Source organism: Anoplophora glabripennis, unplaced genomic scaffold (assembly GCF_000390285.2).
Source record: "Anoplophora glabripennis isolate ALB-LARVAE unplaced genomic scaffold, Agla_2.0 scaffold363, whole genome shotgun sequence".
NCBI lineage: Eukaryota > Metazoa > Arthropoda > Insecta > Coleoptera > Cerambycidae > Anoplophora > Anoplophora glabripennis.
The window spans coordinates 1-219,441 of record NW_019416470.1 but is presented as its reverse complement, the minus strand read 5'-3'; the positions used below and the strand labels follow the sequence as shown (position 1 = coordinate 219,441).

Here is a 219,441-nt window from a genome sequence, read left to right as displayed (position 1 = left end):
GTCTGTCTGTCTGTCTGTTCGCGATAAACTCAAAAACTACTGCACCGATTTTCATGCTGTTTTCACCAATGGATAGAGTGGTTCTCGAGGAAGGTTTTAGTATATAATTTGTTAAGTTTTTGTATACATTAACGATATTTGTTGGAGGTGTCGGGAAAAAATAAGCCGTTTGGGAGCTTTCAACGAAAACGCTGCCTAAACCCTTTGAGATATAACAAAATAATGTATGGTGGAATTGTGTATCTTATATAGGTCTACAGAAAAGTCCGCGATGCCATATGTCTCTCTTAAGGATAACGTACTATATCCATGTTAATACTTTAAAAAATGGGCAATTATAAAGCGGTAATTGGAAAGCTATTTTTTACACAAATACTAATCCTTATCATTTTAAATACGTTAGTTGGCTTGAGCATTTCATGAAGATTATTTTTTACCGTTCCATCATGCAAATTAAACGAATACCTTAGGAGATATAGCAAAATCAAAATAATGCGCAACGAAATTAATTTCGTGTCGCCGTGATTCGACCGGGCCGCGCGGGCGCCCCTTGACCCCGCGCCTCGCGTCCGAGCCGGGGGGGTCCGAAAGTTTATGTAGTGTATCAATGTATGGCGGAATTGTGTATCTTATACATTTATCGCTCTGAAACCGATCGAGATGTGCAAATGAAATTTGGTGGGTTTTAGTATGTCTACAGAAAAGTCCGCGATGGCATTTGTATATATGTTAAAGATAACATACTACCTATATCCATTTTAATACTTTAAAAAATTGGCAATTATAAAGCGGTAATGTGAAAGCTATTTACACAAATACGGTATTAATCCTTATCATTTTAAATAAGTTAGAGGCTTTAAGCATTTCATGCACATTATTTTACTCTTTTACACCATATAATTTAAATGAATATCTTAGGATATCTTAGCGAATGGAGGTGACGACTGACGACTGTGTTTTCTTTCTGGGTGTTGTTGGAAAGTTATAATTGCGTTCGATATTTCAAGGTCACATTTTTGTTTTGTATTTGTTGCCTTTAGGTAGTCGGAACATACATAGATACTTGCAAACATACTTTTATTTCATTAAGTTTTAATAATTTGTTTGTTTTTTTCTTATTGTGAATCATTTAAAACTTCATAGTCGCATTTTTGTTTCGTGTTTGTTTTCTTTAGGTAGTTAGATACCTAACTACTTACTTTTTAATTAAAATTGATAGTCCTGAACATAGGTACTTTAATTTAATTCGTTTTGTTTTCATATTGTTTTAAATTTAAAGGTTTTGCATTTTTAGTTTTGACTTCGTTTGTTGCCTTTAGGTATATAGATATATCGTGAATTATTTTAAAATTAATATTAGGGTCGCATTAGATGAAAGATGATTGATTTTTTGTTTGTTACGATTTAACTCAAAAACTACTCAACCAATTTTACCGAAAGCTACATCTCCTCGGAGTAACATAGGCTATTTTATATTTGCCCGTGCGAAGCCGGGGCGGGTTGCTAGTTATAATATAAGAATAATTAAGAATTTCGCGAATAAATCAATCAACCCTTAAACTTCATAATAAAGGTTAAAGATATCGAAAAAAATGCATTTTATAGTAATTTTTAAACCTTTAAAAGACGCCCTCGAATACATTTTTACACCTGGAATGTAGTGGGGGAAAGACAGAAACGTTCAAAAGTGGAAATCGAGACTTCAAATCTTAACTCTCCGGTAATTATATGGACCAATTTTAACTTTTTTTTAATCTGGGATAGCGCATGAAAATAATAACAACTGCACAGTCCATTTTGCAATAATTAATTATTAAGTAATTTGTTATAAACTATTAATTTTGTAAAAAAAAAAATTCGCATTTTTTCAAGAAATAATTATTGACAATGGTTCCAATAAACAATTTTCTTAAAAAAACAATATTTTTATGTAAAAAAATTCAGGAAATTACATTTTTTATGTATAAAGTTTATTTTAATGAGAATCGAGTGTTTTAATTTACTTACCTGTTCTAAAATGTAATATGTAATTTAATGTTAAAAAATAATACTAATATGCATATTACATCCAAAAACTCGATTCTCACTAAAATAAACTTCTGTTGGAGAGTGCTTTTTAATACAGCTAAAAAACTCAATTTTTGGTAATTTTTACATTATAATCATTGTTTAAACAATGATCTTGTTGTTTTAAACCGATACTTTTTGGGAAATATTATTTCTTTTTGCCTAAACTAACGATTCAACCAAGTTTCAATCTGATACGAATTACCTTTTGATTTACATGTATTACAAATTTCATTTACTTATAGAGTTATAGGACGGTTCAAATTAGTTGAGCATTTCATTCATAAGAACATCTAAGCCAAGACATACTAACAATACAGTCGGGTAACTATTTTAACAAGCCTCAGATAGAAGGTAAATATGATTTTGTTTTTAATTAGCTATTACTGCCTCAGTGCTTACATTAGTATTAGGTAGTATAATACTTACATTAAAATTTAGACAGATTAATTTATAATGGCTAATGAAACATTGATTTAGTACATTTTTTAAAGGAACAGAATTTTTTTTTTAATATTGCGAAATACTAATGGAATTGTTTAATTATTAATTAACTCAATTTTCCGTCTCTGTGTACCTACCTATCCCTTCACGTACCACTCCAAGACGTCCTCAGGTTGAGTACTACTGATCTAGAAAAAGAGAAAATGTTTCAAAAATGTATTCTGGAAGATAAATAGTCTAGGAACATCTTTCCAGAACATTTTTTTATACAAAAACGTCAATGAGTTTCTAAAATGAAAATGAAAAAAAATTCAAAATATGGAAATGCCAAAAATGTTACTAAATACATACAAACTAATGGATCTGAAACCGTTGAAAACGAAGTTGAAAATAGTTTTTATCTAAGTTCTATAAACATCGCAAAAAAGTTAAAAAATATATACCCACACAAGAATTTATGAACTACTACAGCAGTGGCAGCTTTTGACTCCCATACCAGGTAATGTGGGAAAATTTTGATACAAAATATTGAAAAAGAAATCAAATATAATTGTACCTACACTAAATTTAAAATTAATTTTTTTTACTATGAAAAATTTTAAGGGGTCGGCGCCCAGAACCCCGCCCCCCCTTCCCCCCTCTCCTCCGCCTCTGGTCTACAACATAATTGCATCAAGAGATTAGTAAAAAAAATTATTTAAAATTTAGTTTTGCAAAACTCTGAATACGTCCTCATGGCTCCCCTCTACATCTGTAAAGTGTTTACAGTGGTGGTCATGGTAACTGGTAACTGTCGCGCAGCAGTGAAAGACATAGTGGGAGTAATGCATATTTACTATGCATTTTGGGTTCGATTTAGTCCGACCATAACCAAACAATAGCTGTTCACTGCTATTTTTTCTTAATAAACGTAATTTGTTCAGGTGTGGCGTAAAATTTTGTTACTTACATATTATTTCTTGTTTTTTAAAAAATTATTAAAGTTTAAATTGCACTTGCAAAAATCAATTGTGCGAGAAATACCAAACTTTACCTAATGAAAAGTAATTGAAAAGTTTTTTTCAGGCAAAAACAGAAGAATAGACTTTCACTATAAAAAATAATATCGAGTACATTTTTCCTACATTTCAATAGTAGTTGAAATAAAACTACTACCTATTTAATTTTTTGTTTTTTTGTTTCAATTCTTTCTACCTAAATTTTTCCGCTTTCCCTCATATCGAAGTCAAGAGCCGCCACTCCCTAAGAATTATTGTAAATTATAAATGAGCACAGAGTTGAAAACAGTTAAATTATATTTTTAACAAATGTATATGTCTGTTACTTTACGGAAATGTATACATAAAATGTGTTACAGAAAAAAATTAAGAAACACTTTAAAACCTGCATATTTAATTTCCGTCAGGACAAGTGAATCAAAGATTTTTATTTGACATACCCCAATTATTTTCATCAGTAGAAAACATACTTCTTAGATTTTTATTAACTAAGAAAAGCCAATTAGATAATTTTCCATCCTCGCTGTTCAATTTGTTTGAATCTCTGAATTAAATCATAAATGCACGGGCGCCAATTTTAAGACAGCCTGTATTGCTGGAAAGTTTACTACATCCATTTCATTTAAAGGCGAAACAATTTTAACACGTATGTGTCTTCTTTATTAAACAAAGAACATATCGAACTAATGTTATTATAAATGCGAACTGCGAAACTTAATTAATCTAACCATGAAGCGACCGCGATGTCCGCGCACACAGCTCACTCAGATAAAATCGCAACATGTGGCGCGAGTTCAACTTCCGAAGCTTCAGTTTCAGTTTTCAGACGCGATCAGTCCGACGAAGTCTCCTCAGTCACTGAAAGTTCGGGAGCCTTGCGCTCAGCGATACTACGACGTCTCCAAACTCGAAACTACGTAAATGTAAACGGAGAGCGTAACTTCCTGGTGCAATGGGACTTTTCCGGTAGTTTCTTCTTCGACAGTTCAAAGTTTGGACAGGTGAGCGTAACTGTGTTGAAGTTTTGTTGTGTTTTATTTATAAATAAAATCGCAACTTGGCTGTAAAATTATTCTATACATGTTGGTTTCACTTTAAATTATGAAATTGAAGGAAATAATTTTTTATTGAAAATAGATTGATTGACTGATAAATAGATTATTCCATAGTTTTGTCCCAGGAGGCTTAGTGTTCGAGGTACAGGGTGTTCAAGTTTTCAATAAGTCAGTCCGTCTATTTTCTTGATTTTTTTGCCTTAATTTAAATAATCTAATGAATTTAAGTCGTTAACTTATTGGTCCTGCATAAAGATTCTCTTTTCATTGTTGGTGGTAACCAACTAATCCAATTTTCTTCCAACTGCCAATGAATTTTTGTTGATCAAAATATAAAGAATTTCTATCTCCATCTCAGCAAAGAAAACGAGACAACTCTTAAACAGTTCAGTAGCATTTTTTTAATAGAAAAGTATCATCCGGATGTATACTACTTATAAATAATGAAATTAGAATTATATTAATGAAAATACCTGTCATGATTTATAAGTTGTAATTTGTATCTGTTTATAAATACCTGAGACACAACAGATATCTATTAACTTTTATCAAAACTTTAATGTACTATATTACGAAAACTAAGCCTCAAAACACAACAAAGCAAAGAACAAAGTACACTACATAAATAAAGAGTGTCACTAAAATGCTTATCCAAACTTTAAAATATCTTGGAAGACAAAAAAATACGAGCGAAAATTACCAAGTTCGTCGCCAAAACTAAGCTCCTGTATATAAAGCTGTGGCATCTGTAGATAATAATCGGAAACTTAAGCTATATACCAAATTTGAATGAAATAATTTCAGCGGTTTTCTTGTAATTTAAAAAAGTACTGATTTATTTGCGATTTTTTGTTGTGCCGTTAGAATTGAAATATTTTTATAAAAAAACTTCCAGTTCCATATACAACTTTATAATATGAGCAAACAGTATTTTGGGGTATTTTATTAATTTTGACATAATTCGTATTGACTTTATGGTTTAACAGATAAATTATCACGTCTTATACAGAGTGTATTTATCCTGAAAAAACTTCACTGGTGGATTCTACGACACAAATGAATAAAACAGTTCTTACAAAAAACGACTTCCTTTCGAATAAAGGTTGTTCAAAATAACTGAAAAAATATGCAAAATTTGTGAAAAGTAGTTGCGGAAATCTACAAAAAATAATATTTTATATCATTGATAGATAACGTGACACTTAAATTATTATTATCCTTTCAGTGTGGGTGAGATGTAATCTATAAATCATATTTAAATGTTATTTCTACAATATACCTAACGAATTGTTTTTTACCTACTATTGTTTAAAAAATAAGTAAATCTTATAAATATTTTAACATTACGTACTTCTATATACGGTTTGAGTATGACATTGGTTTATCTCAGAGGCATGCAGCAAGGATACATTACTTGTATTCTTTAAGTCTTTAGTATTCTATTGTGCTAACATCTTGGAAAAAAGAACAAATAACGACCGAAAAATGCTAAGTCTTCCTTGGAAAGTGGAAATTATTTTAAAAAAATCTGTGTGTAAAAAAAACTGTACCAGGTTCTACATTTATAAACATTTAAAACCTAAAACTGAATGAAATCATTCCAGACATGTTTTTATTTTTAGTAATTTAAGTAAAATCTAATTATTCTCAACTCTTTCCATCAATTCAAATGTAAAAACAATAATAATTCCCATTATTTTCGAATAAATAGACTTTTTATCCACAACTTTTTAGAAAAAAGAAAATGTACAGTCAATTAACACATTTTTTACCGTGAATTATAAATATATTAATATAGAATTTTCGATTTCATCTTCATATAACCTGTTTGTAATTATAATCTTAATGTAACCTTGACATTTTTTATAACCATGACTGGACTGTTAATAAACAAGAAACTAATAAACATTTATAAGTAGGGTGAGCGGACAAATTTTTTTGTAAATAATGTTTTAATTTCATTTTGGAGGACAGTAGGTACATAGAAAATCCATATTAACATCTCATAAACTCATCTTATTTTATACTAGTTTTTATCATTGACTTATATTATGATTATAAGTAACAATTTTTTTGTTTGGTCTGGTTTATATGTATATTGTGATTTTTAAATACTAATATAAAGAGCCTAAAAAGTCATAGGTGAAAGAATTTTTAATTTTCTGCAGACAAAAATTAAAAATTGCTACACCAACGACTTTTCTGATTTCCGATAGTTACATTTTATAATTTATTTTCTATTTATTCAACTATGCGGCAGGCTTATTTTAAAATCTAATAACTTATTCCTTTTTCGAATAAAATAAAAGAACTTTATTGGAAATATCAACCGAAATTAAATATAAGTATCTCTCTAACAGCCCTATTCAATGGCGTGCCAAGCGGATCAATCGATATGCGTGAGCTGCTGCTTCAGAATGCTTTTCACGTTCACATCACGTTAGTATACTGTTGCTTTGTTATCGTGCGGATGTTGCGTAATTAAATCCTATCCGTTGATGTTTATGGTGGCGTATAGTAGACAATTTAATTTGATGCTTTTTAATAAATAATGCGTACGCCTATGTCCCGCGGCTAAGTTCTGACAGCCCTTAATAAAAAAAGAATAAATGCATAATAAAGAATTTCGCATTATAATATACCTGATAACCTATAACTACTTATTTGTATCTTTTAAGTTTATTGTCTATTTTGTAGTAGATAAGTTACGAATAACGAAAAATATATTTTCTTTTTACCAAAAATATATAGATTTTGTTAAATCATAAGAGAAATAAAAATCTTAATATTTTGCCTACTCGTCATTATCTCATTTTCAATATTCTATATAATCTATTTTAAACGAATAAATATTAGTTTTGTCCAAGAATAAACAAACATCTTTGATAAAATAAAAAAAAATCTCTTAAACTTACAGTAAAAATACGCGTTTATACTCGTTTGTCAAAAAGTTACAAATTGTTAACAGATTTAACTATATTTAAGTTTATTTTAAAGATTTATGTTTGCTTTTTTATATTTAGGAATTTTAAATAACTTATTACAGTTTCTAAAATCACATTGCATCAATATCTACCTATTTATTTCATATTTGGAGTCTATATTACTGTTATATTTGCAACATTTAAACAGTAAATTATTGCATATTTTATACGACCACAATGTTATATCCACGTGGAAATAATGAAAATGTAGTTGAAAACCCATTGCTCCCGAATTTTTAAGGAGTATTTAATTAAAACCTAATTAATTTCTAATTTATACAGATTCCCGTTAAGAGGATATGATGGTATCGATACAGAAATGAACAGGAGATAATTACGCTTCAAATCTACGTCCTCTCCTGTTAATATTAAAATGGCGGAATTAAATTTGTCGCACCGTCGGGTCTTCAGTTTCAAGGGGAGATATTTTTATGATGTTCAGTAGCATATCCGAAATGCCCTTCTGGGGATAATCTCTTAATTGTGAACTGTCGGCTGCTTTAAAAGGCGGTGATTGAACTTTGCTTTCAGCACTCTTATTTTCTTCAAATGTATATTTCTGTCACGAAGAATTTATTCTTTTAGGGTAAATTCGGGATTATTATTTCGAAAATGAGTAAAAATAATTACTTTTGAAACTTGTATAAAAATAAATATTAATCTATACTTAACAAAATATTTTAAACAGAAAAAAAAACGAATAACTAAAACTCGTTTTGGAATAATACCAATTTGCATAGATTTGCAATGATGACGTCTATGCAACATTTGTATGATGCAACATTTACTTAAACTTTTAATTTTTTTAATACGAGTGGAAATAATATCCTACACTTAATTCGTTTCAATATATTAAACTTAATGAAAAGGTCGCCACATCAATAAAAATTGATATATTTGCTCTACCAGCAGCTGAAGATATCAGGCAACTAATTGTTCATATTACTTAATTTTCAACCATTAACATTGCAAATTATGCACATGTCATCAGTTCATGTCTAAGTAATAAAGCTTAGCGTGTTCAATACTATCAAAAATACTGTCAACATAATTTATAACACCCGTTCAGTTTTTTAGTATCATTAATACTAATGAAATAGTTAATATACTTTGAGCTAGTAAAGATTGTGAAAATTCTTTACAATAGGGAGAGTGTGTAGTTGAGACTGTGCGCAAATTACATGGAATTTTCGGTAGAAGGAACGTCCCGAATTAAACAACTGTGAAAAACATGTGAAAACTTTGCCAACTTTTTAATTAGTCAAATCTCTTTTCCTCATCTGAAATCCCGCGTTTCTTTTGGGATACTCGACACTTTAGTTTCGACTTTAAAGAAATCTACTATATATACAAAACAGAGTGTAACAAAAATCAGGAATATTGAATGTGAAACAAAAACCATTAGATCGGATGTATAGTTCGTAGAATAGTTGTCTCCTACAATATCATTAGTTGAAACTTTATTTTGCCTAGTCTCACAGTCTTTACTTACTTACTTACTTTCAAAGCACCTACATATTAGTAAGTCGTTCTCTGCCAGTAGATATTAAGTAATGCTTTGTGCCAGTAGACACAATTAATTAAAATACAGGGTGGCCAAATGAAAACGATACAGAGTCATTTTCAGGAACTGCGTTAATATTATAGAAAAACGTTCAGATCCGTCGATTTTAGATTAACGGGGGATATTCCTTGCTGGTATTTTTGACTCCGTTACTTTCACCCCCCATAAGCAAGGGTAAGCATCACCCTAAAATATTTAAATGGCATTGGGGGTTGAATAATATTTCTTTTGAAAGCTCTTACAATTCTCTTTACAACAGACTTTAAATTTTATAATTCCGCCTAATACTTATTAAGAATTTTGATTTTAAAGTTGAAACTTATGTACAAACAATTAGTAACGGTAAAAATGTCAGTCATTCGAGTTAAGTACGCCAATGGTATAAATTTAGTATTTCTTGCGTTACATTGGTTTTTGGCGATTTGTTATCACTTTCGTAAAAAAAAACAATTGTAAAAAACAGAAATGAATGCTATACACACACAATGAACGTAAAATTAGTGGATTCCAAATTATTTTCTAGTATTATTTGGAAGCGTTGGTTGGTAGTTTATTTAATTGTGTTTTTGAAAATTAAACACTATGGTTTATTCCATTGCGGAAAGGGTAGATATCATTTCGCTTTACTTTATGAACAATAAATGTGCGAATAGAACAGCTCAGCTATTTAATGAACAACATCAAGATCGACATGTCAGGAGGAAGTATGTTCTAGAGTTAGTAAAAAAATTTCAAGAGACAGGGAACGTAGCCAATAAAAAACGAGAAATTGAAAAACCTATAGTTAATGAAGCTAGTGAAGTTGCAGTTTTGGGACAAGTTCATCTTGATCCTACATTAAGTACGAGGCAGCTGGCATCTGTGTCTGGGATCAATCGAACTAGCATACAAACCATTTTGAAGAAGAATAAATTCCATCCATACAAAATACATTTAGTCCAGGAACTTCATGAGGATGATTATGACCGCCGTTTGCAATTTTGCGAAATAATGAGTGAGCGAGCAGGGAACGATCCACAGTTCCTTTTTAACATCTGTTTTTCTGATGAATGCAGTTTTTTCTTGAACGGGACGGTAAATCGTCACAATTGCCGCTATTGGTCCGATTCAAACCCAAGAGTTTTTCACGAGGTGCATACACAGCAACCGGAAAAATTAAATGTATGGGCTGGAATTTTCGGTGACCGGCTGGTGGGTCCTTTTTTTCTACCTGGTAATTTGACTGGCCAAATGTATTTGCAATTACTGGAAGACGCTATTGACCCTGCCTTGACTGATATTATTGAAAATGTTCCAGAGTATGATGAAGATCATTTGATTTTTCAACAGGACGGTGCTCCTCCGCATTATGCGTTAATTGTCCGTCAGTATTTGGACCAACGTTTTCTACGGAATTGGATTGGGAGAAGAGGCAGCATTGAGTGGCCTCCACGATCACCGGATTTATCGCCCCTTGATTTCTTTTTGTGGGGATACCTAAAAAGTAAAATCTATAAAACACAGCCAGCGTCGCTGGAAGATTTGCGTCAAAGAATCGTCGACGAATGCCGTCGAATCACTCCGGAAATGCTTCGGAATGTGCGCGAACGTTTCGAACAAAATCTTTATTCTTGTATGGAAGCGGGCGGTCATCAGTTTGAACATTTAATCAACTAAGTAGTAAGTAAGCAACTAAACATAATTTAAATTTTAAAATGTAAATTTTTTTCAAAGTATTGGGCGGAATTATAAAATTTAAAGTCTGTTGTAAAGAGAATTGTAAGAGCTTTCAAAAGAAATATTACTCAACCCCCAATGCCATTTAAATATTTTGGGGTGATGCTTACCCTTGCTTGGGGGTGAAAGTGGCGGAGTCAAAAATACCAGCAAAGAATGTCCCCCTTTAATCTAAAATCGACGGGTCTGAGCGTTTTTCTACAATCTTGACGCTGTTTCTGAAAATGGCTCTGTTTCGTTTTCATTTGGCCACCCTGTATAATACATTCTGCAGGTTATATCTCCCACACTCAAAATGTGTCTGTAAGTATATTGATGTAAGTGGTTGTAAGTCTATGTCTGATGATTCTACTGACAAATAATCTTGCCAGATATTGAAGGTGTAGTTCAATGCTCTGGACGGGGGCTAGGGGCAACTGCTCTGGGGGTTAAACCCTAGAGTACTTGTTTACCGCAATACTATTAATTACAAACCATAAATTGACTTAACTATTATCACACACTGTATATCGTCCATAGTTATATTATTTATTATAAATTTAGGTACTATATGACTACAAAAAAATAAGGAATGGGTTGGAATAAAATATGTATGTCTCACTTATCTCTACAAAAAAGCAACTTTACGCATACTTTTACAAAACGTGGCGTTCCGCTATGAAAGACCTAACAGTACAAAAACTTACTTTATGTAACAAACATCCCAGGAAATACGAAGCTGCGACGGTTTATAATTTGGTGAATGCGCCGGTTTTGTAATATATTTGAAGTAACTGTTGTAGGAAGAAATAAAAATGTAACGAAGCAAATAATGAAAAATACACGTAATATGGGGTATATCACAATTCAAATCCTGCTAAGAGACTTTTTAGATTTTATACTCCATTGACTGAAATGCAGAAAGAAACATTGTTTGATATGTGACAGTCTTTCTTAAATCTAAAGTGATTTATTATCTTATTTCCAACGAAATATCGTATGTATATTCTTTGCGCGCGTTGAACAGCTATTTCTGTACTTTCATATAGAGACTATAATAACATATATGATTTGATACGTTTTCGAATAACTTTACATACTTCATACGTGGAATGTGGTCAAATTGGCATAGATCTTACAAATGATATACCTAATTGAATTCCTGAATAAAATTGAATTATGCCTCAGCGATCTTAAAAATCATTAAAATAACGTTATTTTGAATTACACGAATTTTCAACTGAAAACTGGTGGCGAACAGATACATAGGCCACTGCATAACAACCCGAATCCATCTTACGTTATGGTACCGTTCTTACTTCTCTTTTTTTTAAGAAAGGAGATAGTATGTATGACTGACTCATCATAGTGATGACCACGGTAGCTTAAATAAAATTTTTAACTCTGAGAGTAAAGGAGTTGAAATAGGAATTCCTCAAGGCTCTGTTTTGGGCCCTATACTGTTTATTTTATACACCAATGAATTGAATATTTTAATACCCGAAATGTTTCTTTCTGTGTATGCTGATGATGAATCTGTTATTATTTCAGTCTAGTCTGATAATGAGGTAGAATATAAATGCAATAAGGTACTAGATATTTTAAATAACTGATACGCTTTTAATAAACAACACTGTGATGTAGAGAAAACTCAGCTTATAAGAGTTCACAATCGTCAGAAAATTTGTAAATTATTGGATATAAAAATTGGAGAGAATAATTTGGTTAGCAATGACGCTATTAAATTTTTGGGCATGTTGTCGACGAAGGTCCAAACTGGAAATTACATTGTGAACAATTGGACACTAAATTAACTTCCGTGACATATTTAATCAGTAATATAAAATATGTTTTAACTAAAGAACAACTCCTTAATACAGGGTGTAAGAAGTTTGACTGCCATTACTTCAGCATGAGATAGACTAATCATAAATGAACAAAAAAGTTGTACATTACAGGGGCGTAAGATTAATAGCGAGTATTATATTAATATTGGGGAGTTTCATCACAACGTGACAACAGCGCTTAGCCTGCTGATACACACCACATGTACACGCGGCAGACTTGTCCTACGGAAAAAATGTAAACAGCTATTATTGTGAAACATTTAGTAAATTTCAAGACAAGTTTTTAAATAAATAAAATAAAATATATCGCTTTTGTAGTACGAAGATAGTGTTGTGCTTAAATTTTAGCTCGAATTTTAGTAATTATGAATCTCTTAAAACAGGTACTTAACTTTTAATCAAATTACGTATATGAAAAATATATAATTAAAGTACCCAAAGATTCACGTCGTCCAAATAATCATACATATTAAAATTAATTTAGGTACTTACCAAAAAGCAAAATTCAATAATTTTTAAACTCGTAAGTACAAACCCAACTACAACATATGCTCAAAATGTCCACCACCATTTTCGATGCACGCACGACACTTTCGAATCCAATTTTCGCGCACTCGTCTAGAAAAGGAAATAGTGGTACGCAAAAAACACCCTGAAACGGTCGAAAAATATCAACTGAATTGCGTATTGGTGGTTGCTGGACACCTTAGTACCTCGTGTTAATAAACTGCCGCGCCGTTGTCACATTTCTCGATATGAATTTTATCGGATTTTAAATTTAATACAACGCTAATTATTTTTTAGAACTAAGCATAAAGAAGTTCAAAAAAGTGATAAACATTTTTTGGTATCCTATGCACGCAGTTATGTCAATATTTCTTAATTAATCGAACTTTTGTACATCAAGTTGGAGATTTTGATAATTTTTTCTTGGAAATGGTTGAGTTTAGGTCCCATGTCATATAAGGTTTTTTTTGTTTATTTTAATGTATTCTATCATCTGTTAAAATTAAGGCAGTCAAACTTCTAACACTTTGTATGTATGGTATGCTTATGGGGTGGTTCTACCTTATTTTCACATATTTTTACTGTTCAAAGAAAATATTAAGGTGCATGGCAGGTGTTATAAATACTGTGTCGTGTAGGAATATACAGGGTGATTAATTAATAATGGGACATAGCTTAATGGCAGGTTGCCGACATCAAAATAAAGCGAGTAAGACAAACATGCCTTATGCATTATCCTTTTGTAGATACAGGGTGTTAAAGTTGAAAAAAATATTTTAATTTTTTTGTAATATCTTAAGCATCTTTTAACTGATTGTCTTAAAAGTTTGTATGCCTATCTTTTCTGAAGTGGTAATTACGAAAATTATAACTATTTTGCAATCAGTTCCAGGGGGCGCTACTTGTACTGTTCTGTCGGAGTAAAAATATATTAAACTTTTTTTCTCCTTCAAAAATCAGAACATCCAATAAGAAATTATTAAACTACGTTTACTTCTAAATAAAAAAGTATACCTGTTAACAATCGAAAAACTTAACCGTTTTCGAAATAAAGACGATTCTCCCAACCTGTCATACAATATCTTGAAAAGCTTGTGGTTAGGTTGTATGTTATTTGGATCTAACTCCAATACCTCGGTACACCACATTAATTTTCTTTCAACAAACGAAAAATCATTATGGTGCGGCATTTTGATAGCCAAAATCACAAACGAAGAAGAACCAAACCGTCTAGTCTTTATAAGTTGCTTACAATTGACATAAACAATACATGACATTTCATTGACAGGGGCCTATTATTTAAGGCTTCCTATTTAAAGGCGTATGTTGAAACAAATAATTTTGTAAAAAAATTGTAAAACGTCTTTATTTCAAAAACGGTTAAGTTTTTGATTAGTAACAGGTATACTTTTGAAGTGAAGATTTTTGAGGGACAAATAAGTTTGATATATTTTGACTATGACAGAACACTACAAGTAGCGTCCCCTAGAACTGATTAGAAAATGTTATCATTTTCGTCATTGCCACCTCTGAAAATATAGGCATGCAAAATTTCAAAACAATTGATTCAAAGATGCTCAAGATTTATCAAAAAATTGGAAAAAAATCAATTTTAACACCCTGTAGATAGAAAAAAAGCATCGGATGAGACATATTTGGCTTAATCGTTCTGTTTTGAAGTCAGCAACCTGCCATTAAGCTCTATCCCATTATTAATTAATCACCCTGTATTTAAGGAATTTAGAATTTTAACGTCTGTGGATTTATGAACTATCTGTATATGTGTATACGAATAAATATCAATTTTTGAAGAAAATAAATATTCATTGCATTAATACAAGGCAAAATGGTCTTAAGATTTTTTACCATTTAAGTGATATTAGGCATGCTATAAATTTAAAAGTTTTTAAAAATGTTTTGAAAGTTTGTAAGGCAACCACTTTGACAATTTCTTTCCCTAGAGGAAATAAATGTTGTTGTTGTTGTTATTGTTGTTGTTGTTGTTGTTTTTGTTGTTGTTGTTGTTGTTGTTGTTCTTCTTTTTATTATTATTATTCATAAAATGAACAATACGGCAAATATTTCACTAAATTACTATTAAACTAAAGAAATGAGTAAAAGTACCATAAATATTAATTACAGTTTGATTACAGGATACGAAATATTTGTAAATTAATGATATATCTTTTCTAACGGACAGTATCGATAAAATGAAATTAACAATAATTCAGAGGAAATTTCATTACATCTTTCGCACATCTGTTAGTCACATATAGATGTGAAAAAAAAGTTCGGTAGTAGGCTAACTTTAGATGAGTTTACTTGAGCCCAGTGTCAATGAATGGGACCAAATCCGATTTCAGATCCTGAGATCCTTACACAGATTCTTTGATCAGCTTACTTACACTCCTATAATGAGTTTTTTTTATCAAAAAGGCCTAATTTTTATATTCACCAGTGGCATCATGTGCCTCATTCACAAATTTCAATTCAGGCTTTTCAATTACTTAATTATTATTTTATATCAAAGTTACAAAAAAATAATTAATGAGAGACATGTAAATATTACTTCATAAATTATCGGAAAAGTCCAGTTTGCATCTTCCATTTTTTTTACTGTTGTTTTCTCAAGAAACGTAGCATGCCTAAATATAGTTTATTATAGTTTATTTTTAAACAACACAGTCCGCCTACCTGATATCCTTTATTTTAGAAGCCCGGTGGGTTCAATTACAAACCCAAACCGCACCTTCATGCTTCAAAGGCTTAATGATCAAATTATCGTCGATGAACAACATATTGCATACCCTGATATCGAATGAATTACTTCAAATTAGAGGTTATTAATTTTTGAATATTTTCATATTACAAAGTAAAAAATGAAGATTGTATCTACTTTAGTGGTTTATATTAAGTCTATATTTCATTCTCCTTCCTGTGATGAAGCCCTTCTGGAAATATAGAGACGAATGTTACCATAATCTGTAATCTATCTATCCATGACAATGACACGTTTGAAAAACATTTGCTTTAAACCATCCAGCAGTTACTGCGATGTAAGTACGCATATGTATAAAATTATACTCAATTATAGTGGCATTTAAGGCTTTAAGGTTATTAATTAAATATTTTTTAAAAGTTTTTATGTTGTTGATAGTGGCATGACCTCTTGAGAAGACTTGCATATAGATATCATACGACATAGCTCGGTCAGCAAAGTAGCAATGAAATAAAGTTCCAAGAAAGTGGTGTACCAATTTCCCTAGAGGCGTGAAATAAATTTAATTTATACCCTACATCGTACGTGATAGTTGCCGAGAAGCTGATACAAAGTTGTACGTTTCCTTTAAGAACATGCGATTTTTATAGAACTGTTGTTTACTGTTGTTTATGGGGCGAATCTGAACATCTACAATCAATTAATGTTTGGTTTAAGATCGATTTTGGTTTCTCTTGAGATTATTATTATCATTTTAATATAATATATACGTCGCCCACGACAGGTATCCTAGATGCATAAGTTTCATAACCACTGCCTTTCACAAATCCTTAGAGACTAAATCTGATGCCAGCAAGGACTACTAATGAAACGGCGAGCCGATTGTTGTCCTCAAAAGTGGGATAATTTGCTTAGGGAGAATCCTTCGTATCTTCGTTATGTTAATGTGGATTTGTGAGGGATATTTCCATTTGTGAAGAGGGTTTCGGCCCAGTCCATTCATTGTTCCCAACATGGATCATGAAAATTGCTCCCAAGATACCTATGCATATGCATAGTATTTTTTACAACTGTCTATAGTATATGGTTTTAGTAATAAATGTAACATATTTTTGTAGTAAAATACAGGCAATTGTAAGATCTCATTTAAATCAGTATAGAAATACAGGACCGGCGTTAGGATATTTGTCGTATGTCTAAAAAATATTTACTTGCTGCCCTAAGGGAAAACATTACTACGGTTTAAACTAATACAAAAATAGAATAATTAAAATAAGAAATCAAAAAATAACTTTGCAAAATAAATGAACAAAAGTCATTTTATAAAAAGTAATAGATATTCCAATAAAACCTCATCTTTTCATTGAAACAACAAAAATCTCAGGAAAATAAAACTTTCACTAAATATTAAAAAACTATAAAATTTTGAGATTTGCCATTCTAAATCTAAAATATATAAGGCGTTACATTAATCTTGTATTCTTTGGGCGAAACTAATGTGATTTTTCTTATGCTATATTTCAATTAAACGCCTTTTACCCAAGATACGGGTTGCCAAAGTTCCAATTAAATAGATTTTTATTAATAACTCCGTTGTTTTTTAAGATACTTAATTGGAATTTTGTACAGAATTTTAGTTAAAAAATCGAGATAAAGTACCTATTTACTCCTCATTTTTTTCTATTATACGTTTAAGATAACGATGATGTTTTCATTCTAATAAAATTTTGATTTAGGGCTTGATTTTGGAGATAATGAAATTTTTTAATATGCGTTCGGAAACATAGACTTTGGCAAGAAAGTTCTCTTAACTTTCTTAATGTAATTTAAAAAATTATATTATAATGTGAATTAATGTGCCATCTCTACTACTTTCTGTGAAAGACACATGTCGCCAAATCTCGCTTAGAGGTATAACCAATGGTAATATGAATATTAGTAAACTATAGATTTCACGTTTGGAGAATTATCTGTAAGTTCTAAGTTCTATCATAGAGCAACAAAATTTGTAAAAAAGTTGCAATTATTTGAACTTTTTCCGGAATTTCATTTTGCTTGAATCAGCCTTTAACCATCTGCGCAATTATCAAACTGAAACAACACATTTTGCATAAAGGCAAGTAAAAAAAATATTTGCAAAGCTAATTTGGCTGTTAAGTGAAACATCGGAATTGATACCACCCAAGAATATTTTTGTAAAGCTTAGTTCATTGCTTAAGAAAATGAGTCAATCGGGTCAATTCTGTTCGTTTATTGCCCAAGATCTTGTTTTATAAACCATGTTGTTAAAAATGTAAATTATAACAAAATGACTTATTAAAACCATATTCTGTTTACACCTTTATAACAAGTATTGCTAAAAGTTACAATGATAACAATATTGTTTAGAATAAGTCATTTTTCAATTTGGCAATATCGCATTAATCGGTGAATTCTTAGAGAAGAAAATTATAACTTAAAATTTACAATTTGTTTGTGTAATGTTGTTTGTATGTTGATGTATTGCGTAAAATTTTCAGTTTTTTGGATAAAAACTTATACATATGTGTATTAGGAAATGACAAATGCCGTCTGTCAGCTCGCAGCAGCAATTTCAAAAGTAGTTGGTGCAATTTCAGAAAAACAAGATGCAACATGCTCTGGTATATGTAGCACTGTGAAACATTATATGTATATCTAATAATACTATTTTCATACGTATACCTATTAAACATCATTATATGTATTTAGGTAAAGAAAAGTATTGACACTAGTTTCACATTTTTATTTTTATATAAACAAATATTTATTGAACATCTGAAGAAAATTATAATAGGGTACTGTAGTTTAAAGACATAATAAATTTACTGCTTGAACATTTATTCTATAAAATCCTTTTTTATTCAAATTTGCCACTAGGTGATCTATTTTTGGGGAAACTATAGCTATATGTGTACAATCTATTGTACCAATTATGTTTGGAAATAGAAATCCTTTATTTAAGAATTTAAATAATTACTATTTTTTTTTCTTGAATTAATTCTAAAGTTCTATTTTATTTAAACGAAATAATTTCATAAATTTTTCATTGGGTAGTTCACAGAGTCAAAATACTCCCATATTTTGACAAAAAAGATACCAATTAGTATTTTAAATATAAAATAGTATTTTGTATTTTAAATACTTTAATAAAGTATTTTGTATTTTAAATTCTACATAATTAAAATACTATTTTAAATACTGAGTAATTTATATTTAAAATACTTTCGTACTAGTATTTTGTAATTTTTATTTTAAATACATTTTGAGAGTATTTTTCCCAACTCTGGTAGTTGTGTCTCTATTAGATCTATGTATATTGCAGTCTTAAATGATATCTAAAGTTTTACTCTATTTTGTATGTTCCATTATGGAATAAGATACTTACTGGTTAAGGACATTTTTAATCTCAAAAAAAATAATTTGAAAATAAATAAATTCAGGATAGCTATAGCAATATAGCCATTTTAATTATAATTACTGCCCTTTCATTTTGATAACAATCACTAAAATGAGTAAAATGAGTTTGCTGAAATAACAATATTTTACTTGCAAGGGCCTTTACAAGAACTTGCTACAATGACATATCATATTGTTAAAATTCGTCAAACAGAATAGAAAATCTACGAACCTTGTTACCAGATACCCAGATCTCTTTAAAATAACAATAAGCAATATTGCTATGTTCAAACAGAATCGACATGAATATCATATGTTCAAGAAAATTGGAATATCTCGTAAATCGAGCCCTATATTAAAACTTTATAAGAGTGAAAAATGTGAAACGCTTGGTCAAAATAACAATATATTTGAATCATAGGCGTACCCAAAAAAATTATAGAGGATAATGAGTAGGTACTACAACCTTCCGTGCTCCGTTCATGCTTAGATTTTTTTCAAAATTGCACAAAAATTGCACTGGTATACATTAAAAGTCCCCACAAGTTTTCAATGTCATATATTAAAAAATAACATAGTACAGAGGATAGAAACCTTTTTTAATTATAATTTTGACACCTTTTATCTTGAAAAAGAAATGCCTAAATGAAACATGGCATAAGAAAAGTTCCAATATTTGTGAGGGCTATAGAAAATTATTCCACAACTTAAACTATTTGTCGGAATCATTTCCAAACTGTCGTTTTTTACTATTAATACCAATTTTTTGCATAAATAATCTTATTAATAAGCGTTTAAGTAATAATTTTCATTAACGTATAAACCATTGTGATAACTACTGTTGAATCGGAAATTATTAAATTGTTGGGAAACATTATTAAACAATATCAACACATTTTAAGTAACGCCGGTTTAGTAAATGTAGCAAAATCCACGAAATTAAAAGGAAATCCTTAGATTGCAAGTGATTGTGTACGAAACTTAATAAAATGACTTTATTTTGCTTTCTAATGTTTTTAGTTACTGCACAACTTTACGTCTTGTCTCTGCGAAATTTCGTAAATGGACACAACACTTAAATACAATTTGCTAAGCTGAACGCAAAACTCCAAAGACCCACTAGATGTCGACGATGCGGACAAAAGGACCCAATTTATATGTATTACACTGAAGTTGCAAAGTTTTAACATTCCACAGAAATTCCATTAGTTTGGATATCGCTACAAGTATTTTAAAGGGTAGCAGTATACAGGGTGTTCTACAAGCTTAATGACAAACTTTGACACATGGTAGCTGGATTAATTTCAAACATTTTTTCTTGTATGACATAGGACCGATTCGTTTTTGTTTAGAAGTTACCAGTATTTTATATAATTATATAATATCATATTTCAATCAATTTTTATAGTATTAAGATTTGTTAATTTGCTTAATAACGGTTAACTAATGTTTAAACTTTAAACCCAAATAATAATTATTGTTATAGCAACCATAATTTTTATTTATCAGACTACTTTGATTGAAATATGAAATTATATTTTTTAAAATCTTTTTAACTTCTAAACAAAAACGAATCAGGTCCATATATAAGGAAAAATGTTTGAAATTAATCTAGCTACCATCTGACAAAGATTGTCATAGAGTTTGTAGCCACCGTTTATGAGATACAGGGCGTTGAAATTAACAAAAATAAAACAATTATTTTTTTAAATATCTGGAAAACAGCTTTATCAAATGTATCCTTTGGTACATTTTTTTTCAAATATTTTCCCTAGTTTTGTAAGCACATACCCCAAATTCAAATACCAGTGGCGGAGAAACAAGGATGCCGTTTTGTTATTTAAAGTAAAACTTCTACGCCACTGAATTAACTGGTAATATGAATACATTTTATAATGGTCTGAAACATTCCGGATGAAAAAACATTCTTTTATTTTTATCGAAAAGTGAATGGTTTACGAGTTATGAGACAAATTATTCAAGTAAACAAAGCGTTGAAATCGGGAAAAATAAAACAAATTTGGGTGGTCCAGATTTTAATAGACAAACTTCGGAAAAGTTTTAAATAACAAAAATTAACATCACTTTGCTCTATGAACATAGGCGCAGAAAGCTACCATTTATGAGATACAGGGCGTTGAAGTTAACAAAAGTAAAATAATTATTTTAAATACCTGGAAAACCGTCACATAACTTGTAAACCATTCACTTTTCGACAAAAATAAGAGTGTGTTTTTTCATCCGGAATATTTGAGACCGTTGTAAAATGTATTCATATTGCCAATTAATTCAGTGGCATAAAAGTTTTACTTTAAATAAGGAAACATAATCATTGTTTCTCCGCCAGTGGTTTTTGAATTTGGACTATGTGCATACTGAACTAGGAGAAATATTTGAAAAAAAAGTTTGTACTAAATTTGGATAAATTTAATGAAGCGATTTTCCAGATATTTAAAAAAATTGTTTTATTTTTGATCATTTCAACGCCCTGTATCTCATAAACGGTGGCTTTCTGCGCCTATGTTCATAGAGCAAAGTGATGTTAATTTTTGTTGTTTAGTACTTTCCCGAAGTTTGTCTATTAAAATCTGGACCACCCTGTATTTACGCAGAAATAGTGTTATATCAAAATACCATAATTAATATTTCTTAAAATATTCTTAAAGTGGGTACCCATTTCACTGTACAAATTACTTTTATTTTTACAGAAAAAAAAGTCTGAGTTAATTATAAATATATTCACGTACCTAGCCTAAGTATTTCCTAATTAATTAAAAATCAATATAATTTTAATAACGTTCGTCGCGTGACAAGTTTCAGCAGTATAGGTAATATATTGCCTTTCATTACCTCTTCATAACACATTAATTATAAAATAGCAATATTACTTGAGTTTTATCCTTTTTAATACATATAATCACCGAGAACTTTTGTTCTTTTCCCAACAGCACGATTCTATCGTTACTCAATACTGAAAAGTGCCTCACCCCTGTGCCCAAACAATTCATTCACGTGGAAGGTGTTCCTGTGTCACGCGATTACCAGCAGAACACGATTATATACTCGACTCGAATAACGTTGAAAATTTTCAGATTCAGGGATTGCAAAATATATATTAATATTGTTTTGGAATTAGCAGCATTATCGCCTAACATCTAACGCCACTAATAATGACGATGATAAACTAAGGCGCTAAGTCGTGGTTACACCTATGTTTAATGCAAGATAGTGATAATTAACGGCATTAGACGTAAGTACAGTCCCAGCATTAGTCTAAGTTTACAATTTATAAATGTGGCTTAAAACTCACTTTTTAACGTCTGTCTCTTGTCCTGTGTGTTTATTCTTATCTGTATCTGGATGACGTTGTCCTTGTGATATCTTCTTTTCTCAAGAGGGCCTTTCGATTTGACAAAAATAGTAGCTATTAGTAGTTAATAGCAACTTAGAGTTACTCTGAACAAATATTTGTTGCTAATAGGTACTATTTTTGTCAATACGAAAGCCCCCCAGACCTTGGTATATGGTTCCACTTCAACTTCATCAACTATCATCAAACTTGTCTATCTTGTGAGTTGCAGTCCTTGGGGGCTTCTTTATTGACAAACTTCAGGCTTGATTTGACAACTGACAGCCTCGTCTGTTGCATTCACTCTTGAATTTCAATTTGAAGACATTTTTTTTTGCTTTTGGGTTTTTTATGGCCTTATTCCAGCTTTATAGGATCTTTCTTAGGTAATCAGGTAACCTCCTTGTTACGATCGACACTTCACTTTATTTTATTTGTAGCACTGTTTGGTTCTTTAGTTTACTTCGATGTGTTTTAATTTTTAACTTTTTGTTTCAGCAACTGGATTTTAACTGGTTTTGTTACTAACTTTTTACTCAGCTTTTTATTGAATTTTATTTGGGACTAGAACTGAGTGGAACTGAACTAGAACTGAGCTCTCAACTGTTCTGTCACTAGGTTTTATATAAGTTCCGATTTTGATATTCTCATTTTATCAAATTTTCATCTATCCTGCATATTCTAGTACAATACAGGGTGTCCTGAAATTAATGCAACAAAATTTGGTCATATACCTATAGATTCTTAAGACAAATTTTGGGGACCCGTATTTTTTTTGTCAGGTGGCCCCTTCTTTCGGAGTTATTGCCCCCTGAAATCTGCCCCTGTCTTTTTTTAGTTATCTCAGAACCTTGTTGTACGAGAATCACTAAATTTGGTGCACAGGAGTTTTATGACATGTGGAACTTGAAATTTGAATTTCTTAAAAATTATTAGTTAGCTAGAAAGCCATTGAATTTAGAAACTTTTTTGTCTCTTGATATTTTTTTCGTAAAACGCAATGTTTTGCATTCGATCACATTTTGACATTTTTCTCGAAAACATTGCGTTTTACGAAAAAAGTATCAAGGGACAAAAAAGTTTCTAAATTTAATGGCTTTCTAGCGACCAAATTTTTTTGGCTCCAAAGACAAGGGGGCCCACGAAGAATTATCTTACGGCGGTGCCCCGCCAAAAAGCGTAGCACCATCAGATTCCACATCTCATAAAACCTCTGTATACCAAATTTAATGATTCTCGTACAACAGGGTTCTGACATATAAAAAAAAAGATTATTCTTAGGGGCGGATTTCAGGGGGCTGTAACTCCGAAAGAAGAGACCACTTGGCAAAAATAAAAAATACGGATCCCCTAAATTTGTCTTAAGAAGCTGTGATCAAATTTTGTTGCATTAATTTCGGGACACCCTGTATATACATAGAATTATGATTTAAACATATCGAAATCGTCGATATGAAGAACGAACAATTTTTTTATCATATTTATTGAATCAGTGAAATATACTTCTAATTATCGCTCTCTGCCGCGCCGGTGAGAATTTATAGAAAAATCGTGAAAGGTCCCATTCCTAATTAAATATACTGTATTCAGTACCTGCACTTGAAATTACTATACGAAGATTTAAAAGTAATATTCATTTATTATTTAATATAAAATTTCTGACAGCCATAGAAAGTCTACCATAAAATTTTAATGTATCTCTAAAAATTTTATTGGTGATCGTATTAACGAGATATCTTTATATAAATAATGTTCAAAACATAAGCGTGGTCTTTCACCGGGTTTAATACGCATCTTACACTTCATTTCCAATGCCCTAAGCAAAGACAGCTTTTGTAAAAAAATCTCAAGGTAAATATTGACAGATCCTCTAAAGTGATGGATGGTCCCAAAGCAGTTTTTCATCATCTACTTCTGTATGCATATATTTGACCTTTTTATCAGGATGTAACATCGACCTTTCGACATTTTAAGCTAATATCAGCACTACCAACAAAGACGACGAACTGTATAACGAGATGTTTACATAATCCTTTAAGATGTGAGGTCAACTTGCTATGACTTGATTTTTTAGGATTTTCAGACATATTCTGATCGATTTACTTTTTAAGCTCCGCTCCTATCTTTATGACATATCTCTCATTCCCCAATTGGACATCGGACTATTTCTCTAAATACGACGTAATATAAATGCAATTTCCTTTAATACAAAAGAGCTTTCATAAATTTCAGAGGATTATCAGTTTATGTAAATCTCATACTACTTCTGGCGACATAAAATCATGGAATGATAGAATTCAACCATTCAAAAAATGAAAAAGAAATAAGATATGTGGCGTTTCTAAAATATTGAAACAGGAGACAGAATTGGGCGATAAAAGGGCACTGCCAAAAACATATTTTAAATATCTTCAAAACGGTTGGTCAGATTTAAATGAACAAGGTACGATCTGTAGATTATCAACTACTACAATAATAGCGTTTTCCTCTTTCATACTAACGGAATGCAGAGTAATTGAGGTTTTTTTTTTATCTTAAAAAAATATTCGCAACATTTGCTGAAGTATGTATTTTTATAATTTGTTTTCGTATCAAGTTTACAGTTGAATAAATAAAATATAAAGGTTATTATTTTAACTGTGTCACATTTTTGAATAGTTTATTTTAAATTAAAAAAGGGCTTCATAATGGTAACAGCATTTTCGGTAAAATAATTTATTTATTTCACAGAGTATTTCAAAAGAAAATTGTCAATAAATATATTTACTTATAATATAATAAGAAAAAAACTAATAAGAATATTTCGTCAAAACTTATTCTTTGTAGTAAAAAAAAAAAAATTAATACTACTGTTAAAAATAAAATGCTATATACTATAGAGTAAAATGCATTCTTCTTAAGATAATAGAAGAATAGAAAGAATAGATATTATTAAGAAACATTAATACATAATTATTTGAACGGTTATAAATTGTTTACTTAGAAACATTAATATTAATATTACAACCCGAACAGTTATTTACCTGAGAAGTAATTGCGGAGGTATTTAGTTTAACTGTAATACTATCTTCAACGTCACTTGAAGACGCTGATGTCAAAGTAGAAGGGTTCTCTAAAGCAATTGCAGCATTAGAAGAGGTACTGGTACTGGAAAGAATTGTCTCAACAATTTTATTTTTCTTTGTAATAGAATCCTCGATGTAGTCCATCGAGAATCAGCAACGGCTGAAGATCCACCATGTCACTTTATTGTAAATAAATTAGCTCTCGAATCTGCTAACAAAAATGCGGAATATCGGAAACAATGGCAGGAAAATGCTTCGGAAATGGCAATTTCAAAAATTCGGCAATTTCCCCAAAAATATTTATCCAAAAAGATTGAATAGTACATTTATTATTAACGTAATTTAGAAAAAAGCGACTATGGGTAACGGATGCATATTTATGGTAATAATTCATGTAGCTTCCAACGATACAAAAACTACGACGAAATTTGGTTTTAGTCTCCAAAATCTGAATCAATAAGGAGTTTTCTAATTTTTCAATATCATCCAATGTTAATTTACAAAAAATTTATTAATTTGTTCACTAGTAAATATTTTCGATTTTTTTTGGTCGATATCCTACACTTTTTCGTTTTAAAAACGCTATTATATTGTAATACTTGCTTATATCCACGTTGCTCTTGATTTGCAAACTAGCTTTTATCGTAGAGAAATTAGACCACAGTGTTGACGCTTTCCATAACTTACATTTTTCTTCGAAGTAAGCCAAAAGTATATCTTCAGTGAAATTGTACTGCTACTTCCTTCATTTTACACCATTCTATAATACTTTTATATGCTATATCATATTGTTACCGCGATTTCTGGGGCAACAGATTTAAAGTTGCCTATTTGCGGTTTATTCAACATCTAATGGAATGATAAAATTACTTTCATTTCCCGTATTTTTTCAAAATCCATTTTTTTAGTCACAAAATTTACACTATTTAAGGACAGCTTCAATTACAGTTACTAACAAACACTAAAAATTTACAACTGTTTTACTTCGTTACCCTTTATCCAATACCTGACCTGATATATACACATCAAAAAATAAAATGTGAAATTTAACACTTGTATCATAAATAACTATTTTCTCAGAAAGAGTATGTAATGCTTTTTCCGATAGAGTATGTAAGTTTCAATATGCCTTAAATAGAACATTAACGGCCACTAATTTTTTCCAACATTTTCCTTATTTTGTCTTTAGTACACTGTATTAGTAAATTTTGAAAGTAATATATAGCATTTTTTAGTTTCGAAATCTGTATCAATAAAGTGCATAAAAACGTTTATTGTTAATTTTCTCGAAAACGGTGTAAATTATCGAAATAAGATAACTTTTCTATGCTACTTAAAATGCAATTTCATAAAATTTAGATACAAAATGCTAAATTAACCCCTTCAACTTAGTACATTAAAGTATACACTGTAACTCAGTACAATACAGTAGAGCATACACAGTACAATAGTGTATACACTGAAACTTAGTACGGTAGACTATACACTATAACTCAGTACAGCAACAGTACAGTGAAGTGTACACTGTACAACAGTAGAAGTAGTATAGTAGTATACACTACTACAATAGTGGAGTAATGTATACACTACAACAACACAACAGAACAACGCACAACACAACAGTGGAGTATACACTGCAACAGTAGAGTATCCTTTTACAACAGTACAGTATACATTGTACAACAGTACAGACTGTACTATTGTACTACTGTACTGTACTGTAGAGTATACAGTGCAACTCAGTACAGTAGATAGTACACTGTAACTCAGTACAGTAAAATATACACTTAGTATATAGTTTCACAATGATCCCTTTTTGTTTAAAGAAAAATATAAACAGTACTATCAAACCATCTCCTTTATACTTGTACTTCACTGTGTTAATTCGGCGTATTTTTAATTAATTACATTAATAATAAAATATATTTTTATTTATTATCTCACTGGGGTCATAGAGACAAGGGAATCAATCCATCGTTGTTGCTCGAATTAATATGCGACAACATTATAGAAGTTGTTTTGTATCATGTACTTCTAGCACAGCTTATTTCTAGATACTATTTTTTCGTTTTACGTTTTAAACTGCATGTCGTGGTCGTGCGTTTCAGAAACATTCACGTAATGACAATCGAGATAATTCAGCAGATTACGAAAACATCACGTGAAATGTGTAAGAGTTATTAGTCCTGTTATTATTAATAATTATTTTTGTTTGCTCAAATGTATAGTTTATTAATATGCCGGCAAAACGTGAAATGAGAACGTTGCACGGCAGATAATCCTTATCAAAGTCAGAGCATTTTATACTGATACTTTGGATGCAACAAATAATATGTTTTGTATAACGGCATTCAAGAATTATTCAGGTTTGAAGATAAACCGTCTTGTATCAAGTTTGATTTCAGAACATCGTGTTATTATATAGTGTATCTTTGATAAAAATTAGATTTTGTATTAAGCAAGTTAGCTTAATACGAGTATACTCAAAGTGAAGTGAAGTAAAAGTACGAAAGGTAATAATAAAGGATGTACAATTAAAAGAAAACTTTAAGGTTGCAGGTAGAGAAGACATTTTTTTGTAGATTTAACAGGTGTGCAAAATTCAGGAAACCTAAGACAGACGTGCGAGGTAAAATACACTTTTTTCCCCTTATTTTGAATGTATTATCAGTTGTCTAATACCCTAAAGAAAGCATATAAATTGTACAATGAAGAAATATTGTTTCTAGCTCGCTTAAACTTTCATGCTGGATAAAAGAAAGCCAATGGAAATTAGATTATACAGGGTGTCCCGTTCATGTTTCAAAAAAAACTTGTGTGCAAGTTCCTCATGGGGAAATAATAGGGGTAGTTCATGAAAAGTTTTTTTCTTAGACGCCCTGTTGCCTGACGCCTGACGCCAGTGTGTTGAAGTTATTACTTTCCAAATGGTTTTCCTTAATGAGCTTCAAATCGGCTAAAGATAAAAATGTCAAAATTTTTACACGAGTAAACATCAACCACAGATAAAATAGCTATCACCACAGACCGCTACTGGATAGGCCAGCAGTTTTAAATTTCCGAATTGCCGGTAGAGTACACCACCAGCAGAATTTTAGGAAGAATCAAATGCAGTGGCCCGCGTACCTACGCGTATCCTAGCAACATATAAACAAGACTTTGGTAATGTTGCCAGGCGTACTTACGGATTTCTTTTGTACACATTTTTATCAATTCATTTTTCTCGAAAATGGTACATGCTACCGAATTTCGACAAGTATACCTTTTTTTTGTAGTATGCTTTAGAGTTTACAGAACCGTTTAGAAATGTAATAAATTTTGACTTTTAACCCTCCAATTACCTGCATCGGCGACACTGCTTTTCAGAAAGAAACCGTTTGCACATTATTCTTAACGCACAGTTGATGTTTACTCGTGTACAAATTTTGACATTTAAAGATAATTAAGGAAAACCATTTGGAAAGTAACAACTTCAACACACTGTATCTTGAAAACAGGGCGTCTAAGAAAAAAGCTTTACATGAACTACCCCTATTATTTTTCCATGAGAAACTGGCACAGCAGTTTTTTTTAAACACGGGACACCCTGTATATGGAATATCTAGATATTTGGTATCAATTGTTTAATAACGATTCAGAAGACTTAAAAATTACTTTGAATTTATCTGTTTAGCGAAAAGAATATCCTACAAAGTTAAATAAATGAGGTTTTTCACTGTATTTAAAATTTTAAACGCTGTTCGACTTCACTTTTCATTTGATTCGGATTTCGTCCAACTTTAAAAATATAAAGAATACATGAACCATGAATTTCTTAAAATTAGGAGCAACGAGGAAACGAATAAAAAAAATTATATCTGAGTTGTAATAAAACATTTCTGCCATTAAAATTTCCGGACGAGTTCGCCAGATACCATTTTTGTTTGTCGCAGAACTGGACTTTGACTTCATAATTACCATAAATTGCCTTAACTGCGACTTGTCGAGTTTATGAGTTTCAATCTTTTTTACTTAATGGATAATATATTTAATTTATATAGTATAATTTTAAATTTTAAATAAATTAAAATAAAATAAAATATCAATTTCCCAAATTTCGCTAGACAAACGGTGTCTCACAATTCCTTAGTTGAATAATAATTCTTCCTTTTGTTTACATACGAGGCCTGTTCAGAAAATAACCGTAGTTTTTGAATTACGCGCTAATGGAGATATTTAGTGCTATGGTTGGCAGCATTGCGTTGTGCTTAACCTCCTCTGTAAATACAAGTTCTCGGATTGTTGATATCTTATTTAGTTTTCGTGATATTGTTATTTAAGTGCAACGTGTTCAAGTAACGATTTTTGAAATGTGCGATTTTCTCGAACGACGATGCAACGTAAAATGTTGCGTGAAGCTGACAATTGAAAAATATGTGGTTACAGAGGTGCTTTTGCGCAACACAATGCTGTCAACCTAACGAATTCTAACCACTAGAAGGAGATTTGTGTATTCTTATACATGTGTTTTAACTGTAGCAAACATCTAAACAGAGAACTACCTAATAAATAAAGATAGATAGTGCCAAATGTAAACAATGAGACACAACGGCAAACGTACTGTCAAACATGGCAAAATATTAAAATTTACAAAATACCAATACACATTTGAAAGGATTACTCATTTTATAAATAATTTTTAGATATTGGTGATAGTTATATAATGAGACGGTAAAAATTGAAATAAAATTGATAAACTGTTTTTACCATACTCAAATTGTTTTGACATCAGTACTGATTAATTAAATGCTTTTATCCAACACTTATATGTAATGATATTATAATTTCTTTGGTTTTAAAGGAATAATGTGGCCTATAAGTCACTAGTGAGTTATAAGTCATAAGTCATAAGTCACTAGTAAGTTATGACTAATAACCCACTAGTGACTTATAGAAATCATAAAAAGACAAATGTTTGGTTTATTTTTATTAGAAAACCACTTTGAAACAGTAATAAGTCAACAAATAACCTAAAATGGTACAAACTCAAAATCTACCTACTTATTAATATTAACATTAACATTTATGATAAAGCCGTAATTTGATATTTGAAGGAGCACCATCAAAAGTAACAGAAACTATTTTGATATCTGATTCACTTAAAAATTCTAAACATTTTTTAACAAAATAGCTTTTTCTCCACCAGTTAAACCGTTTGTCAAGAAGTACCCAACAGGTATTTTCCAATGACTATTTATAGCCACAACCATAAAAACAAAGACTTCCGTAGCTTCTGTGATATTATCCCCATATACTTCAGTGCCGACATCGACATATCCAGTGAATCGTTTCCCATTCTACTCAACACGTTGCATTATAGACATTTCGTCAAATACCAAATTGCCCAAAATTTCACTGTTTAAGGCCTTTTCCTAAAAATGATGAATTATTATCTATTCCAGATGTATTTTACATAAACACTTACGGTAGTGTTTATTGTTTATATAAACTAAAATGGTTACCTATATATAAATATGTAACAAGGAAGGATTTTCTTGGTATTTTTTAAAATGTACTGAATAAAAAATGTTAGATAGGTAAGCAGATAGCAAAATTATAGCGTATTAGTTGTAGATACCATACAAAGGATATATAATTTGTTAATTATATTTTTATAACTTACTTCACGTTTATAATTTTATTACGATTGGGTGAATCCATTCCTATTTCCGATGCAGTTAAAGTTGATGAATGTTTTGATGATGTGTCACCAAATTTCAAATATATTTTACAAAGATCTGTAGTCTTATTTGTAGTAGATAACAAGCCTGATTGGGCACTCTGTGTCGATGACGATGAATATATGGATATATTTTCTGGTTTTTGTTGCGGCAAGTGCAATGACTGTTTCGTAGGAACATCATTTAGAGAAATATTTTCCTTATTAGAACTGTCTGATCTATAAAAATTAAATAAAAAAGTAAAGAGGTACTAGGTAACTGTAATGGCTTTTTATTTGTATATTCTAAACAATAATTATAAAAGTTATTTTACCTGCTATAAGTAGAAGCTATTACTGGAATAGCTGTCTCTCGCAAGTACTTTATACCTGATGGCTTTATTAGAAATCCATTAATCGCAAAATGACCAGAACAAACAAAAATGTTGTAGGTAATATTGACATCACCTAGGGAGAGCTTCCACAAGTTCTAAAAAAATACAGGTATTACTCATAATATACTTATAATATTACTAAAATAGAAAAAAAAATGTTGAACAATTAAAAAATATATCTTTTTAATAATTTAGATAATGATTTAGTCAGTATTTTATCACTGCTAATTAAGTACTAAATGTAAAACACCCTTATGTAATTCCTCAAACGCCGCCCATGGTGCTTGTTTACTTACCTGTGCAAAGACCGCTGCTCGCCCTTTTTAACTAAAACTTTACAAATAACACACTTTCTAATCATGTCTTAGCACTAAATAAATGTCCATACATAAAAACTACACAACAGTAAGACGAAAGTGACACACTAAAGACAAATAAACACAAATACGTTAATAGCGGCTGCGGCTACACACTTTTCCTTTGACAGATGTCATCGACAATCATCGAAATGCCGAATAAAACGCGGGAATATAAATTCGACCAATAGAAATTTGTGTCTCCTGAAAATATGATTCATTTATGTACATTCGGAAACAAAGCTCCTTCTAGTGGTTACAATTAGTTGTATCAACCACACATCACAAATATCTCCATCAGCGCGTACTTCAAAATGTTCGCTTATTTTATGAACAGACCTCGTATTGATTATTCGATTTTTCTCGGTAGTTCCTGTTTTAAAAGAAAAATATAATACACACATCATTTATTTTTTCGAGTTTACAAATTCTGTAATTCCAAACGTGAATTTTTATTTCCTGACATCATCAGGGTTTTTTCAGTAACGTAGATGTTATACTACTAATTAATTCTAGAATTTCTTAGTAATTATTTGAAACGAAAGATCAACAACTTTTTGTCATTTACATTTCAATTTGAATCAAATTTGTGGATTGTGTAGTGTAGAGACATGTAGATATATTTTTTTAATATAACTTTATGGGTGTATATTAAAATCGATAAAGTTGTGATAGTATAATTGCTACCTCTAACGTGATGATTTGATACATATATTATGCCACAACGTAAGAAATACTATAAGTCATTGTTTAACTAATTTTTTTAAATACAAGTTAAAAATCGCAATTTTATGTCTCACAGTGTCTTTCTTATATTGTCAGTCAGATATTTGTTGTTTTGTAAAAAAATTGCCACTGAAAATATTTTAATAATTCAATTTTAATTGATGTTAACTTAAATTGTTCACAACTTGTTCGAAATAGTTACAAATTTGAACATTATCTCAATTTTATTTTAGTAATTTGAATTGCAGAATACACTGCTTGCATTCAGCATTAGTCAATTACATTTTAGAAAATGAATCCTAGAATAAAAGTTTGAATTGTTGTAGGTATTTGAAAAAACAATTAAAACCGTATTCCAGGCAATTATTAATTATAATTAGTGTCTGGCACTGACTATATTATATAAAAGTATTTTGTCTGCAATGTTTTTATATAATTATGTATTTCTGTCAACCCGCAAAGAAAAGTTATAAATAAATATCACTTTGTTCTGAAAGGATCAGTTAGAGTTGAGCTTTTAAAAATTTTGCCTAAACAGAAACATTTCACACTAATTGTAAGTAATTAGATAATCCTTCTCGATTAAGCGTTATAACACATGACAAAGTTAACATTTCAAATATCACATTGTCCTCTTTCCGAAACTAAAATTGACTTTAATCAAATGTGACAGTTTTTTATTCTGTTTATCTACCTTCCACAGAGATATGACATAATATTAACATTTATTCTGTTGTTGCAAGTAAGTTAGCAAATTTTCTTAAAGACCTCGAAGCTTCGCCTATAAATAATGTTTACTACATTCATAAGGTGTACTGTAAATGTAGTTTTGAAAATTTTGTACTTTTATGTAATTAGTAGAAGTAGAGAAGAAAACTAATAAAATGGTTCAAAAAAGAATAGAAAAAGGAAATTAGTTAATTGAAATCGAAAGAACTATTTAGTTATTTAATGATGTTACTTTATTTTCCTTTTTTTTTGTTGAATATTTTACAAAAAATGTACAAATATTAGGGACAGGTAGATTCCTAGACTGCTTAAAAATCGCTATATGTTTCCTTATTTTATTTTCTATATCCACTCTAATACAAAGCCTATCTTTATAAACTTTCTTCTTGAATTTAAAGTCGTGAATACAGAAGAACACTATTAGTTCAACCAAATTACACTTGGAGAAATTAAAAGGGCATATTATAAACCTAAAAAAAATAAATGAGTGAGCAGAGGTGGCGGATTGATTTGGGGGTTGATAAGTTGTGAAAAATTGTATAATTGGGATTTCTGGCTAAAGTTGACGGCAAACAAAACAGTATCCAATACAAAAGTTGTAGATCATGCAAAAATCTACAACTTTTGTAGTGGCCATTTTTAAGATAACCTTAAAATTTCCGAAAATAATGCGAAAGACAGGTTCTTTTTCTTATTTTTCGTTTTTTATTATTCATTTCCGCAAAAATAATTTAATTTTGGCGAAACTTGATGAAAGTATACCTTTCTGTGTCTTAAATATCCACATATTCTTTTAGATAAAAAAATCAAGAAGTTTCCGAGATATTCTTTTTTTCCGGTCTGAAACACTTTTTTTCAAAGAAAAATAAAGTTTTGGGTCAAACAATGACAGTTTTTTATATTTTTCCGTATAATTTGAACAAATTATCAACAATTACTGAAAAATTTATTGTTGCGTAATTTTTTTTTGCATTTATGAGCATGTTTTTGAACTGTGATCACAAATTTTTTTATTTCACCAAAAGTATGCCAAAACGAAAAAAAAATGATTACCGGTAGAACTCTGTACGATGATTTTTCTTTTCTTTGAAAAAAAGCGTTTTAGACCGAAAAAATGAATATCTCGGAAACTTCTTGATTTTTTTTTATCCAAAAAAATTTGTGATTATTTAAGATACAGAAAGATATGCTTTCACCTAATTTCGTCAAAATAAATTATTTTTGCGGAAATGAGAAATAAAAAACGAAAAATAAGAAAAAAAACCTGTCTCGCATTTTTCCCGGAAATTTTGAGGTTATCTTAAAAAGTGACTTCTACAAAAGTTGTAGATTTTTGCATGATCTACAACTTTTGTATTGTATACTTTTTTGTTTGACGTCAACTTACGCCAGAAATCCCAATGATACAATTTTTCACAACTTTTCAACTCCCCAAATCAACCCTCCGCCGCCCCTGCTCACGCACTTATTTTTTTTCGTTTATTATAAGCCCCTTTACCATTTCCACTTATAAAAGTCCAGGTAACAATTTTCTTTTTTTCCCCTCTAAATGAGGGGAAATTCGATCCGTTTAATGATAAATGGCCAAAATTTGAAGAAAATCGGTACCCTTGTATTGTTTAGAAAAATTTGTTAATAAAAATTCTTTAACGCCCTGTAACTTCACTAATTTTGAGTTTCCGAAAAATTGTTATAAATCTTTGTGGCATTAATTTTTCATATAGATTGATCTCCAGGAATATAGACGCATCACTTACGGACACAATGTATTTGATAAAATTATATAATATAAATTGTTTAATTTTTTTTCAGTGTGGCAAAAATGCCTAATAATAATAATAAAACACAATATATTCAGAAATAACACTAACACAGCCCCACAAAAAAAAGGCTCTGTATTTTTGATGCTGAATCCGAATCCACGGCGCAAAAACGCTAAAATATCCCCTAAAATAGGGTGAAATAGTGAGGATAAGGTAAAGCCTTATAATGAACAGCAACAATTTGTAAATACGTTGCAAAGACATATATGCGGAAGTTTTTGGGGTCGCTGATTACGAATCTGAAGTCCCAATCCGAAAATTCCTGAATAAGAGATGGCAGGTCCAATATGGCGGATGTAAAAATCGGAAAAGCATCCAAAATTTGAAAGTTATGGCTGAAACTGCTTTTATGGGTGGTTTTCAATGTCGCTAGTCACGAACATAAGGTTTTAATTAGGAAATTCTTAAATCCAATGTGGCGGATTGAAAAGTACCATAGAACTTGATATTTACCACCCAAAGAAATGCGTTAAGAATGTTTAAAAAATTTAGTCATTTGAGTAAAAATATGCAAACAGAAACAAGAAATATAAATTTGGTTTGCAGTCTGTTGTCTTAGAGAATTTTTCGTGAAACGTAACTGAATAGGAAAGATTTCAGAACTTATTCGTTTTAAAATTACTCTTTCCTTGATCCAGACAAATTCTTTCAATCCCCTACTTGCACGCCTTAAACTTACGATATTACCAAACTTGTAAAACTCTTGTGGCTCTTACAGATCCAACAATAATTCCGCATCGAGAACTGCAAGCGAGGCATGCACTGGATCAACTCGAAACCGATGGCCCTGTAATGTGCGAGGGTTCGATGGACGCTAATGATGGAGGCGGCGTTCCACCCCCCGCAGGAAGCGCCGCATCAAGCGTGCAGTCGCACGAGGCTGATGCTCCTTCGAGAAACGGGTAAGTAGGTGATGTGTGTGGCTTGGTGTCTCGGTTTTACTGTTGTTGTGCGGTTTCCATTCCCGCGTTGGAACTTCATTACCGTGCTTCTGCAGCTAAGTAGTCACTGGGTTAATGTTGAGCGATAAAGGATTAGGACTGGATTTCTCATTTAGAAACGAAGTTTTGTTATAAAGTAGCATCTTTTACCATGTCAATTTTAAACCATGGGAAAATTGGCCTCTTATCCTCCAATGTAGGAAATAAATGAACCCAAAACTTCTCAATAGCAATGTTTTAATAAAATCACTTTTATATGCCCACAAAAAAAATAAATACAGTGATATTTTTTTAAACCTGACATACGCCAACTTTTACTTCCAAATGCAAGGTTGTAGGAAATAACTTGACTGAGAAAAATTTACAAATATGCTTTCAGGTGTTGCCAGATTTCTTTAGTAGCTACTAAACAAATATTCTTTTAATGGCAACACCGTATTTTTTTAACATAATTTGACAAATCTTCAAATTCTAAATAAAAAATGTTATGTCACATTTCTTTATTGGAGTAGCCATTTTAGAACAATCAATTATCACAGGTCAACAAGGGTCAAGAAGCAGACACACTAATATGCATTCCCGAAGGATTTTGGTGCGCTGAATTCGAATCTGGTCGCAGAATTGTTCATCACGTCAGGTTTTTGAGACATCCTAACCTAAAAGTGCAAAAACACTGTTTTTCGTTATATTTGAGGTTATGTAGTAATGTCATATATTCTTTTAAAAAAATACATATAATTTAAAAGTACGGGGCTTCCTCTTTTGAATTGCAATCGACTGCTTGATGTCTAAGGGATCCTTAGTAGATTTTCGCATATTAAGAAACTGAGGAACTTAAAAATTTCGACGTGATATTTCAACGAAAAAAAAAATATTTGAGCAAACTCAACGGCATTCGATGGAGGGAGCCTTATACTTTTAGATTCAATGTATTAGTTTTTTGAAAAAGAATAGATGGTATTACTACGTAACCTCAAATATGACGAAAAACAGTGTTTTTTGCACTTTTAGGTTAGGATATCTCAAAAACCTGACGTGATAGAGCAATTCTGCTGCCAGATTCGAATTCAGCGCACCTAAATCCTTCGGAATTATATATTCAAGTTTCTGCTTCCAAAAAAAAGTTAAATTTTGTTATTATTCAACAAGTTTTTGCTAAAAGAAAAAATAATTTAAAATAACAATAAAAAAAACTCTTAAATTAATAAATAATAATTTTAAAAAAATGCTGAAACTGGTTCCCTTCTTGTAATCTACAATAATGAACTCTTTTAATAATATTGTGACTAACATTTTCCAACATATTGTACGTAAAGTTATGAATTTGTCGCCGAATCGATTTTCTCAGTTCATCACCAGAATTAGGAGCGGTCAGGTATATTTTGGTTTTTAAGACATCCCACAGGAAAAAGTCTAAAGGTGTCAGGTCAGGCGACCTAGCAAGCCACTCAACTGATCCCCTTCTTCCTATCTATCTTTCTGACAGCAGTACGTGAATATAATCCCACACATTTCGCGTAAAATGTGGTGGTGCCCCATCCTGTTGGAAGTAGAACAGCCCTCTTTCTGCTAACGGTAGTTCATCAAAAAACAACTCAAGTTCGTTTCTCAATAACTCTAAATAACGTTCAATGTCTAAATTTTGTTCTATGAAGATAGGTCCGATCACTTTTTTATTGTAGATTCCACACCATACCATGCCATACTCTTGGATTATTTTGTCTTCTTTTTTCTTCAGACCAACAAGGATTACTGTCAGACCAATATCTGCAATTTTCTATTGACCATGCGCATGCGGCTTAACTAAAAATTGGGTTGCCGTCACTTGTTGTCCAAAAACCAGTTACAAAATTCCAATCTTCTATCACAATCATCATAATGCAATTCTTGTACTGTATACTTCTCATTTTGTATGAATGACAATTGTTCTCTTGTAAAGAGGCCTACACCTTTGACTGAGAACAATTCTCAATTCCTCTTCTCTTGGAAAGAGGCTTTAGTGATACCTTTATATTGATAATGTCATACTGACCTTTTGAGCAATCAGGTTTTTGTCCCAGATTCAGCTATACGACAGCCCTCTCGAACATTACAGATAATATAATTAGGGCCACATAATATAGAGTGTTATTGGCTTTGTTGGAATGAATGGGATTAAATGACGAAAGCTTAAAATTATTTGAAAGCTATCCCACTGGACGCAGTTAGGTGGTTAAATTGGGCAATACTCAGTCCTAAAAGAGATTTTTATGTAAAGTGATTCCCCAAGGTTCCATCTTGGGGCCATGACGATTTAGTTTGTACCTTTTTAAAGCACTAAATTCATAGGTACGCAGATGATACCAAAATTTACTATTATTTTCCTAGAAATGATTACGATTAGCTAAACATATACAAAGTGTTCAAAGCAACATAGTTTGATGCTGAATCCTTTGAAATCGGTTAATATTTGGCAATAGAAATCTTAGAAATATGCTTAGAAAAACCTAAATTTTTATAAGCAGACAAATCAATATTCTCTATATGATTACTGAAAGTTAATTTTGAATCAAACTTTACACCAGAGATCAACAATATAATTTATTCTCTTTTTTCCTAGAATAAGACAATTATTGCATTTAGAAACATTCAACGGCAATTTACTTAGATCACACCAAGCATTGACAGCATCTAAACTATTTTGTATTGTTACGCATATCATTATTGACATATTGACATAGCAATTTCTTGTCGTCAGCATAGAGTAGACAGTTCATATTAACGTAGGCAACAATGTCATTAATAAATAAATAAAAAGCAAGGGATCCAAAATGGAACCCTGAGCAACACCAGATATTAACAGACTTAAAATCATGGTACTCTACCTACAGGGGGTCCGCAAATTTCACCGACAACGTGTAACTGCATATTGAGGACGATAAATAAAAACGATCTACGAAAAAAAGTTAAATAAATAATTTTTGGTTTTTGAGTTACAAGCCTTCAAAGTTGTCAAAAATAAAACTAACTTAATTAATAACTTTATAACCCTTTTGCCGATCGCATTAAAATTTGGCACATTTATTTGGACTATTACGTTGTATTATTTCGTAAAGCTTTAGTCAAATCGATATACTGGGTGATAGTTTTCTCCGGTTACCTCTCTTTTTTAGAGGACAAAACTTTTACAGTGGTCGTATTTTTTTTAAAAAGGGCAGCAATATTGAAAAGATCGTTTTATTAAGAAAAAAATTGTCTCTTGAGAAAATCGCCCACGGAAAGACATTCTTGAGAAAAATGGCATTATTTGCAGGTCTGTATGTTTCGGTTTGCATAGCAGTGTCACGGATTTAAAACTTTGAGTTCAGTAGGCGATGAAAAAAACAAGATGTTGATTGCTGTGGCTATCAGGTAATGTCATTATTGTCGTGTTTCTTTAGGATTCTCATCACTCCACACATGCAAATGATGAAGTGTCCGCAGTGTATCAAGACAATTAAATGTATGTAAAACTAATGTTCATAAAACTTTAAAAAAGCAACTTCTTCGGCCATTTCATTTAACTCCTGCTCAAGACTTGAAAATTTAGATCCCAACGCACGTTTACAATTTTGACGATGGTTGGTGAATGGCTTTGCAGAAGATAATAATTTGTTTCAAAAATTGTTTTGTACCGACGAATCTTGTTTTACCAGGAACGGAGTTGTAAATTTTCATAATTTGCATGTGTGGAATGATGAGAATCCTAAACAAACACGACTATAATGACATTACCTGATAACCATAGCAATCAACATCTTGTTTTTTTTTACAGACCTGTAAATAATGCCATTTTTCTCCTGTAGATTTTCTCAAGAGGCATTTTTTGTTTAAATAAAACGACCATTTCAACTTTTTTTTTTTCGTAGACGTATCGTCGTGAATATATGCAGTCAAACGTTGTCGGTGAAATTTGCGGACACCCTATATAAAAACCTATAGTTAAGATATGAAGCTAACATATTATTTATAATGGCAGAAAAACCATATTAATGAAGTTTATTTAATAGAATACGGTAGTCAAACCTGTTAAAGGCTATAAAAAAATTGTATAAATTACATCAACTTGTCTGTCCACCTCAGAGATAAGCTGTGTATCATTGAAGTTTGTGATTGTTGACTTTCCTTTAACAAAACCACGTTGAGCATCGTTAATACAATTTCTGACTCATATCATCATCATAAATTGAATTATACAAAGATTTTTCAAAAACCTTAGCCAGATTCTAACTGATAGTTATGGAAGGAGAGTTTTTAAAAGTTGGAGAGGCGCGAGATACTTCCGAAATGTCAGAAAATATGCCAGTTTCTATGTAAGTAAAAATGTGTTCATAGTTTACATAATTTACATATTTAATGAACATAGGCTTCGAATCTCTTGATGCCGTAAAATATCGCTTTTAGCAAAAGAGGAGACGTGTACACAGGGTGATTCACAACTTTTCCAAACAAATTTGGGAATAGATGCAGCATGAGAAATGGAATCAATATTTTGTAAAATCCTTATAGTTTCCGAGAAAAAAAATATTGAAGTTATAGTACATTCAACCACTACATAGCTGGACAACTGTAGTCTCTAGCGTCATTCGCCACGTGGCCTCAGCGACTCCGCATACTGAATTCGGATTTTGCAATCGTCGTTGCGATATTTACTTGCTATCTCTGGTGGATACAACAGGTTTTTAGTAGTTAGTGTCAAAAATGGGTACCTACTTTGTGTCAAAAACGGTTTGCGTGTACTCGGAGTTGATGGATATCGTTTTAATTTATGGTGAAGCATTTGTGTTATGGTGAAACAAGACAACATTTGTGTTAGTTCGTAGAAACTGAGTACAACGGACCCAAAGGATAAAATTTTGAACAATTGTTGTAACATCGGGTATGTCAAATGATTTTATTATTTAAAAACACAAATTAATTTTATTAATTAATAAAGGCAAAAGCAGTTGAATTTGCCGATATAAAATAGATGCGATAAAACTCTATTTACATATTTCTTTCCTTGCGAAAGTTTTTGTCCGTTTTTATCACACCGCCATGCCGGTCGTATTGTGCGAGGTCAGGTTTTACAGTGGACCAGTTTCCACTGCCGTGCAGAAGTGTATTTTTAAATCATTTTCGAACTGCCCTTTTTGATTTTTTCTTTACAAAATTGTATTTGTAAGGGTCCCTTGTACATCCAGATTTTTTTTTTTGGATAAGTTCTGAATCACCCTGTATAATCGGAACCAAAATGAGCTACATTATGTGAGTCTTATGATCTAGGGGGTACATAAGCACCTTTAAAAAACAAAGCAAAAGCATTGACAATATCTTGCAGATAATTTTCTTTTGCATCAAAGTATGTCACAGACTGAGGTTTCAAAGAGCTTTGTTTACAATAATTAGAGACCAAAATATTTTTGTATTGGAATTTAACCATTTTGAAGTGCCAATAAGTATTTTTTGTGTAATGTATTAATTTCTCATTTTAATAAATAGCTTGAATATATTTTCATAAACAGAATTTACTTTTTTTCACTTAAACAAAAGCTTTTTGAAGCATAGAACGTTAGAAATCAAGTAGTACACACTCACATGAAAAATAAAAACAAATGTTCTTACTTTCTGATAACAAATAGCTGACAGAACCGTTAACGACCGGGGGAAGGGGTTGACGAACTAATTTTATACACGTTCATCCATTGCGTGAAGCTTTTCTCAGAACTGCTGAAATTCAAAATGTGCTTGCAGTATGATAAGATCACCACGTCGAGATAATATTGTACCATTAATTAAATTAGACATGTTGATGTGGGTAGCGATACATCCAAGAGGGCTTAATTGTCATACGTACACATAGGTTTTATTAATTTTCGTTAGTTTCTGGAACAATGCTGCAAAAGTTGCCCTAGAGAAGAAGTAGGTTATGCTAAATGATTTGATATGACACTCATTCAATATACTGTTTGACAGCGTAACTTATGCAGGATATTCCAAAATAACATGTAAATATTTCAAGAGGCGATTGCTAGCGTGGTTTTATGAAAAAAACTTCCATGACGAAAATCGTATTTAAGATAACGGAAAATTAGAGTAATGTGAAGAGGTTTTAGCAATTTCAAAGCGTATCCATTTTAGGTACTGTTCAAGGAAATGAATTTTCCTGACGAATAGGTACAACTTTTTTAATAGGAACCTTTAGATTTTAATGTTTAATAAACATGGTCATTGTACAGCTGTGGAATATAAAACGTTTCCAACCGAAACTGCGTACGGACGTTTAAAAATACAGATTTTATTAATTCGTGCTTTAAACGTTTTAGGTTTGATACTTTTTTGTCCACAATTGTACCTAGAAGAGCATCGATCTGAAACAAATGAAATATTAAAAGATTAACGATGTTTACTTGTTACAGCAACCTATTTCGATTTTGCATAAATAACATTAAAAATATAAAAATATGTTTTTATTTAACGAAATCGTTTTACTTGTCGTTTGTTATTAAAACTTTACGCTTATTGTTCAATTATCCTAATAAAATAAGGCAAAAATAGGTGACTATTTAACCTTTCTCGTAATTAATTTTAACTTTAAATTGTCGTTAATGCAAATTCACTAAACTGCGTCATTAAGACACTGTGTTTACATACCAATTAATGCCAGTATTTAAGCTTTCTGTTTATTATAAATCCCGACTGGAAATTGCAAATAAAATGGTAATTTCAATGTAAATATTCCGGAAACTATTAAACGTACATGTGTTGTTATTATGATCGTAACATTAGTATATTGCGCCTATAATGTTGTGCCTATAATTTGGAAAATGATATTCGTGACTCCAACTGAAAATTTCATTCCATCATTTATGTAACGATCGAAATTATAGAGAAATATACAGGATGAATCGTAAATGTATACTGTATATTTTAACTGCAGAGATATTATTTTTTTAATTCGTCCCTGAACAGTTTGAGAACTGCTGGCCTCTTGAAAGGTGCGTAGCAAAGAATGGCGAACTTTATAGAATAGGACCTAAATCTTTTCACTGTGATGGATTCTAATTATAAAAAAATAAATTAATTTGTTTGAATTTAACTTATTATCATGCATGTCTTTTGCTAAACAAATTCATATTTAATTTTCACTGTAGATCATCTGTGGTGATACTGTTTATCGTCAAATAATAAATATTGTGAACACTATTAATTTTCAACTTTCCCGCTTGCTATAAATAAATGTTAAATTAATGTGAGAGGTATTCTAAAGATAACAATTTGTAATAAATATGCTGCTCTAAATCTGCCATATATTACATTACCCAACCTGTAACATTTGCTTTGCAATTGCTGGGACATGGGAAATAAAAAACAATATCCATAAAGGAACATAAATAATACTTAATTTAATTCAGGGTACGGCTATCTAACAAGAGATATAGAAAGAAAATACATAATAACAAAAGCATTTTTTTTATTTCGTATCAACTCCAGTATTTTTCAACATATAAGTACGTTTTTTTCTAGAATAAGTAGATTTATATATACATATACCCTTTGTAAAATATTTTTTTTGTTTAAGTGTGCATTTTTATTAATTTCTTATAAAAATTATAAACAGGGTCGAAAAGTCCCCATGGTTCATCGGCCGTTACGTGAGAGCGATAAAGAAAGTCATAGAAATCCGTGCGATAGAAAAAGATGGCTATAATGAAAACGTCTAATAGTCACCGCCCATTTCGCCCTTCCACAAATAAGATCCACTTCTTATTTGTGGAAGGGCGAAATGGGCGGTAACTATTAGACGTCTTCATTATAGCCATCTTTCTCTATCGCACGGATTTCTATGACTTACTTTATCGCTCTCACGTAACGGCTGATGAACCATGAGGACTTTCCGACCCTGAATAATACAAACTGGGACATCAGACACGGTATGTACATTATCTACAAAATAGGGATATCCTTAGGATAAATGTCTATTCAATAACCATTGGTGGATATTCCAGAAATGTTTAGAAAAAAGGACGTTTATTGAACTTCTAACATCCCTAAACGGATGTTCATTGTACGTCCTAATATCAGTTAGTGGACGTCTTAAAAACGTCTTTGTGCTACATGGACAACCCTAATTTGTAATATAGAATATTCTAAACGATTGGAAGCAAATTAAATGACTTTTCATGAATGAATTTCCATGTACTTGTATGAACGTGACGTTACAATGTACACCTTCAGAGTATTGGCTGCTTAGGTTTATATTGCTTCCAAAATAATCGAAATTGTTACATCAAAATATTTCACATACTTAACATAAAAATTAGGTCACATAATAAAAATACCCAGTACGGCAGTTGTAACAGCTTGTTTTATACAGGGTGTATCTTAAGTGATGACTTTAATTTCAAGGGGTGATTCCTTGTCATATTTTAAGCAAAAAAGTGCATATGAACATCGGTCCGCAAGTGCTTCGTTACCGAGATACAGGGTGTCAAAGTTGGGAAAATAAATCGCATTTTCTTAAATATCTTTCGACTGATTCGAAATAATTTAATGAAATTTCATACACGGGGGTTTTTTGGAATGACAAATTCAAAGCTGTGGTCAATTTAGGTGTATTTTTTTGAGGGCGCCAATAATGAAGTAGCTAGGAGCAACCGTTTCCATGAAAAACGCATTTAAACTTACTTGAGCTGGAAATATCATAAAAATTGAATTAAATCAAATGCTCAAAATGAGAACCGCCACTGTCAATACAAGCATGTAATCTTCTGCTCATCGACTGTCGCACACGTTCCAAAATTCCTGGAGTGTTGCGTATGACATTACAAGAATTTACAATTCTGTTTCTTAAATCATTTTCATCTACAACTGGCGTTGCATAAACAAGCGACTTCAGATGTCCCCAAAAGAAATAGTCCAGAGGATTTAGGTCTGGAGATCGTGCTGGCCACGGCTGAGGTCCTCCCCGACCTATCCATCGCTGAGCAAAAGTGTCATTAAGATGTTGGCGAGCAGCAAGACTGAAATGAGCAGGTGCCCCGTCGTGCATAAACCACATGTCATTTCTGGTTGCTAGTAGTACATCTTCTAACAGACCAGGCAATGTTTCAGCTAGAAACTGTCTGTAAGTCTCACCATTCAGTCGAGGAGGAAGAAAATGCGGTCCGATGACATGATCACCAATAACTCCGGCCCACACATTCACCGAAAACTGCTGCTGAAATCCACGTTCTCCAATAACATGGGGATTTTCATAGTTCCAAAAATGATTATTGTGGAAGTTTATGATGGCATCCCGTGAAAAAGTTGCCTCATCTGTGAACAGAATTTTAGACGTAAAGTTGGGATTCTGCGCAGTTTTTTGGAGAAACCATCGACAATAATCTAACCGTGCAGGAAAATCTCTTGGCAACAGTGGTTGCACGCGTTGAATGTGGTACGGATAAAGTAAATTTGTGTGCAAAACCCTCCAAACACTTTGATGACTTATGTTAAACTGTTCAGATAATCTTCGCGTACTACTTGACGGATTAGCTTCCACTTCTTGTAGGATTGCTTCTTCTAGTTGTGGTGTCATTATTGTTCTCGGTCTACCAATACGTTCAGCGTGAGCATTTAAAGATCCAGTTTCGCACAGTCTAGCATGGAGCCTTATGAAAGTTCTTTCTGATGGAAGTGGTCTATTGGGAAATCGTTCCTGGTAAATTCGACGGGCTTGTGCAGCATTTCCATCTGCTAGCCCATAAATGAAATGTATTTGAGCTTGTTCAACGTTATTCATAGTTAACTGCACACTAAAAGATAGTCAACTGACAGTATCTTGTCACTTTTAATGCCAAATATCATCGGAATTTTGTTATCACAGGAATTTTTGTATTCAACAAAAAAACATTTCTTTAAAATCTTTTTTAAGCAGATAAGGTAGGAGAATCGATTATTCTAGTCCAAAATGGCATACAGGGTAGCAGAAAAAAGTTGCGATGGATTAAAGAGGCCGAAATCGTTGCCGGTGGCGCCCTCAAAAAAATACACCTAAATTGACCACAGCTTTGAATTTATCATTCCAAAAAACCCCCGTGTATGAAATTTCATCAAATTATTTCGAATCAGTCGAAAGATATTTAAGAAAATGCGATTTATTTTCCCAACTCTGACACCCTGTATCTCGGTAACGAAGCACTTGCGGACCGATGTTCATATGCACTTTTTTGCTTAAAATATGACAAGGAATCACCCCTTGAAATTAAAGTCATCACTTAAGATACACCCTGTATATTTGAATTAAAATATGTCTTTTTACATTGATAGGAATCTCAGCGCAATAAAATGGTTTCACAAATACGATATTTAATGACTGCTCCATAACAGCATCAGAAAAATCAGAAAAGTTTATTCATTTCATATTTGAAACATCTTTCTCATATTAACCAGGATGCTTATACACCGAAGTCTTAAGTTCTAGTCATATACAAAATCCATGAATTCTGATTGTGTATTTTGTTATTGCTTGGAAGTGTTCATACTTCAGTGCAAATTGTATCAATATTCTATTTCTTTAGAAGAAGATAATATGTAATATCAAAAGCACATATTCTATAATTTCTAACCACTCTAATAACCACAATTTACGTTTGAGATGACATTTTTTAGTTTGTTCATTGTTTATTTTTAGAAATTGTTGCCTAACTAAAAAAAACACTAGTTAATATTTTAATCTGATATTTATAATTTATTTAGTCTGAGCGAACATTAAAATATATTTATGTTCGGGCGATCCCGAAATCCATACAACGTTTAATGCAAATTTCATCGATTTTGCGTTAGTATAAATTGGTTTACCCTCTTTAATCTTACTTTTTTTAAATTTCAACGGCAACCCACGTTTTTAATGAAACAGAAATTGAATATTCCTGACGAGTACAGCGGTTTTATTGATTTACCACTGTTTTCAGAACATTATTTAATCGCATGTATCCGTATTGTATAACTGGGATGAAAATTTATGAGGGGATTTCGACAAGCTTCGGAAAAAAATACCTGATCAAATTCTGAAACGGTTTTTAAATTCTAGTTCCGCTTTCTTCCAATGCAATTTTGGCGGTGGCGGTGGCGGTGGAGGTTTAAGAAGGGTGTGATGTTTCTATTGTCAGCAGACAAGAAATGTGAACTGTTCTACAAGGCATGAATTTTAAAATTTAGGATGAAAAATGCAATTCACAAAATGTAGAAATAGGTATCTTGGATAAATTTCGTTGATCTTTGTCTAAAATGGCCAGTGACAGCCTAAAATATGTACCGGGTGTCCCAAAATTCACGCAAGATTTGAATTTAGCGCTATTTGTGCGGTAAAGTGTTGCCAACGAAAAAAAAAACAGACAGTGTGAAGCATTACACGACAGAACAACGCGTTTTCATTGTTGAGCAATATGTCGCACAAAATATGGTCTTAAAACTTCTACAACTGTGAAGAGATTGAAAAATTCAGGGAGACTGGATCAATAATTAGTGATCTTAAACACTCTGGCCGTCCTTCATCATGTCATTCAACATAGAACATCGTAGCAGTTCGTGGAAGTGTTGCTGAGAGTCTAGAAACGTAAATTCGGCACCATGATCAAGAACTGGATATTTCAAGAAGCTCTTTACTCAGAGCAAAGAGAAAAATTAACCAGAAAACCTGGCAAGTAAGTGGTGCCAAAAAAACGCAACATAAAAAATATATCTTTTTTGCGTTAGCAGTGATAGGTAGAGTTTCAAATTCTTTATTTTATTCTGTGCAAATTCATGGAGGATAACACTGAATTAACACTAAATTAAATTTTATTTCACTTGTTAAGTAGGTGTTTTATACAACCCTAAAAACCTTACTATTGAAAAAATAAAACTTGTTTATTTGGTATGGCTGGATTCGGTTTTCTATAAGCTTTTCAACGAGCCCCCTCATGCCTTATGTTTCCATTTGAAAAAAAAAGTTAGGGGTAGCTGGGGGTTAGGGGGTTGAAGAAAAATTAATTATTATATAACCGAAAGATGTGAAAAAATCAAAATCAGTTAACGTGTTTCAGCGTTTTAAAAAAAAAATAACTCATTCGAAAGATATGAATTTTATTTTCTACTGCCGAGCTTTGCAATAAAGCTAGCACACCACCCGGTATAGGAAAATTATATTCTTTCTGTAGAATTTAACAACTAAGATGTTTGTTGGCAATTTAAAACTGCAGAACACGTATTATTCCCCCGAATAAATTTAACGACATAATTTTATTTGATATAAGAAGCTATAAGGGTGCTCTTGCACGCAAGCCATATCTAATTTTAGGATTGCTTCGAAGGACATTTTTATCGCAATCCGGATTGCTTATTTCCCTGAAGATTTTTTTACGTCGAGGGGTTCAATAGCTGGTCGAGGCGCCTACTTCAGGTTTTAATGAGCTGCGCGAAGTTTTTCACGAATGGATCATTCAATTTTCATATCTATTTAAATAAATTCATAATTCGAATTTTATTTACGAGTAATGGCGTCAGATTATATGAAAATCCAGAGTAGGTTTTAATGTGTTTCGTTTAAATGGCTGGGTCGATTGAATTAAACATATAAATTGGGTAGCCAAGAGGAGTGATTACGATTGGATAAGTGTTTTCGTAGTTGCTGTAATTAAAATATATTGATTTACTCAAGAAAAGAATTCAATCAAATAGAGGATAAATCCTCTATAATAATGTTATTTGGAAAAATTCAACAAATAGAAACTGTGGATATACATTTATAAGATTAATTTAATCGAAATTGAAAAAGATTTTTTGAAGAAAGTTGAAGAAACAATTTGAATTATAATAATGTCAACATCTTCTTCACTATCAGTTTTGTATTTCGTTGTAATTTTACACTCAGTTATAAAAACAATTACACTTTTACAAAACAATTACACTTTTTTTCTGTAATTGTTCGTAAACTTGTCACAATTTTTACTATGCCTTAAATTTGAAATTACATCAATGTTTAATGTAATTCTACAAAATAACTCCACACATTTTACATTACAATTGAATTTCCACAATGTATACAGGATGATTCAGAACCTATCCGAAAAAAAATTCTGGATGTACAAGGGATTCTCACAAATACAATTTTGTAAAGAAAAAATCAAAAAGGGCAGTTAAAAAATAATTTAAAAATACACTTCTACACGGCACTGCTTGGAAACTTGTCCACTGTTAATCCTGACCGAGCACAATGCGACCGTCACGGCGGTAGTGATAAAAATGGACAAAAACTTGAAAGAATTTCGCAAGGAAAGGAATAAATAGAATTTTATAGCACCTATTTTATATATATTCAACTGATTTTGCCACTATTGCTATTATTAATTAATAAAATTAATTTGTGGTTTTAAATAATAAGATAATTTAACATGCAACTGTTCAAAATTTTGTCCATCGTCGTGTAAACACATTTGGGTCTGCCTTACTCAGTTTCTACGAACTAACACAAATGCTTCACCATAATACAAATGTTTTCTTGCTTCACCATAAATTAAATCGATATCCATCAACTCCGAGTTGCTATACAGGCAAACCATTTTTGACACTATTAAAAAACTATTGTAAACACTATGGCAACGACGACTGTAAAATCGGATTTCAGTATTCGCTGAGGCCACGTGGCTCTTCACGCGTATTACAAATGATGCTAGAGACTACAGTTGTCCAGCTATGTAATGGTTGAAAGTACTACAACTTCAATAATTTTTTTCTTGGAATCTACAAGGATTTTACAAATTTTTTTTTACGATATTGACTCCATTTCTCATGCTGCATCTATTCCCATTTTTTTTTTTTGGATAAGTTGTGAATCGCCCTGTATTATTGATAATTACTAATTTAACAGCTATAACTTTGCAACATTTACTGAAATTTTACAGTATTTCCTTTTATAAAAAACGACACAGTAAAATTACAATAACTTTGTTGAAGTGGAAGCTGTAAAGTTACAACATTTAAAACACGTTATGCCTGTTTGCCAATTTTATTGTCTCTACAGAAAAACTTATAACGGTACCAAAAAGGATACTGTAAAATTACAACAAACTGTAAACGACAACTAAAACAAGAATGCTGATTTATTTTATTGTTTCTGCTGAAATACTGGATTTCAGAAATATATAAAATTTCAAACACAAAAAGTTACTGTAAATTTACAACAATTAAAACAAAAAGAGATCCGTTTTGAATTGTCTCTACTGAAACACCTAATAAGAATTCTAAAAAAAGAGTAGTATAACATTACAATAATTTGTAAGAATGTCGCTGGAAAATTACAAAGGAGAACACTGTAAAATTACAGTTTGTGGAATACGACGCTGTAAAATGACAATAATTACAACACCTGTTTTTTGATTTTTATTGTCTGTGCTGAAATATGGATGTGAATTCTAAAAATTTCGAAAAGGAATACTTGAATTTGAAATTACATCAATGTTAAATGTAATTCTACAAAATAACTCGATATTGAATTATTTCTACAATGTATATTATTGATAATTACTAATCTATTTTAACAGCTATAACTTTGAAATATTTACTGAAATTTTACAGTACCTTTTATAATAAACAACACAATAAAATTACAGCAACTTTGTAAAAATGGCAACTGTAAAGTTACAACATTTAAAACAAGAGATGTCTGTTGCCCTATTTTATCGTTTTCACTGAAAAACTTCTAAAGTTCCAAAAAAAAAACAATACTGTAAAATTACAACAAACTATAAAACGACAACTAAAACAAGAATGTTGTCTTATTTTATTGCTTCTGCTGAAATACTGGATTTCAGAAATATATAAAATTCCAACAATTTGTAAAAAAAGATTGTAAAATTACAACAATTATAACAGAAAGAGATCGATTTTGAATTGTCTCTACTGAAACGCCGAATATGAATTCTAAAAAAAGAATAATGTAACATTACAATAATTTGAAGACGGTTGCTGTAAAATTACAAAGGAGAACACTGTAAAATTACAATTTGTGAAATGCAATGCTGTAAAATGATAATAATTAAAACACTTATTTTTCGATTTTAATTGTTTGAGCTGTATCCAGTATATGTGAATTCTAAAAATTTCGAAAAAGGAATATGTACTTGAATTTGAAATTACATCAATGTCGAATGTAATTCTACAAAATTACTTCATACATTTTACATTGCAATAGAATTTCCACAATGTATATTATTGATAATTTTAACCTAGTTTAACAGCTATAACTTTGCAACATTTACTAAAATTTTACAGTATTTCCTTTAATAAAAAACGACACAGTAAAATTACAATACCTTTGTAGAAATGGAAACTGTAAAGTTACAACATTTAAAACGTGAGATACCTGTTGCCCTATTTTATTGTCTCCACTGAAAAACTTCTAAAGATTCCAAAAAAGAATACTGTAAAATTACAACAAATTGTAAAACGACAACTAAAACAACTTGACTTGTTTTATTGTTTCTGCTGAAATGATGGATTTTCGAAATATATAAAATTCCGAGTAAATTTCCAACAATATGTAAAAAAAGATATTGTAAAATTACAGCAATTAAAACAGAAAGAGATCGATTTTGAATTGTCTCTACCGAAATACCGAATATGAATTCTAAAAAAAAGATTACTGCAACATTACAATAATTTGTAAGAAGGTTGGTGTAAAATTACAAAGGAGAACACTGTAAAATTACAATTTGTGAATAGCAACGCTGTAAAATGACAATAATTAAGACACCTGTTTTTCGATTTTAATTGTCTGCACATGTAAATTCTAAAAATTTCTGGTTTAAATTCTTAAGAAACGGATATTATAAAATTAATTAATTTATAAATAGAATAAAGTGTCAATAATTAAAACAGTTACAGACGTCGACCTATTTTATTGTTTCCGCTGAATTACTGACTGTAAATTCTGTATCAATAAATTGTAAGTTGGAATATTTACAGTAATTTCATTTGTAGGACTCTAGACCGATCGGAATCGCATAATTGACTTCCCCCAGAGGGCGTCGTTCTAATTATTAGTCTCGTCGGTGTGTTTTTCTCCGGAAAACTCGTTGACGTCTGGGACGTGACGGTTTGCCAGCGAATACAAATAAGAAACACCCGTCACAGTTCGCGAACTTCGGCTCTCATACAACGGGTTACTTCCGGATTGAAATGTAGCATTATCCTGCAGAAGTTCGCCGCTTGGAAGTGGAAGGTTGTTTTACACAGTTAAATCTGAGTTCAAAGAAATAATGGGGCTTTGTTTTGAAAGAAAATAAATGAGCCGAATGCTCATTCATCGGCGTTTTGTTAACTAGCGCAGGAAAATCATCTGCGAAGTTTCTGGGATGTAGTTTTATTTATAGTCATTGATTTTTTATTATTCTAGATAGGGAAGTAGATCGGGGCACTAAATTTCTCGCCGCTCAAAACGACAAAGGAAAATTTAGAGGCCCGATATAAAAACCAATGTCGTAAATTACTGCATTTAAAACTGTTTGGTACATATTTAACAAGAGGTGTGGTACAGTTTCAATTTTATGCCGTTTTCAAAACATATTGTTTGGTGGTAGTGAAGTGTTAAATACAAAAGTTTAGATTAAGACTAAAGTTATTATTGATTTCAGCACATATTGTACAGGAACTAAAGTAAATTTATGAACCATAAAAAAGTTATACAGGGTGTTTTTAAATGAAGTAGCAAAAATGGTACCAGTGAATGTAGAGCCAAAAATAAGAGGATTGAAGTAAAAAATACCTTATATGAAAGTTGCACCCCTGAGGCGATATACCCTCTGAGAGGAGGGGATTGAAATTCACATTTAAATTTTTTTCTTTAACATAAGGAATGCTAGAGATACGGTAGTATGAGCATCCTACTAATAAAGAGACAACTTTTCAATATTTGTTCGATCATTGGCGTATTTTATAAAGGAGTAAACTCCATTGCAATATTTTATTAGACATTTTTTATATGAAGCAAATTATTTATTTAAAAATATTTATTGGAAAGACTGATTTATTTTTCTATAAAACCGATAATTTTCTAGTAAAAAAATTAGATGCGTCATTGTTCACTAAAGGAGTAATTGCGAAAATTTGCAAAAATAAAGTAGGTGGACGTCATAACAAATAAATTTTATTTATCATATTAATAAATTAACACTTTCTGTCGACCAATAATTAGTACCAATTGATTAATTTATTATGCTCCAAGTGTTTTTCGAAGCCAAAAAAAAAAATAGTAACGCTGCAGTAAGATTATACCACCAAAGATATCCAAACCGACCGATTCTCTTAGACAAACATTGGCCTCGGTGGAAAGAAGGCTTCGCGAAACTGGCAATATTCAGCCCAATCGTGAGGGTGCCGGAAGAAGGCGTAATGTCCGAACTGTTGAAACTGAGGAAGCTATACTGGAACATCTAGAACAAGACTGTGGTACAAGCACAAGGTGTCCAGGCAACTGCAAGTTTCTCACAGTCTTGTGTGGATGTAGCTCATGAAAATCTTTTATACCCTTTTCACCATCAACCAGTGCAAGGATTGAATGACCCTGATTTACCTAACCGCGTGGATTTTAGTCAATGGTACATTAATATTTCCAGGCATGACTTAAATTTCCTAATGAATATACTTTTCGCCGATGAAGCAAATTTTCCTAGAGTAGGTGCACTAAACCTTCATAATGTTCATTAATGGTCGGAAGAAAATACTCATGAAATATTTGTTTCAAGATGTCAACATAATTTCAGTTTAAACGTTTGGATGGGAATTGCGGGATATACTCTAATATGTCCTTTTATTCTACCACACAGGCTTGGAGTGGCCAAGTATCTTAGATTTTTGGACAAAAATCTTCCAACGTTACTTGAGGATGTATCCTTCGCTACACGTCAGGTGATGTGGTATATGCACGATGGGGCGCCTGCAAATAGTACACTTACCCTTAAAGAATGGTTAAATATAAATTACCCGAATTTCTGGATTGGTCGTGGTCGTGATGCCCCTGTTTGTTGGCCTTCACGTTCACCTGACCTAACGCCTATGGATTTCTTTTTGTGGGGACACATAAAAAGTATTGTTTATACCTTTCCTGTTGCCTCCTTAGAAGAACTACGCTTAAGAATATTTCAGACAGCAGATGACCTTCGCAATAACTAAGAACTGTTTGTGCGAGTACGTTATAACTTCAACAAACGTATTAGGTTATGCTTGCAGCAAAACGGAAATTATTTCGAGAATACTTTTTAAACTTAATTTTGCATTTCTTGTTTTTCGTTTGTATTACATTTTATTTCAGATAAACAACTTTACCTAATACATCATACTCATAAATTATTAAACATTTTTCTTTAATTAATAGCAAATTATTCTTAATGTTATTAAATTAAATTACCAGCTTGTTGACAGAAGTGAACGATGACGGATCTAATTTTTTTACTAGAAAACTATCGGTTTTATCGAAAAATTACAAGAGGTAAAAAAGTTGCGCAATAAATCAGTCTTCCCAACAAATATTTTTAAATAAATAATTTGCTTGATATAAACAACTTATAATACAATATTGCAATGTTTAACTTCTTTATAAAATACGTCAAAATTGAACAATATTGAAAAGTTGTCTCTTTATTAGTAGGATGCTTTCGTGTCTAGCATTCCTCATGTTAAAGAAAAAAATTAAAATGTGAATTTCAATCTCCTCCTTCGCCTCAGGGGTGCAACTTTCATATAAGGTATTTTTACTTCAATCCTCTTATTTTTGGCTCTACATTCACTGGTACCATTTTTGATACTTCATTTAAAAACACCCTGTATAACCTACAACTTCCCTAATTATTTTTTAACTCTAAAATGAAAAAGTTGTGGGAGGTCACATTTATAAATCAGTACTCTCTCCCTATTATTCGATAAAACTAGTTTCCAACTTTTCATTGTTCAGATCCGCTATTTATTAATACAAAGGATAAAAATGAAGTGTGAGGTATAAAAGAGGTTCCTTCTGTTTCGTAATATACAGGGTGATTCACTTTTTATGATTCAATCATCGATAGATCTCGTCAAAAATAATGTAATTTTGAAGTATACACTTTTTCTTCCAAAGGTTTCCTTATAGAGATATAAGCTCTTGAAAAAACTTTTTTTGGTTTTTATTTATTTTTTCTTAAACTATGAAAGCCGTTTGTTTTATATTTATTATGAAGTGTACGAATAAAAAGCATTATCAGTTTTATAAATTATTGTGCAAATAGATCGATCATAGACGTCCGTAAAGGGCTCTGATAACCCCTATTTTTAAGATAATTTCTACGCCACTGGAAATTTCTCAAAATGCATATATTTTTTTACATTCTGGTTTATTCTGCAGCAAAAATGTCTCTTACTATTTTTAAATGAAATGCTTGGTATTTGAGAAAAATGGCTCCTTATGGATCCATTACATGTGAAATGGTTAAGTTTTTCAAACAAAGAAGATTTAAATAGTTTACTTGACGACTTAGCATTACTTGTAAGGAGAAATATGTGGATTCAGTTGGATGGCGCTCCGGCTCATTATGGTCTTGAAATTAGGCAGTGGCTCGGGGAGCATCGTTGGATCGGTCGTATTTTGGAAATGAATCATGCAGAACCTGGTACCGGTCCCATCGTTCGGCCGCCACGATCGCCTGATCTAAATCCCCTGGATTATTTCGTTTGGGGATTTATTAAAGAAAGGGTGTATAGTTCACCAGTCATCTTGAAAGGTTAAGAAGAATTGAAAATATTTGTGAAACTCTTAAATGCAACCCCAATATGATTAGGAGAGCAGTTCAAAGCTTAGATAACATTTCGAACATTTGTTGTGATACTTTTTCTTTTGTTCTCTATTGTTAATGTTATTTCTGTTTGTTTTTCAATCTTAAATGTTTGAAAAACAACCATTTCATTTAAAAATACTTACAAACCTTTTTTGCTGTAGAATAAACCGCAATGTAAAAAAATATATTCATTTTTAAAAATTTCCTGTGCCGAAGGAATTGTCTTAAAAGTAGGGGTAATCAGAGCCCCTTACGGACGCGTATGATCGATCTATTTTCACAATAGCATGACATTCAAAGAATTTTCTTCATTTGTAACGCTTGCTGGTTCCACTTTTTCATTGGTCTGTGACACCTCCAGTTTCTTGAAAACGCTGCAATGTTTTTTAAACGGTTAATTTAGAATTACGTTCCCGAACGGGATGCAGTTCATGAAAAATTCGACTACTTCGTCACAATTTCTGTCAAATGTTCTCATCATTTTTGAGAGAAAATTATTCACACTAAATGTAATTTTGATATGTGTTGTCAGATAATCACTATTGGACAAAAGAACGACGCGGCGTTTTTATGGAGCTAGAAACTTTCAAAAGTAACTTGATGGACTAAACTTAATGGACTAAAATTTTGTTTTATAATTTATAAGAAAATTATTTTCAAAGTTCGATATCTCGAAAACGGTTAAGTTTAGGTACATGATGTGCTGTATGAATTTTATTTAGAATTTCGAGAAAAATTGAAATATTGAATAATATTCCATTAAAGAAAGAGCAACTTTGTTTCGACAGATCATGTATACTTAATTGTTCTTTACTGTAATAGATATTAAAAAACCCTAAAACTTAAGATTTTTCTATAGCTATCTTACTTTAGGAGATAATTGACCGTTTCCATACATATCAGGGATCCTGTGTAAAACATTTAACATTTAGCAATAACCACAAAAGTTTATAACTCTTTCAAAAAGTCAAAATACAAAAACGAAGTAATATTTCTAATATCTTTTTTTTAATGTGAAAGTTAATGTTACAGTTTTTTCTCATTCCGACTAGTTTTGAAAATTGATAAACAGTTAAATTTTGAGATTCGCTATACGCTTTATCAAAACATATTATATAATTATTGTATGTCATCCTTCTCTTGATTTTCAATTTTAATGGAAAATATAATTAAGTAAAACTCCCCTTCGTGGTTCAATCAACATAAAATTTTTGTTCCAAATTGGGCACTTATAGTTTTAATATATAATGAAGACTGATAACGGCGTACCACACTAATCAGTGGATTGTGTGTCAAATCGGATTCCGGCCCTAATTTTAGTGACGTAACACGAATAACGCGATATAATCTTGCAAAATTGACAAGTACGTGGTATAGCGTATAAATATCCTTCAGCAAGTATCTGATTTTATATGTTTAGTAAAAAAAAGATTGGCATGTGTCGGTACAACCAACGTTTTATGTGAAATCTCTCTGGCATGTTTGTACGCACTAATCGATTGTAAACGAAAATTATCGCGTAAAATTGTAGATAGATACGATGACATTAAACATCTGGAACACTTTTAGACTGAACATTAATGAAACTTCAGGCGAATAAAATTTGAAATTCAGTATATAAGTAGCTTCCTATTTTGACTTTCAAAATATTATCAGGATTCAACGTTTTTGAGAAAAAATGGGAAAGTATCCGAGCACCTATCTAATTATTTATGACCGAAAATGTCAAAATAGTAAATTTATTAAATAATAATTCATGATAATTATAAATGAAATGAAATATTATTTTGCTGCCATTAATTCTTGATTTCTTAGTGAGGTCGTCTTTCAGTTTCTCCTCCATCCACTGGTTGACATAATTGTATAGAAATTAATTTAAATACTCTCTGTAGTAATGTGAGGTTCGATAGCTGTACCTCTAATAATAAAGGCGATATAATAATATATGAAAATATACAGGGTGGTATATTAAAAAAAGACAATATTTATTTCAACGTTGAATTGATCAACAAAATACATATTTTTATATTTAACATTTTTTTCTATTTACAAAAATAACTGTTGCACATATGAAAAGAGAACATTCTCTATAATTTTACATATTTGGTTAGGATCTTTTGGGTCTATCTTATCTTGAAGGAAATATGGGCGAAAAACCGAATGTCTGTTTATTTTGACACCTTTGCGATATTCATTTGTTTGATCTGATCGAAGGAGGAAAATACGTTGGCTAAAAAAGTGTATACCTACATCCCTTTCTTAAAATAAATCTCGCAATTCTTTCTTAAATTGTTGCTAGTCCTAAGTAAATCCTACAACATCCTTCTAAATCTTAGTATTACCTTAAACATTTTTATTTACAGGTACCAAAATATTCTGAGATTTATACAGACTGTCCCATTATAATTACACTCACATACCATATTCCAATAGGCCACAAAAACTCATAATCAAGGACAGCTTCCTTAGAAACTATTTTTAGATCAGTATTTATTAGAACTTTCTTCTTATTTTTGAATGTAAAATCTGAGTCAGTTAGACTGAGTCTTAATTTCATTTACTTGTTTCAAAGTAGTATCTTCAAGGGAATGTAATTACCTTGAAAACCATTTTCGGCTTATATTTTATTACTTATTCTTGTCTGTAGAGCATTATGAGACTCCATGCGAATAAATGATAAACTTATAGCTATTTAGTATTTTTATTTATATACACAAATATGTATAAAATTCGAATAAATCAAAGTCGATGAAAATAAAAAAAGTGAAGCAAAATTATACTTAACAGAGATCAATATTCTACATACAGTGTGTCTCAGCTTTATTCTATGAGACTGCGGAAGCAGATAAAAATAATGATACTTTGTCATATAAACTTATTTCGAAATCTTAACCGTTTTCGAGATATCAGGTGTTAATAATTAAAAAAAAATCATTTACTGTGAATATCTTCTGAAGTAATAGAAGTAGTTGAACTAAATTTGATATACGTTATATTGGGTCAGGTTTCCATGAAATTATGTAATACTGAGACTTTTGCGCAACAAGTGACGGAGATATGGGAAACTCATTCGACTATTTAAAAAAAAATAGTACGGGCCTGTTCAAAGTAATAGTTGATAATATTTTTTGAAAAAGCATGCCAATGGGAACAGAAAATGGCTCTTACATTTATATATCTGTCTGTTTTACGGCAAATTGAATTTCTCTTTTTCCTTTCAAATTAGCACAGATACTGCGTTAATGGATTTTTAAATTCCTGTTAGAAATATTTCGGCCAGTTTCAACCAATTTAAATAGAAAATAAAATCTTTCGAATTAATAATATCATTATTTGATTATTACAAGAACTTCAAGAGAAGAGAATTTCTGTTTTTTAGATTTCTCCAGTATCCATTTACTGCCAGTAAATGTTTTAATTTAAAAAATCCATTAGCGCACAGTATCTGGATAATTTGAAAGGAAAAATAGGAATTTAATTTGCCGTAAAAGAGAGACAGATATCGGCAAAATGTAAGGCATTTTTTGTTCCCATTGGCATGTTTTTTCGGAAAATATAATCAATTATTATTTTGCACAGGACAGTACTATTTTTTCATAAAATAATCTAAAGAGTTTCGCATATGTCTACCACTACATACTAAATACTACCAGACACCACCACATCAAATTTAATTCAAATACTTGTATTATTTTAGAAGATATTTACAGTAAATGATTTTTATAAGTATTAACACCCTGTATCTAGAAAACGGTTGAAATTTCAAAATAAATTTATATAACAAAGTATTATTATTTTTCGTTGTACTATCTACTCCCGAGGTCTCATAGATTAAAGCTGAGACACCCTGTATAAATCCTAAATTTGATCAGGAACGTCTTAAAGTAAAGGCGCAGTGGCTGAATTTTAATTTCAACTTTTTTTATACATATACATTGTTTGCATTCCACTATTTGAAAATAAATTTAAATTTTACATAATTTTGCAGTAAAAAATATTACTTTCATTGTTGTTCGTTTATATAGTTACTTACATTTCGTAGGTATGGACAAGCTTGAATTAGCTTGGTTCAGCAGTTTGTGGACACCAGACACAGATTAAAATTTAATATTAAACAATCTTGAAATGTGTTGGATTTACTTTACGTTTATTTAGCTAATTTAATTTTTTCAAACTTATACTAATTTAAATGTAAAATTATAAAAAGTTATGTATTATTCTCTACATAGATAATAAACAATTAAGTAATTTAAATTCAAACGAACTGAACCTACAGGTTACTGTGATATTAGATAACAATTTTCTCATTGTACATCCCCAAAAATTCGACAGAAATTCCTACGAAAATTTCGTTCGGCTTTTATATTTAATATTATTTTTTGTCTCCAAATGTCTGGGCTTTAAATGGGGTTTAAAATTTATCCAGACAAATTCGATGTACATATTCTATCTTATTTTTCTTTTTCTTGCTTTGAAATCATAACAAAATTTTGTAAAACACTGACAATGAGACGAGTAGAGTATTACATGAATATTCCTATACACTTTATACAGGGTAGCCAAATGAAAACGAAACAGAGCCATTTTCAGGAACTGCGTCAAGATTGTAGAAAAACGCTCAGACCCGTCGATTTTGGTTTAGGGTTGGCCTTTTTTTGTTGTTCTTTCACCCCCAAGCAAGGGTAAGCATCACCCCAAAATATTTAAATGACATTGGGGGTTGAGTAATAATTCCTTTGAAAGCTCTTATAATTCTCTTTACAACAGACTTTAAATTTTATAATTCCGCACAATATTTTGAAAAAAAATTACATTTTAAAATTTAAATTATGTTTAGTTGCTTACTTACTGCTCGCTTCCATACAAAAATAAAAATTTTGTTCGAAACGTTCGCGCACATTCCGAAGCATTTCCAGAGTGATTCGACGGCATTCGTCGACGATTCTTTGACGCAAATCTTCCAGCGACGCTGGCTGTGTTTTATAGATTTTACTTTTTAGGTATCTCCACAAAAAGAAATCAAGGGGCGATAAATCCGGGGATCGTGGAGGCCACTCAATGCTGCCTCTTCTCCCAATCCAATTCCGTAGAATACGTTGGTCCAAATACTGACGGACAATTAACACATAATGCGGAGGAGCACCGTTCTATTGAAAAATCAAATGATCTTCATCATACTCTGGAACATTTTCAATAATATCAGTCAAGGCAGGGTCAATAGCGTCTTCCAGTAATTGCAAATAAATTTGGCCAGTCAAATTACCAGGTAGAAAAAAAGGACCCACCAGCCGGTCACCGAAAATTCCAGCCCATACATTTAATTTTTCCGGTTGCTGTGTATGCACCTCGTGAAAAACTCTTGGGTTTGAATCGGACCAATAGCGGCAATTGTGACGATTTACCGTCCCGTTCAAGAAAAAACTGCATTCATCAGAAAAACAGATGTTAAAAAGGAACTGTGGATCGTTCCCTGCTCGCTCACTCATTATTTCGCAAAATTGCAAACGGCGGTCATAATCATCCTCATGAAGTTCCTGGACTAAATGTATTTTGTATGGATGGAATTTATTCTTCTTCAAAATGGTTTGTATGCTAGTTCGATTGATCCCAGACACAGATGCCAGCTGCCTCGTACTTAATGTAGGATCAAGATGAACTTGTCCCAAAACTGCAACTTCACTAGCTTCATTAACTATAGGTTTTTCAATTTCTCGTTTTTTATTGGCTACGTTCCCTGTCTCTTGAAATTTTTTTACTAACTCTAGAACATACTTCCTCCTGACATGTCGATCTTGATGTTGTTCATTAAATAGCTGAGCTGTTCTATTCGCACATTTATTGTTCATAAAGTAAAGCGAAATGATATCTACCCTTTCCGCAATGGAATAAACCATAGTGTTTAATTTTCAAAAACACAATTAAATAAACTACCAACCAACGCTTCCAAATAATACTAGAAAATAATTTGGAATCCACTAATTTTACGTTCATTGTGTGTGTATAGCATTCATTTCTGTTTTTTACAATTGTGTTTTTTTTTACGAAAGTGATAACAAATCGCCAAAAACCAATGTAACGCAAGAAATACTAAATTTATACCATTGGCGTACTTAACTCGAATGATTGACATTTTTACCGTTACTAATTGTTTGAACATAAGTTTCAAATTTAAAATCAAAATTCTTAATAAGTATTGGGCGGAATTATAAAATTTAGTCTGCTGTAAAGAGAATGGTAAGAGCTTTCAAAAGAAATATTACTCAACCCCCAATGCCATTTAAATATTTTGGGGTGATGCTTACCCTTGCTTGGAGGTGAAAGTGGCGGAGTCAAAAATACCAGCAAATAATGTCCCTCTCTAATCTAAAATCCACGGGTCTGAGCGTTTTTCTACAATCTTGACGCAGTTCCTGAAAATGGCTCTGTTTCGTTTGCATTTGGCCACCCGGTATGTAGACAAGCTGTATTTTCAAAATCTCTGCTTTGCCAACGCTTAGGAGAGTTCATATTCTAAATTAGATTATTTTAAAAGAGACGAGGTTGCGAATATCTCAGTCTCTAATTCGTAGAGATAAAGATATACATATATCCGGCAAATGCCGCACCAAATTGTGTCAGCGACCTTTACGTTTGGTAACGAGCGAATTTTCTAACATGAACAAACGTATTTAGTTCAGCCTCAGTGAGTATAAGGTTCTGTGGGATATTGACTAACAAACGAGCTTAATTAACATTGGCTATCTAAAGTTATACAGTCTAGTACGTGAAGAATAAAATTGTTTTCAAAGAAGTCTTAATGAATTTGAATAAAACGCAACTAGGATACCAATTTTATATTAACCCGATTAAAATAAACAAATACAGCTGTTCTACCACAGGATATGTATTGATAACTATAATAACATCTAAGTTATATGAATATATGTTTAAATAAAAAACATTACGGAATACTTGTTTATATTTGACAAAAAATAAAACAAGTGGAACAATTAGCTGCAAATAAATTATTTGTTTATTTATATAAATTAGTAAGATAAGTAAAAGTAATATTTTTAGCACAACCTTTTGGAAATACCAGAGTTTTAGTAAATTAGCTAAATAAAAATTTTGTTTTCGCGTATGAATGAAGTTAGACGTCGAGACAATGGATAGGGAGAAACAAATGCAGTCCTTAATAAGAGAAATATGCACGTCCGGAACATTAAACTTAAGCAAATAGATACGAATAAGTTTCTCCGAGCACATCCTCGATGCATCGATCTAAGCCCGATATAGCCGCAGGGAGTATATTAGTGCATTATCAATATTGACAATACCAACATGTAAAAGACCAACAAGACAAGAGCAGATGAGTGTGCGGTTAGGGCCCTTAATAACCCTGCTTTGTGTCCGACAACTCGTATTAATGTCTCTTGTCAGTTCCTATAACGCATTTTCTTCCTGTATACAGTGTCTAAAATGTAATCCAGCCAAGTTCTCTTGTTCAGTCTATTTTAGAGGTATTATATTAGGATATACGAAGCATTTAGGAATATACAGGGTGACCAAATGAAAACGAAACAGAGCCATTTTCAGGAACTGCGTCAAGATTGTAGAAAAATGCTCAGACCCGTCGATTTTAGATTAAAGGGGGACATTCTTTGCTGGTACATTTGACTCCGCCACTTTCACCCCCAAGCAAGGGTAAGCATCACTCCAAAATATTTAAATGGCATTGGGGGTTGGGTAACATTTCTTTTGAAAGCTCTTACAATTCTCTTTGCAACAGACTTTAAATTTTATAATTCCGCCCAATACTTATTAAGAATTTTGATTTTAAAGTTACTTATATACAAACAATTAGTAACGGTAAAAATGTCAGTAATTCGAGTTAAGTACGCCAATGGTATAAATTTAGTATTTCTTGCGTTACATTGGTTTTTGGCGATTTGTTATCACTATAAAAAACAGAAATGAATGCTATACACACACAATTAACGAAAAATTAGTGGATTCCAAATTATTTTCAAGTAGTATTTGGAAGCGTTGGTTGGTAGTTTATTTAATTGTGTTTTTGAAAATTAAACACTATGGTTTATTATTATGGAAAGGGTAGATATCATTTCGCTTTACTTTCTGAACAATAAATGTGCGAATAGAACAGCTCAGCTATTTAATGAACAACTTCAAGATCGACGTGTCAGGAGGAAGTATGTTCTAGAGTTAGTTAAAAAAATTTAAGAGACAGGGAACGCAGCCAATAAAAAACGAGGAATTAAAAAACCTATAGTTAATAAAGCTAGTAAAGTTGCAGTGTTGGGACAAGTTCATCTTGATCCTACATTAAGTACGAGGCAACTGGCATCTGTGTCTGGGATCAGTCGAACTAGCATACAAACCATTTTGAAGAAGAATCAATTCCATCCATACAAAATACGTTTAGTCCAGGAACTTCATGAGGATGATTATGACCGCCGTTTGCAATTTTGCGAAATAATGAGTGAGCAGGAAACGATCCACAGTTCCTTTTTAACATCTGTTTTTCTGATGAATGCAGTTTTTTCTTGAACGGGACGGTAAATCGTCACAATTGCCGCTATTGATCCGATTCAAACACAAGAGTGTTTCACGAGGTGCATACACAGCAACCGGAAAAATTAAATGTATGGGCTGGACTTATCGGTGACTGGCTGGTGAGTCCTTTTTTTCTACCTGGTAATTTGACTGGCCAAATGTATTTACAATTACTGGAAGACGCTATTGACCCTACCTTGACTGATATTATTGAAAATGTTCCAGAGTATGATAAAGATCATTTGATTTTTCAACAGGACGGTGCTCCTCCGCATTATGCGTTAATTGTCCGTCAGTATTGAGTGGCCTCCACGATCACCGGATTTATCGCCCCTTGATTTCTTTTTGTGGGGATACCTAAAAAGTAAAATCTATAAAACACAGCCAGCGTCGCTGGAAGGTTTGTGTCAAAGAATCGTCGACGAATGCCGTCGAATCACTCCGGAAATGCTTCGGAATGTGCACGAACGTTTCGAACAAAATCTTTATTCTTGTATGGAAGCGGGCGGTGATCAGTTTGAACATTTAATCAACTAAGTTGTAAGTCAGCAACTAAACATAATTTAAATTTTAAAATGTAAATTTTTTTCAAAGTATTGGGCGGAATTATAAAATTTAAAGTCTATTGTAAAGAGAATTGTAAGAGCTTTCAAAAGAAATATTACTCAACCCCCAATGCCATTTAAATATTTTGGGGTGATGCTTACCCTTGCTTAGGGGTGAAAGTGGCGGAGTCAAAAATACCTTTTAATCTAAAATCGACTGGTCTGAGCGTTTTTCTACAATCTTGACACCGTTTCTGAAAATGGCTCCGTTTCGTTTTCATTTGGCCACCCTGTATCGTGCGTTCATGATGAAAGGAACAAATTCGTTTAAAATTCATGTTGTAATTTTGCAAAAAAAAACGCTCGGATACGTCGATTAGTATTTTTAGTTGAGGATTTTTTGACATAAGAAAATTGTATACATGGTGTCTCAAGGAAAACATGCAGTTATCATTGATTTTTTAATGGAACACCCTGTATATTAGCCATTTTTTATTTGTACGGTAAATTCTGAACACTTTTTGTATGACATATATCTTTAAAATCAGCGGTTTTCGTAATTTCGTAATAATTTATTATTGTGTAACATTTTGAATTAAATTTTGATATTCTTACCATTTCCGAAATTTTCATGGCAGGCAAGTTGTATAATTTAGGAATGTACAGACAAAGCAAACGTCATGGCATTTTTTAACATTCTGACAAAAATTGTAGACGGATATACATCAGGTAAGGCTTTAAATGTTAAAAACACCAACACCTTAATGTAAATCGGTATTCCATGTTGAGAAACGACCCACTTCAGGTTAGGGGTGATCTTTGACGTATCAAAAGGTTGGATTTAAAGAAAAAGATACAAGAATGTTATATTTTTACATAAAACCGCTTTCTTTTCTCATCGACTTATAAGAAGAGTATTTTCCTCACTTTAAAACATTGAAGTGATATTTCGACTGATGTCAATATTATGAATTCCACGTTATGTAAATGTTTCAGTGAGACATATCTCGCAGCTAATGACATGACTGATGGAATTACCTTAGCATTTCGACAAATCTGGTAGTAAATTAGAACCGAATACGACATTAATGAATTTAATATTCATCGAGACCATCAAAACCCTTTTTAATTAGGAGAAAGATTTTTTTGCTGCGGAATTGATTATATTTTCATTTAGATTCTGTTAAAGCCGAAACGCCCAACACATTTAATTAAAAATGAGCATTTGCGAAATTCGTAATACAATTTGTATATCGTTTTTGCAGCGAAAAAGTGATTAATAAGTAATTACTCAGGTGTGTCAAAAAATTGTTTGCGTTCATGTCTAACAAGTGTTTTAAGTAGATATTAAATAGAAATTATGGCTCAGCCAACAATTGTTCAGTAAAAATAGAGTACCTAGGATAATTCCTAGGGTGCTGGTCATAGTTTCTTTGTGCCTTTGAGCTGAAACCATTTGAACATCTTCCTTTTTAATTCCTTTTTCTACTATCTATCAATGACGACTCGTGACATTGAGAATAGGTGCAGCATACTTATTGATTGACTAAAAAGAGAAAAAAGCGCCGCAGGCGAAAATTTGAAAATTTTCAAGGTCAAATGGCTTTAAATTAATCTGGAAACTTTTAGTTGCATTTACAATATTACCGAAAAACTGACGTTCGCCAGAAGGCTTTTCATTTAGATTCTATAAAAACTAGAAATATTAGTTCGGCTTGTGGACTTCCGCGAGCATTAACGCACACCGTATATGTATGTTCCAAAGAAGCTTCGTGGTTACGACAGCCTCACGTGACGTTCTCAAAATTGTTAAATCCCTCCTTATTCCACACGCCCGACTTTACACCCACAATTAAACACGGCATACATAAAAGTTTTTTTAAAATAAACACTTCCACACAACCAATTATACTCCGAATACCATTCATTCCGAAACTTCCGAACGTACAGTCTTTTGACTTCCCTTTTTTTCCATTTCGAGAGAATAAGGTACAGGTCTCTCGCAATTTAAAAAATCCTTTTCTTCCTCAATTTTCCATCTGGAAAATGGTGTTTCCAATAAAATACATACTGGATCATACATAGGAAACACTTCTACAATTATATACAAAACAAATATTAAACTCGTTCCCCCACACCGTAGTTTACTCCCGTGTTGGTCGCCTCGTTGCCATGACAACCGCCGTAAACAACGCTACAAAGAGAAGCGGAGTACAGACGGATGTCGATCTGCATCACTTGCTTATACTATACGTTATATGGTACGAGGTTGATGTTCGCACTCAACGAAGGCAATGTTTTTTTTAGAAGGCACCGCGCAACCATACTGTTTATTTCTGCGTACTAAACAAACAAACACAATATATTTCCAATATAGAATTATACCTAAATTAAAAAATTTATATAAAATAATTTTAAATTGCAGAACCAAACGGAAATTTTAGGTGATGCGGTGCGTCACTTGCGTCACCTGGCGAGCCGCCACTGCTATCTATATCGTCGTACGACCTTCTCCTCTAATTTAAATGACATAAATAATACCCAACAAAACCCAAATGTTCATTTAACCTATTACATTTAGGAATATCCTAGTAACTCTAATGCTTCGTCCGTTTCGCAAACAATAATTACCTTTTCGTCTGCGAGTGCCTGTTATGATAAAGTAAACAATTTGTTCAGCTCAATGCCAAAACTTCTGCATTGAAACGCTTCTCGTCTAAATTTTATGTTGTAAACAACGCTGAATCCAAATTACGCTTGTCGTAAAACGTTGTCGAGTAATAAATTGAAACTTTTAAAAATATAAATTATAATTAGAGCTTTCATTTAAACAGATTTATCCGTTTCTCTGTTTGTTGATGGTCGGCTGGTGTAAAGCATTTTGGTTTGGAGAGTTTCCTTCAAATTAAAACGATTTCATTTCAATTTATAATTAAATATCTTGTTAGGATAACGAGGAGGTGGAGTGGTAGACAGTTTTTCTACATTTGTTTGTAGCTGTTCCCTAGAATTTTATATTAATTTTACCAGTTAATTCGCGATTTTCAGAAGAACTTTTAAAATTAATTAAGCTAATTAGTTGCAAATTACTTTACACCTTTGCTTTCAGAGTGGTCTTTATACTTCTGCTCGAGCTTCCATTATTCGAAATCAGAGTGAATTTTGCACATATAGAATAGTTTTCACAGAAATACGTATTAGTAAAATTATTATTATTAAAAAAAGTAGATTTTTAAGTTAACAGATTCGTGAACATAAAAAATGTATATCTATATGAAATTCTAAATTATAAAAACATGTTAAAATGGATTTTTAAATAAGTATATCATACAATAGTGTTACCAAATTTAGCTTTTAATTCAGTTCTTGTTTTTAATATTAATCAAAAAATGCCTTGACATTTTGCACAATATTTTGATTTATTTATTGACTCTCCACAATTGATAGAGTCAAGATCTCGACGGGACAAGTGCATATTTATGCTTTTCAACTATTAAATTCATTAAACAAATATTTAAATATTTTATTAAAGAAAAAGTACTACTATATAAAAAGTCTCTCATTAGGGCTGTCAGAACTGAGCCGCGGGTCATAGACCTACGTATTATTTATTAAAAAGCAACAAATAAGTTGTCTACAATCTACAATACACCAACGGAAACACCGACGGATATAGGAATTAATTACGCAGCATCCGCACGATAACAAAGACAACAATATACTAACTTGGCGTGAACGTAAAAAGCATTCTGAGGCAGCGGCTCACGCGTCTCAGTTGACCCGCTTGGTACGCCATTGAATTGCGGATTTCTCTGACAGCCTTACTTATTATTATAAAACTCATTGTATTCTACATAAAGGACATTTTTTAAATATTTTTTTATGATAGAATACTTTTATGATACGCAAGAAATTCTAATTTAATGTCCTAGTAGTACTTTCTATTGGAAATTCTGAAAGGCACAGTAAACAAAGAACGATCTAATAATTTTCATGACTTTAAGGCTACAATATTGAACGAAAGTAATATTATCAATGAGCAGGATAACAGGGCATTATAAAAAAAATTGCTTGGAATATATGTCCGTTCTCTAGAACAGGTTTGGCAAATATGACAATGGAAAACATACCCACGCACTGGTTCTATGTCAACTTTGACTAGTAGGTGCAAGATCAAAAAATAAAAAAAATGTGCGATCTAATTGTAAGCAAATTATACGATAAAAATTACGCTTTTGAAAATATTTTCAAGACAATTCTGCCATTACTAATACCTATACATATTTTAATTACATTCAGTATAAAGGACTTTTTAGAGTAACATTTTAGAAATATGCATACAAGTGTACTAATTTTAAGATAAATAACATGATGCTCCAATAAACATCTACTTTTTCTTAAAAACTTCCACCAACAAGAAAAATATCGAAAAACAAAAGACAGAAGTAAGGAGTTTTTAGTTTCTTAGCGATATCTATGTTAAATGCATTTTTTTAAGGCCCATATATTTTTAATGAGGCAAGATAGTATTAAGGTAACTCAATTGGTTTATTTTGATCCAAAGTACCTCTGTTAGTCATATCATATTCTTTACTGGACACTCTTTATACAGGGTGTCCCAGAATATGTGAGCGATATATGGGATTTATACAGGGGACGTTAAAATAACATGACAAGTTCCTATAAAAATTTTCCCTTGAGGGCCCCCCTACGGAAATACTGGCCCCTAAAAGACGCCCCTGAAAACCGATTTTTTTAATAACGTTTAAAATACTTTGTGTAATTTGAATTATTTTTAGGAAAAAACAAATGTAAATAAAAGTGTAATTTTTTTATATAGGTACAGAAAGAATGCAAATTTCATCGGATTATTTCTCTTTACGGATGAAATAAAAATCATATTATAAAAAAATAGTTTTCCTCGCAAACAGTTCATTCAAGGTATCTAAAATATTAAATTACAGCTAGTCCGTCCCTGGCAAACCAAATAAACCAAATTGTTTTCATGAGTCAATTTTTAAGGAGTTTTATGTGTTGTTCATTGTATTAAAAAATAAATAAATTACAAAAAGTACAGATTTTAAATCATTGTAATCAGAAAAATGAGAGGAACCTAAAAAACGACAAATATACAGGGTGTCCCGAAATTCATGCAATAAAATTTGGTCACAGATTCTTAGGACAAATTTAAGGGGCCCGTATTTTTTATTTTTGCCCAGTGGCCCCCTCTTTCGGAGTTACAGCCCCCTGAAGTCCGCCCCTAAGAATAATCTTTTTTTTATATCTTAGAACCCTGTTGTACGCGAATCACTAAATTTGGTACACATAGGTTTTATGACATGTGGAATCTGATGGTGCAACGTTTTTTCGCCCCCTTGTCTTTGAAGCCAAAAAAATTTGATCGCATATTTAAATTTCTTAAAAATTATCATTCCACTAGAAAGTCATTAAATTTAGAAACTTTTTGCCTCTTTATACTTTTTTCGTAAAAGGCAATGTTTTCGAGAAAAATGTTAAAATGTGATCGAATGCATATCGTGATTCGCCATTTTCCTCAAAAAAGACAAAAAAGTTTCTAAATTCAATGGCTTTCTAGCTAACTAATAATTTAAAAAAAAATCATATTTACGACCAAATTTTTCTGGTTTCAAAGACAAGGGGGGCCACGAAAAAGTGTCTTAAGGGGGTTTCTCGCCAAAAAGCGTAGCACTGTGAGATTCCACATGTCATAAAACCCCTGTGTACCAAATTTAGTGATTCTCGTACAACATGGTTTTGAGATATAAAAAAAACTTCTTAGGGGCAGATTTCAGGGGGCTGTCACTCCGAAAGAGGGGGCCAGTTGGCAAAAAGAAAAAATACGGGTCTCCTAAATTTGTCCTAAGGATCTATGACCAAATTTTGTTGCATGAATTTCGGGACACCCTGTATATGGTGTTTTCACAATTTTGATATGGATATTTACATTAGTAAATTATAATACATATAAATATAAATATAAATTTATAAGTGCACTCTTATTTAATATAATTTTATTTTGATATACAGGGTGTTTGGAAAAGTTTGTACAAAATTTAAGAAGTTGAAAGTAGAGCCAAAAATAGTAAAAAAAAGCTCCTATAAACATTGATCCTCCGGAGCACCGTTACTGAGATATGGACCTCCAAAGGGGTCTTACCATTTGTATTTTTTAAAATAACTTTCTTCCTGATTAAGATAATGGAATGAAAATTGTAGGTAATAATCATAACATAACACTGTTATAAGTTTCATCAAAATCGGTTATAAATAAGGATAGTTTTCTAACTACCCTTAACAGAAATTTTTAGGATTGTTTGTATTCCTTTGAATTATCAAGCAAATAGTATTATTTTTTAATGAATTAGACTTTTTCGAAGAAAAAATGTCTGTACTTTTTTTTCAAATGCTGCGTAATTTAGTCAGAAATAATTATTTTTTAAATAATGTATGGCTCAGAACAGTAACTTTTTTTTATCATTTTCACATAGTAGGCATCTTTCATGGTGACAGTTTCATTGTAATGATACTACTAGTGATTGTTACTTTCGCGTGCTAGAATTTAAAAAATTCTTACGTTTCTTTATTTTCTTAGTTGTGATCTTTATGCTTGACTGCATTTTATTCGATTGTTGTATCCCTTTGGAAAGCCATATCTCTTTGACGGTGCTCCCGAGGACCAATGTTTATAGGAACTTTTTTACTATTTTTGGTTCTACTTTCACCTCCTAAAATGTTGTACCAATTTTTCCAAACACCCTAAGAATATAAATATTTTCAATAATTTATTTAACTCTGTAGTGAATATATTTTAAACTAAAAAAATTATTCATTTTTCTAATAAAGAGAATGCTTTGTTTGAAGATGACTAGAAATCACATTGACTAATTGAACTCCCAAAAGATTCAGTTCTTCTTAGTTCAGTACCTCCTAGTATGTATCTCCATTACCAGTACGTAAAATTGTAAATAAATTACATGAAAGCTTGCCTTTATTGAGTCAAGTCGCTGTCCAAACCAACATTTCGATGTATTTGCGTAGATGTGTCATTTTTGAAAAATATTAGCACCTTGTAGATGTCTCAAAACTAAGCAGTTTCAGAGATAAGTTCATAAAAACTTTTTTCCTTAATATAAGGAATTATCCCCTTTATTATTGGAATGTAGTTAAGGACCATTGGTTTTATAAACTACCCTATTGAATAAGTGAAATGGCTGAAACTTGGCCACAAATTGTGACATTTAGAATCCAGAGAACGATCTAACGAATTTACATATTTGCTTTTATAATTTTATTACATTTATTTTATTACTTTATTATAATATAGTTGAAGTAACAAATCATTTCTTTTTGTGGCATGTTTTAGACCTGACGACGTTTGCAATGCTGCCCTCTGCCAACGTACGATCTAAGCCCCCTTAAAATAATAATTAATTTCAATAATAATTAGACGGAGTCTCTTAAAGACTACCCTAATACAGCATCATTAAATATTAATGATGCTGAAAAAAAATTTACATCTTCGTATTTTACACCTATCACTGAACTAATCTAATAATGCAAAGTGGAGACCTAAAAAAGTATCTAGTGACGGCAAAAATTGGTTTTTTACAAAAGAATGAAACTGAATGAAACATTAAATTGAGATTTAATTTTTTGGACCGGCCCCGAAAATTTACATAATAATAAAAAATGTTCTAATTTGTATTTCTCGTGACAGTCAATATTAAGTTCATGTTTAATTCAAAATGTTACGTTTCGTCGCTTATATCTAGACTATTAAATTAGATAACCTCAGAAAAAATAATTCGCAATTTACTCTCACTACCCTGGAAAATTTTATATAAGGAGCGGTACATTATTACGATTAGTACTTTATTAAGTTTACCTTGGTTTAAAAGAACCTCGCAAGAAGTCAATTTATCTCGGCCCGTGCCTCTTAGTTGGCCCATTTCGGGCAATTTATGTTTGTTTACGCCTGACGAGTTCCAAGAGAGACTTAACGGAATATAAATCGGGCAGGAACGCATAAATTCGGGCTCAAAGTAAGACGAAATCCAGGCCGACATTAAAATGACGTTAAGGTACATTTTATTTTGCCTTGATGTATTTGCATGAATTAATTTGCGAAATATCCTGTCCTTACCTCGGGCAATGTATGCCGTGTTAAAAAAATATTACGGCCGAGAAATCTCTGAGGCACTTGATATTTAAGGTTATTCATACAAATTTTATACGCAATTCAAACGAAAATATGATTTTAAGATATTTGAAAAAAACCGAAATTTTGAAAGCCTTCATGATCCCCAATACTGTACTGCCTCAGCCCGAACCAGATTCAGACGTTTTGACTCGAAAAATTCATCTTCAATGTATTCGTTCCTTTATCTGAATGTTTTATTTGCCTAGATTTCTGTGTTGATTGAATTATCGTACACTTTAAGTGTCGTTAGACCCTGTGAAATCCACTTAGTTATTTAAAGTATTACCATCACTTGGTCATACATAACTTTTAAGTTGTGTCAAAATTAAAACATTATTATAATTTTAATTTCAATATGACAAGTTAATTCTTAAAAATGCATATGAACAACCAAAACTCTAAATGAATATTAAAAAATTACAGTAAATGTAAATTTGTTTGAATTTTGAGCACTCGAGAAATCTAGAAATAACTATTCGCTCGGGATTAAAACTTTAATAATAATCTAATGTTTGTAACGTGTAATAGTAATAGTTTAAACAACTAGGTGGATTTCACAGGGTCTAACGACACTTAGAATGTGCGATAATTCAAGAAATACAGATATCTAAATAAAAAATTTAGATAAATTTGGAACGAATACATTGAAGATGAATTTTTCGAGACAAAACGTCTGAATCTGGTTCGGGCTGAGGCAGTACAGTATTGGGGATCATGAAGGCTCGCAAAAAATGTAATAAAATTTCCAGGGTCGTATTTAAAAAAATGAAGTTGATGATGGACCTGGAGAGACGAAACGTTACATATAAAAATTGATTATGCCATTCGATAGAGGGCAAAAAGTAGCCATGAGAAAGTTTTCTTCTTTTTTCGATATCGCCTCAAATACGGCTGAAATAGAAAAAAACGGATTTCCAAAATTTCGGTTATTTTCAAATATTTCGAAACCTAATGTTAGCCTTGATTTTTTACAGGCATAATGGTGGTCCACTGATTATGCAACTTTGCCCCCATTTAAGCTACTTCATATGTCTTACCGTTTCTCAGATCCCTGTAATGAGAAGCAAATTTGTAACAGCCTTTATACGGGGTGTTTCAAATTGCATGGATCTGATATAGGGCCGGGGAATATTTAATTTCTGAGATATAGAGTATTCGGATTGAAACTCCAGGAAACAGCTTTTTGAATGTATTCAAAATGTTTAAAAATAAATTAATGTTTGCGCATTATGGTGTTAATATACGAAGAATGTCATTACAATTTAAATGAGACTTGTCGTTTGTATGCGGTCCGTTACCGTAACAGACGACAACCTAACAGTAGAACAGTGCAAAAGGCAGTTCAAAGGTTACGGGATACCGGGAATGTCCGCCTGACATATGAAGGCTGCAACATGTTTTCGACAACGGAGGAAACATCTGCGAGGAAGATCCGAGGCGCAGTACTCGCAACATTGGCCGAGAAATAGGTGTATCTAACAGTACCGTGTGGCGTGTACTACGGGAACAATTGTTACACCCCCATCATGTACAAAGGGTTCGGGCATTAAATAACAATGATTTTCAGCCCCGTGTGGAATTTTGTCAGTAGTTTCGACATCAAATAGTATATAATTTTATCTTTAGAATTGTGCCAGTAATGCCAGTTAAGAAAGATACAAATAACCAATACTTTTCTAAGATTTAATATGCATAGGATGGCTCTAGATAGTCTTACCTCTAGGTGTCTGCAAAAAATGTGATGAAGTAAAAAAATAAAACACGAACGAATTCAGCATTTTGCACTTTTGAAAACAATCCTTCGTTGAAAAGTAACTTGAAACATTTTTATTTAAAAAATAATGAATGTCAATGATAAAAAAATATTTTTCTGATAAAATATTTCAAATTTTTTTAGGGAATGTAGTTCAGAATTTTTTAATTTTTGTGTCTTATGTAGGTAAAATTCATTTTTGTGTAATACGTCGGGAAAAAACATTAGATGTTTTAGATGTAGATGTAGAATCAAAATAAATGTTTATATTTCAAAACTGATATCAATAATTTTTTATATTTTCCATTCATTTGTTTTTTTGATAAAGATGTATCAAAGGGCTGAGGCTTCAAATTTGGTGTATGAATATAAATTTCAATTGTCATTAACTTTCCCTATCATTTTTTCTTATATAAAATAGTTTTTCAACTACACATTTTTTTGTCATTGACACCAGCAGTCAAACTATCTGGATCCTGTACATATTGACATTGTGTTCGTTGTGTTCTAAAAATAAAATCTCTATTTCTATGTTTTACAGAAAATTTTATTTGGATTTTCATTCATTTTCAGTATTTAAAAATGCCCCGATTCTTGTATGAAAACCGAAAGAAAAATGAAAAAATATTCTTCTCGATACAATATTATTTCCTTTATATTTTCTTTATTTTGGGACGTAATGTTGAAACATTTTTTTTCGACTTATATTATTTTAGTTGCATTTTTACTTGCTACAGAGTAGTACATGCTGATAAAGGTTAAATATATAGCAAGATAATGCACTACCACATCGTTTGTACGGTGTCATCACGAGAAAATGTTAAATCCTGCTGCAACTTCTTTATTTTTAAAGATAGAATAGAAACAATGTTGTAATTTATTTGTTGATAATTTTTTTATCGTATTAAATAAATTGAACTTCTTTTTGAAACGTATTACTCTTTCAACTACTTCAAACGCAGTATTACGGGCGAACCTAATATTCCACATAACCCTTTTACACATTAATATAATGCGAAGCAGTCATCAACTATATTAACTATAACGATATTCCTGCCCGCAATGGAACATAGCTGATATTCTAGAACTAAGGCACTTAAATTCTACATTTGCGTATTCCTGTAACCAGGAATTTCCACAAAATTAAGCAGAAGGTACGTTATTGCAAACGTAATCGCCAAAATGATGCACAGTGGAGAACATTCCCTTGGCAATCCTGAGCAAGTGAGAAGTACTTTGACCTTCAAATCTTACTTACATCCTAATCTCGAATAAGCTTTAAATAATTCAAACTTTCAAGAGATAAATACTTCAGTATTATACATATATTCTTAGTTATTTCCAGAAAGCGAAAAAGAGTTTCTAATTTTTTTACATTCGTTCCTGTATTTGCAACAAGAGAAGAAAATTATTTATCGCGTTAGTAGAGGATGGGCTAAGCCCACGAATGAAACAGATATTTCATCTCTATTACGTAATATTATATTTTCTACTCGTATATTCACTTTAAGTTCAATTTAAATCAAAAACAACTGTTACACTGCAAATTATTAGTTGTTTGTATAGTCCCACAGCAGCACATGCATTTCTTTGAAGTGAACCTTCTTTATTGTTACTGTTCTATTTTATGAATTTAATAGTTTAATAAATTTTACTGTTTCGTCGTATGCAACAAGAAGCAAAAATATATTCTATTATGAGCATGCTAAAACAACTACTACTTGATCTTTAGATTTTTTTCATAATCCCTATTTTTTTATATGTTTCTTAAACTATTTAGTTGCTTTATTTATGCGTTCTGTAAATGTCTTCTTTTTTTCTCTAATATTAATTCATTTTATTTTATTCATGTTAAATTTTTTTATAATATTATTTTAACACTTACTACTGTGTATTTATAATGAAATATGTACGTATTTGGATTTGTCCTGTTTGTACTCCTTGCACAATAAACAATAATAATAAAATGACAAAAATGTTAAATTTTCTCGAATTTATAACGTTGCTGTAATTTACTTTTTATTATTTAAACAAAAATTTGTATTTCCACCGAAAATACAAATCATTCATACGAATAATCACATTCCGATATTAATTAAACACGTAATAACCGAACAAACAACGCATTGTATACTGATCACTAAAAATCCTTTGACAAATGAAACGTCATATTGTATTATCATGATATATAGTGCCCATGCAAGATAATTCAATGGGTCTTATGCGTAACATTAATTAAAGATAATAATTAATCGTTTCGTTGTTTGAATTTTTTAATCCTCTCTGCCTACATACTGTAGGGTCAATATTTTCATTTGCGCGTAGTCTAATAAATAATATTATTCTATCTAGATATCTTTACTGTAAAATTATAATTACTCATCGCAAAATGACAGAGTTACTCTATTTATAATAAATATTGACAAAAATATTGTGACAACATATTTTTCGGAATTATGCATCAAAAATACTGATATAGATTAAAATTTAAACAAATATATGTCTGAAATATTGTGCAGGGTTCACCATCATTTTCGAGTTGACTTAATTCGATAGCAGCTATTTATACATATTGTTATTAAGCTTGTTTTTGTGTAGAAATGTTTATTTTGTCATCAATAAGTGTAATATAATTGAAATGAGGTTGGGATGATCATCAATATATAATTTACACTGTGAAGAATTTTGGCTTTTTCCTTATCTGTGTTTGTGTAGGCACGTTCTGGTTAAAGGCAAAATCAATTCCACATAATACATATAATATACTTTGACTTGGAATTTCTTGAAAAATTACTATAAAAAAATTTTTTAACGAACTTCGCACTCATAGGATGTTTTTAGTAAACAATAATAAACAAGGTAAACAAAAAAAATTAATATACTCAAAACGAATGTTAGTCTGAAGTTAAGTACTTTACAAACTCAGTTTTAAATGACTCTCTGTATACACGAGCTCACTTCGGTAGAAAATTTTATTAAATTTGGTTGGTGTCTGCATTGCGGTTGAAGAATATGATGCATAAAAAGCAATGTCTCTGGAGAGTTGAAAACTTAGGAACCTTTGTTGCCTGGGGCTAAATCAAACATGTATTTCAACTGTAAATGTTTCTCAAATAAAATTTTGCTTTTCCTAGAAAACTTTGCAAAATGTTTATTTACGACAGTCCCAGTCGACTCTATCTTTTTTCGGTCGAAATATTGGAAGTTATATCATCACAGTTAAGTGTTTTAATTAAGGAAAATATAAATTTGACATTTTTTGCAAATGAAATATACAGGGTGAGTCGGGGAAAATCGCACCAAATTCCAGGAAACACGTCAAAATAATAAAAAAAACTCATATAAATGTTGTTGTGCGATTTTCATTTGTTTTCAAGCATGACGTACATTTCAATAAAAAATTAATTTATTGATATTCTATTAATCACAGCATTTTGTGATCAAATGTTCAAAAATACCACCATTGACCTGTAAACACTTTCTGCTTCGTCTACGAAAGGCGTCTGTAGCTCTCCTGACTGCCGCATGTCTTTCTTTAATAAGTGCTGATACGTCGAATTAGTTTTTTCTTATTATTAGCGGTCGATAGGCCGCACGGTTTAAGGCATCGATGTGTGCTAATTTTGCCCGGGTTCGATTCCCGCGGCCGGTAGACCGTAGATTAGCTATGCTTGTACGGAGGATTGGCACCCTCTATGCAGGTATTGTAGGGTGGAAGAATGTTGGCTTGGGTCAATGTGAGAGATTGACACCGGTTGGCATTTGACCACCCCCCTAATTAATGAGGTTTTCCAGGTTTCCCTCATTCCTGCACTGAATGGTGGTTAGGGCCTACCAACATAAGTCGTTCCTGGGCGCAAATGCGGCATGCGTAATAATAATATGCCGCCTCCTCTCCCGCACAAGTCTCCGACTTCTGGGCTAATTCTCGTAGTTAGAATGAGGAGTAGAATTATTATTATTATTATTATTATTATTATTATTTTGACGTATAAAATCAATTTCTGGAGTTTGGTGTGATTCTCCCTACTCACTCTGTATACTGAAAATATGGAAAAATTACATTTTTACTTCTTTTTGACAGAAATATATTTTTTGGTTTTCGAGGTTAATGAATGACAGATCATTTTTTTAATTCTCTATTTACTCTGATTATCCCTCTTGATAAAACCAAATTCATTACAGCGAGATGATAGGTAAACATTACGTAATTACTGTCACTAGTCCTAACTTTGCAAGTTTAATGAGCGTAGGGCATCATTAATCCTAAATAAATATTATACTTGAAACTCCATTGGCTTATACGTAAACATCAATCAATTGTTGAATCGAACTGTTACCGTAAATTTACAAACGTCTCGTTCGGAACAAATAAAATTAGTAATTACATTAACTCTAATTTTGTTTATATTATCTGATATTATATAAAATTGCAGTGGAAATAATATAAATAATATATTCACCCTCGCATTCGCCACGTTTTCAAATCCGACGATTTAAACTAAAATTGTGTGGAAATTATATACCTAGGTATTAGTTTATTTTTTCAATGAATATTTGTCACTTATTTGCGAATTCAATTAATGATCAGCATTAATCATTTGTAGCGATTTTATTAAAACTAAATTACCTACCAATTTATCAATAAGTTATTTAATTAGATATCGTCTTAAGGAAATTTTTTAAAATATTTTCAAAACAAAGTTAAAGGTTTACATGTTTAACAAAAAACTTAGTACTATATTTGGACTAAGAAAAGAATTAAGTTACGGTATCTCCGTTTTTACGACGACCCTTGCAAATATTTGTTTAGCAGGTAATAAGGCGATGAATAATTCATTAAAGAACATGATAGGTAAAGTAAGTAGACCAGCAAAAAAGAAAAATTATGTTCAAGTTCTTAGAAAACACTGATGTCTACCTCTTGTTTAACATTAAGTAAGTACGTGGGTTTAAATAAAAATGCAAATGAATTCATGTCGGCCCTATAGCTAATTCAAAAATCGGTGGAAACCTAATTAAATTATTTTAGAGCTATCTACAATATAGTATACTATTCAATAAGTGTATATATTTTTATAATATACAGTGACCCATGATTTTAACGAATTTTTTTTTTTGGAATGTGGAGGGGGGAAAGGCGTCCAGTTTTTTTTTAAACTAAGGCCTGCTAGATCACATTCAGAGGCTGAAAAATCCAGTATCCATATTAGTAATTTTTTTTAGAAAAAATTTGCGGACACCACTGGATTCGGCGTTCTGTACCAAATTTTATGAAAAAATATACAACATTAACGATTCTACGGCTAAATTGCTGTCAAGTTGTTTATTATGTATTAAGAAGCTTTTTATCTAGTACCCCATGCGATAACAAATCAATCACTACAAATATTTAATAACAACATTTAATAGACATCCATACGAAAAATGTTAAAGTTCAGTAATTACTGACTGGGTGTTTATATCTCAGGCTGTACTTTGAGTTTTTATATTTTTCTTTTAGTGAACAGTAGTGTACCTCCTGTATTTGGAATAATCAATTATTTGGTTAAATCGTTTAATAGTAGATTTTAATTTAATTAATTAATGCGATATAATTTTCATTTTTGGATCAAATTTCTGTTATGTAAACTATCTTTTATAACAATAAAGTACATGATAATTTCAATTAAAACATATAAAAGGGAGTTGATTCCTTATCAACAAATAAGTGTAGTATGGCCTATAAATAGCCTTATCTCTTTCGTTTACGAGCTATATCTAGAATAATCAAGTTTTGAATCAAATGAAAAAATTTCCGAGGAATGCCTTTTGCACTTCTTAGTTAATTAGTGCCATTTTAGCTTTGATTTTCTTTAACCAAAGGTGATTCAGAAAATTTGCAAAATATTTATTGAAAGGAGATAACCAAGCATTTCTATACATTATCTGAAGGCGAAAAAATTCTAGTTAAGGAAGGCATTGTTTGAAAAATACGGAGTTTTAGAATTACAAAACAACCTGACATTATTTTGTAAATTTCCAGTAGTTAGTTAAATTTAAACAATAAAATTTGCCATCAAAATGTACTTTGTCAGGTTTTTAGAAAGAAAACCAAATCCTCCAAACCACCAAATTGTGATATATACTAGTTGGTCAGATTTGTTTTCTAAAAATCGCGAACGATATTCATAGGTATTAAAATTTATAAAAATCCTCTCTAAGTGAAAGCGAACACATTGAATTTATTTTAATGATGTAGATATCAGTGCTCAACACGGATCCTTTGAGGATTAATTAAATTAATTTATAGCCACACATTCGAATTACAACGTACCTTCTGCTTGTCAGAGTTGCTGCTGGACAATGTACTTTACTTTGACACAGCTGTACGGTAAGTTTAGATAAGATTAGCAATTATGATTCAGGCGGCAGGGAAGGAAAAGAGTTTGCTCTTGAGTAACTTTAGAAGTTTTGATGGATTAGATGTTGATTTTAATGTAATATTAGGTTCGTGACCTCTGTTTATTCGGCAAGTTGCAAGGCTTACACAGAAAAAAATTCGTAGAACTGGAAACAGTGGGTTGGAATAGACAGTGTGATATTGAATATGTATAGTTTTAAGGAAGAAAATTCGTGTGAACATGTTTTATTCCAATTTTTCTCGTTTTCAGGAAAAATTGATGCAGGAATTAATTATAACTATGTCCTAATAATAATTCTCAATAGCGGTTGAGGATTATATCCCATTTTTTTTCTAAGTAGGGTAACTCTCACTATTGACACTGAAGAAATATTTTTTCATTGATTGTTCTTGTAATAAATAAAAACATTTAAAAAAATATGTTCACAAGCATAATTTGGAGGTAAGTGAGGTAACTTACCTCCCTAAGGAAAAAAGCGATTTCGAGTTATAAATGCATATTTTATAAACAAATAAATAGAAATATTTTATGAACATTACATTTTATTAATTATTAAATCTGGATAATTATTTCCCTCGCGTTTACTAAATGTCACATTTTTCTCAAAATGATTTGACCGCTCCATTTCAGTCACCGGAGCGGAGGCTCCATATTATCTGACATGTCCATTAAAACAGCATGATGCGACGTACCACTAGAACCTGGAGTTGAAGTGTCATTGTAAAGAATCCTATTGACTAAATAATTTTTGTTACTTAAACTGTCAGCAACATAATTTTCTGCAATTGTGGCTGATTTCCACCCACCACGTCTCTTGATTGGTAATATATCAACTCTTGTATTAGCCAGTAACGTTGCCGATGTTCTTCAGAATGAATGGCCTGTATATGTTTCAGGATGTTCTAGTTTCAAAAACTGTGCAGTCTTATTATAGTAGGGGAGCCCAAGAGGGGATTTTGGGAGTTACTCAAGCGCAGCAGATTAACATATGGGGGATACCTTGCAGCCTGTTGAGTACCTCCACCATATCTAAGTCCTCTATATAAGGCCGCGCATGTAGGGCAGCCAATCAGAATAGTAAAAAAAAATCGATAGTTGGAAATACTCGAGCGCCTCAGATTAAGATATGATGGGTTAATTACATGCTGAAAAGTGTGCATTTCCATAATCTGACGATTTGAGCGTGACGTAAGGCAGTCGGAAGGTCACAAAGTTGCAAAAAAAAACGTCACCTCGGCATTCTCGAGCGCGGTCGATTTTTTTTTTATATTGAAGGAAATAATTCAAGGATAACGGGAAAAATATAATCTGCCGATTTCCAGAAGCCGAAGTAACAAAAATCGTTAATAAAGTTTAGCGCGTGCAGCTGCAGGAAAATACATGTTGTTTTGAAACTCCGTCAGGAAACCCCGGGAGGTGATTCTATTGTTCTAATAAAAATTTTTTCGAATTGTCAATTGTTTGCAAGTTACAGCTTGTCGAAGTTCATTATTTTTATTTTTTTATTTAAATAACTTATTTAATTCATGTTCGATTAGTCTCTCATTTGGCACACCCATTAAGTAGATGAAGCTCTATTGGACCAGTCAGAGAAAAGTTTCATTATGCGCCGCTAGAGGGCACTATACCTAGAATTCAAAATTTGTTTGGTTCTTAACTTTTTTCTCTTGCTAGACATCACAGAAATTTAAACATTATTGAAAAGAGAAACAATATCAGAAAAAAATATGTACTCTTTGTTCAAGCCGATAAATGTAACCGTTTACCAGGAAATCGCTATTAATGAAACATCATTAAACGTCAAATTTTTTATCATTCTTTCTGTAATTATGTAGAGGGTGTCCCGAAATTCATGCAACAAAACGTGGTCATAGATTCTTAAGACAAATTTAGGGGACCCGTATTTTTTATTTTTGCTAATAAAACTATAAAAAACTAAAAATATCGTTTTTTATTAGTTCTGTATAGGATTTATATGTTGTTTAACTTATGTCTTATGACAGCAGAAATGGTTCTACAGTTCAGAGTATAATTTGTGCGAATGTATATAGACATGCTGTATAATTTTATGTTCTGTGTTATTTTTGTTAAAATTGTTTTAATTGTTTTAGGATTTATACATTTTACCTTTTCTTGTAATAATATCAACTGTTTTACAGTTAAAATTTAAACTGAAAATTGACATACCACATTTGTACGAATGTATGTACACAGTGGTCAAATAAATATCTATTTATCTATGTATTAACCTCGGCCATATTTTTTTTATCTCTTATTTCTTTATCATTTATAATTTTATCAGAGAAAGAAATTACCGAAAGTATATATTATATGTGTTTATATGTATTATAATTAAAAGAAATAGATTTACGTGTGCAGAAAATAAAATAAAACTTTTTTTACAAATTTCAACAAAATTTGTTATTTGTTTTTATTTGCATGTTATTTTCCGTGCTTTTTATTTGTCACATTCAGTTATTTAAAAAAAAAACTAAAAATTTTATTTTTTTTTTTCAAACCGTCAGATTAAGAAAACCCCTCCAAATCCATCTATATGAAAATCTGACGTGCTTGAGTATTTCAAAATGGCGATTTTTTTTGGATTTTCAAAAAGCTGCCACGAGTTTGCGTCACATCCGAATCGTCAGTCTTTTGAATGGGAGCTTCGTTCGGGTTCACTTAACATCCCCTTTGAATATCTGACACGCTAGAGTAATTTTTTTCCCATTTTTAACCTTTCCGTACGGCCGCCCCCACCATCCAAATCGGCAGATTAATATATCTCCATCATCGGAGACACGTAGAGCATATACACTATCAATATCTGACGTGCCCGAGTATTTCCATGTTACTGTTTTTTTTTTACATTTTTGAAAGCCTGTAGACGCTTCCCCCACCGGTGACATCATATAACCTTTTTTTTCTTTCTACCATCTAATCTTCAAAATCCAATAGATCCCCACGACGCTCGAGTAAATCCCTGTTTAGCATCGTGGGCTCCCCTACTATTAGGAATCATAGAAAATGTATTCTTGCCGACTGGTTAGTTGTAACATCTACCTGCTTGATAGCCCATAAAAAAGCGTGAGATTTCAGTTTTAATTTCCAATCTAATCTTGATATATTCCTTGAGAATTTCTAGGTGAGAAACAGAACCCAGAGAAGTAATTGTAAACGTACGTGACATACCATTTTTAGAATCTGGAATTGTAACTACAATGATGTCATAGAAATTTTTAAAATTGACGATATCCTAAGTAAGTTTGCATAACTCATCAGAACAGCATGCTCCTGCAATGCCTAAGACCGTCACTACCTTCATTAGCAAATATGTGTTATTGACTGCGTTTGACTTTTTAGGTGTATAGCCGTCATTCTTACGTTTCAAAAATGCTCTCAGCTTGGGGTATTTTGATATATCCATGTTCTCTTCTCCTCTATGAAAATACTTGACTTATCATTGAGTATTCACTCCACAAACTCGCCGGTGACTTTAAAGTTCTTGACTTCTCCATGAAATATGCTAGCAGTGACATTTCAGAACACCAGTATTTTTGTCCTAGCACCATTCTTTGAAATTTCTATATGCTCGTCGGTAGCGCACTTTTGACTTCTCGGGCAATAAAAATTCGCAGGCAGTATTTGCTGCACTTTCTATTTGAAAATCACTCATTTAGAAATAATAATTCAAAACCAGCAAACTTGCAACTTTTATGTAGCTTTGTTTATAAACAATTTAGAATCGACAACATCCAAACAACCAAGGCGACTTTGCAAGCTTTCGAATAATGTCAAAATGAATTGATTAGGGAATGTCAAAAAATAAAACCTAATCTTTATTTCATGAACCATAAAGAACTGCGGGAGCATATAAAATGTTATTTACCACCCAGCAGTTAAGTATAATTTACCAGTCTCGAACTTTATTGCCAGCCCTCGCTTCGCTCGGGCGCAATATCGTCCTCGATTGGTAAATAATACTTACCTCTACTTAGATCCTTTGTCTTAAAGAAATAGCAAACAACGGCAGAATAATAATTCGATGAAAGCCGCAAAGAACGGCGAGGCAAAGAAATGGAACAACCAACCTCATTAGGCACTAATCGACCAACGCGATCGAGCAATTAATATCAATTATCGCCAAAGTAATTTGCATGACATGATTGTTCTGCCGCCAGATATGTCGTGTAACGTATTACACGGCGTCGCCCAGCGTTGTCGGGCCGAATTAGAGATGGGAACGTCCCAGACGTAAACACACACACCAGTCAAACGAACGACAAATATTGATCTTCTGTTTGGCTAATAAGGCGTAAAGAATCCGCTTTTCCAAACCGAACAGACCTGCATAGAGGCTTTCGAGAGATTTGCACTTTCGAGTGGAACGATTGCCACTCTTGACCTAACATCGTGTCCCGCGGTGGTGTATATTTAGCGGAATTGGGGCGATGCGAGCCGGTGCACTGGTGGTGTAGTTATGCGGAACAGGATTAGAGTTGGCTAGGTTGCGGTCTTATTTTACTTGCTGGGCTGCATTGTGCAAAATTTCATTGTCGCCCACGTTTAATTGTCGCTTGCAGAAACTTTCATGTGCGCTTGGCTTAACAAACGCTCGATTTTGGTTTAAGCGCTTGTAGAGACTTTTAACATTTCGCTGTATGACTACGATAACGTTAACTTTATTTAATTGCTACCTCCAGTTTCAGCTCAGTTCCGTATGGGAATACAATTGAGGGAATTGAGACAATTTATGTTTGATATTGACCATTTATTCTTAATGCATCATATTTATGTATTTTCTAAGAAATAAAGTACATAGGGTGAAAAGATAAAGGAATATACAATAAACCCATACAAATATTAAAGTATAAAAAAAGATATTGGTTGTTTCTTCATATCGCTGGTCTTGCAATCGAAAATTATTGGCAACAAATTATTATATAATTTCACGTAAATCGTCAATAGTTTCCACTTCAGTAGACACTTCGTTTTTTAAATCTATTTATAAAAAATGTCGAGAGAGCTTAAATCAGGAGGCCGCGGCGAGCATGCTGTCGGTCTTCCTCGTCCAATCCACCGTATTTCTATTGTCAATGTCGAACATTTTATCTAGAATGATAAACCAACGTGCAAGAACTACATTCGTTGTCGAACAGCTAAAGGCGGGTATCCACTTGTGGCAATGCTCCGTTACGTAACGAACATGTTACGACCTGTTGCAAAAGGTGACACGGTTCGCTGCGAAAGTATGTGTGGTTTTGGTCGTATCATTCATTCCGTAACGTAACAAAATAGGTTATGAGATGACACAGGAACATAAATTCACAGTATGGCACAAACGCAGAAAAACACACTCTTCCTAGTCACTGCAGAAAACAGACTGGCCCCAGACCATATACAAAAGTCTGACGAAACAAAAAATAAGACAAAATCACACGTGCAATAGTCAACGTTACGGCCAAAAGGGTAACCCCGTCTCAACATGTGGCAGAAAGTACTGTTGCATCCCTTTGATGCGACGACTAAAAACCGACAACTGATGATTCGTCCCGGATTAGTTACGCGTGTCAAATTTGTTACACGTGCCATGCAACAATTTTCCGTCTCCACTAGCTGTAACGTAAGATGTTCGGTGTTACGTTACGGGGCATTTGATACAAATGGAGACCCGTCTTAAGAGCATATCTTCAAGAAATCCAGACAAATCGTTTCGAAGTTTTGAACTATACAATTCAGCGATAGTTGACAATCCCTGTCCAAACATTAAAAAAAACGATGCAGCATATCAAACTTTTAGAAAAAGTGACATTTTAGAACGACAGCAAAGCTTTGGGCATGACTAGATCCACTATGTATAATTGTTTTTCTATATACAAAATATTTGATCTTTTTAATAAATTTCTTTTAAAATTAATTGTCGTATATTTTTTCTTCATTTTAAAAGCTGTAACAATGACTATTTACATAACGTGAATGTCACAGTTTTTCAGATAAAACCATTCGTTTATCACAATTAACAGCTTCTTAGTATCAATATAACTTATTACGGATTTATATTACCATTCTTAGTTGTACCACATTTTATACTGTTATTATACTTCAAACAATTTGTGATAGAAGTTTCGCCATGTAATAGTTATTTACACCATAAAGGAGGTAAGTATTATTTACAACAGGACAATTTTGCGCCCGAGCGGAGTGAGGGCTGGTAATAGAGTCCGAGACCGGTAAATTATACTTAACTGCTGCGTGATGTATAACATTTTATCTGCTCCCACAGTTCTTTATGGTTCATGGAATAAAGATTAAGTTTTCTTTTATGACATTTCTTAATCAATTCATTTTGACATTATTTGAAAGTTTGCAAAGTGTCCTTGGTTGTTTGAATTTTGTCTTTTCTAAGGTGTTTATAAACAATGCTACATAAAAGTTGCAAGTTTGCTGGTTTTGAATTATTATTTCTAAATGAGTGATTTTCAAATAGAAAGTGCAGCAAATACTGCCTGTGAATTTTTATTGTCCGGGAAATCGAAAGTGCGCTACGGACGAGCATATAGAAATTTCAAAGAATGGTGCTAGAACAAAAATACTTATGTTCTGAAATATCACTGCTAGCATATTTTATGGAGAAGTCAAGAACTTTAAAGTCACCGGCGAGTTTGTGGAGTGAATACTCAAGGATTAAGTCAACTATTTTCATAGAGAAGAAAGTGAATATATCAAAATACCCCAAGCTGAGAGAAATTTTGAACCGTAATAATGACGGCTATACACCTAAAAAATAAAAAACGTTTTTACAAGAGATAAAGGACTTTATTCTTGAATTATAGGGAGTAGAAAGAACGAGAGAAAGGGGGCGTGTCTCTACTAAAACTCATTAATCGGTGTTCTTGAATTCTATTGAGTAATGATAGAAGAATTGTTCCCTACTTCTTCTACTGATATTTTCTGGGGAACAGGCAGGGATCATTAAACCTAACCCTATATTTTTTGACATGTTTCACAAATTACGAATTCCGCAATCTGTCTGTAATATCTCTAGTTACTGTTTTGTGGTGATATCCTTCGAGAAATTTGAGGAAACGTTCGTATAATTTGGGTTTACCTGAGGGCTTGTACATTTGTACAGTACTCGAATAAAGTAATAATAGAATAAAATGGATCTACGTAAAATAGTATTAAAATATTTGTAAGTTCTTCCCAGTTGTCTATCTAGTGTGCCCTCAATATAATTATTAATATAAGTTCTTTTTGTTTAGAACTTACTGGATTTAGCTTCGATTTTTTATTGATTTCCATTTTCTTTCCTTTTTAGACTGCACCTGACACTGACAATCAAATAGCGATAATAAGTAGCACTTATTTCATGACTAGCTCATCACTAGATTTCATTGTACCGCCTATTTACTGCTTTCTGATTGGTCGGTACATTTGACAACATTGTTCCTCGTTCTTCAATTTCATGGGTCGATCCCCTTGTGTCGAGAATACAGTATGAATTTTGTGATAGAACAGTAGTAGAGCGAAATGAGGGAACATTCCCCAGGAAGCATTCTATTCTCTCACCGTCAAGAATCGAGCTCCAAGTAAACGATTTTCTCGTTCAAGCACCCGATAGCACATATTTCCTAATGAAGGTAGTGACGGTCTTGGGTATTGCAGGAGCATGCCGTTCTGATGAGTTATGCAAACTTACTTTGGACGTCAATTTCAAAAATTTCGATGACATTATTGTGGTCCTACAATTCCAGATTCTAAAAATGGTATGTCACGTACGTTTACAATTACTGCTCGTCTGGGTTATGTTTCTCACTTAGAAATTTTCAAGAAATATATCAAGATTAGATTAGAAATGAAAAATTAAATTTCACGCTTTTTTATGCGTTATCAAGCAGGTAGATGTTACAACCAACTAGTCGGCAAGAATACCATTTCTATGATTCCTAATAGGATTGCACAGTTTTTGAAACTGTAACATCCTGAAATATATACAGATCAATCATTCCGAAGAACATCGGCAACGTTACTGGCTAATACAGGAGTTGATATATTAGCAATCAAGAGACATGGTGGGTGGAAATCAGCCACAATTGCAGAAAGTTATGTTGCTGACTGTTAAAGTAACAAAAATGGAATAGCCAACAGGATTCTTTACAATGACACTTTAACTCCAGGTTCTAGTAGTACGTCGCATCATGTTGTTTTAATGGATCAGTCAGATAATATTGAGCTTCCGGTGACTGAAATGGAGCAGTCAAATCATTTTGAGAGAAATGTGACAATTAATAAATGCGAGGGGAATAATTATTCCGATTTTATAAATGTTATTAAATGTAATAACTGTACAATTACTATGAATATTAATTCATAATAATATATTTCTATTTATTTGTTCATAAAATATATATTTACAACTCGAAATCGCTTTTTTCCCGAGGGAGGTAAGTTACCTCACTTAGGTAGGTCCCGTTGTCCATAGCAACTTCCACTTCTACGGTAAAGTTCACTTACCCCTTAAAAACAATGTATTAGTAGTCTATTTACTATAATGGGAGCAAATAAACGATTTACTGCCAGTTGTCAAACATTGAAGATTGGTTATTATTCTAGGAACCATTGAATCCAATGTCTGATCCGTACCTTAGACTAGACATATATTTAGAGTAGATAACTTACTCTAAAATTACTGGACCTATAATTCTCGATTAGGGATCGAACTTGTTGGACAATAAAGGAGTAACACATACCCAGCCTGATATTGAATTCGTTTTGAACAGCCAATCGTAGAGACTGATTTTTTTATTCGATAAATGTACTCAAACCTCGAACTAGAAACGATTTTAAATACCCTCTTTGAATTCAGAATCTAGTACAATACTTAGCTCGCGAGTGATTTGAATTAAAGCTTATCTCAAATAAAATCACGCGCGGTGTGAATTCCATCTTCTAGAGGTAATTTATTTAACGTTTAAAAAACTTGTTAATTGTATTCAGTTTAGTAAATATCAATTTAAGTTTTATAACCACTTAAATTATGTAAATTTTAACCTTCAATGTTGAAACGACCACGTGCTAATGAACATTTTTTCTTTCATTCCTCTCTCTCCTTTTAACGTACCAGAAAAGTTCTTTATTGTCAGAAAAGATTTATTAAATCAGAAAAGATTTATTTATGATTTAAGAGTTATAGAAAATTTATTAAAAGTTTATTACCAAATTACTGAAAAGTTATCTGAAACTATTATTGAATTATAACGAGCAAAAATTAGTAAAGTTTTGATAAAAAATTATCTATCCAAATACTGAGTTGCTCGGTATAGTATTTTTGAATTTGGCAGTTGAGCAACGAAGAAATTCGTCTTCTGTAATTGGAAAATATGTCTGTCTTCAACCTAGAGTGTAAATATTTGGCGCCCAACATGTGGCTATAAAATTAATGGTAGCTAAAAACAGAGAAACCACAGGTCATTGGTGGAACTTCTACATCCAAATTTTGTTGTCGAATCTCGATTATTTGACATCAGAGCTGTACATCCACTGTCCACCTTCAAGGACACAACCTGTGAGAAATATAGATATATTTTTATACGTGTCATTTATTCTCCACTTCCTAACTGCAGGGTGAGAAAACTGTTGTGATTTTAGATTTCCCATTAGTTTGTAGGTTGGCGCCCAAACATGGACTCTAGAACTACCTTAAGTCATATCCACTTCCTTCTTTCCCTCCGCTATAAGAGCTGCCATTTGCACTTTATAAGTTTCACCCAATAAATACGTTATAAGATATTGGCTGATTCAAATAAATTCAAAACATTTTTTACACAAATCTTATCACATGAAGTCAAACAACGATTAGTAGAAAAATTAGACAGGCAAAAGATAATGCCACATGTAAGATTCCCAATTGTTAACATTGACTTCTCGAAGAACATTCTTAGAATTCATTTGAAGAACTAAAAAAGAAAAATTTTGAATTTGTTTAAAATATATGTTTTTAGATTACATTAATGTTAGGGAAACATGTCTATTCACTATAAATTTTCAGTTTAATAGGAATTGCACAATCCGCCGATGCAAGAATATTAAAGCACCTTAAGTCCTACTAACTTCGTTACTGAAATAAAAAGAAAGCTGTTCTCCAAAGCAGAACATAATTAAATATTAACATCTAAAGTTTGCACTGTTCCACGCAAATAAACTACATTAAGATTCGATGCAAAGCCAACTTTATTCAGTTACCCGAAGTGGAAATCTGTTCGGCTGTTCAGAGATCGCGAACTGTTTGCACATTCTCCTCAGTCCATTGATGACAAGGGAACGCACTAAGTGAATGGGAATTCCGTTAAAATAGCGGGAACTTTGTAATTTGTCTCCCTAAATTAGGATTACCTTATCTGATTGCCAGCTTCGAACTGAATTTAACTTTGAACTTATTATTAACTCTGAACTTAAGATAAGCCCGGCTTATTCAATTAAAATTCGTAATACTAAGACAACATTGAGCTTTTTGTATAGGAACGAGTCATATCTAGGTTCCTAATGTCGACTATAACTAATTATAATTGACCGATTCATATTTGGATAAAGTTTTTGGACGCCCACCTTTAAATGGAGTTGCAGATTTCAATGGGAATGTCGTCTGTAATCAGATAATATTTTTTACAAATCACAACACCAGTGATACCTTTTTGTTCAATATGCAGTCTTTGAATAAATATGGTAGGTCTCCGCTAAAATTTCTTCAGGGATTCTTAAATAATTCGCATTACATGATATACCACTTAAAAGATCGATACACTTTTTCTCGAGTGAATTAATTTACCAAACCTCATTATCTGTCTTTAAAGTTCTTTAATTGGGCCCCTAATATTCCGGTATAAACTAGACTAGTTCATTAAAATTGCAAATGGGGGAAGACCAAATAACCTAATTTAATTGATAATTTAATCCTTTTCAAAGTTTGAAAACAAAGTTTAAATCAGTGGCGTAACACAAAAGTTATTTTATTATCCTATTTTATTCCCTTGTAAATATAAAGTCTATAGAAGATTTCTAATACGTTCTAATAAAAATCTGAGCATTAGGCGATATTGGTTATAATGAAAATAGGGAGAAAATTATAAAATATTGTAAAGAACAAGAGATCAGCTTTATTTTCCTTAATCGCACGGTTGAGGACGAATTCAGTTATTTACTCGAATGTGATAACCGAGACTACAAACTTGTAGTAGATAGTAAATATATTTGTGCCAAGAAAGTTCTGCATTCAAAAGGTTAACGTCTCTTTGTAAAAACAAACATCGCCGACTGTCAAGTCTTAAAGCGAGGCAAACATCCTTAAATGGAACTTGGAATGGAATATTTGCATTAAAAATGCACATACTTCGAGGAATAGTTTCATTTTGCGCGTTATACGTTTGAGAGATTTAACTCAGCGATTTTTAATGTATGCACAATTTAACATTACTCGAATGTACCTAAATTCTAACACTGACGTACCTACTCATATTTAACCATATAACTACAAAATGTGTCATTTCGCATGTTATTTTGTAAAATTAATTTTACACAAAAGAAGAAACACCAAATTCATAGCTTACTAAAAAAGTCTTTGATGATTTATAAAATAAGGTATTATAAGGTCATTATACAGAACTGAAAACAAAAAAAACTCTTCAACGGTTCAAATCAAAACTCTCATAAGCCAAATTAAAATTAATTGAATTAATTTAAAAACAAACATTTATAATGTGCTCATAGTATCACATAAAAACAATTTGTTTTTTCTTAGACAGATTAAATTTGTTCATTTCTGCCTGTTTCCATAATCAGAAATATATGATGTTCCTGTTTCCAGAGAAATATCATACGATGTTTAATGTTTATTCTATTATTACTTACTTCATCTTTTGGTATTTGTAGCTAAGTTCACAGAGTAATTTGAAACACATCCTCCACCATTCAACAAAATAATCGCGCCCAATACACGGCCAACTAGGACGCGTTTTTTTTTTTGACGTCAAAGCACCTAATTAGTATTAGCGATTTTTTTTAACAGATTACTTATTCTCATTCAGCATTCCTTGAAACGTCTTATCATCACACATTTATAAAATCAGCAGTATCACAGTTAGATTTTTTTTTACCCTTCATTCTAAAAAAAGAAATTTTGAAATCGGCCAAGGAATAAAGAAGTTACAGGCTTGTATCACATTTAAGGACGCCACCCTGCATATAAATGTACACTGTAAAAAAAATCACTCAAATTGACTCAATTTTACTCAATAAGGTATCAATTTCTGACCACACCCAATTGAGTAAAATTTTCACTCTATTGGTATGAGTAAAACCAAAGTTTTATGAGTGAAACTATTGCAACAGAAGTGAGTAAATTTTACTCAAATTCGAGTTTCTGCTAACTATCAATTGAGCAACTTTTGACTCTATTCTGAGTATGTAAAAACAATTAAGAGTTGACTTCTTCTCTAATATGATTTAAATTTAACTATTATTGAGTAATTTTCTACTACGAAAATTTCCAAGGGGGCGACGCCCCAGATCTTTCAACCCCGCACCAGCCGCCGCTGCTTCCATTTCATTAATATCTGGAGTGGTTTTGTCCCACTTTATATTCTCTTTCAATTTTAAGTTAAATATCATTGGATTAAAGTCATAAACTACTAAGCTGCCACAGTGGTTTCTACACAGATCTGTGTTAGGGACAATATTTTTGGTCTGGATTAAAATAATTGGTTAAATGATCCGACGTATAGATTACCATAACCTATATTGTACGTTACAGATACATACAAAAGTAAGTATAGATAACAATTTAATTGTCTGTTTATTTTACCGAATATTAATCGAGACTCAATATATTATTGTTTTTAATTATTGTAATCAAACCGCTGCATTTAAGCATAATTTTCATCAAAACAACCTAATTAACGGACACTTGTCCAGCACTACACTCCACGAGATGACATAATGGGGAGGGTGGGAATAGACAAAGACAACGCACGACAACCATAGAATGAGGTGGGGTCATTCAGTAATGAAGACATTTACTCGGATTTAACTACAAGTGTACCAAATACGAGTCTATCTGTAGAATTTATTTAACGGGTTGAGTGAAATTATTGAGTACATTTTCACTCAATATTGGCATTTTGATCATTGTACTCATTTGCGATTATATTTAAACTAAAATTGAGTACTTTCACTCAAATATAAGTACTCCTGGCGCTGTGAAGATAGCACCACTTACATATTGCTTCTGTAATCTCGATCACAGTTGATAGGGGCCCGTTAGATGCTCCAGAAAAGCGTGATCACCAGGAGAACAGGCCATAGCCGGCGAGAGCGGGTCTCAGCCAAGACAGCAGGAGGTCCCGCGAAGTGAATTAATGTTAACACTGTATATCCTACTTAGTCATTTATGAGTGATTTATTTTTGCACTTAATTTTTAGTTAATTAAAAACCAAGGCTGAGTAAAAAATGACTCAATAATAGTTAAACTCAATAATAGTCAAATTTAAATCATGTTAGAGAAAAAGCCAACACTAAATTGGTTTTATATACTCAGAATAGAGTAAAAAGTCGCTTAATTAATAGTTAGCAGTAACTCGGATTTGAGTAAAACTCACTCATTTCTGATGCAATAGTTTCACTCAGTTGTACTCATACTAATGATTGAACATTTCACTCAATCGGGTGTGGACAGAAATTGTTATATTATTGAGTAAAATTGAGTGAAATTTGAGTGAAATTATTTTACACTGTATATTTGAGTAAAAGTACTCAGTTTTAGTTCAAATATCACAAATGAGTAAAATTATCAAATATTGCATTATTGAGTAAAATTGAGTGAAATTTGAGTGAAATTATTTTACAGTGTATATTTGGGTAAAAGTACTCAGTTTTAGTTCAAATATCACAAATAAGTAAAATTATCAAATATTGTGTGAAAATGTTCTCAATAATTTCACTCAATGGATTGAAAGACAACATACCAAAAAAATGCAACAACTTATCCCTCAAAGGGTTGAAAACCACCTACAGACCAGAGTCCTACTTATCCCTATAAGTCACACATTTTTCTATTCAATATTTTTGTCTGAATTTTGTTACCGCGGGTTTCTGGGGTCGCTGATTACGAATCTGAAGTTTGAATTCCTAAATTCTTGAATAAAGGATGTCGGATCCAATATGGCGGATGTAAAAATCGGAAAAGCATTCAAAATTTTAAGACTATTGCTGAAACTTGTTATTCGGTGGTTTTCAAAGTCGCTAATCACCAGTAGGTATAAGACTTTAATTCGGAAATCCTTAAATAAAAAATTATTTTATAAATTGTTTGAATTTTATTCACCGGTGGCAAAATACTGTACTATGCCTCAAACTTCGGACAATATATTAATTTACAAAAATCAGGAACTTCTCCAAAAATTTGAAAAAGTCCAATCTAAGACAAAAAGGACTTTACGAAATTTAAAAACAACATCAAAGAATCCTTTTTCCATCTCAATGGCATCATTTATCGTTTATATTAACCGAGATACCCATAGTGCACGTAAACCTTTCGGCATAGTGTATATTGATTGAAAAAGGAATGTTATACAGTTTTAGAAAGTGGAAAAGTTATACAAACTTCCATTTTAAGAGATGAAATTTATTGCTATAAAAAGACACGACAAGATACATAGAAAAAATGACTCACTTTTCTTTTAAGGACTTCCTATTTTTGTTTGTATTTCATAAAGAAAAACCCAAAGCTAGACAAATTATACCGCATATTTGTTCTCATCAGATAATGGTCGCAGGTTGCCTTTCCATGGTTGTCGTAGGAGCCGTCGTACAGGCTTATACAAATTACTTTGAGCAAACTTGTAATATGACATACAAAGGACTAGTTAATTAACGGCACATAAATATACTTAGCGGAAGGATCCTCTCGGTTTTTCCAACGGTGGTAAATTAGAGAGTTTTACCAACCTGTTAAAATTACTTGTTAATTTAAAACGCAGAGTGAATGAATTTTATTTTTTTATGCGTAAACCATACGTGAAACGAAAAAAATTCAAGACACCACATTTGCTCAGAAAGGAATGAGGATTTTTACTTTAAGAAAAAGCAGTGGCGTAACATATTTTTCTTCAAAAATATTCAATACAAAACCTATACAGACGCCACTGGCAAAAATAATAAAATTGTTTGTAGATCAGAAAATGCATCTCGATGAATAGAAGGCGTGTACCAAATTTGAAAAAATATCTAAGGCAATACCAAATTATCATAAAAAAATTTTTTTTCATAAAACTTTAGCACCCTGTAGTTCAAAAGTTAAGACTTTTATGACATATGTTCATATGAAGTTAAAATGGACCCAAGAATAACCTCCATAAATATTAGCACGTTATGAAGAAACACCCTGTATAGTGTAATTTTTTTAAAACGTGACATAGGTCAACTTTTTTATTTGAAGTGATAGACTATTATTTCCAAATGCAAAGTTGTACGAAATAACTTGATTAAGAAAAATTTGCAAATAATGCTTTCCGGTGTTGCCAGATTTATTCAGTAGCTACTAAAACAATATTTTCTTAAATGTCAACACCGTATTTTTTAACATAACTTGACAAATCTTCATATTCTAAATAAAAAATGTTATGTCATATTTCTTTATTGGAGTAGCCATTTTCAATCAGCAAAATCAACGAAAACAATCTGTAGTCGGCAGAAACTAAAAGAAGCTAATATAGCAATAGTAGGTCATGGAAATTAAACAAAAATTGTGTTGTTTGAAAGGAGCCACACACAAAACATATAATACAAGAAAGTCGTTTTCATAATACCAAAATCGAAACACCACTGACATTAAAGGACAACAACTGGCTCCCTCACTGTGTCTGGCCGCCCAAAAAAATTGAACTAAAGATAGCCGAAACGATAATAATGATTACTTTGTAATCTAGCGCAGGTAAAACAGATGCCAATTTATGCGGGCTTTTGAAAATACATTCTAAGGGTCGTATATGATACTATACTAAAATTAGAACTAATTTCAGTAATTAATTAAGAACTTTTTAATCTGGCATAGTATCATACACAAATTGCAACAAAAATGTAACAGTTTCTGTATGATACTATGCAAGATTAAAAAGTTCTTAGTTAATTACTGAAATTAGCTATAATTTTAGCATAGTGTAACACGACCCTAATAATACTTCCTTTTAATATTTAAAAATATATATGTTATTACAATTAATAATGGTAAAATCGTGTTTTACTCGTTTAAATAAACTTAAAAAAGAAACTGCAAAATTTATAAAACAGTATTTATTAGCAATGTTAATGTGGTTATTAATGTTATAAAGAGGGATAATCCCCCTCGTTCCCAAATCATTGAAGCCAATTTCTAGCCATGAAATAATGACGCGGTTATTAATGTTGCATACAAACAAACTATTCTATTCACAAACTTTATATTTTCTGTTAAACCTGTTTTCTAAACACACAAACAAAATGGAAAGTTGACGGATAAAAAACAATCTTTTAACAATAAAAATGTTTAGACATCATAAATAAATAATAAATATTTTTCTTTTATGTGTAAACAAACATAACACTTTTCTCTATATTTAATAGGAAAACTTGCTCAATTTAATATTTACTTACCTTTTTGCCAAAACTTCCAATATTTTTCTCATTCTTACTACAAATACATAATGTAACCAAAAAAAAACATCATGCTAAACAAACGTGAGTCGTGAATTTCAGTGTGGAAAAGTTAGTAAAAAATTTAAAGACAGTAGATTTTACATAGTGAAAAAACTTGTAACAAACGTAACAAACTTAAAGTTACTTCCTTTTCCTCACCCCGTTCTTTATGTGTCTGGACAAGCTCCATCCCCTCCATGTTGCGAATCTGGCAATGTTAGTTGCACAGCCACCATTATTGTGCTGTCATTGTGTTATTTGACAGCTGTCTCTTTGAGTGTGTTTAAAAATTACGTTTTAATTCAGTTGCTAAGATGAATCCGTTATTTAATCCAAAAGAGAAAGTTGAATTAATAGCGATAAACCTTTTCCAAATCCAGAGTTTTTAAGAAATAACTTGGTAATACAAAATCAATTATCACCCATTATTAAAAATCATTTTTTATTTTCTACATTTTACATAAATTCAAGGAATAGTATGATTTGTGTATACAGGGTGGGCCAATGGAAACTTTCCACCCCGATTTTTTTGGTTTAAAATAAAAATCCGGAAAAACGCTCGGATACGTCGACTTTTGATTTGAGGGGGAACTATTTTTCAGTTTTTTCATCCCCGTAGCTTTAACCCTCTAGCTGGGGAGAGAACAACCCCCCAAATTTGAATAGGGGATAGGGGTCGTGCCATACCTCTTTTTAAAGGTCTCATCGAGTTCTTTATGACCTTACAATTTCGCCTCATTATTTTTATCCATAACGAAATGACAGCTTGTCAAAATAAAAATAAATGCAAATACTTACTAATTTATTAATTAAGTCTATCTAACAAACTGTTCAAAATGTCCGCCATTAACATCCATGCAATAATAAAATCGATTCTCTATATCTTCTCTAACATTCTACAACATATCGGCAGTTATCCTTTGACATTCTACAGTTATGCGTTCTTGCAGAACTTGAAGAGAAGCTGGCTGTGTTTTATAAACTGTAGACTTCAAATGGCCCCAGAGAAAGATGTCTAGACAGGAAAGATTAGAGGACCTTGCAGGCCACTCAATAGATCCCCTACGGCCAATCCAATGACCTCTAAAATTTTCGTTGAGGAATTGTCAAAGGATAACGGCCGATATGTTGCAGAATGTTAGAGAAGAGATAGAGAATCGATTTTATTATTGTATGGATGTTTATGGCGGACATTTTGAACAGTTTGTTACATAAAGTTCACATGTAGACCTAATTAATATATTAGTAGTAGTAGTAAAGGGGCGATCTCAGCCTGGCAATTAGGCCACAAGTGGGCCCTTCTTGCCTACCCCGCCGTCCCATCACCTAACCACTCTCTTCATCTAAACCTCCTCGAACCTACCCGACGTCCTAATGAACGCCAGGATTTTGGTCCATGGAAGGTCTCTCACATCAACTTCTTGCAGCTCTTCAGCACCAAAGACTTTATGTCTTATTCTCCCAAAGGCTGCACAATGTCCCAGAAGGTGGACAGGGGTGTCCTCTCCTTCTCCACATTTCGGGTATAGAGGGTTCTCCTCTATTCCTATTAAACTTAAATGCCTCCTAAGTCTGCAGTGACCTGTCAGAACCCCCACCATTTGGTTTAGGGCTCTTCGACTCAGGCTCAGCAGCCATCTCGTCTTGGATTTGCTAGGTCCATGTACAAAACCCATGGGTCTGCCTACATCCTCTATTTCTCCTCCAATTCTGACCTAAAGCTTGATAGGCCCATTTATTGAGGGTCCCATTAATGCTGCCTCGTGTGATACCTAAGATTAGTTCAGGTCCCTGGCCAGGTCGCTTGGACCCGAGACGAGCTAGTTGATCCGCCCTCTCGTTACCAGGGATACCCATATGGCCTGGGACCCATCTTCTCCTCTGCACAATTCCTTACCTCCTCCTTGCTTGCTGCCATCAAAATAGCAAAAACCTCGGCCTGGAAGACTAGACTGTAGCATACATACCCAGTGAAAAGCTTTCCTGGATGCCGCTGCCTTCCAGATAAATTCCTGCTCCTGAAAACTTGTATTCTACCCGAGATCCATCAGTATAGTATACTAGGTATCCCGGGGAGAACATATCACCATTCTGCTTCCACTGCTCTCTCGAGGGGAAAATGGTAACATACTTCCATCCTAACCTAAGCCGGTCCTCTGCTTCCGTAACCCTCATGGCGGATATAATAAATTAGTAAATATTCTTATTTATTTTTATTTTGACAAGCTATCATTTCGTTACGGAGACCTTTAAAAAGAGGTATGGCACGACCCCTATCCCCTGTTCAAATTTGTGGGGTTCTTCTCTCCCCAGCTAAGGCGTTAAAGCTACGGGGATGAAAAAAACTGAAAAATAGTTCTCCCTCAAATCAAAAGTCGACGTGTCCGAGAGTTTTCCCAGATTTTTATTTTCAACCAAAAAAATCGGAGTGGAAAGTTTCCATTGGCCCACCCTGTATAAAAAATATTTAACAATCTTTTGATTCATTATGAATATCTGTTTGGCGAAATTGGCAGCTAATCTGTGAGGGAAATTTGAAACGGTATCACCAACATAAAGCCTATTCAGGCTGAAGCTACTGAAAAAGGGCATTCAAGTACACGAAACGCTATGGAATGAAATTTAATTAACACTGCAATGAGGTTTCGCAAAAGACAGTCGGGTGCGTGCTCCCGAAAATTACATAGGTAGAGTGAGGACCGAAAATAGAAATTTTAATCAACAAGGTCTAAACAGTCGAAGTTTAGTTTGCGCTCCACACATAGGTAAAATTTAGCAAGTGAAATTCAATTAAAAGGGGAAACCCGACGGATCCGCGCCGAACTGTAATTATTTTACATAGTAATTAAAGCTAAACATTGTAATTCCATAACCCGACGTATTGTTGGAGTAATAGGACGTCGAATTCGTTGTTAACAGTTACGCATCTCAAAAATGTTAAAGTGATACACTCCACTACCTACGAAACCAATTAGCAAGGAGAGATCCCACAATTAATTCGTATATGAAACAGTTGTGTCAATAATACAGGGTGTCCAGTAAGTATCTACTAACCACTCGGGAGCGTATAAGGAAGATTGAAATAAAAGTAGAACTCCCTATATTTTTTTCTAATGTTCCTCCAAACAGAGATATCGGATTCCAAAGGGGTACCCACAGATTTAAGTTTTGGCATAATTTTGGTATAATGTATTAAAGTTAATACTTAAAACAATTATACAGTGTGAACGAGATAGAATGAAAACCGTAAATAAAATAAGACCTGTATATTTTACGCAAAAACGCTCGGCCACGTCAAATTTTAAATTCATTTGTGCTTCTTTTGACAGCATTGTTTCGATTATGACGTCATTAGGTAATCTCATGACATTTTTTTAAATGGGACATCCAGTTGTTTCATTATTACAAAAAGACATTCCTGAAAATGGCAATATGCAACACTATGACATTAAAGTTGATAGTTTTCGAGATAAAAGGCTTCGAGGATTGGAAAAACAAAAAAGGGGCAAAAAACTTACAGAATAATATTTTTTTATTACAACAAAATGACATAATAAACACAACGAAAACTAATTAAATAAGGTCCTCGAACTGTAATCCTTCTGCTTCTTGACAATAGGCAAGCCTCTATTGGAATCCTTGCAATACTTTTCCTATGGTGTTTGGCTGCATAGCTCTAATTTCATCTCGAATTCTTGTTTTTAACTCATCAATATCCTGTGGTTTATTATAGTACACTTTTGACTTTAGATAACACCACAAAAAGAAATCAAGGGGTGTAAGGTCAGGGAACCGAGCTAGCCATTCGATAAAACCTCTTCGGCCTATACAACAATTAGGAAATATGCTACCAAAATGAAAATATGTATTTTAAAATTTAGAGAGTTATACGAATAAAATTTTTAATCCGGCGTTTCGTCTTTCATCATCATCAATGAAAAACCTGTTAAAATTTGTGTCATAATTTTCGGATTCCCCATTTACTTTAAAGACAAATCAAAGATGTATCAGATGTTTATAGTCCAATTACATGGGCCCTTAAATCGTAATTTTGATCAACTTGTCTGAATTTTTGATATAAGTTAGTTTGAGGTATATAATAACAATAAATGACAGTAATTCTTTTTTTTTTCAACCCCCAGGCAGGGGGTGGAAAAAGATAAAATAAAAGGGTTTTGTAAGAGCTAGAAAAAAAAGCTAGAAAAAAATCATAACAAGCAGAAAAATTAATGAATTTAATTTTTATTTTTTTAATGTCTCTAAAAATGTAAACTATCTTTTCAGAGAAATAGATAATTTTTTAATTTTTAATAAAACAGAAAAACGTGATTTTTTTGTCCTAAAACAAAATTTCGAAAGCAACTTTTCATTATTTTAAATAATCAATCGAATGGTACAGAAAAAAATTGTTTGTGTTAAATCATAAAAATTAACGATTAAAAAATTGAAACTGAATAGAAAGTTTACATTTTTTAGAGTAGATTCAAATTATAAAATTCATTCATTTTTCTGCTTGTTATGATTTTTGAAATTTCTGAAATCATCCCTTAACTTCTAGTCTCCATAACTCTGTTAATTTTAATAGTACAAGAAAAAGTCAATAGACCATTTTTATGTAGAATTTTATGCTTTTTTTCTAGCTCTTACCTCTTTTGAGTTATCTTGAAAAACACATTTATTTTATCTTTTTTCACACCTGGTCGAGGGTTGAAAAAAAAAAATTACTATCACTTATTGTTATTAGTGTTCAAATGTTTTTGTTTTTCTACTGCATTTTGTAATAACTTTATTTTTTTGTTTTTCCCTGTTCTGTAACTGGGATTTTTCCGTGAGCAGTAATTTTAAATAAATAAATAAATAAATAAATAAATAAATAAATAAATAAATAAATAAATAAAACTAACTTAAAAAATTATGTAAACCTTGATTCAAAAACTTACCGATTTATGAAAAAAGTACTCGTAATTTCATAATGACCACCGAAGTTTCCGCTTATTTTACTACGGAACTCTAGTTTTTCAAAACAATTTTAAATAAGAAGTTAACTCAGAGAAAACTAAATATGAACGAAATAAAAAAATAAACATAAGAAATATATTAACATGGTAAACCACATTGTTTATGCGCACAGATTATTTTTAATCCATCCTGGTTAAACACATTTTCAATGATTTATTATGTTTTTTTATTTTTTGGTACTATAACAATGTCAAGCTATTTTTTTATGTTTAATTTATAGATTTTTTTGAAAGAATTTAGGACAATTAACGAAATCTGCTATTTTCCGCAAAATGACCCAGCAGGGTCCTTATGGAAATTAGCTTTCAGTTGGGAAAAGATAGGTTTCAGAGAGCAGAACAAAAGTTCTGATGGTCACAAAGTTCAAAAGTCCATAGATTTTAAGATATTTCCCCGTTAAATTGCCATTTTTAATTGAATTTTTACCTCCTGTGATAAGCAACATATGTATGACCGATTAGAAGTACCTACCGGTATTCAATATTATCAATATAAGATTTATTTAGCTAACAAATACATAGTTGAGGGAACACTAATCAGTGAATAATATGTTTTAACACAATTGGGTGTTTAACAAAATATTGTGTTGATTCTGAGTGAAAATTTACTCAATATTTTTTACAGTGTAAGAAACGATGCCACTCATCTCATAAGATAAAAAAAGACAAGGATAATATTTTTTCCTAAATCGATTTCTAAAGCCTGGAGCAGGGTGCTTTGCAATGTTTCTTATTCGGTGATTTAAACCCGTTGTTATTTAAAATAATTTATTCATTTTATATATGTTTATTCCAAATTTATTAACAAACCATAGAAAATATACCTTGAGTAACGTTAATTATTTATGAGAACGTCTAGCCAAAATAAAAACTGTAGGTATATACCTTTTTACACATCATATAAACATTATTTAGCCAAAAGTTCAGCCAAACGTAAAGGATTATTTATTTTTTTTTTCTAGAAGCAAAATAAAGTATCTAATTAAAAACAATACACAATATTTTTACGAACGGCCTTTTATAAAGGGCACCCACTTTTCTCTTTTACACGTGATTGATGAAAGTGATTTTTTCAAAGGTTTCTATTTTCAATTGTAAACAATTTCCAGTAGAAACGCATTAATAAATGTACTTTTATTAAAGAAATATACATATACGTTAGTTTATATTTTTTCGTAAAATCTAATAAAATGGAAATTTTAAATTATGGCGAATGCGCCAGGGATCAAAACAAATTTAAATATTTGAAACTACATAATATCTAATAATATAGTTTCAAAAGCAAGCTTTAGAAAATTATATATGTGATTAGAGCAGTTGAATATTGTCTGAAAAAAAAATACCATAAACTTTATAAGTTTCAATAAAATTTTACTGTAATCACCAATATAAATATTGCCAAGAAATTAATTTTTATAGTCATATCTTTAAATGGACCTGAATCTACTTGCAAAATATAAATGATTGAAAGAAATATCCTAAAAAAAACGTGAAAATATTAAAATTAATGAAATCCTTATAAAAAATGCATACCTGCTTCCATTTAGAATGGAAATGGATATATGTAAAACATGAAAGATATTTCAATATAAAACACGATTTTTATCTCAGAGAATTACTTAAAACCACAAAGCGTTGAGTACATAATTAGAATAATACAATTTATAACAAAAAAATTTAAGAATATTTCCAAATAAATGCAATTTGTAAACATATGGTCATTAACCAAAAAAGTTTCCAACTGATAAATAGATTTTTTTAATTCACAGATCTGTATCTAAACTTAAATAATATGTCACAATTATATTGATGTAAATTGAGGATTTTAATCAAGTAAAAATATATAGTGTTTTCTAATAAAATAAAGACCTTTTACACCATTCTTCTTGGATTTATTCTTATTTAATAAATTTTTGTCACCCTTTTTAAAAGCGAACATTGGAAAATACTTATAATTGATAGGTCCAACATTCTTATTCGGTATTTCCTTTTTATATTTAAAAATAAAAGGTGGTGGTGACTTTTATAATGGATACAATTTTTCATTTAACACTTTAACATAGTTTCCAGTTGCAAGGTTTTTTGTTTTTGGACGTTGAGATTTTCACTGTCGACATGTTACCAATTTCTTCCACATAAGCAACGCTCATTTTATGAAACTTTTCTGCATGTACTTACAATGTCAAAAATTGCTACAACCTAAAAATAGGAAATATTAGTCACTCCACTCGGAAGAATAATTGCATTAAAAATCATTATTAGAGATTTCGTTTACATATTTGTATATTTCGTCTCTGCTAATCACTTTTAATTCATTGATGTGGTATCCTACGAACCAGCTTCATATAAAGAGTTAACTTCGAAAAATTGTTTAAGGGTGATGTATTTTTTTTGCTAACAGAAAAGTTTTCACCATAAAATGCTAGATAAAATATTAGAATCACTATCAAAAATTTTTAACTTAATGTTTTAATTCAAACGTTTAAGACAACGAAGGCAAATGCAACCACAGCACTTTACTTACAATATTGTTTCTTTAGATTTATTATTATTATTGCAGCCTACTAACGATTTTTTAAATTTAAATATCAAATATTTTTTACTTGATATTTTAACTGATGATATTTTAATTCAAACTTTTAAAAACAACAATGTCCATTTCAACTACAACAGCTTATTTACGTTATATTTCGCTTCCCTAATTCTCATGTTTGTAAACAGTATAGTCAAGAATTTCCGTTATAACAAACTACTAATGACTGCATTGCTTGACCTATACTCGACGGCCGAAATTATAGATAGTGATTCATCGCTAGCTCTTGGACTAGTAAGGAGGATGAGGCGTGCGGGGATCGAAAATCCATAGGCGTGTATACGTAAAAGGCAACAAGATGTAGAAAATATGGAAAAAATATAATAAAACATAACATCTATTATTTTTAGAGGTTTTATCGAGAAAACTTCAAAAATATTTTAGTAACATTTTGTTTTTAAATTTTAAGTGTTTTCTATAAAATGATGCCCACTTGGGCATCGATAACCCACCACCACCCGGCTTATGCCGCCGCAAAATATTGTAATGTTTACTATTAATATATTTATTTAAGTAGGTACAACTTACATATTTTATAATAATTATCTCACGAATATTATCACTGTCACACTTTCACTTCACTATTACTATATTTAAATACATATCACATTATTCACATTATATATTTCACATATCACTGTTGCTATCACTATCACTAGAATCATCTTCACCCAAATGAATAATGACTGGTTCTATGAACACTTCTACCGTTGTATCAAGATCCCACATACGTTGTTCCTCTTTCTGTGCATGTTCAATACACTTACACCATGTTTCAGCAGTGACGTGATTAATAGCATCCTGTAATAATAATTTCACGTCGTTTATTTTAAAGGTGGTGTTTTTTCGTGCGATTTCATTCTTTATTTGTGCCCAAACCAACTCAATTGGGTTTAATTCACAGTGGTATGGCTGTAAACGGAGTACACGAATTCCTCGATCTTTAGCCATCTCATCCACTACATACTTAATGTATTGACCTTTTTCTCTTTGGACAATTTTTAATAATTGTACTTTTAGCATGGTTTCTGCATATTCAATATTTTTCGATTGTAACCAGTCCATAATATTTCCTTTTCTCCATGCTGATGTCGGTAACATTTCAACTCTTCTACTATGATAAGGTGCGTTATCCATCACAACAACTGCTCCTGGCTCCAGATATGATAAAACATATTCAAACCATTTTTCAAACACGTCGCTGTTCATATCTTCATGATAATCTCCCTTTTTTCGTGACTCAAATACATGCAAACCACTTTCTAAAAAAACCGTATCGCTTCCAATATGTGTTATAATCAATCTTCAACCTTTTCCAGAAGGTGCCTTTAATCCAGTAGAAAATCCATCTAAAAATGCTTGTCTCTTACTCTTAACATTACCATCCTGCCAAACTTTTGATACAGTATGACCTTCATTTACCCATGTTTCATCCATGTAATATATCTTCTTACCAGATGCACGAAGTTCTCTTATTTTTTCTAAGTATTCTCTTCGCCATACCACAATTTCGTCTTTTTCAATGAGCATACTATTCCGATTCCGTTTCAAATATCGAAAATTCATGTCACGCATTATTCTTCTAAGAACCTTATCAGAGAAATTAGGAATATCCTCATCTTCAGCTATTATAGCTTGAATTTTCTTTATCGTTGGTATTTCATTTCTAAAGAAAAATCCATGAATTTTCCTACGTATGGAGTATTTCACGTCAACGTCGACTTCTATTTTCTTCCTCCCTCGTGTTTCCACTTATTTCTTCTTTGGATTCACTTCTACACTATTTTTTATGGCACGATAAACAGTAGCAACGGATACTTTTGTCAACGAACTACACATATCAACAGCTTCACTTACACTTGTATTAGAATTTCGCGACCGAATACCTTTATACACGTTTTTTATCATTATTAATTCCGCATCGCATAGGTTAAGGCGTTTATGAGCAACAGACCGTTTGCTAAAACCGGCACTTTGATCCATTTTAATTATTATTCCTACGTTTTAAAACGTCCCGATTGTATTTTTTTAATTTATAAATTTACTATAGTCACGGAATATGCAAACCCTCGCGCGCTTATAGTTTGACGTTTCTAACTACGGCTAACTCGAATTCTACGTACGTCCGTTTACACTACTAAAAAGAGCATTTCCCTATCTGTAATAACTGCGATAGACAGAGATAGGAAATAAATCGCGTTCAGTGTAACTCAGTCTATGACTGTTATAGATCCTATCGATGTGCAAAGAGAGCGGCACATCATTTAACATAAGCAAATAATATTGAACCGTTATAAAAATCATATTAAGTTTTATACACTTTACGGTAATAGTGTTTCTATATTATGTATGAATCACTATCTATATTTTCGGCCGTCGAGTATAGCCGTTCATGCAATAAAAATGGCTTTTTGCACTTGTACGAGGTCTGTTCAGAAAATAAACGTTTATTTTTTTTTAATTTATTATTAATTTTATATATTATTGACCCTTGTCTCTTTCAAAGTACTCCCGTTCCCTGTTCACACACTTTTCCCAGCAGTGTTTGAAATGGCCTTTACAGTCCGTGACGAATTTGCTTTGATGTCATCAATGTTTGAAAACGACGTCCTTTCAGCACTGATTTTAATTTCGGAAATAAGAAAAAAACGCAAGGAGCCAGGTTTGGTGAGTAAGGAGGGTGAGGGAGGACAGTAATCTGATTTTTGGTATAAAACTGACGAATTGACGAAAGTGAGTGTATGTATGTATGTATGTATGTATGTCGGAGGGTGGTAGAATTGTTTTCCCACCGCGGCACTTAGGCCTTATTAGGCCCCTTGTACACCCTCCTTCATTACTCGAGTACTTTTATTCAAACTATCCTATTTACTACACGGGTGGCTTGGTGGCAAAGTCTCGTATAGTTTATGTATGATAGCATGATCTTGAGTTACAGAGATTTTCTTTGCTCTGTTCTCATTACCATTTATCGGGGACCACACGCATGCGGCAAATGTTGCGCGACCCAGGTCTCTGGTAGGCTGCCACAGCCATGTCCCCGAGCCTGCCTTAGGTCACCCATCCAAATTCCAGCCTGCGTCCGTGATGCTTACCTCGGCAGATCGAAATCCACCGGCCAAGACACCCGGCTAGGCGGTCCCGCAAAAGTGAGTGTGCAGGGACATTATCATGGTACTAGAACCATGAGTGGTCTCGCCACAAATCTGGTCTCTTTTTGCAATCCATTGTGATAATTGAACTTTTGCCACAATGTTGTAGCTTTAATCCAGCTTTCGTCTCCCGTTATGACCTTTTGAATGGATGTTTCATCGTAATTGAATTGTTCAAAGAGTTGCCGACAAATATCCATACGATTCTCTTTCTGTTGTTCCGTCATCAAACGAGGAACACATTTTGCTGCAACACCAGACTTTCTAAACGTAGGAGTCATCAGTTGAAGTAGAAGGTCTTTGTGGTCGAGGATCATCTTCAATTGACTGACGACCACTTTTAAGTCGTGAAAACCATTCGTAACATAGCGTACAACCCAGAGCATCATCTCCGTAAGCTTCACGCAAAATTTTACGTTACATCGATTCCAGAAATTCGCACATTTCAAAAATCGTCACTAATCCTTAACGCTGCACTCAAATAACAATATCACGAAAACTAAATGCTATATCAACAATCCAAGGACATGTGGTTACAAAGGGGTTATGCGCAACGCAATGCTGCCAACCGCATATCTTCTTCTTTTTTTCAAGTGGTTGGTTCTGATAAGTCCCATGGCATCGCGGCCTTATTAGGCCTATTGTGCGTCCCACTACTTAGTCCTATTCAACAAATATAGCTTTGTCTTTTTAACGAAGTCCAAAAGCTTCCTTGCTGACACTTCTCTCAGCTCCCTGGGTTTCAAATAGGGCCTCCCCAGAGAAGTTTCATCCACCGAGTCACATCCTCGGCAGACCGGACTGTCTACAAGCTTTAGCTTATGTATATAGATGTTTCCTAAAGTGACAATGTCCCGTTATGAGTCCCTTCACTCTCTTGATCCGGATTTTATTCAAAATTAGCAGCTTATTGCTCTTTCCTTCAAAGTATATTCTATGAGCTCCTTAGAACGGCTATGAGGCTTTGAGGACCAGTATTTCCTTTGTTCTGTTTTAGTCCATTTGCCTAGAGCCTGCCTGACCACACTGGGAGATGTACCGCAGAAAGACTCCTGGTCAATGAACTCTGTCTGGGATCCCTTCCTAGCAAGTTCATCCGCTTTTTCGTTCCCACACATTCCTTTGTGTCCTGGCCAATTCAATCAGCATTTGTAAACAATCCCACACAAGTTTTGAACTTATGAGTGCCTAAAGTATATCACTAAATATCTCAATTAGCGCGTAATTCAAAAAGTTCGGTTAATTTTTAAACATGCCTCGTATCTTAAATAACTAATACTCTGTTTATAAGTATCTATATTGTAAGTAATGTATATGCATGGTTATTTGCATTTGTGTCAATAACTTTTTTCTTTTTAAGTTCAGAAAAAATGTTAAATAAAAAGACAGTAACTATTAACTAGAAGTTTTTTATGATACGGGATGCTCTCAAAAAGCGTGACAAACACAAAACTTGTTTTTCTAACAGTAATAACACTCTGTATTGAAACCTGCATTTATTGGCAATTCTAGTAATATATACAAGGTGACCCGGAAATTATTAGAGAAAATTTAAATGGTGGAATTCTTCTTCAAAAGCTCCAAAACGGTGTAGATTTCTGGGTGCAGAATGATAACTTTTTTGAAAAATATTTGACGTAAAATTATGAACCGTCGGCTAGGCTAAATAAAGGTAAAAGTTCACTGAATTTGTATATAATTATGTTAAACAGTACTCTATTCGGAAAAACAAGTTTGCTTTGCCACATTTTTTGATAACACCCTGTACAAAGTTCAATATCACCACAAAAAAGCTCTATATGATTCATATTTAACATTTTTTTCTTAAATTTAAAAATAAAAAAGTTAACTCTGGTAGATGAGTTAAAGGCAATGTATTTTTTTTTAGCACCTGAATTAATAGAAATTGATAATAATGAGTCCATTAATTTAACTAAACGTATAAATATGTATAATTTACTATTAGGTATTTATCACTTTGGCTTCATATAAGCCGGTTATTTTACTTGACTAGGCATACAAAGTATTATTTTGTGCCCTCGAATGGGTGTGATAACTTTGTACTTTCGAGTACGGCGGCCGAAAAAATAAATCAGTGTTAATTGACACTATTTTTTTTCCAAGGAAAACGGTAATCGGCAACAACAACAACCGATTTTCCAGATACATATAATGACGGCCATTTTAGAGAAGCTTTTATATTTTAATGAGATAACGTCGGATTGAGTAAATCGATAGATTTATATTGTTCACTGGAGTGTTATCACATACACACACGCACACACACACACATACACACACACATATAAAATAACAAAGAATATTGGAACTTTACTAAATTTAACATGTGTATTATATCGCGATAACATTATCAACTATCAATACCATATGTTTCAAATTGGTCTACAACAATTACACGCGTTCAACTCGTCTCCCCTCGTGCCCTGAGAGCTATTTATTCAGGAGGGTGCTGATAATCCCTAGAGCAGGGCTTTGCACGTTTTCAGGTTGAAGTATCGGTGTCATGCCGATGTATGCCCTTTCGCTTCTGCTTTTTTGCGGCACTACTTGAATCCGCGGGGCATAGGCGTTTGCATTATTAAACTAGAAATCGAGTACTGGAATCGCCTATAGGCGATTTCACAGTACCTACAAAGAATAGAAGATAAACCCGTTTTTATTCCAATATTTATTTTCAAAACAGTGGAAAAAAATTACAAGATTTTTTGCTACACTGATCAAAGAACACACAAAAGCAATGAAGTAAAAATAAAGTAAAATAATATTTAATGAGTGATTTTTAAATTTTTATAAATGCGTACGATATTTGCATCTTACAAAACAATTGATTATTTTCTTTACAAAATTACTAAATAAGTTAACTTTTACCACAGGCAATATAGCGTATCGCTACAGACTGCTACTTAAATGCTGGAAATTGGCAACCCGGAATGGAAGCAGGGTCTCCTTAGCCGGCTTCCAGCTATAAAATTTAGCGTGGTAACTCTTCTACTTGGTAATAGGCGGCGGTTTCAGCGGTGACTTTGTTGCCAAATAATAACTGTTAAATACATTTAATGCTTTCAATTATGTAATTAAAGAGATAAGGAACTTATCTTGTGTTTGGAAATCACATTTGCCTTAAATGTTAAATAAAATAACTCAAGTTAGAATTAAAACTATGAATTTACCTAATTAATTATTTATTTTATATCACCTTGGAATGGGAAAATTCAAAAACTCGTAATTAATGTTTTTAGATTTGTGCGTCGACTTCCAATATGGTACGATATTAACACCTATGTTTAAAAAAATTGCATTATACAGGTTGTGTATCCTTAGATGGGTACTGCCTCTTATTGTTGATTTCTTTAGATAGGTAAAATAATTATTGACACAAGTGTTGCATATCATGGTTGTCATTGGTAGTGCTCATATTTGTGACACAAGGTGTTCAAAAAAATTAACACAATGTAAAATTGCTGGAACCTCAAGGAGTAGTTGAATACGAAATTTATTTATAAAAACCAACAAATCATCAATCAATACAGAGATAAGATAATGCGTTTGCTACTGCTGTTACAATTTTTGACTAACTTTTTTGTTTTTCGACATACTGACTTCGGACCGTTTCCATTCAACGCAGAACGGACAATCACCAGAGTAGTGTAATTTTGGTGCGAATCTATTATTTTTTGAAAATTCGTGATATCTGATCTTAATTGATCTGTTTTTTTTTTTTGAGGTTAGAAAAAGAACCATCAATTTTGACCGCGGATTCACGTTCGGCGGGGTCTCATCCATATAAATGAACATTTGAAAAAAAAAGTGTATTTTTCATAGCACTTTTGTGAATTTTTGCTATTTTTAACCTGTTTTTGAGGTTAGGAAATTCCTGTGTTGTGATAGCTCATTTCTGACACCGGATTCGTGATCAGGAGGCAAAAATACTACGGATAACATATGTCGCATGAAAAGTACAGACAACTTTTTTATTTTTGTGTGGCTGTGTAATCAATAAATCCAATGAACTCAGTTATGAATTCTTACGAAGATATAGCGGCTTGTAAAGGATGTCCCAAAAGTAACGTAGGATTTGAATGTGCGTCATTTTCATTCCAAAGAGTTGGTAGCATTGTGCAGGGTCAAATGATGGCAAATGATGATGTGACACGTTGGGGTTAGACAAAATGGAGCGCTATATGACGGATGAGCTAGTGAAAATTGTGGAAATTCATTACAAGTACGGAGAGTGTGCAACTGAGACTGTGCGCAAATTATGTGGAAGGAACACCCCGAATGAAACAAGTGTGGAAAGATTATTTGCCAAATTTGAACCAGCAGGTGGCAATGTCTTTAAAAATATGTAAAAACTTTGCCAACTTTTTAATTAACTGTTTCCCTCATATAAAATCCTGCGTTTCTTTTTGTGCCAATCTTGGAAATGGTAATATTGTTAAATTTATCTTGAAAACGTATCCTTTATCATTTTTTTCCCTAATTATTATCACCGAGTCAAGATAATCCCGCATTTTCTAGGGGATAAAAGAAAATGTAACAAACACGTGTATCAATTTTGGTATTGACACTTTATCTGGTTTAAAAGGTACTAAATAAAAAGCAACGTTGTCAACAAAAGATCTTAGAAATGATTAAATTTGATCTCTTTATTCACTTCCATTATCTTATATTATTAATATGTCTTTTGTAAAAGGCATATTTCCAAACTCATTAAAAACAGCAGTCACTAAACCCTTATATAAAAGTGGCGATAAATTACAAGTGTCAAATTACAGACATATCTCCTTGATTTCGAATATTGCGAAAATTTGTGAAAAAATAATAAAGAAAAGAATAAACAGTTATTTAAATAAATACAGTATTCTATCAAATCAACAATACGGTTTTAGAGACACAGGATGCAATAGTAGCATTAACGTCACAACTTTAAGCGCTAGACAGAACACAACCTATTATTTGTGTATTTGTTGATTTAGCTAAAGCGTTCGACCCGGTGTGTCATACTCAATACAAATTAATAAGCAGTTACTTAGCAAATAGAAACCAGTGCGTAAAAATTAATGATACATACAGTGATTATAGAACAGTAGAGTATGGAGTGCCTCAGGGAACTGTTTTAGGGCCCATATTTTTTGATATGTACCTAAATGATTTATTTAAAATACATACTGAGGGAAATATAATTAGCTTTGCAGATGACACAGCTATAATCTATGAAGGAGAAACCTGGCAAAGCTTAAAGCATGAAGTAGAGAATGATTTCAAGAACTTAATTGAGTGGTTTAATTACAAACTTCTTACAATAAATTTTTAAAAAACATATTGTGTTTCATTTATATCATATGCGTGTAATTTACCAAACTTTGATTACTCTTTAACTGTGAATCAAGAGCAGATAATAATAAAATCTGTTAACAATATAAAGTACCTCGGTGTTCAAATTGATTCACACCTATAATGGGATTCCCATGTAAACATCTTAATAAAAAAATTAGATGCCTTTTATACAAATTTAAATATTTAACCAAGATACTTTCACTAGATCAAGTAAAACTATTATATCACGCTCTGGTAGAATCTCATTTAACATATGGCATTATTGCATGGGGAGGTGCTACAAATATGTAATTACATATGTAACTTGGAAACTATTAAACAGAAAAGTATATTAAAAATATATTATAAAAGAAGTTATACTTACTCCTCTGGTTTGCTTTTTGCGGAGACAAACTTGTTGTTGTAAGACAGCTTTATTGTTATATTTTAGTTAGAACACATCAAAATAAACAAGAACTGGTAGATATCGATTACGATTATAATACAAGCTACAAATACACAGGAGCCTCTAAACTACCTAAAGCTGATAATATGCAATAATGCAAAGAACGTTTATCTACTTAGGACCAAGAATATATAACTTAATACCTCCCGAAATAAAATTAATTAACAATATACACTGTTCAAAATAATTAGAGGAACACTTATTTAAATCTCAATAACTTTTTTATTTGTAATACTATATAAATCTAATAATGCATATCTTAAAGACTAACATTTTGTTCGAATAAATTTACAAATTTACAAAATCACTCTTGAGACAACAGCGCCAATTCAAAAAAAACTACAAGAAATAAAGTGAAGAGTCTGTGATCCTGTCTGTATAACATAAAGGTCCTGGTGAGATTTGGTTAACTAATATCGTGTATGTCTTCCATTAGCACGAATTACTGCTTGACACCTCCCTGGTAAGCTTCGGATGAGCCTACGAATGTCTTCTTGTGGTATATTCTCCCATTCTTCGATTAGGGTATTTGTAACTGTTGGAGAGTCTGAGGTGGGTCTGGGCGCTTCCGAACACGCCTATCTATCAAATCCCAAAGATGTTCGATGGGGTTTAGATCAGGACTTAGCGGACGCCAATCCATGGATTGAATCCCGTGATGTTGAAGGTAATTCATGGTGATAATCGCAGTATGTGGCCTTGCGTTATCTTGCATAAACAGAAAATTTGGACCTATACCATAAGCGGCTGGTATAACATGATCTAGAATGAGATCAATGTACCGTTCAGCGGTTAGAGTCCCTGGAACTATGACAAGATCGGTTCTTTCATCAAGACTAATTTCGCCCCAAACCAAATCCTTCGACTTCTTGTATGGTAGCTGAAGAATGACGTTCATGTGGACGTCGGTATACACGTACTCGACCATCACAACGATTTAAACGAAATTGTGACTCATCTGTGAAGAGTACTGGCCTCCAATATCGAAGTTGCCATGCCACATGCTCACATGCAAAATGTAAACGAGACCTTATGTGATACGGAGTTAAAATAGGTTTTCGCACGGGTCTTCTCGGTCTCAAGTTTGCTTCTCTCAGTCTATTCCTAACTGTCTGATCGGAAATTTCTAACCCATGAGTCGTTCTGAGACTACTTTGAAGGTCTTTTGCTGTGGATGCACGAGAACGCAATGAGGATAGGACTAAAAACCTGTCCTGAATTCGGTTTGTTTTCCTCTTAGGACCTTGTCCAATGCATCTTTTATATCCACCGGTTTCTAAGTAACGATTCCACACGCGATGGATGACAGAAGGGCTTACGTTAAAATCTCTTGCAACCTGTCGAATACTGGTGCCATACTCTATACAAGCAACAACACGAACGACTTCAACTTCACTTAGAGCATTTTTTACAATTTATGCTGAACTGTCAACATTGTTTACTATTCCAAGGCACAGCATTTCTAAATTGAAATTTTGATTGTATGTTTCACTTTATTTCTTGTATTTTTTTTGAATTGGTACTATTGTCTCAAGAATGATTATGTAAATTTGTTTTATTTTCGTAAATTTATTCGAACAAAATGTTAGTCTTTAAGATATGCATTATTAGATTTATATAGTATTACAAATAAAAAAGTTATTGAGATTTAAATAAGTGTTCCTCTAATTATTTTGAGCAGTGTAAATATGTATAAAAATAAAATTAAGAATTGGCTAAAAGATAAACCTAGACAGCAAGTTCATGAATTAGTAACAAGAAAAAAGATTTATTAAATGTGACCACTATAAACTTGTATTCCTGAGATTGCAGTCATGACATTGACTTATTTTGAGTTTGTACTGTTTTTTAGATTGTGTTATTTTAATATTGTAATTTTAAATCTGTACATTTTGTCTCATTTTTTATGTATTCATGTTTTTATTGTGTAATACTGTATCTTAAATTTTTATTATTATTATTACTTTTTACCAAGAAGCCCCCTGTAGAAATTTGGTTGTCGAATTAAGAGACATCATGTGCAATATAACCAATTATATTTATGATTCTACAATAAATAATAATTGATGAATATTCCTATTGCCTTAATACTTGATACTGAAACAATCGAACAATTCAGTTAGTGTCAAGCGAATAGTATACACTAATATATTAGTTCAAAGTCTTGCTCAACAAAGCAAATCTAATATACATGGTACTTAGTTGATTCCAAACATATTGTTATAGTGGCAGTTTACGGTGCCTAAAATCTAATTTTTCCAAATAGTTCGCAAATGATTTACAGACTGATGCGAAAAATAGACTGTGTATATTTTAATCGGTCTCTCAATGTACATTTTTTCGCTTGTGCTTGTTTACAGTTTCATTTAAATTCGTGAGGTATAAGCGTTTTCTATATTAAAACGAATGATTATTCCATATGAAAATTATTTGAAAATTAATTATTTTTTGCATGTAATATAAACAATTAAATTTATGATTCTGTAATAACCTTTAATTATTAAATATTTCTATGACTTAATAAGTACTCGATACCGAAACTAATGAAAATTTATTGGTATACGTGGAACGATTCAATTAGTTGGAAATTGATCCTGTACACTAATACATCTGTCCAAAGTTCTCAACCAAACAAATCCAATACACAACTATTTTAATATAAACTGGGATGGTTGGGTGAAAAGACAACTACGTCGAACATAGCCATCTCTATTTAATTTTATTTTCGTTGCTATTATATTATATTATATTATATTATATTATATTATATTATATTATATAGATTTATATCACTCAAATGTCTTGAAAATAACTTACACCTGGTATAATATTCCAACATCCTCAGTATGGAGGTTAGGCTACCNATATATATATATATTTTATAAACTAGTATAAATTGTCGATATTTTAGTTATACTAGCAGTACCGACAGTTTTCTTATTCGATGTCATCGTGTCGGCACAGACTACATGTTGACATTTTTGGTACTAGTATGTAAAATGCACTTTGCCCACTAGTGCGTAGAGTAAATAGTTTTTTTAATTGAATTTATAACATACATTTCTCAATAATGGAAGTGTTATTTTACATTAGTACATAAATAATTGAACCGAGGCATCTTCGACTGGCGTATTATTTAAGATATCTCTTTTTTATTTATAGGGAGAAAACATACAATACAAAAGAGTTATGGACCAACGCAGTGAGAAAAGTATCGAACGGAAGGAAGAGGAAATCGCATTTTTCTTCAATCGCTTTTTCTGTAATAGAATCGAACAAACAAATAAAGAAGGATGTCTCGTTTTCGCCACCAGCATCTCCACGAAATTCTAATCTAAAACATGTAAGATATTTCGCTGACCCGTAATTACGTTTACAATATTAAATTAGATAAAACGCTATCTTTTCTGGAAGTCTGAACATTTCTTTCACAAACTCAACTCTCAGCATTTGCGGCTAATTTTAATTTATAACAAATACACCGAAAACAAATCTGTTATCTTTTTTCCGACGAAGATTGAACTCAATAAATATATAGAGTGTTTTTGCGTTAATTGAACAAACTTAAAATTTGAAAAGAAAAAGACCGGTTTTGAAAAATCATGAACACTTCTCTATAATATACAAGGGCTTTTAAAATTAGAACCCAAATTGTAAATTTCTCGATATCCCTTTGGGGCTCAGAAACATTATGAAAAGAGAAACATTATGAAAAGAAAATTAGATAGCAGTAGTTTTATTTTGACGGTATCTAGATGCCATGAGAAATTAGTAGATATTTACTGAATACCCTGTATAAATGTTAACTAGATTAAAAAAGATCTGAACCCGTAAATCTGAAAAATTTAACTATACAGGTTGTCCTAATATTTTCTGTACATTGAACTACCACAAATTCTTGAAGACAAAATAAAATGATTGAACTAAAAATAATCCCCCAGTAATTTACAAAAAAAACTAATTACATTTGCTAAGTTTGGCGTCCTCTGTTGTCAAACAATACAATTTGAAATAGAGCCGAATATAGTTGAATCGTCTTACTATGTCTATAAGAGTCTGTGGTAGTTCCATGTACAGTGAATATAGCGACACCCTGTATTTTCTTTTCAGGACAACACCGATAGGAGTCTGAGCAAACACCTGTCCATACCACTGAGCGACACCGAGTCCTTAAAAAATGGTAAACTCGACGATCATGTGGATTCCTTTACTCATAGCCTCAACATGGACAAGGGGATAGTTGGGGTGGACGAAGACACGTACTCGGCCATGCACAAAGGTAGGTAAACCATACAGAGGCTATATTTGCATATTATACGTAAGGATAAATTTTAGCTGACTTCGCTACGGTATTCAAAAGAGGACTGATGTACAAGGGGATTTACTGGCCATGTCTCACCAATAGTTTCCATTGCAAGCACCTGGAGCTGGCTTATCTGAGGTATTCGCATAGGCAACGACAGAAGGCGCTGATTATTGTAAATATCGTCGATCTTCTTTTGAAGGTAACTGCATTTAAGTGTGTTTATTTTAATGGATTTACCAAATTTCTCTTGTGATAATATCGGCTACTCAGAAAAAAAATCGTATTGTTATATTAATACCCTGTATTCTAAAAGCTATAAAGAAAAATGTTTTTAAAACAAAATATTCACAAACTCGTGTAGGTGTTTTCGTGTTTAGAATTCCATTATGTCATACTTTGTATATTTACGTTGTAATGTAGGAATACATTGAAAGATAAAATACATACACATGAATTCAACTCGTGTGAGTACCAAGGTGGCTATCCATTACGATCATTTTTTTCTAATTTTATTCGATTCAAGGGCTGATTTCGCCACCCTTAGACGGCCTCCAAGTGGATGAGCTCTTAGTATGTTATTTACTACCGTATTATCTTCAACTTGTGTGATTACCAAGGTGGCTATCCATTGCGTTCATTTTTTTCTAATTTTTATTCGAATTAAGTATTCGGACCAATTATGTTTTTCTGATTTGTATTCGATAGAAGGGTGGGATTTCCAACCCCGAAACGGTCTCTGTTTTATTATATTTTCTATGAATAGATCATTCTTATACGAGGGTGTTTATTATTTTTCTCTTTGTTATTTCCGTAAATATGTTTAATATGTACGCCAATGGACGTTCGGGTGTTTTCGGTAAATAGGCTGCTATCCTTTAGCCAGTGGCGGCCCGTGGGTTTGAATACGGGGGGGCGCATTTTGAAAAGAGGACGTACATCATAAGAGCTGCGGGGGTGTGGGGGGCGGTAGTTCCCCGTTTAGCGCCGCATGCGAAATATTTTAAGGAATTTGAGGGTCATTGTGTTTTGCAAGTACCCCAAAATGAATACTGTCGATGTGTACAGTAGGTACTTAGATACAATGCGAGAAGTAACATTCCAACGTGTGGGGGCTTAAGTGGATAATCGATCAACCAACCCAATTAGGATATAATTATGTAGATTACTGTAATAGTTCATTCTGTATAGTTTTTGAAGTTCCTTTAAAAACGTGGGTATCGTTAATATGTTTATCTAAAACGGGATCAATTTTTGCACTATAGTCTATCAGTTCTAAAAATACCCCTTTGTTTACCGAGTCACTTTTTTATTATGTCTACGAAGACGAAGGTTACATGTACCACATAGTTCTAGATATCTATAATTTTTGAAAGAAGCAATAGATTTTTCTTAACTGTTTCGTTATGACTATTTATTTATTCTGCATAAGCACTATTTAAACAAGAAGCAACTTATTTTTGTGTTTAGGAGAATTTTCATGTTTCTTAATTTTGTCCGGTAAATGTTTCAAGTCGGAAACTCCAGTTTTCGTCCAGTTTTCTTCACCTCCTGCAAACAATAAACATACAAAACAAAAAAATCTATTTATTTCGTCACAACCACAGGGTCTTATCATAAATGTTTTTATCAAATTTGCGAATAAAAGCCGGCCTACTTTTGCACTCTTTCTGTACCTGCACTAATTTCAACACTGGCGTTGGACGTCCGTTATTTTTCAATTCGACTTTTTCCTCTTAACTTAAATTACTAATAACAAGTTTTTTTATTTCACAAACCCTCATTTTCAACTTAAACTTATAAAATATAATGTCTTAAAAAGCGCCAAAGCAAAAACAAAACTCGTATAACCACACTTCAGTGATACGGGTTACTGCCTCATGGAGTCCCAAAACAAAGCGCGCGAGCCTATCGTCGCCTATCCCCTCCACGTGCCAATTTGTCCAATCATATGTAAAAATATGCTTGCACGATGGACTCAGATTTCACAGTCCGCGATGGAGTGGGGATTGCGCGCGGTCAAACATAACTCTTTGGTACGATCATAGATGGCAGATAGCATTAATCTGAGTTCACGGAGTACATGCACTTTATGCAACCAACCTAACATCCAAGAGATATTGAATGCATGCTATTTAGATTTCTTATTGATTTAAATAAATACATTATTTTAAGTTTATAGTTTGAAAATATCTGGGGGGCGGAGTCCCAGAGTCCTCCTTCACGAACCGCCACTGCCTTTAGCTGCTAACTTCACACTGGTCCCATTTTCGACATCAGTTAAGAAATGAATGAAAAATAATCTAATTGAAATATGTAAATTAAAATATTTCAGAAACTGTTATAGACATTTTCTTGTATCTATATAAAACTAAATGAAATATATAGAGATTGGTTGAGATTGATATATCTATCGAAACGTTAGGAAGTCTAAACCGATGACGTGGCAATTAACCCAAAAATTGTTCAACCAAAAAAAATCGAAAACAAGAAAGTATATTCTTGAATGGAACGAAATAAAATCCATTTTACGCAGACATTTTTTGCAACTATTTTTTACAGAAAATGCATAACAAGTTTTCCGAAGAGAGTCATTTAGATCAATGCAATATTTAAACATGCATGTATAAATTGTTGGTGGTGTCATTATTCTAAATTTGGGTATTCTGAAAAATAAATAATTTTATGCATAAACTGGATCTGATTTTGCTTGATTTAAAACTACACATAAAATTCTTCAATTTCATTTCTCTTTCTCCGCAACGAATTTAAGGCGTCAAATCTAAAAACACCCTGTACACATCGAACTTATCCGTCTTGAAATTTGAGTATGTGCATGAAATATATTCTGTGAAAAGAAGTATTCAATAGAAATATGCATAAAAATTTAAATGCCTAGAAGACATCTAATTATGTCAGATGGTTGTTTTTCTACGTCTTGTGTAAGGGTCTGTAAGGGTATAGTGGTAGTTTCTGGCTAAATAAAAGTATATTTGAGCAATATAAACTGATAGATGGGCACGTGTAGGTATTTTAATAATGAATTTCCACCGTTTAGGATCAGTTTTTCCGTCTATGAATAGTGTCTAATAGTTATTTGTCAAATAAAGTCCTAAATCTGATCATTAAAGAACTAAGTTTTAGCGGTCTTTATTTGTAGAATTATTCAACAGCTCAGTATGTCGTGGAGTATTTTTTTTTCTCTATTATTGTGTTGATTTTATCCCCAACCGTGAGAGTTAAAGAAATGTGGTTAATACCAATTTTTGGCAAAATTTGACTACCTCTCAACTATACACCAACAAAATTGTATAGATGATTTTCTGGCCAAAAATAAGGATAAAAGCATGAGAATGTATATCCGCAAATGTTTCATTTTAGAGACACAGAGCAATAAACAATACTTTTTTGAAGACTGGCAAATGTGCGCATTACCGTTGGAAATAATATACATTTTTGTAAACAGGGCTTGTCACTTAGGAGTTTTATTGTGATTTTATTGATACACTCAAAACATATTAGAAGATAGACACAATTGTTACTGCTTTAGTCCGCAGAGTAGTAGTATTGCTGAAGTAATCCATAGCTAATCGAAGCATATAGCCCATAGGGTAGGATTAGACATAGTCTACGGACATCATTTATTGCAGCAATAACATTTCTTCTTTTATTGATTACATTCATGGGACATTGGGGCGTTTTGTTGAATTTTTGAACATTTTTATCGCAAAAGGGATATTTTCCTTATTTTTCAGGTAGCCCTTATAATTGTATGGGCCCTGCACCCCACTCAAGTAAACAATATAGATCTACGCTCCAACGCGGACACAATAATTTGGTCGGTGTGCTGCATGTCCATTAACATAGCCGTTTGCGTACTGGGCTGGTGGCGATGTTTCGCCAACAACTACCTACACTGGGCCGCCGTATGTACGTGGCTGCTGCTAACTACACAGAGTAAGTTTCAATTTAATTACATACATAATTAAATACCTAATAATTGCGTTTTCCATGCTGTTACAAACTGCAGCATGTAAATTGTTATTAAGAGAGCCCAGAAACCGAGCGCCGTGCGGGAGAGGGGACGTAAAATTATTATTCTGAGCGTACCGATTTATTTTTTATTGATGCTTAGGGTAATATTGGGAAAGGTGGAAGAAAATGTTTGTAGATATCACCTCGGCGGAGCAATTATACATGGTGATTTACAACTTATCCAAAAAAATTTGAGAATAGATTCGGCATGAGAAATGGAGTCAATATCTTAAAAAAAATTTTTGTAAAATCCTTATGGTTTCCGAGAAAAAAAATATTGAAGTAGTAGTACATTCAACCATTACATAGCTGGACAACTATTGTGTCTAGCGTCATTCGCAATACGCGTGGCGAGCCACGTTATTTCGAATACTGAAATCCGTTTTTACAATCGTAGTTGCGTTAGTGTTTACCTGTTATCTGTGGTGTTTACAATAGTTTTTTAGTGGTTAGTGTCAAAAATGGCTTGCGTGTATAGCAACTTGGAGTTGATGGATATCGTTTTAATTTATGGTGAAGCAAGACAACATTTGTATTATGGTGAAGCATTTGTGTTATGGTGAAGCAAGACAACATTTGTGTTAGTTCGTAGAAACTAAATAAGACAGACCCAAATGTGTTTACACGTCGGTGGATAAAATTTTGAACAGTTGTTGTAGCATCGGGTACCTATTTTATTATTTAAAACCACAAATTAATTTTATTTATTATTATTATTTATTATTTTTTATTTTATTTTCAGTTGAATTTGCTGATATAAAATAGGTGCTATAAAATTTTATTTATTTCTTCCTTGCGAAAGTTTTAGTCCGTTTTTATCACACTTTGCCGCCATGCCGGTCGCATTGTGCGAGGTCAGGTTTTACAGTGGACCAGTTTATTGAGAAGTTCTAAATCTCCCTGTATAGTATAAGAAAAATCAATTTTGCATTATTGCTAAAATTTGAAATGTAGGGGTGTTAAATGATGCCGATTTTGGCTATGTAATCAAATTTAAAAAAAATCGCGAAGTAGTTTTTCCGAGTCAGTTATAAAAAAATCACAGCAGGCCATGGACTGCCAACTGGATCATTATACACATCATAAGTACATCAAAGGGTCAATATGTAGAGTAATTTACAGCTTATTTAAAAATATTATATGATGTGCAGAGATTCACATAATAACACACTACACTCCTTATTTTTTTTACCTTTCATTTAAAAAAAATAGTGGAAAACAAAATTTTAGTAAATTTCCTTGCGTAATCAAACAAGTACATAAAATCAATTGAATATTACGTTTCTGAGATATAAACCAATCTCATGTTTTTTTAATGGAACAGCCTGTATATTTGAAATTCCCTGTTTTTCTGATTACAACAATGTATACATGTCATATATTTGCTTCGACAGTTTGCGCAATATTTTAATTTATTTACTGACCCTCCACAATGGATAAAGTCAAGGTTGCCGTGGATTCCTTTAAATTCTTAGAAAAATGTCGGCGTTTCATCATTCTGTTCCACTCAAGGAATATGTTATCCACCTCATTGATAGTATTAAGTGCGTTCAAGGTTTTCTTCCTCAGGTCGTATAAGTTATTAGATCTCCAAAGAAAGCATTACATGGGGGCCAAATCAGGACTTCTTGCGGACCATAAAATAACCTATTTATAGTTAAAAGAAAGTCCTCTTCTTAGAATAGGGTTATTATAAAATACTTTTAAATATTTTGCTTTCATAGAGATTTTAGAACTGTCACATTGTTATTGGTATTGTCTTGAATTGTGTCAATTGTCAGTAAATAAGTATATCAAAATATGTAAACCATAACATCTATACAGGGTGTATCACGAAGAGGGCCCAGTAGGATTATCTCAAAAAGTAGTCAGAATTCTAATCTGAAAATTTGTAAAAATAGTGTCAACTTCCTCGCACTTCCGGTTATACTGGAAGTCATCATCAGCTCTGTTAATTCAAATGGACCACTATGTATATTTATGCAATTTCTTAATATTACGGCAAATTTTAGAACATTTTCATATAAGGTACTTTGGGCCAAAATGTAACAGTTTACAAGCTATTATTAATTTTCGAAAAAAATTGAGGGGTGTAAGTCATTTTTGAAAATAGAATAACTCCGACATTTTGCTTTATTTATTAATGAAATTTGGCATGGATAATTTAAAAGCAATGGAATTTAACAATTTTTGTGTAAATTGAAAATTATTGATTTCAACACAGAAAAATCTACGACTATGGTGGGTCTATTTAAAGCATCGCCCTTTTTAATTTAATATACTGAATTATTGTTTTTGTTGAAGGTATAACGATAATAAAAATTACAGTTCAATAATCATATACCGTTTATTATTCAATTCTTTAGTGCATAAAATGCACCGTACATTTTTCTGTGTTGAAATCAATTATTTCCAATTTACACAAGAACTGTTAATTTTGGATATAGGGAACTATATAATCATTTTAACGTAAATTTTATTTGTGCACCCGTTAATATAATAATATATAGGGTGTACAATTTGAAATATTTGAGTAAATTCAACTTTAAAGTCACAATATTGGTCACATGTTCTTTACCACTCTGTGTGAATTTTTGCAAATTTGACATAAACTGTTTGAATTCCATTGCTTTTAAATTGCCCATGCCAAATTTCATTAATAAATAATGCTAAATGTCGGAATTATTCTGTTTTCAAATATCACTTGCATTTCTATTTTTTTCGAAAATGATAAAAACTAGAAAACTGTCACATTGTGACAAGAAATTAGTCTAGATTTTACCGTAAAATTAAAAAATGCAAAGATATACAGATTGTTCCATTTGAAATAACAGAGTTGATGGTGACTTCTGGTATAACCCGAAGTACGAGAAAGTTGACGCTATTTTCATTGAATAGATCTTTTTGATAAACCCCTGTATACAAATTTTCATATTTCAATTTTGACTACTTTTTGAGATAATCCTACTGGGCCCTCTTCGCCATACACCCTGTATACCCTGTTCTAAATAAAGGTCATTCTTTTAACACTTATAAAAAGAAAATTTTATAGTCCGAAAGAAGTCCTGATTTGCCTCTATGTAGCTCTTCTTATGAGGGACTCTGGAATATAAAGTAAACAAAAAACGGCCTAATGACTTGATCTAAGGTAGAAAATGTTGAACTCAGTTAATGCTATCAATGAGATGAATAAGATAGTGCATTATGTCTTTTTTTCCAGAACAGAAATGTGGGACACTTTTTATAAGACATTTTTCCAAGAATTTATAGTTATTTAAGTAAATTTAACAGCGTAAGAGCATACACAAGAACTAGTCCCTTGGCAACCTTGTGAAGAGTCGGTAAATAAGCCAAAAATTTAAAGTGAAAACGTAACGTTCAACTGTTTTTTATTTTAAGGAAACTAGCATTTACTTTATTACTGCTGTTAACAAAACCTAGTTTTAAATATTTTTTTTGTAATAGAGTAGATACTTCTTTGATATCGTAAAAATTTTAATAAAACTGATCACTACTATTTTTTTTTTCTAAATAAAAGTTAAAAAAAGATGTACAGATGATTAATAAAAAACAAAAGGAATACTTCTAAAACTATGTATATAAATATTGATTATATAGCCATTTGTCAAATTAAATAAGCTGAAACTACCTGGAAGAACTCGCGCAAAAAAAGAAGATAAATATACTACAGTTGTCCAGCTACGTAGTGCTTTTAAATATATTACTATTACTTACTTCCAATTTTTATTGAAATAATTTTCTCGTCAAAGGACGCTTTCAGTATAAAAAATGTAATTGCCTTGTATAGTAGGCCGTCAAGGACTGATTATTTTTATCATTAAAATAATAATGTCCTAACCACTCAACAAATATTTTATAGCCCCTCATTCGTTAGGTAACTTATTAGTCAGACATTTATAACTCATATTGTTAAACAAAATAACGAGCTAAAATTCTCTTCATATCTCCCTAAAAATGTGCCGTAACAGAAAGCGAGGGAATAATTCTTTTGAATAATAAAAACAAAGGCGCTCCTCCATACATTTTGACTGAAAAAAATATGTTTCGCCAATTTTTCTCTTTCATATCCATAAAAATGGGCCATGTCTCTTCCTACATAATTGAATTTTATCATTTCAATATTTCAGTTTCTGCAATTTTCCCGGACAAAGATACGCGATGGCGTATGAGTATATAAACTGTTATTTTTAACCAACAACCAGAAACATAAAATTCTTCTTGTTTGGTTTCCTCCTTAACTGTGGTATTTTTTGTCTAAAGCATAATTATAAAATTTCCAACGGTATTTCTAACTGAAAATAAAATGTTATTTAGTCCAGTACGGAGCTACAAAAATATACTTAAAATGTAGCAAATACCTGTTACTTGATATTTAGCCATTAGTCGTTACTTCAATGTTAATAAAATCAGACATAAAAAAATAGTCTAATGACTCGCTTAGGTTGATTTACGCATGTCTAGTGTCTTCGATAAGTCGCTACCAGTCGCTACAAGTCGAAGCGTCTCAAAATCGACTTCCTCCCTCCAGAAACAAACTAATCGCTCGCGTTTTGTAATTCCTTTTTTATTTACTGACAATGCATAATGGAGTGTGGATTGTCAGGAGAGGCGCTGTTACCTATTCTCCTTAATTTTACCGATAATACAGAAATATATAATTAATTATATCCAATAATAATTAACTAAACACTCAACATTTCTCTAAACTCTAAAATAAGCGAGGCTTTGTTAAATATTTACAAAACCATAATATTTACAATACCGAGTAAAAAAGTAAATATCCCATTAGTTTTAGCGCCCCTAGTTAATCTCAAATCAATACTATTAATTTAAATTGAAAAAACGTATTATTCACCACAATACAAATGCCAAACACTGACTAGGTTGATTCTAGTTTTTGTTATGCCTGGATTCCATTATAATTTGCATCACAATATAAAAATAATTTTGGTAAATAATAAAATGAAGGGATATTATTTTATATAAATATTTCCAATCAATAGATTAAATGTGAGTCATATGGGAATATCAGTAAAAAAACTGTAACATTTAGATAACACGTAATAATTAGTAAATAAAACATGATACTGGTAAAATTACACTAGCACACATCTGAGCAGTGTAGAAATATCCGTCCAGTTATTTGCGAAATTAATTAAAAATTTAGTAAAACAACAATAAATAATAAACATGATTAAGAACTGTAATAATGATGAGATAATATTCATACATACTTTAAGTAAGTCCAACAAACTGTTTAATAAACAATATACATGTAAATAAAATCACTACAAATAAATAAAACAACTACTCAAATAAATATTCTTCTTTTAAAATATTAAAGCAATATACCAACCAAACTTATTTTACAGACAAAAAGATATATGCCTCATCCACTGTATTGCTTGCTAAAACGAATATCCGAAATTATTAGATTAAACCCATTTTATTAAGTACATAAATTTTATAAGAATTTTCCAGCGTTCGCTCTAAGTGTACTTATTTTCCTCTTGGAAAATAAATATTACCCAGGCAGACGGAATGCTGTGTACTGGCATTAATGGTTTGTATAAGATTGCGGAATAGCACTTTGCTCTTCTTATCCCAACTTCTCGAGGGTTTAATATAAATATTTTAGAAAGAAAGGAATTCGATAAATGTTTTAAATAATACTCTTACAAACGCCAACATTCAGAAAATAACTAAGGGCAAATATTATATTATGTAATAACCATTTATAATATAAAAATCTCTTCCTCGAATAGTACGAAAAAAAGAACTTTATAGAGGTATATTTCATACAGGATCAGTTATGACTATTGTCAATAATAAATAATGATTTTTATGCATTTTTAGGTTTCGTTGGAAAAGGAGTGGGATTTGGAGTAAAGGAGGACCTGGTATGGTACGTCTTGTTCACAATTTTCGTCCCATACGCCATGCTACCACTCCCTCTACGATGGTGCATGATAGCTGGATTTCTTTCATCTGTAGGCCATGTCATTGTCATAGCGATTGAAATTTATAGCGGTGAATACCAGGTAAGTGGGCTATCTCTTGACTTTTTGATATAGTTTTGGCATACATCAGCAATTTATGAAGCTGACACATTTAGGTAAATTTAAAATTATACAGGGTGTTATACAACAATGTGTCAAAAATGAGAAAAAATATTCATTTTTCAGTTTATATTATAAAGTCCATTATTTTTTTTGTATAAGTTTATGAATTTTTATAGATGACATTCAGGATACTCTATATACTCTCGTCGATATAATTTCAAATATTTATTTAACATAGTGCTCTGGAAATAAATCATAATTCACCTGTGTTTCTATTGTTCCAGTGCGTCGACAGTGAAAATTGCAAAATAAGGAGAATAATAGGAAACATCCTCTTGTACATTTGCGTCAATTTCGCGGGAATGTACACGAAATATTTGACCGACCGAAGCCAGAGAATAGCGTTCCTAGAGACGCACAGGTCTATGGAAACCAGATACAAGACGCAGAGCGAAAATGACAAGCAAGAAAAATTGCTTTTATCAGGTAAATTCGCATGCACCACGCAAAAAAGTCCATACATAAATGTTAATACACTTAAAGGACATATTTCATCGCCGTCGGGTATTTTCCTTAAACTTACTTTTTTCCTGGAATGCTTTTTAATACATAAACTGGAATACTGATCGCAGTGAACGATTTTTATTCAGCATTTTAACAAAATTTCTCTATCTACAAAATTAATGTAATAACTAAATGGAAGAATGTTACTTCTTGGTTTATTGCGTTCGGTAGAAATTACATTTTATTTACCTATAATACGTTTTTTGTTTGAGATTATAAATTTTAATTACAATAAGAGTTTATTCGCTCTCGCGCCACACCGCTGAAGTTTTAATTACCTTAATAAAATATGTAAATGGAATTATGACGGTGCCAGAATTACCTTTGGACTAAAAGCCAAGTATTTATTTTGTAAATACAAAATATATTACTTTTCAATTTATTCCCGAAACTTCTTTTTTGTTTTTATGTAAATACTTGGGACGTCTTCCCTTTAAATTCTCTCCCATTCCCGAAGCAGAACAATGTATAACGAATAACAGTAATTTTAAAGACGAACTAGAAAGGTATAGCATATCTCAAAACAATCATAAATATATAAACAGATATTTCCGCGTTCTGATTTGAAAAAGCAGACATTATTTCTTTAAATATTTATGTTAAACATATTTATATGTTCGATTTTACATGTTCTGAAGGGTGGTTTATCTGAAAGCTTTTATGACAATTCTACAACCAACTCTTTATTTTCTTTAAAAAATAGAATTTTCACACTTTTTGTTAGCTTAGAATATTTGGGTATCTACAACCTTACAACCTAACCGTTACTTCATATTTGTCATCCAGTTGTAACCGTATTTTTTATTATAGTATTACCCGACTTCGTAGCAAAAGAAATGATAAGAGACATCGAAAGGGAGGAAAGGGGCGGCGCATTTCAACCCCATCAGTTTCACAAGATCTACATCCACAGATATGAAAACGTCAGTGTTTTATTCGCCGACATCAAAGGATTTACAGGTATAATTATTTATTAAGCGAATCTAAAGACGTGATTTAATACTGTTTAATTTTTTTAGTTCTAGCTACTAAGTGCACTGCTCAAGAGTTAGTTAAGATCCTAAACGAGCTCTTTGCCAGATTTGATAAATTAGCAGCTGTAAGTAAGAAAGATTTTAAGTTATTTAAGCTATAAGCTTCATGCTTGTGGTAGTTTATTTCCAAATGCAACGGTGGATGAATGTACTTAAATTTATTACCGTGTAATATATTCTTTTATCCGACTAACATTTCGTTAATGCAATTAAAAAAAATAAGACATCTAAAATGTGAATTTTTGTTTCGAAATAATATTGTGGTAAGAAACTATAATCTGATGTCCTTTGTTATTTATTTTAGGAAAATTATTGTTTGAGAATAAAGTTATTGGGAGATTGCTACTACTGCGTTTCTGGTCTACCAACTCCTCGATCTGATCATGCTCACTGTTGCGTAGAAATGGGGCTACACATGATCAAAGCTATAAAAGACACCCGATACAAAACACAGGTGAGTTACAATAACAATAAGCATTACAGAAAAAAGTATGGCTATGACGATGACAATGACGCGAAATTCTAGCCAAGATTAATATATTTTTCATTTTAAAGATACGATTTTCAAAATTTTAAAAATCGGAATTATTTTTACTTATTATTTGTATTCTAGTAAGAACGCTATTTAATAATACGAAAAAAAACGATATTGTTAAAAGTACTATTTAATTAGTACAAATGAACAAGTAGTAGATACCTATTACAAAAAAATGATTTATTTTATGCCGACATTATAATTAAATTGTTAACGTAAATTATTTAATACGTTACAGATTAATTTCATTTTCTTTTTGGTAGTATCTTTTAAAGCACGTAATCGTGAGTGAGCACATTGGTCTTTCCAACAGAAAAATCAAAAAGTCGAGCAGCGAACACATCCCACTGGTTAATTCTTATTATTTGAAAGCTGAATTAAATCACTGGAGTTTTCCTGAAACTGGATATTCATAAATATAAAATTTCAAATCTGTGTAAAAAAGAAATAGCATTATAAATTGATATATTTTAAATACGGGTGTTTTAAGTGATGCTGATTAAGGCTATGCACTCAAATTTTTAATTAAAAAAATGCTAGTGATTTTCCGAAAAATCACTTTAAAAAAAAATCGCAGCAGACCAGGGTTTACCAAAATAAATTAATTCGAGTTTTGCGAACAAATTTAGAGGGATATCCTACTTTTTAATTTATCACATTGTTTATGTGCATAGTGTAAACATATTTTTTATGGGTATTAAATCCTAAAGCCCTAAAAAACAATCATATTTAGCTTCTCGTAATTAATTAGTGTTAATTTCGATGCGTTTATTAATTTTCTCTTGAAATACGGATTTTTATTTAAATATACAGGGTGTGTAAGTATGTTAAAATATTTAAGGGGGGTATTCCTGAGTTAATTCCAAGAAAAAAAGCTTATACAAACCTTTGTCCGAAAATGCTTTGTTTCTGATATACAGGGTGTTGAAATTAAAATTTTATTTTCGATTTTCTTAAATAACTTTTACGAAAGATAAATTTTTCGTACAAAATTTGGTAACCGGGGGTTGAGGTGAGAAATCATAATTTGGTATTAATTTTTGTGTGGCACTTAGAGGGCGCTACGTACGCTATCATTATTAATATTAATTTTCCATAACTTTTTTGGCAGAAGAATTCTGCAATTTTTTATGAATAAACCATATTCCTACACCTTTTTTAAGCAAAAAGGTGTAGGAATATTAGAGGATTGTTCTCGTTGATATCCGAATTAATTCTTTGTTTCGGGCAGCAAGAAATTTAGACGTGGCATATGCCCCACGATGGATCAGCAGAGAAAGTACACACCACTGACCCTCTAGGTCACCAGACCTTAACCCCGTTGATTTTTTCCTTTGGAGTCAGTTAAAATCCCTAGTTTATGTTAGCCCCATTGAAGACGAAGAAATGTTAAGGAACCGCATAATAGATTCCTGCGAAACAATAAGAAATATTCCTGGAAGTTCCCAACAGATACGGGATTCTTTGGTGAGGAAGGCAGAAGCTTATATTAATGTCAGGGGTAGCCACTTTCAGCAGCTGTTGTAACAATGATTTTATTTAATTTTATTTTCAACACCCTGGAATACCCCAGTTAAATATTTTAACGTACTTCGGTTACACCCTGTATATGTTTTATAACCATATATGCTCTAGGTATATATCAAAAATATTACAATAATTAGATTTTACACGAAATGCTAGTCATAAATGGTATCCTAAAAGACAGGATTCCTTATTGCCATTAAATATAAAAGAGGATATCAGACAGATGTCCTCTGCAACTCATTTGACATATTCTTCTTTTAAGAAAATTATGTATCACGCTTTCGCATACCTGCGGCTGTATTTCGTTGATAACAGCAGAATAACTCTGGACTTTGTGGATAGTTTCACGTGCCATCCGGCAGGTAGCGCCATCATGCTCAAACCACATGTCATCAAAATTCATGCCGTCCAAATAAAGCCACAATAGAATCTCTCGATATCGTTCTCCATTGACAGTCGCTGCGTTTTCAGTCTCATTTTCAAAAAAGAACAGACTAATCACCCCACCAGAGTAAAATCCACATCACACTTCACTCTTTGGTATACGGTGGTCGTTCTTGAATGACCCAAGGATTGTCAATGTCCTAAATTCGACAGTTTTGCTTGTTGAAATCCACCTCATCACTAAAGATGATTTTTTAGCAAAATCACCGTCCACTCCTTGATTCTCCAATATCCAATCAACGAATGTCCGGCTCATTAAATGGTCTAATTTCAATTCCTGGTTTAACTGAATCTTGAATGGATGCAGATACAGATCTTATGTTAAAATCCGCTGCATTGTGCTTTTTGAAATGTTCCTGGCCTGTTTTTTTATTGTCTGCAACCAAACCTGTTTATTCAAATTTGGCAACTAATTTTTTCAGTTGTTTCACTCGGGGTGTTCCTTCCACCGAAAATTCTACGTAATTTGCGCACAGTCTCAGCTACATACTCTCCGTAATTATAATGCATTTTCACAATCTTCACTCACTCGTCTATCGCTCGATTTTGTTCAGAAATATTCTATAACAAATTATTTTCATTCAATTCCTCTGCCAATTTTTTCATCCTTTGTCCATAGGCTTCTTCGTATTCTAACCCTCCTATAAAAACGTCTCCCTTAACACAAAGTAGTCTATTGACCTGTTCCTATATTTAATAAGTTTAAGCTTGGTAGTATATTTCTGAAGCACGTAATCGTGAAAAGTCATTGCTCCCTCCGCCAGAAAAATCAAAGGGTCGAGCAACGAACAGATCCCATTGGCTAATTGTTATTATCTGAAAGCTGAATTAAATCATTGGAGCCCTGCTGCGATTACACTGATGGGGTCATTAACTTGAGACTAAAATTAAGTTAGCTAATGCCATTTTGGAACGCTCTTCCTACACCAATTGACCGGAAGCACGCAAAAGTAACAAAATGAAGTTCTAAAATAAAGTAAAGAAGCGGCAATGTAACAAGGTTCGACTACTTACGTCTTTGTGGTCGGTTAAATAAATTAAGTAGCCTTATATTTTTTCAATAAAAGATAGAAATCATATTTAAAATTAATTCCTCTTGGCAATTACATCAAACGAATGAAAATCGATATTGGAAATTCACGAATAACATCAAATTCAATGGATTGTACTGAAATGGGTTCCTTGTTTACAGCGGCAGAGAAATAAAATTGATTTTGTCAAACGTCGGTATATGTTTACTGGAAAGAGTTGTGATATAATGCCATCAGTTTCAAGGGCATTGACGTTGTTGATAAATAAATTACAACACAACTTGGTTTATAATGTTAACTTTCAAACTCTTATAATACAGAAAATTAAACGCTTCATTACAAATTACTAAAATATTAATTCACAAAAATCAATGTTGACTTTTAAGTTTGACTCTACGCTCCAAAAAAAGGATATAATTAAGAAATTATGTAACCATTTATACAGGGTCCCTGAAAATGATGGACAACGCTTGACCACAGGTTTGTTGGATAAAAATAAGACTATTTAGTTTAACTTACCTACAGGGTAGGAAAGTACCGATGGTTTATCTGAAGTTACGTGAGAGCGATAAAGTAAGCCATAGAAATCCATGCGATAGAGAAGGATGGCTATAATGAAGGCCTCTCATAGTCACCGCCCGTTTCGCCCTTCCACAAATAAGATCCACTTCTTATTTGTGGAAGGGCGAAATGGGCGTTGACTATTAGACGCCTTCATTATAGCCATCCTTGTCTATCACATGGATTTCTATGGCTTACTTTATACCTCTCACGTAACTTCTGATAGACCATCGGTACTTTCCTACACTGTATATACAAAAATGCACGCCTTCTAAATATAAAACATAACCTAGTTTTTTTCAAATAATTTGAAAACCGTTTTTCTTTGGAACTTCAAATTTGGTATACACATTTTTTTATACAAGGGCAATGTAAATATAGAATTTGGTGAGAATACATATACAGGATGTTCTCTTTCTAGCCTGTGCGCCACTGGCTATCCCGTATATTTGTATTTTCAAAAATAAGTAGTATTTTAGAAGATTTTTTGCCCCTTACAAAATTTTGATATCGTTTATGAAGTTCGAGTAAAATTGGCATTTTTTACACATTAAATAATATAAAATCAGATTAAGATAATTATAACAGTCTAGTAGGAGGTATCATATAAAAAAGAAACAAATTCATAACAATAATTAAGAGGTTCAGTGTCAAGTTAGGTGTGATTTAATTTTATCTTAGTTTATTTTTTATTGCAATTTATACTTCTGCCGAACAAACTGAAATGTTATTAGTTTTGGGTTATTGTGAAGGAAATTGTTGTGCTACTGTTTGAACATATGCTGAAAGATTTTCTATTCGAAGAATTCCAAATCACAAAACATTTGCTAATGCGGAGAGACGCCTTCGGGAAACAAGACGTTTTTTACCTGTAACATTAAATCGTTGATAACATACGGCCGGAACTATTCAGTTGGAGGAACAAATTTTGGAAAGGGTCGAAGAAATTCCTCAAGTAAATACAAGGCGTTTAGCGGCAGAGATTGTCTTTCAAAAAGTTCCGTTAATAGAGTATTAAAAGACCAGTTATTACAGGTTACTATCCTAACAGGTGGATAGGTAGAGGAAATAATGCCTCTTTAAAATGGCCACCTCGATCTCCGGATCTAAACCCATGTAATTATTTCCTGTTGGGGAGCGTTGAGGACCACAGTATATAACTTTTCAGTAAATACAGAAAACGAATAATGAAAAAGAATACAACATGAAATGAATGTTATGAGAGGTAATGCACAATTATTGGATAAAATTCATTTTAATTTTCGAAGAACTAATACTTGCGTTTAAGAACAAGGAAGTCACTTTGAGCATTTACTGTAATATTATTTTAATGTGATTGCAAATATCAATTTAGGTTTATTTAAAATGTTAATGTTGACTTTCTTACATTATTAGTTGATATTGTTTATTTAAAATATTAGTGATGATTTTTATTTTATTGATTGATAATACTAAGAATAAAAATGTATAGTAATTTTTTTTTAATGTGACAATTTTTCATTATTATTCTCTGCTTTGATTTTTCATTATTATTCCCTGCTTTGTGGATTATTTTTTATAAATCGGAATTTTTGCCTATATTTAATGTATAAAAATATGCTAATTTTACTCGAAATCGATAAATGATATCAAAATTTTATAAGAGCAAAAAAATCTTCTAAAATAGTGCTTATTCTTAAAAATATAAATTCTGGCCTAACTGGCGTACACACAAAAAATTACGGGATAGCCTTTGGCGCACAGGCACTAGAAAGAGAACATCCTGTACATGTATTATCACCATTTTTTTTGTTTACGTTGCGCTTATATAAAAAAATAAGTATACCAAATTTGAAGTTTCTAAGAAAACTAGTTTTCAAATTATTTGAAAAAAACTTGGTTATCTATTCTATATTTAGAAGGCTATATCTCAGTAGGCGTGCACTTTTGTATATAGGTAAGTTAGATTAAATAGTCTTATTTTCATCCAAGGAACCTGTGGTCAAGCGTTGTCCATCCTTTTCAGGGACACCCTGTATATTATTAAAATGAAACATTCTACAGAATATAAATTAAACACTTTTTTCAAAAATTATTTAAATAAATGTCCAATTTTCTCGAATTCTTTCTTCCGGTCTATTTGCAAATGTTGTGGAGTGACTCAATTCAACAGATCAAATAGTCAAGGAGTATTTTTTTCCATACTACAATCTTGCACGGTACTGAGTCGCCTATATAAGATTCAGCCACTGAAGATGACTTCCATCCCTCTATGCACTTGAATGCTATCTGGTCAGCATCAGAATTTGCCACCTTTGTGACTGCAGAGTGGCGGAAACAACAATAATTAGTTACATTGTTTTATTTGGTTACTGAAAAATCGACAATTTTCTTAAGAATATTATACAAGCTCCCTAAAAATGATAAAGAACATTGGCAACTTAAGGCTAGTTTTTTCTTTACTTTGTCAGGTCTTACGTAAAAAGAATGTTGCATGATTTATAAAAATAATTGTGTATACAAAATAAATTAATATACTATTAAGGACATCAGAATATAAATAAATTAATAAAATAAAAAATATATTAAATAATTTTTAACATGCTACAATTTAATATTTTCACAAACTTCATATAATTCTTCTGCCATCTCCTTCATTCTTTGTGCGTATGCCCCCTCATATTGCAGTTCTTCTATAAAAATGTCTCGGTTCACATAAAACAATCTGCTAACTTGCTCCTTATCTTTAAAAATATTTCTCAATTTTTCTTCTGGAAACAACACGAATTGTAAAATCATAATTCCAGGAACTGTTGGTAAGTATATATCTTCTGCAAATCAATTTTATATCTTTGTAAAATGTTCGACAGTTCCGAATAATATTCACGAAGTAATTTAGATTTATATTTTGTCCTGATTTCTTTGGTCGTGGACATGTAAAATAAAAACATTAAGTCGTGGGCAGGGGGGCAGTATCTGGTTAACTGAAAATCCACCAAATAGCAATCGATTGGCATGCTGTCTTTATCATTTTTAAATAATATATTGCTTGCCCAGCAGTCTCCTTGGCAAAACACGTTTCTAAATTTATCAGATTTCTTCACTTTTTCGAAACACAAGTCAAATGCTAATTGTCCTCTCTTCTGAAATTCCTCCATTGAAAATTTCTTAGGAATATCAAGAAACTTGCTTAACATGTTTAAAAAAGTTGTAATTGCACAGTCCAAAGTCTTTTTAGCAAGAGTCTCCTTTTTACAAACAGTTTTTTCCTCAACGTTGTCTGGATATTTTACATCAATCCTTACAATTTCGTTAGTTTTTTTGGATAGTAATTCTTCATAGAGTAAGGATGAAGCATGAATTTTATCTAGTTGCTTAATTGTAATTAACAACATTTCATAGCTGTATGTTACACTTACATGAACAGTTTTATAATTCATCATAGTCATGTCTTCGAATATTAACACTTCATTGGTTCTTGAAAAATAACACTTTGGTAGAAAGTTCGTAATATCTTTTAATCCTAAATCATTTAATTCAGGTATGAATTCCAAATAATAGAATTCTTCTTTTTTAAATGAATCTTTTGCTAAATCCATTGCCATATCGCTGTAAGTCGGCAAATATTTAGAAAAAAGGTGTAACAATTTAACCGTACCAGCATATTCTACTTCAATTTTTAATTTAAAATAATCTCCCAAATATCCTTCGCGCTCTTGTAGTGGTATTAATCTATAATTCAAAAGTCTATAATCACTTGAACCAATTTTATTTTTTAGAATCTTATAACAGTCCTCTCGAGATAAATTTGGGTGCGAAACGCACTCGATGATTTCTAAGATCGCTACACGGATTGTTTCATACTGCTTCAATTTTTTTCTGCTAGTTTCATTTATAAATGCCTGGCAGCATTGTTTTAAAATATCTAATTTAACAAAGGGAAGAAATTTGTGAAGCTGACTTTGGAACCTCGCTAACGGCAAACACTTCGTTACGTCCAAGGATAACTTCTGCATTTTCGTTTGCAAACATTTATAATAATGATCGAGGAATTGATGAAAATGATACTGTCGTATATTCTGATCAGTAAAAGAAAAAATCGTCAATAACAAATCGTAAACTAAAGGAAAACTTTGTTCTCTCTTGGTACTCAGTATTTTGTATTCTCGCATCGATTTATCTGAACTTTTAACAAGCAATTTTCTTCGAAGAATGTTGCCATAAACAAACACGATGTCTTCATTTGACTTCAATAATGTGTCATAAGAATCTTCAATCATTTTAATCCCATCTCTGAGAGTGTTTACATCCATATTTCCTTCATCCATTTCAGCTACAATCCCTTGCAAGGTAACAAAGAATGACTCTCGTTTACGCGATACAGTTTTATGTTTATTATTTTTTTCCAAATTACTTTCCTCTATACATCTTGCATGATCCTCAGCGAGCTTTTCTAAAATTACCCATAATTGTTCAATATCTATTTTGCCAAATTCGACAGCGTCATATCCTTTTATTGTAACACTTTTGATGTCATATTTATTATCAGCACACTTCAAACAGTTGTAAAAATGACTATCAGTTTCAGCATCGACTTCGTTTTGAGGTAAGTCCAACACAAATATGTATTCATCTTCTTTGGTTGTCAAAATTACTTCAACTGTTTTTTCCGTACCATGGGAAAATTTTACAAAATGATTTAAAATAATTTTATCTGCAACTAGGAAAGTATGAAAAATAGTTTCACAAAGTTCTAAGGACTCTTTTTCTATAGTGTTCATGTTTAATATTTGTAGTTTACTGTCTGAAAATTATATCCGACTGAGATTTGAGGATAGTCATTTTTTACTTTAAATATTGAATGTTATCTTTTATTTGTTTTCAAGAAGTATATTTATAAATTAATAACAAAGACAATGTCCTTAATTATTTACATGACGACTTTGTCAGACAGCTGTAAAATGAATATAATAAATATGTCAACTAATAAAACTAATTTATCTTAATTTCAATAGTTTGCATAATTTATTCTTTTAGTACAAACATTTGTATTATGCTTCTACTCATCGTATAGTTAGGTACTTCTGAATGTCTTAATTAATTATTATTTTCTTTTCCAAAAGTATTTTGTCAAGTGCAGGAACTCTTATAGTTTTTATACAAGTAATGACCAAAAAAAAATTGTAAGTTTTGATAATAATTTTTTAATTGTATATTTGGCCGCCGCAATGGAAAAAAAATATTTAACAATTATTTTAAAAATTTTAAATAGTAAGTAAAGACTAAAGCAGTACGAAATTTTCTTACAATGTTACAAAAATACAAATTTGGATAGAGTGAATAAGTCGAGGTGCAAAAATATTTTTGCAAATATAGTAGGTACCTACTTATTTTTTAATACCTACTGGCCAGACAGAATAATTCGTTGTATTGATAAGCCAGTTTAACATGATTATTCACACTTACTAGTACACAGAATAGAAAACAAGCTTAAAAGAAAAGTCTAGAAAAATAAATTATTTCACTTGAATATTTATTTACTAATAATTTTTGGAATAAAAGACACGTTTTCTTAATGAAAACTAATAACAAGTGGCGCAAAAGTACCCTCTGGCAGTATGGACAGTGGCACCATCTTATTGAAACCAGCAGTGTTGATCTTCTTGTTAGTAGAAAAAAAAGTTTTCCAACATCTCCCTGTATCGATCTCCATTTACCAATAGTGTGTGACTAACTTCATCTTGGAAAAAATAGGGCCCGATTAATCTTTGGGCTGAAATTGCGCACCATACTGTAACCTTTTCTCTATGGAGAGGTCTTTGGTGAATTAATTGTAGATTCTGTAGACCCCAATACCGCGAATTTTGCTTGTTTACGTAGCCACATAGGTGAAAATGTGTTCGGTCTGACAACCATAATTTGTTTACAAAACCTTCCTCTACGTCTGCAAGATTTAATATGGCTCGGCTGTATTCTAGACGCGTATTAAAGTCCCGTGGACTCAATTGTTGCACCAGCTGGATTTAATACGGATGCATTTGGAGATCTTGTTTCAAAATGCGCTGCAGTGATCGTCGTTTGATCCCTAGCTGCAAAAAACGTCTTCGTGTTGAAATTGTTGGTGTTTCGTGAACAGTTTCCTGCCCACGTTGAATCTTTTCAGCGGGTCTTGCTGTTTGCGGCCTTCCCTTCTTGCGGCTTCTACTGATCCTGTCTCTTCAAATTTGGCTACAAATTGCAATATCGTATGGTTAGAAGGAGCATATATCTGACATTAAAATATCGTCGGAAGTTTATCTGAATAAAAGTGATGATTCTTCCATTTTCTAAATGAAAAGTTACGATCTTTATCCTTTCTGCAGGCGTGTACCGCTCCCTATCGAAACTCCCAAGTATTTATTTTAATCTAAAAAGAAAATCAATAAATATTAATTCCAGAAAGAATAATTGAAATTAAAAATCGTGAAGGTACTTTTGCCCCTCTGTATACAGGGTGTTAAAAAAAGAGTGTAAAATATTTCCGGAGGTAATAGTATGAACCAAAATAAGCAGAAAAGTCTTAATAAACATGGGTACGCAAAGTAACGGTTGCGGAGATATGGACCGCTATTCGTTTTTCAAACATTTTATTTTATTAGGAATAAACCGACAAAGGAAGCTTTTAACAAACAAAAAACGTTCAAAGTGCCCTCCGTCCATTTCCAAGCAGGCACGACACCTTCGTCTCAACGATATTCGAACTCTTTCGAAAACACCCTCCTTGGTTTGGATTTCTTGACACTTTTGATTAATCCGTAGCTACAGCTCTTCCAGGCTATTTACAGGAGTACCATACACTAATGTCTTCAAATATCCCCAAACAAAGAAATCTAGAGGGTTCAGATCAGGCAATCTTGGAGGCCATAAAACAGATCCGGTCCTTCCTACCCATCTATGTGGAAAAGTTTGGTGTAAATGCTCTCTAACGGCCATGAAAAAATGAGCTGGAGCACCATCATGCTGGAACCACATTTGTTGCCTCTGATTGAAAGGAATGTCTTTCAAAAACTCATACAGTGTGTTCTGCAGAAAGTTGAGATAAGCAGCGCCTGTTAATCGGTTTGGTAAAACAACAGGACCTAGAAACCTGTCACCTACAATAACCATCCAAATGTTTAAGGAAAAACGTGCCTGATGTCCAGATTCTATTAGAGCATGAGGATTTTCGTCGGCCCAAATATGCGTATTGTGAAAATTAAACACTCAATTTCTTGTGAACCCGGCCTCATGAGTAAAAAGAATGTTTGCAAGAAAACGAGGGTCTTCAGCATCATGACGTAGAAACCAGCGGCAAAAAACTAAACCTGCTTGATGATCATTTATTGGATTTAAGGCCTGTACTCGTTGCATATGGTATGGATAAAGCAGTTGCTCGTGAAGGATTCTCCAAACAACAGGACCACTAATTCCTACCTCGGCTGATATTCTCCGCACACTCGTACCTGAATTCTGCTCTACCAGCGCTAGAATTTCTTCTTCTGCTCTAGAAGTGGATACCGACCTTGGTCTTCCGGATAAATGGCACTGTTTGCTCAAGGAACCGGTATCACGCAATCTTTGATGAATTCTTCCAAACATGCGATGTGAAGGAATCTGGCGATTTGGATAAGCATCAACATAAAGACGTCGCGCTTCGGTGGCGTTCCCATTAGCACGACCATACATGAAATGCAGTCTGTTAATTCTGCGTTAGAGTAACCACCCATAGCGAAAGAAAACTTGTACACTGAGAACAACTGTCAAATACGTACTGTTTATTTCACTAAACATCAACCAACTATTATAAGAAAATACACAACGTTTTTGTAAAATAAAAAAAGGGGCTAAAAACATAAAACATTCTATATCTCCGCAACCGCTCCTTTGCGGACCCATGTTTATTGAGACTTTTCTGCTTATTTTGGTTCATATTATTATTTCCTTAAATATTTTACACTCTTTTTTTAACACCCTGTATGTAGACCTGATTATTGCCTAAAACTGAACTAGCAATCTTTCTGTTTTCTACAAAAAAAAAAACGAGATAAAGAAGCAATACACAATTTACGGCTACAAATATTTACCTCTTTTTATGTAAGATGTATCTGCAGAATGATTCCAGAGGTTCTGAATAAATTTTGACAATTTTGATTATTATTAATTTTTTGCGTCATTTAAAATGCTTATTCATTCAATCAATAAAAAAATTTCCCCATGGTATGCTAGAGTCAAATGATATAATTTATTATTCTTCACAAAAAAAATCCGATCCGACGAACCTTCGCAAGCCCAAACCCGAGAACCTGGAAATTGGAAATGATAAATATGTATTACAATAAATAGAGTACAGGGCATCCTACTAAGGTCGGCGAGGTACGATATTAGGAAAAGTATAGGCCCTAGAACTTCGGGAAACAAAATTTGATTAATAAATCGACCAAGAGAAATCGCTGGAAATAGTTTTCTAGTTCGTTAAGTATCTTTTATTTAAATGAAATAAATACTATTCAGAATTAGCGTCCCGATTTTTTCAATATAAACCTCGCGTTTTTGTAACAGTCGTTCCTAAAAGTCATAAAGAACAGTTGCAAACTTTAAGGCTAGTCTTTTTCTTTCCCATGTCAAATTTTGCGTAAAAAGAGTGTTACGTGATTTATAAACATTACTATTTAGTATACAGTATAGTTACAAATTAAATTAATGTACATTTAAGTCGGTGAAAATATAAATAAATTTATAAAGTAAAAATTTAATAAATCATTTTTAATCGTCTAAATCCTTATATGTACATGCTACAATTTCATATTTTCACAAATTTCATATAATTCATCTGCTATCTCCTTCATTCTTTGTGCGTATGCCCCCACACATACAACAATCTGCTAACTTGCTCCTTATCTTTAAAAATATTTTTCAAATTTTCTTCTGGAAACAACACAAATTGTAAAATCATAACTGCGTGGCAGGGAACTTGAGATCTCATATATTCACAGCTCTCCAGGAACTGTTGATAAGTATATATCTTCTGCAAATCAATTTTATATCTTTGTAAAATGTTCGACAGTTCCGAATAATATTCCCGAAGTAATTTAGATTTGTAATTTGTTCTGGTTTCTTTGGTCGTGGACATGTAAAATAAAAGCATTAAGTTGTGAGCAGGGGGGCAGTATCTGGTTAACTGATAATCCACCAAATAGCAGTCGATTGGCATGTTGTCTTTATAATTTTTAAATAATATATTGCTTGCCCAGCAGTCTCCTTGACAAAGCACGTTTCTAAATCTATAAGATTTCTTCACTTTTTCGAAACGCGAGTCGAATGCTAATTGACCTCTCTTCTGAAATTCCTCCATTGAAAATTTCTTAGGAATATTAGGAAACTTGCTTAACATGTTTAAAAATGTTGTAATTGGACAGTCAAAAGTTTTTTTAGCAAGAGTTTCCTTTTTACAAATAGTTTTTTCCTTAACGTTATCTGGATATTTTACATCAATCCTTACAATTTCGTTAGTTTTTTTGGATAGTAATTCTTCATAGAGTAAGGATGAAGCATGAATTTTATCTAGTTGCTTAATTGTAATTAACAACATTTCATAGCTGTATGTTACACTTACATGAACAGTTTTATAATTCATCATAGTTATGTCTTCGAATATTAACACTTCATTGGTTCTTGAAAAATAACACTTTGGTAGAAAGTTCGTAATATCTCCTAATCCTAAATCATTTAATTCCGGTACGAACTCCAAATAATAGAATTCTTTTTTAAATGAATCTGTTGCTAAATCTATCGCCATGTCGTTGTAAGTAGGAAAATATTTAGTAAAAAGATGTATCAATTTAACCGTGCCATCAGATTCTACTTTGCATGCTACTGTTCATTAATAATTTTCGCAATAAAAAGACACACGTCTCCGTTATGTAGAACTGATTTTGATATAAAGTTGAAACTGAACCAATTTTTAATCATCTTTTTTCTAATGTCACGTTATTGAAATTAGTAGTACTAACTTCTCCCAATATTTTCTTCCTATAATGTAAATTATTAAATAGTTCTTTATTTTATCTTTGTGTAATTTATTATAAAATGTTGTTAAGGGTGTAAAATAAATTAAAGAAATTATTTGACCAAAAATATGTTTTTTTAATTCGATTTTCAATATTGTGTAGCATATGCTATGAATCACAGTGTATTTGTTGTCCTCCTTTATAAGTTAAAAAAGTGGTAAATCAGATTTGTATTATAACGTCTACAACTAGTGTTAATAAATTCAAATTTTATTTAGTATAAATCTTTTTTCTAAACACCGTGTTTTAAATCAAAAATATCCAAAGTGAACATTCAAATATACTCGCAATAATCCCTCAAATCCTGAATGGACTCCTTCAAACGCTTGGTATAAGACTCATCCTTGTCTTTGTGTGCTAACACCAGATGGCTCCTGTCCTCGAACAAAGCTTTTTCGTTAAGTTCTCTATCCGAAAAGTAGGCCTCGACTTCGTCGTTGCTTATCAGAATTAACGGAAAATATATCGCCGTCTGGACAATAGCGAAGAGCTTTTGTTCTTCACAGCTTTCCATGAAATTGGAGAAAGGAATGATATTGTTTATATTAAAACCGGCCATTTTCAGATGTCTCTCCAGGTAACTGTAGTACATGCCAATAACTTTGTACATGTTGTCTTTCCTGAAATCTCTGTTGGTGTTCAAATAAAGAAACGAAAGCACGTCCTGAGCAGGTGGTACATATCTGCCACATTGAAAATCTACAAATTTACATCCACTTATAGACTGGTCCTTTGAATCGTATTTGAGCAAAAAATTCGTTGCCCACAAGTCGCCATGACATAATGTGTTTCGGAACTTCTTGGAGGGCTTCACTAGTCTATAGATTTCATAGCACAAATCCTTGGCAACCTTGGAGAAACTTTTGCCTGACACAAGCTTATCAGAAAAGTCAAAAATATCGATTTCGTTCACTACACACTTGATCGAAGCCTCGACACCTTTTGCATTGACAAAATCTTCGCGGTCATTGAAGAAAGATTCTTCTAGCTGTTGCTCGAAGTTGTCAATTAGTCTATAGTGTTCGCCTAGCTCAGCAGATCGTTTCTCTTCGTAAATTATGCTACTCGCATGCAATTTTGCTAGAGATTGAAGCACAACTAGCACACTTTCATAATCCAAGGTTTTGTGTTTATCTAAAGTCTTGTAACCTTCACTAATTAAATTATCTAGAATTAAATACTTGTTATACTGAGCTATGTAACAGGTCGGCGTGACGCTAGATATTAGGCTAATATCGCTAGTTTTGAATATATCGAAAAGCTCATAGACGAACATTTCTTTTTTGAAAGCTCCGATGCCTTCAGCAAAACTTGCTGGAGCTGCAAATTTCGGGAAAAACTTCAAGAAGAACGAAATATTCCTTTCTTCCCCTTCTGCATCCAGTAGTGAAACGTGTAGGAGGCTATGGTCTCCTAAAAGCCCTATCCGTTGGATAAGGGGTTCGAGGGTGTATCTCAAAATCACAAGATTTGATGTGGAAAGTTTGTTTTCCACCGTCTTGGTGATATCATCTTTACATATTTCTTCGAATTCTTCAGCTTCGTTTGTGGGGTGGTCGTTGTCTGTCATACTCAGCAATCTACAATCAAATTTGTTTTACTATTTAGTATCTAGTAGATGTTTTTGCGGATTTTAAAAACGTAACATATTATAAGAAAAACTTATTTATTTTACATTACAATTACATTTTATATTATTATAATAATTAAATTCATTAAATAATTTGCTGTTATTCTAACAGTGTCTTAATATTTTATAATAAGTCAACAAAATAATTTTCCGACATTGAATGAACTGAATCAATTCATAGAAAACTGAATCTATTATTGAAATTGGTAATAAGTAAATCAATGTATAAGTACCTATTGATTTTTACTATTATAAATTATGTTAATTATACATTTATTTCCTGAATATATGAAATATTATACCATCTGTCGTCGTTAAATATAAAATTCAAGCAACCTAAGATAATACATACAACGTGTCCCAAAAGTATGGAAACAGCACAATAACTTTCGAAAAATGCATTTTGAGGAAAAATGATTGAGACAAAAGATTTAGGATTTTTCCCTGGCTATTCAATGGTGACCCTAGATTTGACTTCGACTTTGACCTTCAAAGTTATTTCAAGGTCAAGTTAATTTTTTCAAACAGGATACCCTACTTTTGATCCCGGAAATGAAAAGAGCGGAAAATTTTACGTTCGGATATGTCCTTGACCATTTTCCAAGATGGCGGATCCAAGATGGCGGATCCAAGATGGCGCACGCGATTCCAAAAAATTAGCCGATTTACGCCAAATTTGGTATGGGGGGGGGGGTTTGGAGTCGCTGATTACGAATTTGAAATCTGTTTTTGAGGAATTTTTGTCCAAGATGGCGGACGCGGTTCCAAAAAATTTATCGATTTACGCCAAATTTGGTATAGGGGTGTTTTTGGGGTTGCTGACTACGAATCTGAAATCTGTTTTTGAGGAATTTTAGTCCAAGATGGCGGATCTAAGATAGCGGACGCGATTTCAAAAATCAACCGATTTTTGCCAAAATTGATATAGTGCGGTTTTTGAAGGTGAAGGTCACGGTCAAATCAAGGGTCACCGTCAGATAGCCAGGGAAAAATCCTACAATGTTAGTTATGGTCATTTTTTTGCAACCCGTTGTTTTCAAGACAGCGCGCCAAACCATGTGTGACCTTGATTTGACCTTTAATGACCATCAGAGGTCAAATTCAGAAAATGGTCAAGGACATATCTGAACGAAAAATTTTCCGCTCTCTTCATTTCCGGGGTCAAAAGTAGGGCATCCCATATGAAAAAATTAACTTGACCTTTAAATAACATTGAAGGCAAGGTCAAGGTCAAATCTAGGGTCACCATTGAATAGCCAGGGGAAAATCCTAAATCTTTTGTCTGAATCATTTTTCCTCAAAATGCATTGTTCGAAAGTTATTGTGCTGTTTCCATACTTCTGGGACACCCTGTATATTAATTGATACATACAAAAATGAAATAAAAGATGTTGATTAAATATTATAAAACGATCATTTTTTATTGTTATCTAGTTTCATATATTTAAATAGTATTACGATGAACAATAACTTGTCAAGTATCTTGTGGTATCATAAGAGAATAGAATATATTTATAATTACATTACTAAAGTCTCCCTCAAACGTAAACTCAAGCCACGTCTTTGTCGTCTTTGTTTTTAAATCTTATTGTGGCTTAAAATATTATATCGTTCTCAATTAGAACAATCAGGATAATTTGCAAGAAATTATTTTAGCTCGTTTATACTTAATTTAATTTAGTCACATTGTCATTTGTCTGTAGGAATTTCTTACCTTCTTTATCGAAACTCTCAACAACAACGGCAAATTTTATCACAAGAGCATAACCTAACACTTAATTAATGACTATCATGAATACTTAACTAGTTGGCAAATGTTGTATCAGACAACCCAAGGTTATCAGTGTTATCGTGAACTAATATTTAATTTTTATGTACAAGCTATAAACAAAGGAAGGTATTTTGGTTAAATATATATGAATAATGATATTCACGTATGTTTACCAAAATTATGCAATTTTTACACTAATACTAATGACTTGATTAGAATACTTGGCGCATTATACATACATTTAACTATTAATGTTTGTTTCCGTCAATAAATCGTCAATAAACGATAGTTATTTGTTTAACTACACCACATTTAAACTTTAGCTACACCATCAATAAATTCAAGAACTGATATCACAACTTTAAGAATATATGGTGGATGGAAATCTTCAACGGTAGCTGAAGACTACATTGAAGAGTCAATAACTCGTAAATCAGTTGTTAGCAAAAAAAAATTCTTACTGCCAGTACATCAAGTGCTGGAAGCGATTTTTTAAATAACTCAACCACTTTGAGGCTTCAATAGTTCATAAACCAGCTACTAGTTAAAACACCAACCTAAATAGATGAAGAAAATGTTTCAAAACAAACAGGACAAAGGATATCCCTTACAGGCTGATCTAATTTCTCTATAAATATTTACAATAAATATAATTACTTTAGTTAAAGAACGGCAAAAAAATTATTCTAATGCCTAGGCAGTAAATGTGCCTAAATAATAAATAAAGACGTTGGCAATATGTATATTTTCTCAATTTTATGTAATGTGTTTTTGAAAATGAGAGAGTAGATATAAATTTTCGTCACGCCTATAAAATGTTTGCAGGTAGATGACCTAGACATGAGAATTGGAATCCATTCGGGATCTGTGCTATGTGGTGTCATAGGATTAAGAAAATGGCAATTCGATATTTGGTCATCAGACGTCAGACTGGCTAACCACATGGAATCAGGTGGAAAACCAGGGTAAACATAGCATCCTCAACAATATCCTTATATTTTTCTTCGCGTTATTTTGATACCGAAACAAAAATTTTCCCTTGAGTTTAGAATGCGATCGTCATTTACTCTTGAAAGTATTTAGTAGTTTCGAATCGAATCTCTTCATATTGGGCAGTTTATTCTTCAATTTATGTACTTTTAGGCAGGTTCATATCTCAGAGGCTACTTACCAGTGTCTAAATGGAGCATACGAGGTAGAACCAGGCAGTGGTCAAGACAGAGACTCATACTTAAGGGAACATGATGTCACAACTTACTTGATAAAGCAAGTAGAACCAATGAGACCTCGGAGGCGTTTGACCTCCAGACCCAGGTAACTTGATGCTTGTTAGAATCTCATATAAATCGTTTATACCATTTAACAGAGTTAGATTTGCTATTTGATTTTCTCTGACAGCATATTTTCTAACAAACTATGGCCTGAAGAAGATATCAAAAGTGGTTTCAGCTCACCAAAAACTCCTTCCACACCGGCTTCACCCCCTCCGCCACCCTCAAGAGAAAGAAGCGACAGTGGGATACAGCACAGTGCGGTAGAAGATGAAAATACTACGGACTGGACCCCAGAAATACCTTTCGAAAACGTAAGTGAGCTGTATTCATTTTTGATGCACTTTTCAAATTTATATTTTAGTTGCATCGCGCTTTGTCGGGCGATTTAGACGAAGAAATGGACACGATTTCTTATAAACAGAAATATGAACCAAGCGATCCAAGGTTGAGAAAAAGAGGATCGACCCTAGCCTCCACGGCAGAGCAGATTGACGATATTATAGATCACAGTATAGAGATAGAAAGCAACAAAAGAATGAGAAATGCCAACGTCAATCCGTGGACCCTCAGGTTCATCGACACAGATATGGAATACCAGGTAATTTTTCAAAGTGCTCAATATATTTTGTAGTTGTTGAGAAAATATATTTTCAGTTCAGTCAGTTAAGGGAAGACATGTTCAAATCCAACATGATATGTTGCTTCATTATTTGGTTATTCATCGTGATTTGTCAAGTAACAATAACCAATCTAGAAGAGTTCGTAATAACTTCTTTAGTAATCGCAACGGTAATATTGACTTCCACATCGATCCTAGTAATGGCTGAGGAATTCCAACAGTTTCCTGAATCGCTGCAACGAATCTCCTCCACTCTGGTCCACAACAGAGACAGAAGAACCGCCTTCATTTGTGGAGTCATCGTAATAATGTCCCTAGCTAGTTCTATTAGCTTAGTTAATATCAATTCCAAGAATACAACAGTTGCAACAAATACTACACCGACCGCTTCTTTCGCTTACCTCGTCCGAAATGCGGAGACTGCACCAAATCAATCCATTGTGCTGAATCTTTCTGTAAATGCCACCATCAATAACAATTATACCATAAACATAAGTAATAGTTCAACTTGTGCAGGGGACTGCATCAAGAACATCCTTGAAAAGATAGGATTAAACGAAATTATAGAAGATGCGGAGAATATCACCAAATTGACAAACGCAACGTCGCAAGCAATAAAAAATCTCAATAAAAAACTGTCTAATATTAGTCATCTAGTTGAAACCAAGGAAGTTGTAGTAACAGAAAAAAATATTACTTTATTCCGAAGAAAAAGAAGCACTGCAACTACTACCACGGATATACCATTAACAACTGATAATACATCCACAAATGTTCCTGATACTGGGACTAGTACACTACATAGTTGCAGACATCCCGAATACATAGTCTTCACATGGGTGCTGTGTTTGATTGCACTTGCTACTGCTCTGAAATTGTACTATTTGATAAAACTGTTTCTGGCTGCGGTGATGGTAGGGATATACACAGTTCTAATCCTCCTGCCATACAATGAAGCTTTCAATAATCTTCACAGCAAAGTAGACGAGTGAGTTGTATATCATTTAGTAGGTATTTATGTGTTGAACATTTTTAGAAATATTCTTTTTTTCCAGTCAGGTGATACCAATGTCTGCCCAAATGTTAATATTGCTGACTGTATTCTTCCTCATGGTGGCATATCATGCCAGATTGGTTGAGGTCACTTCCCGATTGGATTTTTTGTGGAAACAGCAAGCAGAAAGGGAACTCAATGACATGGAAGAAACTAGGCATAATAACACTCAGCTTTTGAAGAATATCCTGCCAGATCACGTGGCGCAACACTTTCTTTCTAACGACAGAAACGGAGAGGTAAATTCATCTACAACTTTTTAAAATGGATTATCAATTTTAGCTATTTTAGGAATTATATTCTCAGTACAGGGAAGAAGTTGGCGTTTTATTCGGAAGTATACCAAATTTTACAGACTTTTATTCTGAAGACATAAATAAAGGCGTTGAGTGCATTCGCCTTTTAAATGAAATAATAGGTTGGTACATTTCTATTCGCACTTCTTTGGAAAATTCCAGAGTGCTGTTACAACGGATTTTATTTTTTTTTTAGCTGATTTCGATGAACTTCTCGACGAGGAACGATTCAGTTCGATAGAAAAAATAAAAACCGTGAGTGCTACAGCAACGTATATGGCAGCTTCTGGTCTGAACCCCACGCATAAAGTAAGAATACTTTTAAATTTACATTGCTTTAGTGAAACGTAAATATACAGGGTTCTTCACGGTAAGTGGCCTATGACCTACGTTTCAGAGGAATCCAAGACAATATGACTCTGAAATTTTGTTTACGGGGGTTATCAGATATGTTCTCTTCAATGAAAATAATACCATCAACGTAGCACTTCCGGCTGTACCGGAAGTAGCTGTCAACTTCTTTATTTTAAATGGAACACCCTATGTATTATTACATTATCGACAAGATAAATTAAAAATAAGTCAAAATTGTTAGAGCTTCCCTTTACCTAAATCTAACCGTTTTCGAGATAATCGTCATTTTACAAACAAATTGACAGATGCAAGCGTTTCGAAAATTTCTTATATCTTTCGAAAAGCAAGTGAAAGCTTGCAAAACTTGCTTGGAAAACGCTTGCATCTGTCAAAATTTCTATAAAATGTCGATTATTTCGAAAACGGTTAGATTTAGGTAAAGGGAAGCTTTAATAACTTTGACTTATTTTTAATATATCTTGTCGATAATGCAATAATATATAGAATGTTCCATTTAAAATAACGAAGTTGACGGCTACTTCCGGTATAACCGGAAGTGCTACGTTGATGGCATTATTTTTATTGAAGAAAACATATCTGATAACCCCCGTAAACAAAATTTCAGCATATTGTCTTTGGTTCCTCTGAAACGGCCACTTACCGTGAACAACCCTGTATAAATAAAACTTCTCTGAAGATAGAGACACCTGAGTGTGTTTCCAAAGCAACACACTGCGGCCAAAATTTTTTTCTAATAAATACTTTAATTCGAGGCTGCAAAATATCATATAAATTGATGTTTTCGAAAACTGTCATAAAAAGTCTATATTTTTTAACACCTAGCTGCAAAATAGTTTTATGTTCTAGAACGCCAAAGTCTTTTCCGTTCTAGAACATAAAACAAATGTCAAAATAATTCGTAATTTTTTCGAAACTTATTTATGATTTTATTAATTAAAGAATATACATACATTTTAAGTACCTAATATAATATTTCTATACAAAACAGTAACTTCGTGTAAATTGAAAGTGCCGATATCGCAGTGAGTTATATTTATGCCAGATCCAATGCTGTCAGTTATTGTAGCTTTCCGTTCTGGTGTTCAATAAGGCTGCTGCTGAAATTGTTTAAATTTACTGCGCACGTTGTATTATTGGCAAGTTCCGAAGGCTCTGCTGAAGTGGTAACAATTTATTTGCGATTGAAATTTAATTTTGTATTAAATGTTCTATTGTCTCCGATACCGTACTAGAACGCCAGCCCCCTAAAACAATCTTCGACTTGTAGTAATTGCCGGACGTAAAGCACAGTATTTGCGGTATATCTTCATTTGGTCTGGACTTGAAATCACAAAACATCTCGGACCATGAGTTTTCGAATAGGGAGTTCTTATAATAATATTGATATATATGATTGAGTCTTCCCCTTCTATATCATCGATCGTTATCTTTATAAGTAGATCATCTCTTCCCCAAGCTCCACAAAACACCAATTATAAAAATAACCTGAAAAGTAGTCTAAAATTAGTTAAATCAATCGATTTATATTAATTTGAATTACCTTTTCTAGCAGAAATCTATTATCAGGTGCTTCTTGTAAAAATCTCTTAATGTCTTCTTTTGTTAGAATTCTGCTCCGATTTAAAAGTCGTATTTAATATTAAATTATCTGATTATTTACTAGTTAAGGTTGCAAAAGAATGGGTTTACATTGCTGTTGAAACCTTGAAATTTTCTGAAACAGGTTAATGTGATAATTAAACAATATTTTGCTTGTCTCAAACTAATCTTTTTATTATTTTTATTTTTATATGTATATTTATATTATATTATTTTATTATAAAAGGCTTTGGTGTTATCACATATAATTTATTGCATTAAAGCGTATTATCCATTAAAAAGAAAATATACAGGGTGTTTCAATTAAAACGTCCCACCACACAATTACCACCACCACAATTAAAATATCGGAATTAAAAAAAAAGGAAAAAACCTGAGACACATCGATTTTATCTGACGACCTTCTTCAACAATTTCTGGAAAAAAAAATTGTTTAACCAAGTGCGTTTAAAAAAAATATTGTAATGTTTTAGAACGCCACCATAAAAAAAATCGTTTTAGAACTGATATACACAATATGAATGCAAGATTTAAAAATATGTTATCCATGCCAACACTAAAACGTCTTTATTTCAATGTTTATCAAATAACAAACTTGCATTCTACTTTGATTTAATGTCAATATTTAAAAGTTGTATTTTGCCCAATAAATATTTTCTATTGCTTATGTCACATTTTATTTTTTATTTCTTCTTCTAATTATTATTAAATTTAATTCCAAATTTAGGTACCTAATGTTTTGTGAAATTACTGATTTCTGAAAATGTTTAGAATGAGTTTGAATTTAAGTTAAAACCGCGTTTTGCGAAAGTATAAATTTTACAACAGTGATACTCCTTTGTGGACTGTGGTGGACTGGTGGACTGTCTTTGATATGTTTTTATTTTAGGACTGTCGAAATTCTGATGGTCCAGAACATCTTTGCGCTCTAGTGGATTTCGCAATAATGATGCGCCTGAAACTAGAGGAGATAAATAAGGACTCATTCAACAATTTCGGCCTGAGAGTGGGCATATCTTGCGGTCCACTTGTGTGCGGGGTGATCGGGGCTAGAAAGCCAGTGTTCGATATTTGGGGAGATACAGTCAACCTCGCTTCCCGTATGGACTCGACTGGATCTATCGGGACCATACAGGTGCCTAAAGAGACTGCACAGGTAAGATAGAATTGACTTTATTTTTCATAATACTTAACAACAATCTCTTAATTATACAGGGTGATTCAGTGATAATGTCGTTAATTTTAAAGGAAGATAGGGAAAAATGAATAGAATACGAACATGCGATGAATAAAATTTTAAAATGCATATTTCCGCTGAAAAAAATATTTTCACATCAGTATTTAAATCTCTTTTCGTTCCGCTCCTGACCGCTGATCTACAAAGGTTTATCGAGAGTGAATCTTACTGTATTCGGTCACTAACCTAGCTTTTACTGCGTTTTTAATAGTGATCGACAAAAACAGACCTTTTTACCTGGAGACATGAATGAATAAGAATTTTTGTTTATTTTAAATATTAACAAGTATTATTTTTTGTTAATAAAAATGAATAATAATCGTTTTTGAATGTTGGATTATTGCAATTTAGAATTTATAATATTTTCCATTTTCTTTATGTTTTATAATAATTGAATATATATTTTTAGTATTATCATTGTATAAGTTTATACAATGGTATTATGTTCAATTAATTATTCAGTTTGTAGTAATGTGACTTATTGCTTTTCAAAAGTAGTATGGTACCTACCTATACCTATTTAATATGGCAGAACGGCTAAAACAACACTCACCAGTCCATAATCCGTAGCACTTTGTTAATAAAATGATGATGCACTGCACTTTGATTTTGAAACCGATTACAAGACGACTGTGGAAATCGGCTGTTTCTCTTCAACGTTCGAACGCTCTGTGGTGCGCCGGCGCGTTCCAGTAAGCAAGTGTGATGCAGTTAACGGAAGTTAAGGGGTAACTTGCTTATTTTTTAAAAGGTCGAGTAATTTTTTTCGATTTTGTCTTTATTAGGACTTCCGAATACGTGGTTAAAATTAATGACATTATGACTGAATCACTGTGTATACACAAAAAAAATTGAGTGTTGTTAATCTCTGAAATAAAAACACAAACCACTGGTAATAATAATAAAATTTTGACTATTATATTGGACATAAGAAGGACAATGTAAATTCAATTTAAAAAATTATAATTCGATTTTAATATTTTTCAGCGTAGTGTTTCCAAATATTTTGTATCGTCGCTGGTATGTCAGTTAATAAGTTCACTACGAGTTCGACTGATCTATTTTTTTCTATATTCATAGTTATTTAAGTAAATAACTGCGTGCAAACAATTAGTAAAGAATGGTAAACTTTTCATTAACATATTCAACATTTGATAACTTTATGAAAGTATTTCTTGATAATGGCAGGTATACAATTAAAATTTTAAACATCAAGCCTCAGGATATTAAGGAGACTCCGACAAACCTAACATCTATTATATGGTTAGGCTTGTTTTAATCATAAAACATATTGGAAAGCTGTAAACCTGGTACTGGCGGCAAGCACAATGGTTATGGAAATTTCTAAAACATAGCACAATATGACTGATCGCGTAATCACAATTACACATTAATGTTAAAGACTAAAAGCAGAAAATGTTGTTCACATGACTAAAATTTCACAGTTACATATTTTCATACCAATATCTTTTCCTATGTTACCTATACTTGCAGATCCTAGGTGTCAGAGGATATGAGCTCAAGAAACGAGGAATAGTAGATGTAAAAGGAAAGGGTCTTATGGAGACATATTTTGTCATAGGCAGACAAGTTAAGCGGCCGCCGAGTTTCCAGCGACAGCCAAGTCATTATAGTAGCTTGGCAGCTGTTGTGTATGCTCTGGCTCAAACTAGGCGGAAACACACTGGGAACACACGTAAGTCTAGATTCTAGAACATAAAACACACTTTTGTACTTATTTCATCAATTGTTTCAATATTTCCTTGTTCAATTGTTTGGAATTGGTCTATTGATTTTCAAATAGGACTTTCTTACGAATTTATTATTCAGCTTATAGGTATTTAAAGATTTTTTCATTAATTTGATGGAGGACAATTCTTTAAGATCACAAAGATTATTTATCAAGATATCGTTTTTCAGCTGGGAGCACGGTGCTAGGGCGAGCGAGAACGCAGCAAAATGGCAGCAAAAAGATCATGAATTACAGCTCCATGAGGATCACTCATAAAACTGGAGGGTATCCTGTTAGGAGAAACACCACTAGAGCCAATCAGAGGAATATGCACGCAAGGTACAAGAATACATTTTCAGCCTCAAAGTGAAATAAATTTTGAGAAATAATTCGATTCGAACTTTTAAACATTAAAATTTTTAAAAAATGCGGATTATTTGAAATAAAACAAAATATAAATTGTAGTATGTATACAGGGTGTTCCAGATCCTTCAATTAGGCGTTTCTGGAAAACTACGCGTACTAGAATTCTGTAAATTTATGTACACGGATTTTTCCTAATGTTCTATCGATTGAAAATATTGGCGTCGCCGTGGAACTTCCGGTTCTACCGGAAGTAGACGTCAACTCGCTTATTTCAAACAGAATGTACTATTTTTTATTTAATTTTTGGATTCTACATCGAATTTTAAGATAAGTTTCATAACCTTACTTTATCCTTAAACTCAATAGTTTTTGAAATATTTTGACTTTTTCAAAATTTTTTAAAAAAACATACCTATACTTAATCAGTTCTATCTCCTCCAATTTTTAAGATAGGAAGCTGAAATTTTAGATGGTCAATACCAAAACGTGTCCAAATATCTGGAATATTCGAAAGTTGGTGCATGTTACACAGGGCGTCAAAAAAACACGGACCAATTGTGTCAAATTGAAAGTTTAATAACTCGCTTATTTTAAATAGAACACCCTGTGTTTTATAATGCCAGTAGATGCACCTGTTAATTCTCTTTCCATTGGTATAAGCATTCCCTATACCTAAATCCCACCGATTTTGAGATATTTGAACATAAGTACAGAGACGAATATAATCCGACAGTTAGCTGTAGGTTGGCTGTGGAAAAACATTTAAATGTCACCAAGTGTCATTACTTATTTAGCAGATTTGCTGTCATTGCTGTAAAGCGAGTTTGTCGATTTTCCAAGTGTTTTCAATAACAATGGCACACTCTGGGTACACACACGACGACTTTTTAAATTTAATTATCATTTACGGGGAGTATAATAGAATTGTTAGTAGATCATGTCGCGTGTTTGCAGAAAGATTTCGAAATAAACACAGACCAAGTCATGATATGGTCAGAAGACTATTAAAGAATTGTTCTGAGAATGGAAAGTTTCTCCCGAAACATGATAAAAGTAAGACATCAGTGGACAACGAAGAAAATGAAGTAACTGTATTGGCATTTTTCACCGCTTATCCACAGGCTTCAATTAGAGATGCATAATAAATTCACGTATATCAATAGGAACTATTCACAGAATTCTGAAGAAGCATAAATGGAACCCATTTTCATTTATGTTACTACACCATTTGCAACCTGACGATTTACCCCGACGTGTAGTCGTCGTGTGTGTACCCAGAGTGTGCCATTGTTATTGAAAACACTTGGAAAATCGACAAACTCGCTTTACAGCAATGACAGCAAATCTGCTAAATAAGTAATGGCACTTGGTGACATTTAAATGTTTTTCCACAGCCAACCTACAGCAAACTGTCGGATTATATTCTTCTCTGTACTTACGTTCAAATATCTCAAAATCGGTGGGATTTAGGTATAGTGCTTATACCAATGGAAAGAGAATTAACAGGTGCATCTACTGGCATTATAAAACACAGGATGTTCTATTTAAAATAAGCGAGTTATTAAACTTTCAATTTGACACAATTGGTCCGTGTTTTTTAGACGCCCTGTGTAACATGCACCAACTTTCGAATATTCCAGATATTTGGACACGTTTTGGTATTGACCATCTAAAATTTCAGCTTCCTATCTTAAAAACTGGAGGAGATAGAGCCGATTAAGTGTAGGTATGTTTTTTTCAAAAATTTTGAAGTCAAAATATTTAAAAAACGATTGAGTTTAAGAATAAAGTAAGGTTATGAAACTTACCTTAAAATCCGATGTAGAATCCAAAAATTAAATAAAAAATAGTACATTCCATTTGAAATAAGCGAGTTGACGTCTACTTCCGGTAGAACCGGAAGCTCCACGGCGACGCCAATATTTTCAATCGATAGAACGTTAGGAAAACTCCCGTATTTAAATTTTCAGAATTCCAGTACGCGTAGTTTTCCAGAAACGTCTAATTGAAGGTCTATCTGGAACACCCTGTATAAATTTTTAGAAAATTTATCAATTATTTCAACGTTTCCATTATTTTTCCAGGTCTCAACCAAACATGAGGCAACTCTCAGGCTCCGGCTACTACCTAGAGAACATGAAGTCCATGAAGTCCATCGACAGAGACCCCACGTCCAACACGATAAATCGGATGGCGATATCCCAATCAGCCCCCCACACCCCCGTCTCGGCCCCAAGCCACAACGAAGCGTCCATCTTCAAGTCCGTACCCCGTTTACTGTCCGAGCCTATCGTGAACCGTTCCAAGAACTCTTCTCCAAACACCAAGACCAGCAAGCTGGAACGGATGACTTCCTTAGCCACGGACAAGAAGACCGACGGTTACAATTCAACCGACCAGAGCGACAGCTTCAAGATAAAAAATTCAGGAGGGGTGGTACCGGTGCATTCTCCTAAACATTTATGTAAAAGGGAGTCGAAGTTTTCTCTGAAGTCCCCACTGATCAAGCGCGAGACTAAGATCCAACTGGAGAATTCCTTAAATAGGGATAAACTGAACAAAGTGCATTCGTTGGATGGGACGCATGTGTAAATTTTGTTTGTGTACCTACCTATGTATTTATTAGCCTAATCTTCAAGCTGTCTTTGATTTAATACAGTCCAGTATTTGTCCAGTATGACAGTAAAATAAATCCTAGGCTTAGGGAAAATTAAATCTAAAATATATGCCGGGCATACAACTACTCCAAGTAATTTGCATCAGTTGATTAATTTACCTAATTACAACTATACAGGGTGTTCAGAAATGTTGAGAAAAAATTAAGGGGTGATTCCACACTTAAAAGTAACTGTACAAGATCCTGCGAAGCAATAACGTTTTTTCTTATGGATCATGGGTCTATCGTCCTTTGATTTTGAGATTCAAAGCGTCAAAGATGATTTTGTAAATGTAGGTAATTTTAGCCATTACCTTCTCCAAAAAGCAATGTACTGCCCTAAAATTTGGTACAAATATGGTGGTGGTTTTTGAAGGTGCTAAGTGCGTCACTGTGATTAGTTTTTAATCATCTGCTAGAGGTCGCTAGCTACTAACTCTCCCACTGACATTGTATGAGCTAACTTTTTTGAGGTTAAGTTTCGTACAGCGTATTCATTGCACACAACAGAGGTACTCTTGTTAAAATCACCGAAAACGCATCAGGTTTTTTTTTAGAAAACCATACTTAACCCCCATTATCAACAAACTTCTATTCCTTAATGTACAGGTTGTCCGGAATTAACTTCAAGGATAGTTTTCTTGGAAGAATAAACCGATTTGGAACAAGTTGCATTAGTCTTGCTTCCTTAAAAAGTTACAGGTCTTCAAAAAATTTGTTTTATTTTATTGTGGACAAAACCAAAAATAAGCACTTACGTTTCTAGTCAAACCTTAACCTGTATTAAGAGACACCTCTCTCTTCTTCAGAAGAAACCCTAAAACTAGAAATTAAGTCATCTGTCTGGTATTTATCAAGTGTACAAAAAAGTTCGTCACGTTTCCAATAGATGTCGATGTCTAAAAGACAGTTATGAGTTAGTTACCAATTATTGTACTGTTGCCTGTAACCTACGTACACAAGATATTTATTAGGAAAATAGATAGTGTTCTTAACTAAAATGAAAATGGAAGTAAATATTGTGCATATACGGCATTGTCTACTTTTCGAGTTTCACCAAGGAAACAGTGCAGCTGAAGCTCATACAACTATTTGGTTGACTTATGATGAATGTATTATTGATGAAAACACGCGTCGGAAAAGGTTTCGAAAATTTTAAAACGGAGATTTCGATTTGGATGATAAACCACGCTCTGGTAGTCCTCAAAAAGCCAGTGACATTGAATTGCAAGAGCTACTGGACCAAGACATTGCACAAATACAACATCAACTTGCACTGACTTTAGGCGTAACCTAATAACAAGCTATTTCTGAGAAAGACTACATGCGTTAGGGAGAAGTCAAAAAGAAGGAAGAAGGGTCCCACATGACTGAAGAGCAATGTGAAAGATGAGTTGACACGTATCTCTCATTGCTTTCAAGACAGAAAAAGAAGAATTTTTTGTAGAAATTCGTTACAGGAGATTGAAAAATGGATTTACTATGAAAATCCTAAACAGCCGACATCAACAACACCAAACCGCAATGTTTACGGTAAAAAGGTATTGCTCAATGGGATTACTGGACATGGGCGTCGACCAGTGATATTGCAGCATGACAATGCTCGGCCCCACATAGAAGCTCCGTTGTCTCGCAAATCATAAATAAACAGCTATGGGAAAGTTTACCACATCCGGCGTACTCACCAGACATTGCACCAAACGACTACCGCCGTTTTTCAATCGTTACAAAACAACTTAATGGAGCAGTAATTCCAGAACGAATATGAGTTTTGAAAAGTAGTCTTTGAAATCATTGCGTCAAAAGACCAAGCCTCTCGCCAAGGAATCTATGAGCTGCCTACGCGTCGGGAGAAAGTAGTAGAAGCTAATGGTCACTACATTTAATGAGATTTGTAAAAATCACGGGACGAACTCTTTTGTACACTCAATATACTTACTGTGTGCACTGATGTACGGCTTTCTTGAAGTATTGTAGATGGTATTAATATTGAGTTTCCTTAAGAATCGGCCTATTTTGTTAGTACATCTTTAAATATGGGGCAGGCATGCTGACGCCAAATATTCAATTTCTTTCCTTGTCCTTAAGTGTACTTCTGATGGCTCTTTCATTATTTCTGATCTGTAACTGATTCCTCTAAGAACTAATCGTAAGTGCTCGTTTACAAGTACAATAAGTATTCTTAGAAAGACAGTACCTATTAAAGATTTCTTTATGGAAAAAAATCAGCGCTCTCAAAACCTCCGTATCTTGTAGCCAGTAAATATCGTTGTACGTTACTGAAAATTCCAATTGATCTCTAATTCCGCTTTACCCCACTTTCCCCTAAATTTTAATGGTCGCCTCAAAAGGTATGCGTTTTTTCATCGGAAACGGTTAACGTTAACGACTTGGAATAACATAACATTTTTTGTAGCATACTTTAATAACCTTTAATGAAGCTTAAGGTTTTAACATTTTTATGATTTCTTTTTTTTTTTTCGTCAACAAAAGTACCAAATTTGAAAAAATCTCTTGACTGAATCAATAAAGTTGTCACAATATTAATTTAAAAAAACCTCTGGTGTTATGTAACTTCATTAATACTGTTTTCAAAACAGTGTTGTAGAAATGCATTACTTTTATTAGAATCACTCCCTAAATGATTTACTCATAGTTTGCGGACTCCCTGGGAAAAATTTTTATTTCTAAAAACGAAGAACCAGACTTTAACAAAGGACGTTCTATCCTTCAGTATTTTACCAGAAATCACCAAGACTTTTTTCTGTAACACATAATTTACGGAAATCTACTTTTTATCAAGTACCTACCTTGAGTCATGTGTTAAAGTTTTGGAAGGATCCATTTTAATCGTTGTCCTCTAGCTAAATCGACGATATTTTTTTGAATTCTGTCCTAAATAAATATAAACCAAGTAACACAATTTTTAATTAATAATCCTTTACGACTGATGAATAAATATACTTGATTAATATGAAGATTGATTTTAAGGTTGAATTCATTTTGCCTGTCAATTTTAATACAATCTTTTATACAATAACAACAAAATAATTAACTAAATGAAAGCAAACATGAAAATCAATTATATAAAGTAGGTTTTAACCAACAAGATGCAATTTGTTTTATATTTTTGTAAAGCTATTAGTTCTCTAACTAAATAATATGTGTACATGGATGTATTTCATTAAAGAAATCTAGTCATTCCATTAGAACATGTAAGGACGTTTAAAATCGTCTCTAATTTTTAACTGTGTATTTAAAATATAAGAAAAGTGTATACATTAAATAATATATAAGTTTATTGATTCCGTTTTTTAAATCTTGCCCATTGCTCCCTATACAGTCATTAATTTGTAAATTATTTTTGTTTTTAGGATAGTTAAAATGTATTTCATTTGTGTAAATTTTCCACGTGTATGTAAATTTTCATTAAACATGCATTCCAAAGTAAAATCATTTTTTAATTTTTAGTTATTCAACGATAAACAGGTTGATAGATAAAACATTGCAATAGTAGAAATTTACACTATTTTTTGGAAAAATTAATAACGTATTGACATCAATTTAAAATTTGAATTAAAATCTTTCAAAAAAAAAGTGCAAATTATTCATCGAAAAATATTAACTGTTTTCAATCCCAACAGAAATTAACACAATACATATTTACATAATAGTATATTTGCAACAAGAAATGTAGAATTAGAAGTTCTTATTCTTTTTATTTAATAAATATGTATGTAGTTTATTATTACTTCATTTTAAAGATATTAATAAATTCAGCTTAATTTAAAAAAAAATTGCCAAAAAATCATATCAAAACGGTACTTTCATGCGTGTTCTTGTCGAGGTTGAAAGTTTGATAAATCTATTTGAATTAGCCTAATACCTTTAAAATGAAATTAAAAAAGTTATTTTCCTGCTCATTAACGTAAAATTTAATTTAATTCAAACAAAATGAGCTGTTGCAATGCATGTTACTGTCTGGTTAACCACTTCCACAATAACCAAGCAAGAAGATCAAGAACACAACTTTATGGCCTTCCGAAAGTTCAAGCCAAACTTACCACTCAGACCAATAAATAATAAGTGCTACTGAATCAGCTCGTTATCCAAGTCGTTCGATACATGTCACACAAAATTAAAAATCTAATGTGAAAACACCATTTTAAAAACGCTGAAAATTTTATCAAAAAATTATTTTTTGGATTGTACACCAACTGTTCAATTAAAATGAAATTTTTTTTGCAATATTTGTTAGTTTACTATTTTAATTAAGAAAACCATAAATTTGACATCATCATTTTCTAGTAACTGTCATACCTGCAAAGCTGTGATAAATCCTTAGGTACTACTTATGTGTATCTATGGGTAGAAAAAATAATTTAACTTGAATTAAATTTTTCCATACTGACAACAATATTTAAAAAATTATTTTTTATTTCAATAAATCAAAGCTATAATATTTTACAAAATGTTAAACGAGTATTTTATATATTAAATTTAAAGTTTCCAAAAATATCTTAAACCAGTTTTGTATAAACACCAAAGTTAATTATTGCACATTCACATAGTGCGCAGTAAGGCTCATTTAAAGGACATAATCCTGTCTGCAGGAGAAAATATGAGTATTACCAATAAAGTAATAAATACATGAGACTAAAACTGTGAGCAATTTTACTATCTACTTAATTTTTCCCACTTTTTCTAAATGAAACCCGATAATAGATTTATGTATCCCCCTTCTGTTGTGTTAGGGAGTTTTTGGAGTTTCAATTTCATGTTAATGTACGTACAAATCGGCTCCAGATGATGCGGTTACTTGCCAAATATTTACCCAAAAAATGTAATATGAGAATGACAATGCCAACATGTGTGTAAATTTGCCAGAGTTCGCATATTTGGCGAACGTAAATAAATGCCGTATAGTGTGGATGATGCATATCAACACATTTGAAATCAGTACAAGACTATTCAACAATATTTAATAAAAAAGACAAAACTGAGTTACGAATTTCTATTAGGTACGTGAAAAATAAGACAATATGATCTACCTTTGTGAGACCCAGCCAAGTACAGCTTTCATAAATGATTACAGGGCACGTGACCGTCGAGCTTAAACAACCAACATTGCACATTGGTACTGTCAATTACAAATTCCTAAATCTTAGCGTCATCAATATTAGTGACTGATTTACAATGAGCAATAACCAACCGTTGCATCTACGCTCGAGATAATACGATCGCCGATAGGATGAATAAATTGTCGTGAAAAATTGCAACAATCACAAGCAGATGAAACAGAATTTTTTGTTCTAACGTAACCTTGATGTTATTGTTTCAATAACTTTTAATTTTACCAAAATTTAATTGCCAACGAAGAAAACAAAATCACTGTTTCAAACAAAATTACTGGTCATGTGGCTTATAACCATTTATGTAGGATCTGTTATGTGGGCTAGCAACTAAACATGTGGTATGACGTCTCATCATAGCTTCCAGTGAGCCCATTGATAAGTGCATACATTTAGGAATACTTGAATAATTAAATATTGTTTGGTATTTCACATATGTACCTTGTATGTACGATACAACTTGGCCAAACCATCTAGAAATATTTGACATATGTATTTGACGAATGTTTGTCCAATGACCACATCATGTGAAGCCGGCTTAAACACAGTGCTCAGCCTTTGACATTAAAACTATTAACAGAAATGTTGATTATTAACAAAATTACTTCTGTTGAATGTAAAAGACCCACATAATATCAAAGAACTCTCCGTAATAATAGCAAACCCCACCAGAAATAATTTTACTTCACTACACACGATCGTCTCAGTTTTGCAAGTGACTCAAAGGCACCCAATCCTGCCTAGGCGTGCTAGAAGCAGACTCAGGTCTGTCTTCGCTCGAGGCCGTCACCGTAGCACCGTTCTCGTACTCCGCCTTCTCCATGTTACTCACTTCGGTTTGATACACCACAGGGGTAGTCCTGTCCGTGCCGATCTGCGCGTATGGCGACACCTCGGGGTTCACCACCGAGAGATATTCCGGGTTCTGGTACGACACGTCCGTGTAGTAGCTGGGGTACGTCAGATTGGTGATGCTGGCTATGGGGGAGTGCTGGTACACCTGGTGGCTGGGGGATTGGTTGGGGGTAGGCTGCGCGGACAGCTGATGAGGGGGCGGCGGACTGGACGTCAGCGACCAGCAGTTGATGGAGGAGCTCATGATGGTAGTCGGCGTCTGGGCCTGCATCGTCGTCATGGTAGGCCAGCTGGTGTAGGTGGGACCGGAGGTGTTGTAGATGGATTGTTGCTGGATGTGATCTGGGGGGTTGTAAACTAAAAAATGTCAATTTTCCAATGATTATTACAGACAATATGTACCTGCATCAAATAAGAACGTACATTGGTACAGCGCATATGTACCATAGCACTGCACTAACTAGTCCAGAAAATGACCATTTTCCGGTATAATTTTGCCAAATAGCACCGATTTTCATAAAAATTTGGATTTAGGTTCTACTTCTATAAAGTTTTTTTCTGAAAGTTAATACTTTTCGACTTATTCGCGAGTGAAAGTGTAAATTTTTTAACCGAAATACCACTTTTTCAGACGGTTTTCGCGAATAACTCAAAAAGTAAGTATTTTATCAAAAAAATTCCTTTTTTTAAAAATTTTGGTTTTTAAAAAAAACCAAAAAAATAGTATGTTTATGGTGTCTGTAGACACCATAAACAATACAAGCGGAGTAATAGCTTGTTGAAGGTTGGTTCTTATTTGTCAAACGCCAAAATTGAAAGTTTGAATGTGAATTAACCAAAAACCAATGCGTTTTTCAGGGAATACTCATAGAACCTTTTTTAAAGTGCTTGAAAAAACCTTTATTCTTATTTTATTATTTTTTAGTCCCTAGCATCAAACCTAAGCGAGTTATGACGAAAATAAAGTTAGTCAGTATTTTTTTAGGCGACAAAAAACGTGAAAAACACCCCCTAATTACCACCCCAATTGAAAATAATCGTTACCACTTTAAAATTTACTTTATTTATGTACTTGTAATATGCTCTAGAACAGGGGTCGGCAAGTAATTTTAGATGGGGTCCGGATACTTTTAAAAAATTTTAACGAGGTCCAGAAAAAAAATTCATATTTCTTACAAATTTTCGTTTGAACTCAAATTTAATCTGCTTACTAACCATTAAGAACTCAAACACTCACACAATTGTAAAATACTAGAAAAAATGATAAGGTTGGCACTCAAACGTAAAAAAAAAACATTTTTTAAATAATTTATTTGAGTAATTTATACTTTCAAAACATTTTTGGCGGTCCAGTATTTTACCTTCCGCGGTCCGGACCTGGACCGCGGTCCGCCAGTTGCCGACCCTTGCTCTAGAAGTTTGACCGGTTTAAAGTGCTTAGTTTTGAAAAAAGTTGTCTTTTCTTCAAAATAATTCAAAAACTATTAATGACACGCGAAATTTTGTAGAGTACAAAATTATAGGTTTTGCTTTTTTGAAAATTTTGTTTTCTTTTTTTCTGTAGGATAAAAATTAAGTAAGATATGACCGTTTAAAGTTTGCATATGTTCGTAAATAGCAACTTGTATAAGCCCTTTCAGCTCAAATCCTTATTTGGTGTTATTTCCCTTGAAAAAACCTACAAAATGGTTTTTGAAGAGCTTGATAGCATAAAAACTAAGCAAGTTATGGGTAAAAAAACAATCACATATTTTTGCAGATATCGGAACACGTATATTGAAGCATTGACGAAGAGGAAGACGAGAGTGAAGGCGATTATTGATATTTATATGTTATTTGCAATAAAAAAAAATTGTTATAAAAATAAAAAAATTAAAATCCGTATAAAAATAAAAATCTTATTTTCCCTATTTTTGATTGCAAATTTTAATCAGTAGGGATTTTTTTAAGGTTTGATAAAATAAATACATTACACACAAATAATAAAAAAAGATGTATTATATTTTGAACTAAAAAAAATGTAACTATAATTGTTCGATTTTCTTTTGCAAGAGTGGTTTTTATAAGGGTTGAAACTTATAAACAAATAATAAAAAATTAAAACATTAAAGAAATCTTAATTTAATATCACTATATGATTAAATTATTCCAAGTTGCTGAATAATATTTTTCAACATTATTTTTTAATGATTACTGTCATAGGGGGTGGTTTTTAGGGATTGACAATTTTCAATTCATCATAATTACTTTTTTAAAGATGATTTCAACCTATTACACGCTCGAATCTACAATTCTATAATTATTTCCGAATAGGGGTAGTTTTCACCACTAAAAAATAAAAAGCAACCCCCGGCACAGGGTCAGCTTTGAAGTAGAGGGTAATTCGATCCTAAATCCAAATTTTGGTGCATATCGGTGCTGTTTGGGAAAATTATACAGTAACGCCGTATTTTACCTTCAATGACTGGGCTAAAGGTGACATGATATGGGACTCTGGAATCACGATATCATATCGAATAGAGAGTTTTGACAGGTTAGTGGCAGGTATTTATATTAAAAATGCAGCAATTTAATCGTTACAACATCGTATCGTCATTCCAAAATCCCAGTAATGGTTTTGCTGCAGTATGGAAAGTAACTGGGTGTTTGCTACCTTTTCAAATATTAAATCGAATAATGTGGCAAAAAAATTTATTTTTTATTTTTGCAAGAAATTATTATCATAGGTAATTTGAAACTTATCTCAAGCGCGGATTCAGGAAGTTGGCTTTATTTAAATAAAGTTGTTCGAGTTGTTCGAGAACTCAAGAAAGAATAATAATCACATTTTGCAAATATACCGTTTCTTTGTTTCAAACAGTCAAACTTTTGAAAAAAATTAAAGGCTCACGTTTTTTGGGCTTAATCACAATCATGATTAAAATGGAAAAAAAATGTTATGAGGTTTTCTCACATTTTTTACCGCAAATAACGTTTAAATTGATGAAAATAAAACGTGACCCTTTATTTTTTTTCAAAAGTTTGACTGTTTGAAACAAAGAAACGTTTCGCTAGATCGAGATAAAACTTCACAGGGTTCTTCTGTCAAAAATCACGTAAAAATTTCGGAAATTCTTTTGACTCTTTAATTTTTTGCATTAGTTTATTAACAACTGCTATGGTAGCATGCAAACCAACCAAAAGTATTTTAATTAAAAAATAGAAATAACAAATTAGAACTGAAATTAACACCAACAAGGAAACAAGTCCTATTCAACTTGTATACCTCCAAGTAATTTTTTTCTAATCTTTTTGTAAATTCTTTGTCCACAGACGAAATCATTTCTTCGTTTATGGTGGCAACAGCTCCTTGAATATCTTCCTTAAATAAATAGTGTTGTGCCCGTGCAGGCCAAGGTATTGCTCCGTAAAGTGCGGTCCACTTGTTCGGGAAGTGAACGTCTAGCCAGCTTCTCACTAGAAGTGTGTAATGTGCAGGGCATCCGTCTTGTCAAATATTAGTTTTCTTCTGAACTCTAAATTTTCGCTATTTCTTCCAAAAAGTAAGGACCAATTATTTTATGATTACATTATGCCACACCAAACATTTACTTTTTTAAATTTTTGACTGTTAGTTATCAATTGGAAATTTGGATCATCTTTAGCCCAGTTTCTACAATTTTAAGAGGACACTAAGCCATTAGTTATGAATGTTGATTCGTTAGTAAATAAAATATTGTGATGAAAGGATCTGTTTTCAATCAGTTTCTCGCACATTGTTAAACAAAAGATCAATCGACGACCATCATCTCCGTTAACAATTTATGATTAAACACCAGTTTGAATGGATAGATTTTGTTGTATACTAAAATTCTTTAAATATGAGATATGCTATTATCTATGTTTTCTGGCCTTTTCGTGAGTGACATCTTTGCATCGTCTTGTACAGAGTCCATAACTACAACAGTAGCTGTATCGTTATCATTGTATTCTTTTTAATCTTCTTAATATCCTTCACATCACCAGTGGTATCGAATTTTATAATTAGATTTCGAATTGCTCTACGAGTTACAGTTAGATTTGGATACTTCTCATTAAAAATTTGTATTGCATATCGATATGAAACATTACCGATTCCATAACATTTCACAAGATAAATTCGTTGCTCCAGGGTTAGCATTATTAATAAAAAATATTCGGTGGGCAGTTAATAAAAATAAATATGTTAAATTTGACAATGATAAGGAAATATTATGATATGTAAGATAGTTAAAAAATACGGCGTCTTTTTATTTGCAAAATGTGATTATTCTTCTTTTCTGACTAAACCCCGTATTTAAGCATTTCTTGAGTTCTCGAACAACTTGGCTAAATATAGTTTTTAATGAAAACAAAAATTAAAGGCACTTCTTTTCACATTTTGAAATTTTTTGGAAGCCCTGTTTGTTTTATTACATATTTGATTACAGCCCATAGCTTCCCAAGATAAGCAAAACTTTTTGTTAAGAATAACTTTTTCTCCAAAAATCAAAAATAAAAAAGTTTATAAGAGTGCGGTGCTCCATCCGGGGACACACTGTATATTAGGTATTTACAAATGATGTCCAATTTTTTATTATTAGAAGCTTCGTTTTAAAACGGCTTCGTTTTAAAAGAAAAGTTATGGCATTACAAAAATCGAACAGTAGCATGAATATGATAGTTGTGAAATTTAACTTATTGATTGTAGATATTGGAAACCCTGTTTATCTAATGTTTGTTTTACGTTTAATGAAATGTATCTTTACATAACTTAATAGTGTATTAGTGAACTTAAAAAAAATTAAATTACTTACTTACTTAGTAAAAACTATTCAAAATGTCAATAAAACATATTCTAGTACTTGGATATTAGTCCTGATTTATAATATGCATATTAACTTCAATTATCACTCCTCTATTAATTAAAACATAATTACCCGATCATGTATGATGTATTGATCCGAATCCTTTCGCTGTTGTCATGTTTGTACGATCGTCATCACAACAAATTGTATTATTTATGCGAAACGTTCGATGGAAAAAAAAATCGGTAAATAGTAAGACGGATTTAATGGAATACATCAACACGAAACGAATACATTATAACTTTTTCAAATAATTTCGTTAAGGTCACCTTCAGTCGGCCTTTTACTACATTAATTTTTGTTGATTTAACATATTTATGTAGCCGTTAGCCGCCTAATGGTTGAAATCCTATTTGTGTTTCAAATATTTTGCTATGAAATTAAAAATAATCTTACTGAAACCGCGTTTCTGTGATGTAATATTTGAATCTGTTCACATAAGTTCAAACAAAATTCTACATAAGTAATTTCAATTATAACTGATAATATAAACTCAGTGAAACAATATTTTTGTTCTAAGAAAAGTGTAGTTGTATGGATTTATATATTTAATCGTTTTAGAACAACTTACCGTGAGGTGGTGGAGATACTGACGCTGACTTTTGCCTTTGAATAGTATATGGTGCCGATTTCTGTCGTTTCAATGTTGGACTTGATCTGAACTGGCAGGGCGACATTTGTGCAGCCGACGCATACATTGGTTGATGAGGCAGGAACCATGAGCCATCTGTGTGCAGATGAGACATTAATCTATTGATTATTTATTTGATTATGCACAATAAACTTCTAGTTGCATTAAACTCTACATCACGTTAATTTGTATTAATTTTACTTCACTTTTGAAATAATAGCGGAAAATATTCGTTGCTTTATAGACTACAACGCCCATAGGAAATTTTCAAGGGGTCATGTGACCCAGCATGAATTACTTATAAATCAATACTACCAGATATAACAATAACTTTAGAAACTATGCCGTCAATTCTTGTTGGTACAAGTAAGTACACAGGTAAGCTAAACCTGTTCACCAAGGGGGGTGGTTTTCGGCAAAACATTTGTGACGGCATTTCTAAAGTATAAAGGTTATCCAAAAAAAATGAACCTCGACCTAATGCCGTACAAAAAGAGCAATACCGGAAGGCAGGAAAATTTTTGATTTTCCGAAAATTTTGGCCCGGGTTTTGGTGATTTATTACACTACGGCATTTATACTGCTAGTTTCGGATCGATACATAGATAAATTTTTAAGCGACGCCGCGCCGTACGTACTTGCTGATACAGGGGATAGGAATACAGGGTGCAACCCTCTATTTGTAAGTAGCGTATGGGGGGTGATTTGAACCAACATAAAATCACTAATTTTAATTCTATTTTATATGTAAAATAATGTCATTTTACAAATTATTTACTACTGTACGAACTTTCTATAATAAGACTTACAATATCATATAGCAATATTTTTCAGTAATGCCGTACATATTTTTCGATACAGGAGTGAGAAACCCCGGATGCGAACCCCTATATGCTGACCCTTATGGTTTCCGATGATTGAAAAATGGTCGGCATTTTTGCTAAAACATTATTTAAGATGTAAAATAATTTTTAAGTAATATGCCGTTAAAAAAACAGGATATAAAAATTATCAATTTTATAAATTTGAAAAGCTTATATATATTTTTTTTGCACAGGTACCTACATAAGTAAAATTTTTTCAAGATTCAATAAATTATTATAAAAAAAATCAAAAAGATCTGTATTCGAATATTTTTTTTAAAATTTGGAATTATTTGTATTTTAAAATTAAAATTACCGCTTCGAGATTCTAGCTGGCCATCGAAACATCTTCTTTCTTTGTCTCTTTTTTCTTTTCGGCGTGTAAATTTGTATGAGGTTTTATTCATGTTTATAACCGCGCCATTATTTCATGGCTAGAAATTGGCCTCAATGATTTGGGATCGAGGGGGATTATCCCTCTTTATCCTGCCTCATCTCGTGTAGGCCTGGACAGCCTTCGTAGGTGGGCCCCATCCGTCGTCTACCCCGACCGCAAATGCGGCCGGTGTAGGCGCTTTGTGGGACCTCCTTTTGTCCTGGCTGGGTGTTTATAACCGACAATCTTAAAAATGTTTTTGTAACAAATACACTTTTAAATTATTTTTACTAATTTTAAACATATATTGTATGCCAATGGCTTCATCTCAATTTTTGCATAAATAAATTGTTCAAACAATTGTAACAGAAGTTGCAAATATGCAAATGCGAGGGTACTGTTACTTCAAAACATATATTATATCACTGTTTTAAATGTAAGTATTTATATAGGAATTCTCATGAATATTGAGTTAAAATTAATTGTTTATTATTAGATATATTTATTTAAAAATAATACTTTCTTGCACGTCATTAAGTTTCTAAATTTCTCAAAATATTTTCTCAATTCTCTATACACAATTTTTTTAACTTAAAGACAATGCCATCATAATTTCTATGGTATAAATTAAATTTCCCTTGAAATTAGGTTAAAACTCATTTTATAGTTATATATGTTATATTTCTGATCAAAATTTGTAAATGCCGTATAGTTATTAATGACCTAAAAATGTAGTAAAAATTTAATGAAAAATATTATCAGCTATGTAAAATCCATTAGTCAAAAATGTACGGCAGTTTTTTTTAAATTTTTTTACTTATGAAAAGTGAATTCAGCCATAATATTTTGAATATAACATTTTTAGTTTATAACAAGGAATTTTCAAAATATTGTAAATTTTCACAATATATTTATTTGTTTTGTTTAGTACGATAGTTTTTGGTTATATGTTATCAAAAAAGTAGTTGCCCTACAGGAATTAATAATCTTATCGAAAAAAAAATAAAACTCAATTCCAAAATACAAGTAATTGTTTATAAACTTTTGCATTAACCATAATTTTCGGAGTTGCTAATAGTTGCTAAGAATTATTTGGAGAGTTAAATAATCATGTGGAATCGAAAAACCGGGCCATAATTTTCAGAAAATCAAAGATTTTCCTGGCTTCCGGTATTGCTCTTTTTGTACGGCATTAGGTCGAGATTCATTTTTTTTGTATAACCTATATACTTTAAAAATGCCGTACAAAAATATTTTGCCGAAAACCACCCCCCTCTGTGGACAGGTTTAGATTACCTGTATACTCACCTGTACCAACAAGAATTGATGGCATAGTTTCTATAGTTATTGTTATATGTATTGATTTATAAGTATTCGATGCTGGGTCAAATGACCCCTTGAAAAATTCCGATGGACTTGTAGTCTATTAGTGAATAAAATAAGTAATCAAATCAAGTAATGCCTGTATATTTTATTTTGCTAATGTCAATACAAATATTGTGTGCTAAAACATTTTATACATATAGACCTTCAAGTAGTTCTCCTTTCATCATACGAAAACTGAAAAAATTAATTTCTGTATATGATTTCACAATAATCATAAATTTTTAAGTGCACAAACCTGTCGGCAAATTAGTTACTACTGTTACGTATTTTTCTATTTAATGTACTAGATACACATTCTATTTGTAGCGAGCTCTGACATATTCGAAACATTAGCAATTTCAAGGCTTCGTTAACAGGAACGACAAACAGACTGTGTTAATGAAAAAGAAAAATTGTTAATTAGAAAAGCGTGGCTGATACTAATTACTTGATTACTATTACCGTACCAAGTGAATCTTTAATTGTAATTCGTCACACGTCTGAGAGAATCTCTTTGAACAAAACGTGAAAAGTTTTTTAGATGACAAATTATTTTAACACCTTAACTGTGTCATATTTACAGTTAATTTATGCATCGGTTCACTGTAAGATTCGCGCGGAATTGGAGAATTTTATTGTTTCGTACTGGACATCAGCTTCACACTTTAATAAAACCAATTCGTTGATTTATAGCGCACTATGCGAAAGATTTGGACATGTGTACGTGGGATCATTATTGGAAATTGTAACAGATGTATCGCTTCGCCAAAGCAACTGCAAAATGTTACAAATTCTAAGTATAGAAAAGTGATACGCCTGGTAAATCATAAAGAGATAATACTTGGTGGATTTTTGTATGTAATGATCTAAAATTGATCAACTTTTTTCAAAAACGATTTTGAACAATTTTATGTTGGTTATATTGAGATACCTTCAGGATCCAACAAGTTTAACTTTCCTTGTAACTTGAAGTTTATAAATGAATAAAAAATGTACAATACATAAGTTATTACAAAGTATGATTGATATAAATTATGATCTAGGAGTATATGTAACAATATGGCAGCTTTTACTCTAAGCAGTTGCAGTTGACACATATTTCTAGCATCTTATGCAATACATTAAGAATGTGCAGCATTGTTTTGTTAACCATATCCTGCTAACTTAAATATTACTAATTAACACTGTTAATACTGCGGTTGCCGTTTATGTAAATTTCATTCAACTGTCGCAAATATTTTCCATCAAATCTTGACAAATACCTATCTACAAATTAAAAATGTACAATGTGTAACCTAGATAAGTAAAATTGTTCTAAGAGGTGAAAGCTGAGATCATTTTAAAGAAAATTTCATATAAACTTAAACGGCTTAGCTTTTGAGATGTGGGGGGGGGTTAAGTTTTGAAGATATTCGATGTAGATTGCTGGTAATGATTTAACTATAAAAATTCACCAAAGTTGTGTATACGTAATTGTACCAACCACTGTCGAAGACATTGGACCACATAATTTCAACATCACTTGGAGATTCGATCGATGAGTTTAATTTCTCTTTGTGTTTCAAAGAAAAAAGATATTTTACATTTTATTCGGAAAATGAGTTACTTTCATTTTGATTATTATTTTTTTATTATCTAAAATAGACTTATACCGATCAGTAAAGTAAGTCTAAAGCTCATTTCTTAAGATAAATCCGTAGAAGTCATGCATCAAAATTGTAATATAATTCGTTGTAGCAAAACATTGAGCATAAAAATTAACTTACAATTTTGAAGAAACACAAGATTCAAATTGTTTACATTTGAAAAAATGTAGGGAAAATATTAATAATATATTATTCAGCTGCAATAAAGGTTGGCAATTGATTTTACAGTACATAGTTTGGTTTTTCAACATGTCTAATAATTCTAATAATCCCTTGTTTCATGTAATATTAAAATCACTTTATCCATTCTAAGTAAAATCACCTTCTTATGTTAGTTAATTTTTTAACACTCAAAAGCTATTTTAGGTAAAGCACTATAATTCTTATTAAAAACATGGTTTCATGTACATGAATGACCCTTTGATTTAATATTAATATTACGAACATTACTGCGAAAATCTTTCAATTTATTAACACTAAACACAATTATCTATATCTAGATCAAGATTTAGATGAGATCCCATAATTTCGTTCCAGTATTTATCATCATTCTTACTATTAGCTATAATATTAAGTTAGTTTTGTAGTATATATGATGTGTGTTCAGAAAATAACCGAAGTTTATTTTTTAAACGATATTATTAATTTAATACATGAATATTGGTCTTCCTTCAAAGTACTCCCCCCCCTAATTCACATATTTTTCCCAGTCGCAAGGAACCAGTTCTAGTGCGTAAAGTAATCTGATTTTTGGCATAAAACTGACGAATTGATAAAGCCAAGTTTGAGGGCGCATTATCATGATGAATTGTCTCGCCACAACTCTATTTTTTTTTGCTGATTTTTTACATAACCGTTGTAAAACACACGGTTTATTGTTTCACCTTGTCGCAAAATAGACAATTCCACTAAAGTCGAAAAAAACAGAGAGCATCACTTTGACATTGGATCGAGACCGACATGCTTTCGTCCCCTATTATGATCCTTTAAATGAATGTTTCATCATCAATGGATTATTCAAGGAGTTGCCAACAAACGGCAAACGATTTTCTTCCTGTTGTTCGGTCATAAAACGAGGAGCAAATTTAGCTGCAATTGGATGCATGTTCAATTTTTCAGTCAAAATTTCATGGCACGGCCCAATTTAGATGATAACCTCTTCTTCAATTTCTGAAGCCCCGTGTAGACTTGGATACAATCGGTGGAAACATTGTCGGCCGATCAATAAACACAAATGTATCTCGTCCACATTTAAAGTTGCAACTTTGGTGAAAATTGCATCAAATGATGATTTAATAGTAGCAGCGAGTGTTTGTGCGACATACTTAATTATAAAAAATAAAAAAAAACAAAAAAAATACGTTGATGGCAAAAATATCTTCTACGAGATGGAGTGAACTATGGCAACGGATTAATGAACGGCCTAATATTAGAAGATATAACTGCTTTCCGTAATTTTATGAGGATATCAAGCACAGATTTTGAAAATCTGTTGCTTATGGTTGCACCTAAAATATCAAAAATTGATACAAAATTTCATGACGCTATTCCACCATCAGTAACATTAGCAATGTACCTGCTCCATTCCTATTATCGTCCATTTTTTTTTGTGCTCTCTTCGTAATTAGGTCTTCCAGGATTTAATTTTTTTGTTATTTCATCTGGAGTTGTAGAAAATTCTTTATCTAAACGTGTTGTTTCGTCCATTTTCTTGTTACGATCCCTCTATTCTTTACAAGAGACACTCCATAGAGTAGGCACTTGTCTTAAATTTTCTATTAATTTCAACGTGTTTTCAATTAGCCACATTTTGCAACGTTTTTTGTTGATTTTAACATAGACATAGATTCACAACCCAACCTCAAATTTCAACAAAATATCGCGTTTGACAGTTGAAACGATGTATGTATCTAATTCTAAAGCCAGTACAGACCTACCGAGGTTTTCCGTTTAAAACGGAAAACAAGCAACTCGGCAATTCATTTAATAAAATGCCGCCCGATATTGTTGTTGAGTTGCTGCAAAATCGGCCGACTCAAGAGCCACAAGGAAAATATTGTCGGCCGACAATGTTTTCACCGATTGTATCTAAGTATGTACGGGGCTTAGAGTCATTCGGTGATTTGCACTTTGACTTTCTGGGGGCGTCATCAGTTGAAGTTGAAGGCCTTCCTAGTCAAGGATCATCTTCAATTGACTGACCACTTTTAAATCGTGAAAACCGTGTTTCAAAAGTTGAAACGTCTCCTGAAAGATATTTCAGAAAATCGCACATTTCAGAAGTCGTCAGTAATACTTAAATACGTGGCACTCAAATAACAATATCACGAAAACTAAATTGAGATATCAACAATCCAAGAACATGTGGTTACAAGGGAGGTTATGCGCAACGCAATGCTGCCAACCGCATATTATTAAATATCTCCATTAACGCGTAATTCAAAAAGTTCAGTTTCTGAACAGACCTTGCAATTTATCAGTTATAGTTAATATTGATTTGAAATTGATAAGAAATAACGGGCAAATATAGTGTCGTCATAGTAGCTTTCTCCGTGTATCAAAAAGTTAATTTACCCTAAAAAGCTCCAAGAAACTTTTGAGACTTTTGAGTCCATGGCATGTCTGTGGCATTGGTTGAAAGTGTATCACTTGATCGTAACGATTTATCTGAAGCAAAATATAGTATTATTCTTGACACACCATTATTCTTTTTTTATTGCGATAATTAGCGATACTGCCTACACTTTTTCCTAAATATAAGTGACTATTTTGAATACAATTTCCTGCCTACGATTGATTAATTAATGAGTTTCTTTATTTATTTATACATAAAAACAAACTTTTTGATTTTGTCAGAAATTTCTATAAAAGTAATAGCTTAAAAGGCAACTACTTACATTGTGAATACGGAGCCTGTTGCTGGGAGTAGGTAGGCGGGAAATCCCTCTGGTTATACAAATTATCCGGCCTCTCCTTGGCGTCCAAAAAGGCCTTGGCGAACGGGTTGTACTTGATCTTCAACGACGTTACCTCCTCGTTCTGATACGCCGTCACCGCGATGAATTGCGTTTCCGGGAAGGGAAACGTCATCACGCGCCTTGGCTCGGTTCCCACCCTCACCAAGTGCACCCTGGGCTCGTACTTGTGGAGGGAATTCAACATTATTTGACCGTTCCCGTTGGATTTGTTCGTCAGTTTGACCTTGGCAAAGGATATGGACTCCTTCATCCAGTGGGCGCCGAAATTTGGGGATTCGGGGTGGATGTAAATGGGGTTGGAGGGCGGAACTTCGGCTTTTCCACCTGGTACCCACTCCCCGTTCACGTATTTCCACCTGTGGGGATCGATCTGGACGAACTCCAGGAGGACCGTGTACATCGCTTTGGGGTCCAGCCCTGCAGCGGTTACCTTCACCACGGGGAACATTCTCCTGAAATAGAGGTGAATAGTAGGTTTCTGGTGTCAACCAATGTAGGATTGCGAGATCATGCAAGAAAATTAAGACATTTTTTGCAACACAAGCACTTATACCTACTTCTGGATAACATAAAAACAGGTAAAAACTCAAACAGCGTTAAACTAATTGAAAATCCAATTAGGAAGCTATAAAATATAACATTTATGTACGGCTCATATCAATTATAGTCACTATAATTAAACTCAAGAACTCTTCAAAAGCATAACAGTGGTAGATGAAATTTGTAGTGATTGAGAATCTATACAAGTACGATTTTAAGAATTCTGTTGGTGTTCAAATTGGATACATTTTCCTAGTTTTATCGTTCAATTAATTGTAATCAAAAGCAACAAATCGCTGCCAGAAATTATCACATACGGTCGATGAATTGAAAACCATCGCAGTGATTTTATCGCAAAATACAAGTTTGGTGTAAGAACTACTTTTTTACTACTATTTAATTTTCTATCAACCTGTAGAAATATTTTTTTTATTATACTTCTTTGAAAACATCTTATTTTCAGCTGTATTAATAATAATGTAAGAAGGGCTTTTCCGGACTGGTGCACGGAAAAACTTTTTTCGGCAACCGTCCGGGAAGTGGCTACTTCCCGGACGCTTTTTCTTTGAGAAAGTAGCATTTTTTCGGCCTAGTCCGGGAAGTACGCACTTCCCGGACTAGGCCGGGAAGAATCACATCGTTGTTGTCATTGTGAATATGAAAATCTTGGAAGGTATGATTTTGATAAATGCAGTTGAACATTACCATAGCAACGAAATAACGACTGACAGCTATCTGAAGTGAAATTAGTTGACATTTTAATTTTCGAAAGTTTGCATGGTTTTTGGTCGCAATTGTCGCAATAAACTATGGAAAGCAACAGCGATAGTGAGTTTGAAAATGTGCCTTACGAAATTTCCAATGCAGCAGCTGCTGCTACAGCACAATTATTGCCTGAAAAATCAAAGTCCAGGTACGAAAACGTTTATGATTTGTTCACGAGATGGATGGATATGAAGAAATGCAAAACTATTACAGAGGATGTAATTTTAGCTTACTTGGCGCAAAAATCTGAAACTGTCAAATCCTCTACCCTGTGGAGCATGTACTCTATGTTGAAAAGTACCATTTTAGTGAAGAAAAATGTAAACATAGCCACTTTCCCAAAGGTAATCGCATTTCTTAAAAGGAAGAATGTTGGTTATAAAGCAAAGAAATCAGAAGTCTTCAGCAGCGAGCAAATCAACAAATTCATTAGAGAAGCAGATAATGAAACATATCTAATGCTAAAGGTAATTTTAACAAAATATTACGATTGTAGGATATAAAAGTATCAACTTAATTTGCTTCATTTTCAGGTAGCAACAATTATTGGGTTAGCCGGTGCGTGTAGACGGGAAGAACTAACAAAAATGTCAATTGATCTAATAAACGACAAAGAAGATATGTTGCTCGTGAAAATACCAGATTCTAAAACACATATTGAGAGAAATTTTGTTGTAATTGGGCAAGAAAACCTGCTGTTGTATAGGCAATATTTATCTTTACGGCCATCCCATACTCCACATAACAGATTATTCGTGAATTACAAAAAAGGAAAATGTTCGATTCAGCCCGTTGGTATCCACAGTTTTGGGAATCTCGGATTAAGAATTGCAGAATTTTTAAATTTACCCAATCCTAAAAATTACACAGGCCATAGCATGCGTCGAACTTCAGCGACGATATTTGCTGATAATGGTGGAAACATCACAAATTTGAAGAGACACGGTGGCTGGAAGTCTACCAATGTCGCTGAAGGATATATAGACAATTCACTAACAAACAAAATTAAAATTGCCAAGACCATTCAAAAATTATCAGATGAAAACAATCAATATGAAACGGAAACTTTACCTTCTTGTTCTGACTACAAAAGGCATTTAAATATACCAAGCATTTCAAACAAATTAAACCCTTTCAATATTAGCAATTGCTCAAATTTTACTATAAATCTTAATATAAATAAGAATTAGAATGTTTCTGTTAGTACCTATCTTCTGTTCGAATTTCAATATTTAATACAAATAAGAATTAAAATGTTCGAAATTTTGTTCTACAAAAAAATATAATAAAGAAATGTGTCTCATTAATTTGTTATTCTACATGGTTGCCGAAAAAATAGTGTACGCAACACGTCCGAAAACAGTTTTTTTGAACTCGCAGACTTCCAGGACTCGCCTACGGCTCGTCCTAGAATTTTGTCAACTCGTCCAAAAAAACAGTATTTTCCGGACTTGTTACGTAAATAACTATTCCTGATCTCCGATTCTTTCCGTGCGCTGAATAAAAATACCGAATATATGGTTTTAAAATAGAAATATACAGCAAAGTAAACTAAATTTAAGAAAGACTATGTGGTATTTGATATGTAACATGTACTTGTACCTATTTTAATTCGTAAATGTTTGAATATTTAGATAGGTAGTTACATTTCTGTAAGATTTTTTGACATTTTTTTTTTTCACCTAATCTGACACAGACTAATTTAAAACAAATCACCTCTGAAATAATTTGGGATTAACCATTGAAACGCATCGTACATGCCAATTTTTTTATGTGAAGCTCCAGATGAACAATATCTCCTACCAAAAGTAATTTTAATGTTTGGGATATTTGAGGCTTGTCGAAGAGATGATTTATTACGTTTAAATTTAGACGATGTGGTAGATCATGAGCGCTTTCTTGTCGTGTTTTTACGAGATGGAGAAACTCATACATCAAGAAGTTTCACCATTACCAATAAAGATGTACATTTGAGCCCTGCACACTTTATCGTAAATATGCAGCTGTACAACCTAAATATATGAACAGCAGAAGATTATTACACTTAACACGTTGGATGCCATACCATCAGTGGTGTTCCGAAAATTGTTGCAGAATACCTAAACCAGAAGATTCCAGAAAATATACCGGGCATGGACTAAGGCGTTCTTCGCCAACCATGTTGGTAGAAAGCGGCGCTGATTTAGTCACTCTGAAAAGGCACGGAGGATGGCGTGCTTCCAATGTAGCAGAAGAATATATAGAAGAATCCATACAAAGAAAATTGACGTATCACGAAAACTTCAATATTCTTTCTCTACATGTTTTTTTATTCCTGTAACTGTTATGAAAATAAAAATGTTCCAAGTTTCTTTCATATGTCTTTTTTTGTTATATTTTGTTTTTATGTTTTCGTTTACAAAGAAGTATAATAGAAAATATCGTTCATTATACGTCTAGAAATAGATTTTTCCGTGCATTCATGACTTCTCATGAGAATTTGTCACACGAGCACGGAAAAATCCTTATTTCCAGACTTCTAATGAACTATACTATCTTAGTTATAGATGGAGGTCCTTCAATAACATCTTTCTTAAGGCTCAAGAACGGTAATTCTTACGATTTCTTAAATGTAGAAAGTAGAAAGTGAATATTCTTGTTTGTCCTACTTTACTGAGGCTATCCTAGCCTGGAATTGAAAAAATATGTCGGTTTTTAATAGGCAACTAAAAATCAAAACACAATCTTGTTTTCTAGTCCAAAATAGTTGCAAGATTTATCCTTTATGGTTAATATGACAAAAAACGTATGCGATTTAAATTTAAAACTGCAAGGAAAATAACAAGTCTTTACAAATATCTGTAAAAGTTACAGCATTTTAAATGCAAGCTGATTCTTTGAGAAACAATTGAAAATTAATATTTGCAGTTTCCAACATACAACATGAATAAATCATGTATAGGTGAAACTCCATCGTATAAAAAATACGCAGAGAAAATCTTGAGAAAATTGAGTTTTAACCAAGATTTGATGAATTTTTTAATTTAAATGTTTTTTGTTTTCTTTAATTTTCTCAATAAGAATGGAATTAGTACCTAACCACATGCGAATGGAAATAATTAAGATCCAGTGTGACTCGAATTTAAGACAAAATTCAGCGACATTGGCGTGCTTTAGTTTTACCAATATTTGACAATCTAATTTGAAAATGTCTGGAATTACTTACGATGTAAGCAATTGTGAAAATAAATATCTCTCAGATTCGAGTTACTGACTTTCAACTTGGGTCAGTTTTAGAAATAATCACCAAGATTTCGCCAAGAAGAATAGAATAGCCTGAGAATACCGACGAAGGTATCCAAATAGACATCAACCTGGCCACACAGTCATTAGTGCATCATTTCGTAGACTTACTTACTTACTTACTTACAAACTGAAGTGAATGTACAAAATGAAGAAGATATAATAGATGCTTCATTGACAACTCTGCAATTAGTTTTCGGCGTATAGTATGTAATCTTCATTTATCACTGAATTTTGTATGGCGTGTATTAAACAGAGAAATGTTACATCCGTTTCATTGCCAAAATGTACAAGCATTACTTCAACAGCATGCACAAAATGAAAGATTCATTTCGCGTCGTGTGGTCAGATGAAGTGTGTTTGCTAGGGACGGCATACAAAATAATCATAATGAACATATCTGGGCATTACAAAATCCGCATACAATTAGATTAAGACGATTTCAGCAAACGTTTCAGTGTCAACGTTTGGAGTAGCATTTTCAACAATAATTTACTGCCTGTACATGTTTTATCATTTAAATGTAGATCTGTATAAATCTTTCTTGAAAAACAACTTTTTGATTTCATTGATAACGTAGGGCTTAAATTGTTCAAAATATGTGGAATCATCACGATGGTACACCACCGTATAGAGGGAAACAAGTAACCTGCTTGGTTAAATGATCTAAACAAAAACGAATCGGATGATAAGAAAATACGCTTGAAATTAACCCAGCTACCATCTGTCAAAGTTTGTCATAGAGCTTGTAAAACAACCTGCATAGGAAATATGATAGCACAGAGATTAATTATTATTATCTTGTTCTTTTTTTATATTATTCTTTCCGGGATAAACTTGCGTTTCTATAAAAACTGAAATTTTTAATTTTATAACCCCCATAAACTTAATCTTAGTAGTATTGTATTAGTCTCTGATTTTGACATGCTTGATCTAGAATCCATTAGACCAACGTTTCTTAACTCCATATTCTTTACTGGAAATAAAATGCAAGAAATATAGAAAGAACTACACGGAAGATCGCAGAATTAAAGGCAATGGACGTTGTTCCTAACATTTTGATCTTGAGTTATAATTGAAACCACAGATTTTTAATAGCTGTTTTACAATGACAATTTATTCATCAATAAATTGACGAAGTTCTTCATCAATGAATTCACGAATTTATTGGTAAACAGTGTGGTTTTACACTGCTACAGACTTTGTCAAGTTTTTTGACGTATGAATCAGTTCTACCAATGAGTCAAAGAAGCAAATAAATTTCAAATATGTGACCTTTCTACTCATAATTGTAGTGATACAACAGCGGTACCGTTCTGACACATATTATATAAAGATTAGTTTTTGTAAATAACAAATCAGTAAAAACAATGCAAAACTAGCACGACGCCACACAATTATTTACATATTCCAATAACATAACCCCATTTATGATCTCAGGCTGGAAATCTGTTGGGTTGGTACTTCCGAACTTTACGAAGAAATTGACGAAAATTAGAACATGCTCTATTTCGTCAAGAACTTGATGAATAAATTGATGAAGTTATTTGACAGCTGATTTGGTGCATTACACTTGTCCAATTTCTTGATGAAGCTACTTCATCAATTAATTGATCAATACATTGTCAATGTAAAACAACTTTAAGCACGATAATTACCTATGTATGTGAACAATATCGTAATGGTAATTAATATGCTACATTGAAATTAACTATCTTATTAAAATTATTAATTTATAGACATCATAACTACCTACCTCAACTATTAAATATACTCTAACTTCTGTTTTATTAATTAAAAATATATTGTCAAGCATAAATCAGATATTTTCATGCAAGCAAAATACCAGATAGTGAAACAATTTTATCAATTAGCGGATCATAAGCTAATAATCATTCACTCTTTCGTACTCAGTGTTGGTTTATCATTAGCAGGTAAATATTAATATGTATAAAGTCCATTGGCATGTTAATCAACGCATAGGTTTATTTAATTTTGAAATTATGCCGTTTTAATTTATTTTTTCGATTATCATATTCTAAAAATTGAAACCTGGTCTAAAAATAAAATGGTTAAGTGAATATTTTGATTAAGAAAAATTACGGGTTTGAACTAGTTTTGATAACATTTTTGTCAAACAAAAACAGAAGTGATATTTTTACTTCACAATGTTACAGTCAACTAAAACATATTTATTATAATAAATTTGTTATAAAAAAGCCCCATTCATTTTATTTTATAGGAGATTTTAGATTATACCTAATTTATAAAATTGTTAACTATATTATTACTTTGTAAAATAACTCCTATTTAGAAGTAAGTCAACCGTTACTGCTATGCCTTCACGCTATGGTCGTATTGTTGGAGCTATAGAAGCTGGAGAATGCCCTGTTGGGATCTTTTGTGATCTCACTAGGGCATTTGACTGCGTAAATCACGACATCTTGGTTGACAAGATGGAAAAAAATGGGATTCGTGGCATTCCCCAGAAATGGGTGGCAACTTTTATTCGAGATCGAGATGTTGCTATAGGTAATTAATTAAAAAAGTCAATACAGGGGTACCCCAGGGTTCGGTGCTGGGTCCTCTCCTGTTTCTTTTATACATTAATGACTTAGACGAGCTTTCAGGATCGGGGTCTTTCACTTTTTATGCCGATGATACATCGATGATAAATCGGATAAAAAATTATCTGAGACTTGCGGTAAATATCAATAAAACTCAGGTTATAAGATTTCACAATAGCATTGTAATATTATTGATGTTAATGTTAACAACACACTAATTAATAACACAAATCTTGTAAAATTTCTAGGATTAAAACTGGATGAGTGTCTAATTTGGAATAATCAATGTAACGAATTGGTAATGAAATTAAATTCAGTATCACATCAATTTCGAAATATCAGAAAAGCCTGACCATTGATCAATTTTATTGATGCTATATTACTGCCAGGTAGAATCGCGTTTGCGATATGGTATCTGTTTTTGGGAGATTGGGGGCCATCTTGCCACGCTGATAATGTATTTGTTGCTCAAAAACGTGTAATTAGGTGTATGTTCGGAATGTCAGTTAGGGAATCCTATAAATGGATATTCGTCTGTTACAGTATTTTAACAATGCCTTCTGTTTTGTTGTATGAAATGTGTCTATATATTTTTGTCAACAAAAATCAGTTTGTCCACAGAAATCAGATTCATTCAATTGATACACGGCAGCCTTGCATTTTTGTATACCTTTTGGTAGATTTATAGCTTCAAAAAGGCTCTGAAAAAATACTCGGTTGATAAATGTTTCTATTCTGGAAGAATATTCTGTTAATCAACTTTCTGTTAATTAATTTTAAGTTGTAAATTAGTCTTGTCTTTATGTACATTTTTTTTTGACTAATCCTATTCAATTGTTATGTTGACTAGATAAATGATTACAAGTCACCTGACGAATAATTTTGTTTTGAGTAATTTTATTTCCTTCATGTTGAGAATTAGTTATTAAAACAATTAGATCAAGATGATATTAAAACACAACATTCTATTTCACCGGCTGTGATTGGTTCATTTTTCACGAGATACTGTTCAACCAATCAACGATCACTTTATCTATGATTGTTCATTGTAAACGAATCATTAATATTAGTGGAGCTAATATTTAGGGAATTCTCGTTGCCAGTAATACCAATCATGCAATATTGGGTGACTAATCTCTGAGTTTTTGTAATATACTTATTCTATTTTAATTTATTTTGTACTTGTTCCAATGTCCTAAGCAAGCGAGTAATACAAATTAAAATAAATATCTTAAGTGTACACTTACCTTCCGCTTTTGGTAACAATCATTTCATTTGTGAAACACTGGAACCTCACCCAAAGGTCTCTTTCATCCAAAGTTACTGAAAGATCTCTTTCAGTTGGATCACCTTTGTCCTTTCCTGATGTTATTTCTGATTCTACTGCCGATAAAATGTGCTGTTGGGCCATTTGTTCTAAAATAAAAAAAAAGAGAATCAGCGTGAACTTTTGCTTACTTTCTTAATATTAACAATTACTAATTTTTGAAATTTCAGATATATTGTATTTCAGATTAGTCAATATATTTTTTCAATATCTCCTTTACTTTAAGTTAGATGACTTACTTCTGAATGTCGAAATTGTCAGAGATTGTTTAACAAATAATGACGAAGTCATTGATTTCAAATCAGGACTTTTAGGAGATACAAAAATGTTACTGTATTATTCTGATCCTTTATTGGGCTATGAATCTTTGTAGTTATTTTGCCCTCTGAAATCCTGCTTGATATTACGTTACAGGTGGTCATGATATTTACTGCATATTCGGATTTAAAAAAATAATCTTAATAGGCGTAATATATTAAATTGGAAAGAGATGAAAGTTGAGATACCCGTTTACGTCTTTCTCTGTCTTTTGTCATCCATTTTTACTAATTAATCTACTTAAGATTCACGAGACATATTAGACCAAACTGCTTGTTATGGCAAATTACACTTTCATAAAAGCATATTTGCTTTCGGTGACTTTGAACACCTGGTGGATAATCCCAATTCGATGAAACGCGTTGAGCTTCAGCAAGTGTCAAGTCAAATGCTTCTTATTGATTTAATTCCGTAATAAAATGTATCCATTTCCCACGGGAATCGGATACATATGGCGTTCTGAATAAGCGCAAATACGAACACGGACCTTTCAAACACTTTTAGTCTCTGTATGTAATTATTAATACCCGCAAATCGTAAAACAATTTCAAGGAAACGTATAATGGAAGTTCGATCCTACGCTATAAAACTTAATTTATTCCGATCAACAAATCATTAATTTGTAATAAAGGTGGGCATATAGAAGCCATCAAGGTAAATATTTGCTAAAATATAAAATTTTACTTGCAGTGAGAGGATACGTGTTGATTTTCAACGTTAAAATTAATGTTTTCTGTGTTTTCCATGTTGGCATATTGGAAATTATTAAAACCGGCGGTTTCTGTGAAAAGACCGGCGGAGCGACTTCTTTAACGTGTCTTGTATATCAGTGCTTGTGTTTTACTTGTAGGTTAAATTATAGCAGAGGCTCCGCTTAATTGCTGCTGATTAGTACATTATGAAAAAGCAATATTTGACAGTATTGCGTTTGTATTTGCCATTATCTATAGACTGTATAAGCTCTTATATTATAAGTGCAATATTGACCATTTGAACAAGTATAAAAAATGAAAACTTGCTTGCTGCCTGAAATATTTGTTGTTAATTTCAGTTCGTATCCGTCAACATGTTTGTATTAGGTTTTAACGTTAAAAAATATTTTAAAAAATTAGCAGACCGTTGACGTTTCTTTTGATATAATCAAGAATATTGGTAAAAAAGGTCTGATGAAGTTTTAACAATAAAACGAAACTTCGACCCAATTTTAATGAATTGTTTAACAATATACCGACCGACTGTATAAAACTGTCTTAATTATTTTTCCTTAGGTATATTTAAAGCTCCATAATAGGCTGAGAAAAACTTGTAAATGATGTTACTTGTGTTTACTGTTGTGAAAATGTTTAATATTTTGAAAAACCTCTGGTGAGACAGATCATTTTTATTGTGGCTGATAAGAATAAAACTGGTTTTCAAAATCAATATACAAACATAAAAAGTTTACATTTAATGAAAAGTAGTTCAGTTTTGTTAAATATTTAGTTAAATACTGTTTAACCCAAATAGAAGGTTAAAAGTACTAAAAATTATATTTTTTACGTAAATATTTTGTAAGCGAGGAATAACAAGTATCTGTAGTCGTATCTGAAAATAATAGGCAGTGATTTCATCTTTAATCCAGCTCATTTTTAGCAGTCAACACAAAGAGCCTGTTGCGACTCGCCTCCATTCAATTTGTATTAGTATTAGTTATTTTAATGAATTTTATTTTTAGACTGTTGTAATTGTTATCTAAACTATTAGCTTAAGTGCAAGCCACTGTATCCAGGAAACAAAAAATAATAAATGTTATGTCAACTGTCAGCATTCATAAAAAATAATTTGTCCTGACCCAAGAAGATCTTCTGGCCCCCAGGAAGACTACGAGTCAACAAAGCCGTTTGTAAATGCTTCGTATAAAATTGTGTGTGCCACATTCTACCAGAGCAGTCGATATTGCAGTTTTAGGAGATTCTTCTGCTGCAGCAAATGCAGCCTTTGGTTGGAGTTTGGTGCGCGACGTCAATTGGGTTTCCTTTAGCGTACACCAGATATTCTTCTGCTGCAGCAAATTCTAGACTTTCGTTGGTGTTTGGTGTGTGACGTCAATTGGGTTGCGTTTATTCGGTTCCGGGCAATTCTGTCGGCACAGGCAATTAGGCGTACGCGCGGGAGAAGTCCAAGGATATCTTTCCGTTAATTTAATTGTGATTGTAATTTATTTATTAGAGATTTTAGGTTTGTATTCTTAAAATGGCGAGTAATTCAACCTCTACAGCGTGTTCTCGTAAAGGTAAGCGTCCTCATCTAACAAGGCAGGAATATCAGATGATAAAAAGCGTGTATGAAGGGCGAAACGGCGAAACCAAAATATGAGTGTAAGTGATGCAGTTGAAATGTGCAGTTCACTAAAACAATAGTGTCGGTGAGAAGTGTATATCGTGCAATAAGGAGTGGCAAAGGAGACTCGATTGCGAAACGGAAAACGGTAGAAATTCGCGGAAGGAGAAAGATAGATGTTGATGACGACACGCGATTCGCATTCGTGGCTATGGAATAAAATGAAACCCTGCCAGTTCTTAATGTCCTCGATAATAGAAAACCAGACGGTACCCTGGGGTGCAGCGTTTAAAGAAAGCCAACTCGCACGAATACTTAGACAATGAACTACATAACCTGTGATCTGCTCTTAGAAGAAGTGGATATACGAACATAAATATTTGAAAGGCCATCAGAAGGACACCTAAGTACAAGGAAAAAGGAGAATATCTGTCAAAAACCTCTCTATATACAAGGATTTACTGACAAATAGACCGCATTTTAAAAAAACGCAATATTAATATCGTCTACAGTCCGTATGATATTTGTTGAGATAGAATTCCAAGAAAAGAATAAGCCAATAAAGTTCTGTTATCGGAATTACTGTAACAGTTTACCGCGGCACGGGCGTGCCATGTAATTTTCCATCAATGTCTCTTTACCTCCGATGCGGTTAATTCCAGCCAAAGAACTTAATCTCCAGTTTCACAGTATCTTCTAAAGAATAAAAAATTTGTTACTGTGCTGGATTTGATATAAATGGCAAACTATCACACTCGCTATAGGTAATTACTGTTAAGCGTGTTTAGGCATCACGTTATTTTTGAATGATGATAATAATAAATCAAGTAATTAATTACGTTATCTACTAATTTCTTTTGCCACATCTTTTCATTAATTTTTAATACCCTGCCTCTCGAAAATGAAGTCTTCCCGAACATATGTTTGCAGGAACAATTAATTAAAGTTTAACGAAGCTCTTTAGTAACCTATAGATATATTTCCCTAATCTAACTCACACACCCAATCAAAGTTACTCGGACTACAATTTTGTTTTTAATAATCATGCACATCTGCTACATTTTTAACAAATCGAATTGGTGTAATAGGTATCTCCTAAAATAAATTTTGAGGTAAAACCCTTTATTGTGACATCCAAGTTGCAGGATAATATTTTAAGGTATACAAAGAATTTTTTTATTTACAATTGATGACAGAACTGTCATATCGTTTTGCAGTAGAGCTGTTTGATCCGAATACTACAGAATTGTTATCCGTACAGTTTTATAAATGAACGAAGATCTACCAACATCAACATAATCAAATTAAAAATATTATAAATGTACCTAAAGCAATGTAAAAAATATATAGACTTTGAAATAATTCTTATTTTCATCATGGTAATTTAGTTTATTTATTAATAGTTTATTATTTCGAAAATTTAACATTTTTCTACCCAAGTAGGGTGTCAGAAAGAATTGGTCAACATTAAGCTGGAGATACTAGACACCAAAATATTATATTTGAGCTCATCATGCCTTATGCGAATGTCGCTGGTTTAAGAAATACAGGGTGCTCAAAGTTTAAATTTCATTCTGAAATTTCTCAGTAACTGAGAAAGTTTTGATAGCATGGCTCTGAAACTTGATAGGGTTGAGTTTTTTGGTGTGAGATTCACAATTTTCTCAATTATTGAGAAATTTTTGAATAAAATTTAAACTGAACACATTCCTTAAACCAGCGACATTCGTATAAAGCATGATGAGCTCAAACATAATATTTTGGTGACTAGATCTCCAGCTCAGTGTTGAGCCATTCTTCCTGATTAAACCTGTATAATTTGAATCAAATATCAAAGTAGATATACAGGGTGTTAAAAAAAGAGTGTAAAATATTTAAGGAGGTAATAGTATGAACCAAAATAAGCAGAAAAGTCCCCATAAACATGGGTCCGCAAAGTAACGGTTGCGGAGATATGGAATGTTTTATGTTTTTTAGCCCCTTTTTTTATTTTGCAAAAACGTTGTGTATTTTCTTATAATAGTTGGTTGATGTTTAGTGAAATAAACAGTACGTATTTGACAGTTGTTCTCAGTGCACAAGTTTTCTTTCGCTATGGCTGGTTACTCTAACGCAGAATTAACAGACATGCATTTCATGTATGGTCGTGCTAATGGGAACGCCACCGAAGCGCGACGTCTTTATGTTGACGCTTATCCAAATCGCCAGATTCCTTCACAACGCATGTTTGGAAGAATTCACCAAAGATTGCGTGATACCGGTTCCTTGAGCAAACAGTGCCATTTATCCGGAAGACCAAGGTCGGTATCCACTCCTAGAGCAGAAGAAGAAATTCTAGCACTGGTAGAGCAGAATCCAGGTACGAGTGTGCGGAGAATATCAGCCGAGGTAGGAATTAGTGGTCCTCTTGTTTGGAGAATCCTTCACGAGCAACTGCTTTATCCATACCATGTGCAACGAGTACAGGCCTTAAATCCAATAAATGATCATCAAGCACGTTTGGTTTTTTGCCGCTGGTTTCTACGTCATGATGCTGAAGACCCTCGTTTTCTTGCAAACATTCTTTTTACTGATGAGGCCGGGTTCACAAGAAATGGAGTGTTTAATTTTCACAATACGCATATTTGGGCCGACGAAAATCCTCATGCTCTAATAGAATCTGGACATCAGGCACGTTTTTCATTAAACATTTGGATGGGTATTGTAGGTGACAGGTTTCTAGGTCCTGTTGTTTTACCAAACCGATTAACAGGCGCTGCTTACCTCAACTTTCTGCAGAACACACTGTATGAGTTTTTGGAAGACATTCCTTTGAATCAGAGGCAACAAATGTGGTTCCAGCATGATGGTGCTCCAGCTCATTTTTCCATGGCCGTTAGAGAGCATTTACACCAAACTTTTCCACATAGATGGGTAGGAAGGGCCGGACCTGTTTTATGGCCTCCAAGATCGCCTGATCTGAACCCTCTAGATTTCTTTGTTTGGGGATATTTGAAGACATTAGTGTATGGTACTCCTGTAAATAGCCTGGAAGAGCTGCAGCTACGGATTAATCAAAAGTGTCAAGAAATCCAAACCAAGGAGGGTGTTTTCGAAAGAGTTCGAATATCGTTGAGACGAAGATGTCGTGCCTGCTTGGAAATGGACGGAGGGCACTTTGAACATCTTCTGTAACTTTGTTTTTTGTTTGTTAAAAGCTTCCTTTGTCGGTTTATTCCTAATAAAATAAAATGTTTGAAAAACGAATAGTGGTCCGTATCTCCGCAACCGTTACTTTGCAGACCCATGTTTATTAAGACTTTTCTTTTTATTTTGGTTCATACTATTACCTCCTGAAATATTTTACACTCTTTTTTTAACACCCTGTATGTATAAAATCTATTCCACAGTAAGAAATGTTTCATTTAAGTTCGATTAAAGTTTATTCTTAGTCAAAAATGAAACTAAGAACATTCTATTAAATGACAAAGTGACACAGTATTAGGTACAGTTGCTATAGATATTAGTGGAAATATTGTCGGTATGTTTACATTCATTTGCTCTAAATATACTTTTTGTTTTGGAAAATATCTATTAATGTGTTTTATGTACAAATATAAATGTAAATTTACACTATATTTGCGTTTTCGATTAAATGTAATGTGATTTTATTAAAGTTTGGGCTGTATTCCTTTTTGCAGGAATTGTACATATTATTTAGATGAGAAATCGAAATCATGAGATTCTCAAGTGATTCAACCAAGTCACGCTGTTTGTAAAATAAGAAAATATATTTCTTATTGAAAGAGTCAATACATACATAAGTCATGATCAGTGTCATGACACCAGTCCAGATTGTGTCTAATTAATGACGAAAATTACGTATTGTTTATTTTAACAAATAATCATAATATGAACGTTAATTATTATAGAGCCAGGTATCTGTTGTACCAAATAACGTGACGAATGTAGACGTCATTAAAATATCGCGTCCAAAATTATCATCGATTTATAAATAATTTTTTATCTATTACTCAGACAAAAACGATGTTTCTTCAATTGTGTTGAGTTAAAAACCGACGTAAACAGAAAAGTTAATATGAAGAATTAAAAGCTTTGACTTTTGGAAATTTTGATTCCTTATACCTAAGGCGTTTTTAGCAACTGATTTGAGTAGTCGGAATTTACACTGGCGAGCATTGAATGAAAGTAAAAGGATTGCGAAAAGTATTGGGAAATTCAGGTTTAGGATCAGAAGCGACGGATCCGTAGGTAAGAGAACTATAAAAATGAATTATTATTTGTTGTCATATATTGTCTAAAGTTAAAAGCATAGTTTCAGTTTTTTCTGTATTTTTTGAGTATTTTGACAGCTGTGAAAAAAACTTTTTTTAAGTTTTCGTTATAATTACTTTGACAGTTTCAATTTGTTTGCTTTTGTTTGTTTCCATAACTACAGATATCATATGATGTTTATTGTATTATTACTTAGTTCATCGTTTAGAATCTGTAGCCAGCAAGGATTCAAGTTCATAGAATAATTTGGCACACATCTTTGACCATTCAACAAAATAATTGCCGTCTCTTTTAATTTTCTTTAAACGGTATTATTTTCCTTTTCCAAAATTTTAGCCGAACCCTTTGAATATTATGACAGTGTGATCGCATATTTTAGATTTCCCAAATTCTCGTTTTTTAATGTAACTTTTATGTTCATTTAATCTAATATTCACAGGTGAAGAAGTATCTCCAAAAATTATATGCTGATTTTTTTCAGTTTTTGTTTGTTGATTCAAAACTATTTTCATAAAATAACCCTTGACATTTCAATTAAAAAAAAAATGGCATATATTCACAAAAATAGGATCGCATCTGAAATTCGCTTGTAATATTGTTTTTCAAGAAACAAGTCATATGCCAGTACCTTCTCATTTTTAACCTAATATGAAAATGGCGTTAAAAATTGGCATTTGTAAATCTTATTCTATTTTATTAACAAAAACCTATTTTACATTTAGCTATTTAGTTCAGGTTTCATTGCATTATTTAACCAATTTGAGTTTTACATCAATTCTTAACAAAATAAAAGTCACTTTTAACTTATCCAAAATATGATCTGATGGAAATGGAGAGTAGGATAAACTTTATAAACAAAATCTAGTCAATAATATAGTAATTTTATTAATATAACAATAAAACTGTTCTATATTTAAAGTTTATTTGTTTCTATTGTTTTCATTTAACTGAAATTATGCCGTTTGTCCTTAGTTACAACTTTTTTTGTTTTTTTAATTCCCTGCTTTATACAAAAAATAAATTTGTCCTAAATACGGATGTAGGTACTTCTTAAGCAGATAAATTTTCTAGCAAAGCTAATATATTTTGAAAAATGAGACACGATCCTGTAAATATATTCTCACTTTATTTTTACAGACATTCAAACTATGCTCTGTGCGAATTTTCAGTTTGCTGATCACCGCTCTATACCGGAGGTGTGAAACTAAACAGCTCCTGTATGATGAGATGTCAAAATAGCCTTACCTTATTATGTTCTCCACATTAATTAGAAGCCACAAACAAAACACAGCACTTATTTAAATAAGTCTTTCACAAATTTACAAGAAATTAAGTCCATTAATTGATATATTTGAATATTTAAAATGCCAATCATACACCATATGCTTATTTGATAAACACACAGGATAGTATTTTGTAAATTAAACGTTTATTATATATTATTTCACACTAAACCGATAAATACTTCTTACATTTTACTGATCTTCACATATTATCATACAATAACTAAAACTTTGAGACTACAACGTTAAAGATTCCGTAACCACTCCTACCTGTCTTCTATTGGTCGACATGGACAGGTAGAGCTTCAGGTGGTACCTGTTGTTGTGCCTCCATTGACGTTCGATTCAATAATACCAATATTTATTATGGAAGCGGGTACTCTCGTGGTGTCACTTATTAATGTACTGTATAGATTGCGAATGCATGCTTTATGTCTTTTATCTCCTTCGTTTTCCATCAACTTTATGGTAAGTGCTACCTAACAATAAAAAGTTACAACTGCATAACACGGGTTTAATATTAGTCCTACTAAAAAATTGTAAGTATAGAGAGACAACAATATCCACGTTTTGGAAGTTTTCGGATCACTTGCAGTTCCAAGGTCTAAATAATTTGTATGTATTGTTAAACAACAATGTTTGTGTTTGATTAGAATCCTATAACAGATCTGTATATTATTCCTAAATATTAAAAAGTTGTATGTGGTTTCTCGTCAAAAATTATCATTCCGGTAACTTTTTTATTTTTGACTTCAGGAAAAAAAATATATAATTTGTATGCTCCTCTAAAGCATTCAAAAATCAATTTTTGATAAATATGGATGCTTATGCGACTTCCAGATATGTTCTTTAAATTGAGAGCATGTACTTTTATATTTCTTATATACAGGATAGTCCGAAAATGGCCGAAAAAAATGGCATGGTAAAATCCTTGTTTAATTTAGAGGAAAATGTTGCAATGAATATTCTCCTTGGGAAGAAGAGATGCATGGTATTTTTTGAAGAATATCGTAAAGCACATATACAGTGTGTTCCCGGATGGGTTACCGCCATGGTAGAACAATTTCCGGGCCGGTTGTCACGTCGTTGTTTAGGTTTCTTGACGTTTCGAGAGATATATCGCTCTTTTCAAAAATTCGAAAACTTTCAGTTACTTCTGAGGAAGAGAGCAATATAACTCTCGAAACATCAAGAAAGCTAAACCGATGACGTGGCAACCAACCGGGAAATTGTTCTACCAAGCTATTTCTATATTATATTAAATTTAAAATAAAAGTTTGCTAGTTTTTTACAATTTCTGTATTTATTAAGTACGATAGTTAAAAATCGCGTCTTGTTATTTGCAAAACGTGATTATTCTTCTTTTTTGACTAAACTCCGTATTTAAGTATTTCTTGGGTTCTTGAATAACTTTGTTAAAAGTACAGTTTTTAACAAAAAAATAAAAGGCACTTTCACATTTTGAAACCTTTTGGACGCCCAGTATGTTTTATCACATATTTGATTACTGCCCATGACTTTCCAAGATAAGCAAAACTTTTTATCAAGAATAATTTTTTCTCGAAAAATCAACAATAAAAAAGTTTACAAGAGTGCGGCACTCCATCTGTAGACACACTGTATATCTAAAGATATTTGACGTAAAATCATGTTACCGGTGGCAGTAATACCAGAAAACGTTACTAAGAATTTCGACTTCACTGAGTATTTTGAAAATTTGAAAAATTCATTTGATTTACAATAGTAGGTACTTCAAAGAAAAAATATATCTTACATTTTATTGATAATACGAGTCATTTTACTAATAAACTTGCCGTATAGTTGAATACATCGAAAATAATTCTAAAACCATTCAATTCACCACAAAAAATACAAAAATTTGTTGTAGCAAATGCAATTTTAAGTCTGATAAACCCAGTGGCGGGAAATACGCTCCTTTCTAACCCTAATTTTATATTGAATGTTTTTAATTTATAATGATTACATTATATCGAAAATAGTTTTACAAATAAAATAGACAATATATTTTTCTATTGAAATCAACTGCGAATCAAGTGAGCTTATTTAATTTCGAAAATACTCAGTGGCATCGAAATTTTGGAGTTCTTAGATGGGATGTCTCCCGGTTTCTCCGCCACTGGTTAATATAATTGCATACAAATGCAGTGAATTTTTAGATTTATCCGTTACGTCATCAGCTAAAGTTTAACTAATATACGTCAAAAAAAACAAAAAACTATCTTTTTTTAATTTTTATTTTTGGATAGTGGCCTATAGCCCATAGAGCCAATTGTTTTCCCACAATATCAACTGATAGGAATCCTGTGTGTGAGGTTAGATATCTTTTGCATACCATTGTGGAAAAGGTAGACATTTTGAACTTTTAATTTTTAATATTGATTTCTCCTGATTGTCTTATTTTCTTAGTTGCAATATTGTTAATTTAAAATCTCGATTTTAATTTCTTAAATTAGACTAAAATAAATTTAAAAAAACATTTAACTAAAACTCTTGCAAAAGTCTATATTGTTATTAATAGCATTAACGTAAATTAAAATATTCCAAATAAGTTGCAAAATCTCGAAAATGAAGTCCTAAATCAAAATTTTACAAGAGTGAAAAAAATTGAAGCAATATCTTTGAAAAATGTTTCCCTCATTGGTGTTTCTACTTTTTTTACCAAAATTACCTACTTCAACAGTATGCCGACACTAGCCACAAGTCTGTCTAACGTTTCTGTCATTATAAAAAAATATGTATTATCTATTTTTAACTTTAACTTTATATCTTGAAAGAGGATCCTATAGAATTTATATTCAATTGCAATAAAAATAAATTAATAACAATTAAATTCGAATGTGTTTAAAACAATTATTTCTTGGTAAATCTGTACCCACAAGGGAACTAAGTTCTATTTTCAAAAAAATCCTATTACTCTTATAGTCTCTTAGTAAATTCTTGTCTGGACTGAAATGGCCAACTTTTCGCGGTTTGTGTAAATCCAAAGAGGAATACTTTGTTTTAATTGTATTTTTATCACTTGATTTTTTTTAACTGAAATTTTAACAAAGCAAAATTAAAATCAAAAAGGATTACAATATTTTCACAGCATTAAATATGATTATACGAACAATGAACACCATTGACTTCTTGATGTTAAAAAGTGATTTTTAGAAGAATAACGAAATTGTGCCACAAGATACCTTGCTTGATCAAGGCTAGACCCAATTTTAATACTATTAATGATTTCAAAATCGCCATTATTGTTTTAGCAGTACCTACCGCATATATGTAGCTCCAATTTTTCATTAATATGCCAGGAAATACAGTTTTATCGTCTTGGGCATGTCTAATAAAAACTGAAAAAAATCTTAAAGTGTCCAAACTAATAAACTGCATTGCTGATTCATTTATCCCAGTATATACACTTATTAATCTTGCGATAACAAATAGTACAGTCCGTACAATATTTGTTGAGATAGAACTCCAAGAAAAAACACACTGGTACAAAAAATGAATAAACAAAGAACAGTATGCACTGCAAGCTGCTACGGTGTACGCCATGGCATCAGTGTCTTTTTACCTCGTACTTATTTGTTAGATATGAATATGTAAGTAGTTTATGATTACCTATAATTATTGTAATCATCAATTGTATTTATTTCAGTTCACGTGCCTGAAAAATGACTTTAAATTTTTCCACATTAGGACTAATACCTATAGTGTAAAATCTAAGGATAATTTAAATATTCACCAATATACTCGTAGATAAGAATATTAACGTATAATGTACTTCTTGCATGGCCATTATTTAAGAAGGAACAAAGATATCTCTCTTTGCAATTAAAGTTATCTAAAAAAGGGTGGAATGACAATATTGACATAAAAATGAATATAGAAAAGTTAGATTTGCTAAATGTCCACGTCGACAATTTCATGAAAGTTACTGTTGTTATCCACTGTTGATAGCTCCACGTGAAACTCAGTTTTAATTCGGAGAATAAAATATACAGCAATAATAAAAACTATTATTTCAATACAAATTGCAATGTATTTGATTAAAAATAAACAGTACTAAACTTAAATTTATAAATAAATAAATACATTACACTGCATCAGACAAAAAAAATACATATACATTGCCTTGAATCGTAGATATCTAGTTTTTTGGTATTTTAAATATTCTGAAATTCACAATAAAGGCTACCCTTTACTTCCAACTAGTGAAACCACCCTTGCGGGTTCTCACAATAAAGCAATAATTGTTTCTACCTCGCATTTTTTTGTTTCTCGTCTGGCTTATCGATGACGCGGTAGAACTGAAGAACTGTTCACAGAAGTGCTGTACCTCTACCTGTAAACTTTTATTGAGGTGCAGATTATTGTTATTATTTGACAAACAAAGGATGACCGTCGGAATTGCATAATATAGGAAGAATTAGAATAGTGCCCAATTGGGCAAGACCCGATGGAGCCTATTTTTCAGGGTATAGAGAAATCCTCATGAGTAATCAGTTAGTGAAACACCTAAGTACTTAGGTATTTGAATTTTGTTTTCAAAAAATTAACACGATTACAACACACGTTAACGAACAGTGCAGAAATCGTAGCATAGAGTGTATTAATTATACAGAAAAGTAGCGGCTGAGTTTTTTTCTATTTCTTTAAAAAGTTGTAGATAGAGATAAATGCTATACCATTTAAACCATGGTTTAATTATGAATGAATTTAAAATGACTATTAATTGGGTGTTACAGTTATAGTTTGATCTTAATTAAAATTGATGAATACATTGTGCAAAAATTCAGGGAATATGGTCTTAGTTTGAACTGTTTATATACAATGTTAGGACATTTTAACCTGTAGATTGACAGAAAATTATCAAATAGGAAGTTAGGCCTAAAAATGTATAATCGTCAAAAAGTTAGTTTTAGATAAGGATGTCACAATGCCAGAATGCTAGAATGCCAATTTAATTTATACTTATTATTAAATTTATAAATAAAGCTCTATTTTAGTAAATCACTAAACTGCGGAAAATTATGACAAGTAGTTTTAAAATATCTAATTTTTTATAACTACCTACCTTTTTCTAATTCTAAAACTTTTGTTGGTTTCTATGTGTATACAGAGTGGTCCCGAGGTAATGGGCCAAAATTCATGGGTAGATTCCTGAAGCAAAAATATTGCGATTTAGCCGAACTTACTTTAGTCCAAAAGTTGATAGTTAAAGAGATACAGGGTGATAAATGTAAAATATTATTTTAATTTATTTCCATTTATTTCTTAATAAATGCAAATATCTACACAAAATGTTGGGGTTTGGGGTTCTTTAGATAGAGGAATTGAAATTTGTTCACATTTTGGTTATAGTTCATAGAGGGCGCCAGCTGCCGTAGATTGAAGGTGTTGGAAACGACATAACTTTTTGTACTTTAAGGTATCTCATCTTTTGTATCAAATTCTTATTTTCCAACTTTTTTTACACAAAAAAGGTATACTTTATTAAAGGAGCTATCTCGCACCGTTTTTTGAGATATTTGGCTTTGAAACAACCAATGCTGTTGCATTAAATTGCATCATGAAATCGAGTATGCCCCAGTTAATTATTCTCAATCTTCTGAATGAACATGAGATGATGCCTTAATAGCTGTAAGGAAATTTTGGGTATGACCATTCATGGGCGTCCGCGGAAAATATGCCAGGCCAAATATGCAAACCAACTTACACTGTAAAAAAATCGGTGTGAGTGGAAGCAATAAAGGTTCGGAGTAAATCCATCGAGTGAAATTATTTAGTACCGTTTCGGTCAATATTGGGCATTTTGATAATTTTACTCATTTGTGACATATTTAAACTAAAACTGGGTACTTCCACTCAAATATAAGTACTCCTTAAATAAATTCTTCAAGTAAACTCGTATTTGATGCACTTGTACATAAATTAGAATAAATGTCCTCATTACTGAGTGAGTTTAAATGTATATTAATTTCGAGTAATTTGAATGGCGCCGTGAAGATGGCACCACTTACATATTGCTTCTTTAATCTCGACCACAGTTGATAGGGGCCCGTTAGATGCTCCAGAAAAGCACGATCGCCAGGAGAACAGGGCTTAGCCGGTGGCGGCAAGTCTCAGCCGGCAGGTCTCAACCAGGACAGGAGGAGGAATTCATTTCAGCATTGTATGTTATATCCTAATTAATCATATATGAGTGATTTATTTTTACACTCAATGTTTAGTTAATTAAAAACCAAGTCTGAGTAAAAAATTACTCAATATCTCAATAATAGTTAAATTTAAATCATATTAGAGAAAAAGTCATCTCTAAATTGGTTTTATATACTCAGCATAAAGTCAAAAGTCGCCTCAATTGATAGTTAGCAATAACTCGGATTTGAGTAAAACTCACTTATTTCTGATGCAATAGTTTCACTCAGTTGTACTCTTACTAATAAAGTGAAAATTTCACTCAATCGAGTGTGTACAGAAATTTATTAGGTAAGTAAAATTGAGTGAAATTTGAGTGAAATTTTTTTAGTCTTTAGAATTAATAAAAAATATCAATTTTTATGGAGGAAAATTTACCAAAAGGGGCAAGAGTAAATGCAAACTATTCCAAAATAATGAAAAATATTTAAATATTTTTCTTTGAAATATTAATGACTGCAAACGCCGAGGGGGGATGGGGGAGGTTCGCCTTCCGGACGCACACTTGACCATTATCAACTAGAATCACTATAATGGTTTGTCCATATTAGGAATATTAGTGTTTCCATATAAAGAACCAGTGCGCATAATGGAAATACTTTCACTAATTTTGTAACGACAAATTTATTAGGATTATATAATTAAATAAATATTATTTGACATTTGGTGGTATAATAATTATTATTATTTAGGTAAGTAACTAAGTAGTGTTTTATGTTATAATAAATATAAAAGAACAGAAGTCTAAATGTGTGGTGTTATAGTGAAATGAGACACTCTTTTCCGGTGTTTCAGTTATTATTTTTATTAATTTGCTTTGATTTTGTGATTCTTACACGTATAATACATATACGTGGAAAGCAACATATTTTTTATGACGAAATTGTGTGCGCAATAATTGTTTATTTGATAGTCACGTCTCCTTATCTGATTCCTCTATTTAGATTATACGAGTAGGTTCCTTTAAATTGGAATTAACCCTTCAATAAATCGTCAAGTACGTAGTGGTTTCATATTTGTCTATTTCTGGACGAAAAGGTATCAAGGATCATCTCTTTAAATTTTGTTAAAAAAAATAAGAGAAAGAGGTCAAATGGTACCGAAATTAAATGTTTAGAAACTGTCTAGACACAGTAAATTCAGTGATATACTTTTTGAAATTTTCATCAAAGCGTACACGTTGTATATCGGAGAGCATCATAAAAAACCATGACGGACAACCTCGCAAAATGTTACTTGATCTGTGTTAGACGAAATAATTTGAAAAACATCTGTTGTGCGATTTGTAAAGCTTGATGAAAACATAATTAAAGCTCTTCAGATATTTCAGGAGATAACTGTTAGGGATACCGCAATGCAGGAATTACAATTAGTATCTGCCATAACAAGCTTTGGGTTTATTTAATATTTTAATAAAATATTTACTTCTTCTTCTAATCTAACAAAAAACCTCCAGCAGCAGGAACTATCGAGGAATATTATCTTCCTTGTCTGTAGGTACATTCCAATATTGGATTATCTTTTTAACTAAAGTAACGCTTTTCGGAACACCAAAAGTTACTTGCTAAATGAGAGTTACTTGTACTAGCGAAATATTCTGGTAACAAAGAAGATACATTTCATGATTTATGAAGTATATGACAAAAATTTGAACTTGTTTTTAGCAGAATTTCATTTAGGGCAAAGTAAATGACAGAGACATGATACTACAAAACTGTTATAAACGTCCGACTATTAATGATCTTTTGCAGATACTAATAACATTGCCGTGCTCTACAGCCATCCCCTACTCTACGACGCACACTGGTCGAAATTCTGAAAAAGCCGGACAAAAGTCAAAATTTCAAAGTCGTTGGTTTGCGTTAATACTTTAGAATGTCCTAGAGAAGGAGTCACTGCATAGTTCTTTAAAGGGGCAGAGAGCTGTCTAACGTGTGCAGACCACATAAACTATCGAAAGTATGCTGCGACACATTAGCATATTTCACTTGCCATGCACTGACCCCTCAAAAACCAGTAAACTGAAAATACGTGCAAATTTTTACTAGACTATGAATTGTTGTGTGCAATACGGAGAGTGTTCCTGGAGGTAAGTCGAATACATTTATTCATCTATAACCTCATTTTTCGAAAGATGCATGTTTTTGTTGTGTAAACAAAATCCTCTTGCAATTTCCATCGATTTCAAATCACATCAATCGTAAATTATCAAAATAGTTGTGATCCCAAGAGATCTTGCTATGTTGGAAAATGTGTACAGGAGTGTCAAGTTCATATATCAAAAGAAAAAACCTCCGGATTGTTTTTTTATGAACATGCACCTTTTTCATGTGCCATTTATAATACTTTTATCTATGATTTTTCAATTCGTAATTTATCATTTTCGACAGGATCAGGTACCAGTAAAATTACGTGCACGAAAAAAAAATTTTTCGATTTTCGAACGGAACATTCCACGAGAATATAGAAGCGCAAATCATCATTTTAGATCAACATTTTTCTAAAAAGGTGTCACATTTCAAGATAAATGAAATTCAAGAGTGAGGTGAAAAGTTTTTCACCCGAAGCTATAGCTTTTCATACTCTGACGGTTATATGACAGATGATGACGATTTGAATGACGCATATGTACTAGAATATGAATTAGAATAAGCTTTATAATGAGAATAAGCTTAAATAGTATTTCGAAATTGTTTCGTTCGAAATGAGGAAATCATTCCAAATGTATGCCTTTCGACATACGTTTTAGGCGACCTGAATATCAGGACAAACTCGAAATTTCAATTAGATTCAATAAATTAACGTGATATGTCGACCATTTCGTGTCAGGCATATTGAATTTGAGATTTTTGACTGCAAATTCGGTTTTAGTGACCTGAAAAACATAAATACCCCACTTTTCGTGATGATGCAAACCTTTTTGGACTTTTGTCGGCGCCTCAAATCGTAGCTCAGGAACTCTAGCAAAAATGAATTTGAAATGAAATTAAAACGTATGTTCCTGATATCTGTTCTTAATCTAGACCAGCGGTCTTCAAGCATTTACGACTTGCGGAACCTAGCCAACATTTCAATTTTTTATTGAGAAAAATCCACACCTAAACATATTTTTGAACACATTTTTTACTGATTGTATAATATATTTATAAATACTAATTTTAAATAAGAGTAGATATAATTCTTTTTGAATTTTGTAGTATCAATATTGTTAATTTATAAATTTTGAATTTTTGACTGAGTCGCAGAACCCCCAGAGGGGTTGTGGGGAACCTCAGGGTTCCGCGGAACACAGTTTGATTACCGCTGATCTAGACGACGTCTTTGAAAAATTTGCATGAAGAACCGCAATATAATTTTGCAAAAATATTCTTTTTATTTTTTGTACCACATATAGGTAATACGCCCATATACAGGACGGGTTCTCGAAAACGAGACAGAGGGAATAATTCTCAGGAAAATTATTTTTCCGAAAAAACGTCGATTTTTGATCGAAGGGGGATATCTTTTCACATAAATTTCTTGTTACCGACTCTATCCGTAGGGTAAAAAGGAGGAGGGTTAAGTGACACATCGTTTGATTCTGTTCTAATGCTCTACACAAGCGTCTTTTTTTAATTTGACCTACTTTTTATAAATTTATTTGCAATTTACTACATGTTAGCCAATTAAGTGTTCAAATTGATGACCTCCAACCACCAGTAATATAAATTTTGTAAAAAGCGTTCACGTACATTTTGTAACATTTCTCGAGTAACTTAGCGGCATTCGTTGACAATGCTTTGGCGTAGATCCACTGAGTCGCAACCCTACGATCAAGATACTGCCGAACAGTCAGGGCAGGGCTGGATTTACCAATAGGCCCCATAGGCCCCGGCCTAGGGGCGCACCATGCTGAGGGATGCAAAATTAATCCGCAAATTTTGTTGTCAGAAAATTTCCATAAAATGTTATAGACTACAATATACGTCTACATTCGCCTGCCTCGTATAGGTGACATAGATGATCAAAAAATAAATGTATACAGCGTGTTTCAGAAAGGCCTCCCGTAAATTCAGAGGCTGGTAGTACGACAAAAAATAAGAATTTTTTGTCTTATGAACTATATGGCTATCTCCTCTTGTTTTCGAGATACAGAGCGACAAAATAAATTTTTTAAATAGAATTTTTACGAAAATTTCCAAACGGTGCGAAATATTTTTATGAAATTTGGTATTCCGGGGTTTTTAACGACGCCAAATACGCTGGTCTAATTATTTTTTGGATATTTCATAGAGGGCGCTAGTTACGCTACATTCCTATTACATTTTTTTAGGGTTAGGTTTTTTATCATTCGGGCTCCAATTTCTAATGTAGAATTTTATTTTCTAAAAATAATGTACTCTTGTTAGAACTTGGAAACTTTCATATATATTCTATTTAAAAAATTTTATTTTGTCGCTTTATATCTCGAAAACAAGAGGAGATAGACATATAGTTCATAAGACAAAAAATTCTTATTTTTGTCGTACTATCACCCCCTGAATTTACGGTAGGTCTTTCTGAAACACCCTGTATATAAAAAATACTTGTTAGCAACAAAAATTTATAAAATATCTGTTTTATTTCATAGGTTATTCAAAAGTGGAAGATAAATCCTTGGGATTTGGGAATGTGATCAAATCTTCGTAACGGTTCATCGAAAAAGGTTCTTTGGCGATATAAATTTGTTCCTTGAAAAATCTTTTTTTGGCGTTAGACTCTTTTTCCAAAATTTTGGCACTTTTCTAATTTATATCGTGGCCATCATTTTCCAACAAATGTTTTGCAACAGCAGATTTTTCGACTTCAGCTTTAGAACAGGAATATTTTATGATTTATTTAGAGAAAATTTAAGTCTTGAATATTAATTTGAATAATTCATTATGCATAGTTGTAGGTTGTATAATGTAATGTATATGTATATCTGAATATCTGAAAGTGTATAATGAGTCTTAAATGGTTTAAACTTATTTTAATATCTCGTTGGCCTATTTATTTACAGTTTATATATACAAATTTAGAAACAGTTGATTCTCTCATTATTTTAATTCACGATACATTAGAATAAAATAAAAATTACCTTCACAAGGACCTTTCAGAGATCTAAATTCTCCCTCCTTCGCGAAGGTATGAAAAGAGGGCGGCAAAAACCCACGGGCCTAGGAGCGCATAAAATCTAAATCCGGGCGTAGCGTGAGGCAGCTTCATCCTGTTGGAATATCAACTGGTCTTCGAGATAGGTAATTCTCATTATTCTCGATAATGTTTGTCAACGCTAGAGCAGTGTTGTTCTCCAAATCCAGGTACATCTCCCTGGTGAGATTACCTTGAAAGAAAATTCCATTGACGGTGCCATTAATTGAAAAAGAACACTCATCCGAGAAGCAGATATTAAAAATAAAATCAAGATTGTTGTAGCTCGTTCATTCATTATTTCACAAAATTGTAATCCGCGGTCAGTCATCTTCATGAAGTTTCTGTGCAAGGTGAATTTTGTATGGTTGAAATTCATGATGTTTCAATGTAGATGATGAAAATTTCTACTTTATTCAGTCAAAAAAGTTTTAAATATAGTTTATGTCCAAATAATTTTAAGTTAATTTTTGGGTAATCTTTTTTTTTGGATAAATTATTAAAATATACTTACGGAGATAAAAAAAAACATGCCGCGTTTACAAGACACAAACAGTAAAATAAATATAAATATATAACGGATATTTACTCCACGGACCTAAATGTATGTGCATTGTGTAGCAATCCGTCATCTATCAAAAAATTACAAAATAAACAATTTAACCGGTTCTCGGTTCACCAAATTTCTAAGTAATGTGAAAAGTACACAGTCCAGCTTAAAAAATAGAGAAGGCATTGCATCGCTAGCTAGGCGACACGAAGTGCTAATTGGGTGGTCAAACATTCTCAACGTAACAACCATAACTGCTGCTGCTCGCCTCCTTTATTTTACAGTAAAACCGATTATGGCAAATGCTAACTGACTATTTTTACTTCTATTTAAAATACGAGATCGCCAGACTGGCGGAGCCAGCGCACCCACTTAATAAAATGGCCAGGAAGTTTGGTTTGTTCGACTTTTACCTACGAAATGCACATGAAGAAAGTCTAAAGATGTAAGACGGGTCTCTCTTCATTGGCGGAACTACGTACACCAAAAGGGAGCAGTACGGGAGGGAAACACATCGGCTAAAAAGCGTACACGTACATCCCTTTTTTGAAGTACCTAAATCCCTAAATTTACATTCTTCGGCATAACAAATAATAATTTCTGATTACTTTTGGTTTAGCCTGTATGGGCGCAAATTATACCCATGGCTTTGCTAAATCAATGAACATTTTTTCCTCTACTTATATAATTGTCGTAAAAACCATTAGTAATTATTATGTAAGAGCATCACTTTCTACCTAAAATCTTTATTTTACCATTATTGTAGCCCTTAAAATTACGGGCGTGGGTAAAGCGATGGAACTTGGAGTAGTCCGTTATCTCATTAAAGGTAAAGGTAAATGATGATTATTTATAAGATCCCCAGAAATTCAACGACACTGGATATTCGGGAAATTCGATCACTACTGTTAACTGCTTGTAGTGTTTCTAAAAAAAGATTTCTTGCAAGATTTCTTTTAATTTGTTTACTTAGGCAATTAGGTAATTAATTTTAAATGACTAGAACTAAATATTTGGTATAAATTTTTATATCAGAAATGTGATTTTAAGTACTAAACTTAGAAAAAAATATATTAAAATAGTTTTGGTTAGTCTTGTAAGTTACAAAGACTATTTTTACCAGTTACTAATAAAATATATTTATGTTTATTTATTATTCTTTGATTCATTGGTAGAATTGATTCATACGTCAAAAAACTTGACAAAGTCTGTAGCAGTGTAAAACCACACTGTTTACCAATAAATTCGTGAATTAATTCATGAAGAACTTCGTCAATTTATTCATGAATAAATTGTCAATGTAAAACAGCTATAAGGAATCCAAATAAGTGGCGCTGTTTAAGCAGTTTGGTAAAATAACTGGACCAACCAAATATCGGCCAACAATACCTGCCCACACATTTATTCTAAACTCTCTTTGGTAATGATGGGTTACTGTAACATGTGGATTTTAATCCGAATAATATGACTGTTGTGCATATTTATAATCCCTCTCCACGGAAAGCCAGCTTTATCCGTGAAAAGAATAATCCTGTGGAAACCAATGTTCTGATCTAGGATGAAATTACAAAAAATTATCTTTGGATCGAGGTAATTTTTTATTTGATTTTTGAAAATGATATAGATATAGCAGATTACGTCGTATAATTCGATGGATCGTGGACAGTGGTATGTTAAATTGCCGGGATATTCTTCTGGTACTGATTTGGTGACCATTTTCAATACTGTCTAAAACGTGCTTCTCATTTCGTGCTTNAAACAGCTTTTACACATAACAATTTAAATTAAAAAATGTATCTATTGTTTTGACTATGTAATAATAATAATACTAATAATAACGTATATTTCCTCTAGTCAATACAACAATTTAATAGGAATAGTAAAAAAAAAGTATATAAAGACAAAACTAATTTACAACTTAAAATTAATTAACAGAAAGTTGATTAACAAAATATTCTTCCACAGAATAGAAACATTTATGAAGCAAGTATTTTTTCAGAGCCGTCTTGAAGCTATAAACAAAGGTACAAATTTTTATATCATTAGGTAATCTATTGAACATTCGCATACCAAGATAGTTAGGTGAGTTAAAAGACAGATTACACCTACCAAAAGATATACTAAAATGGCAAGACTGCCCTGTATCAATGGAATGAATATGATTTCTGTTGACAAACTGATTCTTGTTGACAAAAATATATAAACACATTTCATACAACAAAACAAAAGGCATTGTTAAAATATTGTAACAGACGAATATCCGTCTGCAGAATTCCCTAGCTGTCATTCCGAACATACACCTAATTACACATTTTTGAGCAACAAATACATTATCAGCCTGGCAAGGTGGCCCCCCAAAAACAGATACCATATCGCAAACGCGATTCTACTTGACAGTAATATAGCTTCAATAATTGATCAATGGTCAGGACTTTTCTGATATTTCGAAATTGATATGATACTATATTTAACTTCATTACTAATTCGTTACATTGATTATTCCAAGTTAGACACTCATCCAGGGTTAATCCTAGAAATTTTACAAGATTTGTGTTATTAATTAGTGTATTGTTGACATTAACATCAATACTATTACAAAGCTTTTGTCTATTGTGAAATCTTATAACCTGAGTTTTATTGATATTTAGTAGTAACGAATTTTGACTAAACCAGTCGCTCATCCTGGATCGCAAGTCTCAGATAATTTTTTATCCGATTTGTCTGTGATCACCACTAACGTATCATCGGCATAAAAAGTGAAAGACCCCGATCCTGAAAGCCCGTCTAAGTCATTAATGTATAAAAGAAACAGGACAGGGCCCAGTACCGAACCCTGGGGTACCCCTGTATTAACTTTTTTGGATTCGGAAGTTACATTATCTATAGCAACATAAGAAATTTTTCAACATTTCTATAGAAAATATCAATTCAAATAACAATTTTAGAAGGGGCCCGAATTAAATTTTGTGAGGACTAAATTTTTGAAGTTTCGCTAGTGTTCCTTTATTAGGTAATCATACTTATTTTGGCAAGAATTAATAACAATCTTCATTGTAATGATTTAATTTAAGAAGAAGAAATGTCACATAAACAACATTTATTACATTTATTACAAGGTACCTTATTGTACCTAACAGTATAAGCAACAAATTGCCTCTTTTTGAGGCACTCATTCTTAGATCTTATCTACGTAACCGATAAAATGGCGGTTATTAAAATTAAATTATCTAGTATACATAGAAATATTAAGGTTTTTGACAAAATATGTAAAAATTAAGTAATGTGAATAAATGTATTGTTTTATTATTTTACCCAAAAATGACAGTTAAATGTGGTATTTTATTGATATCTAGTAACTTTATGACGGCGATAACTTCGCTGCAACAGTTAGGTATACAATTACATACAAAAAATGATCAAAGTTTAATTGTTGTAGTATTTTAGATGAAAAGATTGGTATCCTGTGTAACAAATTGCTCAATATCTTGACAACTTGATCAAATTAAATAGCCGTTTTAATTTTTTCATCTTTTTTTAGTTATAGGTTTACCAAAAGAGGACAACTGAGGAGTTGATTTTCAAAACGCAGTTTTTGAAACATAACACATTTTGAGATAATTACGTAATAATCGTATGTGAAAAATTGTTGGTGCTATAAAGATAATAATAATTAAGTGTATTAATCACCTGACATTAGAAAATATTTTTTGTGGTATTTTGTTTAAAACTTTTTTGAATAAGAAAAAAATACGTGTTAAAAATCGAAATCGAAAATTGCGTTTTGAAAATCAATTCCTCAACTGAGAATGATTATTTTATTTAAAACACTGTAGGGGATTGCTTCATTTAAAATATATTTTCCCAACAATTTTTTTTTTGTGGTATTCAAATACTTTTATAAAACATTAAAAACTTAAGAAAATCAGTGAAAATATCAGTAGCTAATTTAGAAAGCATGTCCTGCTTCCTTGACATTGAAAACCTGTTTGGAGAAATATGGAACATTGATCAAAAAAATATTCCAGGATTCCAGGAAGTATGAGCCGTTATGAAAAGTACATAGTTATTAATTTTCTTTGTTTCTATTGTTGTTGCTCCCCCTTTTTTTATTGTTATTACGTTACGTTTTTAAGTTGCAAAGTCACCACTGAAGATGTAAGTAGTGAGGAACGACGAAACATTTGTAAGTATTGAGGATCAGAAGAGGCTCAGAAAATCACCACTGAGGTTTGGTCCGTAGCAGCATTAGAACCAGTAACAACCGAAATGAATATCAGGGGGTGCCAAGGGGTTCTGATAGCGTGTCCGCCCCCATAGAGCCTAGTCCGAGACCTACAAGGGCATGTGAAAGAGTCCTAGCCAACTATCGTATTCTAAATATCAGCCCAAGCTGTGAAAGCCTTAAAACCACTAAGACACAACATCGTCAGACGTAGAATAAGAAGTGGATCTTATTTGCGGAAGGGCGAAATGGGCGGTGACTATTAGACGCCTTCATTATAGCCATGTTTCTCTATCGCACGGATTTCTATGACTTTCTTTATCGCTCTCACGTAACGGCCGATAAACCATGGGGACTTTCCGACCCTGTATTTTACCAAGGAAGCATTTGATATTATGTGCTTATTGCTACTTTCCTTCTATTCTTACCTTTTGATGTTCCTTCTGCTGTAATAATATATCTGACATTTTTGTGTCACCCTGTATAGATGTTAGTGTAGCGAATTGTCAAACTACACCTACCTACGTATATTATATAATACAGAGTGCTGTTTATAGTATTTCCCTCACCAATCATCTCTGTACCCATCGCGATAACGATAAATTTTCATTATTTCAAACACTCCGTCCTGTTACTCCGCGTGTAACTCTCTTACAACCGCATCGGCAGATGCTAATAAACAATTTGATTTCCTTTTTAATTGTTGGAACCTCGTATAACCCATGTACATTTTTAGTCACAACTAGAATCCACCTATAATGAAACTCCAATAAAATACTCCCAGATGCGAGATGAAAGGGGCCGCCTAGCTGGCAGCGTTCCCAGTTACGACTGGTAATAAAGACATTAAAACAAGTGCTTCTGATACCTGGACACGGCGTTCTACTCCTCCGAGGCAATGTTGAATCCATAAGGTGCAATAAAGCCGGCGTGCCGGGCTTTTGTCCGAAAGTAATATCCCTTAATTATGCGGTTTTATTATTTTAAATGTACATTTGTTTTTATTGCGGGTTTTGTATATTTCGTATAATAAACTGACGCAAAAATTTTACAATATGCAAGACAATTTCAAATATTTATTACAAATAGTGTTTACACACGTCACAAAAAGGGGGGAGAACTACTATGAAAGTTCATCAAGTAAATTAAAATAAAATTACAATACAAACGCATGTCAAATAAAACAGATTAAAATAATTAAAATACGACACACAAACATATTTTATACTTATGCTATGAGACAATACTACAACTAAATATATATATATGACAAACGACCGACAAGTGATAGACTAAATTAAATTAAAATCACTCTCAAAAAACTGTTCGATGTCATAGAAAGCGCTTCTCAATAAAAATAATTTGATTCTTCTTCTAAACTGTTCAAGATTCAGACCTCTTACATTCAATGGCAAAGCATTAAACAGGCGTACACCTATAAAACCTGTACCATTTCTGGTTCTAGATAATCTAAGAAAATTTATATAATAATTATTTTTTGTTCTAGTATCATGTGAATGAATCTGACTTCCAGTCAAAATATCACTGGAATTCTGTTTTAGATATAACAGGCACTGAAATATGTATATGCAAGGTACTGTTAGTATATTTAATTTTATAAATTGATTTTTACAATCTTCCCTGTAACCTAAACCAGGCATAATTCTAACAGCTTTTCTCTGATGAGCGAAAACATTCTTAAAAGAAGTCGCATGTCCCCACACAAGTATTGCATATGAAATATTGGACTGAATAAAACTGTGATAAGCCACCTTCAAGGTATTCAATGATACTTTACCTAGCAGACTTCTAAGAAGATGAAGGTACATATATTTGAATATTTTTTTACATATATAATTCAAATAGAAGAGAGAGAGAGAGGGAAATGATGTCATGTAGAATAAGCCGATCAATTAATTTTCAAAATTTTGGACAAATACCTTTTTGTAAATTAACTTGTTTCCACAATATCATGTAATACGCAACCCAGTTATTTTTTTTTAATATAATTTTAGATACTTACATTTCTGATATTTAGGTATCATTTTACTTTCCCAAGGAGGAAAAACTTAAGAAAATGCCGAAAATCAAGTTATCCAGTAAACAAATACATATAATAATAATCTCAAAGTAGCAATGGTATATTTGCAAAAGAGATAATATTGTTCTATTTTACAACTACAAATACACAATGGCTTGTATGACATTTCCTTTACCCATATGACTAAATAAATTTAGTTACTCATATGCCTTTACCTACCTTTCCTAAAAATAACTTCATGTGATGGAAATTATAACGCTAAAGTTTGTATTTGCAAACAGTGTACAAATACATTTCGAGTTTACAACTGTTTATGCTGACATGATATTACATAAAATTTTTTGATTTGCCTCAGTGGCGGTTCGTCGGGTGACGCAAGTGACGCACCGCTTCACCTAAAATTTCCGTTTGGTTGTGCAATTTAAAATTATTTTTAATTTTATATAAATTTTATAATTTAGGTATAATTCTATATTGAAAATGTATTGTGTTTGTTTGTCTTATACGCAGAAATAAACAGAATAATTCGGCGATGAACGTCTTCTAAAAAATAATTGCCTTTGTTGAGCGCGAACATCAACCTCTTACCATACAACGTATAGTATACGCAAGTGACTTATATTGAAATTGGTATGTATCTGCTTCTCTCCGTAGCTCTCCGTACGGCGGTCAACTACGGCGTGGGAGAACGAGTGATGCAAAAGTTCAAGCAGCATTCTCATCGGCTCATCGGCATCGCCCAATCGCCCATCGCCTGTCTATCGTGTTTAAACATATACGATACTTTGCCCAGTGCACGGTTATAACGGTTCTTTATTAATATTTGTTTTGTACCAGTAATTTGTAGAAATGTTTCCTATGCACGATCATGTATGTATTTTATTGGAAATGCCATTTTCCAGATGGAAAATTGAGGACAAAAAAGATTTTTTAAATTGCGGAAGACCTGTGCCTTCTCTCGATCTGGAAAAAAGGGGGAGGTTAAAAGACAAAGTGTATGTTCGGAAGTTTCGGAATGAATGGTATTCGGAGTATAAGTGGTTGTGCGGATGTTTTTCGATTACTGATATTCTTTTTGATGTGTTACAAAAACGCTCACTAAATATTAATTATTGTGTCACAAATTAAAAATACCCAGAAACTTTTAAATGAAAAAAGAAACGAGAGGAATTTTAAAGAAATATTTGAATTAAGAAGCATAAAAGTGCCAGTACCAGTTAATTGTCGTGATGGACGAAAAACTTCGACAGTTCCTAAAAATTTTTTTTAATATGGCGAATTCGCCGCACGAGTCGAACTAATATATCTATTTTTTATAAAATTTAAATCCTTTTCGCCAACGTCAGTTTTTCGGTAATATAACAAATGCAACTAAAATTTCCAGATTCATTTAAAGCCGTTTGACCTTGAAAAGTTTCGCCTGCGGCGCTTTTTTTTAATCAATCAATAAATATGCTTCACCTATTTGCAATGTCACGAGCCACCACTGATTTGCCTGTAACTATAATACCGGCTATATTATATATTTGAAGATTATTTGGATAATATTCCATATTGCCAACGTACAAACGATATGGAATATGGGCACGTGACAAATATTTCCCTAAATATAATTAATTAAAAAATATCTGAGGTGAATATTTGTAAAGGCGGCTTTCAATTGTATCGATATGCAATATCCACACGATATGGCATTTGTTTACGTTTCTCAAATATTTGGAAACATCTAATAAAATACAATAACACAATTTAAAATATTGAGCAATATTATACATGTACATACATACTAACCATATCCCGATACCTATTCAAAATTATGCATCAACAGCGACATCTCTGGGATGCTTACTTTTGTGTGTACTATAAACCGTGGTCTGTGCTATAAACCACACGGCATATAAAACCGGATTCTTGTCACACAGATGCGAACTTTGAAATGGGGATGTTATTTTTATAAGCTAATTTAAAAAATAAAATCTTGTTTTTCATTAAAATTAACCAATTAGAACAATATTTACCTACCGCTTATGGAATAAAATATGTTCCATCTAGATAATTTTAATTGCAAATTACCAATAATTTCCCACAGCAACAACGAAATAGGTCGTTCTGCTTGTAAACCAAATAATATTTTTACAAATTCGCCTCAGCGTTTACTTTAGTACCATAGATTATCACAATTATTACATTAAATAAGAGAGTTCTCCTTCATCGCCCGTAGTTTGAGGTGAGCTTAGGTCATCCGTGTCTAGAGGGTACCCCTATCGAAGCTGTTAGATACACGTTAGATTTGTCTCTTCAACTTTTCACTTTTTATTCAACAAAATTATAATAAAAATTAAGAGTAGGTACCTAATTCGGTTTTATATAAAATAATATAATTTTTAATTTTTCACCAGGCACTCTCAATATACATCCAAAGTGTTTTTTTGAACATTAATTTTGGAAACTGCAAAATAGTAGTAGCACAGAATATATAGCTAGCGTAGCTATATATTCTGTGGTAGTAGGTATGTAAAGCAAAAAGTTAGAGAAATCTCCCAATATCTTGAGTTTCAATATGTTTTGAAAAATAATACCTTGCCTTTTTCTTGTTTATTTTTCGTCTTTGCTCAATATTTTGTAGTCTATTTGCAAAAAATATTTAAATTACTTTTCATTTAGTATTTCTTATAATCGGCAATGGCTATCCAACATCAAAATGATTCAACATCAACAAATCATGCACAGCCTAAAGACGATGATTTATAAAAGGAAAAGTTCTGAAGAAGAGAACACATTTTGAAGGTATGTTTGATTTTCGCTTTAAAGACACACGTACCGTACAGGGTGTAACTAAAATACAGGATCAAATTTTAAGGGGGATTCGACAAGCAACAAAAGAGTTACTATAAAATGTGCTCAGTCTTAAATTCCAAGACACAGGATGTTAAAAAATCTATCGATCTTCTTAAATTACATAAAATGGCTCATTGAAGTTTTGAATATAGCTTTATTAGTTTCTTACTATCTAAACACCACTATAGCGGCTGGTGAAAATTGGTGGGGTCATATTTTTATTATAAAGCATGGGACCTATATCGTGTTTTAGGAGATGATTTCTAGGCCAACTAAAAAAATTTTCCTAATAAACAAATTTCGAACAAAATTTGCGAATTAAGAAATTAAAAACAGAGGAGCCCTCCTTTAGGATCTTGAAAAAAGTTGCACGTAGGTATATGTATCAAATTTTCTTCATTAAAATTATAATTTGATACTAACATTCTATTTTTCAAATTTCATAACATTGAGAAAAATGATAATTTTAAGAAAATGAAAAAAACGGATATATGTAGGTACCTATCAGTTTGCAAAAAAAATTTTTGCTGATATATGTGCAACCTATTTCGAGATACACCGGGGAACTCCCCCTATTTTTAATTTATATTGCAAATTTTGTAAGAAATTTTTTCATCATGAAAATTCTCTGTGCCTAAAAATCATCTAAAAAACAATACGAGTCATATACTCTTTATAAAAATATGATCACTTCAATTTTCACTGGCCATCATTGCTAAAAACATAATATAAGTCTGTCACAGTCTTAAGGGTTTTCCGAAAACTGTTTCTTTATTGCATGTTGTTAGATTGCACCTTTTTTGAGATAAATAATAAAATATTAGACCATTTATTACCTGTCGTCACATGATTGATTAGATAAAACAAAAGGTTATTTCTAGACAACAGTAATAGTGGTAACTCACATTGTTACTTGAATTTTCTGAGTATCACTTTTTATTTTGCAACTTACCCTGCACTGAGTTATGTTCAAGTTCCTGATTTCAAATGCCATAGTTTACCGGAGTATGTGTTACGTCATGGTAACATGATTAATTTTCACGTTTGAATATTGTTGACTGTTAGATTATCCAGTTATATTGATAAGCTGCTTAGAAACTGACTTTTCCCTTTCAAATGCCACATATACTCTTCAAAACAAGACATTGAAAAGTACAATTCAAGAAGTATTGTAAATAAATATGTTAAGAAATAAAATTGCTCTTCACTTTTCACTTTTTAGGACCCAAGTGAAAATGTAATAAAACAAAAAAGACTGCACATTCCATTTTGTCACTTTGCTTTTCAACTTTTCTCTTTTATTTTTTGAACCGTACAAATCATAAAACAGTAAAAAAGTGAAAAAACCAGTACATCTAAATGCTAGCGTCAAAAACTAAAATATTTTATTACTTAGTCTTATTTATATTATGTATAAACAGGGTTTAAAATGGTATAATAAAAAAAGTAAGAATATAATAAATGTAATAAATAAATGTGATTTTTCAAATTTGATATCGTTGACATTCAAGTGATCTGGATATTGACAGCTTGAGCTTTCGTAAACTTTCAGAAAAACTTCAGCATTGTATTAATTTATGCAGTACGTTTATTTAAAAAGTCAATGCTATATTCAGAGTAAGACAAAACAAAAATTTAGTCTTTATATCCAAAAAAATCATAATAGTGCACAATATACAAAAAAATTTGTTAAAAACTATAAAAATTATTAAAAAAAAAAACAGGGCATGTTCTTAATTTTCTTATTAAATTTAAAATAAAACATTACATGTATACATCTTACATATGTAAAAAAAGTGTTATGAATATTCAAATCGTAAAACTGAAACTAAAATCCGTGTTACCTCAAAAAAAAATATGGAAATGTTAACAGTATCAATTATAATAAAATAATCTTAACACTATCAGTTAATTTGTACATTTGAATATACAAAAACCATTTGAAATATTTGTATTATTTAATAGGTTGCTTAAATCTTTCTAGCCTTCTTTTAGCCTTTTCACTGTCGGACAAAGCACCATTTGTATTTGTGACAACTCCAAATCGTGCCTTTCTTTTCTCTAGTTTCTCTTTATTTTCTAAACTAGACATAATAGTGGACACGGATCCCCCAAAACGTTCAGCTCTTTGCTTAAGTACATCAACACTTGTGTTCTGAAACCAAATGATAAGTTTAGCCTTTTTCTAACAAATGCACACTATAAGAATTGTTTTTAAAGAATATTGAAAAATCTTACATCGAACATAAGTAAGTTTATAACAAATCTACTTTTTCATAAGCAGGTCTTTTTACCTTAGATTATTAAATATATCTAAAAATATAAATACTTACAACTTTTTCAGAACTAATATTGGAAGAATTTGAATTTATACCAAATCTTTCAGCTCTTACAACTTTTTTAGCATCAGCACTTAATGCAGACACACCAAATTTCTTAGCCCTCATCTCCAAACGCTACAAAAAATTACTGTTTATTAAATCATATCATTAAGTATATATATATTTACCTCTTTAGCACTTAATTCTGACAATTTTATAACTTTTTTTTCTGGCTCTATATTAGTTATATTCTTAGATTCAACTGTTTTATTTTCTTCATTGAGTTTAGGAGTTTCAACACTGTTACTATTATTTCTGTTCAAAATAACTTTTTTCGGAGGTCCATTTTTTGTTTCTATATGAGTCGTTTCCTCAATTTTTCTTTTTTGCGTCTTGGGTGAATCATCCAAATCATTCTCAAGAATAACAGACTCACTTGCATCTAAATGTTCATCGTCATCATCCTACAAATACGTTTATGAAAAAAAAAATAATGTTAGCATAGAAAAATTGTTACGTTTAATAAATCTTCCTCCAGATCGTCTACTGATTCCTGGCCCATGCCATCAGCAGATTTCATTGCAGATTGTAGTCTTTCTATCAATTCGTTCTTATTACCGGTTGTACTTAAACCCCTTAGTTTTAATTCTTTCTTCAAATCAGGAACCTATAACAGAAAAATATATATGGTTAACCTAAAAAATTTTTACATTTTGTAAATAACATATTTATAAGATGAAATAAATACACTTCTTAATAATGCAAACTCGATATTAAATAGATCTATCTACCTTAAGTTTGGATATATCCAACGAAATATCGGTCAAAGATTCATCCGCCATTTTCAAAATTTACAAATAGAAAACATTTCACATTCCATTCTGTTCACCTGAACTACTTTTGAACCGGTTATAAAATGACAGCTGAAAAAAAATATGTGAACCGCAAAAAGATTGCTTCCACAGTT

The 219,441-nt window shown here is 32.2% G+C and overlaps 6 protein-coding genes across 6 annotated transcripts; 2 read left to right on the top strand and 4 right to left on the bottom strand.

Annotated features, from left to right (window-relative positions):
• Positions 1-40,656: 40,656 nt before the first annotated feature.
• On the top strand, positions 40,657-163,060 carry LOC108912049 (adenylate cyclase type 8). Its single transcript, XM_018717206.1, has 22 exons — positions 40,657-40,710; positions 118,127-118,307; positions 119,075-119,243; positions 119,300-119,469; positions 123,023-123,224; positions 129,180-129,364; positions 129,670-129,871; positions 130,760-130,909; positions 130,969-131,048; positions 131,288-131,437; positions 149,372-149,511; positions 149,690-149,860; positions 149,945-150,131; positions 150,182-150,418; positions 150,475-151,427; positions 151,495-151,732; positions 151,785-151,911; positions 151,986-152,098; positions 154,653-154,919; positions 156,495-156,696; positions 156,921-157,071; positions 159,183-163,060. The coding sequence occupies exons 1-22, from the start codon at positions 40,685-40,687 to the stop codon at positions 159,688-159,690; spliced, it is 4,809 nt and encodes a 1,602-aa protein (XP_018572722.1). The 5' UTR covers positions 40,657-40,684; the 3' UTR covers positions 159,691-163,060.
• On the bottom strand, positions 137,431-139,293 carry LOC108912050. Its single transcript, XM_018717207.2, has one exon. The coding sequence runs from the start codon at positions 139,230-139,232 to the stop codon at positions 137,856-137,858; it is 1,377 nt and encodes a 458-aa protein (XP_018572723.2). The 5' UTR covers positions 139,233-139,293; the 3' UTR covers positions 137,431-137,855.
• LOC108912051 lies at positions 145,338-148,545 on the bottom strand. The gene is made up of 2 exons (XM_023454626.1): positions 148,490-148,545; positions 145,338-146,725 (listed from the first exon to the last, which is right to left on the bottom strand). The coding sequence occupies exon 2, from the start codon at positions 146,713-146,715 to the stop codon at positions 145,420-145,422; it is 1,296 nt and encodes a 431-aa protein (XP_023310394.1). The 5' UTR covers positions 146,716-146,725; positions 148,490-148,545; the 3' UTR covers positions 145,338-145,419.
• A 2,529-nt stretch (positions 163,061-165,589) lies between the features above and the next one.
• Positions 165,590-187,030, bottom strand: LOC108912038 (brachyury protein). The gene is made up of 4 exons (XM_018717184.1): positions 186,867-187,030; positions 178,385-178,917; positions 171,178-171,333; positions 165,590-166,098 (listed from the first exon to the last, which is right to left on the bottom strand). Exons 1-4 carry the CDS (start codon positions 187,028-187,030, stop codon positions 165,590-165,592), a joined length of 1,362 nt encoding a protein of 453 aa, XP_018572700.1.
• Positions 179,595-180,986, top strand: LOC111691567. The gene is made up of 2 exons (XM_023454627.1): positions 179,595-180,237; positions 180,304-180,986. Exons 1-2 carry the CDS (start codon positions 179,815-179,817, stop codon positions 180,958-180,960), a joined length of 1,080 nt encoding a protein of 359 aa, XP_023310395.1. The 5' UTR covers positions 179,595-179,814; the 3' UTR covers positions 180,961-180,986.
• Positions 187,031-217,882: 30,852 nt separating the features above from the next.
• Positions 217,883-219,376, bottom strand: LOC108912043 (SAP domain-containing ribonucleoprotein). The gene is made up of 5 exons (XM_018717189.1): positions 219,266-219,376; positions 218,992-219,141; positions 218,663-218,938; positions 218,487-218,609; positions 217,883-218,308 (listed from the first exon to the last, which is right to left on the bottom strand). The coding sequence occupies exons 1-5, from the start codon at positions 219,314-219,316 to the stop codon at positions 218,108-218,110; spliced, it is 801 nt and encodes a 266-aa protein (XP_018572705.1). The 5' UTR covers positions 219,317-219,376; the 3' UTR covers positions 217,883-218,107.
• Between the last annotated feature and the right edge of the window lie 65 nt (positions 219,377-219,441).

Coding starts and splice junctions, on each gene's coding strand:
- LOC111691567 (XM_023454627.1), top strand. CDS start 179,815: ATGGAAAGCAACAGCGATAGTGAGTTTGAAAATGTGCCTTACGAAATT. Junction 180,238..180,303: donor AAACATATCTAATGCTAAAG/GTAATTTTAACA, acceptor CTTCATTTTCAG/GTAGCAACAATTATTGGGTT.
- LOC108912051 (XM_023454626.1), bottom strand. CDS start 146,715: ATGACAGACAACGACCACCCCACAAACGAAGCTGAAGAATTCGAAGAA.
- LOC108912049 (XM_018717206.1), top strand. CDS start 40,685: ATGTCAGAAAATATGCCAGTTTCTAT. Junction 150,132..150,181: donor CAGAAATACCTTTCGAAAAC/GTAAGTGAGCTG, acceptor TTTATATTTTAG/TTGCATCGCGCTTTGTCGGG. Junction 151,733..151,784: donor CTAACGACAGAAACGGAGAG/GTAAATTCATCT, acceptor TAGCTATTTTAG/GAATTATATTCTCAGTACAG.
- LOC108912050 (XM_018717207.2), bottom strand. CDS start 139,232: ATGCGAGAATACAAAATACTGAGTACCAAGAGAGAACAAAGTTTTCCT.
- LOC108912038 (XM_018717184.1), bottom strand. CDS start 187,030: ATGGCCCAACAGCACATTTTATCGGCAGTAGAATCAGAAATAACATCA. Junction 178,918..186,866: donor ATTGTTACCAAAAGCGGAAG/GTAAGTGTACAC, acceptor CCTCTATTTCAG/GAGAATGTTCCCCGTGGTGA. Junction 166,099..171,177: donor AGTATCTCCACCACCTCACG/GTAAGTTGTTCT, acceptor GACATTTTTTAG/TTTACAACCCCCCAGATCAC.
- LOC108912043 (XM_018717189.1), bottom strand. CDS start 219,316: ATGGCGGATGAATCTTTGACCGATATTTCGTTGGATATATCCAAACTT. Junction 219,142..219,265: donor TGGATATATCCAAACTTAAG/GTAGATAGATCT, acceptor TTTCTGTTATAG/GTTCCTGATTTGAAGAAAGA. Junction 218,939..218,991: donor TGGAGGAAGATTTATTAAAC/GTAACAATTTTT, acceptor ACGTATTTGTAG/GATGATGACGATGAACATTT.